Raw genomic sequence first — 288,358 nt, forward strand, 5'->3', positions numbered from 1 at the left:
TTAAATACATTTGGCAGTGTGAAAAGGGAAAAAATAACCTCAAATTTAAAAATCTTGCCTCTTCCAGCATGTCAAGTTTCTGTTTAAAGGCAGTTTTAATGTTGAAAATTTGTGAGTTATTGAATATTTCAAGCTTTGATGAAAACTCATTCCTATTCAAATTCAAACACCGTCTTATATGACACTATTTTACACGAATGTAATTTTTGGGGTTTAATGCTTATCATTAGAAAACCTTGTCTAATATTTTTCTAAGTAACATTGTCCTTCTTAAATTCACTGTCCTATCTCTTACAGGCAGTTTAAAGATTTAGTAGCTGTATCAGCATGTCTAAAAAGACTTAACAGGATTTTGAATTTCAATGAGACTCTGCTTCCTTGACTGATAAAAGCCGATCCTCCCAAACAAATTGTTGAGGTGTAGTGTGTCAGTACCGGCTTGACCTGCATGCTTTCTTGTCCAGCGGCTATTTGCCGATCAGGATTCCTATTGGAACGAAAATAAACTCAAGGCACGCCAGGATGCGTCCGCAGGCTGGGAGTCCCCTCAGCGCTGTGCGGCTGCAGGTTTTGTTGTGGGTCCATTCAGTGTATCCTTTGCAGGTGATGCCAGATGCAGATAAGGGGCCGCCGCTGCCTGGCCTCTGTCTAGACTTGTAACCACGGGCCTCAGGTTGGTATGGCTGACTATGACATTTGTCCAAATAAGATCTTTTTTTTTTAATCATTTCATCACTATAATGGGAACAAAACATTATGCTAAATGTGCTTAGGCCCGGGAGACTCGGAGGCCATATATTATATATATTTAAAAATCTTGTGAGAGAACATTAATCTGACCTCAGCCTATTGTGTCTGATTCAGTGACCTGTGACACAGAGGCTGCATGGTTAATAATATCTTGCCAGGCATCAGAAACTGAGCAGCCCTAAATATTAGCAGGTTTTCCCAGATTTAGTACCTGAGGGTTTTTGTGATCTCAAACTTGCAGCTCACTGAGTCTGAAGGACATCCAAAAAATCTGAGCAACATGCCCAAAGATGTCTTTTTTTTCTTCTTTTTTTTTTAATAATGGGTGTTTACTGAATTAGTCTTAATAAAAGTCTGAATACAGTCTAAACCTCTTGCCTCCATTCATAAACAAGCATTATAAGCAGCAGATGCGTTTCCATAATATGCTCTGAATGTTTTGGGAACAAATGTTTGCATGCAATAATCAATTAGAACTATTGTTTTATTGATAAGATCGGCTATGTCTGTCCTCATAATAAATAGTAATAATAACTTATTTTCCGGAGAAAACGCCAACAACGCGCATCTCTTCCTGTTTCATTAATTTACAAGAGTCGATACTGAAACTTACAAATCATGCACATCTACACAGCTTGTACTCCGGGTTCCAGATAAACACACTGTAAGCTTTAACGTTCAGAGGTCTAAAATACAGGCTCACATGTTTGAATCCCACAACACATATGTCCAGTCCAGGCAATGGCATCACTGTATACACAGCAAAGGTGTCCCATATCTAGCAGCCCCGCCAGCAAAATGTCCATCAACAGCTGCCGTAGTGTCCTTGAGCAAGGCAGTGAGCTAAAATGCCTAACAGTAAAGGGAATAGTCAGACCTCCAATCCTCGAGTCTAGACATATATCCTGGAACATAATCCATCCTGGTCCTTTATTCGTGTTTTTTTTCTTGATTGAATGTCTCTGCTATATTCTATGAGGTCTCTGCGCGTGACTTCAGAGGACGCGGGCGCGCGCTCGGGGTGGGGGTTAGGGGGGTAGGGGAAGAGGGGGGCTCCAGCTGACCTCAGTGAGGGATGGGGGGGTGGTTGAGGAAGCCTCCTCACGTGTCCACTGGACTTGGCACCATACTGTTCGGTGTGTCCGGTAACTGCGACGACAGGGAGGTCACGTCACTGCCCGAGGAGTTGCCCAGCGAGCCCGACTCAGAGAAAGACACCTGCAGGAGGAGGCGGGAGGAGGCGGAAGGAGTCAAATCAGCAGGAGCACGTGACTTTAAATAAAAGTGATTTATGGTCTGTTGCAGCATATGTCAGTCTCTGTATAAACTTCTCATGAACCCCCAGTTAAAGAGATGTCAGCGAGTTATGTGAATGTGCTCATTGAATTCTCAAGAGTCTGAGGGGATCTTCAAATTGATGTGGAAATAATTGTCATGTTTTTTATTTATCCAAATTATTGTCTATTAAAATTAATACACAACATGGGGTTTTTCCTGCATGACTGTAGCATTCTTGTAAATCTCCCCGGACCTCATCAGCATATCAAGTGCCTCCACGTGGGGGCCTACAAGGCTGATAAACCGTTTGACACAAGAAACAGCTTGTTTGCACTTGAATCTTGTGAAATAAAGGCGTCGATATAGTAAGTTGAGTCAAATTCCAAGCTATAACGTTGTGATACCCTTTCAGATGAATTTAGTTGGGGTTTTTTTCTTACAGAATGAAGCTCATCATCATCATCATCACCGTTACAAAACGTCTCGATTAGACTGACATCTCAATTCTTTCTTCTTCTATTATAAATTCATCTTACCAATAGTATTGTATTATCTTAACATAATATATCCTCTATTTATTAGAATGTAATTGATGTGATCTTACCAGCTGTTGGAAGGCGGGCTGGTCCAGGTCGCTCTGCAGGGCGAAGTCGCTGAGGGTTTTCCACGGTGGCTGGTAGGTTTGCACCTCCACAGGATTCCCCTGCACGGTGTTGTCGTGGCGGATCGGGCTGCCTGCCACCAGAGGTGTGCCTGTCAGGCCCTGCAGATTCTGCAGGAGAAACACTCAATTAGCACAAATATCGTCCAATGAACGAGTTCAGTCACTTCAGGATGAAGAATATTATGTTATACAGTCACAGGAGAGGGTATGAGAGGGTAAAGGATGTTGGTTAAATGTATTGACATTTTCTGTCATTATGAAGGAACCAATTAAGTCAACTTTGTTAGACAACAAACGAAAATTGTCCGAAAAAATATTGACATGTATGACCACAAAGTAGCTACTGTGATAATCTGTATGCATGTAATAAGTTACATTTACATGAGTCTGTAAAATAGCTCAAATTTAATTCTGTAGAAGTTGGATAACATGACTTTAACTCGGTCTGCTCTGGCAAATCATCTGCCCGAAATACAAAATTCATTTTTTCTGATTTATTTAATAAAAAAACAGTGAATGAAACCGGAAATATAATAAAGACGAAGAAGCAGCGTTTGAGACTGTCAGAAATACTGAAATGCTGATTCTTTACACTCGTTATTGTGTAAAGAATTATTTCATTTTCTGGCTTTTTATTCACAATTATCAATCCAAATGGCATTTATTTGATCACGCCTAAATATCAGAAATATATATATCAGAACATATATATCAGAAACATAATAATAGACATCAGATTATTCTTCATCCTGCCATGGTTTTTCCCTCTGGTTGAAGTACATCAACAGCCTGTTCCGTTTTCCATATTTTTTGTAGGCTAATTAAGTGAAGTGGGAATTAATCACAGCTTTTGTGGGGCAAGAGTGACAGTAAATATGAGTACTGCACAATTATGAAATAGGCCTAAACTATGCAAGAGTTGCCAAAAATGCATCAGACCAGTATGTCCTTGCTGCATCAGTCACTTTCGCAACAGCAAAATGCCTTACTGCAAACTCACTGCACTACCTCATGTTTACCTTTGCTGCTATTTGAGGACGTTTACACTTCTTGTGCACTTGTGCGTATTTATATAATTCCTTTACTTTATGTTTCTGAAGATTTCTGAGTATATTTGCTAAATATATTTTTAGTAATCTTATATTTTTAGTTAAGTTCGTTTAAATTGTTTATTCTGCAAGTGCACCGTTTCTGGTCATTTCATTTCAATGTACGTGACTACTGAGAAATGACAATAATTGAATGCATTTGTTTTTCAGTGCTGCCATGACCGGATAAACTAAACGAACTCACAGTCTTGTCGCTGTGCTGCTGCTGCTGGAGCTGCTTCACCAGGATGGACTTCTTCTTGTCTTTGCAACGTTTGTTCTGAAACCAAACGCGGATGACCCTGGGGCTCAGGCCGGTCATCTCCACCAGCTGCTCCTTCATCAGAGCGTCCGGCCTCGGGTTGGCGTTGTAGCAGGTCCTTAGGGTGTGGAGCTGCTTCTCATTCAGCACTGTCCGGATCCGGGTGGTCTTCTCGGACTGCTTGTGGACGTGGTTCCGGTGATGAGGAGGATGCCGAACCGAAACCGATTCTGAAGAAAATGAAAAACCTCAATAACTAGATGAATAAATAAATGTTGTAAGCCTATAAGAAATTATAGTCCCAAAGTATAAAAAATAACAAATGGCCTATAGATTTAAAATGATCACAGTCTGCGGTTCTTATGGGAATATTAGGCAATATAAATTCATAATAACATTATGCTACTGTATAGTCACTACTGCCATAGAGAGATTAGATTTTAATCTTTACAGACTTGTATGTGTAGCCCAGGGCTAGGCTGTGATTTGTAGGCTACAGGTCAGGTCTTTCTACAGGCCTAACATAATACCTACTTACCCCCCAAAATGCGCATAAAATACGCACAAAAGATGTTATTTCTGTTATTATTCAGCTGACTTTGTTCAAATTTAGCCTAAAAATGACCAAAACGTTTGCAAGAAAAATAAGCAAGCATATTAACAAACTTATAATAATAATAATAATAATAATAATAATAATAATAATAATAATAATAGCACGATTCAGGCCTATCGACATAATTTTTTAGTATGATGTTGTAAGGATAAAAACCTGAGATGTGCAGCGGTCTGGAGTGAATGTTCCCGGGGCTTAGCGGGCTCCCTGCAGAGGCCCGATCCACCAGCAAGCCGTGATCCGCCCGACACAGCAGCTCGTCATCCCGCAGGGAGAACTCGTCCCCCGGCAGGAGGTGTCGGCTACACACCGAGCACCGAAAACACTCCATGTGATACACATTGTCCCGGGCTCTCATCACCAGGTCGCTGCTGCAGAAGCCCATGTTACACTTTGCACATTTGATGCCAAATAGCCTGAAATGGAGCACGGAGGAGTGTTGGTCTCATGTAGCAGTGGCCCCCCTCAAAAAAGTTGTTGAATGATGTGGATCTCAGTTCAAGATCCAAAGAAAAGAATCACAAAGAACCCTTAGCGTGATTCACTATAAGATAATTAACTACTGAATGCATGGAACACAAAACTGATTCAGCTCTATGGTGCACATTTTACGCACGTTTATTTGCGATTGAATAGGAATCTGTGGCTATTATTATACTTCATATCATCTCAGTTGTATGTAACCTCTACTATCTTTTCATCAACCCAACACAGGGCCTCTTAAAATGAAAAGAAAGTAAAAACAATAAATTCTGTTGAACTCCTACCTTACATAATCTCTTTTACAGTAAGTCTTTCCGTCTCGGACGAAACAAGTGCAGGTCTCGTCCAGGTACTGGCTGCACTCTGCGCACTTTAGGCAGGCTGCATGCCACTCCAGGTCCGGGGAGACTCTCAGGATGTACTGGTCGTGTATCTGACTTCCACAGCCCACACACATTGCGATTCCCGACTTCTCTGTGTGAGGGGGGGAATGCATTAATGCAACCCTGTGTGCGCTCTTTTAATCCCCATGACATCCCTGTTAAACCCCCTTCACCCTTTCACCTTAAGGAGAGAAAATGTTGTGCAGGTATCACAACAAACATGTAAGTCCTTCCAAGAATATTGATGAATTATTATAGTGAGGCCACATGAGCTAAAAATACCACCAAGTAACCATACTGCATGGACGCATGAACACCACATATGACAGTGAAGTTATGATAAGGATATTATATGAATATTAAACAGATTTTTTAGTTAGGGCAAGACTGTGATCATGCCTTAGTTGCAGCTTTCCACATTATTCTGCAAAAATCGAAATTAATCGAGCGACTAATCATCAAATTCAAGACTACACGCCGGGTGTGATATAAAAGTGAAATTTAAAGCTCACAATAAAGCGCCGGAATGACAATACAAGAGCAGAAAGAGGAATATCTTACTTTTTGAATGATCCCCCATATCATCCAAGAAAGAAGTATTGAGCAGGATATCCACCATACAGGAAAAAAAGCCCAGTGCAAGCCGATAGATGGAGGAGAGGAGCGGGAGAGGAGACCGTCCCGTCCCTGGCTGGATGATAAACTTGTATTCCTCCACCGAGAGGTGGAGAGAAAACAAAGATCCTCGACCAGTGACGTCTGCAAACCTGGACTTCTGTGGGTCAGGGGAGAGGGTGCCATGCAAATCTCCTCCCGGACCCCTGCTCTGTTTTTTCCCCTTCCTTTGGCCCCTTCCTTTGGCTTCTTGAACTGGCTGTGAGAGTTTTTTTTTTAATCTTCTGATGATAGAGGGCTGCCTGCATCTGTATTTCCTCACTGAAAGCAATTGTCCCCGTTGACTCGCAGTATAATCATAGACACTGTGTGTGTGATACTCAAATGTGAATTTAGATCGTATTGCTGTTATTTCCTTTATTTCCCTCAACATGTATGGACTCATAATATTTGTGTGTATACTTCTCAGTAAGTTTATGGTAACCTTATGATTATCTTTCTATGATATTGTGTTTTTGTTTAGTTTTTTTTTTCTTTTTTTTCTCATCATAGTAGCCTATGTATTTTCCCCAAAATGCTAAAATAAATGTAAATGTAAAGAAAATGTATCACTGATGATCATTTTCATTATAATTGTGACGAATACATTATTATTAGTATTTTTCTTGTTCTCCTTAGTATTATCATGAATATTATTAGTCGTAGTATTACAAGTATTATTGTTATTATTATTAATTGTTTGATGTAAAGTGTCTGGTTGTGAAAAACTATTTAAATTAGTTTTTGTTTTCTTTGAAATACTGTAATAGTTCACTAATATTCTCACTCTAGAGAGCCCTCTACTGGATGAAGTATCAATATAGAGATGATTGACCCACACAGCGAAAAATGAGCTGAACTATTTAGAAACAGATTTTTTTTTTTCTTTTGTAAATGGATTATTCATTAATTCGTGGAAACTTGCACTTGAAATTCATATGTTTGGTGGTTGATAGCCCTGGCATAAATAAGATTGCTGTTTGTCTACATTAAATACATGATCTAATCTCAGTTTTAAGTGAACTTCAGATAAACCTTATGAATCAGTGAATCAGTCAAGAAGAGAACACTGATGTTTTAAACACATGTGATTTGTGTTCAAATTTATGAAAGTCAGAGCAAATGATGAGGCAGGTACAGTAAGGTTGATATTTGTCTTTCTTTATCTTCTCTTTGCCCCTTTACACAAACGTGAAAACACAAAATGCCATATGCTTAAATGTCTGTATTATTAAAACTTTTCAAACAAATTTATTAATATCCAACAATCCAGAAAATCTTTTGCACTTATGTCCCCAAATACACATACACGTCTCATCTTGTTTTTATTTTAGTTTTGTAGTTATAAGAATTTAAAACTCTAAAGCACACATCGATGGATGGATTTATTAACAATTGTGACATCCAAAAAAGTATAGGCTATCACTCTTGCAGGACACTTTCACATCTAGTTGATTTATCACATATTTGTTATTATATGTGTATCAGTAGTATTTATGAGAAGGCTTGAATAGTTTTTGGCTTGTACTGTTACTGGGTTACTGTTTTTAAAAAGACAAACACAGCAGCTGTAACTCAGCATGAAGAGATTAGTCGGAAGAACTAAAATAGGCTGAAAAACAGCGAGATGTTTGTCTTTCCTATTTTATTTTGTCTCTGAAGGAGTAACTGAACATAATTTCACTCATAGAAGAACTTATGAATGTAATGAATCGTGAATGCATCCGTGTGTTTTTTTTATCATAAAGCATCAAGCTACTGTTTGTTTTTAAATATTTTTTTGCAATTAATATTACATATATGAATATCGGAGAGAGAGAGAGAGAGAGAGAGAGAGAGAGAGAGAGAGAGGTTACCATATTGATCTTTTTTTTTTTTTTTTTTTGGAAACTTTATTTATCATAACAGATTCCACTTCATCACAGTCCAGATGTTAACCATTGTGCATTGAAATTACAATCAGGTCTTGTAACAGGAAATACAAAATATACGTAAAGTAATATTTAAAAAAAAAAAAAAAAAGTACAGTGAATAGATATATTAAATTATTCTAATTTAATTATAATAATCGATTGAACATATACTCTTTCTGTTTTGAAGATATTTTAGAGAGTTTAAAAAAATATGCGAAATCATGAAGGAACAGAGAAAATAATGGTAATTTCTCCAAAAAAACCCATACATTTGTGAATAAAAACTTACCTGTTATAATCATCACATTAACAATAAAATCAAATGTAGGGTCTTTACATTCAAAATATATTATAATATCTTTAACAGAAAGTTTAAAATTATTTTTATGGGCGAGATGAGAACTAAAATCTGACCATTATTATTGGTCGTTGTAATCTCGCGAGAACTCTTGTGAAACGTCAGACGACCTTTGGCACAGTTCTGTCTCTGCATCTTTGAAGAACAAGCAACAACAAGAGTCCAAGATGAACAGAGCTCTGAGCAAAACAAACCTGAGACACTTGGTAAGTGTATGACAGTTACAATTTAACAACCTGCATAGATATTGTGTTGATCCATTATAGCATAGTGACATGAAAAACGTCAGTTATCTGACTTGTTTCTTGCAGCAGCTGCTAGCTGGCCAGTTGTCCAGCTAATTTAGCCACACAAGTCGCGATCTTCTTGCAAACCGTGGTGATATTTTTATTTAACAGCAACGTGGCAGCGTTAGTTGCCTTATTCTGACATTAACTTTACATATATATATTGTTCAAAGACACTTGATATAGCTACAAGGTAACAGTGTCTTTGTTTTTGAGCTAATGCTAGCTGGTGTTAGCATAGCTAGCGCAGTGGTTATGAAACCTCGTAAACTAAAGTTATGAAACTGTTCCATTGTCATTGACGCTGAAGGTGTTTACAAAGTGTTACCAAGAGTATGTAGCATCCCGTGAGATATATTCCAGTATTTAATAAGATTGCAGGTCGGTATTTTATGTTTTTTCTCTATTTTCTTGACTTTGAATGACCTGCAATAACTGATAATATTCAGTCATGTCCAGATGAAGCTGGTATCATCCTGTTTGGTTGTGACAGAAGGTTGCATTGCAGATTGTTTGCCCACTAACCTACGTGTACAACTCCCCTCACACAAAAATTGGATTCACATTTGCACATATAATCTGAGACTGCGTGTATAGTATGCCTTAACCAGGGTACAACTCTTGATTAGTAAAGCGAACACTGTTTGATCAAATAGATCAGAGAACTGGACAATATGACAATACAAGCAAATTAATATCTTGGGATGTATTCCAGAAAGTTGTTTTAATCGCTTTTCAATCTTCAGCTATATTTTTCATCTTCAGTTGCTGCCCCCTGTGTTTTGTCCTCGTCAGATTAAAATTGAGTAAATATATAAATGTATTCAAAATGTAATGTACAGCCTAATACATATTAAGATGCAACCACTTTATCAGCCATTAAGTAAATTCAAGTCTGGTAGATGATGAATTAATGGTCTTCACTGAATACAACTTTATTGTGCTAACTTATTGACACTTTTCTTAACTCCAACCCAGTCTCCATCATTGCTGCTGTGTTGTACAGTAGGCATACATATGCATTAAAGTTTCCACCTCCTCTGGATGAAAATAGAGGCTCTGCCTTTTATTTACCTGTTGCCATAGTGAATTGTAGTATCAGAGCTCCTTTGATGGTGGCTTTTTCCAGTCACCACTCACATGCTTGTGAAAACATTCAGAGTTGATTGAACAAACTCTGATCAGCTGTCCTGGAACTGAAAACTCAGCGTTTTCCATTTCTGAACTCAGAGTTCAGGGTTAGGCTTAGTGTTTGTTAAACCTGCTTTATGGAATAGACCCCTGGACATCCTCATACGAACATGCAAATGTTATCATGGATCCCAGTAGGGCTGCAACTAATTATTATTTTCATTATTGATAATCTGTTGATTATTATTTGGTTTAATTAGTTACTTGTTTGATCTATAAAATCTAAGACAATGATGTAAAATGCTGATCACTGTTTCCCAGAGCCCAAGGTGACATCCTCCTATGTTTTGTTTTGTCCAAACAACAGTCAACGATATGCAGTTTATTATCAAAGAAACCAAAAAATATTCATTTGCATTATATTTTTACTTTTTTTTTTCTTAAAAAATTACTAAAACAATGATTCAATTAAGTGCTGGTTAATAATCTGCTGATTGATTAACTGACTAATCATTGCAGCTCAGAAATCATTAGTAAGTTTAACGTAGAAATTGATTGTTTTGATAATTAAGACAACAATATGTCTTAAGGTTAAGTAAACATGATTACAGTGTAAAATATTTGATACATTGCCCAACTTAAGTCTGAGTATGTTGTGAACAATGTCTTCATAACCTGTCTCAAATATGGCAGCTGATCTAACAGGCAACACCACCAAACAGACATGTCTTGTATACTGACTGAGATGTTGACATTTTCTCCAACAGACTGGTCTCCTCAAAAGGTTTCAGAGCACCTTGGTGGTTGCGGAGCACAACAATGAAAAACTGACCCCTATTACACTCAATACCATCACTGCCGCTAACAAGTTGGGTGGTGACGTGTCTTGTCTGGTTGCAGGAACAAACTGTGCAAAGGTAGGAAAAGCTTTTGAGACTGACCTGCTTGAGGGCTTGCCAGATTTGTGATATTATTTCAAAGTTATTTGGGCTGTTAAGAGTAAGAGTAGTAAGTTTGCTTGTCCTTTCACCACCTGTCATTTGACCAGATGCATGTCACTGCTACATATGGTTAATTAAAACACTGAATAGCAATAGTTGTAGCATAATAAACATGTACATGAAGATATCAGAATGGCATCAGTGCAGTAGCCTGGATACATCATGTGGTTTTCTGTCTTCTCAGGTCGTAGAGGAAATCAGCAAAGTACAGGGTGTGAAGAAGGTTCTGGTGGTTCAAAATGATTGTTTCAAAGGTGCTCTTCCAGGTATGTAACACAAAAGCAACCTGACTAAGCTTGTAGTCACTCAGCAAAGATATACTGAGCATGTTTAATATTGAGCATGTTATAATATTTAATGTTAATAGCTTTTTTTAGCAATAACCTGCTTCAAATTTGAGAGTTTGGGCATATTTACAGCTGCTAATGGTGGAGATGTGGCTTGCTGTGGGGCATATTAACAGTACTCACTGAACGATTGTTTGTCACATGTTTATGGTGGCTTGAACCTGTTGGCATGAGCTGACTTTCTGACCTTCAAGCCACCTGATTTTTTTTTTTTTTTTTTCTTTGGCTTACTTGGTAAAAAACAACCCTGCTGCTCTCTTGTTCCACAGAGGAGTTGACTCCACTCATCTTGGCAACACAAAAGCAATTCAACTTCACCCACATCTGTGCTGGTGCATCTGCCTTTGGAAAGGTGAGGCACAGACAAGAGCAGTGCCTGTGTAGTTGGCATTGATATATCTAGAAATGCCTTTATATTCTACATGAGTTTCTGTTCCACCGCATGCCTAGAATTATTCTGAAACGTCAAAATCAATTTAAGTGTTGATTTTGACTACATTTTTGCCAAATTTCCAACAATCCACCAAACTCTTTGTACCCATTATCTGTTAGCCGACAATATTTTATCAGCTATCAACTACAACCCTTGTTTCTTCTTTTTATTCTTTAAATCCTCATGTAAGATCTCTGCATATTTTCATGTTCATTCATCATTTTGTTCTGCAGAACCTGCTTCCCAGAGTGGCCGCCAAGCTAGATGTTGCCCCAATTTCAGATATTATTGAGATCAAGTCTCCAGATACTTTTGTCAGAACCATCTACGCTGGTAAGCTTTGTTATTATATTATAATATAGAGACAATTGAGGTTTTTTCATAATTCTTGACTATTATTGATACTCTTCAGTAGAAACATTACAGAATCATTTTAACTGCATTTGTGACAGACTTTGATTATACAAACACAGCTGTAACTTAAAACACTGCTCAGTTTTTGCAACAGGATTTTGCTCTGTCAGGTTTGCATTGCTACTTTTTTAATAATATGTATATTATATAGGAAATGCTCTCAGCACTGTGAAATGTAATGAGGCCGTCAAGGTCTTCACCGTCAGAGGAACGTCCTTCGAGGCAGCTTCAACAGAGGGAGGAAGTGCTGCATCAGAAGATGGTACAGTAGCTTACTGATTCATCCACAGAGCACTGTTACAGTAAATGTTAAGAAATGACTTCATATTATGGATGTTAAAGCCACATTTGACGTTGTTTTATGGTATAAAAAATAACGATACAGTACTTCTACAAATGTTATTTGTTTACCATTACCAATATATATGTTTTTGATACAATTATCTTACTTGTCATTGGTGATCCTCTGATCTACAGTGGCTGCTTCTTCTCCCGCCGGACTTTCTGAATGGCTGGAACAAAGTCTGACAAAGAGTGACCGTCCAGAGTTGACCAGCGCCAAGGTTGTGGTGTCAGGAGGTGTGAAATCTCATTGTGTTGAATTACAAGTTATGGCCAAAGCAACGTCACAGTGTCAATGTCAGATTTTCTGAAATATTAATTTGTTTGCAATGCTATTTTCTTTGTATTTTGTGCATTGCTTTACTACAAGTTGGACTGTATCTTTTACACTAGAACAATCTAAATCTGTTAATTATCCTATTTTGTAGACTTGGGGTCGGGGTTGTGTGTTTCTTCATGTGTGCTTGTCGTTTTCTTTTCCCAGGAAGGGGCTTGAAGAGTGGAGATAACTTCAAGCTGCTCTATGACCTTGCTGACAAAATGAATGCTGCAGGTTAGACACTAGTAGTATAGGAACATCATTTTGTGTTATTTATTACAGGTGTGCTTGTTTTTTTGACTTATATGTTTATATATATATTTTTTTTTTCTTTACAGTTGGTGCATCCAGAGCTGCAGTGGATGCTGGGTATGTCCCAAATGATTTGCAGGTTGGACAGACAGGCAAGATTGTAGCACCGGTAAGTTGTTCCTTTTTGTAAATATATCAAATGAAGAAAATTAAACATTTGGAACATTTTCAAACAGCAAAATGTGAATAGTTGCATTGAAAAACATGTTTAACGACTTGCAACACTTGAGCTCAATTACAGTGAAAGAGTGCACAGATCCGTTGCTCTTGATAAATGCCAGTTTGCCTTTACACAGCAAGCTTGCAATTCAGTATGATCAGCTCTGACCTGTAAAAAGGTTAACTTCCCATTATGTGAGTCAGCGAGGTTACCCCAGCTATGATTATCCACACATTAGGCCCTACAAAATGTACTTGATGGCACATTTAGGGCCCTAAATGATTTAGCTGATCCATTAAAGCAGAGTGCACGGGATGTCTGGTCAAAGGCTCAGACCAGGCCAGACTGTCCAAATTGAATTTTCCAAATGTTATGACAAGCTTGGCTAAGTTAATTAAATATAATTAAAATTCGGCTTGTCTTTTTCACCTACCAATCTAAAAATGTTAACTATATTCAATCAAATGAAGGATTAACATATTTAAAACATGTATGCTTGTAAAGTAATACATTTTCTATGCTGATGAAAATATAATTTATCACTAAATTTAGTGGAGTCATGGTTTAAAGACATCTGACTGTGATGTTTACAGATGGTTATTCTGTTCACTAATCAAAACTGTCAGATGTTGCAGCTGAGCAGATGTGTCAGTGATAAGAAACAGTTTGGCAGTATTGGACCATAGTTATAAAATGATCATAAAAACAACAATCTTTTTCCCTGTTAAATGATTATTAAAGATTAAATATGCTGCTACACTGTATGTAAAGAAGACACTAGATAACCCACACAAATATAAAGTGTCTTAAGGTATTTTAGTGAAAAATTTGACCAGTTGGAATGACAAAAAGCACTTTGCTTGGACTGCCCTGTATGAGTTCTTATAATCACATGGGGGAAACTTAATGCTCTCTAAATTGTTAATGTAAGAATGCCAAATAGCAGATTTAGCGGTTATTGTCTGGTTTTTATGGCTATAGAGTGCTTTATACATTTTCTGAGATACCATTGTGCTCATTCTCTGCTCCTCCGACACTTAAGCTGCAACATTAAATGAACACTGAAATATTCATATGGCAGTGCATTAAACTGAGAGCCAGAGATGGGTTTTCCCAGCGGGTTTGTGGAGATGCGAGGACGGCTGACCCTTTGTGCACTCACCCCAGAACGCTCTAATAGATTACACGGCCATGGTCATTATACCATCAGTCAGCTCTGCTGTACCGCAGTTCTGAGGTGTACTTTTCCAAGGGCCTGACTTTAAACTTCATGTTTGCAAGCAAGTAATACTTGTCTGGTTGTTCTGTTCATGTCCACAGGAGGTGTACATCGCTGTTGGTATCTCTGGAGCTATTCAGCACCTGGCTGGAATGAAGGATAGCAAGGTAAGCAAGTTTGGTCACAGATATTTGTGTAAACCTTGTAAAAACAGATGTTGCCTTGCTATAAAGGCCATTGGTGCTACATGAAGTTAAAAGTTGAGGTTGTATGCTCTGCCTGCATGTACACATGAAGTGCAAACAGCACCCACAAACCCAATAACTCGGGTAATCACACCCTTTGCCACGTTTAGATGTAGTTGTATTGTTTACCATTAAGAACCAAATGTTTTGCTATTCTTGGAGAACGTTTCAAACTATAAAACTTCACATTTCTGTGACATTCTGCATTAAGTCTAACTTCTATTTTTGTTTGGACAATCTGTGTTTTTTGCTAAGCAGAAGACAAAGAGCAGTTAAGCTAACATTTGAGGCAGTTTGTTCATTATTTTATTGTGTATGAGGTATTAAACATGTTCTTTTTTTTATTCAGACTATTGTTGCTATCAACAAGGACCCAGAGGCTCCCATTTTCCAGGTGGCTGACTATGGCTTGGTAGCCGATCTTTTCAAGGTGAGCGTCTGCGATTGATATAGCACACTTATGTCACTATGATCCTACAAGAGGAAACAATAACAAAGCAGTGAGGCCAAAACACCACACAAGCACTTATTCTATGGACTTGTACTGTATGTTTTGATAGCGAAGAGTCCAGAGTGACAGTCAGAAGATAACATTTGCTTTCTCGCTGATAAATTTTGCACGATGCCTTATTCCACCTAATGGAAATGTGCAACTGTTAAATTATTAAGGTCTTGAATTAATCAGAGGATAGTTGTGGCCGGAGCTTGCTGCTACAAGAGAAACACATTAGCATCTCAGACTATATAAGAAGTGATCAAATAGTTACTTAAAAGACGGCTGCAGTTATGTACTCAGCTTCTACTTGCCAAGGCCTTTTACACGCCTAGTTGCTTTCTTGTGTTTAGCTGGTGCTCAGAGATAGTGAGCCAGGCATGTTGGCATGACTAACACTTGAGTCCAGTGCTCCTTGTGAAAGGCTAGTAGGTTATATTTTCATGTGTGTCCTGTTGGTTATGTTTTATTTAGCCCCTCAGTAGTGCCTGAGCAGCCCAGGTGTCCTGACAAACTCTGTAGAAGTGATTAGTAATAATAGCTAGTGGCAGCAGAGTTGTGACCTACTGGGCGAGATCATCTTACATGTGATCACTCCTCAGATAGCTGATTAAAATGGATGGGCTTTCTACTTTTTCCCCCAAATGGACAAGTGATACCTCGGACTAACTCAGGCAGTGACTGATGACTCAGTTCTGAAGTTGCTTGACTCAGAAAGAAAAGCATTTGAATAATTTTCATATTTACTACAAAAGCTTTCGGAATTTGTCTTCTTTAAAACTACATGGCCGGCGTTATCAGTATGTTTGTTTACAAGCCAGATGCCTCCCTTGTAGAGTCTCGCTCTGCATTCATCAACCTCGCAAACACTGTGATAAATGTCTGTTTGCTCACAGCCAGCTGCGGCCTTGATAAATCTCAGATGAAAGACCGTGCGCTCATTTATACCATAAGCAGCAGCATGCATGATATTTGTGTAATAAACTCATCAATCTTTATTTTATGGAATAAGCTGGGGATGAAAATGTCAGGCGCCGGCAAACATTAATCCCTGCATGTAAAGCCTGGAAATATTTCAAGTGGTTGCAGCACTTATTAATGCAGACTAGAAATGGCTTCAACTTCAATTTTGTGCTTAAATGATTTCCTCAGTGTTTCTAGGTTTAGTTAACCAGTGATTCATTTAAAAGTACACTGGAGCATTTACAAACATGTAGTTTGAGTTTTAAACTATGCAGCAAATACACTTAACAGAAAATATTTGCTGAGTTAAAAGTGATTTTTGGCTAAATTTTCTATTCAAGTCCGTTCTGTTTTCTCTTCAGGCTGTTCCTGAGATGACTGAAGCACTGAGCAAGTGAGGAAGAACAAAGCATCACCAAGCTTCTATCGTGCATCTGTGGCCTACAACAAGAAGAATTCAGAGAGTGACCACAGGAACCCACAGCCTTGCCTTAACAGATTTTATGAAGCTGCAAACATCTGTGTGCATAAATAACTTCACTGTCGAAATCTTCTCTCTGGCTGGCATCAGAACATTCTTAATTTAGAAATAAATGCCAGTTTTTATATACACAAGTGTTAAATGTCAACAAATAGAGTTGTACTTGCCTTTTGGGAGGAGGTTATTTATATCCCTCCAGTAGTACAGTTGTTGTAATTTGCATTATACTTTCAGGTACAGTAAAGACCGTGTTTGGGAACACTCAATTTGTCTCGTGAACTCTTTCTGTTAGACTGTGAGATGTTAATTGGTCATGTTAAGCTAGAGGATGTGTCCTTTTCTGAGATGCTCTTGGAAAATAATGTATTAAATTGACAACTCTCATTCTCATTTTGCCATGTTTTCCCTTTATTGGGTTTCCTCTGCAATGCCCTCTCTCCATGATCAAGATAGAAAATACCTGTTGACAATACAATAAACAGGGTTAGTTTGCGATATTTAAGAGGCAAATCTTGAAGGTTCATGCTATGATAATTTTCTTTCCGAGTTACATTTTTATAGTAGCCCCACTTAGAGTCCCTCATTATTTTTGGCTGTGATATAATGATCGTACCCATCCTGATATATTTACACAGCTTCCAAACCCAAAAGTCATAAAAATACAATATTTTAGACCTGAATGATAGGAAATCCATCATGTGCAGGCAGATTTTCAGTTAAATTGGTGTGTTTGGGGAAATTCTGTGGTTTTCAAATCTCAGTAAACACTGACTCAGCTGGGCTTGGTCAGATTCCAGTCATGGCACCTGGACAAAAACTCTTGAATCATCCACCAGTTGAAGGTTTGCCACACTCGTTACACCCATAGAATTTAGATAAAAATGTTAACATTGCTAAAATAGAAAGACAAAGATTAGAAATAAGTCGAGATCACAACATAGCATCTCAACACTGATCCAATGTACCCTGCAGCAGTCCTGTCAAAGAGGACTGTTCTTTGTGAGTTTGGAGACTGATTAACAAAATAGTTGATACACCTGCAAGTGTGGTAAATCCATGCCTTATAGCTTTGTGGCTCTCCTATAAATGATCTCATCAGTCCAGCATCTCTAATTCCTACAAAGTGTATCAGAGGAACTAAGTCCTCAGCACCAACCTCTTCCTGGATACACATCCTTAGAAATCAAACCACAACCTAATGCATCAAGAGCCAGATTTTCTGCACAGACCAGTTGTCTCAGGATTTTGGGCGTGAGCCCTGTTGCTGGTTTCTTTTGGTAAAATTTTTCATAAAACTCAAAAAGTGTCTTTGTGAGTGTCAATTCCTGATAAGTGGTGCCTGATTCTGTCCTCCATGCCCTCTGTGTGTGTACTGCTCCAGCAAGTTCATCAGTACAAAGAGGATGACAGACATACGGTTCATGTGCCAGTGACTCCCAGCAACTCGGGAGTTTAGTAGAATGTTAATTTTTGCGGTTGATTTGAAGAGCATGTCCTGCAAATTCCCTGGTGTCAGGCACTGTCTTATGTCTCTGACAGACGGTTGACTGGGGCATCCACTGGCTCCATCATCCTGTACTTCTCCTCTAGAAGAGGCTCATTGCCCTGCAGATGGATGAGGGGTTTGGCGTGCAACCCAACTCGGCTCTCCTGGTTCCTTTTGTTGTAGATGTTTAGCCTGTGCTCCAGCTCAGGACTGGTTTTAGTGGAACCTGTTGGGCTTGGAGGTTTGAGATTGACAGGGTCCAGGCCCTTCTGGGTGAGACAAGAGTCCTCGGTCAGAGAGGAGAGCAGCTCCTGCACCACAGTGCTGGGACTCCCTCGTGGCTGAGTGCCCAGGGCCAGGGGGCTGCTGTAAGGTGGAGGGTAGCAGCGCTGGTCACTGTAGTCTGTGGAGGTGGAGGCCTCACGCACTGTGGAGCTGCAGTCCGTGGTGGAGCCCAACGTGTGGCTGCTGATGCTGTGCTGCCGGGCGCTGAAGCTGGTGCGGGACACCGTGGTCGTGGAGGCTTCGCTGACCGAGCTGCCGGTTCGCTGCAGACGGCTAGATGACACCGCGTCAGCACTCACTAGAGAAGAGGGAAGCTGGCTTGGGTTGTTAGGCAGGTGCACGTCTATAGCTGCTGTGGTGATGACACGTGCAGCAGGGTCTGGGATCCCCATGTCTACAAGAAAACCACATATAATATATAGTATATGGCCTTGAAATAATGCGGTGCTAGATATACTGTGAGAACAAAGTGAGGTAGGATCTTGTTGATGCTCACCGCTACTTGGCTCACTGTAATACTGGCTGATGTAGTTGTTCATATCATCTTGGCCATGATGATCTGAAGAGAATAAAAATGGCAACATAATGTACTTTCTCTCAGACCCAATAAAAGTGAATTATGGTGCTCTTCTAGACCACTGGGTTTATATTCCCACTGTATGTGTAGCTTTTTGAGTTATTTAGAATCCATTAAGCCTGGTTACAGTTAGATAACAGAAAGGTCAAAGTACTATTTTCATTTCAATTAATCATTGAATCTGTAAAATGTAAAAAGAAAATAGTGCAAAATGTTTATTACGTGTTCCCAGAGCCTAAGATCTTCAAATTGTGTTTTTTGCCCAGATGTATTCAATTTAAAATGATATAAAACCAAAAATGTATATTTAAGAAGGTGGAATGAGAAACTCTTTTGCATTTTTTGTTTGATAAATTATTTAAAAGACTTAACAAATCATTAAAATTGTGATGAGCATCCATTAATGAACAAATATTTAAAAAAGAGCAGCTCTTGGTGTGAATGTGTTTCATAGATCCTAAATCAGCCCAAGTGTTTCTTTGTGTTGACCGCTGGCTTATATTAATTTATGTTTGGGCTTCACATATTAATTTCATGTCTGTCCCAAGATGAGGCCACTCATTGTTCAGCCTACAATGTGACAGGGACTATCTCCAGATGATCAATAACACATGAGTGTATGAGGAGCAGGTCCAGTTAAAAGGATGTCTGACTAGAAACACCACAGCTCAGACGTATTGCAGGTCGCACTATGATTTATAGCTTTGATAAAGGAAAAGCCTTAATGTTTTGAGCCCTGACATCACCTGCACTGACAGCGCTTTGTTGCGCTAAGTCGTGTAAGTTATGACCTGTCACTGTGTGAGAGGTTTATAGTCCATCTAGGTGTCGTGCCAGAATTTTGATGTGGACTCAAAGACAAATGTTTTTGAGAAGAGGATGCCAACACCATGCCTGTGTTTGATGTCCACCATTAATAAAGTGTCCCATCCTCCAGCAGGAAGCATGAGATAAGTGACAGGTTTTTAACTATTTGCAGGGGTTTGGGTGTTTGCTGTAAGATTTTCTGCTTATTTTTAATTTTTGCTGCTTTCAGTAACCATAAAGGTCTTTAACCTTTATATAACTAGCCTCTATGTACCAGTTGTTGCGTTACTTCTAACAGATCAGTGTTGCTGTGAAAGGAGGCAAAGGATCTCTAATTCCTGCCAGCCCAAAGGATTTAAAGCAGCAAACCTACTTCTCTGACATCTACACCACTTGCCTGGCAAGTCTCAAGGCACTGAGGACATCTCTACATTCAACCTTCCACTTCGCATGGAGACGATTAACATAGAAAGCACAGTCTGAAATCCCTCTTGTGCACAGAGGTCCATGGTAGCCTGTTATACAAAGGAGCTGGGTGTTCCAGACGGTTACCTGCGGGCCCCCCGGGCTCTCTAGCTTTAACCAGCCCATGATGCTCGGAGGCCCCAGGGGCCAGTCCATCCACCTCATGGAAACTGCTGCTCTGTTTGCCCCACATATGGTGGATCTGCATGGCTGCTTCACGTTCTGCTACCAGATCCAGGTCCTGCTGGGCCAGGTGGGCCCTCAGCTGCCTGATTTCAAACTGAAAGAGGAGAGGGAGGAATGGGAGAACTGGTCAGTCATTCAAACTAACAACACTAACAACAACATATTATCTTCTCCATGCTAATATCCCATCCCCTTTTGTGCAAGCATCTTATTTGCATATTAGCTTAGCTGACCTTTGACTGTACAACACAGTGTGCGTATACCAAACTGTGCATTTCAAACCTCAATGGTTGCACTGAATAACTCTCAGATATACTGTGGACATTTTTCTCCTCTTTTGGGTTGACATCTGAAAAATAGAGAGCACTGAGTGGGTGTGCTCTCAGTTACACTTATAAACTTATACTTTAGCTGAGTAATGTCACTTTTAATCAATAATAGAACTATGATTATTAAATTTTCGATGAGTCAATAGATTTCTTTGAGTTGATGCACAGTGCTTGCTATCTGATATCCACAGGACTGCTGTAAAAAGTATTATCTAGTGATGAATGGGATCAATTTTGCAGGCATCTCTTAGCCTCTTTGAGTACAGCCTTTGTTATTTTTTCTTGCATAGCACGTTGCTGCCCTCTGCTGGTGACAGGCAGCTATAAATTGTGCTAGAAGTAGGTATGAGGTATGAAACTGATAAGTGAACATACTGCTTGTTCCTGGCAAATCTGAGTGAGACGGTCGAGCTGTTCCTCTCTCACTGCCTTGGCCTTCTCATACTGCTGGATCTCCAGCTCCATCTCCACCTTCACTTGCAGCACGTAGGCTGGAACAAGAGGGCATAAAATAAAGTCAGTTCCCCTACAAAAGAAATATTCAATCTTGTGCCTGCTGGTTTTAATTCTAACTAAATGCTGCATTGATTTTATGACTCTCCACAGAGTTTTAAAAAACTGGAACTTGTAATAGTGTATTTCTGTACATACTGTTTCTAAATATCGAAGTCAACCACTGTTTTGTTGAAATAAAAGCCTGCATATTCTTCACATTCATGGGTACATGACTGGAGACTGCTGCCAACAAACATAACAGTACAGTACAGTACAATATCCCTGCAAAAAATGCTACTTTTCTGAGGCTTACAGTGTTGAGAAATTGTCTGTTTTTGTTGGCTGTTTTTGGCCATGGTTTTGCGGTGGTGTTGTATTATATTGTATTATATTGCAATATGTTAATGGTTCATCTTTAGGGTGGTTAGAACAAAAGGTGACAACACACTTCAAACTGTTTACAGTCTCCCGATTCAGATTAAAATGGTTAACCGGGTGACATAAAACCATTGTAAATGACTTAATCTATTTTTAGTTTTTTATTTCCATGGAAACTATTGAAATAATGAGAATGTTTTCGCACACTGAACATTTTGTGTAGTCCATGTCGGACCCTTAACAGGATAAGTAGGTACAAACAATGGATGGAGTGATAATCCATTTTGCTCACACTCACAAATCATCATTTTCAACATGTACTGTACAGTATACTAACAAACCACAAGGGGGAGCAACATTGTTAAAAAAAGGATTATTTCCAACAAATAATATGCTTTGCAAACACATATTGTTCAAATAGTTTGCCTTTTCCAGCTGCTGTGAGACCATTATAACCATAAGTTCATCAGGGCAGATGCTGTCCTACCATCAATCCTCATAAAAAAAAAAGAAAAAACAAGGGAAAAGATAATTGAGTGAACAAGCTCAAGATTGAATGTAGCTGATGCTGCAGAGAGCACACTGCAGTATCTATCTCTGTGACCTGACAGTAAAGGACATGACGCAGGGGACATCAGCCCCTGGCCCCTCCCAGCCTCACCATCAATGATCCTCTTGACCCTCCAGATGCGCAGTGTGATGATGAGACCGATAGCGTCCCAGGGGCTGCTGGGGCCGTTGGCCACTGTGGAGGCCACCATGGGGGCCAGAGAGAGGACGATGACAGCTCCATCAAACACCTGAGAAAATACACACACACACACACACACACACACACACACACACACACACACACACACACACACCCACATCAGGTTACTGTTGTGTCTGAAGCTTCCACTGTGGCCACACTGAGGTATGACATTGAGGGAATGACACTGCGGTGAAAGGGGCCCCCGAGGGACTAATAGTGACTAATAGGACCTTTGGGAGCTTACCTCTACTTTGTTCTCTATGTAATCCCATATCCCCAACACCACGATCCTGAACACCGTCTGAGACAGACAGAGGGACAGAGATGGAGACAGAGAGCAGGTTACACACCAGATAAATTGGAAGAAAACAAGGACAGCTAAACTGAAGCACTGAGGGAGACTGGATGATAGAGGCAGAGCACGCTGGGTAGTAACTCCCAATAAAAATCCTGGAAGTCTCAGTAAATGGCGTTTGCTATTGCAATTTACATTTCTTTCATTCCTCCACTGGTAATTCATCAATGACATCATATTCATACACATCAGAGCCTGCACGATAGTATTTCATCCAAACAATCACAGACACTGCATTTAGCTCATTCTGCTGACGCAGCGGGGGCTACAGAGGGCAAACAATACTCCCTTTCTCTCTGTTCCTCTTCTGCCATCCCCTAACCTCCCCATCCTCATTTCAGATATTCGAGATTGCACTAGAGCAGAAACCAGTCGACCTGCTGTTTTCACTGCTTCAATGTATCACTGAGGGGTTGCTTTTACTGATATAAGTAAACCTCCAGCTACACAAAGTTAGCTGGAGGTTTACTAAGACAAATGTGGCTGGCTATGAAGAAAATAGTAATCGATACGTCACACTTGAGGCACTGAAATTATTTAAAACTAGTGGCACAGAAAAGCCCCATCTGCATTTTAAAGTGACTGTGCTGCTGATCAATCGAATAACCTAAGAGGGACCGGCTTTAATAACATTTAGGCCCATTTTTCTTGTATGATTTTTAGTCTTTCAGTTACGTACACTATCAGTGGCTCACCTTTACTAATCACAATCTAATCATGCAGGAACAAGGGGCACAGAACGCTTCATGGTGTTGTTAGTATTCTAATGAGAATCTGTGGGTGTACTTCACTGGCCCCACATACTGCACGACATAGCATTAATCGATAGGCTGCTGCATCAGCTGTAAGTGAAACTGTTTTTGAGTAGAGCAGGCGGGGGGGAAGATGGAGACTCACCTCAGTGAAGAACACAGAGAGGATAGCCAGGCTGATCCAGTGGATGATGCTGGCAAACTGGAATGCATTATTAACTGTAGGGATAAAACAGAATAACTGGTTACTTTTTAAAAAAAAAAAAAAAAAAAAGGACAGCTAATGTGACATGAAGTAGTGAAAGATGGATTTGTTTGTTTCGTTATTGTTCCTAACAGTTGTTAGGTGCTGTACAACACAGACAAGGTGCAGTAAAGTGATAAAAATGGGGGCATTCATGCACACACATACATAAACGCACAGACAGAAGCATTAAGCAACATCATAAATATGAATCCACCAGATACAGTGCATGCATGTGTCCGCATCCTCCTGTCTATTCATCAGACTAATTGTGGACAGCCTCAAACAGAATTCGGCTGTCAGCTGAGGCATTTCTCTTCATGCGCCACCTCTCCTCCCATCTGTCTTTGTTTGCCATGTTCAGTGATCTGTCCATCAGTCCATTCATCTTTCTCCAGTCCACCCCCCACCTCCCCCCCAACACACACACACACACACTTACTTATCCACCAGCCAGCACTGTTGTATTGCCTGATTTCTTTGTCCGCTAATCTCCCTTCATGCATTTGTCTTACTTTTCCTTTGTCTGCCCCGTCTCATCAATCAGTCAGTCAGTAAGTAAGTCAGTCAGTCAGTCTCAGATTCAGATTCAGATACTGCTGAAGCACCATTGCTGCAACGCATGTTCTTAACTCTGATCTCTGACATCTAACAGGTCACAACCCCCTGACCTTCTACTTATGATAGATGAGGATGTCTCCAATGTGCCAGATGATGCGGATGAAGGTGACCCTGGGGTGACATCAGTCACACTGGTACTTCCGCCACCTGACATTCTGTGTTAATTGTGGAATACTAATAGGAAGGTTATATTCCCAAGACCATGACTGATCAGAGCCTAAGGTCATAGGATAGATCATCAGTGACACAAACTCACTGTACAGCAGATGCCTAAGACCAGGTAAGAAGTTAGTATTTACTCACATACAATACATATTGCACATCTATTTTTCCACAAACTATTCTGAATTATGTTACAATCAAAAATCATTAATCATAGCAGATTATAGTAGATTATAGTATAGTATAGTATTACCTTTTAATATCCACTGTTGTGTTAGAGACGGGAGCACTGTAGCACATTCACTACCAGTTCGCTTGTCTCTTTGGTCATTGTGGTTATATAATAATAATGATAATGTTCAGTCATAGAAATAATAAAGGTAAAATGCATGACAGAGTATACAACTGATATCTTGAAAATATGTTTTCACACTAAATTCAAAGCAATCTTGCAGTCCAATAATGTTATAAGTTCTTGAAAACTTGATCACCAAATTCAAAGCAAGAGTCTAATGATCAAAAGCAGTCTTTGTTTTAATTTAGAGAGACCACAGCCAAAGGTTAATGGTTAAAGGTACAGTATAGTAAAGAAAGTTTCAAAAACATCTGATAATGATATATTGGCTGATTACACAAACTCATCACAAACATTTTTGATGAAGATATTTTTTTTTAAAGAAGTTTGACCACAACGTGACGTTTTGCAGCTGATAAATAAAGTCAGTTCTTTATGGTGGACAAACTATATAACTGAGAAATCTTTAATGAAAATAACCTCAAACATACCTTGGCATTTCTTTACTGTAATTTATTATAATTTACTGGTCGATATATATGTCAATAATATAGCATATTATCTTATAGTACATTATAGGTGTGCTTCGATGTTGACTTTCTATATCACTATTATTTACACTTATTTAAACCAACACTATTGAGGTTGTCTGCTGAATCTATGCATTGACAGACTGGCTTTGTATAAGTAGTAAACAATTGTGCTGAGAAGAATCAAAACCACAGCCATATTATATTCTTAATCTCAGGTGACGTCACATTGTCTTTGTTTCCAGCACTCACACTGCAACAGCTTGGTGTCTACGAGCAGCTCCAGCGTCAGCAGCAACACCACCAGAATGACACAGGCCACCAGGAAACAGTTGAAGCCCGCCGACAACAGACAGACCTGCCACAGCGCTGCCCTTCGCCCACAGCACGGCTTCAGCCAGTTCGACCTGAACGGGGATAGAGAGAGAGAGAGAGAGAGAGAGAGAGATTGAATGTGGTTAGAAGATCTATAGGGACAAAGATAAATGGTTCTTGTTGTGGTGTTATTTTAAAATGTAATACTGGTAGACAGCATGAATCTGACAGGCAGCAGGCAAGGTCAAATCAATAAAACCAAAGAAACGTCATGATACACAAAACATGAGGTGTGTTCAACCTTGACTTTGCTCAGTTTTCCATCAGTTAATGCTCTTCTAAATATTTTTCAGCAGAGGGCACTATTCTGCATAAAAATAATTCAAAATGCAGAGCATGCATGCTGAAATTAATTTACACTCTTGAATTTAATGTGAAGCATAAATACATGTTCTGCTGGCACTGAGAAGACGTATTAGCATGAAGTAATTTTGTGCACAAATTTATGGTGTCTTTGCTTCTTTGCCCCTTTTCTCGTCTCCTCATTGCATTCTTGCCTTTTGGCAAACCTCCCTCTTCCCATTGGAAAGCTCTCCTTTTGTGCTATCATAAGCACTGTAGTGTACAGCCATTAGTTTGTTTGTGCCTATTTTTGGAAACAGATTACATGACATCTGTTGTACTCCACATTCACGCATTAAATAATTTGTTTTTGTCTCATCAGAACATGCTTGTATATGTAGCTCTATTAGATTTAACGTCTAAAATATCACAACGTTCACAAGATGTTCCATATTCTCTACATAACACATCTATAACCTTAAAGGATAATAGTCAAATAATAAGTTGGAATACATTTTTGCACAAAATGAAGACCCCATCACTTATATTTAAAGTACATTAGGGAGGGATCTCTTAATGACCAGTATGGACATGAGGAATGATTAGAGTAAGCAAAACCTCATTCAGTGTTCATATGGGCAACTGAAGTGAGGTTCTGGAGAAATTAGAGCCTCATGTGGTCAATTTCTCACCTTGCTGCTTCGCTGGGTGACAAGACAGGTCTCTGAGTGAAAACTGGCTACCTGAAGGGCTGGCTGAATACCCATCTGGGTGACTACCTGGTGTGCCAACAACCTGGCTGGTTGTTAGCTCACTGGATCTCCAGTTAGAGGTCTGGATGACTGCTAGCTAGCTGGCTGGCTGGCTGGCTGGCTGGCTGACCGCATGATGCAGTTCTCTTGGCATGACAGTGGAACTGCATGTGCACCATCTGGAGGGTGCAGCCATATACAGCCAAAAAGATGTTCACTTAACTGAAAGACAATGCCTTAATCTAGTTTTCCTCCTCCACCTTACTATATATTTTCCATTAGCTTGGAGTGTGCCGGTGTCCCTGGTGTGCGTGCTCCTTGTCTATAGGTAGGTTGTGCCTGAAGATGTGAGCATCAAACCTGCCTTAAATCCATCGCTTCTCTCCTCTTCAACTTCTCCCAATCAGAGACTCTGACTGACTGAGACTCCTGGGTTTTTATGGTCAATAAATAATGACAAATCTCCAAGAGGCACACAGGGTTTTCCCTTCCTGTCACAGCTCTTCCCTCCGCACACACAATACTGAGATGCACTCTTAGAAAGCCAGACGCAAAAAGTAAAGTGTGTGTGTGTGTGTGTGTGTGTGTGCGCATGCATGAGGGGTGGCTGTCCTTTCTCGGAGGCAACACTGAGAAAGGCAGTATGTTCCCTTGAAAATAGCAGCTATCCGTTGTCACCTGTCCCCCACAGGAGGAAAGCTACGGGCAATGTCTGTCAGAGGACAAGAGAGGATGCAATTTATTCTACTCTCCTCTTGGTTCAGCTCAGAACGAAGGAAGCAAACACTGAGAGGAAGCGGGTGCAGGCAGTTCAAAGGCATTGGGACTCATCCAAAAGTGAACTGGAGAGAGAGCCAGACAGGAAGGAGGGGGAGTTGGAGAGGGAAGAATGAGAAAGAGAGAACAGAGAAAGATGCAGATTGGGTTAAAGGATAATTCTAGCTTATTATAACTTGGGACTTATTTTTGTAGTTATGGCCATCATTTCAATTGTTGATAATAGCATACTCACCAACTTAATTACAAGAATTTGGACGCGTTGTGAAGTCCAATAGGGATTATACAAGTTAAAACAAACCTCCAAGTTAACGTCAAGACATAGGGCTGCAACTTGCAGTTATCTTTTATCATTTAGTCTATAAAATGTCAGAAAATAGTTTCTCATTACAGTTTCGTAAACAGCAATTATATGTGTTCAGATTTTTTTTTTTTTGCCCGACTCGCAGTCTAAAAATCCAAAGATATTCAGATTACTATCACATAAGACAAAGAACTGCAGCAAATCACCATATTCAAGAAGCTGTAAATGGTGAATGCTTGGTATTTTTGCTTGAAAAATTATTTCAATGACTACTCAATTATCAAAAGAGTTGCCAATTAATTTTCTGTCAATCAACTAACCAATTATTCAACTAATCATTTTGCCTCTATTTGGAGGAGAAAACAAAGGCAAACATTAAATCATCAATCAAACTATCCATTATAAAAATTCCTCAGATTAAAAATGGACTTACTGGTTCAACTGTGTCCTACTGTACTGTACTGTAGAGTTTTCCTGTACAATGAGGGGTTAGTTCTGACATTTTGGGCATGTTCCCTTGTGGTTTTACGGTCTATATAATAAATTGATGGCTTCTTTACAACCTCTTTGTTCAGCTGACTGTTTTTTGCCCTGTCGGTCTTTGTTGCAGCAATGCCCCCATGTTTCCAGATCTCAGCATTGACTTTGGCGAGCATATTGTTATCATAACTAACAGGAATGATGGCCAAAACTTTCAGGTGAAAAGAAAGAGAGGATCCTAGAGAGTGGAATCATTTTGCAGCTGAACCTCCGGTATAGCAGATATTCACATCCTCTCCATCCTTCACCAAGGTCAGCAGAGGGGCTGGAGCTCAGCCACGCTGTGTCAGTGCTCTCCAAGAGTCTAACCAGTGCACTCAGCCCTCTGCAGCAACCTTCTGTACCAGTTGATGCCAACAGATTAGGAGCTCAACACCTGGGGTGACAAAGAGGTGGTGGAGGGTAATGGTATCATTAGCAGATACTATGGAGACTTTACTCAGCACCGATCTGTTCCCAAGGAACAATGTCAAACTCCATCTGCCAGTGGAGGAGAGCCAAGAGAAAGAAACATTTACCTAATGATACGCCTAACACACAGTCACCGGACATTTGTGGACCATTAGTTAAGAGATGGAATGAGCAGCACACAGAATACTCCACAAGACACCACACTTACCTTCAGGATTGAAAAGCATGATTTAACTCACACTGTGTGGAATAATAATTCATTCAGACCTCTCCCACAAGCCAGGCAGAAAAGGTATTAATTTAATAAACCTGTAAAGAAAAACCCTGTCTGGAAGCAGAGTAAATGGCAGTGATGGATTACTCCAAGCTCAGAAACTTAATTTTAGGGAAATCACTTTAAACCTTGAACGCTGAGGACCTGAAGTATTTATGAGGAAATGGGGCTGCTTCAGTGGTAGAGCAAGTGAAGGAAGAAAATCATCTCACTCTCTCAGGGTCACGGCAGGTTCGGATCGAATGGGCAATACCTCAAGGTTTGGTCATGCACGCGTATGTGTGAGTGCACGGGAAAACATCACACACACAGACACACACACACTGTTAAAGGCATTGTGTGTGGAGGAAATGAGAGATGCAGGGTGGCGTGTGCTGTGGACAGGTTCATAAAGACATCAACAGGCCAGCGGCTGCAGTGGTAACACACTGAGGGAAGATCGAAGCGCGCCCGACAGCAGCGCAGAGCGAAGGGATTAGATCATGAGACTGATCAATAGTGGCGTGAGATGGAAGTGGTGGCATGCTGTACATGATGCTGGCTGCAGCAGCTCTTGCAGCAGAATGGCCAGACAGAGCAGAGCGGACAAAGACATCAGGAAGAGTGACTGGCACAGAGGAAGGTGTCTGGTTGCTCTGTTGGGGTCCATTCACACTGGACAGAGCTTTGGCTCTAGCCTCAGCTAAGTAACTCTCGCTGAGGTGGGGATGCTATCACAAGGAGAATCTCTTTCATTATACTGTCTCCTGTAATTGAAACAGGGTAAAATACAATGTAAACTCATTAGGTACAAGTTAAATGGAAATTAAATCAGAGAGGTGGTGCTCTGTTTGTGTGTGTTTGTGAGTTAAAAGATGGAGCGAGAGAGAGGTGGAAAATTCATTCAGAAGTAATGAGTGTGAAAGACTCTATAAACTTGTCTGAGGTATTGATTGTAACACACATACCTGTACACACACAGACAGGCACACACACACACACACACACAAACAACGAACAACTGCAGACATGAACTGTTCCTTCGAAATGTTTGCAAAGGAAGGTCTAAAATGGTGTCACTCTGCACTGCTGTGCCAGGCCTCTGAATAATTCATCGCAACTCTTGATTGATGTCTTGATTGCACATTTACAATAGAACAACTTTGTACGGCAAAAAACTCCAGACCTGTGGCAATGGCAACTGCTACACAATTACATTTCCTCACAAAATAATGAATCATTCTATGAGTATAAAAAAATGAAGGCAGAGATTCAATCTCTACATGGTCAAGACTTAGATCACTGTGCCTGGCAGCCATTCATCTATTCAAGCACACCTGCAAATTATACTTTTGTTCAAATGTGTTACATTAGTACACTTGTCCCAACCCTTTTGGCCTTTTGCTGTTAAAATTAATCAGTGTCTACTTGTGAGCCTGAATCACACTATTGAATCGCTTGTGTACAGTTCGACTTCAGACTGATATTCCCTACTCAGAAGGATTTTTAGAAGCTTGAATAAGTATAATGATCCAGATACTTTCTTAAACCTTTAAATCATCATTGGGAACCATTTCTTCAATATGTCTATTTTGTTATTTAAAATGTATATGTATGTATAGAGCTTTTGAGCTCAACATATCTTCTTTGAAGGTGTAAGGGGCAATAACAGATACTAATCCGGAAGCATTTTAAAATGATACAACTTGACTCAAGTTTTCTGTCTCCTCTCAATTTCCCTTTCTGTACTGATAACTATACAGCCCTGTGGTTCCTCCAGTATGAAATTCAACCAATTCACACCAATCTGCTGCACTCAGCAGGCTCGGGCAGGGGAAAATGGACCACAACTGTGTGCCTGCAGGCTACTGAACAGCTAGAGGTTGGAGGACTTCATCCCATTCAGGCTATTCAAGCTCTCTGTGTTACACTTACTCCTTAACTTACTTCATACACTTGAAGAGGCATTTCATTTAATCCCTGATAAATGCTTTTTTCTTCTGCTTCTGTTTCATGAGAGCACACAGGTGGGGCATCCGTCTAGATTGCTTGAAAATCAAGACAAACGGCAAAATCTTTTCCTGTGTAACCACTGCTGAGTCATCTGTGATATCCCAGCCTAAAGAAGCAAAAATGCTCTGAGAGTGGAAAACCAGCTAAGCAATAAATATGCTGAATAAAGTGATGTTATCATAGGTAATCAATTGTACATTTTAGAGCTTCCATGTCTCCTCACTATTAATCTCTTACAGTCTCATGCCTGGGGAATTAGCAAACACTTTTGCAGCGAATTAACAAATCAAATGAAAGGGGGTAATCAATTACAAATGCCAATTAATAAAGTTCAGGCTTTAGCCAGGCACTTGCATCCCATCTGCTCCATAATTAAACTTATGAATTCAGCTTTACCTTTCCTCTGGTTCCAACATTAAATATTGCCTCCTCTTCCCTCGCATCCTACAGTATGGTACAACCTAGCAGAGGGTACTCAAAGATGGTCTTTGCCAGAGAAATGGGCCACAGATACTAAGCAAATGGAGATGGATGGGGCTCCATGTGCAGAGCAGCAGAGAAGCTGTCCCTGATAAATGGGTTTTCACCAGGACACTTGATCTCTCTTGCTCTCAGCCTAAAAAGCAATTTCACACTTTGCATGTCTGTGAATATTAACAAACCCTCAAACCCTGCACTCAAATGTCATCTATTGTGTCGCACATGGTGCCAGGCAAGAGAGCCAATTTGATGGAGAGGACTGTTCCTCTGTGTGTTTGAAATAGAGTCAGAGGGAGAAAAAAAGAGAAATCTTGCTCTCTTTTCAGACATCCATCAACACAGAACAGGTATAGTATGGCTCTGGTTCCAAAGCCCCGTGAAATATTGCTGATGTCAAGATTCATATTGGAACCTGGCAAGGTCCTTCAAAGCTTATTCTCCAGTCTAGAGTTTTGTAATTATTCCATCTTATTTCTAACTTGAGCATTATCAACCAGCTTGATAATGTGAAAGTTGACATACTGCTATATTGAGGTGTTGTAGTGAGTGAAAAGTGGCAAGAGAATTTAATTTCACCTGACATTGTATCAGCTAGCCACTGTGCTTGTCACTGCACAGCACTACGCAGGGTTAATCCCACACTGCTGTCCAACATGGACAGATATGACATTCATCAAATGGAGCCATTTCGTTGTGATCTGCAGCCAGCAGCTTTGTGAATGAAAGTGTGGAGGAGGGTCGTTTGCTCCCTACATCCTTCTCTTTATCCCCTCCGCCTCCTCTCTTCTCCAGTCAAAGCGGCAGGTTGACCCATATGAACCATCTGTCATTGCTGCAGTGCCTCACACCTCTCAGTCTGGCCCCTGGAGATCAACAGCATATGCTGCTGCTGCTGTGGGCAGCCAGCTGATCTGGGGATGATAACCCAGGAAAAGTGCAGGCTGTATATCCCAGGGTTCAGAGACTAAGGCCATGCAGAAGCCTGGGCTCCACCCAGTCTGGAGGTCACAACAACTGGTCTGGATTAAGGTAGAATAAAACACACCACCTTGCTTCTTAACCTTTGTTAAAACCAGTAAAAATTTAATTGGTTTTATCTAAGTGTCTCATTAAAAAACTGCACAACTTTATCAGTGCTGTCCTCCATCTGTGGCATATTCTGAATGACTGTAGAAGGAAGGTGATGGTAACATACATCTAAAACAAATTTTGGCAAAGTACAGGCAAATGAAAATAACCTCTGATTAAACAACATGATGAAATAGATGATTGGGATGCACACTCCTTTATGTTGCTATGATCACACTTTCCAAATTTTAACCAAAGTCGTAAATACTATTTTAATCATTTTGTGTGTGGCATATTCCCAAACAGCAGTTCTAATTTAAACTACTTGACCTGGTAATTCTCTTTTTGTAACCCTTATTAAGGCCTTATTATTGAAAAAAAAGAAGTATGACAGAATATGCAACTTCTTAGATTTTTTTTTACAACAATTCTGAAACATACAAAAAAATTTACCCACTATGAAAAAAGCTGATTTTTAAAATAACACACTAATACAAATGAGACAATAATTAAGTGACCAAAGGTGTGTGTGAAATCACACCACCCTCGTCTTAGACCTTTAAGCAAGTTCTGGAGGAGATGGTGCAGCTAAAATCTATTAATAATTCCATCCAGCTCACAACTGCACAGAATCTGCAAGTCCTGCGTGTGCCCCTTGTAGTCCGCAAGAACATCCACCTCCTACATAATCGCCCACGTCTCCTGATAAAGAGTCATGAGCAGCTGCCATGCTTGACTAAATGCTCTCCTCTGGTGTGTATTCTTCTGCTCTTTTTTACCATATGGAAGAAAACAAAACCAAAGATGCATCATCAAAGATTTCAGCTCAGTTCACAAGTAATGAGCCTTTTCTTATCCCATCTCTGACCATGAAGCTTGACCTGAACTTTTCTTTCACGTGTGTCCAGCGCAAAATCAAATCATCACCAGAGATCAATACAAACCAAACAGCTATTTTTCATGATCAGATTTAAAACAGAATGCACCTGCTCCTGCACATGATATAGTTACATCCTGAAAAGGGTATGACTAGTTGAAAGAATATCTCAGGAATGTAAGTCATTGTAGAAAACAATCTGTCCTGATAATCAGCAAAATCACAGCACCAACCCAACACCAGTAGCCACTGGGTTTACATTCTTGTACAAAATGATACACAAAAAGCTAATATTTCCCTATGTAGAGTAGTCTATGCATTCTACTCAACACATCCCACCTTTGTGTCATTCCTCTGATGTTACACACATGAGTCACGAAGACAGCCAGAACCTGCGACAAGCTGGCTATGTTGTTTTTCCTAGAGTGCTTCCAAATGACAGATGTGAGTATGAAACTGCGATGACAGGTGTGTCTTGGAATGCCTTTGACCTGAAACTCAGGAATTCTGTCTGGACTCCAGAGATTAAAGCAAGAAAAGATTTGTGAGCCTGATAAGTCCAGGAGGAGATGTGTACAATGTATTGATTTAAGTATTATATGAATTTAAAACTGCCTTATGCCTGAAATCAGGAAGTTTAAGCCCTAGGACTCAGAATGGGCAGAATGAATGCCCCTTTTAAAAATAAAGAATATTCAAATTGTGTGTTTGATAACTCCTTAGAGACATGTCTTGGCGCTGCATGACTTTTCCACTGCACTGTGCCAAATCCCAGGGGGACCAGGGTGTCATATGGTGCCATATGAGAGTGCCCACTGTGATGATAATTTTGCTGGGCTGCCAGATCCTGCCCTCTGCTGCAGCATTGCTATGTGTGTGTTTTCTGTCCCTTTTGTGAGTGAGAGAGACTGAGAAAGACATGAGGTAGGGTGAGAGAGTGGGTGTTTGGGACAAGACCCATCTGTCCCTGCCCTCCGTCCCACAGAGCCATCGGCCCGGACAGGCCAGACCAGGCGAGGTCCAGCCGGACATGCTCAGCTGACACACCAGGGCTTGGATGGCGAAATGCCGGATGCTCTAATTAAGCTTATGCTGTTTGTCGACTTTCTCTGCATGGATGCCAACGTCGCAGCATGCCAAAGGGTTGTGAGTCACGCTTCCTGAATGTAGCGCCATGGACACTTGCTACAGGGGTGCTCTAGGAGGGGTGTGTCCTGTCCTGAGAGTACTGGGCCTGCAGCATGGCGATATGGTGATAAGAAAACAACACAAACCCAGGACAAGCTGGCCTCATGGACAGAAACAGCACCGCCACAGGGCTCTGACATTTCAGGAAAGCTACGGCGCTAACAACACTCTTTGTTTTCTGCCAGAAATCAACATTATGAACAGAAGCCTGTCTGCTAGAGAGAAAATTGCTGTGTCACTGAGCTGAAATGGAATGAACACATCATTGGAGACATTGTCCATTTAACATGGTGACACTAATAAATTCATCGCCAAATATCCTCGATTCCCGGACTCTAATATAAAATGAGGGGTGATTCAATACGCCAGGTGTAATTACCATGTGCAATAACGAGCAACAGTGACGGCAGAGCTTTTCTCTGCCAGGGTAGATTATAGATTGTAGTAATTGCAATTCTGCCTTAATTATGGATATAGCACTTTCACGCAACAACCAGAGACAATGTCTCAGATGCATTATCTCTAGTATCTTCTTAACTGTGGTGGCAACATCAATCAATATGTAATTACATTTTGGGCTTTTTAGTATACAAATTAATTATAGAAAGATGTCATTGATAATTAAACTGCTAATTTGTTTCCAGCTTCTTCAAATTGTACAATCTTTGTTATACTTCAAATGACAAAAATGAAAATGAACTAAATCATGTGCTGCGCATTCCTTGAATACGTGCCCTCATTCTCTAGCAGCCCACATTCAAGTATCTGTTTCAGGCTAATCATAGCAGTCACAAGTGTTTATCAATTGGAGAGAATCATCTCAAAAGATTGTTTTACTGGCTGTGGTCGGACAGTAAAGCAAAACCAGAAAGTGAAAGGAGGTGTTAGAGTGAATACATGGGACATACCCCTCTCTGTTGTCCTCTTCATCCGGGTTTGAGATGAGCTGAGATCCAGCGAGGGATATATCCAGCGCGGCCAAAGGCAAGTCTCTGTAGGCGAAGCTGACCAACTGGACAGGGGCCACGCACTGGTTGTCCTCCTCCACCTGTTGGGAGATCACCTCCAGCTCTGAGGCCCCAGTTTGGGGAGGGGCCCTGTGGCACACACACACACACACACACACAAACACCACAACCGGAGCAACATTAGAGTCAGAGAACTGGATGTGTATGCTGTGAGTGTCATCTTAAAGGACCATACCTGTTGGTGGTTTTCGCATGTTTTAGCTCATTATAGCTGAAATTTGCATCTGCATGTTGTCCCTCTGTGCAGTGGTGTGAAGTCTACAGTAAAGATGGCAGAGTTTGGAAGGTTGTATGGAAGTGCTCTTAAAAAACCTCAAAACTGTTCCAGGTAGTAAAGTGTGATAATAACTACAGGGACTATGCTTAATTTTGATGAATGAAAGTCCCTGTTTCCAGTCTGTATTGTCACCTGCTCCTGTATACCCTCAACAAGGACACATTTACCTGGCAAGCCATGAAAACGTGGTATTCATACGTTTCATATTAGAAAAGTATGCAGTGAAGTCTCAAACCACAGTAAATATTTGCATTCCAAACAATATTAACATCAAAGATATCACCTTTAACCACAAATGATGCATTTTTCATTGCTTCTGACTACTTTCCAAAGTGTTCATGAATGTTTAGAATGATTTGTACCTTCCAGACAGCCATTAGTTTCTATTCATCACTAGAGACAGAAAATCAAACTTAAAACTTTCCTGAGATGTGTGGTCTATGACAATGACAATTTAGTGTTTTTGTTTTATGTATGTTTTTGCCCAATTGCTAGCTGTTACCATTTCTTTGGTACAATCTGCTGGTAACTAGCAACCTTTTTAGGGCAAGAAATGGTCAAAATTTACATTATTTTTTTTACAACATTTATTTACAACATATAAGTTACATAAAAATGTTTACTGAAACTTTCCCTACGTTTATATTTTGTTGAATACTGAAATTAATGGAAACCGATGGCTGCTTTCTGGAAACCAATATAAAATACTTCTAAAAATTGTTTATATTGGCCAAAGTGTGCAGACCTACCGGTAAAGTCTTGTAATAACACAATATTTTTCAAATTGGTCAAATGACATTGGAGTTCAGATGTGTTTTTTCCATTTTGATTTTTCCAGTATGTTCTCTGTAGAGTTATATTTGGCAGGACCAGACAAAGTGTCATTTTATCTGCCAATGAGGTCCTAAAACTTAAATGTGCAGGGAGGGCTGCGATCCTACGAGCTTAGCCAATAGCGGACAAGGAGAATTTACCCTGGAAAAGGAGTCTCACATGGCTTGGCAGCCGTCCCAGTGCAGCCAGTGTGGAGACATCAATAACTCCAGTGCTTAGCGGTGGAGGAAGGCATTGATTACAAGACACAGGGAACAAAAACCATCGGGTTGGCGAATTCTACAACCTCTGTGCTGGAGGTGAAAGTGAGGAGTGAGTGGGAGGAAACAGTTAGTAGAAGATCACTGAGCAGACCCACCTTCCTGTTAAATGTTAATGTAGGCAGGCCTGAAGAGGAAAATAGGTCTTTCTTTTTCCTGACTTAGTTCTTGAGTAATAGCGGTTTAATGGACTCTCTTGAAAGGTTGTTTTGTTATTCTCATTGGAAACCAAGAATCACCTGAACTATTTTGTCTTAACATGGGACAATATGGTTATCCTGTGTATATAAAAGGTGTTTTCTTCTGTGAATATATGATCCTTTCATTATGCAAGCCCTGCTAGATGTGTTGTTTAGCTTGAGGGTCAAACACCCATATATTAACATGCTCGCCACAAAACACGCCTGCGCAGTCCAGTGTTATCTATGGACTTGGCACCTCTGACCAACCACAACAAGGCCACTAATCAGTCATGACAGACACAAACTGTTTAGTGCATCAAAATCACATTTCCAGACAATCACAGAGCAGGCCAGGAGCCATTATTTGCAGAGCCCAGTAGAGTGGCTGGTTGCCATCCTGAGGAGGGAGCGGAGGCTTCACATCTGAACACTCTGCTCCCTTCAACGATGCAGGCAAGGACAGCCAATGGCATGCTAAAGGGCTGGGATCTTTTCCGAGGCATGTGATATTAGCAAAACGCCATGAGGAAGCAAAAAGGTTAACATAGAGCGTGCATGGCTAGGGGGGAAATCTCGCACCCATGCAGAGTAAGAACTAAGGCTAACCATGAACCCAGTTTCTTCACCAGCCAATATTTATAAATGCTGGTCCAACATACATTACATGTTATTGCTCATAAGGCTGCAGTTACATGAACTTGCAGCAAAATATTAAAATGCAAAACAACTAAATGAAACTGGTTATACCTCAACTTTTCCTCATTTTTTTATTTAACCATGATAGATATTATCATTATTATACGGTTCCTACACAAACAAATAACTTTAACTGGTACTGCTTTATTAAACTCAATGCATTAGTCATATATATATAATATCTTCTATGGCATTTGTAATACATGTGTAAATGTTAATTTGTTTTGACCTTGTCTTTTAGAGAGTGCTGTAGTTTTAAAACTTTATGTTGTGTTTGTGTTGTAAAGTCTGGTTCCTCCTTGTGTTTAATCATTGCTAGCAATTGACTCCTCTCGTGTAACTGTAATCCATAATTCCCCCAGCATTTGTACATCACATCATAATAAATCACCATGCAGAGATCAATAGATATATAAAAAATATAAGAGTCAGCTGAGACCCCTCCTCTCCAGCTCTAATTCATTTCTCAAAAAATGTTGTGTTGTTTATCACAACATGACAGGCATAATAATTTTTATTTTCTTTATTTTAACTTTAAATAAGTATAGATAATTTTATTATTAATAATGTTTAACTCTGCATCCTTTTCATCTAGAAGGTATAACTGAATATCAGGCTCCTTACAGAGACATTCCTCAGAAACACATTTTTTGTAAACACATACAAAAAAAAGTGTCTTTTTACTTTAGACATTTTCAACAGGAACATCTTGGCAATACTCAGTGATTCCATAGATCCGAATTTAAATGAATCTCATCTGTAATCTATTCTAGCCTGAGTTTTTTTCCCCCCACAACCCTTTGTAAGAAAGGTACTAAAATACCCCTGAAGTCCAGTACTGCAGAACTCTACAGAAAGCAAAACTAGTTTATATCTTTTTACTCTAACACCTGTGCACATAAAGCAGGTTCAAACGGTGACATAAGATACATCTGGAGGGAATACATGAACTTCTCAGGCTGTAGCTGGGGCTATGCTAACTGACAGTGAAGAGGGAGTCTGCATGTAAAGTTAGAACATGTTACACATAAACTAAGGCTATTTTTATGTTTTATTTTATTTCATACTTTTTGTTATTTGGCTAAATACACTAAGGTCAGCTGCACCCAACTTTTTCCTGTACAGTATTGGAAGATAATAGCCTTTTGGTTAGAGAGGCTGTTGTGGCTCAATGGTTTTTATTTCAATTCTGCACACTTGCTGTGAAACTGTAGCTGACATGTCCTATAGTTCAGCTCTCTCTCAGCAGCCAGGTGTGACTGTACAGCAAGACAGTGCTTAAAAAAAGGGGTATGTGTGCAAGAGTCAGCACAGGCCACAGCTTAGATCGTTATACTGCTATGAGAATCCAACAAAGGACAACAACAATGTTCAAGCAGAGAGTAATACGGCTGCTTCACCAATAGCAAGAAGACAAGGGATAAGATTGATGGCTTTTTTAAATGTTTTAAATCACCTATCCTGAGCAATAAGTTCCCTGCCTCTGTCACTTCAGTGGATTTTAAAGCGCTGCCTCAGCACAAACTGCTTTCCAGAGGGCATTGGTATCATTGTCATTCTGAGTGCTCACTGCCACGGTATTTCTAGCCAGCTGTCTACAACCCAGCCGCTCTGTCTTACCCAATAAGTTTGTATATAGACACTTGGCTGCTCCTCAGTGAACGGCAATTCACTGTCCTGATATCATCAGGAAACTGAGACAAAATGTGCCAAATCACTAATATGGGCACTGGCCAGATTTCCCAGCAGCAGCAGCAGCAGCTCCTGACACAAGCTCCTGATACAAGAGAACATTTGTAAGATCAGATCTTTTAGGCAAGACCTGCTCTTTTGATGTCCAAGGGGAAATTACAGCACTTGACAATTCCATTGCAGCAATGCAGAATGATGGTGTTTTGTTGGTCTTTGGAGTCTTTTCTTTATTGTTAATAGAGCAAAGACTTCGGCTTTTAATTCATCGTAGAATATTCACATCACCTCATTTAGCAGTAAGAGAAAATGACAAGAAATTTACTCCGCCGACATCTCAACAGCAGCTGCTTGATCTACAAAAGCAGATGCCAGACACAAGCATTTTGTTAGGGAATAGAGACACACACACAAAAAACAATCTTATTTAGTGGTTGAATCTATTATCTTGAAGAGTTTGGACTTAAGTGTTTTAGTGAGGAAAATCAATAAATTAGAGAAGAATTGATGTTTTAGCAACTTGTATTCACTGAATAATACCATTAACACCGTGACACATTATAGCCTTAATATTCAACGATAAACTACGTCCTGGAAATAAGTGCACGGCACTCAGAAACTCTCTATTTAAGCAAAATTATTGTAATACAACAGGCTTATCAATAGATTTCATTAATAAATTTGCCATGTCAGTACATAAAACTGAAGTGCAACTGAAATTTCAGCAAATCTGAATGATGAAATATACATAGACAATAGTTGCTTAAGCTGTGACCTGCTAATCAGCAGACCTTATTCTGGTGATTGGAGAGAGACTTCATTATGCCAAGAAATTAAGAGCAGCATGGCGCCAAGTCACATGACACACAGGTTACTTACAGTAATGTTAGCTGACCTGTTTCAAAGCCACTGGGCTCCTGTGGGAGAGGTGGTGTTTGCTCTTTGTTTGCTGAATGAGAAAAAAAAATGCACAAAGTTCCAGCAAACACTAGCAAGTACTGCCTCATCAGTGTAAATGTAGCTTTTGTGTTTATGCTTGAAATGCAGTGTTATTTTTCTTTTTTCAAATTTCTCTGCTTTTTTAAATAAAAACCACATGGAGACATGAAAATTTTTTACATTTTATATTAAATTGTTGTGTGAAACATGTAAGTAAAATCCCTTTGAATTTGTTGTATTTGAGCATCTAATGTGTTTCCTATCCTGCGTCCCACTGTTTCCAGATCAGAGATACTACAGCACTACAGGCAGAGCAGAGAGAGAAAGAGAGAGAGAGAGAGAGAGAGAGAGAGAGACAGAGAGAGAGAGAGAGAGAGAGAGAGAGAGAGAGAGAGAGAGAGAGAGAGAGAGAGAGAGAGAGAGACAGAGACAGAGAGAGAGAGAGAGAGAGAGAGAGAGAGAGAGAGAGGGGGATTTACAGCAGCATCAAGTCTAAGAGAGCAGGGGTGAAAATAACTCCAAAGACCTTTCTCTGCATGAGTTTCCCATCTGTCACTTCACAGAGAGTCACCGGCATTCAGCTACATTAAATCATGCCTTTGTACTACTAACCAGTCAACACATTCTCTGTATTGTCTAGTTACAGATGTTTTGCCACAATGTTCTCCTTCAAATTGACTTGTAATCAACCATTAACTGTCCTTATCTGCAGGTCTGAGGCCCAGACAGAGATCTCTGTTGGTTGGAAGCAGCATCCTGTGCCTTTAACCAGAAGATGCAGCTGACTGAACCCATTTTGCATTCACCCCTCACTCAACTCCACTCCACCTCCTCCCACTCCACTCCATTCCCCTGCTCCCTCCCTTTTCCCTTCTCTTAGCCCCAACCACGGCTGTCATCAAAATGCAGGGCCTGTCTGGGGGACCACACACAGAGTAATTATTAATAAGAGAAGATGACAAGTGAGCATCCCTCCTGAATGCTAAGAGATGCCAGCGAGAACTGGAGATTGCCGGCCGCTCTCGCTTCAGAGATGCTGGACGAGGCCGAGCTCTGCTTTCCCGCTGATCCCTGTTCAAAGTCGTTAACAGGAGGGGCATGAGAATATACAGGTCCCATTCTGCTATTGTAGCACGCTGAGATGCCCTGTGCATGAGACTGCGTGTTCATAAATAGAGATTTAAGATTTCACACTCTCTCAGACATGGTTTCAAACAAGAATCTGGTGGGTGTACTTACTGGTTGCTCATGTTGAAGTCCTGTTGCTTCAAATAGACGTCCGCACTAAATTACCCTGAGTGTGAAATGGTATTTCACCACTGCAGAGACCTGGCTCCTACCACACCTATGGAAAAGAGAAAAGAATGATGTATTTACTACGGAAAAAGAAAATTGTAGAGCAAATCATGGGCAAACTCTATATGCTAAGGAAGATTGTGTGATATGACTGAAAGCTCAAGAACAGCTACTAATGGACTAATGGTGAGATCGCTGCTGTTTCCAAGGTCAAGAATGAACTTTCAGTCTCAAAATCATACAGCTCAGTAGTGTAACACAACTGTATGCACAATTATCAGTATCAGAGCTTCTGTGTGTGCTCTTCCTGATGGGGTCCTGTCCTAACTTCAGCTTCAGCAATGCTCCGTTCAGCTATTTTCCTGGGGAGCACTAAACTGTAATGGATTTGAAATCTCCTCCAATATACACTCCGCTCTGTGAATCAGGGGCTGGGGAACATCACACCTCTTGCATAGCAAGTACAGCAGGATGCTAGCTCTTTGTGCCACAGGATAGAGAACCATTCATGTCCAAGTCCGTTCAAGTGAAAGCCCACTCCAGCTGCTTTGCATGAAACAGACATGACATGATCAGACAGGATAGTCACAAACAAAAAACAAGTTCAATGCTCAGTGTTGCAAGGTAAATGCACTAAGAGATAAACTATAACTACACTTATCTCACATTTGCATTGTTGTTCACAAGAAACACACCCACCTCCCTGACTTACACAGTATTGCACTGATTCAGGATAGTGTGTGATACACAGTGAAAACCCTCAGACATGGAGAGGTGAGGAGTCAGCATTCACAGCCACAGCAGACCACAGCAGAGTAATGTAGTGAAGCACAGCAGATTAAATGCTACTCAGGATAAATCAGCCCAGGTCATTCAAGGGCTGAGAATGATATTGTTCCACTGCAGCAGCCCCCCAAAAATGTGGTCTTTAGCATAATTCTTGGGTGGAGGTGGGGGGTGGGGGGAGAACAATTGATCGCTATAGGATGTTCAGAAAGTCAAAGAGGTCAACACCTTGCAAAATACTTTACAAGGAATCAATGCAGAGGTGAGCAGAAAGGCAAGTGGGATCAGAGGTGCAGTGTAAGCCTTTCTGGAGGTAATTTACTACACAGCAAAGTATTTTCTGTACTTGAGTAAATCACAATATCACAATCAGCATCTCAAGTTGCCACTTATTACTGTAAGTACAGTCTCATAATCAGCGGAGGTGGGGCAGCAATTCTTACTATTGCATTGCACGAAACAAGCACTGTGGACTATTTCTGCCCAGGCTTTTGCATTTAACGTGATCAAGATGCATTTGCAATCATTTCCCACCAAGTCATAGGCAACATAAACAGTTATGGTGCTGTTAACATTTCCCCACTGTGCTCAGAGGCCACACAGTCTGATTCTTGTTCACGATTAAACCGACACAAATACATCGACAACCCATTTAAACACCAGCCCGAAAAGAAACACAAAGACACACTAACCTCTTGTGTTTTCTTGCTCTACATTGTGTAAAGTGTGGTCGTGACTCCTTTGCCCTCGCAGTGATGATGGTAATATCTCCCTCCTCGCCGATGATGATGATGATGATGATGATGATGATCAGTGTGAGGGAAGCTCGGATCTTGCTGTGAGTAGGCTGCGATTCCTCTTAAATTTGCGTTGGCCAAGCACCCGTATCGCCTTTCTGAAGACAGCGCACGACGAAAACACCTACTCCGGAGTGAAAGCACCATCCTTCAGCGGAGACGACGAGGCTGTCACTGAATCAGGGAGATAATGACATATTCGGAGGGAGGCACAATGTGCTTGCAGGGCTTCCCCCACAATCACACCAGGGACTCCATGTGCCCGATAATAAAAAGAAGAGGTTCACGACCGGGAGCTGTCCAGGTGCTGAAAACGGGATTCCAGCGGCTACAGATGTGTGACGAGCGGCGCCGTCAACGCGCAGGACTACATTAAAAAAATACACACAAGCAGTAATGTCAAATCAATAATATATATATAGTCTACATCCCTATTATAAGCTACAAGAGCCCACAGACGTCACTCTTTCTATGCCACCCTGGACGCGTCGACGTAGAAAAACACTCTCGCTTCACTTCACCTCTTGAGCTTCAGAGTTCCTCGCGATAACAACCCACCCGCACGGAAAAAAAAATCCTAATACTCTTACACTGACTTCAAGTGTTTCTGTGGGGCTCAATAGGGAGTTCATGTCGACTGAGTCTTTTTTTTCAATTTAATGCAGTTCATTAGTCTGCAGCATAATATCCCCAGAGAAGATCTGCTGTGATATTTGAGAAGTATCCCAAAAATGTAGCACAGGAATTAGGCCCCGGAAACACCTAAGGGTAGTAAAGAAAAGTCATTGGTAATAGGAAAAAAATGGTAACACTTTCTAATAAGGCACCCTTCATAAATGGCTCATGAGTTGTAACTGGTGGCTTTAATAATAATTTACTTATGCTTTACCCAAAGTTCAGTTATACTTGAACTTTGGGTTGCCAGGTTGTGAAAAGGCCCTTGACTGGTATTTATCGTTTCTATTTGGTAATAATTCAGTGAAAATGTTACTAATAGTAAAAAAAGGTTTTCTCACTTTTTAATAAGCCATCAAGTCTGCAGTTATACCCTTTTAATAAAGGCTTTTACCGCTTGAAAGATAAAGCAGGTGCCATACTGGAGGAGGATAAACAAATTAAAGCAAAGTGAATTTCACAATCTGGAAACCTAAGATCTAAGTGTGTGGAAATCTCTTTTATCAAGTTTGGGCACAATCTGGAAACCCAAAAGTTGTTCTTCTTTTATGACTGATAAAAAATGATTAAAGTGATACTAAAAAGTATCAGGGAATGATTTATTACCATTAATAAAAGTCATGAATTACAGCTTATAAATGTCTTATAATGGGTGCCTTATTAGACAGTGGCATCAAAACGATTAGAAGTGAAATTTAACTAGGTCTGTATGGTAAGGCCATTAGTCTCATAACTATCAAATAATCAAAAACAGAACAGAAATGTAATTAAAATCCATTTAGCATCTCTTACGTGTTGCCTGAATGTGGCTTGTATAACCTGAGAAGAGCCAAGCCCTGATTTCATCACCACAATGCTCAAAAACAACACAATTACCTATTTAGAGAGTTGTAAACAATAAAAGGAACTGCCAGTTGGTGAGTCAACTAACGGTTCTGAGCAAAAAGCAGTAATTATTTCTTTGAAGGAAGCTGTGTCTGATGTGTTCTTAGACTACAAAAAAGTTCCCACGATTCCAGTCATGCCTTCTTTGCATACCATTCATTCAGTTGTTGTCTTACCAAACCCAAACACGCTGAGCTCACATGCACAACAGGTGATTTCCTCACCCATCTGTGCATGATCTCATGATGTAACTAAACATGTCAACAAAAACAAAATGTAATCTACTCATCTCATACATCAACATTACAGTGATTTCTGGGAGACTTTTTAAATCACATAAATGGCGTCATTTGACACCATTCATGTTTCATTTGACACCATTTATGACATAAATTACCTACAGTAGGCAGTATCCTGACATTTAGCTTGCCATTTACAATGTGGACAAACTGCAATCACAACATTTTTTAGGCCAAGGGAGGAACACACCCACATGACAGTTTCTTTGTAGGTCCAACAAAAAGCAGCAGAGTTATTCTGAAGCATCACTATGACTCACCTCAGGAACCTGCACTAACTACCAAAGCTGGGATTTCAAAGGCAGGTAAGGACGCAGTTTTTGCTTTATTTAAAGCAGAGTGAGAAGATATGCCTAAAAATTCACCAAAATTATTTAGTGAGACCTTTCAGTTTTAAGAAATTATCATATGTAGGTTTGTTTTTATCATTTGCATCTGAAACTTCTAGTTATGACACGCTTCTCTTGGTGGTGAGAGATCATTTCCTTTTCTGTGACAAAAATGCTTCATGTGTTGTTGTGTTTTCAGGTAACAGGAAGAAAAATATTCCAAATGATGGCAGGTAATAATAAAACATTACCAGAAAGAACAACACATGCTTTTAAAAAGTGGCTACACTGCCCTGTTAGAGCTATCTTTTCTGAAATGTTATGTCTGTATAGATCACGGAGACCCCTGTGATGGGCAGGAAGCAACCTATTGCATGAATGGAGGGACATGCTATAAAATATCTTCTATGGATACACTCTCTTGTGTGTAAGTTACACAAAAAATCCTTTTCAAGTGTCTTAGATGTAAGAATGATTTTTCAGAAACTTTAACTTTGATGGAGGACTATATAAACGTTTCACACCATGACAATATTAGTGACAAACTTCCTCTTTGCTGACAGACTGCCTACATTTTTCTACATCATATCTTACTTTAGGTGCAATGAAAATTACAAAGGCAGCAGATGTGAGCAGTTCCAGCTCTTCAGCAGCTCCACCAATGCAGGGGAGGCCGGGTTAATTGCAGCCATGGTCATTGTTGCCCTCCTCATCTTAATGGTGCTGGCAGCTGTTATCTACTACATATGCAAGTAAGTACATTGTGGGTTCAGGAAGGCATCTAAAAATAGCATTCAAATGTGAAAGTGTTTTACGTGTTGTGAAGTCTTAGTGTGATTCTTCTTTAGCCAGAAAATATTCTTTTGAAGCTAATAATTATTACTTGTATTCACATGCAGGGTGTTGAAAGCCAAGCAGCAGAGCCAACAGAGCAGTCAGCAACAGTATTGGAAAGTAAAACCCAGAGTATGATCTTTCTTTTCATGTACTGTACATTTATCTTCTCTTGTGGTTCTGAGCTGGATGGGATGGTGAAATAATTCTCAGATATGAGTGTCAGTTGTCCTTGCTGTTTTGGTTATGAATATGGGGAACTTTTAGAAACAGTAAAAGAGCTGCACTGACCTTAACTAGCCAAAGGTCAAGGCAAACAAAGCTGATGGCTGAATTATCATCTCATGAGATTTATGGATTCAATGCAGTTTTTTACAGATAGGTGTAATTTATTAACAGACACACACAAACAGGGTGTGAGTAGGTGGGAACTGAATCATATCCAGCTCAGTAGCCTTTTCTACCATGGCTATGAAGTTGGCACTGGTTTACTCGTGTTAAATCACATTTCAATCTATGTGCTTTGTCTGAAATGTATTTACAAAGCATAGGTGGACTATGTAAAACATAATTTGTGAAATTTAATTCATGATATTAAACTTGTAACATGGAATTATGAAATAACCCTTTGTATCAGTTAATGAGTAGGTTGAATTTTGTAATTGCATAAATGATCCCTGCTGAATGATTTGAAAGTGTGATTTCTGGTGAGCGACTGCATACAAACATACATTTGCATTTGTATACTCATGAGGATCCTGGTTGACTTGTCATTACCTCAACCTTAAACCTATTCTTATCTTAATCCTAAATTTAATCTTCACCCTAAACCATAATTGCCCCTTGAATTAGTCAGGACTGGTCAGGATGACCTCACTTTACTAAAAATGGCTCTCACAAAGCTGGACATAACAGGAGCACACACACACTTCAAACTGAGTGATACACTGTGTGTGTGTAAGTCTTTATAATTAGCTTATCCCAAGCCATTCATCAGTCTCCTTAAATCTAAAAACAGGGGCATAGGAGATCCCAGGAGTTTTATGATGAGAATGGTGGCATTAAATCTGATTCAATTCAGAGAGTTTAGGAGGGGAATTAAAACTGGTTGGAGTACATTTCCAAGGTTTCAGGTTTGTTAGTCTTCCTATTTTGATGGACAACTGGAAACAACCAACAGCAGTTGAAAAATCTTAAATTGGACTGCTGACAGCTTAGTTACTCCCTAAAATTCTTGTCACTATTAATACAACACAGTTGTTCTTGCACACCCACTCAGGCATTAAAATCTGGATTGTTCTTGTTAAATGCAAAGACAGAGTCTTAACGTTGGCATTTGGTGCAGGAGTGATGATGTGAAAATGTCACCCTATGTTTTTGTTTTCAATTACTGCAGTGACAATAGTTAGAAGGAAATATCTGGGCAGGGTGGGCCCTAAAAGGCCACTACATGTGATATAGAAACTTTGGAGCTGTACATGCTGCCATACTACTTTGTTTTATAAAGCAACTGGGTTCCTTCCATTGTGTATTTAAGGCTTTTATTTCTCTCAAATGCAGAAATTCATATATTAAAAGATACTGGATTGTTGGCATAGCTTTTAAAGGGAAAAATACATAAACTTCAGTATGAAACCATCAAACTGATACCATTGGTCAATGGCCTTTTTGTGTCAGAAATGCAATGAGTTGGTTCCACCTAGTGGCTAATGTTGTAATGGCAAATAATTTGTTTGCAGAATTCATAAAATGTATATAAAATACATGTTAAAAGATTTATTTGATTTTCTAAAACATCCTGCAGACATATTTAAAACTGTATCAAACATCACAAGTTTTATCTAAAAGTTTTCTGTGTGACTCACACATTTCTGTAAACAACTTACTCTTACAGGCTTCTGGCTTTGTCAAACTCATGTGCAATTTTCAGCGCTGTGCTGTTGAGTCCCACAGACTGCATGTTAGTGATGATGGTGACCACTACCCCTTGTGGGAGGAGGGGGGTCTGTCCATGGCATTGGACTGTCTCTTCACTGGGTAACACCAGGAGGACACTGCTAGCCCCCACAGCGCCTCCTGTGTGCGACACATAGTGCCTGCGCTTCCTGCACTGGCCGTATTTCTGCAGTTCCTCCACTACCAGCCAGCCTTGGGCATACCGTCCATCCTTATCCCAGCTGGCCTCTGTCCTGTCAACTGCTGCCCAGAGATCCAGGGCGGTTTTGGGTTTGAGGAAGCCTGGCAGCAAACCTTCAGTGTCCTTCAGGTGGGCCACCTGGTAGCTGTAGAGTAGAGCGTTACCAAACAGCAGCAGGTCTCCCACAGTGGAAAGGAAGCCGCCTCCCGCCCACTTGTAAGAGTTGTCTACGTATGGGCAGTTCACAACACGTCCTCTCTTGTTGAGATGATAAAATCTGTGGAGGAGAATCATCTGTAAACTCTGACTCACCATCAGATTTTTAACATACCATACACATTCGAAAAACAATCACTATCTGTATAATAACCATAACAACCACTAAGAAATAAGAGCTCTCCACAAATCGCAAGTCTAACGTTGCTGATACATCTCTTTTCTATGCAGTTCAACTTGTCTCAGTGCTTTGGACATAATTGGACTTCTATATCTTGGTTTTAGATTACCTGGAACGGTGGTAAATAATAGGTTCATTCTCATCAGGCACAGTATTGAGCATTCCCACTTCACGGAACATGTTCATCATAAGATCCAGGAAGCGCTGGCCGGCAGCCTGCTCCATGACAGCACTAAGTAGGGTGAATGCATGGGTGGAGTAGAGAAAAGTAGTGCCTGCGTGTAACAAAACATAAATCTTACTCATTAAAAAACAAAGTTTGAAACTGTATTGTATTTGAATGGTTCAGCAAGCAAACATGTGCTTTACCAGGTTTGAAAATGAGTGGGTCATCCTTGAAGAGGTCCAAGGCCTGAGTGACACTTTCAAAGTTGTCCTTTAAGTAGTACTCTTCGTGCTCAAACTCTTTTTTCTTCTGAGCCTGGGTGGCTTCTTTGCCTTTTGTGTTCTGTTCTTTTGTGGGTTTCTCTTTGTTTTCAGACGAGTTCTTTTCATCATCTTTCTCTTTCACAGGTGGCTTCAAAAGTCGCTTGGCTTTCTCCTTGTCCTCCCTCACTTTCTTTGCATCCTTCTCGTAATGCCGTATACCGCTTAGGTGGGACAGAATCATACGAGGGGTTATTGTGACCTGAAAGAACAGAATAAATAATGAGCATGTGAGTGGAGCACGAAAATGAACAACCACACTGAATTGCTGAAAATCAAATTACAATTTGTGTCAGTTTGGGTTACTTACATGCTGTCCATCAAACTGTTTTTGGGGAAACTCGGGGACATATTTCTGGACTGGGACGTCAAGATCTAGTTTTCCCTCCTCACACAGTCGTGCAGCAGCTGCAGATGTGAGGGGCTTACTGATGCTGGCGATTCGCATCACGGTTTCTGGTCTGCATGGCACACGATTCTCCAAATCAGCGTAACCGAACCCTGAATGATGAATTTCAATGCATCATATAAGAATGTGAATGTGTTTTCAGATGAATATGTTAATGATTGTATGTGTTCAATTTTAACATAATTAATTGTAATAAATCAAAATCATACTATATAATGTTTGGGACCTTTAAGTAAATGAAATAAGACCATGGCAGAGGATGATGCTTAATTTCACATTGTACACAGTGTTTGAATTGTGCACATTGGGCACTCCAAAAGAGCTATAAAATTGACCTTGTATTGAGATTATTTTGTCACGCGTGTTAATCCCAAAGAACTTCCATGCTCAAGTGGACTTAATTTGGTTGACAAAACTCCAAACAACTGTCATAAACAGTGAGAATCAGTAAGAATATCAGGAGTATTTGCCATAGTCATAGGCTGTGTACGCCTCTCTCCCTGCCCCAACCGGTGTTTTGTTTTAGTAATCGTCTAAGTAGTTGGTATGTATTTTTCGTTCATGTGTATTGTGAATTAAACATATACAAAAATAACTACTAATATAAAACATATGTCAGTGTTGACATGATGTTAACAAGATTGGCAACCTTTCCGGCAATTCAGCAATTTGAGAACATTGGCATACTGTTGGTGTTGTATCATTGTTGCCACAAATTTAGTGAAGGTGGCAAATGTGAAGCAACCTTAGCAGCAGCACGTGTGGACCAATGTTAATTTGTCTCATGGGCCAATGTTGTCAGCCATGTTAATGCATCAGCCAAATCAGTTAGGCCCACAATACAAATTTATGTTAGGCAAAGCAATCCAGTAACATGGGTATTTTAAAGATTGCTTTCAGACATACTTTTAAACATATAAAAATAATCTGCATAGTAATTTGTGTATGAGGGGTTTCCAAAAAAAAGTTAGCCTACTTATTTATAAATTCTTAGAATTACATCTCCTTCTCTCTCATTAAAAAATCCAGAATCAATAAATATGCAAATATTTTTCTTTTAAAAGTTTAACCACTGGAAACAAGATGTCTCCTACTTCACTGTAAAATCTATTCTCAGTGTATATGCACTGGAGGCTTCAAGTTTCAAGCTGCAGACCGGATGATTACTGGCTCCAACCTAGTTTTGATGTCAATCCTGCTCATTTATATACGTGTTAGGTTCAGATTTAAGGTGAGCACAAAGAATATTTCTTCCTTCATCAGATGAATGTGAAAACAGCCTTCTAGTGTCAAACTCTGCAAATACATCATTCTGCACCGTGAAGCTCAATCATATGGAATAACAAGAAGAAAAACACATTTTTGAGGGGAACTTTAATGTTTAAATATGCTGCATGCAGCACCTTTAAAGGGGACATATTATGTTTTTTGTGGTTTTCTGTTATTTATGTATTGTTATGACGCTGGATGTCTGTTAAACCTGGTCAAAATTCCAAAACTTGAGGTTAATGTATGTAAAAACGCTCCCTGCAAGTCAAAACCTCAGGCTTCAACCTGCCCTGAACGCTTCATTTTTTGCAACGTTTTTTTCCCATAAACAGATGTCTGTTCTGTAGTCTTGGTTGCTAAGGTTGTTGCTAAGGTTTTTTCCATGTGTTGTTCACTTTGTCATTTCTCATATTTCGGATTGGATTCCGGCTCAAACATGTTTGGATATATTGGAGAAGTTGACATTTAAAGTAAAGAGTGAAAGAGAAAAAGTAGTGAAATCCTTCTAATATAGTTTGTTTCCTGGCTGGTTGATGTAACCTACAGAGCTGGTGGATGTCTGCCAGGACGCAACTTCTGGAAGCTAACCAATCAGAACAGGGTGGGCTCATTTAGAGCTAAAACGGCCCATTTCAGGCAGAGACTGAGCTGTGGGGCTGCATAAAGGCTCGGTATAAGATACATAAGGAGTTTTTTGAACTGTAAATCATGCAAAGATATTCCAGAAGAGCCACAGATTTAAAACATAGACCTGGAAATGTGCATGATATGTCCCCTTTAAAGTGGACCTGGCAGGCACCAACCTTCACTCCAGATCTGAGCACCATCCACAGAGACCCCAACCACCAGCCCTGGAGCCCCGACCTCAGCCTGACAACAGGGAGACACAAACACTGATACAGGTGCCACTGGAGGTAGGGAAGGAAGAAGAGAGCTATGGGGGAAAGTGATCAGTCCGAATACAAAACTTTCACAGGCCTACCTCTATGCCTACCTGTATCCGCTCCACAAGGTCTCTGCTCTCTTTAATGGCAGCGCTGTACCGATCAGTCCTCTGTGAAACTGTCACTTTATCATCACAGGAACTATTCGCTGTGTCTGCACGGTATTTCAGTCCGACAGCCAAAGCAATCCCCACACCGACCCCACACAGCCATATCCTGGACTTTGACCTGTATTTAGAAAAGGCTGTGTTTGACCCTCCGACATAATGTCTTTGTTGTTGGATAAAAACACTCCGTTTATCTGCCTGCTGCTGTTTGACTCGCGCTCCGGCTCGCAGTGTCAACAAAGCCGGCTCGCGCGTTGGCAGCAGGCTACATTTGGCACAGAAACGATTTGGCATAAACAACCGTGACATTGTTGGAAATATTGCTCCTTTTGCTGACGGTAACAGTCCCTTGTCTGCTTGTTGAGTTTAACAACAAATTGCTTCCCGTTTGCACCATCGAGCCAGACCAAATTAATCAAATTACGATTCAGAAAACATCGAGCGAGGGAGGAGCGTCTGAGATGGAGGTGGATGAGTGTGAAAGTAGCAGCTGGAAGAAATCAGAGAGAGAAAAAAAGAGAAGAAATGTCAAGTTACAGTGATGATAGTAAGAACGAAACAGAAATCCACTTGGCTGGAATAAAATTGACTGGGAGCAAGAACCGATTTGGAGTTCTGTCGGACAAACGTGGTCGCGAGTTGGATTAAAGACAAACTTGGGTCATGGGGCATGACAAGCAGGCTGTCCAAGAGAAAGAAAGAGATGGAAGTCATGAGGATCAGGTCCAAGAGAAGGCTAACTCAGGAGGAAGCAGCTAGGAATGAAAAGATTCAAGAAGTAAGGGAGAAAAAATCAGGTCAGAAGCATATAAATATTGTTTTTGTAAGGATGGTGACTAGCTGTGCCGCTGAGGCAGAAAGGAAATCCAAGAGAACAGAGGTAGTCGTTGATTACTTGAAAGGAAGTGCAGGGGCTGTTGGGAGAGGTTTTCAGGCCCTCTGAGAGCCTAGGTTGAGAAGTTATATTGAAGAATGGGATGAGGGGTGGGGAAGAACTTTATTTATTTATTATTATTTTTATTATTTTATGTACAATAATAATAATACTTCAGATTAGATTGTTCATGCCAGGCAAGAAAACCAAGATTAAAGTCTACCAGTTACTTTTAGTCACTTAAGTACGAGAATATCTGCATGCTAACACAAAAGTGGATAAAAGTGGGTATTTTCTAAAATCTGCTCAGGTAAGTATAAGGTCAAATATTTTGGTTGGTTATCATTTTACAGATGATTTAGATACAGAATGTCTTTAATTAAAATGCTCAGGGTAAAGTTCACATGTTCAAACGATAACAAAGTCTTGCTGTTGAAGGCTTATTGCCTGCCTATGATGTAGGTAAGAAAAGCAGTGTAATGCTTACAATGAGAATGTTATCAAGATTTAGTGGTTGACATGGGCCTCCTGTATTTTTTGCAGCATAAATGTACCCACAAGTCAGGCTGTGAAAACCTCACTATATGTATAAATGTATTCATGATTGAATAATGGTTGCAACTAACCATTATTTTCATGATTGATGAATCAGTTGATTATTAATCGTTTAGTCTATAAAGTTTTTAGGAATAGTGAATAATGTTAAGCACATTGGACATTGTGTATCTACTCATATATAAAGAAAATTACACATGGCAGCTTCATTAATGACCCAGAGATTAACCACTACACCTATACTGAAATAATACTAGGTTCTCTGAGTCAACTGGTTTGATCCCAATTGATTAAACACAACTTTGTTTAGGAAGTTGGACCATGTAAGCACAAAAGTAACCAAAATAAAAATAAAATTGGATTTTAAAATATGGCCCCTTACAAGACAGGGTATATTGCATCTTAGTGTTGTAAATTCAAAACAAATTTACAGTAAATCAAATGTGATGTAACTAACTGACACACAGTGAATATGGGGCTTTTGGGGACCCGGGGTACTCGCCTGCTTTGTCTGATTGGTAACCCAATCCAGTGTTGATTTAGAGATTGGGTTATTGATAATTTTATATAATATGGACTGTTGATTTTTAAAGTTTTTTTTTTATTATATTTTTGATATTTAGGGTCTGAAATACAGTGAACTGATTGATTGGTTTTCAAGAACACATTAATGTCACTGACTATTTCTCAGGGTAAGATTGCATACAAAATACAAAGGCTGTGATAAAGCTTTACCAACACTTCTTACAAGTTAATGCAACAATAATTTCACATAATTAAAAGGCACCTTAATTCAAGAGTAGGCTTTACCTTGATACATAAACTTAATACAAATATTAGTATTTTTCTCAAACATTTGTCAGAACTTTTACTTAAAGGAGTTTAGCATATTTTCCACCAATGCTTCTTGGTTTGATTATTTTGAAACTAAAATGATATGGTCCAGTGGTGCTTAGTGAACTCCAGTGAACCAAAGAAACATGTGACATGATGTTTTCCCCCAGCTGGAAGTCAAGTTGAGGGTCAAGCAGAAATGGGTAAAGGTGTAACAGATTAGATCTTCATTTGTTCTGCATACTTAACACATTCTTCATTTCTATGAGGAGAAAAGTCTAGGTTGTTTACATTGCATCAGGTTTTATTCAACCACCCCAAAATCTATTAAGCCCTGTACTTTAGTGAACCTCTATGATGGACAGAAAGGCCATGTATTCACCACAAACAAAGCTAGAAGATTTTCAAAATGTGCATTTATTTATATTTAATAATTTTTACATTTCAAATATGATAAAACACTTGAAACATCTACATTGAAACAATGCTAAACGTGCACAGCCAGATGATTGAAATCATACTTTACAGACAAGATGAAAAAAATTTGAACCATAGTTTTAAAAGAAAACTAAGAATATCCTGTAATGCGTTAACATTTTGGTCATTGCTTAACAATACAGTAGGACCAGTGTACATACTGACAGGAATAGCCAAAGTATACTTACACTGGTGAGGAAATAGTTGCAAAATGTGCCTAATATTGAGGTTTAATTAAGTGCAAAATTGCTCCAATTTGTCCTTTGGTATGTGCATAATCAACGTGGAATGCAAAGTATCAGATCATCTTAAATGCAGATGTAGAAAATATTCTTTGTAACCAATGTCACATGTAATTTCACCAGATGACAGATTGCAAAGGGCAGACATTACAAGATAAAAACTGACTTGCAAAAACAATTGTGTTTCTTAGTTTAGGCTTCATCAAAGGCAATGGTTAAGCTTTACTTCCCCTTAGCTTTGCTCCTTGGTTGAGTTCCACTGAAGGCAGGACGGTGCAATAGAACTAGCATTTGGCTGTTTGTTCTCCACCATGGGCAAGGTATGAGAAGAGGGGTTTATGGTAAGCAAGGTGCAAGTACAAAAAAGCCAAAACCACAGTGTGTGTGGGGTCAGACCGCGCTTTCACAAATCATTCAGTTCCATTAGAGTCTGGTCCAGCATCTGGTGCATATCGAGGTTCTCTTCTTTAGCATGTGACAGTTTCTCTGTTAGAACATCAAATGAAGAGGTTTTAATCTCACACAAGCGAGCATAAGGGAGTCAGCTTGTTAGCTTGCATTAATGATTAAGCTACATAACAAGCTACATTATTAAGATCAGTCATTTAAATGTGGGTGCTTTTTAACCAGAACTACACAGCACTGAGAGAAAACAAGGGAAACACACTGAGTAGACAAGCTCTTATTATGTATATGCAAGCAACCATGCAAACACTTGACAACATTCTTATGCATATAAACACAAAAACAATCCATAAAAAATGGATTATTGTATAATGTTATAATACTAATGCTAGAAAATGATATATTTGAGGTCATCCCTGATTGTATATCTTTTAATACACTTCCACCCACAGCAACACAGATCCCAAGCAGTGCAGGCATCGTACACGGACAATGCAAACTGGAAGTGCTTTGGATCGTAAGCTAGATCAGATTGTCATACACACGTTAAAAACAAAAAAGATAAAACATTCAGACCATTTAGTCCTCATTCAAGGGCACATGTAGTTCATTAGTGAGAAGTTGTTTCTCAAGTTGCTGGTAGAGGCAATCTTTGCAGTGAGTAGAAAAACAGAAAGAGGACAGGAAATCAGGAAAAAAGTGCAATGCCTGTTGATACCTACCTTCTCTAGAACTGGAGACTTTTTATCATCTTTGTAAAAGACAATATCTGAATAGCCATTAAATAACACAATCAAATGTGTGTTTTCCTGTTTTTTTGAGTGTGAGTTTTGGCAATCTACTCTTCATATTTTTGCCTGCAACAGGTAAAGCAAAGCAGGGCAGTGTGTAGAGTGAAAACAGAGGATAAACAGATATAACCCAGATAGGTAAAAAGCAACCATGGCAGCAGACTCAAAATAAAATCTTGTGGCAACAAAACTGAAAGAATGTCTACCATTGTCTATTAAGTACATCTTTACAGCTAAAATATATCTATTCAACATCAGAACTGGAGAAACTGATACTGATACTACTGTGTAGCTTCAGTGTGGTCTGATGTTTAAGGATATGGTTTGAATGCTCTGCAGTCTCATGTCATTTGAATAGTGAAGTCTCAAAGCACACCATAAAACTTCTCACTTCTGCTCATCTTTCTGTGTCTGAAGTTAAGGCAATGACTTAATAAAAGGACTCAGAATGTTTGATTGTATGTTTATTCAAATGTATGACAGGATACTGCGTATCAAACAAAGCCAGTGTTTCATAATCACTGATATCTTAATGGAGAGTCCAACAATGCTTCTCAATCATCCAATATTCCCAGCAACCAGATGAGTCTCAACACATCTTACAAACTCCTCTGTATTCCCTATTTCCCTACTTTACCACAATCTTCCAGATAACAATCCAACACTGATTTCCACCAATTCTCAAGTCTTTCCAGACTAAGTTCCTCCTGTCACAGTACTAAATGTTGGAAAGTGCTTGCATGCATCAGTCTCAAAAGACAACTTGGCTCAGCTTTCAATCAAGTATCTATAGTTCTTCTAGTTGTTGTGCTTTTAGCACTTACTGTGATATTCCTAATATCTCAGCTTCACAGAACAATATTTGAAGAAAATAAAACAGAACAGCCTTCGAAATCTTTAAAACTTCACCACGGAAAGCAGAGTATGGCTCAACAAATGGTTTGTTGAGATGCAGAAATATAAAATAAATACATAACTTAAAATCAAGGTTTCCTGGTTTTATTAGAGCCCTATGAAAATAAATAGAAATGAAAAAGAAAAAAAGGACAGAGTAAAGAGATACAGCTTACATAGAAGGAAGTGACGTTTATTTTTTACACAACGCAGAAAGTTTCTGGGATTCTGTATAAGAGATGGGATGCAATTAACTTTGACGTGAGGATGAAAAGATGAGGAAAGGAAAGCACAGACAGAGAGGGAAGGGAAAATGGAGAGAAGGCTGGAGAGAGATGAAAGACGCCACTCAGCCGGCAGGGAGCGTCTTTGATGAGGTGTAAACAGTTTATCTGTGTGGGAAAGAAGAGGGTACAATAAACTAGGGGAGGCGGTGCAGGACCCAAAGAAATTGGAGATGTGCACTACAATACACCAGAACCACAGGAGTCATTGCAATCACAAAACAACAAAAACAACAATGCACGATTGAAACACATTGTGAGAGAGGAGACGCTGACAACTTGAACAGAAACTCTCCAACAGAATTCGAAGGACAAAATTAATTTGGCAAAACTGGCAGCTCAAAGACAGTGATCTTACATTATGACAGTTCAACCGGTGTAGTGACAGAATAAAAGCGGACCTCACAAACACACAGCGGGCCTTTCTTCTGAACAGACAGAGACCATATTAGTAGAAGACAAAGTGAAACACATTTGGAGAAAAAGGAAACACTCGAAGTTACAGTGAGTGAATCTGATTCAATAATATGCTTTCTTCATACAGTCCACATTTCAAAAGAGATCCTGTATGCTTTGCTTATGATCACAAAATATCATGGAAATTGCCATTAATATTTTTAAATAAGGGAATCTAAAAAATGCATACAAACTAACAATGATTACTTCTCACATAAAAAGTAATACAACACAATTAATGCAGCCAAAACATTTAAACAGATACATGCTGTTTTTGTTCATGCACAAGTTTATACCAATGATACTGATACAAATGTTGTATACAGTATCATTACAACTACACCAATGAAGAGGTTTGAGAGGAAACCACTTAGAGTGGTTTATTACAAGTGGGCTACAATTACACAGACATAAAATACAATGTCAATGTCTGTTTAATGTTTTAGTATTACATTTTTTAAAGACGATCAAAAAACATAGAAGCATAACCAATTTGTGTAGGACAAGTGTACAAGTGTAGAGACAGATACAAGTGTTGGACGTAGTAGTCATGACAGGTTCAAGAAAATACAGGAGGGGACGAGGTGAGGCCGTTGGTGTACAAGGAGGAAAGCTGCACGGGGACAGGACGGTGACGGCAGAACAAGCAGGCACAGTAAGTTGAAAATTACATGGAAGTCATGTCGTTGAGGGCGTGGTCCAGCTCCTCGCTGATGGACTTAAACTTCTGTTTCTGGGCATACAACTCATCTATTGGTGGGCCAGGGGCGCAGGGAGAGGTGAAGTGAAAGGGAGCAAAGGTGGAGGAGCACATGACAAGGAGGTGAAGGGTGAAGCATCCAGACGATTGAAAATTGAAAACAGGAGGGAAAAGAGGAAAACAAAGTTACACCAGAAAATGGTCAGAGTGAAAGTGCAACAAAAGTCAGGGAAAAGTTCTCAGCGCCATCAAGAAATGGACGGTTTATTTCACTGCTGCATGGCTCTCGGCCCTTTATGCTCACAAAGACTCCTTTAAGCCAACATCTAGTCCTGATATATCTCCGATAAACATCATAGCCATTCTTTCCTACCTTGGATCTCAAAAACAAAATCAATTAGATTAAACAAGGTAATAAGGAACACCACAACAAAAGTATGATGCTGTCTGAAAAAGGTGGTATGATGAAATTAAGAAGGAAGCAGAAACAGAGTCCAAGAGCAAAGAAAAGAATGGCCTAAAGAGATTTGAGCACTTACCTAAATACCACAGCTGACATAATACACATTTTAAAATAAGCAGAACAGGATTTGGAAAAATCATACCTTCCAAGTCATCAATGGTCTTCTCAAGCTTAGCTACTGATCTCTCAGCGAACTCAGCACGAGTCTCAGCCTGTGGTGGAGAGACAGATTTATGAGTCAGTCCGATACTCAAACTGTGAAACAGCACCTGTGACTTTTATAAATCACCCTGCAACCCCAGATAAGGCCTTGTGAAACTTGCCTCCTTCAGCTTGTCAGTGAGGACCTTGATCTCCTCCTCATATTTGTCCTCCTTCTGTGTGTACTGTGGGACAAATACAATGGTGGGAGTCAAACATATGACCATGGAGTCAACTCTGATGTTGTTGGAAGTGATACCGTACAATTTTTAGTACATGAATACAGACAAGTATCATGAAATAAAAGAGAAGTGAAGAGATCTGGCTCCCCATCTACCAAGTCTACTGGGGAGCTGTGAGGTTTGACAGCATGCAGTCAGCTAAAGGGTCATGCTTACCTTCTCAGCCTGGGCCTCCAGTGACTTCAGGTTGTTGGTCACGGTTTTCGACTCCTCCTCAAGCTCAGAGCATTTGCTGGTGTTTTAAAGGACAAGAAAAGGGGATGGAGGGAAAAAGTGACAATGAGGGAACCGAGGATGGAAAGAACCAGGGGTGGGCATGAAATGGGTAGAGGGGAAGTAAGAAAGAGGGGAGAGAGGAAACAAGATAAATAAGAACTACAGTAGGCTTTCTCAATGGGGGGCGGTACCACCCCCTGGTGGACATTCAGAGAACGTCGGAGGCATTATATTTTGAAAGGGGGGCATTGAGTTGTTCTTGAGGGGTGTTTTTTAATGCCAGTTTAGTCCTACATTTGAATCCATATTTTCACAATATTATCATTAGATTTGCTTTACCCTCCTCATCAACTGAAGTTTTTTTTTTTTTATGAGGTTTTCCCTGCTAAAGACGCGGCTTTTTCCTGAAAACGCGCTCCAGTGTTTCGGGTGCAATGCTCCATCAAAGGGCACACCTCATTTCTTTTAACGTGCGTCAAATTAGAAAGCTATCCTACTTTTTGTTGGAAAACCGAGAGCAACAGTACTTTATAGACAGACAGAGAGGGGGCTGAGAGATTGCAGCTGTGTCCACCTCCCATTTTTTTTGCCTAGCAAGAAACCTCATCTATAGGTCAGTGGTCTGTACAATCCTCTCTCCTTGCTAAATATTAGCGTCATAAAACAACAACAATCATATCATATCAGCAAAGTGGTGCAGGACAAGAAAAAATGCTGCTAGTATTCTATTGAATACCTTAGCTATGGATTCGTACCTTCTCCCACCAATGCACAACTTCTAATGTGTTTGTGTGAACAAGTGTTTTCAAATGAGGCCATGAAACCCTCACATCTCAAGGAACACCTTACGAAGATCCACCCAGACAAGGCAGACATGGAGCATCCGTTCTTCCAGGCCCTCAAAGAGAAGCATGGTAGGAGCACCATCAGCAGTCTCTTCACTAAGAAGACCAGCCACACTGATAGCGCGCTAGTAGCTTTGTATAATATCTCCCTGCTGATAGCCAAATGTGGACAGTTGATCAAAATCAGAGAGAAGTTGGTGCTCCCTGCCATCAAAGAGGTCATCTCTACTGTGATGGAGCACGATCCTACACAGGTACTGAAATCCATCCCACTCAGCAATGATACCGTGGTGTGTAGGATAAATGAAATGGGTGCTGATACAGAGGCGCAGCTGTGTGCCATCCTGCGGGACTCTCTATTCAGCCTTCAGCTAGATAAGACAACCACCTGTGACAACAACGCTCTGCTAATGCCTATGTCTGCGATAAAGGCCTCCAACAGTCAAGAGATGGCTAAGGAATTTTTGTTTTCAGACACCAAGGGCCAGACCATTTTTAATGCACTGGATGTGTATCTACAGGAGAAGTCAATCCCAATCACCAACATCCTCACATGCACCACTGATGGTGCCCTCTCCATGGTTGGCAGGTACCGTAACATCAACACTCTACTGAGGGAGCAGGTCCCGCATATCTTCACAGTCCACTGTGTCTTGCATCACTACAACATTGTGGCCAAATCTGAGAGTCCACCTCTCCACGAGCCTCTCAATGTTGCAGTCAAGGCAATAAATAAAATAAAGCCTAATGCCTATGCCCTGAATGACAGATGGTTCCGACAGCTGTGACAGGAAAACAATGAGACCTTTGAGCGTCTTCTCCATACTGATGTCCACTGGCTCTAAAAAGAAAATTGCCTTGCTCATTTTTGTGAGCTGTTTGACAGCATCATGGTGTTCCTGGAGGAGGTTGATGCAGCTCTCGGGGAAAAGGTGACATCCACCCACTGCAACATCATGTACCTTGCAGACTTTTTTGAAAAGATAAACAAAGTCAAGCTAAAGCTCCAAGGATATGGAGTTACTCTTGTCCAGTGCAAGGCAGTCGACCACAGTCTCACCTCCAGGCTGGATCTGTGCAGGCAGAGTATAGGCAGGAGGCAGTTTTCTCATTTCCCGCAGTTGACCAAGGTGATCTACTACTTTTCAGTAACAACGCTAAATAAATATATTATAATATGCCCGCTATTATTGTAATTAATGTATTTTAGTTGTATGAATACATTATGTTGTAATGTTTATTATATTGACCTATCTGAAAATATAGGACTATATATGCATTAAACACCGACCACCTGAGGATGGTTAAGGCCAACATGGCGATCCACTTCAGGGACCTCCTGAACCTCGATGTTCCTGTCTGGGTGGTGCAGCCCTTTCAGGCAGACGTGACTGAATGCAAGCCTGCTATCCAGGGGCATCTTGTCAACATCCAGAGTGATGACAAGGCCCAGGCTACTTTCTGCACCTCTGGCTGGGGCAGCATGTGGGTCAGATTCGCCCAGTGTTACCCAGCTCTCTGGGAAAAAACCAAGCTGCTTCTTCTTGCTTTCCCATTAATGTATCTCAAGCAGGAATTCAGTCAGGTCCTCCATATGCAGTCCAAATACCGCAATCGCTTAGGCTTGACAGCCTCAGGTGCACTATGGCTGAAACAAACTTCTCTGCAACCTGCTGGGAAGAAACTGGCAGAGAACCACCAAGTGCAGGACCCACACTAACTTTCTTCACAATTTTGCTTATTTCCTTCAAAAGTTAAGATAAATAGGCCTATAATATAGGATAGCCTACATATCCTTCTGCTTTTTTCCCCAGTAGCCTCAGACTTTCTTCTTGGTAGGCTGCTCTTGTTTTCCCTTGGAACAATTAATCAGAATGCTTCTTGTTTGGCACTGGCGGCAAATTACCACTTTCTGATTGGCTGCTGTTTGTGATCAATAAGGAGACCTAATTAAAGTTTGAATGTCAAATTTCTAACAGTTGCATTTGTTTAACAGTCACAAATATAATGTCTATTCACATAGCTTTTTTGCTCCCTGGGAAACTAATGATAACGGTATTCCAACTACCCAGTTAAATCAAATCCGTTATTTGGCATTCAGTGACATGCTTTTTTAATGATATAACACAGAATAACAATCAACATTAATATTCAAGGAAGACAATTAGCCTACATTTTAATTGATGGGGGGTGGTAAGGAACCAGGATAATGGAGAACCACTGATCTACAGGGATTAAACAGGTAGGTACCTTTCTGACAGCTCAGCGCGCTCCTCTGTACGCTCCAGGTCACTCTCAATGACGACCAGCTTACGAGCCACCTTTAGTTGCAGCACAACAAAGTGTTACAATACAACTAATAGCTGATGACTGTGACACAATTAGGACATAGTTGAAAGATATTTCTCAGTTTTAAAGTGTACCACTCTAATGTGATTGAATCATGTTTTTAAAAAATGCTGATTTTGGATTGAAAATTGAAAAATGTTGCACACAATTTAGCATCTCTAAGAAAAAAACCGCTTCATATAAGTTATTTAACTAATTAAGATATTATTAAACAAATAATTACAGCTTAAAACCCCCCCTGTTATCACTAACTATCATAGAGTTGTCACAGAGTTACAGATTTTAGTGACTGAGTAACTGTATGTTTGGGGTTGATTAATTGTTTTGGCTGAAAAACTCGCCTCCTCATATTTGCGGTCAGCCTCCTCAGCGATGTTCTTGGCCTCCTTCAGCTGGACGTCTTGCATCTCCATCTTCTCCTCGTCCTTCATGTTCCTGTTCTCTATGACCTTCATGCCTCTGTGTGGGGATACAAACAGTCAAGGGATGTTAGAAGTAAGGAGCTGACCTGCAGTCTCCCTGAGGGGACACATCTGGTGTGCAGCAGTGATGGCTGGTAAATCTTTAATACACTCTTCTAAGGTAAATGGATGATTGATTTCTGACATGGCAGAGGGAGACAATACAGAATTTGGAATGATTTGAAATGACTGCATTATCTTACACAGATAGTGTGACAGTGAACTGTCAGCGGTCTGAAACCCTGCTGCTCTAAAGAACCCACCTCTCACTCTCATCAGCAGCCTTCTCAGCCTCCTCCAGCTTGGTCAGGGCAGTGGCCAGACGCTCCTGAGCACGATCCAACTCCTCCTCAACCAGCTGGATACGTCTGTTAAGGGAAGCGACATCTCCCTCAGCCTAGGGAGAGAAGAAGAGCAGCAAGTCAGGAGGTGCACATCATCTTTCATACACAAACCAGAACTTATATTATACTGCACACTAACATGTCAGCCCAAAGAATGCAGGTAGTGATTGTTGGGTTGTTTCTTTGTGATGCAACCTAACTTCATTTTATGTGAGTAATCACAGTTATTCAACAAGTGTCTGTGTGCCACCTGTTGGGAAAAGCCCTCCCCGGAGGCTTGCCTGTGCTCCTCATTGACTATGTAAAATGATAACAATGTCCCAAGCTGACAGAAGGTTGAATACCCCGCCTCATTACTGCTAGGCCCCAGAGAGAACATTAACAAGGCTCAAGTCAAAGGGCCTGAGACAATTATACTGCAAATGAATACTCACATGCTACACATACAACCACAGAGGAGACTCTGGATAACTCACAACTGTGGGAGACATTTGTAATGTCAGTTGGTGTGATATTATCTGGTATCTTTAATAGGGGTGTGATTTTGAAGGGAAAAAAGAGCCTTTTCTATGATTATTCAAGCCTGAAGCTACTTCTGCTTTTTGGTTTCTGTTCAGCAGGTATGAGACCTGGACTTTTCTGAAAATGCTCAAGTGAAAACAGGATACAACTACCAGCAGTTTGACGGAGTCAAGAGGTCTTTTCCCCTGCAGCTCATGATACATTGTTAAATGCATCTCAAGTTGTGAAGCATGGCAAGGAAGTTTCTAATAATCAGTTGAAGCCGTGGGTTCAAGTCAAAGGGCCTGAGACGACTATACTACAAATGACTGCTCACATGCTACACATACAACCACAGAGGAGACTCTGGATAACTTAGAACTGTGGGAGACATTTGTAATGTATCGGTTGGTGTGGTATTATCTGGTATCATTAATAGGAATGCGTTTTTGAAGGGGAAAAAAAGCGCAGGCCTTAAGCCGCAGCTCAAAGATTTATTTCCCGTCTAGATAACTGCTGCTATGTTCACAAGGGGGGAAATCACTCTTTGTAGCTGTGTCCTTATATGGGCAAGTAAAGAACATAAGCTCACTGTGCAGAATGGCACCTTAAATGTTGCCACACGATGTTGCTCTGACCTTTGTTTAACCTCACAAATTAAAAAAGGACTACACTATGAGCTGCTGCTGCTGCTGCACATTTTCCAAGAAATTGACAAGTAGCAAGATGACATCCTTGATTGGGCTGAAAGCTGCGTAAAGACAGGCTGGACAGTGCGCAAGCTTTGTGGAGACGCACTCTACTGCTACTTGTCCTGTCATGGTCCTGTCTGGTCTCATTTTGTTTTCTGGGTTTTGGTTGTCTGTTTGTCCTGTGTTTCCCTCCTGTGTTCCTGTACTCCTCCCCAGCCTGCTTTTCCTTTCACACCTGCCCTGCATCAGCCTTGTCGGCCCTGCCCTACTCCCAGTGTTTCCCCCAGCCAATCAGCTCCCTGCCTGTTATTCTGCCTAATCACCTGTTTCCTATTCCCTCTTAGCTCTGTTTATATTTAGGTTCAGTTTTCAGTCTTTGTTGGACCATTTGTTTTGTTCTATTTGCCCGCACTCCTGAGTCCTGTTCCTGTGCTGAACATATAAATATTGATTCTTCAGTTCCATACTGACTGCTGTCTCCCGCATTTGGGTCCACCTGCTTTGCTCCTTGTAACATGTCCAGGAAGTAGGCTACCGCTGATTTCAAAACGGGCCTAGAAAATAAAGTACTGTGTTTGGTTGCGCAAAGTAGGCTATTACACTGTGGAAATCTGTTGCATTGGCCTTAAAATAATAAAATGTGACATTTTATTGATCTAAAGTAACAATACCTCCTTATATAAGAGCACACCTATTCAATATGCAGCAATCATCCTGCTGGCAGCAGACTATTAGAGCAACCACACCCTCTGCGGGTCAACTGTGAGCAGTACACATCGCATTAAAATATTTTTAGACTACAGTACATCTGTAACAGCTGAAGCGGGCGCGACGCGTCACGTGGGCGAGGCGGACCGGGGTTTTCTACCTGCAACACCAACTCCGTGTCTACCACTGCATACATATTGAGTTTTGCCAAGTGATAATGCAATTTGGAAGCGTAGGCTATATTAACTGGTACTGAATTAATTAACTAGATCTTTTTAACTACAGGATCAATGATTTGACACACATTGATTTGATTAATTTATTATAATGTGCAATGTAAAAAAAGCCCCACAGGGTCGCACTGCTCCGTCGCATTGCCTATAATGAGAACAGCGCAACTTCTGTGATCAGTGTAGCAGCTTCGGTTGATTATAATGGACGCGTACTGCAGCGCCTCCAGGCGTGTTGCGCTTGGTGTATTTTGGCCGTAAGTTTTCACTGAATACAGTAATTACAGGTTAGGTTCACAGGCTAGGTTTTAAAACGAGAGTTTGTTCTGAAAACTACATATGATTGCTATCTATAGGGAACTGAAAAATCACACCATCATAGTCTGTATGATCGATTAAAACTCACCAGGCCAACAGACTAGCCTAACTCCCTGCGGGAATCCAATTAAAGGATTATTACAACGGGTTTTCCTCAGAGTCTGTAGATTCATTCTTGGGAGCAAACGTCTTTATCTGCTGCACTTGGCCTTGACCATCACCCCAACTGAGTCATCAACGAGTTTGTTTGTCTTGAAAAAAATGTTTATGAGGACCTAAAGTTATTTTTTCTCAGGCATTTAAAGGTCGTGACCTTTAAATGCCTAAATCTAAATTCTTTACATAGTTTTCCTGTCATGCTGTATCTATCTAAAGTAGAAAAAACAGTATGAGCACCAAAATAAATATTTAAAAATATTTTAGGTATATTTCCTTTCGATAAGTGATATTTATTCATTGATAATTATTACACTGGGACATTTTGATGGGAAACTGTGTTTTTCCCTGTGGTAAGCAAAAAGCATAGCCCACAGATGTGAGCTCTATCCTGACCACATAAAGTACTTGGCTACTATATATTTATCCAGGCGCTTGCTCTCTGTGCTCTTGGGAAGAGCACTCTTTTCACTCGGAAAAAGACTTCTTCAGCCTAGACCTATAAGACTGAACACATGAAGGCATGAAAGCACAAGATAATAAAGACCATTAATGTGATGATTTGTCCTATAAATTAATTGGATTCAAATGAATAATTTGCGTATTAGTTAAACAGCCAATGTGGCTTTCTTTGGGCTGACATGTAAGTGATTGTGAACAAATAGGCCATGAAGCAACAGTTCAACAATAATAAAATCAGAAAGTCAATTTGGAGTTTGATGGCCAATTTTCGAGGATGGGCAGGTGTGCAAGACCCACTCATCCAAGATGAACATCATTTCAGAGATAATAGATCAGGGCAGTTTGAATGCCAACAGAGTGTAAAATGTATTTCTCTGTGGTGTTGAACTGTCACATTCAAAGTGGTGAGAGAATGAAAGTGTGGGGAAGCGTGGTGCAGGAACGGTGCCATTGTGAATCCCCTCCATACTTACATCGGTGGCACTCTTCTCAGCCACCTCAAGTTTCTCCTGGGCATCCTTAAGATTACCAGAGTACTTCTCCAACTCATCCTCAGTTCCCTTCAGCCTCTTCTGCATAGCAACCAAATCATCCTCAAGCTATGGCGAGTTTCCAGGTGGATAGTTTCAGAGGTGATCAGCAGGGAGACGGAGTGGCGTGAGCGCGCACAGGCGCAAGAGCGCATACAGGGACACACACAGGACAGGACAGGAGAGGACAGGACAGGACAGGAGAAAGAGAGAGGAGAAAAGTTAGGGAAGCTCATGCACGTCAGGATCAGATACCTTGGTGGCGACCTCCTCAGCGGCCAGCAGCTTTTCTTCAGCAGTTTGGAACTCCTCAAACACTTTATCTCTTTCGTCTTCAGTAAGACGCAATTTTTTTTCCAACTCTCTTAATTCGTCGTCTAACTATACATGCATATAAAAGACATTATAGAGTTAAACAGAATATGAAATAAACATGTATGCAATTTATTCTATCAAACAAAATCAATAATCATTTAACATTTGACATAATTTCCTAGGCTATATTAACATCACCAATTGTCAAAACAGTTGAGAGGAGGATTCATCCAAAAAAAATCAAGAGCGATGTCTTATTCTTAATTTAATCCTCATTTGGAATTTTCCTTGAAAGCAATTAATCCGTATTTAGGAGGCGGTCCGTTTAAAGGGCAGCAGCTTTACACTGCCACTGGTATTCCTGCTTTTTCTAAGGATCTTTGGGATTTTCCACAAAAGAAACAAAACGCTTTTAAAAACTCATCCAACCTGTTTGGTTCTGTCTTCTGCTGCTTTCTTGTCTGACTCAGACTGCTCAGCTCTGTCCAAGGCATTCTCCTTGTCGAGCTTGAGCATCTGCATCTTCTTCTTAATGGCCTCCATGGTTGCTTATTGCTGTTCGGTGGAACCGACAAAAACGTCCAAAAGAAAACCCAAGCAGAGACTGGGAGTGGGGCTAGGGCGTCTGTGCCTAACTGAACGCTGAGCTGGAGTGCGGGCTCTGCCTCGCTGTGCCCTGTCAAATATGTACTTTCAAGAGGGGGGTGACTGGATTCCTGTGCATCCAATACTTTTTTGGAGGAGGCGTGTGTGGGTGCCCCGACGTTTTTGAAGGATCTGCTCTGCGATTCGTTGCTCCCAAACATTTGACTTTTCATACGCCTTTATATGGGGTGTGATGGACAAGCAAGTAGCTCCCATGGAAAGGCTTCCTATTGGTCATGTAATAGAAGCCACTGAATTTACAGAGGAGAAGAAGATCATTTCTTACTGAATGAGCACAGCAAGATTTGAGTATAGTTTGTTTCACCATGATGACAACTCATTTAAAAGTTGTTTATTGACTGTTCGTTTTCTAGCATTAATGAAATGTTTGATTTTTATGTTAATGATCTTTTCTGATTCCACAGTGACAGTGTCTTCCTATTCATCTATGACAGCCTGGGATTTGGACCACAGTAACAATTTCACCAGGCTTTGTGCACCCACTGACGTCTGTGTGTGAGTGTGTTTGGGTGGGTGGGTGTAAGTTCATATGGGTAGTTCAAGGCAAGTGTGCTGCCTGAGAAGAGATGCTTTTGGTAAGCCAAGTAAGCCCTAGAGGCATTGTTCACAGTCTGAGGGGCTCAAGACAGGGAAGTTTTTACCTGATAATGTATCGGATATCCTCCCTGTAAACTGTTGATGTGTCATTTGACTGTGACAGAGCAGCAGCACCAGCACCAGTCAGGCAGGAGGGGTTTTATACCACAGTTACAGCTGCTGAGCTGCTGATTTACTTGGCATTTAAGAAATGTTAACTGCTTTACAAGCTAGAAAAGAAGAATATTTCAGTTTAGTAGCTTTAAACTTGAACATTTTAACCCATAAAATTCTATTATAAATTACATCTATTTTTACTTAATTAATTGACCAATTAATCTCCCTAATTGAGACTTTACATTTTTTTTAACATTATATAATATGCAATGAGCTATAATGAAAAGTTGAAAGATACAAGGGTGGTGACTGAGGACACACCAAGTGTCTCTTAGTCTTCACAAAGATACTCAAGGATATTTTTGGGATCGCCTGCTCTTTCACGCACCTGCCTTGGTCTGTAATATGGAACCAAGACACTGTGGCAAGATTCCAAGGTCCAGTGCCATTAGATATGTCCCAAAAATAATCCTTGTCATGCTCAGGCTTTGGTCTGTTTTATAGATTATTCTTGCTATGCCTGCAGACTCACTCATACTTTTAGAATTAAATAAGGTGCCCTGTCTTCAGACTTTATCCAATCAGTAATGAAATAGAGACAACATTAGGAGTGGTGTTCAGGTACAGTTTTCTTATCATGTTATTTTGCTATAAATCAAGGTTTTGCTCTGTCTCCAGACACTGGACTTTACAGTTGTAATAGACGCTGATTAACAGGCACATTAATAGAAAAATCTAGATAATCTAGGGCCAGCCCATGCTCTAAATCTGGCATTTGTATAATTGCGATTGGTACTGAAAAACACTGGTCACAGATCTGGTCTTACTTCTGCCTGTTTTTCTCTTGCACTGGATCAGAATCAGTCTTACGTAATATGTGTGGTATCATATTACAGAAAAAAGTTATTTTTCTTTTTCTCAATCTGCAAACGAATGACAATGATTCATTCCCAATAAATAAATGAATAAAGCTTGGAGTATGCTGTTGTACAGTACACAGAATTGGCTCTGAGTCGTCAAGATACTGTATTAATAATATGATATGATATGATATGATATGATATGATATGATATGATATGATATGATATGATATGATGTAATGTAATATAATATTAAAGTATATATCATATTATATTAATATATTATATTAATATATTATATTATATTATATTATATTATATTATATTATATTATATTATATTATATTATATTATATTATATTATATTATATATAGTGTGTAAATGAATGTTATTCATGTTTCATAAGTTGATATTTTGCAGTATATAAAATATGGGGTATATATGTAGTTCTCAACACTTCTTGATGTAATACTGCTGTGTATTTTGTGTATTTTTATTTTATTTAATATACACTTATTGTCATGATATCATATTCTGACAATCTTTTCAGTAAAGCACTGTTGTTAATCTTGATTTGCAATTTGATCTTAATTATCTCAAACAGAGTTTTCAGTTAATGGACTCAGGGGAGGTTCGTGATGGCAGGCTGGATTTGCTGTGGCATTCTGGGAATGAAAATAAGCTCCATTATGATGTTTAGCCCATAGCCCAGGGCCCAATAGGCTTGCTTTGATTAAAGCAGTCAAAAATTTCCCCTTCTGTCCAGATGTTATTGAAAGGTTACTGCATTCCAACTTACATCCCACTGGAAAATTAAAGGTATTGCAGGCTTACTGTGGTCACACATAAAACATAGTTATGTTTTCATTAATTTCTCTACATTATAGGGACATTATGGGAAATGCCATGACAGACAAACCTTTTTAATATTTCAGGCATTCTTTAAGTGGTGGTAGCTTTCTGAAGCCACCACAGATCCAGAAAAAGTTTCTTTTTCATGGCTGTGAAATGAAGAAGCTGCTCCAGACATATAACCTAATTTTATGCTCTTTAGAAAAAAATCTGCTTCTCAAGGTCTCTTAAGCCTCTTTACAAGAACAGCTGATAAAAGCATTTAAAAAAACATTCAGGACTATTCACCACCATTTATATTTAATAGCATTTGGCTTTAGCCAAGAATCTTCTCAATAATCATCCTCGTAGGTGGCAAACAGCTGAGAGGATTTAATCAGACTTTCATGAATGTGGAATTTGCTCATCACAACATACAGTTTGTCTGGCAGTGAAAAGAAAAACCTTTTCTGGACAGATCTGATAAGAGGGTAATTAAGCTTAGATACTCTGATATGTTGGAATCCTGACTCACACATGAGGTGACAGCTGAGTGAGACACGTGTAGCAATAAGCTGAACTCATATTCATATTCACTGACCTATCATTAACTTTTTTTTTCTGCCATGAGAGATTTTTATGGCAGCCATGGTTATAAAGAAGGTTGTAAAAAATTACAATATACAGAAAATATAGATGTTAAAAGGGGCAAAAAGGGGCCTTAAAGGGTGTCAATTAACCAATCAATTTTCACATGCCAATTCAGGAAATCAATAACAAACTCTAACTCTAACTCTCAGATTATCAACTCTAGAGCTCTGTTGCCCAGACTTTGTAGTACAGTTGTCATCTCATCCATATAGATGACACAGAGCCACATTTCCAAGTGCTTTAATCCTAATGCTAATACTTTATCACTGTATTAGATGATCTCTTAGGCCTACAGTGTCAACCCACCATGTATGTGGAATGTCCGGTTCTCCTGAGTCGCCGCTCAGGGAGGATCTGAGCTGTACTTGGCTGTTGTGGCTGAACTCATGTCTGCAAATGTTAGTGCATTAGAGGAACTATTTCACTGCCTGTGTTGAGGCTTAGTCACAATGCCTGTCTGAAAAAAGAACTTCAAAAAAATGATCTCAAACCCTTTGCTCTTTACCAAAACTATATAATTTGATGTGAAGCTACAATATTCTGACATATGTGTGGTTATTTTCCAATAATATACCACTAATTGCAACTGACACAGATCAGTGAGGGAATATTGCAGGTAGCTCTGTCTCCATGTTGAGTGCACAGAAGTAGCATGGTGCTGGCAGACTCCTGGTCAAATACCATCAGAAGATTTCTGCAGACAGCGCCCAGATATATATAGAGAGAACTCCTTGGCTCTTTCAGACGATACCCCTGGGATTAGATAGCTCCATGCAGGGGCATAATCATTTAGCATAGCAAAGATGGAGAGGGGGTACAGGGAGGGTGCAATCCAAGCTGTAACCCAAGCCTGGTCGGTGCCCTACTGCCGCTGGATTTATTCACAGTAATGTTCCACTGACATGTACCAGCAGTTGTAAGACTCAAACTGGTATATTGGTGAACATGGGGGGACATCTAACCACAACCAGGGCACAGACACAGCCACAGTTTTTTACATAATGGATAGTTACAATAAGGCTTTGACACTTTGACCCATACAGTTCTGAGTGGTGATAAATCTGTCATGAAGAGGGTAAATCACACAGTGATTGAAGTGTCCCTCGGTCGGTTGTAATTCCATTTAAAGTTTCTGTTTAAATTAAGGAAAGTGAGAATACAGTATAAGACGTTCAAAATTCCCACTCTTTACCACGCCCATGTTTCTTTTGAGGAGTCAAATTCCTTGGCTATGAAGGTCAAATATTTCAGCTGCAGGTGCTCCATTGAAGATGGGTAGCATTCCTGTTGTGCCACGTTTTTGCAGTAAACGTAGCTGCTGTTAAATGAAAGGATCAGTCATTCCTTAGATTGTAAACACCTGTAATAAGACTCTCTAGTCTTATATATGATTTATAGAAATCCCAATGCTTAGTGTGTTTTAAAAGTTTTGCTGAGGCTGACTTCAAAGGAAACTGAAAGATTAGGTTTATGGTATATTTTGATAATTCCTAACTTGTATGTCTAAAGGCATTTTTGAAGTTCAGATTGTGCTTTCATACAGATACTGTATGTTGGTCAAAGCAGATGTAATTTCAATGCAGTTAAGAGAAGAAAGTTTGCAAAGAAGCCTCAAAGATACTGTGCAGGCAGCTACAACTTACTGAGACAAACTGAGACTGTGTAAGCAAGTTAGAGGAGATAGAGGAGAGGGCTGAGTTGCGGGGGCTTTTCGTGAGGTGCAAAGACGTACTCGGTATTTCTTTCCATTCCACAGGGCTATAATAAAACCTCTTGGTATGTACTTCGAGCTCTGCCACTGTTCTCCCTGTTACAGTCCTGCTTGTCAGAGCCCTCTGGAGCAGAGAACTGAAACAATGGCAAGCAGAGGACGATGCTGGACTTCTGTGGTAGTGTTTCCCATACCATATTTTTAATTACTACAAACTTCTCTCAACAGACTCACTCATAACAACAAAATTAACCTAAGCTCTTCTTAAGAGAGAGTAATCCTCAACGAAAGCACATTCAGTGACCATTTTTAGTAAACAAAAAACTTTCACTTTTCTAAATTTGAAAAAGAAAGTGAAGGTCTATATCAAGTTTATAACTCCCAACCGCAAAAATGACCATAGCTTGGCTGAGGGAAAGCCATAATGTGGAGCGTGTGTGAGAGTCTATGGTGATGAGACATTCCAGTGTGGTTTTGAGAGGCTGTTTGAAAGCTTACAGCCTGTATTCACTGTGATTGGGTCACAGTGGTCTCTGCAGTGTGGAATGCCACAGGAACCCACAGCTCTGCGGCACCTGCATTCTTATACCAAAGCCTGTCTGCAGCCCCACGTTTGATCAGATGCCGTGACCATTTTCCAGTCAGGCTCAAACTCACTGCATAGTTAGTGAGCTAGATAAAACAGTTGTGTAAAGTCAGTTATAAAACAACTGTCTGAGTGCATAGATGTGAGAATAAATAGACTTCCATGTGGTGTGTTCTGGTTAGTTCCTACCCTGAGGCCTTAGCTGTCTGAGATAACAATATACAGTATGATAAGAGGATAATTAAGCTTAAAGGCTGCCTAAAGAGCACATCACTCCCATCAAAAGAATGGAAAAGGCCAGTGGTGGAAGAAGTATTCAGATCTTGCAGAAAAATGGCCCCTGTAACTAATACTTTTTTTTTCTTTTTTTTCTTTTTTATCGTATATGCCTATTATATTATTATAGATTAGATTATAATACTGATGCATCAATGCATATTTAGCATATTGGTGTTGTACCTCTTCTGGATGGAACTAATTTTAAAGGGGCCATATTATGCTTTTTGTGGTTTTCTGTTATTTATAAATAACAGAAAATATACTGTTATAAATATGCTGCTATAAATATACTGTTACAATGTTGGATATCTATGCTAAACATGGTCAACATTCCAAAACCTAAGGTTAACATATGTAGAATTGCTCCCTGCAAGTCAAAAGCACATGCCCTGAATGTTTTTTCTACCTTGCAGACAAGCTGATGTCTGATCAACGCGAATGTCCATAAGCATCTGTGCGTTCCACATCCATTGTTACTAAGGTTTTTCCATGTGTTGTTGTCCACTCTCATATTTCGGAGAGGATTTTGGCTAAAACATGTATAGATGTATTTGAGAAAATGGCATTTTGAGTAAAGAACGAGAAAAAGTAGTGAAATCCTACATCCATAGTTTCGGCCTGTTTCAGACAGAGGGTGAACGGAGGGGCTGCATAAAGGCTCAGTGTGAGTTAAATAAGGAGTTGTTTTTTAACTGTAAATCATGCAAAGATATTCTAGTAGAGCCCCAGTGACATTAAATATAGACCTGTCAATGTGTATAATATGTTCCCTTTATAACTAATTTATACACAGTTAAGTATTTTAGTCCAATAGTTCCTAGTCTAGGAGTCGGGCGTCCTCGAAAAGAATAAAAAACAAAGTTCTGATACACAAAATTGTATCCTTTTTTTGACTTTTCCCTGACGTTTGCTTTCTTTGTGAAAAGTTAAAAAATATGTCTTTGGGTTTAAAGGGGATATCACTCTTTGGTGGAACTGGCAACAACTGATAGACACCTGGAAGGAGCCAATGGGCCTACGCTAGACACTGCTTTTTATGATGGGTACAAACCAAAAGGGTTGGGAACTGCTGTTTTAATAACTAACAGTGTATTGTTTTTTGTAAGCTCATCATATATATTTTTTTGTAAAATCTTAACTAGTACTGTAACTAGTAAATAGCAGCTGTGAAATAAAGATATAGTGGAGTAAAAAGTTTACTATTTCCCTTTATCTGAAATGTAGAAAAATACTAAGTTGTATAAAATAGAAATACTTAAGTACAGGTACCTCAAAATTGTACTTCAGTGCAGGACTTAAGTAAATGAACTTGGTTACTTTAGGTCTGCTCAACATGAGACCTGCAGTGCTGGTTTATCATCCAGTGAGATCACTCAGTCTGGCTGAATCCCCTCAACCTTTAAATAGGTGTTCGAATGGGTTCGATTACACTCCGTGTGGTGATTAAGACTGATGACTCCCTATTTGGTTGAGGAGCGGTCTGTAGGGGTTGAACAGTCAGGGGGTGTTGGGGAGAACACGAGAACCAACACATCACTGTTCTAGAGCTGGAGACTAGGCTGGCTGGCCCTGAAACATTTCGCAGGTTAAGTTAAGGGGAGACATGTTCTGAATGGTCTAACAACACTGCAACGATTGCATATATCAGTCATTAGGGCGGGGATCCCTCCCAGGCCATGCACCGGGACTGTCTATAACTTCAACTGGCTCACTGCAAGGCTGTGTCCTCTCTCCTCTCTTATATATTATGTACACCAATGACTGTCATAGAGAGTTTAATAACCAGCAAATTGTGAAGTTTGCTGACAATACAGTTATAGTGAGCCTGCTGAACAATGCTGAAATGTCTCATGGTCCTGTTTTAAACTGTTTTTGAATTGGTGTAATGAAGCCTTTTTAGACCTGAATGTGACAAAAACTAAGGATATGTGCATTGATTTCAGACGTCACCACCCAACTCCTGAAAACACTAGCTATAATTAGCAGACCCAATTGATGTTGAGATTATTGTATTTTACAAGTGTGTGGCCATCATCATAATTCACAAGAAGATTACCTTTGATAGGAATACAGATAAGAAAAAGGAAAGCCAGCAGCATCTTTTTTGTCTGAGGAAGCTAGCGAAGTTTCAGGTTGGCAGATCCTTGATGACATTGTTTTATAAATCTTTTATTGAGTCAATTTTCACTTTTTCTTTCATTTGGTGGTATGTATCTCTCAAGCTAAAACAGAAAAACTCATTTACAAGGGTGATAAAGTCAGTACTTAGAATTTAAGTTTCTGCCCTCTGGTTCTTCAGACAACCATCAGTCAAAACTTACAGATATAAATTCTCTTTGATACCCTCTGCCATTTCATTTTTTAATTATCTGTGGTTATGTAGGCCTATGTGTGTGTTTTTTTTTTTTTATCTTCCGTGACTCGCCCTGTGTTGTTGTTTTTATTGCAACTGGGGCGGAACCAGTTGCACCTAAGGGATAAATAAAGGTCTTGAACTTGAACTTGAACCAGGTGGCATCTCGAATTTTGCGGTGAGATCATGGCCGACTGCGATCCCTGTCGTCCTATCACATTCAGGGCAGGCTGAACCTAGCGGCGGATCTGTCATCGAGGGGCCAGCCTCGAATGACAGACTGGTGTCTCCACCCACAGGTTGTGGAGAGTACTTGTATCCATTTCGGACAGAAGTAGACTTATTCGCCCCACAAGACACAGTTCACTGTCCACTACGGTTCTCCATTGTCCACTATGGTTCTCCAGCCACCGGCCAAATGCAAGTGAATTTGTAAAATGGTCTGTGCCACTGTTTGTGCCTGTATCGAAAGCCAAAAGGGTCACAATTCGTCTCAATTTCCACCAGGCGTTTATAAACGGCGTTCGAATCGTCACCAGGTATTTAAAACACACATGATGCCACCAGGCATAATGATCTCCGCCCTGTGGTCTTCACAGCCAATAAATTTGAACTGTCATCACCCAATCAGTAGAGAAGAAGGTTAGACCACATTAATCAAGCACTGATCTCCTTTGCTGTTTGTTTGGGTGGTCTTAAGAAAATCCCAAGTATGCACTTGAGTGTTATTTTATTATTTATTTTTATTATTTTTATTTATTTATTCATACATATGATTCAAATATGTGAAATAGAGTGTATTTATATCAGCTATTTAATAGGTAAAGGCTGTTCATTTGTCCTTGTTAACTGGGATAAACCAGCTTGCCCGATGTTACTGAAACATTCCTGAGGGTGGCAGCAGAGGACCATTTATATAATGATATATATATCCCATGTAAAAGAAACTATGGCCCTCTAGAGTATGGAATTAAATGACGCCTCTTTTCTATTGTAAGGAATCCATTCTAGTTTTGGTATATATGTGGATATTGATGTTATAGAGTGTTACTGATATTGTTAAAGGCACACAGTCATTTCAATTTATTATGTGTGTGTGTGTAGGCTATATATATATATATATATATATATATATTGGGTGTATTTTGTTTTTGTGTATTTGAAGAGTGTGTGTGTTGTCTGTCATACGCTACTTTTGGGGACAATTTCCGACTTAGGACTAGTTAATTGGGGACGGCTTGTCCCATTGGGGACAAAAGCTGTGTCCCCAATCGGCAAAAAGCTGATTTTTGGGTGAGTGGTTAAGGTTAAGGTTAGGGTAAGTCTCCAGGAAATGGATGTAAAGGAGTATGAATGTCCCCAGAAGTGACCATGATCTGATCTGAGAAGGTTTCCAACACTAGTCACGGCACTACCTCACTGCTAGCCAAAGAGTCAGCTATATGCATTCCCTCCTTTTCCCCTGTTACAGCAGGTGCTGGACAAGGTGGGGGAGCAAAACGTGCAGGTAATCCTGGTGGCCCCAAAGTGGCCAAAACAAACATGGGTGGCAGGGATGCCATGACCTCTGCCATTGCGACTCAACCTGCTGATACAGGTGAAGGAAGAAATCTTCCATCCAGCTCCTTAAAAATGGAAGCGAGTTGCTTAGCCCCAGAACGGGAGCATTTGTTATGTAAAGGTTTACCTCTAGGGGTTGTAGAGGTAATACATAATACCAGATCCCCCTCTACCAGGACTCTTTACTCATACAAGTGGAAAGTACGGGTGTGCTGAATAGGATGATGACTCATATCACTGCAATATCAGTGTTACTCTGTGCTTCCTTCACAACCTACAACAAAAGGGTCTTTCATCCTCTACACTCAAGGTGTACTTGGCTGCAATCTCAGCCTGCCATGTTGGGATAGATGGCAAGCCACCAGGCAGCCATGTTCTGGCCTCACAGTTTATACAGGGTGTCCATCGTTTGCACACTCTCTAACTCCTTGGGACTTGGTCACAGACCTGAATGCTATAATAAGGGCTCCATTTGAGCCTCTGCAAGATGTAGGACTAACATTTTTAGCTCTAAAAACAGCCCTATTAGTGGCGATAGTTTCAGCGAAGTGGGTGAGAAATTTGGCAGCTTTGTCTGTGCATCAGACAATAATTATATATAATTAAAAGCCATCTTAATTCAGGAGTGGGCTTTCACCTTGATAGATACTGTAAACTTAAATGGAATAAAAGTATTAGCATTTTAATAACAAGGTCAGAACTTTTACTTAAAGGAGTTTAGAATATTTTCCACCAATCCTTCTTGGTTTGATTATTTTGAAACTGAAATGATATGTTCCAGTGGTGCGCAGCTACAGTGAACCAAAGAAACATGTGACATGATGTTTTCCCCCAGCTGGAAGTCAAGTTGAGGGTCAAGCAGAAATGGGTAAAGGTGTAACAGATTATATCTTCATTTGTTCTGCATACTATACACTTTCTGCATTTCTATGGGGAGAAAAGTCTAGGTTGTTTACATTGCATCAGGTTTTATTCAATCACCCCAAAATCTATTAATCCCTGTACTTTAGTTAACCTCTATGATGGACAGAAAGGCCATGTATTCACCACAAACAAAGTTAGAAAACTTTCAAAACGTGCTTTTATTTATATTTAATAATTTTTACATTTCAAATATGATAAAACACTTGAAACATCTACATTGAAACAATGCTAAAACAATGCACAGCCAGATGATTGAAATCATACTTCACAGACAAGATGAAAAAAATTTGAACCATAGTTTTAAAAGAAAACTAAGAATATCCTGTAATGCGTTAACATTTTGGTCATTGCTTAACAATCCAGTAGCACCAGTACACATACTGACAGGAATAGCCATAGTATACTTACACTTGTGAGGAAATTTTTGTGTGTTTTTTTTTAAATATAGTTTGTCTTACAGTATGCAAAATGTGCATAATGTTGAGGTTTAATTATGTGCAAAATTTCTCCAATTTGTCCTTTGGTATGTGCATAATCAAGGTGGGATGCAAAGTATCAGATCAGCTTAAATGCAGATGTAGAAAACAATCTTTTTAACCAATGGCACATGTCATTTCACCAGATGACTTGTCAAAAAAGAAGAAGATTGCAAAGGGCAGACATTACAAGATAAAAACTGGCTTGCAAAAACAATTGTGTTTCTTAGTTTAGGCTTCATCAAAGGCAATGGTTAAGCTTTACTTCCCCTTAGCTTTGCTCCTTGGTTGAGTTCCACTGAAGGCAGGACGGTGCGATAGGAATAGCATCTGGCTGTTTGTTCTCCACCATGGGCAAGGTATGAGAAGAGGGGTTTATGGTAAGCAAGGTGCAAGTACAAAAAAGCTAAAACCACAGTGTGTGTGGGGTCAGACCACGCTTTCACAAATTATTCAGTTCCATTAGAGTCTGGTCCAGCATCTGGTGCATATCGAGGTTCTCTTCTTTAGCATGTGACAGTTTCTCTGTTAGAACATCAAATGAAGAGGTTTTAATCTCACACAAGCGAGCATAAGGGAGTCACCTGGTTAGCTTGCATTAATGATTAAGCTACATAACAAGCTACATTATTAAGATCAGTCATTTAAATGTGGGTGCTTTTTAACCAGAACAACACAGCACTGAGAGAAAACAAGGGAAACACATTGAGTAGACAAGCTCTTATTATGTATATGCAAGCAACCATGCAAACACTTGACAACGTTCTTATGCACATAAACACAAAAACAATCCATAAAAAATGGATTATTGTATAATGTTATAATACTAATGCTAGAAAATGATATATTCGAGGTAATCCCTGATTGTCACTATATCTTTTAGTACACTTCCACCAACAGCAACACAGATCTCAAGCAGTGCAGGCATCGTACACGGACAATGCAAAATGGAAGTGCTTTGGATCGTAAACTAGATCAGATTGTCATACACACGTTAAAAACAAAACAGATAAAACATTCAGACTATTTAGTCCTCATTCAAGGCCACACGTAGTTCATTAGTGAGAAGTCGTTTTTTCTCAAGTTGCTGGTAGAGGCGATCTTTGCAGTCAGACAGCGAGTAGAAAAACAGAAAGAGGACAGGAAATCAGGAAAAAAAGAGTGCAATGCCTGTTGATACCTACCTTCTCTAGAACTGGAGACTCTTTTTAAAAAAAAAATCTTTGTAAAAGACATCGAAAATATCCGAATAGTCGTTAAATAACAATCAAATTAGTGTTATGATGTTCCTGTTTTTTTTAGTGTGATTTTTGGCAATCTACTCATCATATATTCATATTTTTGTCTGCAACAGGTAAAGCAAAGCAGGGCAGTGTGTAGAGTGAAAACAGAGGATAAGCAGATTTAACCCAGATAGGTAAAAAGGAACCATGGCAGCAGACTCAAAATTATTAAAATATTGTGGCAACAAAACTGAAAAAATAATGATAAAAAGTATGTCTACCATTGTCAATTAAGTATATCCTAGCATATGATAAAATATATCTGTTCAACATGATAACTGGAGAAATTCATACTGAGAATGAAACACTGTGTAGCTTTAGTTTGGTCTGAGATTTTAAAGAGTTTAAGGATATGGCTCAACTGCTCTGCAGTTTCTGAAGTCTCACTCAAGAAAACTTCTCAATTCTGCTCATCTTTCTGTGTTTGAAGTTGTGGCAATGACTTTCATAAAAAGAGTCAGAATGTGTGATTGTATGTTTATTCAAATATATGACAGGATACTGTGGATCATACAAAGCCCGTGTGTCATAATCACTGATATCTTAATGGAGAGTCCAACAATGCTTCTCAATCATCCAATATTCCCAGCAACCAGATGAGTCTCAACACATCTTACAAACTCCTCTGTATTCCACTATTTCCCACTTTACCACAATCTTCCCGATAACAATCCAACACTGATTTCCACCAATTCTCAAGTCTTTCCAGAGTCAGTTCCTCCTGTCACAGTACTAAATGTTGGAAAGTGCTTGCATGCATCAGTCTCAAAAGACAACTTGACTCAGCTTTCAATCAAGTTTCTGTAGTTGTTCTAGTCATTGTGCTTTTAGCACTTACTGTGATATTCCTAATATCTCAGCTTCACAGAACAATATTTGAAGAAAATAAAACAGAACAGCCTTCAAAATCTTTAAAACTACACCAAGGAAAGCAGAGTATGGCTCAACGAATGGTATGTCGAGATGCCGAAATAAAAAATAAATACATAACTTAAAATCAAGGCTTCCTGGTTTAATAAGAAAAGAAAAAAAAGGAAAGGACAGAGTAAAGAGATACAGCTTACATAGAAGGAAGGACGTTTATTTTTTACACAACGTAGAAAGATTCTAGGATTCTGTACAAGAGATGGGATGCACTTAACTTCGACGTGAGGATGAAAACATGAGGAAAGGAAAGCACAGACAGAGAGGGAAGGGAAAATGGAGAGAGGGCTGGAGAGAGATGACAGATGCCACTCAGCCGGCAGGAAGCGTCTTTGATGAGGTGTAAACAGTTTATCTGTATGGAAGAGAAGAGGGTACAGTGAACCAGGGGGGTGGTGCGGGACCCACAGAAATTGGAGATGTGCACTACAATACACCAGAACCACAGGAGTCACAGCATTCACTACAAAAACAACAATGCATGATTGAAATGCATTTCGAGAGAGGACACGCTGACAACTTGAACACAAACTGTCCCACAGGATGGGCGAATGTTAAGGGACAAAATTAATTTAGCAAAACTAGCAAAGACAGCTCAAAGACAGTGATGCTAAATTAGGACAGTTCAACTGGTGTAGTGACGGAATAAAAGCGGATCTCACAAACACACAGTGGGCCTTTCTTCTGAACAGAAGGAGACCATATTAGTAGAAGACAAAGTGAAACACATTTGGAGAAAAAGGAAACACTCAAAGTTACAGTGAGTGAATCTGATTCAATAAAATGCTTTCTTCATACAGTCCACATTTCAAAAGAGATCTTGTATGCTTTGCTTATGATCACAAAATATCATGGAAATTGCCATTAATATTTTAAAATAAGGGAATCTAAAAAATGCATTAAAATTAACATTGATTACTTTTCACATAAAAAAGTAATACAACTCACAATTAATGCAGCCAAAATATTTAAACAGATACATGCTGTTTTTGTTCATACACAGGTTTATACCAATGATACTGATACAAATGTTGTATACAGTATCATTACAACTACACCAATGAAGAGGTTTGAGAGGAAACCACTTAGAGTGGTTTATTACAAGTGGGCTACAATTAAACACACATGAATCAAAATGTGTGTTTTAAGTTTAAAGTTTTAGTTTTTTCTTTTTATAAGAGTAGATCAAAAACATAGAAGCATGACCAATTTAAGTGTAGAGACAAGTATTGGATGTAGTAGTCATGATGGTTTCAAGAAAATACAGGAGGGGAGGGGGTGAGGTTGCTGGTGTACATGTAGGAAAGGTGCAGGGGGACAGGACGGTGACGGCAGAACAAGCAGGCACAGCAAGTTGAAAATTACATGGAAGTCATGTCGTTGAGGGCGTGGTCCAGCTCCTCGCTGATGGCCTTGTACTTCAGTTTCTGGGCATACAACTCATCTATTGGTGGGCCAGGGGCGCAGGGGGAGGTGAAGTGAAAGGGAGCAAAGGTGGAGGAGCACATGACAAGGAGGTGAAGGGTGAAGCATCCAGACGATTGACAAGACAGGGAGGAGGATGGAAAAAAATTGAAAACAGGAGGGAAAAGAGGAAAACAAAGTTACACCAGAAAATGGTCAGAATGAAAGTGCAACAAAAGTCAGGGAAAAGTTCTCAGCGCCATCAAGAAATGGACGGTTTATTTCACTGCTGCATGGCTCTCGGCCCTTTATGCCCACAAAGACTCCTTGAAGCCAACATCTAGTCCTGATATATCCCCGATAAACATCATAGCCATTCTTTCCTACCTTGGATCTCAAAAACAAAATCAATCAGATTAAACAAAGTAATAAGGGACACCACAATAAAAGTATGATGCTGTCTGAAAAAGGTGGTATGATGAAATTAAGAAGGAAGCAGAAACAGAGTCCAAGAGCAAAGAAAAGAATGGCCTAAAGAGATTTGAGCACTTACCTAAATACCACGGCTGACATAATACACATTTTAAAATAAGCAGAACAGGATTTGGAAAAATCATACCTTCCAAGTCATCAATGGTCTTCTCAAGCTTAGCTACTGATCTCTCAGCGAACTCAGCACGAGTCTCAGCCTGTGGTGGAGAGACAGATTTATGAGTCAGTCCGATACTCAAACTGTGAAACAGCACCTGTGACTTTTATAAATCACCCTGCAACCCCAGATAAGGCCTTGTGAAACTTGCCTCCTTCAGCTTGTCAGTGAGGACCTTGATCTCCTCCTCATATTTGTCCTCCTTCTGTGAGTACTGTGGGACAAAAACAATGGTGGGAGTCAAACATATGACCATGGAGTCAACTCTGATGTTGTTGGAAGTGATACCGTACAAATTTTAGTACATGAATACAGACAGGTATCATGACACAAGAGAGAAGTGAAGAGATCCGGCTCCCCATCAACCAAGTCTACTGGGGAGCTGTGGAGTTTGACAGCATGCAGTTGGCCAAAGGGTCATGCTTACCTTCTCAGCCTGGGCCTCCAGTGACTTCAGGTTGTTGGTCACAGTTTTCAACTCTTCCTCAAGCTCAGAGCATTTGCTGGTGTTTTAGACATGGGGGATAAAGTGCAAAGGACAAGAAAGGGGGTGGAGGGAATAAGTGACAATGCGGGAACCCAGGATGGCGAGAACCAGGGGTGGACACGAAATGGGTAGAGGGGAAGTAAGACAGAGGGGGGAGAGGAAACAAGATAAATAAGAACTACAGGGATTAAACGAGTAGGGAGCCCCAAGTACCTCAAAGTGCCTTAACAGAGCAGGAATGTGAGAATAGCAACATGACTCTTATAATCACACTAATAGCAGTGGGTTAGAGTTAAATAAATAATTTATTAATAATTTGAGCAAATATCATGCTTCTCTTCAATGTGAGGTGTTGTTCAAGCACAGTCCCTGCCATGTTAGAGTTGGAAGTTGTGGAAGAGTCTAATATACACAGAATAAAAGAGGAATACAACAAGCACAGCAAGCGAAGCAGAGGCTTCATTCAGCGACGTGAATGAAAGTGGGAAGAGCCCCTCATCAAAGATAAACAGTATGTGTGTGTGTGTGTGTGTGTGTGTGTGTGTGTGTTAGTTCTGGTTCATAGTACCTGTGTGACTGAGTTGTTTAGTGATTTCATGCTTTGCTCCAAAATTCTTAGCTCATCAGCCGCTCTTCGAGCTCGTCTGTTAGTGGGTGTGGCGTACGCGTGCAAGCCAAAACCATTCAAACCATGGACAGCATGCAAATAATCAGCACATATGGTAAGAACAAAGGGCACACTGTTCAAATCGAAACAAGTGTTATACTTTGTGCTTCAGTGCTTCAAGCTCTTTAAGGTTTTAATGCCAGCGTGTGTGCAAGTGTAAGTGCAGATTAATGTAAAAAGTGAAAACATCGTACCCTTCAGACAGCTCAGCGCGCTCCTCTGTACGCTCCAGGTCACCCTCAATGATGACCAGCTTACGAGCCACCTTTAGTTGCAGCACAACAAAATATTACAATACAACTCATAGCTGATGACTGTGACACAATTAGGACATGGTTAAAAGATATTTCTCAGATTTAAAGTCTATGGAGTCATATGTTTTAGAAAAACACTAATTTTGGATTGGAGATTGAAAAGTTTTGCACATAATTCAGCATCTATAGGAATAAAAACCCAATTATGGTATCATTAAACAAATAATTACAGCGTCAAAGTCCACCTGTTTTCACTAACTGTCATAAGTTGTGTTTCCATTACTTTCGCAAGAGAATTTTAAGCGAACTTTTGAAATGTCGCAAAAAGGAAAATGCGAATTAGGTGCATTTCCACCAACTGGTCTGAAGTGAATTAAGTAGGCTACGCAATGCATAATTTCATCAGAAGATGGTGGTATAGGCTTAAATAATCCGCCAGTAAACAGAGTAGAAGAAGTATAGGTTGCCAACTGGAAACAAAACAAATCGTTATATTGCCTTGATGAGAAGAAATTGAGAGAGGTCTTCTGGAATTTGTTTCAATTTGGCAAGTTGTAATTGTTCTTTCATGTCAGCTACTATTGGCCATGCTTCATGGTATCCGGAGACACCAGAAGACACCAAGAGCGGAAACAGCTGATCAGTCATGTGACTTAAACATTCACTATGTCATTATTTATTCAACAAATTCGTTTCCATTACCCATTATGCACATAAATACTATTTGACATTTCCAAAATCCACCTCAAGCGAGAGCAAAAACTTTTTTGCGAAATTGAGGGAGTTTTTTTCAAATTTTGGCGTTTCCGTTAAGCTTTTCTAATGCGACATTTCAAAATGCGCATAAAAATAGGTTAATGAAAACACAGCTATAGAGTTGTCACAGAGTTACATATTTTAGTGACTGAGCGACTGTATGTTCAAGGTTGAGGAATTGTTTTTGGGTGGCTGAAAAACTCGCCTCCTCATATTTGCGGTCAGCCTCCTCAGCAATGTGCTTGGCCTCCTTCAGCTGGATCTCCTGCAACTCCATCTTCTCCTCATCCTTCATGGCCCTGTTCTCAATGACCTTCATGCCTCTGTGTGGGGATACAAACAGTCAAGGGATGTTAGAAGTAAGGAGCTGACCTGCAGTATCCCTGAGGGGACACACGCAGCAGTGATGGCTGGTAAATCTTTAATACACTCTTCTAAGGTAAATGGATGATTGATTTCTGACATGGCAGAGGGAGACAATACAGAATTTGGAATGATTTGAAATGACTGCATTATCTTACACAGATAGTGTGACAGTGAACTGTCAGCAGTCTGAATCCCTGCTGCTCTAAAGAACCCACCTCTCACTCTCATCAGCAGCCTTCTCAGCCTCCTCCAGCTTGGTCAGGGCAGTGGCCAGACGCTCCTGAGCACGATCCAACTCCTCCTCAACCAGCTGGATACGTCTGTTAAGGGAAGCGACCTCTCCCTCAGCCTAGGGAGAGAAGAAGAGCAGCAAGTCAGGAGGTGCACATCGTCTTTCATACACAAACCAGAACTTATATTATACTGCACACTTACATGTCAGCCCAAAGAATGCAGGTAGTGATTGTTATTTTAGGGGTTGTTTCTTTGTGATGCAACCTAACTTCATTTTATGTGAGTAATCACAGTTATTCAACAAGTGTCTGTGTGCCACCTGTTGGGAAAAGCCCTCCCAAGAGGCTTGCCTGTGCTCCTCATTGACTGTGTAAAATGATAACAATGTCCCAAGCTGACAGAAGGTTGAATACCCCGCCTCATTACTGCTAGGCCCCAGAGAGAACATTAACAAGGCTCAAGTCAAAGGGCCTGAGACAATTATACTGCAAATGAATACTCACATGCTACACATACAACCACAGAGGAGACTCTGGATAACTCACAACTGTGGGAGAGATTTGTAATGTCAGTTGGTGTGATATTATCTGGTATCTTTAATAGGGGTGTGATTTTGAAGGGGAAAAAAGAGCAGGCCTTTTCTATGATTATTCAAGCCTGAAGCTACTTCTGCTTTTTTGTGTCTGATCAGCAGGTATGAGACCTGGACTTTTCTGAAAATGCTCAAGTGAAAACAGGATACAACTACCAGCAGTTTGACTGAGTCAAGAGGTCTTTCCCCCTGCAGCTCACGATACAGTGTAAAGTGCATCTCAGGTTGTAAAGCATGACACGGAAGTTTCTAATAATAATAATAATCAGTTGAAGCCGTGGGTTCAACCGCATTTAAAACACATCACGCTCGATGAGCAAATGACTGAATTACAAACTGTCAGACTGAGACTGAGATGAACTCTGACACTTTAAGCTGCAGCTGAAAGATTTATTTCCCGTCTAGATAACTGCCGCTATGTTCACAAGGGGGGAAATCACTCTTTGTAGCTGTGTCCTTATAAGGGCAAGTAAAGAGCATAAGCTCACAGTGCAGACTGGTACCTTGAATGTTGCCACAGTTTACTTGTAACTTCCTGGTTGCTAAAAATGATTTATTCAAATGTTTAATCTACATGCTGGCGTGCCTGCAGAACAGAACAAAGGAAATTTACTGGAGAGCATAATGAATGGGACCGTTATAGCAAAGTGCATCAAAGGAGATGCAAGTGAAACAATTGTGATGAGGAAACATAGTGACACAATCTGCCACGGTTACTCAACTGTGCTCTGACTTGAGCATCAGCGGCCTAACGTTACCAATTATAATCGCTCAGACAGGAGCAGCAGGCTATCAAACCCTCAGCAGGGTACTGTGTGATCAAACTGCACGGAGCCAAGTAAAGCTCAACATGCAGCACTGCGGTGTACAGAGAGAAATCCCGCTGTCTCACTACGTTATCAATTCAAACTGTCGCCCTACATGCGCGGGGCACACAGAGGAAGGCTATGATGAGGAAGGTGTGTGTAAATTGCGTTTGATAAGCAGCTCATCTCTGGCTGTATTACGCGCGGTAAACATGCTTACTTGGTCCCTGGCTTTCCTCTGCGCGAGCAAGTCCTGCTGTAATCTCTCGGCTCTCTCTTCAGCACCGTCTGCCTGATCTTGCAAAGATTTGATCTTTCGTTTTACTGCATCCAGCGACGTTATTCCAGCCATTGTTTACTCTCACAAATTAAAAAAGGACTATACTATAAGCTGCTGCTACTGCTGCACAGCTTCCGAGATATTGACAAGGAGCGAGATGACGTCCTTGATTGGGCTGAAAGCTGCGTGAAGACGGGATGGACAGTGCGCAAGCTTTGTGCAGACGCCCTCAGCTGCTACTTGTCCAGGAAGTACTACTGATTTCAAAACGGGCCTAAAAAATGAAGTATTTCACATGGTTACATAAAATACTACACTGTGAAAATCTGTGGCCATAAAATAATAACGTGTCATTTTATTGATCTAAAGTAACAATGCCTCCTTAATGATAAGAGCACATCCATTCAGTATACAACAATCATCCTGCTTACAGCAGACTAACAGAGCAGCAGCGCCCTCTGCGGGTCAACTGTGAGCAGTACACATGGCATTAAGATATTTTTAGACTACAGGCCATTCATAAGTTCTCACTGAATATAGTAATTACAGGCTGGGTTTTAAAACGAGAGTTTGCAAATATCACAGAAAATCCCTCTGGAAATATGATAGGGATACATGATGAAAAAACAACCTCATAAGGAGCACCAAGTAGCATTTAAAGTCATTTGAGCACCACAGCCACATTTAAATGTTCCTATTTATTAAGAAAACTACAAAGGTTGGCTATCTATAGGGGACTGCAGAAACACAATCATAGCCTATACGATGGGGGTAAAACTCAATAGACGATGTGTTACAGTCACACAACAGGCAAGCCTAATTCCCTGCAGGAATCCAATTAAAGGATTATAACAACGGGTTTTCTTCAGAGGCAGCTTATAGGCCACACTATACAAACTGATCCTGCTGATTGCTTCTTGGGAGCAAACGTATTTGTCTGCTGCACTTGACCTTGACCATTACCCCCATGTGGTCATTAACGAGATTGTCTTGAAAAAAAAAAATGTTTATGAAGACCTAAAGTAATTCTGACTCAAGCAGGTCGCGACCTTTAAATGCCTAAATCTAAATTCTTTACATAGTTTTCCTGTCATGTTGTATCTATCTAAAGTAGAAAAACAGTATAGGCGCCAACATATATATTTAAAAATATTTTAGTTATATTTCCTTTTAATAAGCTATATTTTTTTTATTGTTAAACATCATGCTGGGACATTTTGATGGGAAACTGTGTTTTTCCCTGTGGTAAGCAAAGAGCGCAGCCAGCAGATGTGAGCTCTATCTTGACCATATAAAGTAGTAGGCTATATTTATCCAGGCGCTTGCTCTCTGCGCTCCTAGGAAGACTGCACATTAAGCCACTTCACTTTTCCCTCAGAAAAAGACTTCTTCAGCCTAGACCTATAAGACGTATGAACGTATGGAGGCATGAAAGTACAACATATTAAAGACCATTAATGTGATGATTTGTTCTATAAATTAACTGGATTTGAAATTAATAATTAGTGAATCAAATAAACAGCCAGTGCGGCTTTCTTGGGGCTGACATGTAAGTAAGTGATTGTGCATGTGGTTCTTGACAAAATATGGGGCGACAGTTCAACAATAATAAAATCAGAAAGTCAATTTGGAGTTTGAGGGCCAATTTTCCAGGATGGGCAGGTGTGCAAGACCCACTCATCCAAGATGAACATCATTTCAGAGATAATAGATCAGGGCAGTTTGAATGCCCACAGAGTGTAAAATGTATTTCTCTGTGGTGTTGAACTGTCACATTCACAGTGGTGAGAGAATGAAAGTGTGGGGAAGCGTGGTGCAGGAACAGTGCCATTGTGAATCCCTTCCTTACTTACATCGGTAGCTTTCTTCTCAGCCAGCTCAAGTTTCTCCTGGGCATCTTTAAGAGCCTCGGAGTACTTGTCCAACTCATCCTCAGTTCCCTTCAGCTTCTTCTGCAGACCTACCAAATCGTCCTCAAGCTGAGGCGAGTTTCATTGTGGATAGTTTCAGAGGTGATCAGCAGGGAGACGGAGTGGCGTGAACGCGCACAGGCGCAAGAGCGCATACAGAGACACACACAGGACAGGACAGGAGAGGACAGGACAGGACAGGAGAAAGAGAGAGGAGAAAAGTTAGGGAAGCTCATGCACGTCAGGATCAGATACCTTGGTGGCGACCTCCTCAGCGGTCAGCAGCTTTTCTTCAGCAGTTTGGAACTCCTCAAACACTTTATCTCTTTCGTCTTCAGTAACACGCAATTTCTTTTCCAACTCTCTTAATTCGTCGTCTAACTATACATGCATATAAAAGACATTATAGAGTTAAACAGAATATGAAATAAACATGTATGCAATTTATTCTATCAAACAAAATCAATAATCATTTAACATTTAACATAATTTCCTAGGCTATATTAACATCACCAATTGCCAAAACAGTTGAGAGGAGGATTTATAACATCCAAAAAAATCAAGAGAGATGAGAGAGATTATTCTTAATTTAATCCTCATTTGGAATTATCCTTGAAAGCAATTAATCCGTATTTAGGAGGCGGTCCGTTTAAAGGGCAGCAGCTTTATACTGCCACTGGTATTCCTGCTTTTTCTAAGGATCTTTGGGGTTTTCCACAAAAGAAACAAAAAGTTTTTAAAAACTCAGCCGACCTGTTTGCTTCTCTCCTCGGATGCTTTCTTGTCTGACTCAGCCTGCTCAGCTCTGTCCAAGGCATTCTCCTTGTCGAGCTTGAGCATCTGCATCTTCTTCTTAATGGCATCCATGGCTGCTTATTGCTGTTCGGTGGAACCGAGAAAAACGTCCAAATGAAAACCAAGGGGAGACTGGGAGTGGGGCTAGGGCGTCTGTGCCTAACTGAACGCTGAGCTGGAGTGCGGGCTCTGCCTCGCTGTGCCCTGTCAAATATGTACTTTCAAGAGGGGGGTGACTGGATTCCTGTGCATCCAATACTTTTTTGGAGGAGGCGTGTGTGGGTGCCCCGACGTTTTTGAAGGATCTGCTCTGCGATTCGTTGCTCCCAAACATTTGACTTTTGATACGCCTTTATATGGGGTGTGATGGACAACTGAAAGGCTTCCTAATGGTCATGTAATAGAAGCCACAGAATGTTCAAAAGAGAAGACGAAGACCAGACTGGATGAGCACAACATTAAATCTCTGCATAAGATCTGAGTACAGTTTGTTTCACCATGATGACAACTCATTTAAAAGTTGTCTCTTGACTGTTTGTTCATTTTCTAGCATTAATGAAATCAGGGACATGTTTTATTTTTATGTTAATGATCTTTTCTGATTCCACAGTGACAGTGTCTTCCTATTCATCTATGACAGACTGGGATTTGGACCACAGTAACAATTTCACCAGGCTTTGTGCACCCACTGATGTCTGTGTGTGAGTGTGTTGTTTGGGTGGGTGGGTGTAAGTTCATATGGGTTGAGTTGTTGTAGGTCAAGGTAAGTGTGCTGCCTGAGAAGAGATGCTCTTGGCAAGCCAAGTAATCCCTATAGGCATTGTACACAATCTGCGGGACTCAAAACAGGGAAGTGTTTACCTGATAATGTATCGGATATCCTCCCAGTAAACTGTTGATGTGTCATTTGACTGTGACAAAGCAGCAGCACCAGCACCAGTCAGGCAGGAGGGGTTTTATACCACAGTTACAGCTGTTGAGCCGCTGATTGACCTGGCATTTAAGAAATGTTAACTGCTAAGTTAAGAAGAATATTTCAGTTTAGTAGCTTTAAACTTGAAGGAGTTTAAAGCTACTAATACATTTTAACCAATAACATTCTATTATAAATTGCATCTATTTTTACTTCATTATTTGACCAACTAATCCCCCTAATTGAGGCTTTAAAAAAAATTAACATTATATATATATATATCTAATTAGCTATAATGAAAAGTTAAAAGATACAAGGGTGGTGACTGAGGACACACCAAGTGTCTCTTAGTCTTCATTAGGATACTCAAGGATATTTTTGGGATCGCCTTCTCTTTCACACACCTGCCTTGGTCTGTAATATAGATCCAAAACATTGTGGCAAGAGTCCAAGGTCCAGTGCCATTAGATATGTCCCAAAATAATCCTTGTCTTGCTCAGGCTTTGGTCTGTTTCATAGAATATTGTTGCTATGCCTGCAGACTCACTCATACTTGTAGAGTTAAATAAGCTGCCCTGTCTTTAAGACTTTATCCAATCAGTAATGAAATAGAGACAACATTAGGAATGGTGTTCAGGTACAATTTTCTCATTGTGTTATTTTGCTATGATTCAAGGTTTTGCTCTGTCTCCAGGCACTGGACTTTATAGTTGTAATAGACGCTGATTGACGGGAACAATAATAGAAAAAATATCTTGATAATCTAGGGCCAGCCCATGCTCTAAATCTGGCATTTGTATAATTGTGATTGGCACTGAAAAATACTGGTCACAGATCTGGTCTGCTTTTCTCTTGCACTGGATCAGAATCAGTCTTAGGTAATACATGTGGTATCATATTTCAGGAAAACTCAAGTTATTTTTCTTTTTCTCAATCTGCAGACGAATGACAATGATTCATTCCCAATAAATAAACGAATAAAGCTTAAAGTATGCTTTTGCACAATACACAGAATTGGCTCTGAGTCTTCCAAGATACTGTATTACTTAATTGAATTGAGTAATAGTATAGTATAGTATAGTATATAGTATAGTATAGTATAGTATAGTATAGTATAGTATAGTATAGTATAGTATAGTATAGTATAGTATATAGTATAGTATAGTATAGTATAGTATAGTATAGTATAGTATAGTATATAGTATAGTATAGTATAGTATATTAATAGTCATGCATAGTGTGTAAATGAATGTTATTGATGTTTCAAAAGTAGATATTTTGCACTATATCAAATACTGTTGTTGCATTATAAATGTAGTTCTAAATGCTTCTTGATGTAGTACTGTATGTATATTTCATGTTTATTTTTTTCAGTCATATTTAATACACACTTATCTTCATGATATAATATCCTGACTGTCTTTTCAGTAAAGCACTGTTGTTAATCTTGATTTGCAATTTGATCTTAATTATCTCAAACAGCGTTTTCAGTTAATGGACTCAGGGGAGGTTCGTGATGGCAGGCTGGATTTGCTGTGGCATTCTGGGAATGAAAATAAGCTCCATTATGATGTTTTCCTTTAACATACTGGCACCGTAAAAATAGCCCAGGGCCCAATAGGCTTGCTTTGATTAAAGCAGTCAAAAATTTCCCCTTCTGTCCAGATGTTATTGAAAGGCTACTGCATTCCAACTTACATCCCACTGGAAAATTAAAGGTATTGCAGGCTTACTGTGGTCACACATAAAACAAACTTATGTTTTCCTTAATTTCTCTACATTATAGGAACATTATGGAAAATGCAATGACCTTTTTAATATTTCAGGCATTTTTTAAGTGGTGGTAGCTTTCTGAAGCCACCACAGATTTAGAAAAAGTTTCTTTTTCATGGCTGTGAAGTGAAAAAAAAGCTCCAGACATATAATTTTGTGCTCTTTGGAAAAAAATCTGCTTCTCAAGGTGTCTTAAGCTTCTTTACCAGAACAGCTGATGGAAGCATTTAAAAAAAAACATTCAGGACTATTCACCACCATTTGCATTTAGTAGCATTTGGTTTTAAAACATGAATACTGTGAATTATTTTATTGTCTTTAGAAGACGGCTCTGACTGTGTAGAAAACAGTGTATGCATGAACTCATTCAAGAGCCAAGACTCATCTCAGTAATCATCTTCATAGGCAGCAAACAGCTGAGAGAATGTAATCAGACTTTCATGAATAAGGAATTCGCCCCTCACAACATACAGTCTGGCAGTGAAAAAAAAAAACCACATGCCATCAGACAACTGTTGCCCATTTTCTCGACAGATCTGAGATACTCTGATATGTTGGAATCCTGATTCAGTTGTCTACATGTGGCAACAGCTGAGTGAGACAGATGCAGCAATAAGCTGAATTCATATTCACAACCACTACCCTATCATTATCTTTACTTTCCCGCCATGAGAGATTTTTTTTATGATTATGATTATAAACACGGTTGTAAAAAATTACAGTATACAGAATCACATTAAAACATGAGGCAACTTTGAGGGCCTGCAAATATTTATAGTGATATTGTGGGTAAATATAGATGTAAAAGGGGCCAGAAAGGGTGTCAAATCACCAATTTTCACATGCCACTTGAGGAAATCAATAATAAAGGATACCCATAACTCTCAGATTATAAACTCTACAACTTTTTTGCCCAGACTTTGTAGTATAGTTTGTCCTCTCATCCATTTAGATGACACAGAGCCACATTTCCAAGTGATTTAGTCCTAATGTTAATACTTAATCATGTATTAGCTGATCTCTTAGGCCTACAGTGACAACCCACTATGTATGTGGAATGTCCGGTTTTCTCGAGCTGCTGCTCAAGGAGGAGCTGAGCTGTACTTGGCTGTTGTGGCTGAACTCATGTTTGCATAAGAAGACCCATGGGACAGACATTTGAAGTTCTCTCATGGCTAAAATGTTACTGTATTAGAGGAACTATTTTACTGCCTCTGTTGAGGCTTAGTCAAAATGCATGTCTGATGCAAAAAAATATACAAAATATCTCAAACCCTTTGCTCTTCACCAAAATTACATAATTTGATGTGAAGCTACAATATTCTGACATGAGTGTGGTTCTTTTCCAATAATATACCACTAATTGCAACTGACACAAACCAGTGAGGGAATATTGAGGGTAGCTCCTCCTCCATGTTGACTGCACAGCCATTGAGTGGAACTTTAAGAAGCACAGTGCTGGCTGACTCCTGGTCAAATACCATCAGAAGATTTCTGCAGATAGCGTTCAGATATATATAGAGAGAACTCCTTGGCTCTTCCGTACGATACCCCTGGGATTAGATAGCTCCATGCAGGGGCATAATCATTTAGCATAGCAAAGATGGAGAGGGGATACAGGGAGGGTGCAATCCAAGCTGTAACCCAAGCCTGGTCGATGCCCTACTGCCACTGGATTTATTCACAGTAATGTTCCACTGACATGTACCGGCAGTTGTAAGACTCAAACTGGTATATTAGCAAACACGAGGGGACATCTAACCACAAACAGGGCACAGACACAGCCAGTTTTTTACATAATGGATAGTTACAATAAGGCTTTGACACTTTGACCTGCAGAGTTCTGTGTGGTGATAAATCTGTCATTAAGGGTGTAAATTACACAGAAGTGTCCCTCGGTCAGTTGCGAGTCCATTCAAACTTTCTGTTTAAATTAAGGAAAGTGAGAATATAGTATAAGACGTTCAAAATTCCCAATCTTTACCACGCCCATGCTTCATTTTAGGAGTCAAATTCCTTGGCTATGAAGGTCAAATATTTCAGCTGCAGGTGCTCCATTGAAGATGGGTAGCATTCCTCTTGTGCCACGTTTTTGCAGTAAACGTAGCTGCTGTTAAATGAAAGGATCAGTCATTCCTTAGATTGTAAACACCTGTAATAAGACTCTCTAGTCTTATATACGGTTTATAGAAATCCCAATTTATGGTGTATTTTAAAGGTTTTGCTGAGACTTCAAAGGGAACTGTAAGATTAGGTTTATGGTATATTTTGATAATTCCTAACTTGAATGTCTAAAGGCGTTTTTGAAGTTCAGATTGTGCTTTCATACATATACTGTATGTTGGTCAAAGCAGATGTAATTTCAAATCACTCAAGAGGAGAAAGTTTGCAAAGAAGCCTCAAAGATACTGTGCAGGCAGCTATAACTTACTGAGAGAAAACAAGCTGAGCTATGGAGTAAAAATACCAAAAGTGAAGGCTTCCAGTGCTGCGAACACAAATGTGGGTAGAAGTCCTAATGGAGGAATATTTGTGGCCTCTGCAGGGCTCCTCCCAGACTGTTTGTTTGTGCAACCTCTCTACAGATGGGGACACACAGAGAGGCAAGAATGTCAGCCATATCTGATGCTGCTCATTCAGCTGAGACTAAAGGGGAGGGGGAAGCATTCGGGGGGAACTGTCACGTTTCATTTAAAACTCATGCAGGACTCACAGAATCCTGTAAAATTTAATTTTCAGAAATGCCAGACATGTCCTAGCATGAATACTGGCACAAAAATTAAATCTATCAGACATCTGTCTATACAGGAAAACAAGGCTTCTTGTACATTCATTGTTAAGGAAAGCAAGACTTTTGCACATTCATTGTGTTTATTTATACACAGGGCAAGTCAAGAGGGAAGTGGGTAAATGAATGTTTACGTGCAGGTTGAACTTCTCCCAGTTTGAGATAAGAGATGCATTACACAGCATCAGCACTGTTTCCTCCTCAGAAATCCTTCTTTGAAAGATCTTTCTAAATTGTTGACTGAAACACTTGCTGACCTTTGCTTTGTGCTTGTTGATATCTTCTTACAGCCTAATTATTGTTGCTTGATGTTACTGGCTTTTTTTTTGTTTGTGTTTTTTTTTTTTGTATCTCAGTTCACAGCCGTCTAGCATCTTATTGATAGCTCTCTTTAAATATTTGCCTTAAATCATTTGCCCCTCATGTCACAGGGCTAGAAGTTTCCGTGTTTGCACACAGAGGGAGAATCTTTCATATATGTGTCCATATATGGGCTCTCTGGTGTATGCGAGGTAGAGGAGACAGAGGAGAGGGCTGAGTTGCGGGGGCTTTTTGTGAGGTCCAAAGACGTACTCGATATTTCTTTCCATTCCACAGGGCTATAAAACTTCTTGGTATGCACTTCTAGCTCTGCCACTGTTCTCCCTGTTACAGTCCTGCTTGTCAGAGCCCTCTAGAGCAGAGAACTGAAACAATGGCAAGCAGAGGAGGATGCTGGACTTCTGTGGTAGTGTTTCCCATACCATATTTTTAATCACTACAAACTTCTCTCAATAGACTCACTCATAACAACAAAATTAACCTAAGCTCTTCTTAAGAGAGAATAATCCTCAACAAAAACACATGCAATGACCATTTTTGGTAAACAAAGAACTTTCACTTCTAAATTTAAAAAAGAAAGTGAAGGTCTATATCAAGTTTATAACTCCAAACCGCAAAAATGACCATAGCTTGGCTGAGGGAAAGCCATAATGTGGAGCGTGTGTGAGAGTGCATGGTGATGAGACATTCCAGTGTGGTTTTGAGTGGCTGTTTGAAAGCTTACAGCCTGTGTTCACTGTGATTGGGTCACAGTGGTCTCTGCAGTGTGGAATGCCACAGGAACCCACAGCTCTGCGGCACCTGCATTCTTATACCAAAGCCTGTCTGCAGCCCCACGTTTGATCAGATGCCGTGACCATTTTCCAGTCAGGCTCAAACTCACTGAATAGTTAGTGAGCTAGATAAAACAGTTGTGTAAAGTAAGTTATAAAACAACTGTCTGAGTGCATAGATGTGAGAATAAATAGACTTCCATGTGGTGTGTTCTGGTTAGTTCCTACCCTGAGGCCTTAGCTGTCTGAGATAACAATATACAGTATGATAAGAGGATAATTAAGCTTAAAGGCTGCCTAAAGAGCACATCATTCCCATCAAAAGAATGGAAAAGGCCAGTGGTGGAAGAAGTATTCAGATCCTACTTGTCTTGCAGAAAATGGCCCCTGTAACTAATAATTTTTTTTTTTTTTTTTTTTTACCGTATATGCCTATTATATTATTATAGATTAGATTATAATACTGATGCATCAATGCATATTTAGCATATTGGTGTTGTACCTCTTCTGAATGGAACTAATTTTAAAGGGGCCATATTATACTTTTTGTGGTTTTCTGTTATTTATATGCTGTTATGATATAAGATATCTATGTTAAATATGGTCAGTGTTCCAAAACTTGAGGTTAACGTATGTAGATTTACTCCCTGTGAGTCAAAAGCACAGACTTCAACCTGCTCTGAATGTCTTTTCTTCTTTGCAGACAAGCTGTCTGCTAAACATGCATGCCCATAAACACCTGTATAGATGTATTTGAGAAGCTGACATTTCAAGTAAAGAACAAGAAAAAGTAATGAAATCCTACTACTATAGTTTGTTGCATGGTTTCTCCTGAGGGAGGGGGGCCTTAAAGAGATGGGAGCTATTGCCTGTTTCAGACAGAGGGTGAACTGAGGGGCTGCTTAAAGGCTCAATGTGAGTGAAATAGTTTAGTTTAGTTTAATAGTTAAAAAGTTTTTTTTTTTAACTGTAAACCATGCAAAGATATTCTAGTAGAGCCCCAGATAGAATTATATATACACCTGTAAATGTGTATAATATGTTCCCTTTAACTACTTTATACACAGTTAAGTATTTTAGTCCAATAGTTCCTAGTCTAGGGGTCGGGCACCCTCGAAAAGAATAAAAAGCAAAGTTCTGATACACAAAATTTAATCCTTCTTTTTGACATTTCCATAATGTTTGCTTTCTTTGTGAGAAGTTAAAAAAATATGTCTTTGGGTTTAAAGGGGATATCACTCTTTGGTGGAACTGGCAACAACTGATAGACACCTGGAAGGAGCTCTGATGGGCCCAAACTAGACACTCCTTTTTTGTAATGGGCCACAAGCCAAAAAGATTGGGAACTGCTGTTTTAATAATTAACAGTATAGTTTTTTTGTAAGCTCATCATATATATTTTATGTAAAATGCTAACTAGTACTGTAACTAGTAAATAGCAGCTGTCAAATAAAAATATGGTGGGGTAAAAAGTTCACTATGTCTGTCTATCTGAAATGTAGTGAAATATAAAGTCACATAAAATGGAAAAACTCAAGTACGAGTACCTCAAAATTGTATTTCAGTGCAGTACTCAAGTAAATGAAGTAGGTTACTCTCCACCACTAAGACTGTGAGGGAACTGTGGGTCACTTTCCCTTGATCTATCAAAAGCAATAAGCTGAGTAAATACAGCAGAAGAAGAGCAGACATACTGTCCATGCAAGACACAGTAGTATGGCTAAAGTAACACTGATTAATCATTTTGGCCTTTCCCACACCAAATCCCCTCATGAAAATTGGCATCGGTGTTGAGAAAAATCTGCTGAGCATTGAGTGGAGTGACTGTTTATTCAGCTTGAATTCAGGGCGGGGAGGCCGCAGGATTGAGAGAAGAAAAGGAGCCAAGGACTTTTTTCTCTACAGCAATGTGGCCTGTCATCTAACGGGTGTTGAGCAAAGTTTCCTTATTAAGACTGAGGGGTTTGGATGGATGAGTGTTACATTTCACTCTAGACAGCTTAAATCCCAGGAGACACTGCAGATCAGTTCCAGTCGGCAGCACAGTCTGAGACAGACGGTTCCCCCTGCTCCACAGCTCGATCTCAACACTGTTCCAGGCATGAACAGAAACTGAGAAGAAAAATCACTGTAAATCTTGGGAAGAGCCTTACTTTGGAAGTGAGGGTGTCGGTGTCAGATGATAACATTTAATAGATATTCAAGATGTTACTTGTGGTGCTGTCCAAAATTAGCACCCAAGTTTTAAGTCTCAGCTCTGTCCCAATATAGCTCTGCTGTCATTGCTGACTGAGAAATACTGTGGCTTCCTTACATGATGGCTAAAGGAGCTGCTGTGCTGTCATGGGAGAAATAGACAGTAAATACTGTCACTCATCCGAGGATGAACACTCTGAAGGTGACTGCAACTTATTCACATTATATAAAAGCACCACCCACCTGTTATCCCATGGAAATTGATGAATTGTGTCTACTGTGGCATTACATAAGGGACACTTCCTGCAGTTTGACACTCAAAATGTCACTTATGATATTTGGCTAGGCAGTTAAATCCTTGAACATGAGACCTTGTAATTTTTCATGGTAAGCATGGTTTTCATTTCATCTCATTCTCCCCACTTAGTCTCAGACGATTTCCATCCAATTAATGGTAGTCAGATATGAAATTAGACATAGCAAAATCAATCACCAGGTTACTGTAACCTCTAAGGCTTTAGCTTGTGAAATTACAGCACACAGACGATAACCAGTTCCCAGTTCTGGAAGCACAGAGGTGATCTTTACAGACTATGTTTACTATTCTCATTAAATCAACGGCTGTACAGTGGATACTTTATGGAGCCAACATGTTGGGAGAACCCCACTGATGACCTAAAATAGTCATGTGTTCCAGACCTGAGTAAAAGGCTCTCGTAGATCTATCAGCTGCTGTCTCCCAGGTTTATGTTAGGGAACACTGCGTCTCAGAGCTGGCAGGAAGGTGGAATGTGAAAATGAGTAAACAACAAGCTTCCCTTTAACACGATGACCTCACTCACTTTGGTGAAACCATACTGTAAGTCCCTACCATATTACGTATTATATTAAGGTGTTTTTTCTTCAGCATTTACAGAACAACTTGAGTGTGTTTACATGAAGTCCAGACATATGTACACTTTACACTGGCAGCGTCTTTAGAGCAGGGAGCGCTTGAGAGTTTTGAAAATCGCTGGGAAGTTTTGGTAATTGTTTTTCAACCATTTTTCAAAGTACCTTCTCTCTGCCATACCATCTTTGGGTCTGGACCATGTGAAACTTCCTGACAAAATGGACTGAAGCCAGACATAAACTAAAAGCATTCAACCCATGAACAATGCTGGTTTCCACTCTTTTATCAGCTTGGGCAAGCTGGAAAATTCCTGGCTTGCTGTGGCACGTGCTGCTTGTAATATTGATAAAAACCTTCCTCAGTCTATGCTGGATTCTGTATGTTACATTTTTCAATAGAATTATAAACAAAAAAAATGTACTTCTGTAAACTTTCTTTAAAATCTTGAAATGTTGGTGTGCTAGAAAGCAGCTATAAAGGATAAAGGAGGTGAGAATCTCACATGTTGCCAACAGCTTAACAAAAGTTTTTGTTCAAAGATGTTTTGATCCATCTCAGAAAGAGCTTTGTCAAATTTAAATGTTGTCTGTGAACAAAAATAAAAGTTTCAGTAGCATGCTCTGGACAAACTGCCCAGCCCAAAACCAAACAGCCTTTCCTGATGTGCATTTTTTCCTAACCTCGTTTCCTCTTTCTTAACTTTTCTACAATTGGAGAGAAGTGGAGAGAATTGGCTTAAGGAGAACTGCTTCCCTCTGCTTATACTGTGAAAGATCATGATACCCTCTCAATCTGTTTTACCATTTAAGCCTTACCTAAAGTGGGTACAGGTAAGGCTAAAATTACCAAAAGCTATCCCCCAAAGACCAATTAAAACACTGCTGAATAGAAATTTCATAGAGTATCATTAACATGCTATAACAGGCTACATAGTTTTGCAGTGTGACAACTTTCTATTTCACCAAGGCCATTCTTAGCACAAGTCATGACTCCTTTCCTGCACAGTAACACTTCTGAACATACAGTAACTTGCCTGTTATCCAAACTGGAAAATATATAAACTTATGGATTTAAGAAACCAATATATGCAGAGTGTGTTTGCTGTTGCTCAATCATGGATTAAACATACTGCAGATTGGTGCTGAACGATGAAAGTGGAGAGTTGAACCAGTGTCATTTGGTTTAGCCAGGGGTTAACATGGCTTCATTTTGAGAACTTGAGCGGAACAAAGCATGAACTAAATGGCTGCCAGGCTGTTGGGATTAGGCACGGCACAAGCTGCAGTGACTGCAAAACCAACCTTCCAACTCAGAAAATAAAAGACATTTAGGATGCCAGAGATGTACAATTCTAAGGATTACTGTATGTCTTTTGGAATAAAAAATGTTATCAGGTTCCAGTTCTTCATTGAACAATATATGTTGAGTGAAGTATTAAAAAAAATATGCAATTTTCAATGCAACACTATTTTAAATAAAAAAAACTAGATGTCTTATTTCCTTGAAATTCAGTCTGACATATCTGGCCTCTTAGGAAAAGTTGAAATCTTGACAAAGTTTTGAAGCTTTGAAACGTGCTGCACACACAACATGACTTTGTAACAATAGACCTGCCAAAAGTCTGTGGGGTTGAGGAGGTTAATGACATACGCCACGGTGAAACAGATCAGGCATCAAACCTCGTGCCGACAAGGTGCATCTGGAGTCCATACCTACAGTACATTAGGAAGCAGGCATATGACAGGACGTTTTTTAAACACCAACCAATAGAAAAGCAAAGAGAGAGCTTGAGAAATAGATTTAGAATAAAGAAATGTACAGAGGGGTGGTTGAGTGCAAGATAAACCCCAAAATATTTTTCATTTTTCATTGTTATCATCATGCTGACCGTTGTGCTACTTTGTCAAATGGAAAGTTTTACAGTAATAGCTTATAAATGCATGGCCCTGATGGAAACTTGACTATAGCTATAATAGAGTGGTTTACTAATTAGTCTGAAATCATGTAGTTCATGACAATAAGAGGAGGGCCTCAACCAGACCGCGGCTCTGCTTAACATCATTCATCTACTGAGGTTTTGATAGCTGCATACAAATGCCAGACTTAACCAGAAAAACATCCTGCAGGTCCTGAGGACTGGAGAGACAGAGGGAGACAGAGAGAGAGAGAGAGAGAGGGTGAGTAGTAGATGGGCACTCCCAGTTAAACACATGGCTTCAGTTTCCCTGCTCCACTGTGTGGTGTGGCCTTGCATGAGACCAAAACACTCAAACAACCAAATATGGTGTTCATTAGGACGACTCAGTGTATTGTGCTGGCCACCTCTAACCATCCTTTACTCGCTCAGCCCCCATATGCTCCTGACAGAGAGAGAGAGGATCAACTTCAGAGTGAAGTACTGAATCATCTGAATGAAAAAAGCTGATGATCAAGCCTGCCTTGCTGTCAGTAGAAGACCAACAAAATTACTTCTTCTAATTCTCAACAGCACTACAGAGCCTTCTGTATTCATCGCGAGACTGTAACCCAGAGTACAAGATTGTGAACTGTCATTCCTGACCTAAACATCTAAATGAGAATCACTGCATACTTCAAGGTCTAGTCTGTGAACAAAGAGGGGAAAAAAAGCACATCCACTATGTCCATATTTGGTCTGACTAACTTTGCCAAACCTTCCAGTAGAACATATTTCTCCAAACATCCACTGACTCAGCTATGAAGGACAATACTGACATCTGCTGGAAAGAATGTAGAAAGACCTTATTTTCTTACCAGAGACATCTCTTTTGTCAACTAAATGCATGAAAAAGGACAAAATAATCTTCATGTACTGGTTGTTTGAAATTCTTTATTTTTGGTGAATACAAAAAATACTTTTGTGACCAGATAAATATTATACATACAGCATCAAATCATAAAACTAATGCAGTCTGTTAAAGAAAGCACAACACCTATTCATAACAGAGCTACTGTAGTAACTTTTTCTATTTCCTTTAATACTTGGACAAATCAGTTAGACAATATATCTCAGGGTAATTCTTACATTTATCGATAAAAACTTAATTTTATAGTGGTTAGACAATGAAACAAGGAAGTAATTCAGTCCAACCTTTAAGAGGGACTTGGTATAATGAATTTCTCGACTTCAGACACAAATTGCCACATGCTCATGGAATGCAGTCTAGTGTTCATCTTCGATTATAGTCGCTAAATGTCAAGGTATCCACAGATGCCCTTTTTATATCAGCATTATAGCATTGTAGGCAGATAGGCCACCAGCAAAGGCGTTGTATTGTATGGCAAAGGACTAGGTGACAGTTTATTAAGACCCCGATAGGGAATAGACTGGCATAATGTTCTGATCCAAAGAGGACAAGGCTCAGGCTCCCACCCAGCCTGATCTTCAGCTGCTCGCATGGCAGACTCAAGTAAGGCACTAGTACACAATGCAGACCAGACACTGGCATGGACAGACTGAGGAGATGACCTGCTTAAAATTTTCAATATATTATACATCAATATACTAAAAAAAAAAAAAAAAAAAAAAAAAAAATCACAATTGAACCAGTTTATTCGATCAGAGCTTGAAGCTATTTCCTTTTTGTTTGTTGGGAGAGTGTCCTATAATTATTATAATGGAAGCTTTAAATTTCCTTCTTCAGTGCGTAAAGTTATGAGCAATGTCAGTGCATCCCGTATACTCGTTTCATTCATTCAAGAGCCTAAAGCGAAATATCATTGCACACAACCAATCTTACAACTAATAACAGCACAGACTCTCATTATCAGCTCGCTAGAATATTCAGTGTAACATATTGCTATAGACAGTCAGTCTAAAATGAAAATGCCTTTACCGCAACAGGGCAGTAATGAGTGGAGAATAACTCTATATGTGTGTGTGTGTGTGTGTGTGAGGTGAGTGTGTGTGTGTGTACAGTATAGGGGCACCTGAAAACTAATCTGGCTAGTGTTACTGGAAGGGGAATTAAAACATGAAGACAAAGGAGAATGAACATGACAAATAATGTAAACATAATCCTAACACAGCTCTGTGTATGCGAGGGAAGGAGAAGAAGCTCTTGTGGGGTTACATGAAGTGATGTACAAGCAGCATGACATATTTGGTCACATTTAGTCCAGATTCTACTGAATAACACAAATTACACCTGTCTGCTCTTTAAAGGACCAGTTTGTAAGATTTAGTGGCATCTAGTGGTGAGGTGGCAGATTGCAACCAAATGAATACCCCTCCCCTCACCATCCCCGTCCAATGCAAAAAGCCCTCTCTAGAGCCAGTGTTTGGTTTGTCCGTTCTGGGCTGCGGTAGAAACATGGCAAGCTCCATGGAGGAGGACCTGCTTCCTATGTAGATGTAGAGGACTCATTCTAAGGTAACGAAAACACAATGATTCTTATTTCCAGGTGATTATACACTAATTAAAACATACTTATGAATATTATTTTCCATTTCTGCCAAGTCCGCTAGATGCCACTAAATCTTACACACTGGTCCTTTAAGAAATAGTACTTTCTTTTTAAAAAAATCTGTCAAGAATAAATATCTTTACATGTTGGCCAGTGGTCTTACTTTATTTTCTACTTTGTCATTTACTCAAATCAGAACCTCTCACTGTTTGGCATTAAGCTGAACTACATCGTTTCATCCTTAATATCTGAAGATTTGCTAGTTTACCAGCAAATCCCAAGTTCACATTTTTATTAGTAGAATACAAGTGAATTTCCACTATACTACTCTATTGGTTAGTAGCTTCATTGATATGTATAGACGTTATGGTGCATGCAAGCCAGTGATGAAATGAGGCATTCCTTCCTGCCTTTTTATTGACCCTTTGAGGTTTTTAAATATAGAACAGAAGCTATGGACCCTTAGGTTTGTTCTGCCATTTGCAGAGAAATCATCAGTTCATTTCTATTTGTTCTAAACCTTCAAACAATTATAGAACATTCAATGACGATTATAGAGGATTTCTGCATTCGTAACATCTTCGATTCATGATTGTAACAGTCAGTAATGCTCATGATGCAGTAATACTCACAAAGCAATGATACGTTTATCATACAACTTTATCAAACAGTCTCCACTTTCTTATAGTGAAAACTGTAACAACCTTCTCCATATAAAGTCTGAATGTCAATGCCATTCACTGACAAATACATACGCACGTCACACATACATACACGCACACAAATACACTACAGAGCACAGGCACTTGTTTTTCTCACCAAACAGGCCTGTTTCAAGTGCTGTATATTCCTCGGTTACATGAGAGGAAAGCAACCGACTGTACATCGGCAGCGTCTCCCCTTGATAAGAAGGTCTCATCAGCATGGCACACATCCCACATGCTCAGCCAATCAGCCCTCATCCTCCCTCAGTTCGCTGGGCAAGAACTTGTACTGCTGCTGTCGGATCTGAGCCAGCTTCTTCCGGGCTTCCTCCAGCTCTCGCTCTTTCCTCAGCATCTCCTCCTGAGCCGCAATGATCTGAAAAGAACGGTAACAGCTGACAGAAAATGTGGCTTCCACTCATCATAATCCCATTCCTGTGGATAACTTGATATGAAAAACCAATCGCTGCACTGTGTACTCAACTCAAACTGTTAACTCCCAAGCACTGCACAGCAGAACATACATAAAATCAAAAAAGCACCTTGTAATGAGAAAGTGTGGTCCATCCAAATTTTCTAAGAATATTTATACATATAGTAGATTTTTAGTAATGTATGCAGAAAGTAGCATTAAACCATGACTGAAATTGTGATCTCTGCATGATACATAGTAAGCCTTATTCTTCTTGGTCAATACAGCATTTTACAGAAAAAATAGGGTTTTTTTTTGTTTTGAAAAATAATAATTTTACTTTTGAAAACAGGAATAGGCTATGTAAAGATGCAATGTAACATAATAAATAATGTAAATAATATAATAGTGTGTAAAAAACAGTAAATGGTCAATAACAGTCTAAAGTGGCTGAAGAAACAGTTTTGTACCCCTCAGTGCAACAATGATCAGATATCAATGAGACAGTGAGCCCCATTAGTCAGATTAAAAAATTGACAGCTGCCCAGCTGGCGTGCACCACAGACTGAGACAGGAACTCAATCAATCAAGATGAAAAAAAGATGAAAAATAAAGCTTCCCATAGAATCCCAGGGCTTTCGATCATCATTCAAATTTTTTGCAAAAATGGAAAGGAACTCAAGAGAAACTCTTCAAGAAATGTGATCTTTTGCAGCTGTGGGCTTCTAGTAAACCTGGGTTTCTAGTAAACAACCGATCAGCTTTGAAATGAATCTGATGAGTTGTTTATCCACAGCGGCCCATCACAATTTCAGAAAAATGTCTGTGGCATTTTGGCATATCAGCGAGAGGTGCAAACGTTCCGTGAAAAGGGCAAATCACACAATGAGCGTGATTTCCTTGTCTCACCTGAGCTATGCCTCCAACGAATTTGGTCTTCACCACAACACTGTCATCTTCAGACTTGTCAAATGCTGCTTTCTGAGCTGCCTTCACCAGGTTGTCTGAAGCTCTCTTCACTGCATTGCCAGCAGCCTTTAGAGAGGAAATCTCAAAATTAGCACACAGCACACGTTCCATGAGTTTCCATGGACAAATGAAAACTGTGTATGATTGTTACCTGTAGTCTCCTCATGGCTTCAGAATCCTGGTCAGCCTTCACTTTGCAGGCCACGAGGAGTTGAGCGGTAGAGGCTGCAACCTGTTTGGCTGAAGAGATGAGCTTCTCCTCGCTAGCGTGGCCCTGCACTGAGGCGTTCGCTGCCTCACACAGGTTACTGGTGGCCGCAGCTACCATACGTGCCTACAGCAGACAACAAATTTAGGCATGCTCATGGTTGGGTTTCATCTGGGTAACAAGTTTGTGCAGTACTTTGAAAATTAGGCAGTAATAATCAAAGTGACTTACAGCTGATATGAGACCCTGTGACCATTGGCCGTCATCCACTGCATTGGCTAGATTGGATCCAACCTGAGATTGACATTGGGTAAAAAGTAAAGAGGCAACTGTTGTATTACATTATTAGTAACAGCAGTCATGTATCTTTTTGAGTATGTGTGTAGACTGACCTTGCCTTGTGCTACCAGTTCTCTTTGAGCTGCAGATGCAGATTTAACAAGAGCGCTAGTTGCTGCAGCGATGGACTTTGCTGCCTCTAATATCTGCTCCTCAAAATCCAGTGTCTCATCTGCCTGCTGGAAGTAAAAGCACATATCAGCTTAAGACTTAAAACTACAGTATCCTAAGGTAAGAAAAGATCATTATTACTGTGTAACCAACTGCAGTGCCATAACCAGGACTGTAGCCAGGATTTTAGTCCCACAACTAAAAAATTCTGGCAAGACATTATAAATAGAGATTCAAATTTTACTACTGTATGTGGATTTTTTGAGTTTTTAAAAACATTTCAACCGTTAACTGATCAACTGTATTATTTGTAAATTGTATTTCTGAACATGATGGTCTAAATGCTGTTTAGCCTTTTCTACACTGACAGAAACAACATTCTGATATAATGTGTAATGATGTGAATACAGAGTATCATATTAATAGGCTAAAAAGTAGTAGTAGAATTGACAAATAGAGAATATAAAAAATACTGGAATCAGCCTGTAAAATATCTATCAGTGTTGTTTTTTAATTGTAGTAGGTAACCCCTCCTCAAGCTTCCTAAAGCTCCCAAATTCCCAGAAAGCTACTCAGTACATGACCTTAGTGGCAGCTATGACCCTGAGCATAACCTTTGATGTTCAACTTTATCTTTTGCATAAAGCACAGTCACATATGATGATTTTTCAATGACAACACAGAGCAGCATCTAGATACAATGCCCCATTCATCAAACTTGAACTAAATACCGGCATGAAGATCACTATGCATCAGTTCAGGGACAGTCAACAAAATGACCATCGCTGCCTGAGCAGTCAACAACATGTGATTGACCTCCATAAACACATAAGGCACACGTGGCTGGAGACAGGGCGGGACACTGTAGGAATATGTTTGATATATAGTTGGACTGAATAACAACCTAATATATCAAACATATCAGACAGAGCCCTGCAGAGAAGGCTTCCAGGTCTACAACGGCTCAGAGAGGGTGGGAGGCAGGGAAGCATGCTGGGGCAGGAGAGAGAGCCCCCCCCCCCCCTCCCTACAGGGTGGGAGAGATGAAGGAGTAGAGAGGAGAGGGAATAAAGTAAATAACTAAAAAAAAAAAGATTGATGGAAGCAACACTGTTTGAATCTGGTGCAAAAACAAATTTTATGGTGGCTTGATTCCTCTACAAATGATACAGTATGTGGTACTTTATTAGCTATGTTACAGTACAAAATCATCCTATAAATAATAGTTTTTTAAATTTATCAATATATATCAGTATGTGGGCACAAATTAGGGGTGGAGAAAATATTTTATCTAGTTTTTAAATGTAGGGGACAGTCAGGCAGTCTTGAATACAAATTAACTGCTGTTAAATGAGGAAAAAAATGTGGTAATATTCAGCAGTATTCTCCCTTTAAATACTATTTGATGAGGCTTGCATCCTACTAGATCACTAGAGGGAGACACTGACATCTAAAAGAGGAAAAGCCTTTCACTCACTAATCCTCTTTCATAAACACAAAGGTCCTCATAAATGTACTCTGTAACTGTGGAATTATAGTATAAGACAGAGCATTATATGGTCTTTATTAAAACTGGTGTAACCTAAATATGCGGTCCTTCATATCATACAGACAGAGGGTTGAACTAACAATCATGTTATGTACAGGAAGAGGTATAGAAACAGAGGGGAGGGTGGGGGGGAAATCACTACAGGCACAAAAGGAAGAGCACCGGGATCCAACTATCCAGTCTCCAGAGACAGATAAACAAACAACACAGTCATGCAGCAGCACACCACAAACACAACCCTGCACTGCATACGAAACAACATAAAAGTAATCTCACTTTTCAAAAGCACCATTACTACCATCTCCAAGCTTTTCCCTGTTTTCTTTTCGTATTGTGCGGTAAAGTTGTTTTGTTTTTTAAGGCAATACCGCAGCATGGGGGAGATGAATAACAGGCTGAAAAAGCCTCCCTCAGTTTAGTTTAGAAATGAGGAACACTGCAATAAAACAAAGGAAATAAGTTCAATAAGACAGAGGCCCTCTCTTTCGGAAAAGGGTCACAACAGTTCATCGCACATTTTGAACTCTTTCCAACATAAGCTTGAGGAACCAGCAGTATAATTGCGTCTCCTGGCAACGCAACTCAAAATAATGTCCGAAAGTGCCTTTGAAGAAAGTTTTCCAAGCATCATATGTTAGCTCACAGGACCAGCTGTCTGAGTCAACATGGTGTGTGTGTAATGAAGAAAACTATCGAGATAGCGGCTCAGTCACAGAAAAAGATGACTCCACTTCAAAGGCAGTGTCACCTTTTCCTACCTTCAGCCCACATCGTCTCCCTGCTGATTAATTGCAAAAAGCTGTGCGTGGGTTTGTGTGGGCGGACAGAGTTGAGAGGGGCACATATACCTTGGGTTTGGCTCTGGGTTTCAGCTGTTCTAGTTTCTTGGCTGCAGCTTCAATGGATGCTGCTGCTCCAAGGAGCTCAGTCTCTGCGATGACAGTGGGGTCCTCAGGGTCCACACACTCTGATCCTGAAAGGCATGATCATGTTTTTTTTTTTTTTTTTTTAGCACAGACTCACAAAAGAAACACCAACACTGTATTTCTGGTGATAACATTTTATTTTACAACATATATCTGCTATAAAAGCTCAACATCTCACTCACTTATCATGCTTCAACTGAATGTTCTCAGTCTTTCATACAGGCACCACAGAGATGCTAAATCTCAACTTCAAAGCTGTATACGCTCCAAAAAATTCTTTGCAGTATGGCTGTAATGCCTCAAAGTTTAAATAACATAAACTAAAAGTTAGAGGAAATGCACATTTGATGGGTCATTGTCTTTTTTTATAGGTTTTTAAGTGCCTATAAAACTTAGCAGTTTGGGAACAGCTTGGTAAAGCAGATGGAACATTGTTTTCATAGATTATGTTGAACTCTGGGGAAATCTGTTCTTCACCCCCACCCCCAAGCCGTCTACTCCTCTGCCCCCTTCTGACTGTATGAAAGGTGATCTGGAGGAACAAAACACACCATATCCCACTTACCTCCATCTGAGGCGGCAATGAAAGAGAGGGAGAGAGGGGGGAAAAAGAGCACATGTGACATTAGAGAGTTGAAGTAGATAGCCCCACTGGGTCTCGGGCTATACACTGAAATCTAATTCTCATCCAAACACAATCTATTACTCCTGTCAGATGCAGCAGTGCAGCTTCTACAGGAAGCACTCCAGTGTGTTTGTGTCATAACCGCCCAACAGAGCTTCATTTGGAGCAATTTGCAGAGCAGTCACTCAATGGTGCAATTTCAATATTCTAAAGTGATTTTTCATGACTTATCTTTATTAGGGACGCAGACAGGTTTGGTGGCTTGACTCAGTGACACTAAAATATTATTCCTTTGACTAATCTCTAACATCTTCACAATCCTGTCATGGATTTTCACGTTTTACAAAATTGAGTTGGCTTTTGATGGGAATCCCCGTGCTTCAAACTCACTGTATTCAGCAATTTCAGCTTTCCCAGTTTTACACTGCAGTGTCTATAATGTCTGATAGTCATTTTAAAATTAAAATCTGCGGCCAACAATTTTTGGACAGCGTGCAAGATCTTGTAAAAGACTCTACTTATACAACAAGCTACTGTTTCATAGAGCCATAAACACTTGGGATGCTAAAAATATATAACTTCCATGTGCGTTAAATGATCCATAAAATCAGTTAGAATGGGGTCACAGGTAACTAAAGGTTGTCAAGCCTAACTTCAGTTTGTGTGCGGTGTGTAAGAGTGTGTGACTGCACATCAGCGGCGTGTGTGGCCTCACCTTTCATGGCCTCAGCTGTCTGGACGAGCTCTGTCACACACGCCGCCACATGCTTCGAGTGTACGGCCAGCTGCTGCTTCTGCTCCGGCGTGGGCTTCTGCAGCACCTGAAAACACATACACACACACACACACACACACACACACACACAAATATACAGGAAACACAGGTTAATACAATAAAGATGAATCAGAAAGGAAAGACAAAAAAAGTATCTATATCTGTTCTACCATCTTTAGAACTTATCTAGACAATAAATTATGTGAAAAACCACTTGGATGAGTCTGCACTTTCTTTCATTAAGTCAAGTTAGTTATTTTTTTATTTGGTTCTTTGTTAGTTGACCAGTGCAGTAGCGACAGCACATTCTTTCTAATTAACCACAAATGATAAAACATGGTACTTCAGTGGCCTAATGTCCTCCCACAATCAACTTGATGTACCCATATCTAATTATGCAAATTAGATCACTAATAAGCAACTTAATGCATTAATTAACAAATTGTTACATGTCAACACCTGTGTCTGCACATAACACACGGGGAGTGTTATTATAAACTAAGCATCAAGGAATTTCATGAAAATAAGTTTAGCTGATTAATATGTAAATCTATGCAACATGGTGCACAGTAATTAAATCAGATCGGGTAGACTGTGGTGGAAGATATTACATTTCCATAAAGTATTACTCTTAAAGGTATACTATGCAGGAGTTGTCGGTTGGTGTTTGTAAACACACAGCATTCAAAGTTGGTCCCTCCTCCCCGACTCAACGAGTGAGCGAGAGAGAGAGCAGCGGTGGTCGAGCAAGCTAGAGAGTGAATGAAGAGAGGGAGCAGCGCTGGTGAGAACAAAGCCGTGAATCAGAGAAATAAAGCATTATTTTCTGATTGTTTCACAGTGGTTTCTAAACCACAAATAAACATGCCCACATCTCCGCACACCCCTGTGGGAAGATGCCGCATTGCCGGATTTTGTGTGAATGCAGAGCTTCATCCTGTCTGCTGTGGCCTCTCTGCTTTGCATGTGTGTAGCTCAGCCCTGCCCTCGGTCGAAAAGACACACAAACCTGCAGCTCTTTACACATCCATGAAACAGAAACAGAGAGCAGAGCGGAGCAGAGGAGAGAGACGGAGACAGAGATGTAACCCAAGTCCTGACCTCATATCCTGATGCTGTCATTGGCTGGGGGTTACACACCCACTGCCCAAAGGTTGACACCCAGAAACGTCCTGACCTCAGCAAAATAATAAGAAAATACAGGCAGAGGGCAGGGTCTCTGTAGATAAATATATGACCACACACTTCTAGTGGGTCATAAATGATGATTGAGAGAGATTATTTTTGTATAAATCTATAGATTATTTATTTAGGAAAATCCTGCATAGTATACCTTTAACTTATGTAAAAATGAATGCGGTTAAACACAGAATGTGGAGATAAAACCATGTCTTCACTTCTATCATGTATTACTGACTAGTAATCATTCATGATACCTTATTTTGATTATCAGTTGAGGGTGATGCTGCAGTAAATGCAGAGACAAGCGAGTTTGAGGAAGAAGACAGGAAGCCAGGAAAGATTTGTCAAGCATCAGAAGCTTTAATCCTGTAGATAAGACCTGTGAAACCTCACTAGGCAAAAGTAAAGATTATGATCCACACATGCAGTACACACGATATCTAATCTCATCCTTCCTTCATGAGGCACATGATGGTCTAAATCTAACCTGCAGCACTTGCTCCAGAAGGTTGACGTATCCGGTGGTGCACTCAGAGCTGTATTGCAGGGCCTTCCACTTCAATTCTTCGCCCACTTCAGGGTGGTATGCTGCTTGCTGGAGGGGAGAGAAAACAATGTTGTATGGGAAATCTATAAAGGAGACAAAAATTGCTCCCACTGGGATGTCAAGAATAAACACAGGTCAACATCTAAGTGAAAATGTGCTACTGTACTGTGCAAGAGTTCTGAGACAGCCTCTATATATAATTCTCTTTGTGGATATATACATTATCTTGTTCTCATTGCAAATCAAAGAGCAAATAAAAACTCTCATACAACGCTCTGTCTTCTGTGTATTTTCATCTGGTTACCAGTGCTCTCCGGTCACTGAAGGACATCCTGACTGATGTTCTGCTGCACGACTTTGAAAAGTGACTGAGTCACTACCAGCGGGAACAGCAATAAAGCAGACTAGACTCTAATGTCCTATCTGCACTCAGCGGGCTGGGCTCACATGTTCCCTGGCAGCCTGGTGCTGTCTGTGTGAGGCCTGTTCTGGCAGGGCAACGTGGATTAGCACCTTGCAGGTAGTCAGCATATCCGAGATGGCTTTGCGGCTCAGGTTGGCAGTGGCTATCACGTCCTCCTGCTGCGCCGAGTTGCCTGCAGCTACTGCCTTGGCTGTTGCTATGGTGATGCCCTTTGTCATGCGGATGAACTCCTCGGGTGTGGTGGACTTGTCTGGGACGTCCTTGGACTGGAACACCTGGGATGATGATGACCCACAGGTAGTTGGATTAAAGCATGACAGTGGCACAGATATATTAATCCAGATTAAAACATTCTCAGAGAAGAACCGAAGAAGTGCACATGGACTCTGTATAGCAGTAGAAAATGTAAACAAGTAAGGTGGACAGAACATGCTGATATGGGCTACGTTATTATTGAGAGTTAGGTAGACTGTGTTGAGTTTGGCTTTGGCTGCAGCTCTTGCTAAAACCTGCTCTCAGGATGGGGGTCCTCTGATAAGGATTAGCAGTAATTTACAAAAAAAACAAGCTCTTGAAATCTTCTTCCTTTCTCACTTGGTCTGTGGCTGCTATTCAGACCCTGATAAGAGCTGTGAGAAAACTGCAGGGGAAAAGAGGAGTTGGATGGATAATAAAGAAAAAAGAACAAAAAGCTCCCCTGTTTTGTTCAGAATAATAGACATAGATATCCCTGACCCTCATTGAGCCAGTTTTGCAGAGAGGCTGTGTCTCATCCGTTGACTCCCAACAGACCATAAAGAAGAGTGTTCGGCCTGTCAGGCGCTCTTACTGTCAGCTCCTGTTTGATGCACTCAATGGTGGCCTCCAGTGCCCTCGTCCCGCGAGTGGCTTCATCCTCAACCGCCTTCACTGTTTTGAGAAGAGACGTCACGTTGGTGACCATGACCTGTCAAATAAAGGGAGTAATGATGATACTCGAAATCAAACCAGGAGGTGGAGCTCTTTCTCCTCAGCTGCATAACAGCAAAAAATTATTTTTGCCTCCTCCTTCACAGATTCCATTACAGTGAATAATTGAAAGAGCTTATCTATTGAAAATTAAAAACATTGGCTGCTAAAGAACCACTGAAGGATGTTTTTCAAAATTAAAAGAGACCGATTTAGTACTAGTAATACAGTTTTTTCACTGACACCCAGGATGGAAAAAAAAACATTTTAATTTTACTCAGGGTGACACATTCTGCTCTGCCTGTGCTGCATTCAGCAAAGTGCACATTATTAGGTTAGTAATTCGAGCAACATGCGCACCAGGAGTTTGAGAGGGTCACATTTGGAGGTCACCATATGTTGGAGGTACAGAAACAATCTGTCAATGTGACCAGGTCCATGGGTGGCCCTCATTCCATTCAGATGAGAAAACATAAGGAACCCTATGCAACAGTTGGAGTCATACCCTGCGGTTGGTATGATAGTGCTGAGAAAAAGAAATAAATAAATCAAGAAAGTTTGCAGAAGGATTTTTAAGATGGCAAATCTCCGGTCGAGAGGTATCTGTCACAGATGAAATCCTTTGATCTTGGGTTGTTCGTTGCACTGACCACAGCTGCACCAAGGTTAGATGTAAAAGGTCTGATGATCTCTACTTTTTATCCCCCAGCAGCAACCAGCAGCTGTGACAGCGGTTGTGAGGATCGAGAGTAAAATGACAACTCTCGCCTCTCTTGTGTATATATGCTCCAGATTCTTGCAGCTCTTAGCGGCACCAAGAAGTCTCTTGCAATCTTTTCTCTGATCCAGTCTTCACTCCGAACTCTTACACACTTTGCATGAGACTCTTATTATTATACTTCATGCACTTCATATTACTTTATACTTCTGCTGCTTCTGTCTACAGCATATGCAGCATCTATTGCATGTTTTTTGCTTTCTGGAACAGAGGTCACACCTCTTCTGCTGATTATTGTAAGTTTTTTCCTAATTAGAAGCAAAAATCTAAGGATAGTAGATGTTCTTTGCTGTGCAGATGGTAAAAAGCCCTTTGAGATAAACGTTTGGCCGATTTTAGGGTATATAAATAAAATTAACCTGGCTTGATGAATACAATGCTTAGGCTGAACTGTAACTCAAGCCTCAGTTATACTGTGGTTGAGGAGATAAAAAAACCATGCAGAAATGGTCACAATAGAAAGATCTGTGGCCACAGACTGTTCTCAATGGAGCACACTAACTCTATCTCTCACACAAAAATAAGCATGCACACATCTTTGTGATGGGTCTAGCTCCACATACTGACACTGTTTGACAGAAAAAGTGAATAAAATACACAGTCTGATAAGAACTGTCATATCCTTCTTGTAAAAAAGCCTCACTTTGTGCTACCAGATACAGTGAACTCCACATAGCAGTAATACAAAGAGCATTTCTAGAATACACATCCACATACCATATCCTCTCAGTGAGGGAGCATCAGCTGAATAATAAATTGCAGAATCACATTGCTGAAATCAATACACAGCTACACCAGATATGACAATCACTTGCTTGAGCGGCCTACTCCTTTACCTTGGCAGCGCTCTTCAGCTGATACATGGATGGGTCGTCAGCAGGCTTCCCCGCAGCACATTTGGTGGCGCTGATGAGCTCGGCAAGAGCCTTGGCCACATCCCGCACCGCGTTTATCAGAACCACCTGAGGAGATAGAGCTAGGATCAATAGAACACAATGGTCAGAGTATAGGTTTATCAGTGGAACCCTGGGGAGAGGATTTAACACTGCTGCTGTTATCAGTCCCACCTAGTCATGATACTTCAGACTTAGTGGCCGACAGAGATAGAGGCATACACACAGCAGAAAGAGGAGACACAATGTGTATCAGATGAAAGTGCAATTACACAGAGAATCACTGGCTGTACAATAAGATAGAAGACTTTCATTGTAGACGACTGGAACAACAGAACTAATGATGGGTTATAATAGCAAGTTAAAGCTCCATGCAGCATAATTAAAAAGTGATGACTGAGCTTTGTCAAATATGTTAATCCTTTAGAAAATAAACAAATACAACTGTGAATACATATGGCTGAAACATCTGTGCTTATATTAGTCATTCTTTAGTGAAAATGCGTGATCGATTATCATCACCTGTGTCTCAGGGTCCTCAGAGCCCATGCTGGTTGCTCCCAGTTTGACCACTTCAGTTAGCTGGGTGATGGTCTTGGCTGAGGACTGGGCAGCCTGGGCCAGCTTCTCCTGGCTGGATGCGGCTCCAGCCACCAACAGCTTGGTGTCCTCCACCAGCGCCTTGGCTGTCTTCAAGATACTCTCCCTGAGGGACGGGACACATTGTGTCACAATCTGCTCCACAGTCACACTCAAGTACCAGCAATATGAAAGGAAGCTGTTACTTTTCTAACCAGAATGTTTGTTTAGTGAGGACAATTTTCAATTTATATTCAATATGTGAAATGCATCTCAGTAGTCAGCTTTATTGGCAAAATGCACTTCTCCTGAGTGAGTCATCAAAAGAAAAGGGAGCTCTGGTGTTGCAGCGTAAAAACCTAGCAACTGACATCTTAGTAATATACATGTTACATTTCTTTACCCTTCTGCTCTTGAAAACTATAAATCTATTGCCTAAATGTATCATTATCAAATGTTACTCTTTTTTGAGAGGTTTTGAATTAACACCATGTCCTCGTCTGGTTGTCTCATTGTGGCAAGGACATTGCACCTGTGGTCAGCAAAAGACTCTTCATTCTCAGGGTTCAGTGTTCCAGCTGAGGCGAACATGATGGTGGTGTCCAAGTCAGCGATGATGCCAGAAACAGCACTGGCTGCCGTGATACAGGCCTGGGTGCCTTTGTTACCCGCCTGCAATGCTGACAGTACCAAGGACACCTGCAACATTTGAAGCGTAGCATAAGATTTAGAAGTGTAAAAATATCTATATATAGCCTGTTCTTATATGCATTGCATGTGTTCCATGATTAAAGAGCAGTCTTTCCTCTTAATAGGATGTTGGTTTATAAAGCAAGTGTGTGAGGTAGTGAATGTTTACAGATCTGGACAAGCTAGATTAAAGGAGGAAGCCAGGGAGAAGAGAAGAGAGCAGGGTTAAACATGCATTAGATCAGAGTCTGCTACACAGTCACAATGAGTCAATGAGCCTGACTCTGCAAATCACACGGCTCCCTTGAAGACTGCTCTCTGCCCGTCCCTCGTAAAAAATGGGAAGCCCTGAGAGGTACATTTCAACGAGGCAAAAGTTTCACGTATCAGCAAGCGTGAGACCACAAATTATTCAAGTTTGATATGAGCCCTGAATCAAATTATAGCCTCGGAGTGGAGAGAAATACTAATGTGCGAGCAGCAGGGCTAGCTCCTGCCAGGGTCACAGCAGGGACACATTAGTATTATTATTAACTGCACAGTGTGAGGGTGGTCAGGAGAACATGTTTCATGACCTGCAGTACCTGCAATACTACAGTAAAACATAGGTTATTACCACCTAGAGTAACACATTAAATCTGTATTCTTCTGACTCTATTATAGGTCAAGGGTGAAGCTAAACATAATTACAAAGCATACCTGTCAGCTACAGTATAATAAGCAATTATTCATACCTGAACTGCTTATTCGTAAACCTTGCAGCTGTAAACATTTGTTTCTCTCCTCTCTCAATCAAATAAAAATCTCCCTCTCACCCTCCTCCCATGGGGGGTGGTGGTGTGTCTTCCTACCAGAGGCCTGGGAGTATATATATATATATATACATATATACATACCATATACAGCAGTAAGGCTACTGAGTAATGCAGTAATGCTGAGTTGATGCTGATAACAAACTTCAAGCTAGAAAGATGACATATTATATATTATGACAGCAAACATAGACTTGCCTTAAAAAGTAAAGAGCTTCCTTCTGCAAGATTTAAAGAAGCGGTACGGGTTCCTGTCCATATAGCTTACCTTCTCTGTGACTGCACGGGCACACTCGATAAGTTCCCTTTTGGAGAAGCTGTCAGTTGGGCTGAGCTGCAGGGCTCCAGCTTTCTGGACCAGGTAGATGCAGCCATGGCCCAGCTCTTGCACTCGTGTTCTTATCTGGAAACCAACCTGAAAGCATAACCGGGCATCGACTTACACGGCATCCATCTTCTGATTTGTGTCACCATACTACACAATCACAATCATGTCCTAAACTAGCATGTCTCTTATCCAGAGGGTGGATGAAAAATGATTTCGAGCACCCTCAGAGAGGGATTGCTGGCACTACACCTTTAATTTCCAGACTGAGATTCACGGGTGGGTGGTACTTCATTATAAGCATCACTATAGGCTTTTAGACTTGTAGAGGCACAATGTCGCTATGGTAACCAGCAGGGTTTCCAGCAGCCTGTTATACACAAGATATTGATAAGAGCTGTGTGCTTATTAGTCCAATGTTTCAACACATTGCTGTGCAATGGACAACACAGAAAAGCTTTAAGAAAAGACTATGTGGGTGCTGAGAGTGATGGATGCTGCAGGGATATCTTTCTGTTTGATCTCACACTGTCGGGAGCAGTCTTGGGGAAGGGGCGTCATATCAAAGAACAGCAAACATCTGCTCTGATCAGTGTGTGAGTGAATATATCCGAAAGGATTTTTAGAGTAAAATGCAGACGTAAGCTCATATTTCAGTCTGACATTTCAGGGGCACAATTGCAAAGAGATATACAATGTGAACTGTTAAATCTTTCATAAGAGTGTGTAATTTTCTCACATCCTCCATGGTACAGAGAATGTGTCTTTCTCACCTCTTCTGGCTCTGCGGTAGCTGCAGCAAGACGTCCTTGGTGTGCTAGCTGTCCATAGTCCACTGTCACCTGAGAGGCAAGGCCACCGAGCTCCTCAGGGCAGGTTACTGACTTAGTCATCTGGCAAGAGAGAGAACATACATCATCAGTAGAGGCAGATTAATGTTTCTCCTCGCCCTACTGACAAATATTGTCATTGTAAATTGGAAATGTAATGGAAAAGACACTGTTGGGCATGGATATCCTGGTGCATAAGCATGCTCACCATCTCCTGTGCAGTGATGGCGATGGCCTTGGAGAACTTCACCATTGTGGTCTGGTAGTCCACAAAGGAGCCCTCGGGTTCAGGAGGTGTTCCTTCATCCAGCTGCAAGGATCAGCCCTTTTTAACACTTATTTATTGATTTAGCACATACACACTTATCCTACAGGCACTCTGATTAATGTTGATACTTTTACATATATAATTTGATAGTACTTTATGATAAGGTGTAGCCAGTTACAAGCTGTGGATATCTGTATAATATCAATATGATGCAACTGTCTAAATATTTTGTAATCATTATTGTAGCTTATTGATGTTTTATCAAACAACAATAAGTTGTAAAAATGCATAAACAGAATGAGCTTTTGGTTTCCCTGGTTGTCAGCACACTTTAAAATGAACAGTCTCTTTTCTTGTCTGTCAATACGGCTTAATTTGTCTCTTTAGGTTGCAAAAGTACATACTTAATAACTGCAAACTTCAAGTATTACAGAATAATATAGGACAGTGGATGTTACCACATTATAATAAGTCATCAAATCTGCAGGGTCTAGAGGGTCAGATAGTCCAAGCCTGATTCATTTTAGAGGCGGTAACAAAGATAAATCAAGCTATGCTAGTAACACTGATATTGGATACACACCATTTGGCAACCCAAGTTCTTTTTATTTTACGGTATGACTTGTTAATTGATGTATATTTTCTTAACAATTAAAAAGCCATTAGTGAGAACATTAAGCCCTTTTTTATGTATGCGTTATTGTAAAGTGGTTCCACTTTATATATGCTAATGGAGGTTTAATGATGGTTGCTATCCTAGAGTATGTTTAAGCTGAAGGGTAAAATAAAGAGGAAATTTACAAGTGAAGGATAAGATCTGAGCCAAGTGTATATGTCTGAGTATGTGCAGATCATCTTCAATTATTAACCGTGCTGTCAACACAGTGACATGTCCCTCTGCAGGATGAGTGACAGCTAACATCACCAGTGGGTTGAGGATTTAAAACTTGTCATCTACTGGACTAATGAGAGTCACTGACAAGGACACACTTTGAGCACACCCACTGTGGAATTACTCTAACAGGGAAAGCTCATTTTGCCCTCAGACAAATAGGTATAGGGAATAAGTGTCAACCTGAAATCCATTTAAATCACCTGAGCGGACTTCTCATGAGATTCTATCACACGTACACGCGTTCTCTATCAGAGCACACAAAAACACACTCTTACTCACCCTGCCCATGGATTCGGCAATGGACTCCACCATGCCCCCAACCATGCCCCCCTCACTGGCCGCCTCATTCAAAGTCACCATGATGTCGTCCACAGCCTCCTTCATCAGCTGGGCTGCTTCAGAGATGGCATCGTGGGTATGGGATGCCTGGGGATACAGTCAGCTGATTAAAGTTTCTGACACTGTCTTGGTCTACCTAGAGGGAAATTCATCACATTGACAACAGCTCCACAGTGTCCCCACAGCTGCTAAGTACTCAATGTCTTGCTAGAGGACACTTCACCAGGGTGGATTATTGCTGTTGTATGAACTTGTACTACCCCCTGCTCCCAATAATTCAAACTCAAAGTTCAAAACAATAATAAATAAAATAGTAAAATCTAGCAATAAGATAATTATAGGACACAGGAATAAAGAGCTAATCTGAAGACACACAAGAGTCCCTAATAAGGTCATTTAATAATTTTAGAGCATTAATGATGGTCAGTAGTACTAAGCTGAGGTTACAACAAGGTTGCAACAATGGCATCTGCCCCAGTGCAACTTTTTTTTTTACAGGCCCCTCTCACCTCAAGACTCATGCATAATCATGTAATCACACACATACAGATGTGTCCATGTATGCACACACACAGTATTTAGAACAACTTGAATTTTATAGGTCAGGCTTTCACATCACAAGCTGTAGGCTGTAAGACATGAACTCTTGTTTGTTTCCTGGTGGATTGGTGATGTGTGTGAGGCTACAGGATTTTGGGACTGCTGTGTCCATTTTTTTTGCCTTTTTCTCCCCCCATCTCTCTCTCTCCTCTTTGTTCCCTGTCTACTCTCTCTACTGTCACTGTAATAAAAAGGTGTAAAATTAAATTATGAATACAGTTATTAACCAAATTAATTTAATTCGTCTAGAAAGATCTTGAGGTAGACAAAAGTGTTAGAAGTATTGTAATAATTATAAGAATATAAAAAAGAATGTTTTTTTCATAGGGCTGGAGTACCAAATACAAATATCACTATCAAAATACTATGATATTATTTCTCTTTATCTTTAAAGGTTCAACTTGTAAGAATCAGAGCAACAGGCTGTGGCCTGGGAGCAACACACGGCGGTTATTGTGTGCTTATTACCACCTTTGGACTACTAAAAGAAAAAAAGGGATAAACTATGTTCTGATGTCGCTCTGGAGCTTGTTTTCTTCTCCTTTGTTGAGGAAATAATGTTGTTTTAGCTGTGTGTGTACTCAAAAGTGAATGACTTGTTTTTTACAAAAAAAAATGCAGCTTAAAGTGCTTTACAGCAAGAGAAATTACATGCACCAAGTGCTTCACATCAAGAAAGACATAAAAGAAAAAACCTGTAAATGTACATAAGAGGGAAAAGAAAACGTTTTGATATGAGATAAAATAAAGAGAAAATAGAATACTTAATAAAATAAAATAAAATACAATAAAATGAATAAAGATAAAATAAAATAGAATAAATAAAAAAAAATGTATGTATAGAATGTATAAAATCAATTGCAATTCAACATTTTAAAAGTGCAGTAGTGCATAAGTGTGAAGCAGACTGAGACAAAAGCTAGTTAAAGGCTAAGGTGAATAACTAAATTTTTAGCTTTCTTTTAAAAATAGATGGCTTCCCTGATATTTATCGGTAGTGTGTTCCACAGTTTTGCTGCAGCAGCAGATGATCGCAGTGTTCTTGAAGGCAGATAGTTAACAAGGGAGGTAGCGATGTACCTTGGTCCTAGCCCATTAAGGGACCTCAAAGTCAATTCTAAATGTCACAGGAAGCCAGTGCAGAGCAGCTAAAACTGGACTAATGCCCTCTCTCCTCTTGGTTCTATAGCCGAGCTGCAGAGTTGTGAATACGCTGAAATCTCTCAGTGGTTTTTTTCAGAAGACAAGTAAAAAGTGCATTACAGTAATCAAGTCAGCTTGAAATGAAGGCATGCATCTTTTTGATTCATAAATGGTTGTACTTTAGCTATGTTTCTAAGGTGGAAAAATTAAGTTTTCGTCACCTTGTTAACGTGGGACCTGAGGCTTAGATCTGAATCTAAGATAACGCCAAGATTTGTAACCTCAGATTTCATCCATGGAGTTAATTTCCCCAGATTATTATACAGCATTTCTCTTTTTGTTTTGGGGCCGACTAGGAGGATCTCAGTGTTGTCCTCATTTAACTTTAAGAACTTATTGCACATCCATTTATTTATTGCCAGAAGACAGGTAGTAATGGAGTGTATAGCTGCAGATTCATTTGGTTCAGCGGAGACGTACCGTTGTGTTTCATCCACATAACTATGGAAACATACATTGTGCTCTCTGATGATGTCACCAAGTGGCAGCATGTATAGTGAGAATAATTATGGACCACGGCAGCTCCCTTGTGGGACCCCAAAGCAGTTGTCATGTTCCTCAGACACATGATCTCCAAGACTGATGTAAAACTTTCTCCCTTTGATGTATGTTTTGAACCAGTGTAACACATAGTCAGAAAGACCAACCCACTTTTCCAGATGATTGGTTAGGATATCATGGTCAATCATGTCAAACATTGAACTTAGGTCTAAGAGGATAAGAATTTAGACCTTATTTAGAGTTTAGTCTGAGGGCACTGATTATTTTAGTAAGAGCAGTTTCAGCGCTTTGGTATGTTCTAAAGCCTGATTGAAATTCCTCCAGGATATTGTTTGTTTTTTTTTTTAAAGAAAGGAGTTCATTTACACTGAAACTATCTTTTAAAGTATCTTACTAATGAATGGAAAGTTGGATATCAGCCTATAACTGGTCAGTGCATTACCATCTATGTTGGGTTTCTTTAGTAATGGTTTAACAACAGCTATTTTGAAGGCATCTGCAAAGATGCCTGTTTGAGGTGATGTATTTATGATGGTCAGGACATGACTTGAAACGCTGTCAAACACCCGCTTACAAAATGCTGTAGGTACAGAGCAAATACACAAGGTGGAGGAGTTACATAAGTGACAGTCTTAAGAGGCTTGGTTAATTTAATACAGGTGAATTTTCCCATGGTTACATCATTTACATCATTACATCAGAGCTAATATCTGCAGGGTGTTTCTACTCAGAGAGCACCGTTTTTGTTGTGTTGTTGTGTTGTTATGCTGGTTGTCTATTGACGTTAGTGGGAGAGAGGCAAGGCACTCGGGAGCGTGCAACAACATCACATCTGTTGGATTTTTGAAAAAAAAAGTCCACAAGCTGTTACAGACAACCAAGAAAGTTGGGGAAGGTCTCATTTTTTACATTACATTTCTACCCTTTCCACTCATTGGCAATAAAAAAACTATTAATACATGTAAATTGCTTCACAATTCTACATATAGAACCTTTAATACATGGATATTAAAAGTAGTATATTTCACATTAAAAAATACATGTTAGGCAAGCACTGATAATAAACTTCTTAGTACCTTTGGGTTTCCGCCGCCTTCCTTGGCAGCATAGAGCATCTGCAGGGCAGATTCAGATAGGGTCTTGGTCTGGTCTAGAATGGTCATCTGCTGCTGGTGGTCGTGCAGTTTAGATGCCAGGCCTACTGATGCTACAATGAGTGGATCAAAGTAACTGGCCAGCTGGGTCACCTGAGAAAACAAGTTTCAGAGAGTCGTCTGAAGAAGGATTTGATCAAAAGATAGAAAACAGAGAGAATGGGTTTTTCTTTCTACATCCAGAGGGGATGAAGGGCTATAAGGTCAGACCAGCACCTTGTGTCCTAGTTGGGCAGCTTCACCTCGGGCTGCCGTGGAGACAGGATCAATCAGATGCCCAATCTCCTGCACAGAGGATGTCAGCTGCTCCTGAAGTGCCTGGTGAGTTACAACGACAGACAATTACGGCATAAGTCACAGCAGAAAGACTACAGATCCCATTAAGTTCTTTCTCTCAGACAAGATAGAGTTGATGGGGTACTTGAACTCACTTCCATGGAGATATCATCTCTGCAGGGCAGGGTCTGCCCAACTGCAGCTAGGGAAGCTTGCTCAATATCCCGGATACACTTATTGATGTTATCAATGGAGTAATCACACTCCCTCTGTCCTGGTGCCTTGTCCCTATCATCAGAAATATTGAAAAATACAGTTAGATTTCTGCCTTTGTTGGTGCAAATTAATACAAAATAATTTTAGAACTATAAATAATGCAAAAAACATAATAAACAAAAAATTCATATTTAACTGAAAGGAATATTTCCACATTTTTGGAAATGTATTCAATTTCTTGACCAGAGTTAGATTAGAAGATTGGTACCACATATCACACATCTGTACACTAAATATGAAGCTACAGCCAATTAGCTGAGTTTTGCATAAAGACTGGAGGCAGGGGGAAACAGCCACCCTAGTTTTCTCTAAAAGGCAAAATAAATCCACCTACCAGCACCTCTAACTCTAGCTCACTAATTAACACATTAAAAAACATTTTTTGAATCCATACAATAACTGAAGTGTAAAGATGACAAAAATTGTGCCTTTACATAGAGTTATGTGTGGGATGTCTTCTTGGCCAGGACACTGACTTCCTGGAGTCCTTTTGTCTCCATGCGGTTGTCCGGCAGCCAGCAGGGACCCTAGTCTTAATGCTAAGATAAGCTAATTTGTTGCTGGCTTTATCTTTACACTTGGCATAAAGGCAGAGTTGTAGCAAGCATCTCATTTAATTCTCAGCAAGAAAGCAGATAAATGTATTACCCAAAGTGTCTAACTACTCCTGTAAAGATAACTGTCAGCAGGGTTATAATCAAATGCGGTCTATTCTAGGTCTTAGGTGCTATGAGAATAGTGTATGCATATGATTGGAGGATGTTGATGAAGATAGAAACCTCTTATGATCAAATTAAGGGTGGGGCATTACCCTTGGTAAAATGTGTTACAGATCCACCATGGCAAGTCTCATTATTGAAAAACTGCTCCACAGTGTTCACTAATCTATTAAAAGGTAATGGGAAGCTCAGTAGCTATAAACTAATGTGGCAATTTATTGCTTAGGTGAACAGATACCACAAAATAAGCTTTTTGGTTTCAGAAACAATTTTGTCTTCCAACTGTGATAAAACCCTTATGAACTTTGATTCGGGAAAATCCTACAAAGACAGAAGTGATTGTGGGTGATATTAAAACCGACCTGATGGAAGTGATGAGGCTCTTGATGGAGTCAGAAACGGTTCGAGAGTGGCCAGCCAGTATAGACCAGGTGGGAGGATCTTTGGGGTTCAGGACCAGTGAGCGAGCCGTTTCTAAGAGGTAAGTAGAGCTATCGAGCATGGAACGGGCTGAACGCACAATAGGTTCCTGGGCTGCTGAGCCCTGAGGAAAAGAATAGATTTGCGCAGGTGAAACAACAGCACAGGTAACAGCTCAACAGCAAAGAGCTAGCCACATTGGTATGATAGAGTTAATATTCCTTGACTACCTTGGTGAGATCAAAGGTGCAATCAAAGGGAGGGATGAGATTAGAAAGGCAGCTTTACAGAGACGCAGGAAGAAACACCTTCAGTCTTTATGATCCGAGCCAAAGCCTCCCTCGACAATTAGATTAACAAGCTGAAGATTAGAGCAGCTGTGAGTGTGAGAGTGCCGTTAAACACTGCCCTCCAACAGATTACAGCCATAAAGCTTTTAGAGGACTGTGCGAGGACTGTTCCACTCAGATTGAAAAATAAAAATCCATCCTTCACATTGAGTCTTTTCTTGAAATTAAAGGAAATTTTGACCTCAATCCAGTCCCCCCCATGTTAACTGTACAAACATTTCTGAGTTGGTTCATATAAGAGTGTTTGTTTCAAGGGGATTGAATACAGGAGTCACAAGCATATTCATTAAATTTCTCTAAAGAGTAGCTTCAAGATCAAGATGTAGAATGATTGGAAACATTTACAAATTGAATGTTTCTGAGAAAAGAAGACCTCATAAAACATTGCTAGTCAAGTCAAAAGGGTGTGTGATGTGGGAAAAAGGAAAAATAACATTATAAATCAGGCATTCAAAACAGGCACTAAGATGAATGAATACCTCATTGCTGATCTGAGCTGGGATGCTCGCAAACTCAGGGTTGTTGGCAAAGGTTGACAGGTTTTCTACAGCCTCAAGGAGCGGAGTTGTAGCAACACGGCATCTGTTTCTGTTCTCTTCTGAAAAATCCCCATCTAAGGCCTAAAACAAGACAATGCCATATGAATATCTGTCCAACTTCTTGTAAGTAACTGATTGCATCATATCAAAATGATACATACATCCACAGCTTTTCACTTGACGAAAAAAATTCTGTAACAAATTTACACTCAACGTTTTGATCACTTGGGGAGTTGACCTTGATGGTTTTGACGAGGTTGGCTGTGGTGTTGGCCACCTCTTTGGCTGACTGGACAAATTGTCTCCTAGCCACAGGGTTGGAGGTTTTAGAGGAAGCCAGGCGGCAGGCATTGCACAGTGCTGAGGTGTGCTTGGCTACAATTGTTGCTGCAGAGAGGACCTGACAAACAAAGAAACATCGGCAACAAGGAAGCAGAGTTGTATAAAATAATGGATTTTGGTGACCTTCAGGTCAATTTTAATGTTTTTAAACTTAATGAGCCATTTAATTCAAGTCACAAGAGATCTATTTACATTACTATCCAAAGTGCAGTCTCTATGTGCCAGGGAACTGCCCTATATGTTTTGCAACCCCAGATGGACATTGTTACCTGGGAGGGACTGCTGGCTGGGTCCACTAAGTTCTGACAAGCCATCTGTATAGCCTGGTTGGCCCGAGCAAACTGGATGGGATCCACCAGCCCCTCGTGGCCTGACTGACTATTGGGATCAGACACACCTACTAGGTAAGAGGCCTACAGGACAGAAAACAAAAGCAGAGTTAGACCAATGTATCAGTTTGCCAGAAGACAGGCTCTTTATTGTCCTCCAAGATGACTTTTGTTGTCACAGTCAAGATAACGACCCTCGCCTTCAGTCCAAATTCTCTGACATACATACATGAGTACATGAATACATGAATAGATACATACATAGATTCATATTGTATACATGGCGCATAGCAGGGGAGCTTTTTGAGTACAGATAAGCAGAGGGAACAAAGGATATGTCAAAGTGTGACCTTTTCCAGACTGAATCTTTTCATGGAGGTGAGGATGTTATTTTACAGCTTTAGGGATGAGACTCTTTACAATCTCCAATGAAACCTGTCTCACCCTGCCTCGCTGTCATGGTTTCCAATAAAAAGTGTTCAGCTAGGGTCTAAATGGCAAATATGGCCCTGTAAAGATGTTTGAATTTTTCTCATGTATTGTTTAGAAGGCTCTATCAGCTTGAAAAATCCTTCATCAATTTGTTTCTCCTAATTGTTTTGATGCATTTTTAAGTTTTTAAGATGAGAGCAGAGACAGCAGTGCCAGGCTGTGATCTCACCTGTCCTGCAGCCTCTGTCAGCCCACACAGGGCCTTGGACGCTACACCCACGCTCTCCCCGAAGGCTACTACATCACCTGTCTTACAGTGCTGAGAGATGCCTGCCATCGACTCTCCAAGGACCTGAGGCATACGGAAATGGAGAAAACATGAACAAATTAGATCTTTAGCGGCCTGCTATTTAAAAAAATATCTCTGACAGTTAAAGTATATAGTGTGTGCAACTATTTTGCCTATACCTTTGAGTTCTCCATGACGCTCTCGATGCAGTCAAAGTAGGAAAGTTCATTGACAGGCTCATTGGGATTATCTAGGAGCCCTCTGACAGCCTGTACACAGACAAAGATGGTAATAACTTGAACTACAATGGACAGACAACTGGACATTTCTGCTATGAAGCCCCTTACACTTCTATAAGATTCAGATATGAAAAAGCAAACACTATGAATGTATATCAAGCTAATTGGAGTCTACTGCCATTATGGTATTCAAGGCTTTTAAATGCACAGCATTATTGTCATTTTCAGTTACTTGAGAGTAAGTGAATGTACGTTTCAGTATGCAAATGCTCTTGTTCTACCAATGTTACTAATGTTGCCACTGTAGCGCTGAATCCAGTGTCCATCTACAATGAATGGCTCTACCAGAGTAATCAGATGTAAAATAGATGGTGAATAAAAATCCACTTGGTTTCCCTCATGAGAAACATACAGACATGTGCAGGCAACAGAAAACAGGCCTGGAGAGAAGGGGGTCTGTGTGTGGTACAGTGTATGTGAGGACAGTGTACCTCCAACTCCCTCAAGGCATTGTCACACTCCTTTTGTCCTGCTGCTTGCTGGGTACAGAGCGTGATCAGCTGGTTAATACTCTCTGTCACCGCCCTGAAACACACACAGGCAGCCACACAACCTTTTTAGCTCTCACATGTGTCCCCTGCATGCAAGCATAGCCTGGCTTCACTCACACTCACTCACACATGCTTTCAGCTCCCCTATTCAAGCATGGCATTGCTGGTCTCTCTCTGCGATAGGCTAACACAGTGCACAGGAGTGTCGAGATTGTCCTGCGTTTGTGTTTAGCCTTGCTCAGAACAGACGCTCTAGCCAAGGCTTCCATCTTCCTAATTAGACAGAGAGAAGTCAGTCAGGCCCAAAGTCCTGTGGGACCAGCTGCTTGGCTTCTCTCCACTAGGGGGAGGATACCCCTCCAGCAATGCTGAACGGAAACAGCTTAGGAGTGGCATACAGATGCAGCAGAGAGACGTTTTGTGACATTTAAGTACAAATTCTGAAGTTTTCATAACATGCTACAGGCTTGAATCTGGGCCAGGAATCATATTTAGAACAAATGGTTCAGTTTGCTGGCAAATACTAACTAATGAAGAGAATATCTGATACATATCTGGTGCTATCCACATCTTATCTCACCTTGCTGCCACAGCTAGAAGATTCTTCGCATTGGCTGCACCTGGATCCACAGACAGAGACTTGGCAGCCAGCAGCAGCTTGCTGGACGCCATAGAGATGTTCTTTAGATTACCGATGACTTGGATCTGGTCATCCTTGCTCTGCACAAGCAAGGAAAAAGAAAATATAGGTGATTTTGAAGATGGATTCAGAGCAGTATCAAATAGTCAAAACGTATACACAGTCTCTACTGTATCAGCTGTCAAAGGATTAAGTATTGTAAAGGATGTATTTAATTTTTCCCTACCACCTGTATCCTTTTTTCTCACTCAGCAGGACTCTTTGAGCCTGATTACAGCTCAAGTGTCATGCTACATCAACTCCAATCCCAGACGATCATTCCAAATTAATGAACAAAATAACCAGAACATGAACATCACAAGATCTCATTACATCTGACTGTGTTAGTGCTCTTGGGGACGATCATGCGTCTAAGTGAATTAGATAAAAAATCTAATTAACAAATGACTTAAATAGCTTAGGTACTAAACTGACACAAAAATATGAGACGGACCGCTCAGCATTTAAGGCCTTTACATTCATGCCATCAAAGGTTTGGATGCTGCTCTCCTCATTGATTGGTGGCAGTGGAATCACCATTGAACTGTTTCAGTGAAGTGTGGAGGGGTTGTATGATCATGAAACCTACTTGGGTGTGTCCTGCCATCTCAATGCCAGCATCCAGGAACTCATCAAAGTCTTGGCTGAACTTCCCTGAGGCCGCAGCCAGCTGGCTGCTTGTTCCACGAGAGGAGTGGACGACCTCGCCTGCAGAGTGGTTGAGTTCAGCTGCTGTGTGGTTCAGATCAGTCTGGGCCTCCTGGAATGTCTTACTGCAGGGAGGAAGCTTCAAAGACAAGACACACATCAATAAGGACATGCTGTAGTTCTCAGAATATCAAAAATCAAGTCAAATTGAAATACCCTGTTCAGTTATGGGGTGATATCTGAATGATGGTACAGATGTTTCTGTGTTAATAGTCAAGAAATCCCCAAGTAAAAACCTGAGTAGGACTCACAATGTCCACCAGCAGCTTCTTGCTGGCCTCTCCAATGCTCCTTAGGGCCATGTCAACATCCTTCTGGCCTGGCAGGCAATTTACACAATTATTCAGGGAGTGAGACACTGCTTTGGCCACCTGCAACACAGGACAACGCTCTGTCAGGACTACCATTAGTCATTCTAACAATGTGCTACACAATACAAAGTCCCAGAGCAAAGCTATAAGGGGAAAAACATCTCAAATGCAAATTGGGCTCACAGCAGTGCACAGTAATCCGTGCCACTAATTTATGCTGCTGTCACAGATATATGCCAAACAATATGTTTATCCCCTGAAGGGGTGCAGGAGAATGAGCAGTTTTACTCTGGCACTCCTGAGAGAGGAATACTAGGCGAGAGACAGAGCAGAGAGAAAATAGCAACGCTTAGAGGGGATGATTGTTATGGAAAGGAGAAATATTTACAAATCAGTAGAGGAGAGAGAGAGGCCTGAGAGGAACAATGTGATCGCTACATGAATATCACTGCCTCAGGGGTATATATTACTGGGAGCTACGCGACCTGTGCCAGTCTCTGCTGACTCTCAGCATCTCCTGGATGAACCAGGGCCTGATGAGCTTCATGGATCAGCATGGCCGAGCCCTCCATGACACACTGGGCTGAGTCCAGCATTGCAGCTGCAGCCTGAGGCTCCTTGGTGCTGGCTGCCACACCTCTGGCTGCTTGTGCCAATGTCCTTAAAGCCTGTGCTGTTTCTCTGGCAGCCACACCTGCAAACAACCAGCCACATGTTGAAATGACAATAAACAAATTCAATCATAGGTACAGCAGAAAGAAAAGCTCCTGCTGCAAAAAAACAACAACATCAGTATAGTGTAATAAGTATCAGTAAAAAAAAAGAAACTGAACCTACAGTATAGCTGTTGTACCACAGATATCTGTAGTGATTATGGATGTTTTACAGATGTAATATTTGATAGATACAAAGGCAATATGTTGCTGACATTCTCCTGTGTTGTTCATTGTTATGTAGTAAGTGCTGTAACAATATTTCTGTAGATATTGGAACTGACATTTTACTAAACACGTTAATTTCAATCTCATTAGTTTTGCTTTGCAGCGGTCCTGTTTAAGCAAAACAAAGTGGGAGGCACGATATGAGTATTTATTGTCAGTACTATAATTGTAATGGTATTGTGCAAATCAACTGGGGCCAGCAGTACCACACTGAGAATAAACCGTGATGCTGAAAAACCCTCATTGTTTAAATAAATGAGTTAATATAATAAATATGGCCCCACATGGGAGGCGCCCTTAACTTATTATACATAGAACAGAGACGAAAAGCATCAAATTGTATCAAATTGCATTAACCAGCCAAGTGGAGCCATTTGCTGATGGAATGTTAAATCTAGTGAAAATAAGATTAATGAGTACCTAGCAGCACCCTGGGCCACAGCTTGAAGTGCTGCCTGGGAGCATTCATTGTTAGAACTGCTATTCTCTATCTGTCTTCATCTCTCCTCCCCTGAGGTCCACAATTGAGCCAAAATTTACGGCAAAACAGCCCAGCCATGCTGGATTGAAAGAATTTAGTTTAAAGCAATGGCGAAAGCACAAATAAAGGAGTCATAATTTTCTCTGCCTGCTCTTTCCTCACACTTGGCGCAGTTTAAATAAACTACTTTTTTCAATAAAAAATTACGGTCAGCAATCCATAAGTATTTATTATATCTAACCCATTCAGGCAATGTGACTAATTTAGACCGAAGTAAATTATTTAGTTAAATGGCTTCTTAAGCTCCTAAGACTTGCTCTCTGTGTAGAATACACTTCTCTTACCTGTATAATGTTCATTGCCCTGTGCAGCACAAGTCAGCAGCTGAGCCATGGAGGAGCCCACAGCCTTAGATGTACTTCCCAAATCCTGAGCACACCTCTCCAACTGTGTGAGCAGCAGAACACACAAATACACCATTTGATGTAGAGCTGTGATCGCCTCATCTCGTGGTTTAAAAGCTCTGATATCTACACTGTAATGTTTCAATTCAGCTTTACAGTAGATGTTTCTATGTACTGACCGTTTCCCCAGGAAGAGGTTTGAGTTGACTGTCAATGACAGACATCTTGGCGTCCTGAAGTTCACTCTTAAGTGTCTGTACTGTTTTGAGGGCTGAGTCGATCTCCAGAGGACCACATGCTTCATGGGCCTTCAAACAACACACGGAAATAAATGTTACTAACATGCATCCCATCCATTACGCCGAGCAGACAGGATAACATCCTATATGCTGCGCCTACTATCTATAAATGAGATCAAAGAAGTGGGCTTACCTAAGTGCAGCCTTACAGCAAACAACATATTTCACATCATATTTCACAAGAGATAGCAACGAATTTCCTGCATCAGTGAGATGAATCCTGTTATCTCTAGCGGTATTATGTATAGATACCTTCTGGGTGGCAGTCCTGAGCTCTGCCAGGCAGGTAGCCAGGTTTTTGGCACACTGGCCCAGTTGCATAGCAGCAGCTTGGTCAGTCACTGTCGGAACTGCTGACTTCGCAGAGGTCACCATCTTACTTCCAGGCTGAAGGACAGAAAAACAACAACAACAAATTCAGAAGCACTAAACGAGCAGTTTTTTTTTCTGTATGTCTGATGACAGAGAGTTTGATAGTTTTTAACAGTGCTGTGGAGAAAGTTCTGACCTGTAAGAAGCTCTGGCTGGCCATGATGAGGGCAAGCTGGGCACCCAGCTCCTCAGGTTGGGCCTGGCTGCTCCTCATGCCCTGCACCAACTGGGGAATGCTATCTGCTACTGCCTGCATTTGCACACAGTGTATGTTTAATATCTGCAGAATCGTGACTGAGAGAGAAAGGCTGCCATCTTCTATGACAATATACAGTATATCCTCAGGATTGAGTTTTCCTGTGTATTATTTGAGAGTATTCTTTAATACAGCAGTAAAAAGAATACATGAGAAAGAGTACAGGATCATACCTTGCAGCTGTGTACTAGCTGTTGGTGTGAGACTGTATTTTTGTTGGAAGCGGCAGCATTTTGGGCAGCTGCGATGGTCTGAGTAGCAGCAGCCGCAGCCTGCTTAGCAGCTATCTGCTCAGGAGATACAAATAGTAATAATCATTAATAGTAATAATCATTTAGGCCAAAGTAAAAGAGAGCAACGCCTGGCTAGAAGTAACATTTGCTTTTGCTCTGTACAGTATTATGCTGTCATGCTCTGTTTTCAGACAGTTGTTCTAATCAGTGGTCACAAACCAAAGTGTTTTGTGAGAAGAGGAAACGGGTGGATTGCCGTGCTCAATCTTTATTTCATAAGACGATCAGCATGACTTTCATATTGCTATGTTTCCAAAAGTAAAGCACTAAAAATATACTGCTTAAGTTACATTAAATCATAGGCATAAGACTAGCTTTGAAGCGAAGACAAGATTGAAAACAGAAGGAGAAGACATTCCCTGTTGAATGGATGAGGAGGCGAAGATGAAAAGAGAAACCCGGAATACATGATATTGTTATTCTGAGTAGAACAAAAAAGACTGCATGTAGAGTTGACATGGGAGGTAGAAGCAGCATTCTCTATATTTCATATTCTATATAGATTACTGTATTTACCTCATGTAATGTGCATGTGCACATCTGCACAGCAACTGAATGCGGGGGGGGAGACCCAGATGAGCAGGTCAGGAGACAACAAGTAAGATTATGGGAGTCTTAGGGGGCCTAAATGTGTCTGGGATAAAATGTACACGCACACTTGCAGATCCATAACACTTCCTTCAGTGGCTCACACGTTTCCTTGATGGAGGCAACCATTAGCACCATTAGTGTGACCATCTGATGCAGGGAGGCAGACTGAGATATAAGTCTGATAGCTGGCTGATCCCAGCCCTGGTTAATGCATAGTTTATGTGCCTAGGAAATTGAACATTGGGTGCTTTGGAGCAGAGAGGGGCTAGTCATTAGGGCCAAACTGATACTAGGGGCTAAACACAGATCTTTACACTCAGATAGTTCATTCACGGCACTAATGGGATTTATATCTTGCTGCTACAGGAAAGAGAAATAACACACACAAATATACTGAAATGGGTCATATTTGACTGCTGAGGCATTTCATTATTTGCATCCAGGCATATGTTTCCTTTTGCCTAATGTCTAAACACCATTTATTTCTACAACGAATATACTATGTTTATATTACAGGGAAGGCAGAATGTTGGAAAGACATGTTAACATGACCTCTTGGAACACAGGGGAGAGTTTTGTTTTGATCAAGGTCAAACAACACAAAGACGAAACCATGCTGACACCTATGACTCACCTCTAGCCTGTTGACCAGTTTTTTCTTTATCGCGTTCTGAGCTGCAGCATTAGTGGCTACACGTAGCCCCTCAGCTGCCTCTCTGAGCCTCTGCTGCTGGTCCTCATTCTCTGGGTAGGCAGCTGCCCCCTGAGGACACACACACACACACACACACACACACACACACACACACACACACACACACACACGAACACACACACAAAACCAGCACACAAGCACAGATGTGCACATACAGACACATGTAATCATGACGCATAAATACCTTATATAACAATAGCAATCAGACCTCATCGACGAAAGTTAAACAACTCTGGTTATACATGTTGTACAGTAGATGGTGAGAGGCATTTAGCTCTGTCTGCTTTCTGAAAGTTTCCAAGGAAACCGTCAGTGCAAGATTCCCACTTCCACTTTGATAATGGCAGTGATGTGGTGATTAATGTGTCACAGATCAAAAACATCTAACGAGCCATAAACAGCGTTTCACTTGCCTGGGTATTTCACACTGATAATATCCTGCTCGACAGTGCCAGGGGCTTATTAAAACCCACTGATGCTGCACCCTTTTATTTCGGATGTGAAATGATGGTGGTAGCTAGCGCATACAGTGATGCCCAAAAAATGTGTATTCTATCAAATGAAAGCAATACAGCAATTTGCTTCAGTTCATTTTTTAACACTGCATTCAACATGACATTACACACACGAGAACAGCATGGCAGTGACACAGCTGACAGAAGACAAGAAACTAAATACAATGCACAATATCAACAGTTATGTATCAAACTGATTGCATGTAATGAGGTTAAACTAATGAGAAATGCGACTACTGCATTAATTTGGAATAAACTACTAATTAAGCTACAGCAAAGTAATGTAATTATGATGGAAAGCAATTCAATTATGTTATTAAGGTAAAGTATGTCAGTGGATTACTAGTTACATGTTTAAGCAAATAATCAATCATAATTATTGCATAACAATGTGAAAGTAAACCTTATACTATACCTTAGCAGCCTCTACCATACGAGCCGTGGCATCAGCCAGGAGTTTGGCTGCAGCCAGCAGTTTCTTGGAGTTGTCAACATCCACCTCTGCCTCTGCATCAGATCTCATGGCATTGACCAAGTCAGAGGTGGCTTGGGCAAGAACCCTGGCCTGACGCACCATCTCACCTATTCATACATACAGAATGTACATAAAGGCAGATGTCCACACACACAAACGTAAATCAACTAGACTAGAGGCACGGAGACGAGGCCATGTTACAGGTGGAATTCATTTTGTGCTGCAAAGCTGATGGCTGTTTTTTGTGCAGATTGTCGTAGATTTGTATCTATTTCGACAAAGGAGCTTTTTGAAAGTGATGGTTGGGTTTTAGAGCTGTCATCATTCATTTACCCCTCGGAATTGGAGATGTGTTTCTTGTGACATGGAAATTCCCTTGACAAACAGCAAACACTTTTAGTCAGATTTGTGTCAGTGATGGATTAGCGTGGCCACATCTTAACACACATATTTTAACTGCTGACAGCACGTCATCAGTGCTGACACATGTGAATAGGGGTGGGTGATATGGATGAACTATTCTATCACAGTATACCTATCAATATATGCTGTGATATAGTATAGATATAGTAAATTTCTCAGATATTCAACTGAGAAATTGTAGATAAAATAACCAGATGGAATGTTTGTTTCCAGCTAATCTAGTTAGTTTTCTCGTTCTAGTTAAATTCCCGACAAATCAAGTCACTTCATTACATTGATAAAAAAAATCCTGTAAATCCAATACAGAGGGAAAGCAGTCTTGTGCACTGGTTTGCAGAACTGGACTAATATAAACATAGATATTAAAGGGAAGATTATTGCAGTAGAAACTGCCTAGCAAAATCTTATCATCTCAAGTTGGATATCATCATCCAACCCTGCTGCATCAGTAAGAAATGTCTGTAATTGTGCTCATCTTGTATAGTCACATCATTATTTTCACCTTCATCTACTCTTATAGCTGAAGGTTTCGAGTGAGTCATCCTCTCTCACACAAACAAAAGTCTTCGGAATATATGTAACATCTCCCCACACACCTGCTATAAAAAGCTGTTTCCCAAACACCCACCTCCAGCTGGAAATAACTCACCCAGTGAAGTCTATGAACGACAAGACATCTAGGTGCTTTACAACCTACATCTTATGGCCTTGGGAATAAACCAATACTCTATCTGTAGAATGAACTTTAATCACTGAATGCTGATGTATGGCTACAGATTTTCCTTCTTTTTGTGTTGATTTATAGAAGAAAAAAAAAGTTTGTCTTTCCAAAAATGCCCAGGTCATGTGTTTCCTTTTAAAATTCAAAGCCTCCCTGATGCTGATTGAGACCAGATTGGGAGCTCTGTAGTGGTTTTGGATGACATGTTTCCTACAACCCCTTGAGAACTGGCTGGCTTTGGGAATTCTTCAGCCTTATGGTTTGAACCATAACAAATAGCCTGATTTAAGAAAATATTTCAACAAGGTTTTTAAAGATCACTTAACATGGACACAAACACGGACAATATCTTAAGGCCCTCAGTACAGTCAAAACACACTAAAACTAGCCCAGTGAAAGCAGGTATTCATAGAACATTCTTTTTACAGTTTAGTCCTTGTAGTGAGTAAACAGATTTGGATAAACATACCAAAGATACCAAACAACTTTAATTGAAATCATTTTTAACTGGACTTAACCCACATCCTTCTCTAGCATTAAGCGCTTCTTTGTACTCACCAGCATCACCCATGGAAGTGAAAATGTTCTCTGTCACATTCATGATCGTGTCCGTGGCCTGGTCGTAACGTCCAATGGGCTCTCCACAGCTGGCGTAGTGGCGGACATGCTGCAGCAGGTCGCTGAGAGCCTGGCTCACCACGCCAGCTGCTGCTCCGACTTGTTTCAGCAGCTCGCCGTCGTCACTGGCCGAGCGGCAAGCTTTGACGCAGGTTTCCACTGACCGGTCCACCAGTTTCCCAGCCTCGACAAGCTGCTCCTGACACACTGGGGAGCTGATGGTTGGGCTCACCACCTGCAAAACACAAAAAATTTGGCAGAAACTCAGATGAATCACAAGAATTGAAGACTATTTTGATATTAAACTACATCTACAGTTATTCTTCTTTCATGACTACACACAACAAATTGGTCTTTTAAAGTAAAACATGGAACTGACATTCATTAGTTTCTGGTAAAGCATTATTTAATTCAAGATAAGACACAAATGAACTTTAAAAATGTTTTTGAATAAACAGGGTCAATATTGCACATTTCCATAACATACTACATCCAATGTAATACACTTTGCTTGCATAATTTCATGCCTGGTGGTATGTCCTCTACCTACTTGGCTGCTGAGATGAACAAGTTTTAGTTCAGTACCTTGGTGCAGGCTACCAGCTGTGAGGTGGACAGGGCACACTGAGTGGCAGCTGCAATCACCCGGTTCTGCAATATGGTGTCCTCAGCCACCTGGGCCACATTCTTGGCCTTCAGGACTAACATAGCAGCTGCATTGGCCACTGCTTTGGCCAGATTCATCAGGGTGTCCTGCAACATATTAATCAATGTCCTTCACTGAAACACACCACAGCTGCGCACATGTGTCTGAAGGGACCAGGAGAGTAAATGTTTTCTACTCATTCATTTGATATACTGGACATCTAATGCACCAGAACAGCAGTAGTCTAACAGTATAAATAACTTAAGCAAGAGGCAGATGGTGAGTATGGAGTTAAGGGTGTTAATAATAAATTATAACTGTGTTATTATGTGTTGCAATAGGATTACAAATTCCACTGATCTGCATCCAATAGAGCGTTTTTGGCTCAAAGTCCATGAGACCAAGAAGATGGATGATATATGAGCCCTACTCTTCAGGGATTAACACTTAAGAGAAAAGCAAGGTGTTACCAAGGATGTAAGAGGACATCTAAGAAATAAAAAGATGTGTATGTGGCAGGTAAATTAATTTCACTGTAAAAGAAGAAAAGAGGTAGATAGTGAAGGCTACAGATAATCTTGTGTAAATGAAGGGCTGGTACACTGTATTGTCATTTACTGCTAAAAGCTCTCCTGCTGCCACTACATTATAACATCCACATAAAGTAACATTCTAATAATAAAAGCCATTACATAATTGTGTATTGACATTTTTAGAGGAGGCCTGAGAAAGTGTGTATCTTCCTGTTTGGCCGGCAGTGTCATAGGAACAGTGAGTGGGTGGTGTCCAACCTGGAACTTCTCATCGGTCTCGCCCTCCCCCATGTGACGGAGCAGGTCCCCGCTGGCCTGTCCGATGCTTCCTGCCGCAGTCAGCACCGTCTGTCTGGGCTGTATGGAGATGACATCACCACATTCATTACAGTGCCCTGGCCTGTTCTCACAGAGGCCTCTGTGATATATCTAAAACAGACTTCTGGATCAAAAATCGTTCCAGAAAACACTTCCGTAATACATCTTCAGTGGGACAGCAATACAGAGAAAAAGCATGCAAGTTCATTACCGCATGTGTCTTTGTGGCTACTGGGATTATCATGAATAATCAGTGGGCGTCTCACCTCAGCGGCTGCAGGCTCAACAGATCTGAGCAGATCTGACACAGCTCCTGCCAGCATCCTGGCAGCACCCATGAGCTTGTGTCCACTGCCCACCTCATCATCCATTAATGCTGCAAGCAGCTTGACACCCTTGGACATTTCTGTGAGGTTGGAGGAGATGGTGGTGATGGCGCAGCCGACCGCCGTGTAGTCAGTTTCTGTGGGCTCACCTGCGGAGGATAGATGGCTATGATTACAAACTTAATTTGTTGTGCTGCTGTCACATCGATTCAGCTAACCCACGGGGCAGCTTGTGTGTCATATGTTGTAACACACACATCAGTGTCAGTGTCATAATTAGAGCCTATTTGAAATGGTTCCACGGAGATTAGCACGTTGATGGAGCAAGTGGCCGTGAAGAAGAAAAACTTTGTATTGGATAGTGGAGGGAGTGTAAGTGCAACCAAACAGATGGTGAGGTAAGATTAAAACCCTGCAAAAGGCTGGCAGGAACTTGGCTGGAATTGCGCCAAGCAGCATGGGGAAGCAAAGAGAGGCACTGCCAGTAAGGTGAGCTTCAGAACAACAAGATTGATTTATCAGTAGAAATATTTATCACAGAAATGAGAAGTGTTCCCTTGTTTAAAAGAAAGTCAGGGCCTATCATCAGCGAGTGTTTATCACTGATTTGGAAAAACATGTTTATTGATTTGCACCTTAGGTTACAATAATGACGGGATAAACATTATTTGTAATGACAGGACAATTTCCTTTAGAGCTTTGTCTATCACAGATTTTATAATCCACAAATTTTGGTGCAGAAACAAATTTAAACTGAAAATGATAGCAAGCTATCTGTTTAGTATTCTCCTTGGCACTCACCTGCAGTGAGATTGACCACAGATGCTGTTCCAGCAGTGATGGCGTCAACCTGAGAGTGGATTTCATGTTTGGATTCATCCACTTTGTTCTGAACCCAAACCCTGGATGCCTTTCGGTGGAGGAGGAAAAGGAGAGCTATTGGCTTTCATCACAGTGGGTGATTCTCAGGTCATATAAACTTTCTCGAGCAGGATTAAAGGACTAGGGCTGTACAACACCTACGGCTTTGGAAACACTCAAGCATTAAATACAGCCTCCATATTTACAGTCAGCTCTAAAACCTAATTATATTTGAGAAAAAATACGGACTTTGGTGTGATGAGAAAGCTTGATTCTCTATAAACTGTCTCTGCTTTGCAAAATCAGAGGCTGTACTAGCAGAAAGCACACATTCCTAAGTGTTAGAAAAGTGGAACTTGGGGAGTTGCTGTGAATGAATGGATGTGGAGGGGTATTGTATTTATTCATGCTGCATATTTCCTAAAGTATTTTTCAAAACTGTGAAGAAAGAGGATAGGAGACGCACCAAGTCATGGCCCAGTGGAGGCAGATTATCTACATGTCCCAGGTCAGCCTGGGCCTGCTGCACAGCCTGCATACTGCTGTTGATCGTCCCCATCAGGGCCTGCTGGGCCAGACTCTAACAACAACAAACAACAGACACACACTGTGAAAATGACTGAACAAAAGCAATCTAAATACATGGCATGCATTGTATGTGGGTGCAAAATTGTGAAACTCATGATTTTGCAGTCTAATGTATAAACCACAGGAGACAGATGGGCTTTTAGCGTGAGTACGAGGAACTTTTTGCTCCCTTTCTCACTTACAGCTCTAATCATATTGATCATTGTGGTTCATTGTTGACAGCAGAAACCACAAACAATATTTCAAACACTGCAGACCGGATTTACATAAAACATGTGAGAAAAATGTACCTCGACATTGTGTTCTGATATTTTAAAAAATCAAAGCGTTGAGCATAGCAGCAGTGCTTCATCATTGTCTCATCCCCTTGATTTTTTTGGGTTCACACATGGTATTCAAAATTGCATAGATTGTCTCAACATTGGATGCTACAATTTTATATTAAAATCCAGCATAGAGCATTTGTTTGAGACACCATGTTTGCTGTTGCCTTGCTTGCAATTGAAAATGCTTGTACTCACCAGCGGGGGCATGTGTCCTCTGTGCATCTGTCCTGTGGTGATCTGCTGCTGGGCAGAGGGCATAGTACCCACATTGAAGGTGTCAGGACCACCAATGGACCCTGAGCGAATGATACCTGGAAGTGCTACTGAACCATGCTCCACACGACCCACTCGGTTGAACTGCTGCTGCAGGATTGTGGACCTACAACAGGAGAGTAGGATATGGAAAATGAATGAGAAAACAGTATACGTGCATGTTTATTCAACATACATACACTGAATGCATGGAGGGATTGAACCTGCTACCTTCTGGTTAAGTTGGCAGTCTTTAAAAGCTAAATGAAAGGAGCTAAATGAAAGCAGGGGATCTAAACATATCCTATGTTTGGATAATTGTCTGGACGTCTAGACAGTTCTGCAAACTGACTTATGGAGGTGTTTTAGAGTTGATCATTTTCTTTTGTATTACTTGTGAGTGCATTTCTAAATTCTGATAGCTGTTCCAGATGCAACTGTCACTAATTTAGATGGCAAAAATGACAAAATTATAATTAAAACAATTATCATGCTAACAACTGTTCCCATGGTGAGTAGGCATTGTCAGTAAAAAAAAAAAATGTACAGAAAAATGTCTGTTTTCCTGCCCAGCTCAACAGATGCTCCTGACTCCATTGGTTAATTATGGCTTGTTTTGAGAGGCAGCAATTATGTTTTTGTGCTGAGAACCACAACATGAGTCAATTGGCCCATAAGCAGCGGGAATATGATGCCCCATTCTGCCAGAGAGTGGTTTCACTAAGAGCCATGTGGATTTCCAGTGACAACAAATTTCCAAGCTCTGTGTGATAGAGCCCCGGTCCACCAGCATTACCTTAATTTCCATCAGTCACTAAGCTACATGGGAAAATCAGGAGAGACAGCCACCAACTGGGAGATAAAAAATGACGGAACAGAACAGCTTCCAACAAGTGATATCTTAACCTGCATGATATTTTCACTTCCAAATGATGCAGCTTTCTTTCATGAAAAAATATGATAATTTAGCAGCTTTACCCCGAGGCAGGTTTTGTGTCTAGTTTTGCAAAAACAAAAATCATACAATGAAGCAATTTAAAAAATGAGAATGGGGTGATTTTCAAATTCGAAGTGATGTTTTTGTGTTTAATTCTAACATTACCTTTCTTGGGGGTACTATGCTGGGCAGGCTGAAATGTAATTACATGCACAATTACACAGCGAGGTTTAAACTCATGAAGAACAACTAGGGTACTGTGTTCGCTGAATCAGAATGGTCAGCATTACCCTGCACTTATTAGTGCAGAGACAGTAGAGTAGATAATACATGAGCACTACTCACTTCTTAGGGGAAACCGATTCCTCCAGCATGGTGGATTCCTCGTCTCCCTCAAGGCCAAAACGATCTTTACTCTGCTTCTGTAGAGAGATGAGCAACAAACATCACAGTGAACAGTGATGACTAAATGTATAAAGAAGTAGATGTATGGTGTATCAATTCAAATGAACTGTGTTTTTAATTGCTTGCCTTCTTAAGAATGATGTCAATGTATCCAGCAATAAGCTGGGATATCTGCTCTCCTTCTGTAGTCTGAACAGAGTAGTAACTCTCCTGGTACTCTCCGAAATCCTTTGTAAAGCATTGAGACAAAGCAGAGATTCAGGGCAAATCAAATGTTATTTAAGTATTTTAGCATCTATCTAAACTTTCTACAACTAATAGGAGCCTTAAAGTCTGATCACAGATGAAAAAAATCGCCTCAATCGGAGTGAGGGTTTAAATAAAGTTGGCAACACCTTCATCATTTCTACATTTAAAGAAAAGAAAAATTGACTGGCTCCTATGGCACATCCCATTTCTCCAAAGAGCTGATTAAAAAAGAGATGTGGTGAATCTCTCACACAAAGCATTCTACATAAACACAAGGGTGAATATTTTGAGTTTAAATCAATGTTGGCAAATACACCTCAGAGTATTTTTTTTTATAAATTTGCATAATCTATTAATCTTTAAATGTAGTATTCACAGTACTGTTGCCAACAGCTGGTAAAGAAAATCAAAAAGGCTTTCAGATAAATAATACATCCAAAGTGTGCACATTCTTCCCAAGGCATCTATTGTTAACTCGGATGAAATAGCCGTCTAGTATGCTGAAAACATTCAATATTGCAGTCTGAGGTCTCAACAATTTTGAGGATGCTGTTTGTGCTAGAAATTGAAAACTGGGGGAGAGACTGAATGTGGGATGCAGAGTTGTGTAAATCACACCATATGTGCACAGGATTAGGAGTGTATAACGTCTGACTCTCTGAGTAGTGCTGAGGACTTGATGCAGAGAGTCACACAGTACCAGGGTGAAGCTCTTGGGGGAGGCAGCCCATCTCTTGACTGTTGTAAGTGGCCACTCCTGCACCACATCCTTGGTCTTCTCATCCACTCGCATCACCGACTCTTTGGTTATTCCCAGGAGCCGCGGGACCAGCTTATTTTTACCCTTCATCTTTTCCTGTCAGATAGGAAAACATCAGACAGCATTTATATCGGTGCTAAACACCTACACAGATGATTCATTCAAGGCGCGAATACAAAAATCGTTGTGCCATTCTGCTGCTGGTGCTTTTGTAATACACATGCTGCACACGTGGCTTGAGGCCCTAAATGGAGGAGGAGAGGGGCAGCTGTGAACTGACCCAGCAGAGTTCAGCCTTGTTTAACTGCTGCTTTATTGAACAGGGTCTCCACAGGCTTTAGTCATTATCAGCACACCAGCATGGTGCTTCCACCGGCTCTCTGCCTGACCAGCTCCAGTGGCCTCCACTCTCTGCCCACTGAAAATCTATTACAGCTCACTTCAGAGGCCGAGCCTACACTTGGCGCCCCTCCAGGGGTGCAGAGGACAATACAAAAATTAGCAGTTTGTAGAGACGGGGGAGTTAAAATATGTATGTTTCATGTCTCAGGGTTATTGTTTTTTATCACTAGGTCAAAATGGAGAGCTCTGAGAATCACACAAAGGCCAGTAAGTGAAACAGCTTCTAGGTTCAGGGCTCTTAAACACAAGGACAGATAACATTATCCCAGTGATCATGATAGCGACACACAAAGGTTTATTAAAAACCTCCATTGTTTTAGGTTACATTATTTGAACGTCATAATTATCCATGTTGAATTCAAGCAGGATGTTCTCAAGCAGGATTTTCTTATCTTAAGTGGGTAGCTGGGTATGAGATTATTTTAAATTGTTTAACCTTGGTTAAGGTTTGGGAAAATCTGCTTGTGCAAGAATCACAATAGAGGGGGGCTTTATATTGTACACACCTGCATGCATGCCTGCAGGCACCAAGGTTCTTTTCTCCCAATATACTCTACAATATTTCCATATTTGTGAAGAACTGTGAGAGCTCTTGCCAACCTGAAACCTGCAGTGATTAAAGACTGACAGATGAGAAATGGAGGGTTACAATAAACTCACAGACTTTGCCTCAAAAAACCCAGGTCTGTGCTTTTGCCTCTGCTAGCAACAACAGCAGAGTGCAGCTGTAGTGAATTATTTAACAGTCTTGAAATCTCCATCACTACATTTCCTCATCGAACACAGACTGCGCTTGTACATGTAGATGCACATGCAATCGTCCATACACACACTTGTGCACAAAGATAATCGGAACCCCGCAGTCTGCCTTAACTACAGGGCCAAACATCCCATTTATCATCCATTAAGAGCCCAGCACACAAATGCACTCTTCCTCTTTTGCCCTCTTTCCTGAAAGTTTATATCCAAGTGGGCTGCTGTCAGAGAGCTTTTACAATACCTGCTGGTAAGACTTCATACTATTCGCATGCTGCACTTCCATTCCACTATTGTGTTCACTAAGCCAGAGCACAACAGAATCGCTATTGTCATAAGTATTTCACAGCACCGAGTGTGCTACTGAACGGCAAATGCACAAGCTTCCACTCTGAATCTTCTAATTTGTTGTGGTAATGGGCTTTTGGTGTTTTCAACAAGCTTTCATACCTGTTTAACACCATAGTGCATTTCAGAACAGCTTTCTAATTACAGCTGCCACTCATTAGCACAGAAGCATTATGTGTCTGCTTGCTACAACCAGGTGTATCATTAAACTGATATTGCTCAGTAATTATTAGGAAATTTCTTCTTCTTTTCATGGCTTTGGCCACCATTTCTAGCAGTTATGAGAACATTGATCTCATTAAGTTTACTGCTGAGATCTTAGAACACCGTAACATTACTACAACCAAGTCAGACAGGCCAAGCTATACAAGAGGTCAGACAATTACACTTGTAAACAAGTTTAGTCAGATTATCTAACATTTTATTTGAAGGTTAAACCAAAAGTGAGCGTCCCTCATAATCCTTTATCTTACTTCAAAGTTGAACCAAGAAGTCGGTCTGTAAGTTATGATGGATGTTGACGACAGGCAGTTTGGTTTTACCATTAGCCTCTGCTTTCTCATTGGCCAACCAATAGTGTAACTTCATCACTCAGTGAGTCAGAGACGGTCAGACATTCAGGGTTATAGGGCTGGTCTGTGGCCAGTCCAGCCAAAAAAACTCCCACCAAAAAAACACAACTGAAATCATCATTAAATGGCTGAGATAACTTTTTTATGAATGTGAGCAATTAGATTATTGTCTGAATTCAATGTATGTAATAAATTGGTGAATATTTTTCTTATTTTTCACTAATTTACCTTTTATATGGGTGTAAATTAGCATTGTTTTAGCTCTTACCTTCACCAGGAAGAAGGACACTCCATATGTCTGCAAGGACCTGGCAAGCTTCACATACTTCACTTTTGCCTCAATCTCCGTCATCTCTCCACAATTCTTATGTTCCTGGACACAGAGCAACAATCTCCAGCTCCTTAGAATGATCATTACATCTTCACATACCTGAAATGCTGTGACCTACAGAACATGGTTTCTACTTTCTCAATTTATGCGTCAGCAGAGAACAAATGACTATAATTCCCTTGAGTCTCAAAGACACTATTTTTTAAATGCGACATTTCAACAATGTAATGTACATACTTGGAATATTTTCTTCTCGGACCCTCTCTGCTTGATGTACTCTTTAGGTAGGAACTCCTTCAGGCTATGGAGATAAATGACATTTTTAAATGGTTACTCTTTTGAGCTACAGGCATTTCCTTTTCTATTAACATACCTCAACATATGAGGTCATTCTTGCCTTACTGCCTACATATCAGACAACAGTTGTAACAGCTGATATCACCCCTAAGCTTTCCAGTGGAGGAAATCCCTGAAGTAACAGCCTGTACTGAAGCAGAAGGATATAACCACTGTACATGCACGGCTGTGAAGTGAACATATGAAAGTACAAGAGGCCTCAGAGAGTAAATGTGAAAGTTAGAGTTAATGCATCTCTTTGATTTAAAAAAAAAACTTACTCCAGGAATCCAGGCTTGTGTTTGTGCTCTGCGTGGGGTCCAAACTGGATCTGAGCCTGGATCCCTGCGAACTCACAGGCTTTATCAAAGGAGACGGGGTGGGATCCATTCAATATATCGTCCCTAGCCTGGAGGAGAAATAAGGAGAGGAAAGGGTGTGGGAGTGACTGGAAGGCAGTACCACACAACCAGGAAAATGACAGAACTGAAAAGGCAGAATTATCCAAAATTCACCGAACACAGCTCCGTAAATGAGCACTTCATTGTATGCTTTGAATCCACTATGGCTTCAGAGAGGATGCCTTCTAAGTGAATGACTAAATGTGTTTGTAGAGCAGGGACGTCATGACTGAAACTCATCTACACAGGGGAGCCAAATAAGACTTGTTTGTGACAATAAAAGCCATTGTGCCGGCTTTCAAATGTAACTGCTTCAACAATTTGTCATCACAGCCCATTATGTGTTATTAAAAAGGAAAACACATTACAGAAATGCATCTCAGTCTTTCACAATATCCCATCTGCATTACAGACTAGCCCTCAATATGTTGTTAAGAAATCTAATGACTGAATGTATTTTCCCACTGTGCAAAAAAAATTAGAAAAAGGCTTATGCCTGTTTAGTGCTGCTGAGACATCACTTATGTTTCAATGCCTTTTCAGCCAGCCTGTCTACATTATCTTTATCATTTAGGAAGATGGGGAGGGAGAAGCCTTTGTTGACATCTTTCAAATGGTTGTCAGTGTGTGCTGTTTTCTCCAGGGGGCAGTCAGCTCTGCCTCTCACTCTGACTCTCTGTCTTCTCTCACTCTCTTCTCTTTCTAGTTCACTGCTGCAAAATTAATGGCTCCAAAAGCTGAGAGGCCTTGCTGACAGTGAGAAAGGCTCCGTCAGTGCTTTTAGCATTAGCATATCAGCACACAGTGTGGACTTGACTCATTCTTGCGTCCCATTACATCAATGAAAAACTAAGCAGCAGCTTACTGCTGTAATGAGGACAACAATCTCCTCCACTCACAATCAAGTCCTTTCCCCAGTGCAATTCACAGTGGGGTACATAAGCTCTTACTGAACACAAGAAGACACTCTAAAATTAGCCCTCACACATGCCGTTCACTTTGGTGCACTCTGCTCACTAGAGTGTAGTATTGTGAAGTAAGATGCTGGGAATAATGGGAGAACTAGATGTAAAAGTCAACATTTAAAAGAGAAGTAGAGTAATGCATCATGTGATCAAGATCATGTGTTTACACATATGAACATCATATCCTGGTTTGAGAAACCTGGGTAAGCCCTTATCCCAGTTTTGAGAAACCTGAATGTGCTTTCTGGAGTACTCTGATAGAAACTAGGATACTGTTGGATGTAAACATCTTATCCTGGTTTCACAGATGCATCCTCAACTTGAATTACCCAGTGCTTAGTCAGTAAAATAATGATATGATGATAAATCATGTAATGATGATGTACAAAGTAAAAAAGTGAAAGTGAAAGTTTAACACAGGTAGTGAGAAGGATACATTTTATCGGTTTCTGCTCTCAACCTCCATCAGTTGTGATAAGACGGAGAAGTCAAATCCAATAGATAAGAGATGACACAACAGTAGTCAGGCAGTTAGAAGTGTGCGTTCATCCTCAAATGCTGCGATAACTCAGAAATGATATTGTGTGACTAGATGTGGAAGAGTCAATGACATGGCTGCATTGACACACAAGTGATCAGAAAGTGGATACTGTCACAATCACAAATACAGAGATATGAATAACCAGGTTTCTCTATGTTCCATATAAAAATAATATCTCAAATCAAAAACAGGATAAGGCTAAAAACTGGGATACTACTCATTGTATTACTAACAACATACTATATACTGTAGTATATTACAGTATGTGGGTTTCCTGCAGTGTTTTGTAGCAGAGGTGGGCTTCCTTGCCCAAGAGAAACAAAACCTCCACTGAAATCATAAAGAATAAATATACTTTTCAGAAATATAAGGAAGAAGAGGCACTATTTCACCATGCAAAATGTATGTATATTAAGTTTGGCTAGTGTTCATCTACAAACTATGTGTGAGGATCACCTCGTCTTGTCTAAACAATTTTGTGGAGGAAACTGTTATTATTCAGTCTGGTATTACATGCAATGTTCATTAAAACAACTGTCAAACCTCAAAATAAGCAAACATCATACAGGTACAGTGTCTCTTTTGGTCATATAATCCAACTATGTATGTCAACAGACAAGACAGTGAGGCGAGACCCTGAATTTCTCTTAGTGATACAGGCACTGGTTCCACGGTTGTTTAATAGAGCTGCATGAGTGGAAGTGTAGCAAAAGACATCAGAAGCTGTGACACATACAGCCTGAGGCTACAATGAGGTCAACCAGTCCATGGTGGCCTGTGCAGAGCACAGAGCATAATACAGCCATAAATATAAATGCTGACATAGGGAAACACTGAAACAACTAAACGCATGGAGTGTTCGATCAGGATACTGGCTAATAAGTCAGTGCTTAAAGGAATATTAAACAGCTTCATGGCCTGCATAACACAGTTTTATTCTGAAGCCAAATCCTAAATATTCTAAATAAATATCCTAAAAAAGCAAAAATACCATAAAACTGCAGACTATTGAGATCTTATTTTTGTATCTCATTTTTGACAAAGCAGCACAAATTCCTCATCTGGCTTTGGAATATGTCATCTCCTGGTACAAATAGTATACATGTATAAGTGAGCATAAATGGAAGCAACAGAGCAGTACACATGGGGTGACGCTATTGCTTCAGAGGTTTATCCTGTTCTTAACACAAATACATGACAGAGAGGGAGTGGCCGAGTAGTAAAAGAGATTAGTCTGTTACTGGCAGAGCTTCCAATATGTGTGTGTGTGTGTGTGTGTGGGCGGGTTTGGAATCATGGAAGCTTCAAATCATTAATAAACATTTGAGCTCATCTCTGATTCGCAAGGATGCTCCATTAAAAAAAGAGAAGGCAGCAATAAAATCATCATCTGTACAATCTGAGTTCTTGAAAGTAACAGGGATTGTGAATGATGATGTGAATAGGAAACTGTGTGATCATTATGCACTTGAAAATGGATGAAAAAAAGGAGAGGAAAGGAAAGAAAAGAGCCTGGGGTATGTTCCACTCTGCAAAAGATCTCTCTTCTGGCTCTGTTTGGCCTTTTTAACACAGTGACAAATTAGAGCTACTGCCATGTGAAGAGTCTCTGTGATCTGACTGTGTAACAATCTGACTGTGTTCGAGAGAGAAAGAGGGAAAGATGGATGGGGAAGGGCAACAGACAGGCATAAGGAGGCGGGGGCAGGAGGCGGGGTTGTTATTGTGAAAGGAAATATGAGTCTGTGTTGTGAGAGGAGCATGATATGCACTGCGCTGTAATGTGTGCCAGGGTAAGAGGGTGTGGATGTGTGCGATTATGTCAGAATGTGTAGGAGATGGAGAGGGAGTGGACACTGATGAACTGGGGGGGAAGGAAACTGAGGGAAAGAGAAATAGAGGCCAAAACAAGAACGGACAGATAGAAGGGAGGAGAGAAACAGGAGCACACAGGGAGGGTGGACGGCTGGATGGCTTTTATGAACATATTCACTAACTCCAAAGACAGCAGGGATTGAAAAGATGAAGAGAGTCAAATACCAACAACTACACATATTTCACACACTGTATACTTCTAAGTGAGTGCCGTGTTTGCAGCGCTTTAGCATTTTTGTGTGGGAGAGCATGCAACAATTTTTGTGTATTTCTTTCAAATAATATGTTGCATTCATTATTTGTGCGAGTGTGTATAGTATACTCTCAGTCTCACAGGGTACATCTGTGTGTGTGTGTGTTTGTGTGGGTACGTTGCTGTGTGAGTCTGGGTGTCAGTGGGGAGTGCCTCTTACTGAGAAAAGAGACTTATGTGAATGCAGTGATGTGTGCAGTGAGCAAACCCTGACTTGTGCGGTACCGGACTCAGCAGACCCCCCTCAGGGAACCCCCCCCCAGTCTGGGTGGGGGGCCGGGGGCGGTGGGGCAGGGCACTGGTAGAACCAGCACTCCCCAACACACACCCCCCCCACAGAAATAAAGCAATTTACTAAACACACAACGCCTCATCTCCAGACATATCCCTGCAAAACCAAACTACATCTCTCTCTAGTCCATAAAACATAAACATCCACCCACCAGATATACACTGCATATTTGACTAATCGACTTAATGCCTCTCAAAACACCTCATGAGTATTATTTCCTACATCTTCAATGCCAGTGATTCCAGACAGTCAGCATATATACTATATATATATATATATATATATATATATATATATATATATATATATATATATATATATATATTACTTTATTTACTTTGGAGCTTTACTTAAGGTTGTAGTAGAGATCCAAAAGTTTATACAGAAACCAAATATGTCAGGCTGAATTTGGGGACATGTCTCAAAAATGATGCACATGATATCTCATTCAGTGTAAACATCATATATCTTCAATAAAGCATTGAAACAAGCTGGTACACAATATATATATAAAGTAGAATTAGATAATTGCGTAAACCTTAAAGCTACTTATGGGGAAACATAAGGGGACTTGTTTCAGCAACTGAAAAGCTTTGCACCTAAAAGTTATGACAAAACTAATTTCCATGGATAACTTAGCAGATACTTAACATTTCTAAAATGGCTGCCTTCTTTTTCCATGTTGAAAATAGCAAGCAAGCAAATTCTCATTGATTTTGCCAGACCACAAAGGACAGTAGCATGGCGTTGCAGATGTGTGCATCCTCAGGTCATCCTCTGAGGTACCAAGTGGACACTCATCTTAAGGTTAGAGCCCACCCAAAGGACACCGATGGGGCTGATTACTATATAAATATATGTAGAAGATTAAAAACTAAAAAGAGTAATGTGATGGTGGGAATCATAGAGGAACTTTGACATCTCGTTATTATTGTATGAACAAAGAAACAAGTCCATCCTGTCTGGACCACATCAGAGCCAAACTCATTTGACATGGCCAAAAATTTGATGAACGCTACATCACAGAGTAGTTACTGAGTCAAATTACACTGTCTACTGTCCCTTCCAAAAAAAAAAATTCTGTCTCTTTCTTCTGTTTTTTGTTACACTAGTGTAAGGTGTGTTATAGGTTTACCTGAACATAGAGCAGGTTTAGTTGGACAGGGTCCCGCGAGTCCACGTTCTGGTCCGAATAGAAGAACTTGCGTCTGAGCAGCAGAGTCTCACTTTCCTCCACTCCCTGCTCTCTGAATGTCCTGCTGTGGTCGAGCCAGTTCACTGTTCAATCAATACACACACTCTGTTACCAAATGCACTGAAATGAATAGATACTCACTTATCAAGGACCTTACTAGGGGAGGATGGTGAAATTAACCAGGCACTTCAAAACAAGCAGACAAATCAGCTTAGACAGACAATCTACCAAATTAATCACAGGAAAGTGAAAATCTTGACAGGGCACGAAAAGTGTCATATGCATTATTTTCTGCCGAGATGGAAACTAGTTTTCGGCCACAGTTGGATGGTGATTTATATGTTCGCATGTTTCAAAATTTAATTGGTGTCCTCTGGGCAAAAGATAACAGTGGTAAGTAATTCCATTAAACTTTGATATGTCCATGCAATAAATTAGACTTGAGTGATAAAGGACATGTCCACATGATGGTGTTAACTCAGATTCATTAATATGAAAATAAGAAGCCATCGAGATATCAACGACACTTCGGGAGGCTGTTGCAAGCTCGCACGTACAATCATCATCTGTGTGGAGTTTGGCTTTGAGCTTTTCCATCTTCCTCTCGTCTCGCAGCAGCAGCGTTCTGTCTTTCTTCAGCGTCCCCATTCCATCCTCCTTCTTGTCCTCTGTCACCTCCTGGATGAGGGAGTACTCCTCATAGTTGGTGATTCCTGAAAAGGCGAGCAAGTTAGCCGGGGGATTCTCAGAGGCGGAGATAACTTGTGTCATGATAGAAAAAAAAAGCATCTCTGTAATTCTCTTTTTATCTCTCTTTCTCTCCCTGCTTTGAAACAGAAGTGATGGGAAGCTGGTACGGAGCCAGCAAACTAAAATGGGAGTCGAGGAGGAGAAGAAGCCAAGCAGAAAGACCTACTCTACACAAACATTTTCCAATAAAGCTATCTGCCAAATACATACCCCTCTCCTCCTCACCCAAATGAGCCTGATAGCAACCCATTATAATTGAAATATACAGCGTAGGGAACACCTCAGTGACAGGCCAGGATGGCACTGTCTGGGCCTTAGGAGCAACACATCATCATTTATTAGAAATAAGCTTGTTTGAGCTTGATAAATCATGCCCATCGTGCTCTAAACAAAAAGCGATTAGGTCTTTATTGGGCATACATGAATGCTCCGAAGTATTTAACAAATACTGCTGTTCAAATATGAATTCAATAGCACATAATAAAACAGTAACATAATGCGGTTCTGCAAGAAGTCAAGTCTACTGACTAAAAATAAAATGGAGGATGAATAATTCAAGCCGTGGACGACGGGTTGACAAGATTCATATTAACGGTACTGGGAGACTATCACTTACCTATTCTGCTGCATATGGTCACAAGCAGCTCCCCAACTGTTTTTGAATCATCCACCATGATGGTTTTAATGGCACCATCCAGCATTTTGATCTTTTGTGGCCTCTGTTTCTTCTTGTACTCCAAAACATCCTGAGAGAAAAGAGAGGAAGCACAATGACACCACCCCAAAAAAATGGCTGATCTTTCTCAACAGTAAAAATGCAGTCGCTCCCAGCAAGCAGTGAGGCATTAATATCTCAGGTCCCACTAGGAAATATAAATCACTTTAAGAGATGATGAGTGACACTGACAGTTCTCCACTCGAGACTATATGACTTATTCTTACTCCGTTTCGCAGCATGTAGTAATCCAGGGTTCTTCCAGACTCGAGCCAGATTCCTTTCCTGGGATCATCGTCAGACAGGAAGAGGCCATAATCTGAGGCTGAAACACAGAGCGACACAGTATATGCAAATGTAGACACCTATAGATTTACATTATACAAATGAGATTTTCCGAGTCATCCACCAACCTTGTCCTGACTGGGCTTCTGGGACTCTTTCTCTGATGATTCTACAGGCGTCATACACAGGCGTGGATGGTTCGAACTGCATTGTCTTTACCACATTGCACTGGCGCACACAGATCTTTAGTGACAAGGCCACCATCTTGGAGGTTATAATGGCCTCACCGACCTACACACCTGAAAAACAACCGGAGAAGAACTATTATGCAAAGTTCAGAGTGTGTAAAGCCAATATCCTGAGTAGATGGTCTGTGTTATGGCTGGCATCAACAGGCCATTATTAAAATGTCCTCTCATAAAACAATCACGAACGAAAGTGTAAAGCGGAAGTCTCAGAGGCAGAATACAATTCCACGAGACAAAGAACAAATCATCACAATTATCTCCTCTGGGACATTTTTACCTGTGAAATTGAAAGTGTGTTACAGCGTACCCCCTGCCTCAGCAGCTCCTCGTTCTTCCCCGCTGTTCTGATATTAAAGGGCTATGTGTGTGGAGAGCTTCTGCCTGATTGCAGTGCATGTAAAATTAGCCCAACCAAGGTACGTGACATAACCTTTCAACAGAAATAGGGAAAAAAAAAAAAAAAAAGTGCAAATCTCTCTAATCGGCAGGAATAACAGGAGCCGAGTCAAAACACAGAAAATGACATTCCACCGCTGCATCATTATTCGCTCTTCTCCCGGTTTGCTCTCTCCCCCAGAATCAGACTTCACTGTGAGACAAATCAGTGGGTGTTTTGTCACATACTGCAATTAGGGTGAATCAATTCAGACATTCTGAGACTCATATGTGCAGAAAAAAGAAAAGACACTGATACTGCAGAGGGTTTCTCCTCTTCCTTGACCTTGGCTTCAACAGGAAGAGGAATGAACATGATGAATAGGGCCATCTTACCAGGGAGGCTCTCTGCCTCTTCCTTGCACACTTTATAGATATTCAGTCTAGTTCTTTTTTTTTTTTTTTGCAAACAAAAATTAATCTGTGACACTTTCAAAGCCAAACCATCTTTCAGGGAGAAGATATACCAGCATAGATTTAGAACTGATGTTACTATATTCGAAATACTACTTTAACTCTAAAAGAATTTCAGTATTTTTCACCATAGTTGGATACAAAGGCACAAGTTCAAATCTTCACTCTGACATGATTCAGATCTCAGCCGTACAACAAAGAGTTTTTTTGTATTCGGGATTCACAGTTCATCCACAGGCCCTTTTGAGGCAGAGCAGAGAAAGTCTGAGAAGTAAATTTTCTATAATGATGGAGTTGTGAATGAGGCCGCCTGTGACTGTGGCTCTGTCATGGCCATGGGTTCCTCTCCAATAGCCCCTCTCCTTCCCTGAGTTTTTCTTCATACAAAATGGGAAAGACAAGCACAAAGAAGAAGGGGTAATGGCGCCGCATGAGCTCTGCTCTATACAGGCTGGCGGAGAAGCCCCACCGAGTTTTTGTCATCCATCTTTTCCACGGATTCTCTCCTGTAGACAAGCGACTTGAGATCCCAGAATGACAACGTGGCAGGCCAAATATAGGCTATGTATTGTGCAGATAAAATGTTTGCATCTTTGTGGGAGTTTCTCAAGGATTTCAGCAAGATCCATCTCCAAGCCAACATTACCTGCGACGGAAGACATTAGTTTAAGATTACAGTAATGTAGGTCTGCTGCTAAAGCAACAGTCACTTTAGGATCTGTTGTGAGTAGCATCAGTCACTTCAGAGAGTAAGCACTGCAGAAACCACATGATGAAACCCAGGAGGATAATGATAATCCCTGAGCTTACAGTAGTGTGAGAGCACATTTTTCACTGGGATCCTCGTGCAAACACTCCAGTGCAGCCAGCTCCTCATTAGCTCTGCTTTCAAGCATGGATGGATCTCTGTCTGAGAGAGGAGCTATGAGAAACAACTCACTTATGAGCCTTTCTGTTGAATCTCATTATTTATGACCCTTTCTTGATCACCAGGTAGACCTAAAAATGTAATTTCAAAGCACTATCTCTTGCGACAATCACTAATCCATCAGAAAAGTGTCCTGCATTAAATTAGGTTGTTTTTTTTTTTTACTACTCTAAATATTAAGACATGAAAATGGCCAAAGAGCAGCTTGCTGGCGAGTCTAAACGTGGACAATTCAATAGAGACCAGGGAAGGCAGGAGCCATCTGGAGAGGATACAGCTCTAATGATTGACTGTAATACCAGCAGCAGCACAGAGCCTGAGAGCAACAACTGCTGCGATTACTGTAGCAGTCTGTCACACAACAACCCAGGAGGCAGCAGGACAGGAAACTTAAACGGTGTTTGGTCCAGGGCTGATCAGTTTGTTTGGACCAAATGCTTCAAACAGAACAACAAATTTGAAGCAGAATGACCCTTGAGAGCATAGCAGGGTGTGGATGAGCATGAATAACATTCCTTCAAGGACACCGTGCAACAATGCTGCAAAAGGGGTGCTTTAATTTTGCAGTTTTTATTCAATCAATAAAGTAAACGCCTGCTGGTACATGTAAAGTGCAACAAAAGCCAGGATGAGTTCTTCTTTTGAAAGAGATATTCCCGGGATACCTCACGTCATCTTTCCATGATATCCAACTGTGAAGAGTATACAAGCTCTTTACAGCTGCTTTGAACGTGTTCAATGCGGCAATCATATAGCAATTACTGTACTGTGTAGTATGTGTCATCCATACTGCACAAGATTGTCCCCCTACAGTTTACATCACATGGCAACTGTTGTATATTAAGCTCAGTTCATGCTTTACACTGTGTGAAATACAAGATATATTCTCTAAACAAACTCTCCTACTCTGAAGTAATTACCCATTAATTAGGATGACAGACCTTCCTGACCCCTTGTAAAAAAAAAGTGGAAAAAAAAACAACAACTAGAAAATACAGTAGAATGAAAACAACCGCAGTAAAAAGAGAGCAGGAAATAATCACATATTTACAGTGTATATAATTTTCCTGTTCTTAAAGCACCAAATCTAAACCATCCCCCCGCGTTGCAACGGGATTTTCAAGGTCAGCCCATTAGACTGAGATCGCAAGAGAAACAGTAATGATTCAGTGGTAAACAAGGCATTTTAGCTTCCATCTGCTTCAGTAGCATTTGCGAATAGAAACCCAAATAGTGATGCAGATGCAAACATCAGGCAGCCATTTCTGTGAGTATAAAAACAGCCGCTCACGGATGAAAAATAGATTAGTGTGGCAATGCTCATGCAAACACGATTGTAAATGATGACAATACCATTTTAATAAGCTGTGATGGATTTCAAAATTACCCCAAAGCTAAAATGAAATAGCCAGTAAAGCAGCAGTAAAACACTGCGGCTTCATCCTTCACTAACCTCGCAAATATGCCAAAATGGCATTTACTATACCATATTATCCCCATCCTTGTGGACTATTATTATTGTGTAATTTAAGCATGTAGCATGTCAGTGGCATTGAATGGAGGGGCTGAAAGCAAAATCCGACCTCAGCAGTTCTCAGGACTGTTGAGAACAGCAGGATTAAAGCATGTGTGCATTGATAATATGTTAATAGGCTGAACTGCTCAACACCTCCTTTTCTCTCCTTTTTTACATCCTGCACTGACACTGTGAACACAACAACAGCCTTTTATCCCTGTCTGATTGAACGCAAGGTCAGTTTCCCGCATGCCCATTCCGTGTCTCTGGAGACCAACAAGAGTTTACTGGCAACACAGACAGCTAATGGTGGGTCCCATAACAGCAAAGAATATTTGTTATTGTTTTCATTTGTGTATTTGATTCCAATATTTCTGCAACCCTGGAACTAAATTACTGTTCAAATCTGTGACAGGGAGACTTCTCGGGTTCGGGTTTGTTTATTTCTACCAGATGTGAGTGCTGTTTCTAAATGTAATGATGTCTAAGCTATCATTTTGAGCCTTTCTCCTAATTTGAATTTGCTAAAGCAGAGCCCTAATAGTATGCTATGCTATCATAAATAAATCTTTATTATGAGAAATACTTGATTTACAGCAAATACCGCAAATCATTATATTTCTATTTGAAAGCGCAGGGCTGTAATCTACGTAAGTAGCACATGAGGCCACATAGACATCATTCTGTCAGTTTCCCTTCACCACATTAATAATCAGAGGAATATGATTATGGCACACTGACGCAAAAAGTGAAACATTTGTATGCTGCTGAATGAATGACGGATAAAGCAGGTTTATTCTTTTAGAAGCTTCAGAGTGTACCAATGCAATTATTACAGTACAGCTTATTATCACATCTTTTTTCAGTTAGTGAATATAAAATTAGTCATGCTCTCTATAACACACACCGCTTCCAAATGTCCACTTTCTTTGTGGAAACTATATATATATATATATATTGTCCTTGTGCTTATTTCCTTGCATTGAACACTCACTGAATCTGGAGTCTGAGTGAATGCAATTCACATAATTAGTAAGTCAAAGGCTTTCACCTCCATTCTTATCACATCCTCCGTACGTTTCATAAATTAATTAATCACTGCTGCTGCAGGACACACTAATCACTGGACAGCATTATGAAGCAGAACTAACCATTGCTATTTAAAGTTCACCAGGATTACTATGAACATGCTGTCATATCATAAAGGGCTTGCACAGTATTATTTTTACTTAATAAAGTGTTAGTCAAGCAGCGCTTTCGATTCAGATGAAAGAAGGCATTGAACCCACGCTCTGAATTTAAGCCCACACTCTACATTCTGAGTTACACTGACTTATTTTTTCAGCTACGTTTAAAAATGAACCTTGCTGCTATGACCCACTCTTCGGACTACAGGCTCTGCTCCTGGGCTACACACTCTGCTGTAATGCAATTTAAGGGCACAGATACTGACAGAAATTATGAATCTTGCCCTTGTCACAGGGAAGGAGAGAGCAGCTCCTCTTGCACTAAAAATATCCAGCAAAGTAGAGCATCCTCAAGCAGCACCAGGATCAGCGCAATGAATGTAACTCTTTCTTCCTAATCTTAAAAGACAATGGTGCTCAGTAATACCTTAGATCTGACAGTAGATTGAAATGAGCTGTTATTAATTCTTTAATTGTAATTCTTAGAGAATGACAGACAGAAAATCAGGGAGTAAACTGAAGAGTGTGCATAGGATAGGATGTGCTTAGCTCAGTTAGATTACTATTTAGATATTATTGGTTTAGGCTGTCTAACAGGCCTTGGAGTCAATACACTGAGTCTTACAACACCCAGAATGATTCAATATGTACCATCCCTCCTCTCATTGAGATGTGAAGAATGAGCTTCCTAATAGATGGAGACAGAAACAGCTACTAGAGGATGAGAGCTCCACCCAGCAGCTGCAGTCACCCAACCAATGAGCTTGTTCCTTAGTCATTCAGCCAGTGCACTTACATAAACTGATGGATGCAGATCAGCCCAAAACAATAAAGAACTCAGGCCATGATGATTTTATTAACATTATCAACATTTCTACCCATAAATCTCTCATTGAACATTTACAGTATGTGGCTGCTGGTCCAAGAGCCTACATCTGGTTTTAGACTGATAACTATGGGAGACTGTGTGATGTAATGGTACTAACCAGAGAACATGTTTGGAGTCAATAGCTCAGCGTTTTGGAACATAAAAATGATCTGAGCCCAAAGAATAGTTTCATAAAGAAAAATTATGACGTATTTCAACTAACTGAAATATCACAGGAATATGAGTTAACACATTTGTTTCTATAAAAACGTCATATGTAAAATCTGTCATCAGCTGGTTTTTCTACATATCCAAAGCTTCAGTAAATTGAGGGAGAATTTCAACCCTTCCATGGTGAGTGATTATTATTTTTTATTTTATGAACATTTTATGAACACTGTGAACTAGAGCTGCAACAATTAGTCATTTAATTTATTGGTCAATCAACAGAAAATTAATCATCAACTACTTTGATAATAGAATAATTATTACAATTTTTTAAAGCAAAAATGAAGACCTCACCATGAAATTATGATGGGGGCATTTTTCACTATTTTCCTTGCATTTTATAGACAAAACTATTAATCTAGAAACTAATCGTGACTTTAATTGATAATGAGCTGTATTGTGAACACCACATTTTCACTGCACACTCTTTTAACATATTTATTTAATGCCAGTTATGTAATTGCTGTATTTAAGATTTAACAAGTGCTTCAAGAGGCTTCAACCACTCAATCCACACAGGTTTGCCTACTACAGTACGTGTTGTTCACTGCGTACCATATGGAGGGTATGTATGTACAGTATGTTCATTCTGGATTACATCCAGATTTTATTTTAATACCAAAAAAAAAAAATACAGCAGATTTTTATTTTTTAAATAGTTAAGATCTCAGATTTAATTCCCATAATACTATAGCCCCATACACTAAAAGGCCATTTGTCAAATAAGATTAACATTAACATGAACCAAAACTAAAAATAGCCAGCCTGGTATCTATTAGTATCACTACAGCTCCACCAACATATATATGCATGTTGAGTTGTTGCTCACAGAAACGACAGTTGCCTCTCAGTTCTCACACCAACTGTACAGCATCAACCCTGTGGTGACATAAGCTGCACACAGAGTATCTGAACATAATAGCATTAGTGTACCATATTGTAACTGATGATACTGAGGAGCAAGAATCCCCAGAATGTGCTTGTGAATGACAGCAGGCAGAATGGGTTCTTGCTTCAAATTGCAGTGGGTTTGACAGGCAAAACCTCAACATAATACCCACAGTGTACAATTTCAAACAAGAGTCACATCAATTGTAGGTTCAATTGAAAATGTTTTTGTGGAAACAACAAAATATCAAACTGATGTCTTGTCATAAGGTGTATGAGAGCGTTGGCGCTATCAAGCCTTTTCAACCTCCTCTCAGATGCATTTTTGCACCTATAGACATGCGTGTTGTTTATCAAACAATCTGGAAGCACTGCTTGCCTGTCATCTGCGATGCAACCTGTGTGCAATCAGTGAAGTGTACTCAGCTCCTTTATGCATACGGCTGGATCATGCCAATCAGACGAAGAGATATGATGAAGTGTGGTGATTGCACATTCTGCTGTATTTACTGAGCTTCACTCCATTTGTAAGGGTCATTTTAACTACCTCTCAAAAGCAGGTGCAGATTTGTGACAAAACATTGAAGAAATGTCGAGCTGGTAAAAGGAAACTGTTAAGCAAATGACCTCATGAATGTATGGTTGCAAAAATCTAACAGGATTTTAGAAAGAAAATGAGTAGTAATAACACAGCAACAAATGTCTGGAATGACTGTACAGTGATGTGACTTCACCTCTTTTTCATTACCTAACTATTCCATATAGCTACTTCTGCATTAGAACCATTCCATGAATAAACGTTATCATTATTTTATCAGTAATACATAGACAACCGCAACATTTTCACGGTTACAGTATGTTTTCAGTTACCAGTTGGCAGCCGTAGTAGACTGTTTCAGAAATTAATTATATCATTTCATAACTATTTCATCACGTCATCTTGATCCTGAAATTTCTCTTTTTTTGGAGTAAATCAGACCCTAAATGCATGCAAACTGTGGGTGCACACTGAAGAAAAAGGACAAAGGAAATTTACATTAACACTTTCATGTACTAAAATGTATGATTTGCCAGAAGCAGCATGAAGAATACAGTACAAAACCTGCTTGAAACCAAATTCTACCCAGCAAAATATAATCAAGAACAGTGTCCTCTTATAGATTCTTTCGGCTATGTTGCTCAAACCAGTTGGGAGACTTACAGTAAATCGGCCTTCTGTTTCTTCCCTCTCCTGCAAAGTGATTATGCAGGACTATGTGCCAGCAATACAGTATGACATAATTGAAATGCTATTTTATCAAAAGTAGACAGGACATGCACAGGGAGATTAAGGGGTATCACCAAAAGATTCCACAGATGTGACAGTAATTAATGCAAGAATATGTAAGTACAAGACTCATGAAATCATTGAATTACAAAGGTTACAGTGCTCCCTGTATATCAATGTCGACTTTCCCTACACCGTACAACAAAGTCAAACTGGCGTTGGTACAGCCTTTCCTACAGAGGAGCAGCAGCTTGCAAGAACTGTCTGCCAAACATGATTTTATTATAAAACAGTCTGACAAAACATGTGCGATATGAACAACACAATCTTTTATTAACTGTATAGCAAATCATGTGGGAGTTAATGCCTAACACTGGAGCACAAGCAAATATAGCACAACAGGTAGAGGGTGAAGTGAATGCATAATAACACACACACACACCAACAGACTCCAAACACAAACTAATCAGACTTTGTTGACTTAAATATTCAAAATGGATCATCCTGCAGTGGGATGTGAGTATTAGATGACACTCTCACACCTTGGGCTCCCACAAACAGTATATTCTGTCATGTCCTTTAAATCAGGTGACTACAATCCCTCGTCTGTGCTTCCTCCCCAGCACTGAGCCTCTCTCTCATACTTCAGTAGCCAACTGCCTACTACCACTTGCATGCTGATTACAGTATCAAGAGAAGTGGAACGGAACATACGCTGGCTTCGCTCCAAAGTGTGATAGACCGAGGGACTCTATCAGCATTTTATATCCTCTGGCATGCTGGAAAGGAAGAAACCTGACACACAATGGCAGAGAATCACTGTTCTGGCTCTTTAACCAAAACCAAACATTTAGCTAAGAACATACCAGGTGTGAAGTGCAGTTCCTATTAGTCTCTCATACACAATGTCTTGTGTTAGTACTCTCAGTAGGCTTAGTGGAGCATTATAAAAGGCAACTCTTACCAACATTGTAATCTATAACTGTATCAAAGTGGTCTTTCTAACAATAAAATCCCCTGTTAATGATGAGTGGAACCATGTTGTTGTATGAGAGGAGGTTCAGGGAGAGGCCATGTTGTCGGCCCATTGTTTCCAGATCAGCGACTCTGCCCGCAGTTGCCATGGCTGCTGCTGTGCCCACCTTTTCCTGGACATATAAGGCTGGACAGCAGCAGCAGCAGCAGCCACATCCACTCTACCCTCAGGTCCACAGCTGCAACCGCTTCAAGGGTCATCTGGATGTACGACGCACCCTGTAGTGATTTAAGGATTTCAACTTTTTAAGTGTCAAGCAGACAAGGTCAGGGAAAGCTTTAACAATGTTATGGGATCCTTTATCTGTGTAGATTACTACACAATCCCGGTTTCACCCAGAGGGCCTCTCAGCTATCCTGTCACAAGTACATGAAAATGTTCAGCAGAAAAAAAAAAGAGATTGAAGAAGGTGACTTTGATTCATTTTGATAGAGCGTGTCTGAAAAATGAAAATACCTCTCTGCGAAAGTGTCACTTCAGTTTCGCTGCTTTGTTGAAAGCAGTGCAGAAACCTAATGTAACATTTTGTGTGGAGAGCTGCACTGATAGAATGAGAAACTGTCAGTGATATCATGTACTGGTACATTGATCTCCACAGTGTACTGAAGAAAACGTGCAGCACATGTGCAAAGACAGGCACTTAAGCAAGACCCTTTTCCTCAACTAACAAAACAGCTTTCTAGAGTACGTTCCCTCCCAAAAATGATGAATGATTGGTCAACAATAAAAGTTAAAAGCAAACTGTGCCGGGCCAAGGCAAACGAAAACCCCCATTATTCAGTTAACTTGGGAGTACATTCCAAGCACAGTATCATTGAGCGCCTCGCAGCTTTGTTTTTCTCTCAGCGAGGACTAAAAGCACTGGAGAATCAAATGTTTAAATTGGCTGTAGAAGGCGTATACAACAACTTTCCCTCAGACATGTACTGTACACTTCAGAAAGTTCTTCAAGCGGAGTCTGTGCGCAGGAGGCCAGACAATAAATTGGAGAAGTCTTTTCTGAAGAATGTCTAAAAGACATTAATGCTTTTAACAAGATAGTTTTTCTTGTATATTCTGCTGCTACAATCCCCAGGTGAGGAGAGGTACTATTTAAAATAGATGCACTTCTAGTTTGTGTTTGCCTATTTAGAAAGTAATATAACCTTTGAAAAACATTCAAAGCAACAACCAAAATGTCAAAGTGGTGACAATCTTTTCTCCATAAAAAAGCTTTCTAAAATATTGAGTGGAAGAGACATGGTTCAGCAATATACCTTCCTGATTTTGCTATTATAGCATAACAGCCAACTACTCTGTTTGTTATTCTTGCTGCTCCATAAGCAGTAGAGAGAAGAACCTTGTTGAATATTTGTTTAATTTAAAGTATAATTCCTAGTTTCAGAATACACTCAGAATAATACATGAAAAAGTGATGTAATTATGCAATTACAGGGACAACAGCTCTTGCAATCAGTTACTTTCCACCCCTGGGATCTAGTTAGGACATGTAGGGTTAAACATGCGATACGGAGAAAAGTGAGAGACAATAATGTCAAAAAAGGGACACATAAATCATTTTAGAAGTCTTCTGCCATCATTTCTTACTACTTTCTTTTTTTACTTCCACTCCTCTCAATGGATTTCCAACTCTAAACCATGCCCAAGTGTTCCTGATTACAAGAAACAAACATCTCTGGCTTAAATGCACCTCATAAACATCTGGTCAAGTAACCACCCACCCACACTCAGCACAGATCCCCTTTGCTTATTGTGCAACAGGGTCAACTGATGAGAACCTGCTGACTGCTTTAAATTCTTCTTAAGTATGCTTCCAGCTGAGTGTCATGAGGACTGAGGGAAAACACAGCGATACACCTCTGGCCACATCTTGCAGCTGGACCTGTAGTGAGATAGAGGAGCCACATGATACTGAGTGGAGCATGTAAGGGATGCTGCCATGCTTAGTTAAGGACTCACAGACTCACTATTTCATGCTCCACATCTGCTGGTTGCCATGGCAACCCTGGTTTTGGGCAGTTCCCAGGTCAGGTGATTTCTGTCAGCTGCAAAGAAAAAAAAGGGGGCCTTTTCTATGCGGTGCAGTTAGCAGAAGAAACCAATGAATGATAAAAGGCTCTGACTTTCATTAGTGGTTCTTGAGGTGGTCACTGAAGTTTCTTCAATGGCTATACACACTCAGTATTTAAAGAGACAAGCTGTCATCTATTACACATCAACTGAAGTGTGTCTGCCTCACTGTGACTGAACAGTTGATTTTTGTCTGATAGTTTCTCACAAGGCTAGATAATAAAAAAGACTCAGCAGTAAGTGCTCAAGGATGTCAGTAGATATTCTACAACTGAAAATACAAAATAAAACCAAGACACAAACAGGAGGGGCAGTATGAAAGACCAACACTGTTATTACTGCTGAATCACAGCTTTTGTGACTCAGCAAAATATAATCTACAAAACCGAAAGCAACAAAAGTGAACAGAGACCTCTTTCGTCCATGGTCATGCTACGTTTGTAGATGCAGTCACAATGTCATACAGTTTCAATTCCCCAAGTTTGTGAAGACAAACTGAGGTAAAGATTCCTCTGTGCTTCATTGTTTATTTGTCATCTATTCAAAAACACTGCAAATTGCAGAAAGCAGGATTTTCTATTTACTAAATGTGCTAGTGTTAACCACAATAAGTGGATCAGAAACTCAGAAAAGAATAGCTGTATATCAGAAGGGCTTTACAATTACAAGCTGGTCATTATGACAGCATGGGTGCAGTTGAATACCCCAGTGTGGGTTTCATACAAACAGAAGCAGCGGGAACCGATCATTAGGAGCAGGCGTCTGCAGGGCCGGGTCCCAGTAGCTCTGTCGAAGCCTGTGTGAGAGGTCCTCCGTCTCCTGGGGAAGTCCAGAGGAAACATGCCGTAGGCCAAGCGCTCCCCAGTTCCCCTCTCTTTAACCTGATTACTGTAATGAGCTTAGAGACTGTTGGATGCACAACATCTAAAGCGGATGCAGACAAACACACTGTACTCACTCACTCGCTGACTCTCACTCACAGCTGAATGCAAGGCGGATCATCAAGCTCGGAACCAGCATAGCTAGATGGCTCACTTGCCACAGAAATCATTAGGGTAATGGATGAGAATAGAAAATTGCAATTTGTTCGAAAGTGATGCAGGTTTAAGGGGCAGCTCAAAGAAAAGTTGTCAAAATGCCAGGGAAATGATGCCAGTCAAAAAAGATTTAAGAAATGCCTTTACGTGAAATTTGTGCCTGAGGAAGCCCACTGTCACTTATCACTACTGATGCAGTAAACTTTTGATCTTTAGACCTTAATTCAAGCACTACACACCCCGCTCAGCATATTCAATTCATACTGTGCCTCCAGCAAACAGGTAAGATGTGAAGTGTAAATGTAAATCAAGGTGTGTCCAACTTTAGTCACTATTATAAACAGATTCTGACTGTGTGTCGGCATACTAATAAAGCTAAGGATATCTTGTTGGATCATCTGAGTCATGTAAACTCCAAAGTAATGATTTCAGCTTTCCACACTATCCATTGGTCCAAGAATACTGGTTGGCATTTAAATCTGATAAACCTCCACAACAAAGACATCAACATGCGCCCAACCACTCATGTTCTTAGGTTTCTACTGTAAGTGAGCATCTAGAGAGGCAAAGTTGACTTATGGAGGGTATAGAGAGAATTTGTTTAAATTCACTTAGTTGAGTGTGCATCTGGAATTTCAACATGACTTTGATCATGTTAAGCCGCACATCACAATCTGTCCGATACAATCTTCCTGTTAACACCAGTATCATGCAGGCACTGAGGTTTGATACATTCCCAAAACATCCAAGGACACCCTGTCAGGCTGTTGCACCTGTTTCTAAGATCAAGAGGGTGCATGTCACCCGGAGTATCGTGGGAGTAACTGTGCTAGACATGGCGTGTGAAGTTATTGTTGGAATATCTCTGCTGCCAGGTACAGTTCTAAATTATGATGAATAGTATAATAAAAGCATGTTCACAGTTGTATTTGTTTGCTGAACACCAGTGTACAAACAATAAGGGACAGATTCTTGCGAGTTGCAGGCTTAGCAAATACCATGATAGCTGCATTGTCAGAGTTTACACAACTGCTTAAAATGAAGAGGGAAAAAAAAAATCCATTAAACTCTGGTGTGTGATGCAAATGTGGAAAAGTATGGACAAATGGCTTTTTCAAAGTTTGTTGAAAACAATGGACCCATTCTTTGCTCAAGAACTAGGCCTAGTTTTTATACCAAATAAACATCCGGAGATTTCTTACAGGCAAAAATGCAAGATGAACTCAGTTGTTTTAAATGTTGAGTTTGTTAATGTATTTGTATAATTAATGTCCATGGAACCAGTTTAATATTCATGCAGGCACTCCAAGAAAACTGACTTAAAATGCACATATTTAACTGAAAAGCCCCAGTGAAACACACATGTACATGCCACATGAAGAATGGATATAGACTGTAAGCATTAGACACTCGTCATTTTCATGTCCAATATAACTTTCACAATATTCTTGCTCACATTTCATAACATACAATACAGAATTTGCACAATACCTTATGTATTCAACTTAAGTACCAAGGATTTTACCCAATTCGTTTAGAAGATTGACAAATAAACAGCATTAACTGTCTTCCAGGATCACGGGCAAGGTATCAAATGGTTTAGTGACCACGGTATATTTTACAAGGGCAGTTATTTTCCTCCCTGCAATCAGAGTGTAATTAAGTCTGTTACCTCGCCTGACAAAGACAGAGCATCATGGCGAAGGACAAGACAACTGTAAGAAATGCCCTGTTCTGAACACACTGTGAGATTATCCTGTCCTTGAGGAAAATAGTTTTTATGGTACTGTGCTGATTAAAAATCCATGAAACTAGAATAATTCAGACAAATCAGTGTTTGTATGGGCTTTATAAAGATACACTTTACTTTAAAATATTTCCCGGGCTATCAGATGCCAACAAACAACAAAGAGAATTTGCTACTAGCTGACTCCCATTTGGAAGCCCTGACACTGATGAGAAATTCTACAAATTTCTCTCATCAGTGTCACGGCACATCCTTTGAATTACCATTTCCTATGTTACAGTTCTGTGGGTTTATCTTTCTTTATTCTCCAAACAAGAAGCAGGATTTCTTTGGTCACTTCTCTCAAAATGGCACTAAACACTATCCATTTAGAGGTTGTGTGTTGCGGCTGCCTAATGTATATACTGTAACACAAAGCCAGCATGTGACACTGCAACTTGAAGATGGTGAAACTAAAGCCTATAAGAAAAAAAAACTAATTCACTGTGTTGGTTTACCTATGGTCCACTCAGTTATTGGTAAATAACATATCCTGATGGGATGAAAAGGATCCCTGCTGCATGGTGCGCACTCCACAAAGCACTGAAGTTTGTAGAAAAAAACATTCTACCCCTGAGATCAGGCCTGCAGTAGGTAACAAATGACCATTACTGGCTTATTTGCAGTCAAATCACACTTTGCATCACAATTCCCACTTATCCCATAGTGTTTCCTTAATTATCAGGGTTGCATATACTTTGAATGCATAATTAGCTTGTAACTCTAAAATCTGTGGCTGTATCCATTCTTTTGAAGACCAACCTTGACGAGAGCATGAAAATAAAACATCTATCTGTCACAATTGTCATTCTAATCTCAGTTTGCTTTATCATGTCTTCTCTACAGGCAGGCTCATTTGTAAGACACTGCAGCTTTGCAAAATCACTTGAAGCTTTGTGTCATTCTGAACACCAGTTAGTTTTCTCTGGCATACTGCTATTCATCCAAAGAAATGGCATTGAAGGCAATATCATCTTATCACTCCTGTCTCCACCAATTTTGAACCAATTTGACTACCAGCCTCTGTACATATTGTACAGAAAATGCAGTATACAAAAGAATTACAGTATTTTAAAGTGGACAGATTATGTTTATGATACAGTGGGCTCCATTAGAATGTCGGTCAGTTGGTTGGTCCACTTTGGTCCAGATGGATATACTCAATAGTTTTTGAATGGATTGCCATGAAACATTGTACAGACAGTTGTGGTCGCCAGAGGATGAACTGTAATGACTTTGGTGAACCCCTGACCTCCCCTCTAAAGCCACCAGCAGGTCAACATTTTTGTTTTTTATTGAAATATCTTGACAACTATTGGAGTGACTGCCATGGAATTCAGTTCAGACATTCTAGCCCTCTTTAGTATTATATAGTATAGTATATATGGTATTATAATCATTTTGGTGATTCTCTAACTTTAGCACCATCATCAGGTCAAATATTTAATTAGTCCAATATTTTGGTTTATGACCTAATATCTCCAAAACTTGAAGACACTGACCTATCCAGTCGCCTCTCCGTTAGCTCAACTACAACTATTTAAGGTAGATTAACTTTATAAATTAATTTAACATATAAATTAACTAAGTAAACAAAAATAAAAAAATAAACAAATAAATAAACACTTCTCTTAAGACCAGTCTACATATTAACTAAGTAAACAAAATCACTGTATTTCCTCTAATAGTGGCCAGGGCCTTTATTTACCTCATCTGCAGAGGGTACCAGGCCTTTATTGGAAGCAGCCTTATATTAGAGGAGAGGCCTTTATTTCTAACTTCCTCTGTTTGATAAGTATATTTGTTCATATTTTAGTATGAAGCCTCCTTGTTTTCTGATCTGCTTCCATTTGCTTTGTTAATTTTTTGTTACTGCATTACCGGTAATTATGGTAGTCTGCACCAGAGACTTGCACTGGCCGAGACAGCTAACTGCAACATGGAAGACAGAACCACGTCTCGAGACTGTGGGCGTTTGTGTCGTGGTTTTGGTCTTGGTTTCAGGGCCATTACACACCTAGTGGACAGGGTGGACAGCTTCCAGTACCTTGGTTACTCAGGGCCTAACCTGGGCACTGCATTCTGACTCAGTTGTGAGAAAGGCAAGGCAGAGACTGCTTCACCTCAGATGCTTGAAGAAATTCCATGTATCCCCTCAAATACTGGGGAATTTCTACTCCTGCACCATCAAGAGCATCCTGACGGGGGACATCACTGCCTGGTACGGAAACAGCACTGAACAAGACCACAAGGCCCTGCAAAGCGTGGTTTGTTCAGCTGAACATACAATAGGTGGTGCTTTACCCTGCCTAAAGGATATTTACACCAGGTGCTGCAAGAATAAGGCTAGGAGAACCATTAAGAATCCCAACCACCTGGATAATGGCCTTTTCTCCCTGCTGCGGTCGGGATGAAGGTACTGGATACGGCAGGCCAGCACTACTATTCATATTCTATTAAAAGTCTTTATTGATGTACAAATCAAAAGAGGTGGTGGGATTACATTTCACTGTGATTGTACTTTATATGATTACATGTGACAAATAAACTTGATTGATTGATTGATTGATTGATTGATTGATTGATTGACATTCCCATTACCCTCAGCTTTACTTTGCAGCTAGTTCTCAGCAGGCTAGCACATGCAACTAAGATTGTAAAGTTGGTAAACATTATACCTGCTAAATATGTAAGCATTGTCACCTTGAGCATGTTAGCATTCTGATGTGAGCATTAGGCTCAAAGCTAGCACTTTCACCACTGACTGGCTTTTTGTACAGTAGTTTTCAGCAGCTCACTCAGAGTAAACAACTCTGGTCCAAATACTTCAGATAATTGAATGTGACTTTGATGTTGAGGATCACAAAAGTCTCTTTCATAGCCTATTCTCATCATCTGCTCCTGATTTCTGGCTATGGCAAGTTAATTGCGCCACTCTGCAGAACAAATTTTCCCACCACACACACAACAACAAAACAAGTTCTACATATAATAATATCATTTCATCCAGCATGACAACAGAATGTATCAGCATAATGGTAAATTTTACATTGTCATGTGGCTAACTGTCACAGTCAGTGTACCAAAGGTCATTCTCAGGGCTGTGTATAGCTGATTGCTGTCAGTTATGAGTGACCCAACTACTGTATAGCTCAGCAATTTGCTGTGGAGTGTCATGCTTTCTGAGATCCACTAATTGCCTGAATTAATTCTGCCACCATAGCACACAACTCATTAATGCTGAGACAGACTAATTAGTTAAGTGGGGGCCTGAGCAAGCTAATAACCTGAATAGTTATTATTTCTGCTTTTTGAGTAAGTATGATAACATTTCATTACTAAACTTAACACAATACCTACACAAATTGTATGTGATCAACAGCCTATTTAGAATAAATGTTATTTTCATTGACATCTTTTGGCAATTTATCATAAATTGTGGCAATCATCTGCCACAGAGCAGAGGAGGTTTGAATTCCAAGTAAAGACTATAGCTTGTGAAAACAAAGAATCAGGACATCAAACACTATAAATAAAAACACAAACCCAGCACATCAAAGAGCTGATTATCTACCTGAGCTGAATATCAGCTTCTCTATACATGCTATTTATCTTCATATCAATTAACATTCTCATTAAGAAGCCTGACAACTGCTTTTCTCTTGATCTATTTTCAAGAACATATGGGCATGATCAACCTATCATTTTATGTGCCTAAGTTCTCCCTCATGGGGATCAATAAAGTTGGTGATTAATAGAATGAACTAGGCTCCAGCATGGTTTTAATAGACTCCTTCATCCAAAATATCATTTTTACAAATATTTATGTTCACTGAATGGCAGAAAATGTGCTGTGGAGTGGATGGAGCAAAAAGAACTTTTTATTGAAAATTTGAAATTGGGAAATAGTTCAAATACAGGAAAGAGCTAAATATTGGATCTGTATCGATCTGTATGAATTCAAAAATCATAAGTGCAACAGGCCATGACTTGCACTCCAGCTGGGGGAAGTTCGTAAAGTGCACTCTCATTCACATCTATTATAAGCGGTGAATTAGGCTACTGTTGCTCTCCTCACTTACATGTAATGACAGAACATAGTAAACTGTGCCATGCCGAACGGATTATGGATTATGAAACCAAAACTATCTAAGAAATAAGCATTTTGGATTTGACAGGATTGAAAATCATCGAAGGGTTATTGCTGTTATCTGACTTTGCTGCACAGCATAGGCGTCGCTAATAACAGGCTAGGGGAGACTAAGCCTCCCCAAAATGATCACGGAAATATTATGCTGAAGATTATTGTGAATTACTTGGCTTGCTGATTGTTATTTGGATGCAATTGCTAGCAGGTTATTTTGGTGAGAGAGTGAGCAAGTAAGAGAGACAGCTGAGAGACCAAGTGGGAGAGACAGAAGCCTCTAGTTACTGATTATAACGACCAACGCAAGCAGTGCTCTGACCATTTCCTGAATTTGTTTTGCCAGTACACACGGTGCACAGGTGGGAGGAGAGGAAGAAACAGGTGGGGGGGTTTATTCAGATGAAGCAGTGCAAAGCCAGTTGTTGGTGTTGCTATGCTGAGAATAGATGTCTCAGAAGAACCATGTCTGTTTCTGAAGCAATGCACTCCGCTGGCACTTCAGTGATTTTATCAACAAGAGCAAAATACATTTTCAGCAAATGCACAGAAATAACAGAATAATGCTTAAAATATAAATAAAGTATACTTAATCAAACACTCCCCAGCCAATGAATGTTGTTAACTCGCCATAAAAAACATAAAGTTCAACGTGGTTAAAGCAGTAAAGTAGTCTGCATTGATTCATAAATATGATTGATTCTGACAGTATCTGTTGTCCACAGCTGCTTTATACTGTATGAAAAGCTTCTCCATCAGGTCATTAAATCACTGCAGCCATCTGAACGCAACAGGACACATACAGACAGGTGACCAATGAAAGGAAAAACCAACATGAAGTGTCTTAGTAAGGTGTTGGGCCACCATGTGCTGCCAGAAAAGCTTCAATGCACCTTGCCATTGACTCTACAAGTCTCTGGAACTCTTCTGGAGGGATGAGCACCATTCTTCCAAAAGATATTCCTTCATTTGTTGTTTTAATGATGGTGGTGGAGAGTGCTGTCTAACACGTCGGTCCAAAATCTCCCATAGGTGTTTAATTGGGTTGAGATCTGGTGACTGCAAAGGCCATAGCATATGATTCATATCGTTTTCATACTCATCAAACCATTCAGTGGCCCCTAGTGCCCTATGGATGGGGGCATTGTCATCCTTGAAGAGACCACTCCCGTCAGGATAGAAATGTTTCATCATAGGAAAAAGATGATCACTCAGAACAACTTTATTGATTTGCAGTGACCCTTCCCTCTAAGGAGACAAATCATGCCAGCAAAATGCCCCCCCCCCCATAGCATAACAGAGTGACCAGACCCCCTCACTGTAGGGGTCAAGCATTCAGACCTGTACTAGTTTTTCCTTTAATTTGTCACCCATCTATATGTTAATCCCCCCCCTTTTTTTTGCTGACCCAAAAAAATTATCCTGATCTGTGACTCAAAACCATGATACCTTCTGAACCGTGACCTTTTTATGATCCGTTGCACCGCTATTCAAGTTGTACATAAAGTAAGTCAAGCGTCAGACTCAGACTCACAATTTTGCTGCAAGTCTTAACCTTTCCTTTAAAATGACTTGAGCAGCACATGATTGCACAACAGAAATAATGGTGTCCCTCACAGTAACATAGAACATGCACATTTAAAAAAAAAACAACCTTAAAGCATTTACTATGCTTAAACCCAGTAATGTGCTAGAAACATGAGACAGTAGAGTTTTCAAATGCCCCAGTTGTTTTCAGTGCCCTAAAGCAGGAATACACTTAAGGCATTTCAATGCATCTGCTCCAAACTCAATAAGATGAATGAATCAGGACTCTGGTGCTGATGCTTATTATGTCTCGCCTGCAGTGTGCCACAGAAATGTGGAACAAGGCATGTATAATGATCCGCATCAAAAATTATGTCCCGTCCTCAACACTTTACTGTACCTTGAGGGGAAATCCAATGTGAAGACATTATATCAACTGATAAAGCCACAAAACAGATAACGCATACTGATAATGCATACTGCTGCATACACAGCAATGACTCATGAACAGTCTTGCACACAACGCAATGTATTGATAAGTCACGATGTGCTCTAAAATTCATACAACTCTATCCTACACATGCCTGCATGATGTATCTTAAAATGCCAGAGATAAAGGACGCATAGAGATTTAACAGGGACTTCAAACAGTTTTGTTGTTTGACTGTAACACACTGCACTCATTAAACAACACCCCCAAAATGTGTCTTCATCAGCTGAGAATAAGGTCAAACTTTTTTTATTGGTTTGAGATGGCACAGTTAATAACAGTGGTCTTTAACATTCTTTCTAGCCTTGTTTTGTCATCCTACCACTGACAGGAAAGGCAGGCACACAGACTGCGCACACTGGGTGAGCACATGGGTATGAAGGCAGGCAAGCATGCAGGCAGGCAATGAATTGTACCCTCCTCTGTTCTATAATAACTGGACAACCCATCCATTTCATCGTTGCCTCTCCACAGATCTCTGACAGGGGTAGTATCATCTGTCTCACTGGCAGACATGTGTGGGAGAGAAAAAAACCTGCCAGCCTCCACATCCTGCCTGGGTTAACAAGACGAAAAGTTACACTCCAAAGATCTGTAGGAAAAGAGAGAAAGTCCATGGTACTGAGCACCATCTCTGCTCTCTCTTAAATGCCTGCATCTAATTGTGAGGCTGAGCACACAGCTGTGGCACTCCGGCTGGATACAGATTCTTTAATCTCTCCCTTTATATGACATCAACGTGTAATCTCCATCTACCTACCGAGGGAGCAGCCAGAGAGTCAGGAAATGAAATCAATGCTGTGTCTCTTCACTGGGTGTTACTTCATTAGCATGGGCAGTGCAGATGTAGCAGTAAATCTGTTTTATGAAAGGGCGACAACGAAAGCACCTCTTACTCACGGGGGCATTCATAATAGCAGTTGATAGGGACATCCAATGTCCAATGTTTCACCATAGCTTTACCAATTTTTGATAGAAAGAATAGGGAACAATTTCCTCTAGAATACAGCATACTTTCCTTGCTGCAGAAATTTGGCATTCAGATCCAGTGCTATGTGGTATAACATACTGTTAGAATCCAGTTTGCTATGCTTATAACTGCTTTTCATGACCTGAATATCATGACAAAACGTGAAGCAATTAGAAAATCTATGTAATGTAAACAGAGAAGGCAGGTACAGTAAGACCTCCAGTGTCTGATAAACACAGGGCATCAATTACACAAAAATCAATTATAATTACAGAGCATTCATTTTCACTGCGCACTTAATGTGTGATTAATTCATGATTTTTCCCCCTCTCTACACATGATATATCAGTTTCATAATACTGGCTATGATTCGCACTACGGATGTTTTTTATCAGCCAGAGTAGTTAAATAAACCGAGGTTAATTGGGTTCAGCATAATCTTCACACTCTTCACACTCACATCTTCTACACTCTTCATCACCATGTTAAGCTGTCAGCTTAGGACCTCTGGCAGGCTTGACATTGACAATGTTGGGCACTAGCATACACCTCTCGTTCACACTATTAGGGCAGGGAAAGGTCCATTATCCTGATTATGTTCCAATAATGTTTAAGTATATAGTATCTTTTAATGTAAAATGAAATATATTCAGACCATCCAAATAACAAGATGCAAAGAAACAGAACCATTTACCATTCAGTAACACCCAAGCAGCAGTTAACATGGCTTGAGGCTGAAGCCAATGCGGAAGTGCCTTTAAGTGCAATGTCACCAACGGTCACTAGATGCTGGCTCCAACTGTCTCCCATTAAAAAAGCATCAACTTCTCTCTACAAATACTAAGTCAGTTTTTTTCAATGACTCATTATGGTCTTAATGGCTAAATTCAAGCCCTGTAATAAGTGTGCTGGTCATTTTGGAAATTATTGCTACATTAATAAGATTTGAAGATGTATAGTAGACTTTGATGTCTGCCATGTGGGCGTTGACTGACAGCTGTGATTAACAGTTTGCTCTCCTGCAGCTCTCCTTGGCTCCAGGATATACAATTGTCACAGTATTTCCGTAAGTTTAATGTTACTTGATTACGATACCTGCCATGTTAGAACAATTTAGGTTAAGTAGCTAACGCTGGCCCAAGTGTGCACCACTTGGCTTTCACAGTAATCTAGCGTTTGCTTGCGTTTGTTTCCAGCATACTCCTTATTTGAAAGGTCACAACCATAAGCAGCAACTGTGGGCTTCAAACTGACTCCAATGAAAACAAATGGGTGATGTCACACCTCACTACGTCCATCTTTATATACAGTCTCTGGCATGGGCACCTGGTTATGTTTTAAAATGGGGGAGCAAACCTGGAAAGATACTTAATAGCGAGGGAGTCTTGGGGTCCTACCCCAGAAAGAAAAATGGAATTTAAAACAAATTTCTTGCATTTCTATACCACCTAACCTCTCTTGGATTAAGTCAAGAAACAGCCACCTGCACTAGTCTAGATTAGTTAGATTAACGTGCTATGAAAACCAAGAATGTATCAAGAACAGTATATAATTGGGTGGATCAGGACAGTGAAATGATTATTAGAAGTTTTTTTAATATTATTATAAATTAATTATTATTATAAATATCATTATATTCATAACAACATTATGTAGTCAAAAATGGTAGCAGGTTGCAGGCTACTAAGCCATCTTCAAGGTCAAACAAGGACAAACAATTTATATAAATGAAATAGCCTTACAATATGATTTGGATAATTAAATCTGGTTAAACAATGTTTAACCTGAGGGTTGTTATTCTCAATATTCACAAGGCCATCTTCAAAGTCTAACAATTGCAACAATGTACAAACAATTTGGATGAATGGAATAGCCTCACAACAACTATCCAATTTCAATTCCACCTCTTTATTTTACACACAGGTTCTAGCGGTATCTACTCTCACTAGCACCACTAGCTGATGTAGTTGTAATGTTATACAGGAATTAATAATCATAATCATAACTTCAAAAGATAACCTACATTATCTTAAATCAAGGACTATTTTAATGCACAACTCAGATGGTGATTTTGCTCCTCAAGACTTAAAAGGGCCATTTTAGTCGAGGACTAGACCTCAGTTCGAAACCACCCCTTAGAGTAAACTTCTCATTTACTCTGTATGACAAAATGAGAGAATAATCATAATAATGAAAGCACAGCGCAGAGCAGCTGGATGAAAGGAGAGACCATTACATTGAGCTATGCATCCTTGTTTTTAAAACATAATTCCATCCAAAGTCTGACTAAAACTTAAACTAAAGCAAAGTAGTCTGCAAGTAGACACTTTTGCGCTGTGAGGAAAAGCTCTGCTCTGTTTTTCTGTCTGTCTCTCTCACTGCACTGTCAGTCTGCTGTCAGTCAATCGATCAACGACAGGGATCAACTGAATCAACTCAAAGGGTGGTCCAAAAATGTGTGATCTTTCAAATTTCTTGTTTTTGTCAGTTGCTGAAAATAGTAAAATTATCACTGATATATGCTGCTTAAATATAATCACCTGTATGTGGGGATTGTATGATGATTTATTTTTAAAAAGACAAAAAGTGGGGTCACAAAACCATGACTTAGCTCCCCCTAATTGAATAATGGGGATGCATTTGCTCCACTTGCTCATTGCTCAGGCGCCTATGGTCTATGGTAACACCATCAAGTCTAGTAAAGCATGTGTGGAGTGAGGTCACATGCATCGTCATACTTTAAATATTGGGCTCTGGAGAAAGTGATTAGCCAACCTCCTACAATGAACTCTTCTTTCATCAGTGAGCACTGTAAGTTTGTGTGGTACATCTGGGCACCAGCTGTGGCAGCACCACAGCCTTAAGAGGTCAATAGGTTAAGAACCTTCTGGAGTGACGACAGCGAATCCTACGGTAGCTATGGAGATGTTATGGAAACGCAAATGACAGAGGCTATACAGTTGGTTGCTCACAGGACAACCATTGATATACCCGCCCCTCCCCATTTCTGAAAAACAGAGATTCCAAGTGATTAGTTGTACACTCCCATGGGACAGAGAAGCTACGGAGGGGGTTGTGTAATTCAATTAGTCCCACGGTTCTGCACCAAAGCGAGGCAGACAGATCCATCTCATTGAGACATCCAGGATGTGCAGGCCTGGTGTATGCAAAGAAGATATTGGCAACACATCATTAGTGCTGTTGGTTTGAATTAAAGATAGTCTCACTCACTAAAAGACTGGTGGGAATAAATAAACCTAGGAATATCTGTAATCGCAACACCAGGCAGTTCTTCCTAAAATACCCTTAGCAATCTTGAAAAACACACAAAGAGTGGCTGAACAAGGAGGGCTCGTAGGCTGAGGCTAAAAGAGAGCAGAGCAAGCCGCCTTACATGACAAGCCAGCCACATTCTAAGCAATGCCTCTGAGCTTGTGCCATGTGTCGAGGATGCTGTCTCCCACAGAAGTTGCATACAGATCGCCCTTTCAGAGCACAGCCTCCTCCGCTGTCTCTTTGTCCTTCCTCCCAGTGGGGAATTTATAAAGCTTCACAGCGCCTCACTCCATGAGATTCTTGTAATTTATGACAGCCTTTTCCCAGGCACAGAGAAATCAAATCAAACTGTAAATATAGTGCATGTTTCCCAGTATGAGCTCTTCACATAGACCGTAGATCATAAATAAATGCCAGGGATCCTGACAGTCATTAAATAACAGCACCAATAATCCCACATGTGGCAGCACTACATTTGATTTTGGATTATGAAAAGGGCAGAAAGCATGGATAATGAATGAGACACAGCAGACACAAATCAGAGGAAATGAAGAATTACCAGAGGCATCACGCTGCACATCAGCCACTTCACACTGTTTTCAAAGAGAGGGTCGCCAGTCTTAGTCATTAGTACTAGGGTGACCCTTGACCCCAGGCTGGCACACACACCTGGCTCTGTTATGTGACACCGTCCTGGCCAGACTGGCGGGAGATGGTGTCATCTTGTGGGTATAACCTAGCAGGGGTAGCATGTCCACTGCGGGTGGGCAGTCAATTTCCATTGGCTGCATTGCACTGGCTGGTCCATCAATCTCCTTGTCTGAGGAAACTGAAGACTCGATGGAGAGAGAAGCAAACAGCTGCCATATAGTGGACTGAACAGATGGTATTGGTGGCAAGAAATTAACACCATATCATACTAAACTTATACACAGCATCTCCATTTGGGCGAGGAAAAGATACATGTCTGCAACGTCAACACTTTTCCAAGATTAGATCATATAAAATGCATTTCTCTGCCTAGGCCTTGTGTTGTTGATTGCTGTCTCTCAGATTTTTTTTTTTTTTTTTGCATGATATATTCTCTTAGAAATATCTGGAACAGCACATGCATCTATCAGTATGTGTTGATGTTTTCTTGATGAAAGCAAAGAGCGCTTATTGTACAAGAGCCTTCTATTGATGACAAGGATGAGTACTGTAGCATGCTCAGATATGATAACTCTAATTCAGTGAAGCAGGTTTGTTGAGACTGTAGCATTTCTTGTCCAAAAGCACATAGTGTATGCCTCAATATATTCTTGAAATTGTAAATGTGAATTCTTGAAGTTCACAATAAACATACAGTAGAGAAGCTAGAAAGACAGTGTGTGTGTCCTGTGTCTTTCTTCGTGTGACAGAAAAGAGATGAAATGCTCTGATCCATGTTTGCTAGGCCTCAAAGTCATCCTCAAATGCCATGGAATTAGGTTCTATGTGACTGAACAGTTTCTTCAGTAATCCAAATCAACAGCATGCTCTTCACCTATCACAACCACATTGACAAAAATATGACAAATGCTTCAGTATTTCATAAGGATGTTAACAAATCTGCCAGTGCCAGCAACACTTCAACCACTGTGATCACAACTGAACATTTTCAGCTTGAAGAACGTGATGATGTGCTTCAAGGTGCCTTGAGATGCCCACATTACACATAATGCCAAATTTTAATGGTATGCTTGCATAACTCTAAACGTCATGATTAACCTTTAATATACCTGTTCCACTGGGAACAGAATATTCCCTTTAGATTTAACCTCACCTCTATATGTCTCTATTCGTCCATACAGCATTACTATAGGGCTTGGAATCAAAGCTACTGTGCCGTTACATACCAAGAAGCCACTGCTTTATCCAATTAATATTGAATACAGTTATAAACAGTCCCGCATTGATGCTTTCACAAAATGAAAAGGAGCTATTCTTAAAGCTTGAGTGCTGCAGAAGCTGTCTGCTGACAACATGCAAGCACATGCATAGAGATATAATAGATGATCTATTTAGAGCATTTTCTAGATGTCTCATCTTACATAGAACCCTCTCCATTCATGTTGTGCTGTATTGAACAAGCAGGGCATCATCAAAGCAATGAACTCTGACTTTGAGGACATGACTAAGAGCTGTGGGGTTAAATTTGAACAACACCTCTATAAATAACATGATTAATGCAATGAATGACTGTTTTGCTGTACCACATGTGTTCTCAAGCAGGTTGAACCAATGTCACAAAAGAATAGCCAAGGGGGAGAAATTAGAGAGCATAATGGAAGGTAAACAATCAAATATGTACACATGATATGATGATACCATTATCCTGGAGTCTCTTTCTTTCCTACCCTGTAGAGGTCAGATGACATGATGAGCCCTATGTTATACTGTACAAGAGCTGATTGCATGCTTATAACTATACTGTAAATGTTATACTAATTCTTTTCAGTGTCATTATAGACAAAATCATACAAGATCCAGAAGGCGTTCCTGACAGAGTTAGATGTCATGCAATGTCACTAACAGGCCTGTGTGTTTAGATGGAATGATAGTATAAAAAATAATATATATACAGAGAGACAAGCGGTTATATTAGAATCTGCTTCAAGAGGATGTTGATTTCTCCCCCACTTTAGTGGCGGCTAACATGGTAACAGGAAATTGAATACACACTCAATCAGCTCATCAGTTCTGATTTGCCAGACAATGCAGATTCTGAAGAACATCAACATTTATATTCAGCTCTCGTCCAGCTCTAAGAACGACAGCCCACCAACAAACAAGGTTACAGTATGAAACGTCAGGATTCCGTATAACTAATGTCTGACTTGAATTAAAATCTCCTCCTCTGCTAATGATTTTGTGCCATCATGCCAGGTGACCTTATTCCCATGGCAACCATTTAGCATTTACGTGGCACTTGACCTAGGGGATCAGCATAACAACTAAGGTTAGGTCAACACATTTACAAGGTCAGATGAATGTAACAGTTCTAAAATGAACAGATGTTAAAAAGTGTATCTACGAGCTATAGTTCAATGTGGAGGTCTTGCAGGTCTTGTGTTCTCAGTGGTGTAGGCTCTCTCACAGCAGAGCTGCTAAATAAAAAACCATTTTATTCAAATTTTTTTTTTTTTGGCCATGGAAGGAACACAACATATTATCATGTTATAAAGGTGTTATATGGCTGTTGGCAGCAATTGCCTATTTATACATTCAGCAGACATTCATGTGCTGAATTAAGTCCATTATTCACTCTTCTTCTAGCTCTGTTGAGGTCAGGCCTACGCTTTGGTACAAAAAAGAGAGATGAATATGGGATGTACTAGCTCTTTCACGTACAGTTTTCACACAAAATGTGATCCAGGTTCAAAATGTTCACTCTTTGAAGAGTACCACTACAAATTATGCCATTGACTCTTCCATAAGTCAAATTTATCATTCCATCTCCAAAAACAGAGCGATGAATGTAATTCTAGATATTGCGATCCACTGAGAGTAACCAGAGAGTCCCTTTGCCCTCAACGCAAGGTCACTGCACTGCTGATGAGCTGAATATACAGGGCTAAAGTAACACAATCACTTATACAGTAAAGCTTTCAGCTGCTAAATGCGCTTCCGCCGGGCCAATATAAAATCATTTGGACGAGAGCGTGTCAGACCAGTCCACGGTTCTTCTTTGAGACTCAAGGTGCTGACACTACACAGCCCTGAGCCAGAAGAGAGAGAGAAAGAGAGAGTAAGAAAGACACAGAGAGTTCTCGCTCGGTCAGCAACCCTCACAGCCTGCAGAGGATCAGAGCAGAGGATAGCAGTAATTTCAGTGTTACTCTTCAGACAGGAGAGTCCTTTTCCCCGTGCAGTCATGAAAACACCCTGACAGCTGCTGTGCACACAAAAGGCCTGATGGCCCTCAATTAACCTTGATGTGAGACTACAGCCTTGTCAATTCTCCCTAAAACAAGATCAATGGTGCCATTCAACAGCAATATCATTTTGTTTACTTTATCTCTAGGTTTTTCCATCTTGCTTCCCAGTGCAGCTAGCCTTTGCTCCTTCTGTTTGAAAAATGTTTAAACCTCTCAACCTCAACCTCAAAGGCAAGTTACACTTCAAACGCTGCTCTTTGATTTTTGTCAGTGAGTTAAACAATTGTGTCATAGGTGTAAAAAAAAAAAGTTCATCATGTCATCGAGTGATTCTCTTAACTGTACTGTGGTGGAGGACCCCTACCACTCAGCTGTATTTGGCTGTGATGTATCATTGATGCTGATCGATCGCAAGCAGCTCGAACCGCTAGGATCTCTGCCCCACTGTCATTGACCTCTGACTCCTGTGGCGTTCCTGGGAGACCCCCTGCTAGTGAAAAACACTCAGAATGCTGATGAAGGGGGCAAAACCATCAGATCCTTTGAGTGAACGCCTCTAATGTGCTTCCTTTGTGACTCTGGGCACAAAGAACACTCCCAAAAGGAGAACTGCATAGTATACTAAAGCTCTCAACATTACATACAGTGTATTGACTCACATACAGTGTATTGTATGTATGTAGAATAGTTCTTCCTATGGATCATAATGCAGCAATTCAGAAGACACTGAATTCACAAGAATTGTAAGTCCTCATTCTTCTGTTGAGTGTAACCTCAAATACAATATTCAACAAATAGATGCTCTGAGCACTAGTACCTACAATAGCGTAAAACGAAGCCGGGCAAGTTACAACATGGTGTGTATTCACTGGGCACAAGAACCCATTATAACTGAACAAATACTACCAGGTAGATTAACTATGTTCTGTGGATTCTGTGACTATTAAGACCCGCAGCAGCAGTTTGCAAAGAAAGAACAGACGGGAAAATATTGACATAAACAGAACAGCACACATCAGCTCCAAATGCAATCCACTGCCTAAATGAATTCTTAATAGTTTTCATTCAAACTCGTGATACAGGGAACAAACATGTCAGAGACAAAAGAGCATTAGTTCAGCCACCCCTTTTCAGAGAAGGCTATATATCACATGATCTTTAGCACAGGTATCACATGATCTTTACCACTGATAATCAGTTTGCTTCAGGCATAGTGGGTCATGTTCCTGATCATTCCAGTGTTTTTCTGCAGCACCAAAACAGAGATGTTTTATTTAAATCTACAAAGACTCTGGTTCTAACAAAATTAACTCGCCTTAATTGCACCCCTACCCACTGACAGTTGAAAAGTGCAACTCATTGGTAATAGAGTAATTTACGCTATTTGAACAAGAGCATGCTATTTAAAACACAAATACTGACGCTTTCATCAGATGCTCGCTCACTGTTAAATTAAACTTCAATAAAATAGCCTTACCTCAAAACACACACATATACAAAAAAAAAGTTAGGGAAAAAACATCTCAATTAAATTAACCACAACTGACAAAATGTACCTAAATTTACTAACATTCATATCTAAAAGCAGCCAGGCAGCCAAAGGTAAGTAGACAGCTTTCCTTTAGCTGACAGCTGGTGCTCAGGGAACCCTCAGATCACAAGTCTTTTCTTTTATGCCGCTAACACAGTTTGGGACCATGTTCTACGTGCATGACAGTGAAGTCAAACCTGTCGTCTGCTAGCTCAAACTGGCATCTCTTTTGACCTGCTGATGAAAAGTGCCACAGGCTGTGCCACTGCGGTTGACCTGAACCACACCATGCCTGCATCTACTGACCTACTTCTGGAGTCTGCTTACGCATCACTAGCACAGTCAGTTTAGACCACATGTACAGTAAATACATGGTAAGTACCACTGCCAGCTTTTGAAGGGATTGTGTTCGACATGATATCACATATTCTATTCTATTTCTTTATGCAAAAAATTATAATAATAATACATACAATGTCCTGTGTGTATGGCAGCTGATATTTGTCTTTCTGATCACAAATGGGAAAAAAAAGAATAATAATTAACTACTTTCTACCTTTCACAACAAAAATGTATACATTTATATTGCTTGATATTATATTGAGATATTATTAGCAATTCTCTGTGTAAAAAAACAAACAAACTGTAATATATTAAACTGACACATATTTCAGGATCAACAACCTGTGGATGTACTGATACTGAGTATATTGATGTAATGACCAATGATTATTAATCAAGCGTGCAGCCAATTTAATCTGATCCAACTACAAGCTTTAATTACAAGTGAGATCAACCACTCTTCACATCTGAAGGCATTTTGGGAACGTGGTCAAGTATTAAAATATGGCCCATCTGCATTATTGCTCTCACGTATTGACTGCCTGCCCCATTCATCTGTTGGGAAATACACAGGAAACTATGAATTCAGATTGATGTAGTAGTGGAGGAGTGCGAATGGCAGCCAACTTATACATCTAACTCTTGTTCTATAAAGAAAGAGCTGGAGGTGAGCCAAGCCTTAAAGAGGCTGTGATCACAGTGAGAAAATACATAGGAGAGATCTATTTCACTGGTAAACACGAAACACAAAGGCTGGGTCACAGCAACAGCATGGGGTGTGTTTTACTTCCCACCTCCTACACACTATTGCATTAAATTTGGTTCAACAATCACACTCTCCAGTGACTCTCAAAACCCTGACTTCCCACCCTCCAACTGAACATTTCCTGGGGAATTCCGACCAGGAATGTATTCCTGATGACGGAGCAACTGCAACAGCTGAGAGGAAAGTCACTTTCTAATGAACAGCACGGAAATACAGTTGAGGCCTTGTCTTAAACAATTGCTTGTTCTCAACACTCAACAAGTTGTGGATCAAAATACTTGCTTGGGGATGTGTGACCTTGTTCTTGTTATTTATGGAACAGCTTGAAGATTGCAAAATTTGAATGAGCACTGACTAAAAGCCCTTCACGACAAGACTTTGTTTGAGTCTTGTGACTCCCAGAAAATGAGGCGGCGAGCTAAGAGAGTGAACTAAAGTTGTAACAGCAGAGATACCCTTAATAGCTTCCCATAATACACAGTAACTGTGGTAATAGCCTCTTCAGTAGTTGGCAATGAGTGGGAAAAAGGCACCATTTAAAAAGTGCTTGGTTTTAATTACCACTGCAAGCTGAAATTGCAGTATTGAATGTTTCCCCAGCTTAGAGAAGAGGAATCGCAGAAAGCTGATGATAACTACACATCAATGCTACTTTTCATGTTGTAAGTTTCAAACTTTTCTTATTTCTTTGGACACAAACTTACAAACTGGCTAACATTGCTCTTATAACCTTGGGTCTTGTGAATAGCATCTAGTGTTTTGTTTGATGGAACAGAAAGCCTTTATCAGTTGCCGCTGGCAGATGCATGCTGCATGTGAGCTTGTGACATTGGTGGTGCTGTGATCTAATTATATCTGTTTACTGTGTTGTTGGAAAGTGTACAATGTTCACTGTAGATGCTCAAACTTGGAAGGTCTTTCACTCTGTTTAAAACCTGGGCAAGCATAGGGTTCATGTCGTGAGCCAACAGGTGCGATCTACCACTGCTGAGATTTACATAGCTTCAGTATTTCCACAAAATGAGATTTCTGAATGTGCGGTGTTATTTGTTCTTACTAGTGCAAACACTGCTCCCATCCATATACAAAAACAAACACATACAGTATATGCGCACTCAATGAGCATGTCTGTTATGGCTACTCCAAACATAAATACATTAATCCTACAGACAATCCAGCTCAATTCCATTATAGGAAAAAGGTATTTACGATTCGTAAAACCCTTCAGCACTATAATCTCGAGATTATTCTCTATTGGCACATTCTGCCGATCTGCAAAATCTATTGCTTACATTCTTTGAAAATATGCTGACATAACTGAAAATTGTAAAAAAATGTGCAAGTCGTCATCTTGTTATTATATAGATTGTTGATAAAGTGCTGAAAATATGAATCAAAACATGTTGGTATTAAGGTTTGTCAGAAGAATTTCATGGCTTTGCTATTTCTAGGAAGGTTTTGCAATTTGCTGTGAGCCCTATTTAGCTTAGAAACACTGGTAGTATGGACTGTACACTTTTCAGAAAGACTGAACATGTCAAACCAGGATGCAGCCATCTAGCATTTACTGATACATAGAGATACTATGAAGAAATGATACAAATTCATTTCGCAACATGTCACACGGAAAAATGCAAAAAATGGTTTTGAATCAGATCCACCTTGAATATGCTACTGAGGAGCTCATATACCATTTCCTGTAGTGTGGGTTGGTGGATGCTTTTATCGTGCACTCACACTAGTGCCTTACAGTACCACGAGGGAGTGCAGTTTTAGAATGTGTACTCCCAGATGAGATCTAGCCTCCAGCTCCGTCAGAGGTTTACTGTATAAAGCTATCCCACAATAACAGCTGTCTGCATCATGCTGATACAGCTTGACTTTTCTGGTTACATCACTAAGGTAAAACATGTCACTCTTTCCAGTATCAGTTCGAAACCCCCCTCTCAGCGTGAGTATCCTTGAATTGACCCTTAATACCCACGGTGCCGCTCATAATAAAGGCTCAGCTGGTCTGTATTGTAGAAGGGGCGGGGAGACATTTTTCAAGCAGTTGGTCATAGCAGCCAAAAAGCTTCGTCAAAAGAGGCGGATGTACAGTACATGTAGCTAATATGATTTGGCAGAGCAAGTAAGCCCAACACTCACACATTTGTTCCACAAACAGCAATGAATCTAAAACCAACCATGAAAGGAGGGGGGGTTTACCGTGTGGCCCCTTCACCCCACAGTCACACTAACATTTACTGCCCTTTACCTGTGCGACATAATCATATGCACAGCTCATAAAATATCTCTTCACTCACAAGTGCAGCACATAAGCATCTGTATGAGGCAGCAGGATGACCTAGTGGTTGAGAAGACATGCCCTTCAATCAGAGGAAGTTCATCCTCTCTGCTGGTGTCTTAAAGAAAGATTCACCATCACAGCAAGGTGAGCATGCACCCTGACCTCTGCGGGCAGGCAGGTGTCCGTTATCAAAAAAAAATTTAAAAAAGGAATTTTCCTACTGGGATCCATAAAATAGCACATTTTTATCACTAGAGAGAAGGATTACTTGGCTTGTAAGCTCTAACAGTCTTAACAAACTTGAGCAAACAGACCATTATAGACTATCCTCTGCTTATTCCGCCCACATTTTTGTCAACCTACAGTACTGTAAATCATCAGTGGTTGCATCCCTGCACAGCCTCATACTGTCAATGTCAGCTTTGATGTTGAGCCGATCCAGATAACATTCAGGTCAAGTCCAAGTTACTGTACAGCACATTTCTTTACACAGCAGGAAGGATGCTGGAGCTGAGCAGCATTAGTTTCCTATATAACCTACTTGAGAGCACGAAATTCGGCAAGTCTAAACATTAAACATCGCCAAACAAGTAGGTCAGATAAATATTCTCATCTCATCACTTCTTATCTGTCAATGTCAAAAGCAGCCATAGTCACATTATTAGGCGAAGAAATAGATTTGACAAGCTTATAATAACGCACCAGATGAAGCAAATCGACTGATGTTACATCCAGAGAAGAGCGAGGGGATGGTGAGGCTGAAACACACAAATCATGTGAATAGGTCGTCTGCAGGCTGTTAATATGAAATGTTTCCAGCGCTTCTGCTGAGCCAACATCGAGCGGTCCGCCACCCTGTAGTGAGCTCGTTTTTTGGGAGCAGCACCTTGAACAACCGCGCCAGGCACCGAGACACACAGGAAAACATGTAAGAAAAAATAAAGGTGAAATCCTACCTGATGTCTGTCACTCGTTAATGCATGCGAGCTGACTTGGATGTAGGCGAGAGGCGACACACACCACAAGCGGGTCAGCTCAGCCTGCCTGGCTGCCTCCTCCACGGCATCAAGCCCCTCCTCGTTTATCGTACAGTGGAGAGAGATGGAAAAAAAAGCGACCACATATCTATGCGCCGAAAAAAGGAAGCAGCGTCACAGTCACCCATGGCTCACTGATAATCATAGAGATGTAGCTAGATCAGGATAGATTTAAAGGCTCGAGATTACTGATTTAGATGAGGGATCCTGCGATATTGCACAGACTGACAGTCATGTAATGTATACAACCACAGAGATGAACAAACCGAAGATTTTGATAACTGGGTTATTTTATTTTTAAAATGCGGGCAGTGAAGTACAACAGACCAACCAGCAGCGAGGGACAGTCCTTATATCCGTGCTTGATCCCACCTCACCAGATCAATGGCACATGGAAGATGACATTTAAACCAGCAAAAAATAACCATGCAGTTCATTTCAAATGAATGCCATCAGGTCAGAAAATGTAATTTAGGATTTTTTTTTGTAATGCATGGCTATTATGCAGGATCTTTTTTGTTTGTTTGTTTGTTTTTTTGCAAGCTAAATGATTTATTCCAAAAACATGCACCCTAATTCAGCATGTCCCATTTTCCCGAAGAAGAGATTATTCTGGTTGGATTTACTGAGTTACAAATCTGGAGCATAATTAGATTATATTTAATGTCAGACTAACACCTCTCTCTTTATCATCTCAATTGTTTTGCTGTTCTCTTCTAAACTGAACATATACTGCCCCCTAATGGAGATATACAAGCATCCATACAAATACATGCTGAGCCACTTTAAAAAAAAAAAAAAGAAGACAGGAGAGTGGGTGTATAGTGTTATCATTATTTATCAATATACATAATTAATAGTTCATATATTCAAATATTATAGGAGGATTTGTGTCCATAATCTGCGCTTGACTTCCTGATGTAATTATTTTTTTGGAAAACATTTCTGAGAAGTCCCTCCTTTAGCACACTTTCCTGGTATAGAATTAGAGCTGACATCATTCTGTCCTCCGGTGCCTGATTACACATGGTTACCAAGTTACTCCACTTGAACCTTAGCCTGTGCACAGAAGCACTTTTTAACAGGATGCTTCCATTTTCCTCTCAACAACTTTGGAAATGAAGAGCCAAGGAAAGCCAAAGGACCAAACTATCAAAGGGACAAAAAAAAAAAAAAGCTGGCAAAAAACACATTTTTGTCAGTAGCATTGCTTGTGTCTATTTCAAGTGTTTTTTTGGGTGGGTGGGGGTGTTGGGGGAGGTGGGGGGTTCGTGTGTATATTATGCAGTGTACAGTGCAGGCATACCACAAATTCCGCTCTCTGTCACGCATTTATCATCCCTAACAAGGCTGCTTCTTGTCTCGCCACAAGAGGGTGACATAACGTTTCAATAAATTTGTGTGACCCAAGAAGCACTGCTCAGTATAATTACAGTGGGCTACAAATAAATCAGTGTTCTCATTGTCCTTTTTTAATATGTATGTATATGTATGTACTTTACAGAAACCACATCTGTGACAAAGACACATCATATTCTTCCCTACCAACACTATAGTTCTTCAGTAATGGTGAAGTGTTTGTTGATGAACGGATACACTTTTCAGTTTAGGTGTGTTTGTATTGGGTGTATAGCCACATATACAGGTATACCACTCAATTTAGGGATTCATTTAGATGTCAAAACTGTAGTTGTTAAAAGCTATTTTAAAGACATAAGCTAGAGAGCTTAGGCCTGCACGTCAAGGATTTTGTCTAAACCTTCAAGGATCTGTCTTGAAAAGGAGATCCTGATCTCAATGAGACTACCTGTTTAAATAAAGGCTCAAATAAATACATTACAAGGACTTATGTGCGAGTAACAGGCAAACAATATAACAACTAGCACACACTTTTTGGTACATTAATATTTCACCGACTCCCAACTATTTTAATTACTACAGCAATAACAAACACATTTCTAGTTTCCTCAGTGCCACAGACACTTTCATCAATATAAATCCAAAATCATAGTGTGCAGATATCAATTGTTCATGCCCAGGAGGTGTAATTTAAAATGTCACATTAAAAGGATTCTAAAGACAGCAAATATATCAGGCTGAATTACAGGGCATGTATATGCCATATTCTAAAGTATGTCTAGGATTTTCCAGGTCATGTTATAATGCAACATTAACATAAAAATAGTGTCTTAGGATTTAATATTTCATTCAATATGAGTGTGATAATGTATCATATCATATACTGAATGTATATTATAAATATAATACACAGTATTATTGTACAGTGTTGAAGCTAACAAATGAGAGACTCTGAGGAAACATTATAACCTCAACGAATTAACAAAATCCCTACTGGATGTTTCAACCAATAAGGACTTCAGCTGCAAGGTATTAGCCATTGTTTGCACTGCAATTGACATGTAGCTCTTTTAAACTTGGTAAAGCTACCAGAGGCCAGCCACTAAAGCCACTAAAGGTCAGTGGCACTTCAAAGATACTAAAATAGTTCAGAATCAATCTTATCAGATCACCTTGTTTATTCTCGCAGAACTAGGACACACCATAGAATTTAAATAAATGGAAAAACAAACCCGTGAATTAAAAGCCTGCCAACTGTTTAAAAACAACTGTTCACGTTTCAAAGTAGTGAGCTTATCTTTATGAAAAGTACGGCGACTACTACAGGGGCATTGAGCTCTGTTGTGGTTGGGATATTTCCATGGGAACAAGTGGCCAAGGAGAAAGGGAGGATCCTGTTAGAGCAGCACAGGGGGCGTGTGTTAGATTCATTGGTTTCCTGCTTAATTTAAACTGCCTACGTCTCTCAAACTGCCACAGATGTGCTGGTCTTGACAAGAGAGAACCTCCATCTGCTGTCAAGAGAGCCTCAGGATTTCTCATAAACACCTTGATCTTTTAACTGGAGCTGTCGGTCTATCCTGTCCAGGAAAATCTTGTGGATTACCCATATTTTCATAATATAAGGTAAGAAAATCTTCCTGCAAAGTTAGTGATATTACATATTATGGAATAATTTAGTTTTATAGACTGTTGCATTTGTGTGTTTGATTTCAGGATACAGTGCAGCAATTCATAAGTATACCCTTTTGATTTTACAGAGTTTCCAAATTTCTACCAGAGTACCCATGTGGGTGGTGGAGAAGATCCTCGTGTCAATGGAGAGCTCTAACCTGCCTATCCCATCAGCAGAATTCAGCTTTAAAATTGGCGACATCATCTTTGGAGAAAAAGCTGACAAACCCAAAAGGATTTCCCTCTGTCCGAATGTCATCACCCCTGACAACATCCCAGAGTTCTGTATCCCCCCAACAATCCCATCCCTGCAGGAGACTAAGATTATGGAGCACAGCCGAGCTGCACGTGCTATCAAGGTGTCTCCCTGTGAGAGGGCTAGCCCTGAAACAGAAGTGACACGCCATGAGCCACTCAACCCACACATTATCCAGGTGGAGAGTGTGGATGAGAGCCCCTATGATGGCTGCAGTGACGAGGAGACGACCAATGCAGATCCCCAGAGCCAGGCTGCTTTGTCCCTTCCACACCTGGCCAAAGCCCAGACCTGCTACGGTTTTTGCACCTTACTGGAGAGCCCCCACACCAGGAGGAAGGAATCTCTCTTCCACTCGGATCCTGGCTCCTCTCCGCTGCTGCTGCCCAGGAGTCGATCCAGCATGTGCTCCAAAGTGTCCCCTTCTACCTCCCCCTCCTCCTCCCCTTCATCTTTCAGCCTTAACACCCTCACCTCCAAGCTTTCCCCGAGAGGCTACACCCTGAACTGGCAGGCCACTCTGGACAGTGATACGACTTCCTCTACTGAATCCTCTCCTTTCAGCTCGCCCCTGCTGACCAGGTGCCCTGCCAAGTCTTCCCTCTTCAAAGCGCTGAGCCATGAACTGCTGTTGTCAAGGAACATGAGGAAGGCAATGGTGTCCAGGAACAATTCCCTATCCACAGATGAAGGCAGCTCCACAGACAACAGCCCAAATGTCATGAGGAGGGCATCAGAGGGGTTAGCTGAAGGCCTGCCCAGCAGCTACAGCCTGGCGCCACCCACCATCTTCCCCATGGACTTGACTCTGCACAGAGAGAGGGTAATGAAGGAAAGAATGGTACCCATAGGGAAAGACGGCAGCCTGAGACTCTCAGCAGAGTACTGCCCGGATAACCAAAGACTACGCGTTCGCCTGATAAGTACTGAGGGCCTCTATCCTCTATCTGTAGACCCCAAGATTATCAACTGCAGTGTCAGCCTCTCTCTGGTTCCTGGGAAAGTCCAGAAGCAACGCAGCACAGTCATCAGAAAGAGCCGTAATCCGATCTTCAATGAGGATTTCTTCTTTGATGGTATCTCAGAGGAAGACCTCAGCCAGCGGTCCCTTCGCTTTAAAGTGGTGAACAAAATGTCCACCCTGAAAAGAGACTATCTCCTAGGTGATTGTGATTTGCCTCTTTCTAGCATTGTGACATTATAAACCTGAGTACTTCCTTATCTGTTTATTTATGTATGAAATTATTTATTTCCATTTTTGTATTGTAAAAAGAGATTTTATAATGAATTAAATTATGGAAAATACTGAAGTTGTCTGTCTTTATTACATTTTATCTTAAGACTTGATGCCTGTGTGGATACACTATATTGCCATAAATTGTGTCTGTGTAGAATTACAGGAATAGTTCATCCAATTTTCTCAGTATTCATTTTTAGAATTCAATCCTCATGATAAAGTTAATATCAGTAAAAAAAAAAAAAAAAAGCACAGCCAACAAGAGGTTCATCTTCACCTCATAATTGCTTAAAAACAAGCACAAAAATGTTAAAATAATGATTTACAGCCTTTTTGTGCCTCGACGTGTTAATGTTGCTGCAGCATCAGCTGGCATGAGACAACCACTGTCTCGTATTTCTCCTAAGCCTGTTGTTTTCTTCCTGACCTTTCCAGTGATTAAAAATATCACTAGAAACCAGAAACCTTAGAGGGTTTTTTTTTTTTTTTTACCGTTGAGTATGCATAATTTTAATCAGTGCACAAAAGGAGCTTTATGTTCTTTTTTTACTATGATACAGAACACTTACTGTTATATTTCATGAAAACTGAATTACAATTAAGGCTATTAGAGCAACCCACATTCTACAAGTTGAATTGCGTGTACTTTTTATAAAACAAGACAATGTTGTAGGCAATATTTATCAGCAATACCTGTAAATAGGTTGCTTCAGAGATAGATTGTTTAATAAAGATGATCAGGTACTTAGGTAACAAGACTTTCAAAATGGTAGATCAAAAAAATGTAATCTTAAACTAGGCATGGTAATGTACTACCTACAACTCTTAATGAAAAAATATCAATTAGGCCTGGAGTTTGAAAATAAATAAGGCAGCCAATAGACTAAATAAAACATAAATTTCATTGCTCAGCTTATAAAGTATGAGATTTGGCCTCTTTTTAAAACAGAGCCTGACGTATTATATTTGCAGTGTGTTATATACATATGCGTATGTTTACTCAACTGAACAGAGCAGCAGCTCTTAATGTGGACCTCAGGCAAGGATATCCTGCTGCTTTCAGCAATAAAGATCAGGCATAAAAGCACCGCCTGCCACTATAGCTCCTAGTTAAAGATTGATAGGTTTCTCAGGGCTCGAGAATGCTCTGACAGGGGACTGACAACTGTGTTATACAGCATATGACAAACAACATACAGTAATGTGAAGAGGAAGCATTCACATATATATATATATATATATATATATATATATATATATATATATATATATAGTATAAACAGCTATTGATGCACCAGCTATAATAATAATAACCTGCTGGGTGAGGTTTTAAAGTTCAATGGCTGTAATGATGTACGCCCTATAATACAAATATTTTACTAGATTTTACAGTTTGCATTGTGTCAGTTAGAAAAGCCTTTGGACAAATATAGCCCATGATCCACTTTCAGGTTGAACTACAGATTACAGCCTCAAAGACCTGCAATCCCCTCTCAATTGTTTTGATGGAAATAAGGGCTTTGTTTTTCTACAATACGGGGACTGCTACATGGGCTCATGTGCTACTGTAATAGATAGATGCATCTCATTACTGACAAAGAAACCTATAAACATCCCGCACAGTCAACCTATATTTTTCAACAATACCTCTTCGCACAGGATGTGTCACCAGATCCTGTGAGGAGGCTGATACTGTTGGACACTTTTGTATTGAGTGTTGACTCAGCTGTGGAAATACCCTGTAATAAATGTGAATTACCCGTGATTCCCCTTGCTGGTCAACTGCTGATAGGATTTGAAGGGATTTCTACTGATCTATCTTCATTCAAAAGAGCAGAAGCGTTGGTTTTATATAGCATGCTGGTTACAGCTGCATTAGGATCGTGATCCATGCCCATACCAAACTGCTCACTCTCAATGAACAACAAAATAAAAGAATTAATAGTACATTTTATATTTGCCATTTCAATATAACATTTTAAACATAAAATAACTCATAGCAACATTAGAAATGGCAATACAAAGATTTGGGCTGTTTATACAGAATGAGCAGTGTTTTGCACTTCCATCTGATTACTAGAAGTGATTTCATATTATCTGTAGGAAACATCTGTCTCCCTGAGAGCTGTGCATCATGAATGTAAACGCACAACAGGGGAAGTGCACTGGCTTAATCTCAAGTGTCTGAAAACAGTTGCCTGGTTACCTTCATTCACCTGGATGCCTTTGCCCGGCTAATGCACGTTTACAATTTCAAAGTAATGAGCTGGAATCGACAACAACTACATTTAGACATTTTATGGCCATACTTCAATATTTTGAACTTCCTTCTCCCACGCAGCTCTCTATTTGCTGCAAAACCGATTACGCACTGTTCTCCAGTTTCTTGTAACGCTAATGTTTTCATACCAAGAAATGGAAACTATCCCCTTCCCCTACTATATCTGTACCCTACCCTTTCTGTTTTAGTTTCCAACGTAAATGGCTCTTTCCAAACCTGCTTCCTTATCTTGTTCTCTGTTTGACCAGGCTCTTAAATTGTGCCAAAACATATAAAATACAGCTTAAAATGTCACTATGATCATGTTTAGTCAATGTAGTCACCAGCAGGTCCTTTTACTCCACCTTACTATGTTCTCACGGTGAGAACTGATTTAGATTTAGAGTGACGCAGGCTTGTGGGCCTTTGTCGCAATTTGTTATCCTCCACTGCAATCTATCAAATGTCCCGTATAAATGGCCATCAGGTGTCATTGCCGTGATGTTGTCAGGGTAAAGCAATCTGAGGTCTAACATTAAGAACAGTAAGGAACTTTTTGAAAGTCGATAAGAAAAGGGGTTTAGTAAACTGGATGCACACAGATGACTATTAAGGGAATAACAAACTCACTTTTTTTTAAATCACTGATTAGTAGTATAAATACACATTATATCATTTTGCTCCAAGATCAAACTTTTCAAAAGCCAAATTTGATCTTCAACAAGAGTGCTAAACAACTTTCACCAAACTACGTTATTAAGAGGGGTCATAATATTCCATGATGTCAGTGGTGGTGCTGGGAGTGATTGTTGTTTCAGGGCTATGACATCACTGTTTATGGCCCACTCTTCAAATTGGTAAATAGATTAGTGGAAGTACTGTAACGAGCAGGCTATACAACATATTTACCGCATCATTAATTTCTGTGAGGACGTGTCAAGTAAGATGAAACCTGATCTAACTGAGATAGATAGAAACACAAACACACACACTTGTGATGCCTGATGACACTCCAAACTCACTAGAGTCACACATTGTGAGATTCATCTGAAAATTTATTAGATTTGTTTGCTTGAAATGTTCTTTTCAGCAACATCATCTGCTTTGTAGAGAAGGCCTGAATGACCCAGTACTTGTGTGTTGAGATTTTTTGTGTGTTTGATTACTCAGAGTATTTGATTTGACCAAATATATCCTACTTTTATTGACATTTCCAGTATTGCACTGACGATTCAGGTCAATCATTTTGCTTCTGTCTTGCCAGTTCCAGCCTCTGTTTGACAATGGCACAAAATCAACTTGATGTAACTGGCCAACATATTGTTATCTGTATAGACATTCACAGTTTGTGATAAGGCCAAGAACAAATCATGCTGTATCTGCACGTAGCAGACTCATCACTTAGCCTGCGCACCTGCCTTATGTTACACCACCCACTCAATCACCTCAGGCACCGTATGGAGCTGAGTCCAAGCGTGACCTGTTTGGTACATAACAACCAAACAAACTGTAGGTGGGACTTCCTCACATTTGATCAGACTTATATAAACAGAATCAAGGTGTTTGAACCCATTCAACCCTGCTCTATTTTGTAGGTCCTGAAACTCCTCGAGGCCCTCTGGGCACTGCAGTGGTCTGGCTTGGGTAAGCAATTACCCAAGTTTGGTTTCTTCAATGTCAGTAAAAATAGGAGGCTAATAATAACTCATGCTTGTGTACCAGAGTTCGCTTCTCAGTTGTCCCTTGTGATAAGTCTGATCACACTCGGGAACAGGCACATGCTGATGGGATGGTTAATTGCATTAAGACAATCAGGACAGGACTTACACAATATTGTCTGAATAGCCATTACACAGTTAGGCAAACAGTCTGTCACGGAATAGATCATGTGACTGGTGGGATGTGCTTAGGCTTATGCATGAATGGCTGGATTTGTTTGATTAATGCCAAATTTAGATCTTAAAAAAAATCTTTGAATCTATTTGATTACATACATACTATATAATATAAAACAATACCTAGAGTTGCTATTACAGTTACTTAAAAAAGATTGTGATAACAGAGCAACAACTATTTAAACTCAAGGCAAAATAAACTGTGCAAGATCACATGGAAAGATGACACACTCTTCCTGCCTGTCTTTCTGTGTTTTTCCTCTTCTAATAGCGCCTTCCACTCCCATGGCAACGAGGCCCAGCACCAGGGGAAACCATGGAGATCCTGCCTTTCATGTGTGAGATGCTTTTATTTCGACACATAAGTTGATAGAGGCTGTCCCTGTCTGTTTGATTCAGATGCATCTCGGCTTCAGTCATACTGCTGCTTGCATCCAAAGCCAGCTGTCAATAGATCCTTCTTGTGCATCTAAAATGAGATGGTAGAGGGGAAATAAAAGTATGGGTTATGCATTATGCTCCACATCATTCTGAGACAAACATACATATACATACAGTATGATTATAGCTACTTTGTGCAGATAGATAGAAACACATTTAAAATAAAGTAAAGGAAGCCAGTCCAAAGTGCTTGGGACAAGAAAAATTCAACTCTTTTATCCTTTAACTAACAGGGGACTTACTGTAATTCCCTTGTTGTCCTTTTAAAATACATCACACTATATTATTAAGTTTTTATGAATATTTTAAAAGGTGACATATCATTTCAAACTGACGATATTACACTTAACATCAAAGCTGTCCCTAGTTTGACACTTATATGGTTATGGTCATTATTAGCTAGTATGTTTTGTCTGCTAAGTCTACAGTCTGGTGCTTGATCAGGTTCCCTGAGAGGCAAAGGCAGTGAGACACATCTAGGTCTGTCATTGTGACTGTCCTACTTACTATGATCCACTTACACAACCAACATTCAAACCACAGAGGGGCTTCACAAACCTGATTGCCTTGACTTTGTTTGTCCTTGACTTTGAGGTATTGTAGAAGTTGTGGACTGCAGAGCCGATTGTTTATTCGCAGAGAGTCAATTTATGGTCTCATACTGTGTCATTTCTCAACTTAATTATCATAATTTATGGGAGAGATCCAGTGTCATGGTAGTTCCACAAACACTAAACGCATTGAATTGCCATTTTTGTTATAATGACCCAGAGAAACAGACAGAAGGCTAATTTATATGATTCACAGTCTCTTCTGCTAGCATTGTGAAAAATTAAGAAATCCATTATAGCTTCATATGATTTCAAGGGACTGTAGTGTACTAAAGAATGAAAATACAATCCAGCTCAACGTTTACCAGCACTATTAAGTAACCCAAACCTATGTCACTGGTATCTAAGTAATTTAATGCTTAGATGTGTTGAGAAGATTTCAGTAATGGGACGTTTAATGTGCTTTAATGGAAATATATTAACTAGTAGGCTGTATCAGATATTCAGTATTGTGTAATTTGTTGCACATCGACTTGGAAAATCAATTCCTACTGCTACATGGACACTGTATCATGGTTTGATTCATAAAAGGGTTGTAAATATGCACCAGGGACGATAGATAACAAATAGCCCACAGCCTCTGGTCATGTCATTTAACTGAGGGTACACATGGAAGCTAGGTGATGGGTCTTTGTTTGCTAATTTGGTTTACTGGGCAACCGACTGATACAGACCAGAGTAAATTGCAGTGTCATATTGTACACGTGTTTCACAACCCGTGGCACTGAGGAAAGAGTTTGCCTTAGGAAAGACGACTGAGTTTAACCATGAAACATGCTCTTCAAGCTCTGAGTCTGCACTTTCAAGTTAGCATAAGCCTTATTTTCCATAGCAGTCAAAGTAAGCTGCTATAACGCACAGCAGTTATAAATCTGATGTGGGAAGAATTGGCTGCTTTTGAAGCACTGGCAAAACCTTAATAAATGTCTAAACTTTTAAGCAAGGTGTTACTGCAGTTGTTGATGTTAAGAGTGCACAGACTCAGGTGTCTTGGGGCTGGTTATAAAAAGTTAAAAGCTTATGTGTGCAGCTTTAGTTGCAAAAATCCAAGCACTGTTTCAATTAGGTGTCTCCAGACATGTATTCATGCAAAAAAGTGACAGAATTATGTCTTGCCCCAAGGGACTAATTAAATGATAACACCTTCAAATATTAAATCCTCTATACTTATGAATCTAAAACAATAGCTTATTTTTCACAATATATATGCCATTTTGGAACAGAATGTTTTGCTTTGCATATATTAATATGAATTGTGCAATGCTTCAAAATGTTATTAGCCATATATTTTTAAATCTGAAGGAGAAGAATTGATACATCAAAAATAATCTTATGGATCGACAAGTGCTGGCAAAACCCTCATAAAGCTATGACCTAATCTTCAAAGTCTGGGATGAGTAAAGTGCAATTTATCAGATAAATAATGTACTTTCTATTTACTCAGTGCTTTGTGAGAGACAGGAGTAGGTTATTGTGGGTAGTGTTAGCCCAAACTAACGAGAGTGTGAGATGGTAGCCATGAAAGAATAACATTTGATCAGCTTTGCTTAATTAAAAAAGAGACTCCAAACTGTTGATGAACTACAAAAATATTTTGAGAGATTTGTACTGCCAATGATAACCATGTCAACAGCTGGGTTAAATGAGCTAATTTGCAATGTCTAGTAGTTCCTCTTACTCGGTGTTAGATTTGTTTGGGCAGTGAGTACCAGAGGCTGAAAGCTGGTGTCTCAGGCCAAAAACATTTTTGAATTGAGAACATACATGGCATACTTGAACCCCTTTGCAGTATGTGCAGCCTATTGGAGCTGTGGATGCCCTGCCCACTCTTTTTCTTTGCTAGTTGTTGCTGCCTTGCTTATATACTAGCTGTACAACTATTACAACTCCTGCAAAGACTTTGTGCTGCCACTGCAGCATATATTGCATTTCATTAGTAAGCTTGTGTAATTACAACTCAAATACATAGGATCTTTTTTGGAGGAAAATGTCTTTGAGGCTGACATGATGTGACTTGTTTGGTGTTTGTAACACTAGGTGTTAGCATCAAATACAAAACAACAAAACAAACATCAAAACAACTGAAATTAAAGTTCTTTTTTTTTTTTTTTGTCTAGAATAGAATAGAATAGAATGCCTCTATTGTCATTGCACGGCAGTAGCCTTCAACGAGATGGAAGGTGCCACTTCCTGAGAGGTGCTCAGGAAGGATATACTGTAAATTAAAGCTGCAAGCATCATTGGTCGGGACCTTGCACTCTGGCCCGTCGGGATGAGATCATTTTGCTTTTTAAAAATGGGGGATATTTCTTACAAGTTTGGTGTGCTTTTATTTTGAAAGTTTGATTGACAGGATGAGAATTTTCTGCAGGGTGAGACATGTCTGTCTTGCCGTGGAGGCCATTTTAGTTACATAGGTGGCGCTAGAGAGCACATTTTGGCACTTTTACTGTTTTATTGTAGTCCTCTGCCTTTTGGGCTCAGTCCCTAATGAAACCACAAGAATAGATAAGTAAAACAAAAAGCACTCTTAAATATACACGATTCATATATACTCCTCACATACACGTTGTACATTCACACAGACATTCTTTCGTGCTTCCTCCACATGCACACATTCATGCATACGCACCTACTAACTCCAATAGTTACTGGTATACATATCAATCAAAAAAATAGAATAGAATAATTTAAAAAAAAAAAAAAAAGCTAGCATAGATGGCAAATGTACAGATATTCACAGGCAGTGAAACATAAAGAAGGTGTGGGTTAGGGGTATACACATCTGCTCTGTAGATCACTTGTTTTCACTGTGTTCTCCTTTGGCAACCACAGATCAATCAGATCAAATCAGAAACTACCAGGGACACATTTACAGTATATTTCATTTGGTTCCATGATGGTGCCCCCTAGTGTCGAAAAAAAAAAGTTTTATCTACCTGCATAGCTGGAGACCTTATTTCAATATTGTGATGTGAAGTAAATAGTGCAGATAAATAACAATACATAACAAATACAGCAAATCAAATATTGTATAAAGCAATGACGTGGCGTTCTATCATAGGCAGAGCAGAGGGTCACACTGAGCCAGATAGCAGCCAGCTACACAACACAAAAGCCTAAGACTCCAAAGTACCCTACATTAGCTTTCTAGCTAAAGTTTTCTTCTTATCTAACTTACAAATGAACTCACGTATTGTCCTGCACCTTTGCTTGATAAATGAGCAACCAAACAAACATTCACCAGGGAAAAGTACTGCTGTACTGTTGTTGGTTTCCAGGCTAGATAGCTAATTAGTTGCTAAGCTAGATGCCGCACACAGCATGTAGAGTACTTGAAAATGTCACTTTGATCCCATTGTCACTTTGATACTACAGCAGTATGTTTAGTTTTTTTCACTTCCCTATCATTATTGGTGCCATGGCAGCCTGTCAGTTTCTGACCTTCTGTCCTTTTAATAACACAAAACTTACCAATACACTGTATTTAAAAACATGTTGAGGTTATTTTGACTACAAAGAGAGAGGATTGAATGTGATTTCAGTTGGACATAAAAGTGAAGAGGAGTTTTTCTTTTGGATCATGGCAAGTCTTCCTGAAAATTTTCTCTGCTGAGATGAATATCACTGTTTCACTTGACCAAGGTAAGAAGTTGCTTTTTGTGCTATCTTGAATATCTTGAGTCAACATTTTGACTCTGTTATGTGGGTGATTTTGTGCTCAGCTGATTAAGGCTGCTAACGCTGCTGGCTTTCTTATTGATCTTCTAGCAGGCAATGTCATGGTGTTTGCTAACTGCTTGTGTATGCAATTGTGCTGCTATCTTCAACGTACAGGCAATACGTGGTGTGAAATACTTGCAGTTGAGCTTAGTTTTCTTCTTCTTCTTGTTTGGTACATGCATTATGATGCTTTTTATTGCTGATATACAGCACCAGTCAAAATAGAGTGGATAAGTATGAGTTCTTATGTTTGAGTGCAGGTTTTATGAGCTGAATTGTGTTTGTGGCATATTTTTAAGTTGTTGCTGTTGTTTTTTTGGGGGGGTTGGTATTTTATTGGCTCTTGCTGGCTCTGGCTTTTCTTCACACAGTTTAAAATCAGCACTCTATGAATAATGAATAATTGAATAATGAATAATGAATAATTTGATCGATTAATAATCATTTAGTCTGTAAAATGTCAGAAAACAGTGAAAAATGTCCATCACAATTTCCCAGAGTGCAGGGTGACTTCACATTGCTTGTCTCTAAATAGTGAGTGAAATATCCACTTGATTTGATTAAGTCAGACTGTTGAAGCCTCATACTATAGATTTGGATAAAATTTGGAACGCATTTTTGCACAAAATGAGAACTTAGATTTTGTCCCCCATCACTCACATTTTAAGTGCATTAGGAAGGTATCAGGTCTGTATAGACAGGAGGAATAATTATAGCAAGCAAAACCTGTTTCTCTGTTCATATGGGAAACTGACTATTGTTTTAAGACAGACTTGAAAAATTGTGAACCTATCCTTTAAGGTTTCCTAATTATTTTCCTCATATTTGTTTTGTGTCTTTATCAGTGACTTACAGATAATGACTTAATGATATTTTATTGTCATGGAATGTAATTATATCACAACAGAGAGCTGGCAGTGAAAGTATCGACTGAAGGACATGTGAAGCATTTGTGATTGTGGACTGATACAACAAAGCCTCCACACCACATGGTTTCTCACTTCACTGTATCTGTGAAGTGTTGGATAATTATTCGCTTCATTTGCTGTTCTGCTCCACTGTCACAATGCACAAGGGAAAAAAATGTGTTTTGATTAGCAATGCAGACATCCTTATAAGCTGGAAGCTTAGAGAACCACTAATTTGCCTCTTTGATCAAAACCTTAATTGATTCAATTGGTGAGTTATTGTCCATAGTTTTTTTTTCTCTTAGAGCTACAATAACGCATATTTTCCACAGTTGGGCATCCTTTGCTTCATGCAGTGAGTTGAAAGCGAGACTTTGAAAGGCCACAAAGCTCAGATCTCAGCAGGGCACATGTTTCTCACCATGTGAGGATGCATGTGTTGGTACACATGTCAGTGCCACAGTGCAGAAAGAGTGTGTTTGTGTGTGTACTATGTTTATGCATGCAGAAGTCTGTACTTTGTCTGCCCTGGGCTTCAGGGATGTGTTGATTGTTAACAGTGAGATTACTTTAATAGCTTATGTAATTGATGGCTGAGTTAGCACAGTTGAATTAATGTTGTGAACTCATTGTCTGGGTTAACTGTGGTGTGTGTGTAATTTCATTGACGCGTCCACAAAGAGATAATTTGGAAGAAGCACACAAAAGAGACTGTCCACAAGGTAGACAGAAATCAAACGCTAGTGACCTATAGCTGTTGTTGCAGGGGGTAAATGAGGCTTGCAACCTAAGTCACAATGAGATCATGAGCATCAGTGAAACCTCAGCTGTCTGATTTCCTGGACTAAAGATCAGGTGTTATCTAACATAAGTCATCTGAGTAAGGGCCTGTAAGTTTAAATCTCCTGCAGCTGGCCTTTTGTGTCGAGAATATAATTTTCATTTTACCACATTAGTGTGCTGTGCTGTCCTCAACTCAGGCACACATTAACAGCAACATGAATGTGTATTGCTCTCAGTATGGAACATGAAAGAGTTCAATACTGAATATATTCTGGTCCCTCTTGGGCTTGATTGGTCCTTCTCAACTAACACACACCCACGCAGCCATCTCCTTATTCTCTCAGGCTCACAGAAATTGTCACAGTTTCCATGTCCGGTTTTAGTGAAGTCAGAGTATAGCCCTAGGCACCACAGCCGTTTTATGCTTCAAAAAGGAAATGACCTGCATCTTTGCCACATTAGTGCGGGCCTGCACACACTTTAAGATGCTTCCTTTTGGTCCAAGAAAATCTGTATGTAAAGTATGTGCCTCAGAATAACAAATTACCACCAACATGGCCCTGAATGTTCCATCACAGGATGCTACCGGTAATGACCTGTGTTATTAGTTACGTTTGAATACTTTTGCCTGATCAAGAGCCAACCTAAAATTAGCATATGATGCTTATTGATGAGAAACGGTATTGCAACACCAACTGCTTTATAAGGATTCACTACATTGACATGTATTTACAATGTATTGGTTTACTTAGTATCTGGCATTTAATGTGAGGAATTTAACTGTATGTTGAGCTAACGAAGTATTGAGCTCAATAACACTGATGTTTAACTAATGGCAATGCTTTAATCGTCAGTTGTATAGTTACCTTTTAACAGAGGCTACTGTGAACAGCAGTACAACATTATGAGCTGGTAGTTTGCACTTCAACAGCAGCTTGACATGTGCTGCCATCTGCTGGTGATACTAACTCAACTCAGTCTGAAGCAAAACCAATTTATCTTTGCTGAGACGTACTGCACGTGCACATGGGATGAGGGTTTAACTGTACTCTCACTCCTCACTAAACATATTTTAATTTTTTAGATCTTATTCTGTTTGCTAGATATTTTTAAATACTATATAATAATTTACTCACTTCTACACACCCTACTAAATATGCAGTACATCTGGACTTGGACTCACACATACAGTATACTAAATACAAAGGCACAAATACACAGACATGAAAGCTGGCTGTAATGCACATAAAGTGTACCCCCTGCATGCAAATACACCAGCCACCCAGAGATCTCTTCATGGTGATGTGCAAACAAATACAAGAGAAATGAGGAATGCTTGACTTAAGCTATGCACCTTGAATATCTCTTTATTCTGGCCCACAGCAATTATTTACAAGTGTTTGCTCAATAACATGAAGGATGTTCTCAACAAAGAGACACTTGTTTACAACCAATCACAGGGACTGGGCTCATGAATGTTAGGATACACAGTGTGAGACCCTTTCTCTCACCATGCTATTTTTAGTAGACACCAATGCCTTCCGGCAAAAATCACATGAATATGGATAGTGTGCTCGGCTGTACAGAGTGGTTTGCAGCGAGAGAGCAATGATTCAGACAGACAGCCTGCACATATTCTGTTTGTGTTCAATAAAAACTGGACCCGTGTTAAGTTTTCGAGGAATGAAAAACATAAGGTTTATTGGACACTAAATAAACCCCGTGCACTCTTTCATTAGAAAATGATAATGTGAAATCTGGGTTTATTTCTTACTACAGTAGCATATTATTGAAATTATATTGTGATATTGCTTTTTTTCCTCTTTTAGTATTGATTTAAAAATTACAGTTGTTTTACTGGTTGTTTAAATGACTGGTTTACTTGCATAATTGCCTAACCAAAGATTACAAGCTCAAATTAAAAGAGTCAAATACACAGAGTATAGGCCTATATAAAATTATCACATTTAGTATCACATAAGACAGGAAATGACATAAAACAGCAGCTTCTTCAGTTGGTACCATATTAGGGTTTTGCAGCTCGCTGCAATATTTTTATCCTCCTCTAAAGCACATAATTCTTGTGATCATAAGAGCTTGCAAAAATAGACCAGCACCACACAATGAAAGTAATAGATTCATGATGCAGAAACAGGCTGTAAAATACCAAAATTGCTATTTAAATAAAATGTAATTAATTTTTAAACATGGAAAGGAAGCATAAAAATATTGATTGAATGTCTTTACAAAATATTACCACAGATTCATAATTAATGTTTTAAGCTTATTTTTTTCAGTTATCCATTACTTGTAAAAAATAGAGGAGTACTTGACTTTTTATTTTCCATGGATCCTAAATGTAACTGGTTTACTTTCCATCACTCTTGTGCCAACTAGTATCATCTAGCTTTCTGTCCTTGACCTCAGCATACTTTGCAAGTCAATATTATTCAAAGGCTGTCCATGGTTATGCCTTTAAATAGGCCAATTTAGGCTTGGAGCACATGCATCTTGGAAGACAGGTTTATTTTGGTGGAACTCAATTTTTCTCAAGTCTCCTTGGCCGTCGGGATATATCCTTGAGAAAGAGGCCAGAGGCATCTGTACTTCTAAACATCTAAAATCAAGTAGTGCTCAGTGTAGCAAAAAATCCATAGTGTCTGCCTTTAATAGATTACAGGTCCTGCAAGTTTAGCAATGTCCAGCAGAGAGTGCCCTGACTCTGTTTATCATTGGATTGCTTAGCACCAACCACTGGCTGAACCTAGCAGAGCGTATACTATAGTATATCTTACAAGTTTGTGGATCAAATATCTGTAATGATATTTTTAGTGTTATTTGTATAATGAGCATGTATGCAATGAAAAACGAGAAATTAAATATGAGGTGCAGTTTGCTTAGTGATGTACTGCAAGTACTTGTGCATATTTTTTACACCTGGAGTACATGTGTACTCAGGGGAATACGGTACTCACTTAGCAAATCTAAATTATTAATTTGTCATGCAATTTAAAGCCCTAGGCTATGGTAACTCATTTGGCCAAAACATTTTACAGAAATCAACATCATGGCTCTGTTGATTGATAATGTTTCAATTCTAGGTCCAAGTCAAGCCTTCAATTCCACTGATTACTTAGCCTCAACACTTCTTTTCTTTTCTTTTCTTTTCTTTTCTTTCCTATCCTTTTCTTTTCTTTTCTTTTCTTTTCTTTTCTTTTCTTTTCTTTTCTTTTCTCTTCTCTTCTCTTCTCTTCTCTTCTCTTCTCTTCTCTTCTCTTCTCATCCTCCTTCACTGCCCTCCCCTCTCCCTTATTCCTACTTCTTATCTCCTTTATTCTTATCTGCCTTGTTCTCTTCAACTGTCCTCTCCCCATGGAGTGGTCTTGTTCTCCTCACTTGCAGATGATGTGGTTTGGAGGGCTGGAGCTGATGCAAAGTGACGTGTCTCCCCATCACAGGAGTGGAGCTGAGGCTGGGCCTCACTTCCCCCGCACTGGGCTGTTTTTGTTCGCCGCAGCTCATGCGGATAATTTGCTGGGATGCAGTGGAGGGCTGTCACAAGGACTTGGCTCAAGGGGTGTGGGAAAATAACAGGAGCGTCTTCCATGCTCAAACCCTGCCTTAATGATGAGCATTAAATATGAACATCTTCTTTGTGTAAGCGATGCATTAGGCACTCTACATGTCCCTCTCCTTGCTTTCTCTTTTTCTCTCTTTTGGTCCCTTCTTTCCCTCCTTGATTCTCCGCAGCCTTGTCTACAGTCTTGTTTGAGAATCAGTTGAATAATCCGAATGACAAGCAGCCTTTAGGTCATGGCATCTCTGTTCAGAAAATATTCTCAATTCTTTGTGAAAGCACAGCACAAACACAGCTCTGTGCAACTGAGCTAATGTTACTCTATGAATGCAACTTAAATGACTAGAGAGACAACAGTGACTTTGTCTTGGCATCCTTTACCATTCTCTTTACCTCTTCAAAGGTTTTTAATGTGATTGCCTGATATATTGTATCATACTGTCACCTTGTTGTGTTTCCTGAGCACATACTGTAAAGGAAACCCATCTTCTCAGTACTGCTACCATGTAGTAGTACCAGACCAAATGATAAATTAACAGACAGAAAGCTCCTTCATACCTTACTGATCAGAGACAGCAGTCCCAGTTCAGTTGAGCAAGCCTATGTAGAATTGTTACATTGACAGTTACAGATAAAGTGATCTCAGGGAACTAAAGAAGAAAACACACCAACCTCCCTCAAAATAGACCTCCCTGGGTACTGAAGCAAAGGACAGAGTGACATTGTGAATGCTAACATCTGTGCAGAACCTTGCAGTACCAAATGCCCCAACCCCAAGTTTGAGCAGACTCTACCGTCATCCTCCAAGGAGCAGCCATTTTGGAAGGCTCTCCCGGCACAGATGTTGCATATTAAAATGTAGGGCTGTTTTAACAGAGGAAATGCTGTGGTGAGAGGGGGCTGCTCCTCTGTGGGCCTCACCTGTGCCTTCATCCGAGAAGCCAATCCAAGAGAGGGTACTGTCTAACCAACCAAAAACAAAGTGACATTCAAGATAAAGTCACCCTGCCGCCTCTTTGACACTGGGAGGCAGTGGATGTGGACAAATTATTTAACACATGGAAATACCTTGTTTACAGCAGAGACAATTGACTCACATCTAATTTCAAGAAAATGCAGTTTCTATAAAAGATGCACTGATATACTTCAGCCTAATGAGTTGCAAGCCAGCATGAAGAGTACTATCAAATGTGTTAGTCAACACAATAAAGAGAATCAGTGCTCTGACCCCTCCTGACCACTGCTTAAACAGACAATGAACATTTGCCTCGCGGCGTCTCATGAAGCAAACATTGTCCACAAGATGGAGATATTCACCAGTTTAATACTGAGTTTCCGCCTGGCTCCACATGAAACAGACTCAGAGAGAAAGAGACTGAGTGAGTGAGTGAGTGAGTGAGAGAGAGAGAGAGAGAGAGAGATGCACTACAGGCCTGTGTGTGACAGATTGTGTTTGCATGAGGCAGTATGTGATGCTTGTATAATGTTTGAGTGTGTCTCTTTGTTTATGTGTACAGTTTACAGCGTACGTGCCTGAGTGGGTGTGTGTTTTTGTATAGTGCAGCGCTCGCCGGCTGAGATGCTGAGGGGGCAGAGTATGCTAACAGAGAGGTAGTGAGTGGTGCCTGAGCTTATTGGCGTGGGTTCCCAGGGGCCCAGAGCAGAGGAGGGGTCGAAGCAGGTCGGGTGTCCTGCGTGTTGCTGGGCCCCGCGGCCCACTGTATGCTGGGAGGGTTCAGGTGTGTGTCGACCTCTTGCTCCAGCGGGCTGTAAGTAAAGAGACTGGGGTCTGCTGCTCTTATCCAGGAGGCAAGCTGCTGCTGCAGGAGGCCTGACCTGTACCTAGCAAGGCCTTTATCCTCTTCATCCTCACTTTACCTCCACCTTTAGAGCCTGTGTAGGGTTCAGCAAATCCACAGTCGCTACCAAACCTCACCCTGAAAAAAACAAACAAATGGCAGTGGTTGTAACAATCCTTCAACAGTAAAGGTTACTAACTATGGCTGATATAAGGTGAAACATTTAAATTTACAATGTTTGGAATAGGCTATAATTTTGGTTAAAAAAAGATTTTCAAATTTTTGAAATGCAATTTCAATTATCCAAGGAATACATGTTAGGAACTAACTATTTTGTTTAATGCTTTATCATGTAAGTAATTTATTAAGCAAAAAATGCTGAACATAATCTGGTTTCAGCTCCTCTAATGTGAATATTTGCTTCTTTTTTCTGTTTTACACAATTGTAAATTGAGTATCTTGGGGTTTTGCTTGTTTTGTCTACTGCTTGTCAGACAAAACAAGCAATTTTGGGGCTCTGGAAAATAAGCATGGGCATTTCTTGACATTTCATTGATTAAATGATTAATCGGTAAACCAACAAATAATCAGCTAATTGACAGAAATAAAACAATCATCAGTTGCAGCCCTAATACATATGATTATTCACTTAGGAATAAACAAATAGAAATGCTTCATTATGCCATAATATCAGTGGATTCTCATTTCAATTTGTACTCAGAGAAACAATTGTTCAGTTATAGAACAAACTGCGGTACATTTTGATACTTTATGCCAGACTTTGTTGAAAATAGTGCACCCATTTAAAAATAAAAGAAAGACTGAATGTCAAAAATACCAATCAAATTCATTCTTTTCACTGAACACTAGGCTCCAAAACATCATTAAAGAGACTGGCTTGATCGCCAAGAATATCTGTGCAAAAAAAAAAAAAAAAAAAAAAAAAAAAAAGGCCATTTCTCTCATGCAGCATAATGATGAAAAGCCATTGTAATGATGCTACAACTGTGCTACTGCATATTCTTTTTATGTGGAGTGCAGTCATATTTTCTCCTCTTTGTCATTGTGTCTTTATATGAGTCATTCAAGGATGCCAACTAGCTAGTCCAGAGAACTGTCATAATAGCTTCTATGGACAGTTGAGTGCACACACCTTGTCCATGGGTGCATTAATTAAGATGGTTGCTTGAAACCACTAGCAATTAATGTGCTGTATCAACAAGCACGGTGCACCACAATAGTGAACGGTAGCCAAATGGTATTACTGCAATGGCACCTGGTCCTCAATAGGCATTGTCTGGCTACCTTTTGTGCCCATGTAGTGTGACATATTGCCCTCAAGCATTGACCATCTGACCAGGGAGAGGGCTTTAAACGCTAGGCTAATAATAGGAGGGCAATGCCAGGCAAAGGATTCTAGTAATTATGCCCCACTGTGGGACATGATGGGTGAAAAGAGGAGAGGATAGGGCTAAGAGAAAGAAGACAATAGAGAAGAAGAAAAAACAGCACAAGTGAGAGCATCAGCTGAGTTGGTATTACACGCCGCTACTCAAGAAACTACCACTTTTTCTGATGCAAGAGGATGACAGTCAGAACAATTAGCGGTGGGTTAGACTTAGAGGTTGAGGAGCCAAGGGCAGCCCAAGTACCTAAACTAGATCAGCACATCTCAGCCTGATGTGGGAGAGTCAAGGCTCCTGGTCAGTGCGGCGAACGCGTTCAAATCAGGCGTAAAACGTGCTAGGCCATTTCCAGGATCTGAAGCCAAGGTCTTGGCAAGAGTCTGTCTCTCTGGGTTACGCAGACCTGCCCTTGAACTCAGTTCCCAGGGAATAGACTCATTCTCTCTTGAAAAGTGGAGAAAGGAAGCTATTATCTGACACAGTCTGTAGAGGAGACGCTGGGCGATGATAGAGAACTCAGCCAGGAAAATGAGGCTGAAGCAGACCACCAGACCAAAGTTTGTTTGCACAGTGACTTTCATATTGTTTGTGTTTGTGCGAGTGTGTATCGGTTTGTGTGTGCGCTCCGCTGTGCATGTGAAATGTGTGTGTGTGTGTGCTTAATTTGCAGTATCAGAGTGTATGTGAGCCCCTCACTGTGAGCAAAGGAAGGATGCAATTTACATTTTTGTGCACATGTACAGGAGCAGCAACAAATAAAAACCCGTGCCTAAAAATAAAATGACTTGAGAATTAATTAAAGTCAGAGAGTGTGCAACAACAAACAGATGTGTCCTATTTAGGGCTAATATCAACTTTAGCTAACTAGTGTAGGGAACTTGTGATTGATGGCGTCTGTCACTGTTACAGCTCCAACGCGCCTTAATCCTATCCAGCGGTTGCACAGCACCCAGATACACAATGCCTGATCTTTTATTCCTTTATTCAAATCCTATCGATTGAATAGAGTGATCAGAGGCATTGCCCTCTCTGGAAGAGCTTAATCTCTCCCTGACACATGGAAGACTTGCTGGACTTTGATGATGCAGCCGCATATCCTTTTGGGCTTTCAAACAACTCTGCGTGCGCTGCTACCTCCGTCAGCTGTCTGGAGAACAATCATTCAGTACAAAGCACTGTCAAGGCTTCAGCAAGCAGAAACTTCACCCCGCCAGCCTCTAATTCACCCCCCTGCTCCTCGCCCGACTGCAATGCACTGTGGGATTGGATAACCAAATCCCAGATGCAATTAGTGGTGCTTTCAGAGGCCATGGTTTAAGCAATATGCTGGAATACTCCATTGTGCCCCCGCACATTGGTTGCTGGCAAATTGTTTCATCAGGTCTACTGTGCTAAAGACATTTACAAAAAGCTAAAATCATGGTGGACAATTCACTTTGTTACACTCATGGCACGAAACAAGAGCAGTCCTAGGGATTTTTAATTGATGGGTGTATTGTTTCTTTGTACTCACTAAGAATAACATAATTATCTTGTTCATTATCCCTCTGCGGTTATGTTAAAGAGCCTGTTATCAGAGCCTATGCAAATGGTTCTACAGCTTGCTTCTGTTGTTCACTTGATGTTTTTATGGTATGAGGCCTATTGCATCTATGTATGTTTCATGGTATCATAAGGCATCCGTCTTGAGAGAGTTAGTCAGGGCACAATGACACTCGGTCAATACCAAACGAACAGACGATGATATATTTATCCCTCAAATAATCCTCAGGTCTGACTACTTCTCCATTAAAATGATAGATTTGACTTGAATAACACCCACACAGCAACGGATGTCAGAGCAGAAAAATGAGCTCGTGTTGTCACAGCAGGGATAGAATGTCATCTGTGTATCAAATGTGATCATCTTCATGGGCTTGTGGTGTGTGCGGAGCAGTATGTGCCGTCTGGTAATGCCTTCTGACAGGCACACAGAACCCATCCCTCACAGTATGCCCGGATCTACCTGGGAAATGACCATCCCCATCAGACCGGGACTGTCATTCACTACATGTCAATGTAAGACGGTCTCATATGGTCAGATAGGCTGCCTCTGTAAACAAAGACACAAACATTCTCAGGCTTGTATGTCTATACGCACAAAGTGCACACAAATACAAACACACACACACAAAAAGAAAAGTTGCAGAGATATGTCTTCATATCATATATGTGCATATAAAATCATAAACCATAATTATATAAATATGCATTGCTGATAACAACAGACTAAATTTAAAAATGGTATAAAGTGAATTGAAGCTGTACAGTATGTGTGTAACAGTAACACTTGCCCTGGAAATGCCCCTCTTAGCTATAAAATAACTAAATTTGAATAAATAATAAGACAAATGCCTCATGAAATCAAAATGTCACTGTTAACTACTGTTTCTTAATGACATAACTAATTTGATCATGAATTTTGAAACTCCCATGCAGTTAGCAATAACAGTGGTTCATTTTCACAGAGTTTAATCTGATCATTAATAAATAACTACATTTTACAGTGGCTGTGTTCATTTGCATTTGTACAAGCAAACGTTTAAAGTATTAAATTCTCACTTTACTATCCACGCTTGCTATTATTGAATTACTAGGTCAAGTTCCAACTCTCACCTGTCATTATTTCATTATTGACTGTATGTTTAACAGCTGAATTTTACTTAATACAGTAGTAAATCAGTAGCTTGCTGCTATGTTTGACTGATAATTATAGTGTATATTAAGTATTTACTGTGTAGAATTTAATATCTTAAAAAACAACAACAAAAATCTAAACCTACAGTCAGGTAAAACAGACCAAGAGGGGTTTTGTGATATGTGATTACTCGGTGACTCCTGTTAAGTGTTTGCTGATTGCTTGTTTATATGTCAGTTACCAGGCAGCCATATGGTTTGCGGCATTGCTTTGTCATGATTGTATCTGAACAATAAAGCATTTGCAGGTCAGAGAACCATCTGACAGACTTAAAACATAATATGGAATGGAAAAAAAGACAGATTGTGGACATGTGAATCACAAACAGCTTGTGAATGTTCTAATAATTTACAACAGAAAAACTTGAAATCCTGTTTTCTGTAATGCGCAAGAAGTTGTTAGCGTGAAGTCATAATTTTAGGTTATTTGTCCGGCGTTTGTCATTTTTTTTCCTGCCAGGGTTCATTTTCTGATAGCACATCTTCATTTGTTTGGCAACAAAGGAATGTTTTTCAGCTATTAAAAGTGCAACAAAGGCCACTTTGCTATTCTCCATCTGACGAATGACATAAAGTCGCAAATGCAAAAATTCATATTTATCTTGCTGTTTGCATTTTTGCCATGCTGATCATATTTAAACAGGCTTTGAACAATCTGCACTTTTTCTGTCAAATAACTTTTGAGCATTGTGTCGGATCATGCGAAACTAAAGCCCCATCCTATGATTGTGTGCTGTCTACTTGGGTTGAGGGGCTTTACAAAATAAACTAGCTCCTTTTGGCTGCATTAGAAGACAGAAACTGTGCTGACTTGCACACTTTTGAAGAGAATTCTACATTTGTATGGCTGCATCGATACAATTAAAATTGCCTTTTGCGTTAAGCAGTTTGCCTCCCAACTCAAAGTGGGGACCTCAGCAAAGTTGTTGTTTTCTCGGTCTACACCATTTACCTCAATTCTATCATCACTGACAAGCTGCTTGCAAACTTCAAGGCCAAGTGTGCATAAAACAAATCATTTCAGAGTGTCAGCAGATAATGTGGGGTAGTGATGCAAATCTGTTTACCACTTTTCTTCCATTACATTAAAGGTGCTTTTGTGTTGCATGCGTTGACGGCATGTCATAGAGCAAAGAAAATGTGTGTGTGATGTGTGTGCGTGTTTGTGTGAGGGAGACAGAAAGGCAGAGAGAATGAGAAGAGGGTGCTTGTTTATATGCGTTTGCTTTAAGTGTGAGCAGGTGGATTTTGAGGAAGCATCTGCTTCCTTTAAGTGTTTTTGAAGTTTATCTTCACCATATTTCAGACTGTGAAGTGAATATGGAGACTAATTATGATTAATCCTAATATTGTGTGTATAGCACTGGAATAAAGAATAAAAAAGGTGATATAATTATCTTTTGATTCCATGCCTTCACCCATTATAGATACCGCATCAATGGAGGCTCTGCCACTGCTGCAGGCTTAACTCGCTCTCTTCTCACTTCAGACCTTTTTTTTCTTAAAATTACCAGAGTGGGTGATTGTAGACCGGATCTTTTTAATTTAGTCTCTGATATAAGTTCAGACAAAACCGAAAAGTTTTAACAAAGCGTGGCTTGTGGTGCAGTGTGTCTTGCTGACACTGTTTATCTTCCAGAGCCTTAGTTCACCCTCATGTTGAGCAGCCAGCTCTTTAATTATGATTAGGCTGTTCACACTTCTCACCCTCCTCATCGCTCAATTACAGCACAATATTGATTTGTTCCTGGAGAAACCATCAAGGATGCACAGCCAGGAAATCACTGATATGCACTCTAATATGATAAATGTGTTTTAATCCAACGTTACATTAAAATGCCATCTTACACTGCTATTAGTCACAAAATTAATGATCAGAATTAACTAGTTTGGCAGTTGGAACGAGACTGGCCCTTGATCCCCTGTTGTTGGTCATTTTGCTCTAAAACTTTGTCCCCATATCTAATGAACCCATTTCTTTAAATGGAACTTAGAGTAAAACAACAATTTATCACCACACATACGAGAAGTTTGTGATCTTTTGTTCCCGTGGATTTAGATATCCTCCCTGAGGTACACATATAAATAGGATCCTATTGTATGTGGCATATACAATATTTACTAGCAGTCAGTTGGTTATAGATAGTATCTGCAGTGGCACCTTAACTTGAGTGCATCATACAGAGAGAGCACACAGGCTTGCAGGCTAGCCCGGCCACAGAAAGAGAGCATGTGGCAGTGTCAGCAGCCTAGTGCGGCGTGGCCAGGTTTCCTGGGGCGAGGGCTGTGCTGTGCTCCATACGGAGGGCCTGTGCTGGGAGCCCGGGGGCCATACAGTCCCAGGTCAGCAGATGGGCCTGTGATTATTATTTCCAGGCCTGTCTTACCTGACCACTTCCTCACTCCGTGAACAGCTGTTTCACTCGCTTCACTGAGACGCTACATGAACAGCCATTTTTCTTCTGGTCTTTACTTTGTACATAGTATAAATCTTTACTGTGACCCTGCTCTGGGCTTCATCCACCTGTGTCTTACCTCGGGCAAAAGCTCTCCCTGGAGGATTGCTTTTCTTTTTTTCTTGGTCTTTATCATCCTAGGAAAAAAAAAGACTATTAGGATTGTTTTCCAGACAATGGAACACAAGAATAAACTTAATTTTACCAAAGCCCTCTGTCAGTTTGTGACTTGGGCACAATGCTGCAAAAGGAAACAAAACACTTTTTACTGATATCCCATCATCCACAACTGCACCCATGACATTTAATATTTTTTGGTTTTTATAATAATTATTATGGTGATATTCATGAGGATTGTCAAGATTTCAGATATAAAGTGTTACTTAGTTATCTCTTGACAAAGGGAAATTGTCATTATAATCTTTCAGGATGAGGTTGATGTATCATAAATTTTAAGAACATGCCATTTCTCCTAGACTTTGTCAGGTTTAGCAATCACGTATTGCAGACTATGGTGCTTTTGGATGAATACCCTCTTTAGTCAACCAATTCATCACACTGCAGGGAATATTGTTCTACAGCACCTGGTGTTCAGACTATTTCTGTGTTCTAAACACTGTTGGTACAAACCATTTGTTCTCTGCATCCAACAATGCTCACAAAGCCTCATTACTGCTCCGTTATTCTTGGAGGATTTTACACCCATCTCAAGTATTATTGCTATAGAACATATCATACGTTTTTTTTTTTTTTTGCAATTTGCATTCTGTTTGGACATTTAAAAAAGGGCAATTCAACATTTACCATTCACCATTGTTTATCATTATTTCTGACTGGATGCTGGAATTCATGAACAATGAGTTAGGGGCAACTACAGTTCTGATGTATTCAAAGTTTGAAAATGGCCCTTTATGAAATATTTTTTGAACTTTTTAAAGCAGAGTGTAATATTGGACATCTCAGGCTTTGGTTCAATATACCAGCAGACACAAACACCCTTTGGTCTGAGAGAACAACATCAAAAGTAATATCTTCATTGCACGGCAATCCAAGAGAGAATTATTTTTCCAGAGAACAAATGGTTTTGGTAAGTAGTTTAACAGTAACAAAAACAAATTGGAGAGAAACATTTAACAAGGAACACAAAGAGAACTGTTGAAGCAGTTTTAAGCCCCCTGAATCATTCAACATAGATTCAAGTGCTGAATGAAAGAGCAGAATCTGGCTTATTTATTGATGAAAATGAAATGGCTGAGAAAGGGGATTTCTTTGAAATGCGCAACATAAAATAATAGATTTTCTCAACTGCATAAACTCTAAATCCAAAGAGGCTTGGGAAGGAGGTGAAGCACACTTTGACTATACAAACTCTGTCTATGCTATGATGAAAAACCCCTCCTTGTTGGAAAGATAGGGAATACACCTGTAAGGTCAGGTGGCTGGCTTTCAACACGAGGCCCTTGCCACTGAGCTGTTGATCAGACGCCTCTTTTCACACAGCTGGTACATTTAGATTCCCAGCCCCTCCCTCAAATCCCACAGTGTGCTCTCAAGGAAATGTGTGGAAATGAATTATGGAAATTTCTGATGGGAAACTTGGTGCATTAGTGTTTCATTTAGCTCGCTCGTATCCTGAAGCGCTGCTCCAACCTACGAGGGACAGAGCTGGAAATATAACTCTCAGCGGCAGGGAAGCCCACAGGGGTGCGTCTCCCAGTCAGGGCACGGGCCAGTCGATTTATCTGCCAGTGGCCTGGGCCTGTCTGATACAAGCTCTCTCACAGGTGGATTTATCACCATTGCCTGGAGCTGCAGGCCTACAAACTCAATACAGGCCTCCATTTTTTATACAGGCTAAGCACAGGAACCTCTGCTAACTCTCCTCAACCTCTGCAACACACAGTCCACTCCTCTAGACATGTTTTATTTGTGTCAGTGTTCCATTTTGAAGGTAGTTCAGAAACTTAAAAAAGGGAAAAGTATTTATTTTGTATATTATTTGTTAGTTTATTGGTTGTACATATAGTTAGAATATTTTATTAGTTTGTGGATGAATTTGATTACTTTTTGCCTTGTATGAAATATCAGACTCCTGATAGTCAGTGTCATCCCCTGGTGATACTACATATTAGAAATTTGCTGTCTTACCATTGCAACATTTTTATCCATTTGATTGTTAAAGGGTACATTTTCTGAAATTAGTTAAATTTCTGAATTTCTTCTGCTATGGCTGAATACATGCACACTGCTTCAGGAAACTGCTATGTTGTTTTTGACTCGGTTTCATTTGCTGGAGGATTGGCTGGTGTTAATTTGATCTTTTTATTATTAGCAATAAAATCCACGAAAAGACCAAAACCAACAATGACTCTCCTACTAACAACCATTATCTATGAGCATAACACCAAAAAAACATACCATTGAATTTCAGTGGCATATTTCTTTCTTACAATAAAAATGGAGCGTAGTTAATTCCAGATTGTCAAACTAACAAGGCAGCTGCATAACCTGACTATGTGCACTCACACCTTCCTGAAAGTAACAAAAAGTAATAACTTTGTTTAATTGTATAAGTATTTAAGTTAAAATATCTTTAAATAAATCAAACTTTTGAGTTTTTCAGATTCTTGCCCTAATGCACACTGTAAGCCCCTAGAAGGCATGACACTATACACTAAATCTCTTAAAACTTACTAAAAACTACTAAAATTGTAAGGAAGTGAGTGTTGTTTCTATCATTACATTTTAAGATTCTCAATGTTAGTGACTAATAACTTGTTGAGTATGCTTTTTAATTTAATGAATATATCGATTCCAGTTGTGTATTTAAATTAATATTTATTACTTTCCAGTAAATGAAATAAACCAACTAGCCGTTGTGTATTTTCTTTCATGAGAGTTGTACAAATAAGAAATTCATTAAGACAATTAGCATTCTCTTAACATAACTGAAGATGCAAACAAACAAAGAAACAGATGGAAAAAAACCCTGCAACAACAAACATGTTATGGCCCGTCTCACCACAACGGCTTAGTATCCACAGACTATCATTAGTCAAGCATTGAATTCAGTGGCTTCATGTGGAATTGCTTAACAGTAGCACTCACCAAGACCAAGCCTCTAACTAATCATACAACTAAGCATGTGATCATTCACAGCAAGTATGGACTAGATTTGTTCCATGACATAAGTATTTGTGTGTAAGCGCTGCATACTCTCGTTCTATGTAATAACTTGGCACAACAGTGGCACACTTGTTGAACTTGACATTACATTAGACAGCGAGCAAATTTGTGCTCTGTGGTGCTTGCGAATATTGTTGGAAAAAGTCACGCAGAACGAAAAAACTTTCACTTCCCGTATGGCACTGCAATTTTGCACGTCATCCAGTATATCACATATTAAAATAGGTAGCAATGAGGGTCTTATGTTAAAGGTGCAGTGTGTAGAATTTAGTGGCATCTAGAGGAATAGACTTGGCAGAAATAGAATATAATATTCATAAGTATGTTTTAACTAGTGTATAATTACTTGAAAATAAGAATCGTTGTGTGTTTGTTACCTCACGGCTAGATGCCACTAAATTCTACACACTGCACCTTTAAAGTGGCAACCTAGAAGATATCCGAGGATTTTCATTTGAATAAATGTCTGTTAAGTGACTATCTATCGTCAAATGAGAACACAATGGTGATTGAGCCTATGGCCCACTGATGAAAGCCCTTGCATTTGCAGTATTATTAAAGAGTTTGATTATTATGAACTAGGTATTGGTGGCAACATTCCTGCCATGCATTCAAATGAGCACTTGTGTGTGAAGTGGTTTATTTTTTTTAAAGCTTACTCTTATTGGCTTTTTACTTCCGAAGCTTTAATTGCACGTATAGTAACTGTCTCTCCTGTGCTGTGCAGCACACACACAGAGGGCTGAGCCCTGCTCCTCGGTGATCCTCAGAGCTGAAGAGAGGAGACAAAGTAGCACGGCCATAAATGACAGCAAAACGCAGTAGAGACTCTCACACTGAGCTGAAATGAAATGAGTGCACATAAATTAGATAAATAACATAAATAAACAGTCAAGTCTCTGCTATATCTTCTCCTCTCCACTGCTCTCGTGTTTCAGTGAGGGCTCCTTGTGTTGTGTGTATGCTGCACACACAGCGGAGCAGAAGACACTGAACCAGGAGTACTCGAGTTGATGACAACTACACGTGGTAAGTTACTTTAAGTGCAGTAAAAGCTTTGCGAGTAAAAAGCCAATAAGAATAATTTATTAATGTTATCCGCACAAAAGAACAACGCATCTGCAATTACTGCTTATTGCCATATGGTGCCGCCAAAGAGAATGAAATGGAGTTCTTTGAGATTGCCACTTTAAGCTAAACACTCCTAGGAGTTAACTTTAAACATGTTAAAGTTAATATTTTACTGAAAGTTAATATTTTATTGACACAGAAAGCTCTATCAGAAAATATTCATCACCACCAAATGAGTCAAGTGGAATTTCCACCGTACAATGTACACAATTTTCTCAGCACACTGCATTTCACTTTGGTTGGCTACAGGAAGCCATGTGTCACCAACCACACATTGCTAATAAGCTTCAATATGCCTTGTAATAGTGAGTCATTAGAGGAAATTAATTTATTGTCAAGATTTGTTTGTTCTTTACTTAGCACTGACGGGGTAATATTGGGTGTTGGTTTACAGAAGGACTGGCCTGAACCCTTCTCCATTTACACAGAGTCATTTGATTTAATGTTAATATAAAAATATTGCTCAATTGAGCCTTATGCCTAAATACTGTATACCAGTGTGGGTTCTGGCCTTGCAAAGCCCATACTAACTGAAACTTATAAAAAATATTAAAACCACAACTCTGTACTGTACTCTGTGCAGCCAAACCACTCTGTACCACGAAAGATTACTAGTGTAAGTAACGTAAATAAATACTTTCATATTAGTTACTTTAGAAATATGACTGTTTAACTTACAGCTAAGAAACAATGTCATTGAAAAGTGCTATACCAATAAAGTTATTATTATACTTATTATTAGTGACTGGGAAAAGCATGCAAGTTTGAAATGAAGACAGCTCACAACAGTACATTTTGACAAGCCATACACTAGTGAGGGCCATGTTGTGAGTCTTATGTAAGTGGAATAGAGGAGAGGAGAGAATGAATTTGCCACAAGTGTGAGTTTTCACAGGGAAGTTTGGAAATTTAAGAATATATAGACGATGTGTGAGCAGAGAAGGTCACTGTGCACAGTCCACTTAGAGGCACCACTTACTGTATGAGGGTTTTTCAACAAGAGTGAAACAATGTCAGACATGAACAGAGAGGCAGTTTATTTAGAAATGCTGTCCAAAGAAAAATGTCTTTCTGTCCCTTCCAGTCATTTGTGCTTTCAACCCTTTTTATTCAGTCATTTCATCATTACTATATGTGTGGTGCTGAGTCAGACAAGCAAATTGGTCTAAATAGTGATCTGACAAGATTGAGAAAATCAGTTAAGACATTTGTAAGACATTTACTGCTAATTGTCTCCTACTCCTTCAAGATAAATAATTTCTCAAACTGTTATGCCATCAGTTACACCAGATACAGTACACTACACCTGCTGCACTTTACCATTTAAAATGATCTAATGTCATCGAAGTATTTTGGCAACTATAATTAGCTGATCAGCTGGCTGAGAGGTTAAATCAGCAGGCGCAATTTGCAAATCACTGCAGGCATTAAGTTGAAGGCCCCTAGAAAAAATGCAATAAACATCTCAGAGAGATTTTACAGTGGTAAATGGGTATCTTCGCTCATTATTCTGTAGTGTTCTGTTGGATTTTAAATCACACAAAGGATTCACCTCCCCTGAGCATTTCAATTCTCTCCTGCCGCATTGTCCATTACATTTATTTTATGCACCCCTCATTGTTAAATCATTACCCAGTAAGGGCAGCGCTGTCTAACTAGTAAAAAAAAGCTTTATGGCCATGCCAGTTCAAATTCATTTTCTCATATCAGGAGCCGTCTATAAAAAGCAACTGAGCCATAACCTTGACCTTCCTCTTGCTAATACTGTATCGGTGAAACAGACATATATTCACCTTTCAGGAGTTTTAGTTTCCTGAAACTTAAGAATTTGTGTTCACTGGAGCCTTTACTTATTCCCAACTGTTCGTATAAATGCACCGTCAGCTTGATTCTGATAACAAATATCTGTTTTCAGAAACACACTGTAGCAGCCAACTGGTCCCCATGTAGGAGGCAAACCCTTCGGCCAGTGGCAAGCTGGTCCCAGCCTGCTGGCAGCAGCAACAGCGTGCCCACTTCATGCTTGAGCCACACCTCCACTCACAGTCCGTCACGCCAGCCTGCAGTGCATACCTGGCAAACGCCGCAGCGGCTTGCCAAGGAAGATTTATACCTGGTGTTTGACCTACTTGAGTTTGCATCTATATTAGTGAAGGAAAGGGCTTGGTTGTGGGGGAGAGAAAGGTCACAGAGATCCCAGGTCTTCCTCTGATGCATCAGGATGATGGAACTGGCTAATTTAATGAGCAACAGTTGTCACCTTGGCCACTACAGATGGTGCACTGCAGCGCAGCTCAAAGCCGTCTGGAAACATTGCTTTCACAGCACACATATCATACCCTAACATAGGCAGGCAAAGTGAATTTACTTTAAATTGGTTTCAAACTGACATAAAGATAGTATAGCTTATTTTACCATTATATTTTAAAATAAATTTGACCAATAGAAACAACAAAAACCCCACCTGTCTTTGATTTGACTTTTTGATGTTAATAATATTATAATGTTAGTAATATTACCCTCAATTTTCCCCTTAGCCACTCCAAAGCCTCATTATGTAGCTTCAAAGATAGAAAAACATCTGTCTATATCACATAGAGAAAATCTGTAGCTATGTGTGTTCAAGCACATCACATGTACTCAATAATTTGCTTACATTGACTGAACCCTTTCATCAACGCGAAATATTATAGATGATTTTGTGTATCGTTTTATATACATTTCCCTTTGATTCAGCATCACGTATCTGGTGCCTTTTTGAACTTGACTGAAATTTGAAAGAAAGTTCTTTGGATTTTAATATTGCTCAACCACATAACAGCTTATAGTTTGAGTTTATAATGATGCCCACCTGTTGGACAAAAAAGTAAAAAGAGGAAATTCCATCAAACGATAAAAGTTCTTAATTGAATTTAGCAGCTGTTGTGACTTCCTCATCGCTACAGTAGTTCATTCCAGCGCAAATGACAGTGAATCTACTGGCTGTGGTAAAACAACTGCCAAACATTCTGGCCTTGCCTCTAATGGCAGTCTCTCTCATTGTAATAACTCCTTATAAATTTACTGTATTTCTTTTTTTTCTTCAAAAATAATTACTTACTCATATGCTGCATACCATGTAGATTTGAGTACATGATGGTTTATTGTACTGACACCTTTTTTGTTTTTTGGGTTTTTTTGCTGTAATTTAAGCACCAGTCAAAGTGTTTTTAAATGAAATTATATCCAAGCTTCATGAACAGGTTTTGATGTCAGATAGGGAGGCTGTGTCCAACCATTTCTATAACTTTCTGAAACCAACAAGCCAACATTCACACCCACTTCACACAGTGGCCAGCTATGTGGAGGTGAGAAAGGAGCCAGGGTTTGAACTCAAGCTCACATACAAATTTGAATGCCTGCCAGGAGAGACTGTTTGAAAATATGCCCTTAAACATGTTTAAATTATATTGCGTCTCCACCTTTAAGTGTGGCCCTTAGGATGAGGTATAAACACTTTTCGGACAACGCATTGTACAAATTAGTTCTGTTTTTTGTATAACAAAACCTTATGGGGGGGTTCAAATTCTGCATTAACTACATTTAAATACTTAAGAATGTGTAGTGATGAGTTTAGACCTTATTACCTTGACACTGTAAGCCATACAAAGTTAAGTGGGTGTTACCAACTCAGTGTTGAAACTTGGCTAAGCTTTGAATAAAATTCCATATTCCAAATTTAGTGTCTTCATTGTTACCTGCTGCCGCCCATAAATATAGGCTCATCCCTTATTTCCATACAGATGCTCAGTTCTGTGCATTAATATTGATTCAGCTTAATTCTCCTTATCCACCAGTCAGAACGATTACAAAAAAAATCTTATTGTTTGTTCTACACTGATATAAAAAGAACAAATTCCTCCATGAGTTCCAATTATTTTATCTTTTAAAATTGAGTCACATCCTCTCAATCTAAAACCAATGTTTATTTTGATAAAATATACATTATAAAATCATAATTATTAAAATTAGAAGTTGTGTCAGTCTATTTAAATGCACATCATTAATGGATGAATCTTATGTCAACATTTATCACATTAAAAATTAAAAAAGTTACAGTAAACAAGTTAAAATAAATTATATTTGTTGGAGTGCATTTATTTTTAACTGTAACTGGGAAGCTGTATCACATCTTATAACCTTAGACTTGGTATTTTTCTTCATTTTAAAGTGTTTACTTTCTCACTTGCACATTACATTAATCCTCAGTGAAAAGTTCATGGCACTGAATGTTTTTCAAATAGTTTTAGCTGCCACAACAACAGCATTATTATTTTTTTGTTCAATGGCAACATTAAAACACTACAGGTAAGTCACCTGGCACTAAACCTAAAATAATTTGATGTCTGTGGAATGAGACGCAAGAGAAATGTGTGTGTGCGCGCTGGGTAATTTGCATGATAGAATAACCTTCCTTGTGTTTGGAAGGAAAAAAAGAGCTAATGTATTCAGTGTATTTGTGGTCATGCTCTTCAGTTTTTTATCACCTAGAGACTAGCATTAAATCACCTCACTGGGGGAATGAGTCGCAAGAAAGGGAAAAAAAATGAGGCAGCTTCTGGATCTAATGAATTCCTGGGAGAATAAACATGCCTTTGAATAAAGCCCTAATCACGAATTAAGTGGTTGTTGCCATCATACCTTTGTAGAACATACCCACAGACACGGACCTGTGAATGTGTGTTCAAATTATTTCCTCAGCTCCGGCAACAATGAAAAAAGATAAGAGGTAAGCTACCCAGTCCTCAGCCAGTCCGTGTTTAAAGATAGGGCAGGGCTCATTTCCAAACTAATCCCTTGTTTCAATCCCTGCTTCATTTGCTCTGCGCAGACCGCAGCTTCAAGGGTCAAACTGAAATGACGGGGAAGCTGTCCATGCCGTAAGAAGGTCACCTTTTGCTTCCTCTCTTTGTAGTTTAGATCCTCCAAATAAGCTTTGAGATGTAGCATTATGATAAATTACCTGATATGAAAATATACCAGTCACAAAGGGGCTCACCACAAACCACCTTTTCATAACCAAGTTTTTTTCTGTACCAATATTGGCCCACAGACTTGCCTCATTGAACAAGGTAGAGCAACTGGCAGAACAAAGACTGGGGTAAGTTTTTCTCAGTGAATAATCCCACTGAGCCTTCTTTGAAGGAGTTCTTACACCAGGAAGGTGGATAGGGCAGATTTTAATCAATACAGGAAAACAAGGAGCTCAGGGGACGTGAGGAGCCTACCAGTCAGGATGAAGATTAAACACCTCTGTCTAAAACACACTCAGCTCATGTCAGAAAGCCCGGGTAACTTCAAATCCATCTATCAAAACGGTATCAAACTGTGTTTTTCTAACAAAGCAATGTTATATGACATGTATTCTCCCCTACAGCTGTAGGTGAGCAAGTGGATCATAAATCATAGCAGACAAAGCTCAGCTTGACCTCTAAACGGTTGTATATCAGGCTATTCTGATTCAGTGTGGATGTCTTTTGGCCTCAATAGGTACACTTACTTTATTTGAGCTTTGAACAATGCAGACTTAATCCCAGAGGGCTGATTCTGCATAACAAACAACCTCTGGTTTTGTCCAACGGCTCATGCTGTACTTTTCAGATAGACCTGAGAAGTGAGAATATGCAGCACCATTTCTCAAGCCTTACAGTGTACAGAATAGTTTTTTGTATTTAAATGAGCTCATGACTGATTTAATATAAACTAAACCTTCAATGCAATATTTGTTGTCTGCAAAGAAAGCTCAGCGTTCTGCTCAACCTGCTAAAATACAGTGGATAAATTCATCAAACTGTAAAAAAAAACTATGTTCTTGAGGGTTGTAAAGATATCTCAGATGCAGTGATGGAGGTCGCTGCTTTGAGGGACTGTGCACAACTGCAGTGTTTTTCTTTTGTGTTAATTAGACACTCCCAGTCATGTTGGCTGCAAGGCTGGTTTTGCTGTGAAATAATGTCTTTGATTAAAAGATCCAGCACTCATGAGAAGGCCTGTGTGATAAAGCCACGCTCAGTCGGGGGACCCCCCAGCTCTCTAAAAGCAAACTCCTCTTTTCACCTCTCTCCCCAGACTAAGAGGAGAGCAAGGAAAAGAACAAAGTTGCCTGAAGTGACCATGCAGCTCATTTCATAAACAGCCTCGCCACTCACCACTCATTTAACCAGATGAAAGGCAGTTACTGTAATATTTGAACCGGTGGCCACTGCAGCTGAACAACATAAGAGCGTTTCAGAGAGAAGGTTGAGTGTGTTTTCTGAGATACACTGTATAAGAGCATGCTGGCTGGAGCATGAAATGCAGCACAATAAGAGAAGCAAAAGCTGTCACAGACCCGTCTTAGGCTGAGAAGACTTGGGCCTCCTCTTAGAACTGTAGGTCACAGTCAGAGGGCCAGGCTGAATAATTGATCAATGAATGCGCAGTGAAAACAGAAACACAGCTTAGCACTATATTTCCCCTCTCCCCCTGTAATGTGCATTGAATCCCACAGATCCATCAGCTACATGCAAAGCTCCGCTGAGCTGAAAGGCCTCCAAGTTCACTTCAATTATTCAGCATCCCTCCAAGATTATGAATTATTGAGCTAAAAGTATGTTCCATATGCGGCCATGTACTGTAGCTTGCTGTAGACAGCGCCCACTCTGTAGATATGTGGGAGATCTGTGTTTGTGTGCAAACAGCAGGCAGACAGGAACTATTAAAGCCAAAACAGTCACAACTGTGGATGATAGCCTAAACCTGTATTGCCTTATTTAACTGGCTGAACGGATTTTTGCAGTGTCAACCACTACCACCCTCCAACTTATTTAATTGGTTAAGGAGTATCCAGAGCTGTGTATTCATAAGTAGTTTATTAATTGTTTCCTCCACACCTTGGCAAAATTCTCTGGGCTCATGAGTCTGTGTTCTCATCGGGGCAGAGAGTGAAAGGTGATTAGTTTTAGCTGCCATCTGCTGACAGCTTGCACAGCCAGCTTCGGTCCAATCACCCTCTCTGATGGTATGAATTGTGCCCAGGCCTTTGATGAAGAGTTGGGTTTTGCTTTTCTTGGCTGGAGCGGAGGAGGAAACAGATGATACAATTAATTATCAATAGGTCCCTCAGTAAATCAAAGCCATTTTGGCAGCCCATGACAAAAAAACCCACTGAACTGCCTGCGAGTCTTCGCCATCTCTTCATTGCCCATTCTCAACAACTGCTCTCTGGTCGCCTGCCTCCAGTACAATCCACAAGGTGTTTGAATAGATTGTTCAAATATTTTCACTGCTGATTCTTTTTCTCTCGTTTTGAATATGAAGGCAGGTTTCTCTATGGAAGAGTGGGGAACCACTTGACTGAGTGCATTCAACTCTCCTGCCCATCACCCAGGCTCTAATGAGCATTGGCTGTGGCCAAGGCAAGGAGGCAGGGAGGCAGGGAGGCAGGAAGGCTGATAGATGCTCATTATCTCTCTGCCCATGCTGGCCTCTGTATTCCTGTTTGTGGTGAGCCTCTTCGTTTTCTTATCATCGGGTACACATTTACCCAGTGGAGACAGGCCTTGACCATTAGGCACCGGGGAACTGCGGTAATGGAAGGGCCCACTGGAGTTCTGCCCACCATCCTCCTTAACAGAATAACTCACTCACGCTCACTTTGGCATGAACCTTTTATTGGAATTTACAACTGTCTGGGGAGTATTCCTCTGCAGAGGTTGAACTATGGCTTTGGCCTTACAAAGCAAAGGCCATTAAGCAGGGTTTTTACAAGCCCAAGAAGGCTAGACAGACTTCATTGACAAGCCATGAATTTTAAAAACCGCAGAGGAAAATGTGTTCACAGCGTTGTTAAACACAAAGCAGCTTCCACCTTTGCCACAGTAGTGTTGGTGGCCATTAGTAATAATATTATGGTGCCTTTAATGTGAAACAGATCCCCTGAGTATCTCTCATGAACAAAGTCCTGGTGAAAGCGGACACTGAAGAAAACAGAGCGGTGATTAAAAATGGCTCGGTTGTACAGTATGTGTAAGTATTTTCTGTTTATAGGTGTCAGCTTTCCTCCCGTGGTTTAAGACAATATGAGCATGCCGCTAAGTGGTGAGCAAGTGACCGTTTTACAGACAAAGATTGTGTTTTCATCAGCTCCCCCGCTGTGTGTTGGAAAAGCAACACATGTGATAGTGATGGAGTGTGTGCAGTCCTTCATCCTTATATTAGGGACTCTAGGGGGAGGAGTGGGGTGAGCTCTCTAGGGTAAGAGAGGCTCATTAGGCAGCCACTGCCTCCCCATAACCCAGCTGGGTCTGAGTGCCAGCAGACTGGGCAGCCATCTCTCTCTTCATCTCTCTCCTCTCTCCCCTCTTTATCCATCCACATTACAAACACTGAGCTGCCTTGTTTTTCAGATTCACAGCCGATTGTGCAACCATATCAGAATGTATTGACTAGGTTAATTATGCGAAGATATAAGTGCATGAAGAATAGCATAAGTCATCTTTAAATTATCAGCGAGAGGGGAGTGAAGAATAAAGATAATCGTGTTTTATATTCTATTTTACCAGGAAATGTGGCAGTTATAACACTGTATCTGAACACTTGCTTTGAATTAATTTCTCTTTTCATAAGTCATCCCAATAATATTTTTATGATTGTGCATAAACTACAATGTCTAGAATATGATCTGTCTTTTTGCCCCCTTTCACTCACACCATTGGGAGGTAGTCATTTCCAGGGCAAGTGTAAGAAATGATTCCTCGAAGAGCCTCTCAAGAAACCACTGGTCACATGCTTGTTAGTGCTCTGATGAGCCACTTTGCCTCCCTTCATGTACTGGTAATTATAGACTCAATTAGCAGCCTCTTTGTGTCTGTTGCCTTAAAGCAAATATTTTATTATTGATGTCCTTGCAATTACAGCTGAGGTTTACAATCTTTCTCAATGTCTTTGTGAGCAAGGAATCAAACAGCGAATTACAAATACCACGAGTTAGACATTTGTGATCCAGTAGACTGTCCTTCATCCAGAAGGTCTGAGTTCAAGCTCCCATGACAGAATGCATCCATCCTTTTGAAGTGTCCTTGAGCAAAACGTGTGAATCTTTACCAAACCGCAGCCCTGCTGTTCTGTCGCTGACCCTGTACCTTGACCACTCTGCAGGGGGGGCAAGCAAACAGATGAACCTCCCTTCATACACAGATCAGTCGAATATCACAAGACAATACTGTGTAATCTTACTGAATAGATGTGAAAACAGTAAAAAATTCTGTTATTTAATTTGTCGCCTTGAAAGGAAAAAAAAAACGTAACCAGGAATTATGCTTTATGCAGCAGTGGTAATGCTAGGGGGGTCTGCTCAAATTACTGCCTTTCACTTTCCAAGGCTGTGGACAGCCTGTCTTCAAATTAAGGCTGCTAAGCGGGAGAGTCAAATTGGAATTCCGATTCTATTAAGAAGTCATGCCCAGCAGCAAATAATGCCAAATGGGCCCAGTGCAATGGGAAAGAAGACCATTATAGAGCAAAAATATTAAAGCACTGCTGATCTATTTGCTGAAGATAAACTTAGCATATGTCTCCCAGTGCTGTCTGGCCAAGGCCTGCAACAATGAAGACGTCTTTTTTGGAACTTGATTAAAAAGACATGTTGAGATCAAAGTCAAACGGCTCCCAAGCGCTGAAGATGTGATGAAATCTTTTACCGCAAGAAAGAATAATACATTTCTTTGATAATGGCTGTGCAACATGAAACAATGTGCACTGTCTGTTTCAGCAGTTTTATAATTAACAAGACACTGCAATGGAAATATGGCCAGTTGTTTTATTTAAGTAAAGTGGATACTAGACACTATATATTGTTGATGTTGTATAGCATTTTAATGTATGTTTAAAGGAGGCACAGGGAAGCCATCATATTACCACCTGGGAAGAGATGTCCAAGCATCCCAATGCGTCCGTTCCCTATATGCAGCTCTTGTCTGTCGATTTCTCATTTAAAGCTGTTTGGCTCCTGACAGTTCATCAGGTTCTCATCTCCGGGCCAGGGATGAGCCATCATCAGACCACATCAGGCATGGAGAGGCAATCACAGCTGGGTCTTTTTTAGTCATGGTGTGTTCTCCCAATGACAAGCCTACTGGCTTTGTGTTGGTTCTGGGTGCGTTTGTCTGCCTGCCTTCACAGTGGAACTTCTTTGAGGTGTACAGATAGAGACAGGGGTTGAGACAGACGGAGAGTCACACACACCGAGGTCATTCATCTGTAACAGTAACCAAGCAGTGTATCACACCAGCCCACTTCACTATCAGCCTGCACCATGCTGAGAGATATACCTGAGCACTGTCACACTGTCCACGATGCGGCCCGGCACCGGGACCCACAGATGGCTCATTTTGCACAGACACAGCCTGGTCTATCATTGCCTTGTCAAAGAGATATGCTACTCTACAGCTCCAGTTTATTGCGCCACAGATCTGTTCAATCATGTAGAGAGCTGAAAAGATGCTCAGGATGGCTAATCATATGGCCTGTGAATGTGTGGGATACACAGGACAAAGAATGATTTATACAGTGACATTTTGTATTTATGTAGGCATTTTTTCCTCCAAGCACATTTGCTATTTCTAGATAACTGTTATCATATAAAAAACATTCCATTTATGTTTAGAATCTGTAGTGAGAGTTAAAAGAAATATACGTAGTAATAGAGCTGTTTGGAAGGACTAAAGTTTCATGGCTTTTCTTATGAAGGAATGATTTGGGGCACTGATTTTTTATGTGGAACTGTTCATTCCAACAGAGATCTGACAGTGTGTTTGTGTGTGCATGTAGCTGTACTGTATGTGGACCAAAAGAAAATGATTTAGGGAGTGTAAGGATATCTCAGATGCAGTGATGGAGTTCACTACCCTCTGATCAGGGAGGCCTTGAAGAGATGGGCCCCAATTTGAGTTTTTGACTGAAAATAATGATGGTAGTAGCTCTGAATGTGCTGAATTCAACTTAAGAGAATACACTGATATTAAACATACTGTATGTAAATGTTAAAAATCTTAAGATAACCTGGTTAAGCTCATCTTCCTATATGAGAAAACTGGTTAAGATATCTTTTTAGTTTTGAAACTTTATCATCTATGGAAACTCAAATGCAAAGTGTATGTGACTACATTTGGTAGTGCGGATTTTTTACTATTACCAAAAGGATTATAATTTCTTTTCCCTGTAATAGAATAAATATACTAGAGCTCAGTCAAAGAAGGAGGCAGTAGCTGGCAGCTATGTCTTTTTGCTGGCAGACCGTTCTATCTGGGGCACCACAGGTGTAAAGGAATATTCTTTTAACTGGCTTATTCATGGCAACAGGGATATATGTTTGCAGGGTAGCAAAGGTGTAAACAGCTAAAGCCAAGTAAGATTTTCAGCAGAGTATGGCCAATAGCCAGGTTACTCTGTGCATGTAAACACAGTTTTTATGTATTACTTGTCTGTGCAGGTGTGTTTCTTGAACCTGGCACAATAAGAGGTTGATGATTTACCGGTGAGATAGAGGGAGTGGGAAAAGGGGCAGAGATGAGGGGGAGACACAAAGGCTGTCTGCTGGCTCAAAACGCCAATGTGACCCTGCTAAGCTGGAGGAAATGGCATTTTGGGATTCTTAAAATGGAAATGTATTGAATTGTTGTTGCCTGTTGCTACAAAGTATTAATATTACCTCTTTTTTTTTTTGGTTTTGTGCATTTCTGAGTTTCAAATTACAGGCTTTTTTTTCTATGTTCTGTGATTCTATTAGTATAATTGCTCCACCTGTTATCGTATTCAGCTGGTGTATTTTGATAGCATGTAATAAATCAACACGTGTTGTACTGCGAAGAAACAGAGTTACAGACCAAAGCAAAAATCCTGGTCTTAATTTGCTTGTTACTGTTGCTGTTTGTCTCCATGAGGAGAATTGCAGCAAAAGGGGACACAGAGATAAAACATAATACGATAGAAACTGTGCCATGTGAGTCAAAAAAGCAGGCTGTTTTCCACTGTGTATGGAAACATTTAGAGAGCAGGAAGGGTCACTGTATTGTTAAATAGTATTGAAAATAGTGCTTATCTATAGTAGATGTTGTCTGTCTTCTTATTGTTTAAATACACAGTATTTCTCTTTCAGAGCATGAAATTATTTACTTTATAAAGCATGAGTGATGTTACTGTACGTTCTTTAAGACAATTAATTGGATGATGAGGTGCTCTGACACTGGTCCAGCAGCACCATTGAAGCTTCCTTTATTTTGGCTGTTAATTATATTGTATTCGCTAGAGCTTTTAAATGGGACCTAACAAAACGTAATTTAATTGGTCAGGCAGCATTGCTGTCACATCCACCCGCTCTCATTTACAATTTCATAAAAGCCAACAAATGTAACTGAATAAACTTGGACACTAAATAGTATCATTTCAAGGCGACAGAGACAGTTCCAAACAGAGTTCCACTTTCAGAAGCCACCCATTACTTGTAGAGTGACTTCTTTGTGTAGCTACCTGGGCTACGGGTTTATTTTTACCCTCCCTACGTCCCTCCTCATTCTTTAGCAGCTTCAGGAGATGGCGTTAGTTTGGCTTCATCTCTGACAAAAGATAAATGAGCTCTGGGTCTGTGGTGATCCACTATGGCTGCCAGGGGGTTCCAAAATAGCAAACTATTTTTCATATGGAGCGAAGTGATATGGAGTGCGATGCAGCAGGCGCTAACATTTACCATATCATAGTATGCGGGAATACATTTCATTCTTTCTTTTCTCTTACTTTTACTTTCATCTTTCTGTTTGTATTGGAGGGGTGAGAACTGTGGCAATTAAAATTGATCAAGTACATGCTGAGAGCAAGCTTGCATCGGTGTGTTGCAGAGATTGTGGTTAAAAGAAAAAAGGCAAAAAAACATCACTAAAGCACAAAAAAATTAAATGATTATCTGAGTGGAAATGATTCAGCATTGTTTCTTTCCTCTGGTCTCAGCATTCATGTGATATTCTCTTTCTCCTACGCTTGTAACAATGTGTAGTAATTAGGGTGGATTTGCAGAGCAGCGCGCTTGCTTTGATAAAATCTCAAAAATTGGTCATTAATCACCTTCTCACCACGAGGCAGAAAAACAACAGTGATGTGTTTTCACTGGAAAAAATGTCCTGTGTCAACAGGAGATCCACCAGCGCTCGCTATCAGCTGAAAGAAACTTTCCCATTTAAATGAGGAGCTACAGAGCTTCCGAGGCTCTTTGAAGAGATGTGCTTGGCACAAACAAGAGCGGCAGCCTCTCCTGTGTTTTTAACAGCCGAAACATCGCTGACACCTGATGGGTGATCAAACACAAGCCATCTCTCCTTGAATCCTCATGGGGGCTCATCTTTGTACTCCTCTCTCTACAGATAAATCTGCAGACCACGCTGCTGGGACACCCCTCCACTCAATATTTACTAAAGGCTCGATCACCTGACTGGGTGCACTATATTTGTAAAGGCAAATACATTTGTTGGTTTTGCAGCATTTGCACTCTGACTACAAGCCTGTCAGTGCTTTGGATATAAAGCCACCCACAATGTTTCAAGTCCCACTATAGATTTTTCCCCGCAGTATTCTGAAGGGATGAGTTGCTGGCTAAATCACCTCTGGGTAGGAACAAACCTACAGTAGATGCCTCGTGGGAACAGAGAGGGGTTTGCGGGATGAACTCTTAGTGATGTACATACAAAGGTCAAAGTTATTCCTGCTAGTGGGACTTAAGTTTTCCTTCCTCATCCACGTCTCAGTTCTCCTCCTTAATGATCCATTCCTGGTGTGGTTCATGCATACTCGTTAGAGCTGCATTAGCATAAGCATTACACGAGCAGGCGATCAGATGAAGTCAGACCGGCCACACAGGAGATGTGCTCTGTGAGGGCCTTTCCTTGTCACTGAGGTGAGATGATTTATGATTTATTTTCCAATAACTCCCAGTCTGCTCTGTGTGCTGAGCCCTCCTGTCAACAAACGCTGGGCACGACTATCCCCCCTGCACTTTCCCTCCCGCATCCACAGCAGAAGCTTCTCTGGTGCTTCCTGCCTCCATTGAGCCAAATTGGGAAGGGCTTCCACAGTTATTAATACTGCTTATTTGTCCACGTGCATGTCTGGTAATTGGAACAAGGGAAGGGATGGTGGCGAGATTAAAAAGCCATGAATGACAGAGCTCCAGTGGTGTTGGATGCAGTTGGAGGCTGGCAGGCTCTGCACACCTGGGCCTCCAGGCAGATGGTGAGGGTTGAGGGTTACATAACACCAGGCTAAGCCATATGTCTCCCAACCACACAGAACCTTTAGGAAGCCCATAGTTCGCCTCCGAATGCAGTCCATGTGAGACCAGAGGGCAAATGTGTTCTGCTCCCTGATCCCAGACCAGGTGTTGAGCGAGTTACCTCTCTGTGCTTCTGTTGTGAACATTGGCAGCAAAACAGCTAATAATTGGTTAGCGGTGTACAATAAAGTGAGGATCATGGGTGGAATACATTGTCTATTATGTTCAGTGCACTGTTGCATTGTAAATAGTGATCTGGTAAACAGCATGATTACATATTGATGAGGATATCTCAGGTCTGATACTATAATTGTTTAAATGAAGCTGGCAATTGATCTGGCCGGTAGTTATGGCCCAGGCTAATTTCATAGTGGATGAATATTTAATGCAAGTGTCTTTTGAACATTCAGTGTTGTTTACAAAAAGCAAAAAGAAAGGCTTAAGAGGTCTGTTGAAAAAAAAAAAAAACCTTAAGCAATCTCCTGGCTTCTCTGCACCTTATTCTCAAATAATTATCCATGGTAGATTTCCTTATTGTGATACAACTCCTTGACAATGAAAGGCTTAAAAATACAAATGCAAACACTTGCAGAGTGACATTTGAGACAGTTTGGGATAGTTACAATGCAGCGATGAAGCATCCAGAGGAGATTAGCGAGCTAAATGGGAAACAATAGACACTGCAGTGGGACAGGAGGATATGATTCTTCATTGTGTTAATCACAGCGGAACAGCCCTGTCGTCTTCACCAAACAATGCCATGGTGATGCTAATGGCACTGCCAACCATGACTAAGAGTGCACTCCAAATGATTGATAGCCAGAATTATATCAAGGTGACTTTCAGTCAGCTTCATCAGGTTGTTTAGTTTGATCGATAATAACCAACACATCTTAACATAGACATTTTTCGCTACACAAACTCATTTATCAGCTTGTAGTCATTATCTTTTTAGTTTAATGGAGAGAAATATTCTATCCTTATCTGTTACAGGCATACAACAGGACATATTTGCATCTTTGCGAGCCATATAAAATTAAATGCATTCAATCTCACAGTAACCTTTGCAAACATAAAGCTTTTTTTTAATTTCATTTGGTGTTTTGAATTATTAGCAACGCAACAATGTGTCATGAGTTTTCCCAGCCCGATGTCTAAAGAGCAACACTGGAGCTGGTCACATCCACCCTTAAAGTATGTGTAAAGGAAAATGAGAGATTTCTTTTCAAACATATTATACATGTTAAACAATAATTACTGAAAACATGTGAAAAGACTGTGAACTATGTAGCACTGAATTGTGGAGTTAGAGCGTTAAACTGTTAACCATTTCTATGTTCAGGAGTTTTTGGGCGGGCCTGAAATGGTGGCTCTGTGACGTAGAGGGGTTACTTTCATGTCCATGTTGCTTGCCTTAAACCGACAAACAAGGCCTACTTTAAATTGTGTGTTTTTATATGGGAGTGTGGTACAATCATAGTTAACTCAGAGGCTGTTAAGGTGGGTCGTGCTTTCAGCGCCTTCAGCGGACACACCCCCAGCGTTTCAGGGCAGAGAATACTGCTTATTTTTCCACAATTTTGAAACCTAATTTTATGTACTTGACAACTTTTTTAATCATTCAAATTTGGCTGGGTGATTAATTACACATTTTTGTGTGGTGTGACCAACTCAGAACACATATTTATCATTGCTTTACACGGACTTTAAAAGGATTTCGAAGTGGATTTGTATGAGATACTTATCCATAGTCAGTAGATTTGGGTCGGCTCCCAGTTTGGAGAAGCAGACAGAAGTACGAGCACGGAAGCTAAGCAATGTACTGATGTGGATTGCGACAGCAGCAAAATGTATTTTAGCTAACTAAAGTGAGGATGCATGCTGCACACTGTATTATGCCGCATCAGCGCTTTCTGATCCAAACAGCTGATCTGCAGCGTAATACAGTGCGCAGCATGCATAGGAATACGGAAATTGAGAAAATGTAGTGCCAAAGGAAAGGGCTGTCTGATGGCAAGGTAAAGTGGTGAAAATATTCTAAATATACCATACACTAAACTGATATAGATATTTTTAGGTGGGCCTTTTTTTAGTTTGCTAAAATACGTTTTGCTACTGGCCCCATCCACAGCAAAACATTGCTCGGCTTCCGTGCCGTTATTTCTGCCTTCTTCTCCAAACTTTGGGGTACCGACACCTATCTACTGCAGGTAATACACTGACTATGGTTAACTACCTCATACAACCCCACTTCAACAAATCTGAGCTATCCTTTAATGTGGATGCATGAGCAGGTCAGGCCAGCTGCAGAGACAAGAGCAATGTCTCTGTCCACTTGGCCCACTGCCCCTGCCTGCACACACAGCACAGTGTGCCCACAGGCTACAACAACAACACACAAAGAGTGCCCCATGTGCTACATCACAAATGAAAGATCAAACATCAATGTTCACCATAGGCTCTCAGAGCAAGCTGTTAATCACAGTGAATTTAATGTGTTCCAGTTGAGAGATCACCCCGAGAGTACTCCAGTTAGAATGCGCGTTGTCAGTGAAGAGTTTCTGTTGTTTTTTTAAAATGTCTCCACATTATAGAGTACACATTATTACACTGTCACAGTAGAATTGGATGAAATGGCATTTAATAGCTTTCTTTTATGTTCTGTGACTCCCCCTTGCATTATATGAAAGTCAGAGTGTAGATTTTGGTTAATAAAAAAAAAAGTCCCAGTGCACTTACAGTATACTGCAAATAACATACAATATAGAAATATCATATTACATTTTCAAGGAAAGAGCAGGCTTTAATGCATATATCTAATGCTTTTCATCACCCTGGGTCGAACCTGAGCCTTCGCCAAGATGCCCACAACGGAGAGTTCAGATATCAAATTTGAAAAGACAGGGCAAATCCCAGAACGTGGCAACAAATAGCCCAATGGCAGTGACTCACCTCTTTGAGAGGCTTATGCAAACCCAGGGGGAAGGTGATGGATTTTTTCCCTTACCCACAGTGAGCGGAGCAGATGCTGGAGAAAGATTCTGGACGTCACAAGAAGTAAAATATGAGTGTGGGTGTGGGTGTGTGTGTGTGTGTGTGTGAGTGTGTGTGTGTACATGAAACACTAGTTCACAGAGTTCTGGAGTTTCAAAAACTTCTAAAAAATACTTGGAGGGTAAAAAAGGATGAAGGGAGGAGATTACACACCATCATGGCATGAGGAGCTTCTCCCTAGGAAGACCCGGATCTCTCAAGTTATATTCACTGGCTTGAAGTTGTATTTATTAACACATTGGAGACAAAAAGGAATTCGCAATTGGATCTAGTTAAAATGAACAGAATATTATATTTAAAACAGGCATTTTACAACGTTGCCGCAGTGAAATATTGTTTTAGCAGTGGCCACCTGAATCACATTAAATTTACAAGCTGTGAACTCTTATTAAAAATGGTTCATTGACTGTTAGAGTTCATTATGGGTAAATAATTCCAGCCTTTAGCAAATAAACACATCAATTTAAAAAGTGTGTTTCTCTGATCAAATAATGATTTTTTTTTTCTTCTAATAAATATTTTTCAAGACACAGTGGAATGTTCAATTAGTTCTTGTTAGTCACAATCAAACTGGTGTGTTTTTTTCCAACCTATCACCTTACCTGAGAACAAAGCCAATTTAAACATATTTTAATAACCTGATTTACTCATTTGGAATGCATTATGAGAGTGCTTTGTGTCTAGGCGCACACGTTAAAGTGAGCTTGATTAACTCACTCTGTACTTTGTGCATTCTTTTTGTAAAAAAAAAACACTTAAGTTTTCTATTCATATCTAACCATTTTTCAGCTGTGTTAATGCAGGCGTTGTTTATCTTGAAAAGGTCATTAGAGTTGTGAAGAGAAGCGGGCTGTGTAGAAATGATTTGATTGAGGTAGTGGAGGTAGCTCTGGCACAGTGAGTTATGGACAACCAACAGAGAGGAGCCTCTTCATTAGTGGAGTGATTAAAATTGATGGGAACCTATGGAGCTCCAGCTCCCCTGAACTCCCTGGAGCATAGCTCTCATTCTGTGCTCATTTATTTGGGACTTTGTGTTGATCAATAAAAGGTGCCTGCTGCTCACTATGGGGTCTGGCTGGGGAAAAAAGCCACCTAGGAAAAAGAGAAGAGACTTGTTTTGTTGTTGAAGACAAACATTACTGTGAACAATTCAGGCTTTAGAAAACCTTGGGGAAAAAGACAGCTTTGGCTGTTGTCTCTATGTAATTTTCTTCACAGGCTGTCTATTTTAGTCTTGGTGAATTTCAGACTGTTGTTTAGCAACCCACACTTCTTCTAAAACATAGTTTCAAAAACTCCAAGTTTGGTCACACAATAACCTAAAGAAATGCATTTTAAAAAGTGATGAAGATACAGTCATCCCTTCGTGAAACTTGTAAAGATAATATGGATGCATTGCTTAATCACAAATATAAGACATTGTGTTGTTAGGCAACAGTGTAATATTGACCTCGTATTTGCCCTGTATGGATATGATGATACTCCGTTTGGATGGAAAATTATTTTTTTAGATTTCAGGTGTTTTCCTCTGTCACTGATTATGGAATGCAACCCGAATCCCAATCCTCTGATTTATCTAAAACACATGGTTATATCTTGGTCCATTGAAAAATTAACATACTTAAGTGAATCAGTGCTCTCTCCAGATTACAGTTTTCCACAGGATATGTCATATTGATTTAAGATATATTAATTAAACTTTGCACAGCCTTTGTGGATATAGTAATACACTTGAAACCATAGTCACTAAAAGGAACGGAAATTCATTTTTGTGTATTGGACTGTGACCAGAGTGGCTAGGAAGGTGGTAGGAGGCAGACTCAGACTCTTGTTGAATGAGTAAAAAAAAAAAGATTTATTCTGTCCAGTGTAACAAAAAAATAATTGCCTCGAAAAAAGAAATGAATACAAGCAAATCAAATTTAACTGGCTCAAAGGGAGACTGCAGATTTTCAACCAGCATTGTATCATTACAATGTGGGCAGTATATGCAAATGAACAATGTCTAACTTCCCTCCATGTTGCCTGCACCCATAGCTCCCTGCTCATTTGCCGGCAAAAGTCCACCAGGTGATGCAAAATGCATCACCTAGTGGGCTTTGGAGATCTGCCTTAGACTAAAAACTACGTTTCTGCATTTTCTGTAGTGGTGCCTTCGATGTGGGTCTCGCAAAACACTCCTGTCTACCATGTTACACTAGCAACAGGGAAAAGCAGACACTAATATATCATACCACTAAATACTTTAAAATATTAGTATATTTAGAAGAAAACTAGTTTCATGATATTAGACCAGATATCATGCTGTTGAATCAGACACAACAGAGTGTGAACTGGAGGAGAAAGCGACCACCGCAGCTACGCTATAGCTGCAGCCTGACACACAAACTTCAGCTGCTGAGTTTCTCTGTGATAACACTGACATTAACACGAACACAAACTAACAACTAGCATTACAATATAATGTCAGAGCAGAGATGTAGTGCCACTATTACAAATTATGAGGCCGAATATAGTGCTGTGGAATCAGACAAAACAGAGTGTGGAGGAGAGGACGACCACGGGAGCTGTAACAGCGTCAGCCAAGAGAGAAGCGCCTCAAGCCGGGGGAGGCTGCTGCAGCATGACCGGTGCCTGCTGAGGATCGTCAGGGAGAGAGACAGAAAACTCTGCCCTGCAACAAACTTTGTGGTGCTTTGGTGAACCTGACTTTGTTTTCTGACAGACTATTTTATCAGACTTTGCCAACTCTGAATACAGAACAACAACAACAACAGCGACTGTGTTACCTGTAACTTGCAGCTACACCTAGCAGCACTGTGCAGCACTCGGTAAGTTGATCCACATAATGTAACTGGTTTATTTTATGATCCTTTGAAAATGGATGCGATTTATCCAGAATCAACAAGGAAAAACGTTTTGCAAATGAAACTAAGCCTCAGTTAACATATATAATGCTGCTTTGTGTCTGCTAACTTAGTCTTTGGTGCTACACTGCCATCAGTCAGTCAGTAGCTGATTGGACAAGACGCGCACATTCTGGTGGTTGTAGGATTCCCCCCTAAGAGCGATATGGGGAATCCATAAACTTTTTCTCAGCTTTCTATAGTCATATGGCACAAATTTTAAAAATAATTGCACATTTCTACTACATAGGTGACCTAGTTTTAAAAAATCATCATATTCACAGCAGTGATCTTTTCCTTTAATTCAGGATAACTCAAACTAAGACATGATCAAGTGCAAACAACTACACTATCATCCTCTCATTTCTGTTCTCCTAAACCAAAATCTCTCTTCTTAAATAGGCCCTCAATCTACTGGTCAGAACCACATTTCTTGCAGGGGTGTCTTTCCCTTATTCCAACTGGCATATAGCTACTTGTATCAGTCAACATTGTTTACAGTAACACATTATCCACAACATAATCCTCATTACAAGCCAAAAAAAGTACAAATCATATAGACACTAAACCAAACATTTAAGTAAGTAATAAATCCCCCCATACTTGGTCTAACCCATGGCATCACTGGTGATGTCAGTGAGAGTTTAAAAGCAGGAAGTCATTGTGACTCCCCCTTTGTCTCCTGGAAAGCAAGGTGAGTATGGTAAGAAACAAAATCTAATCTATAACTCAGGACTTAAATACTTGTCTGTCTTGATTAAACCATAAATGCAGGTGTAAATGTAACAATGCTGAATACAAACAAAACCTAGGATAAAATGTGAAAACAATGCTACATATACTGGCTAAACAAACAAATGGAAAAGAAGTATGGAAAAGAAACACAAAGTGTTATAGGGACAAATGGTGTGGTCTCACCCACTTTGTCACATGGACCAGAGCCAGATAATGGGCAGAGATGCTGAACAGAGTCCAGACTGTCTTTGTCCAGCTCTGCTCATTAGAGTGGTGCTGTGCAGCTCATGGCCCATCGCTCCCCACTGCTATGCAGGGCCTTGACTAAACAAACAGAGATGATGTGAATCACATGTCAGATGATTGCAGGAAATAAGAGTTGCTGCAGTGTTCAGGGTTTGCAAAACAATGTACATGTGAGCTATGACTTGGGATCAGGAAAGGTTACTTAAAAAATGTAATCTGTGGCAAAAATGGACTGATTAATTTGATTAATTTCAGTTATTGCAGGATTAATTTGGTGTGTTTCAATTAGTTAAATATGCTGATTCTGATTAAGGATGCAACATATCTGATACACTGGCTAGCCGCACCAATACTGACATATGAAATGGATCCACAATCACTAAGTACAAATCTGTGACACAATATTTATAATTCTACTAAAATAACATAATTAAAATCTGCACAAGCCTACAGTGAATGTTGGAGTTTCCTCCAGCTTTAGTGAAGAACTGATGTGCAGGTAAAGCCTCATATTGCTTTACAAATAGAATAATGATCCCGGCAATGACATATACAGATTATTAGCCAGAGTTTTGGCATCAGCATCAGACTCAGAAGAGAAAGTGGGATTGGTGCTTTGTTAATTGTGACTAGTGTTGATATTAAAATCCACAACAAATACGATATCAATCATTATTTCAAATCGTTCGAAGTTATGTGTTGGATTAGTGTTGTTGAGAAGAACTTGCACTTTTTCATCGCACCACATGTAATCCATCAGACACCAGTCATGGATCGGAAGATTTGTGGATATTAATTTATTCATTTAAGATTAACAAGATTTATGGTGTAAAACTAAAACAAAATTCAAGTCTATATTCAGGAAACTTGCTAAAAGTTATGTCAGAATGGAAAAAAAAAAAAAAATTACTTGAAGATTACAGATATATAGAACTACAAATCTGAATAGTCACTTTTCACCAACAGGGTAAATGGACTTCATGTAGTAAACAGCACTAGCTTCATGATGTGTATCTGCTGACATGAAGAGGCAGTAATATGAAAGTAAGTGAATTTTACTACAGAGCTATCTCACATTGCTACATAAATAAATTTCAACTGCATGGAAGGATTTGAAATACAAAACATATAGTTACTACTCATACAAACCCAGAATTTTCTGTTCACATTCATGCTCCAAAAACAAAGAAACCTGAAGGTTATAGTGACCCTATGATCTTACCTTTAGTGCCCCAGTTTGACTACATTATTGACACATTACATTCAATTCTGTCGCTTTCTTATATAACAAATTATGCAGCAGACTTGCCCAGATGGCATTCAATGGGTGCAACTATTCATTGCCTTTGCTTGTAACCAATACTCTATATGTAAAGCCTATAAAGTCTAGATTCAGTTGATTATTATAACAATATAAAAATAAGTAGAAGGTAAGAATCCTACCTTTTTTGCAATATATCAATTTGTATGCAAGTAAGCTTTATGGACAACACTATACATTAGGTTATGATGAATCAAAACCTGAACCTGAAAGATGGATAAAGATAAGAGTTTTAACCCCTGACCATATATTTTTGCTTACAGCTGGTATACATAATGTTTTTGAAATAATAAATCATTAACATCAATTGGTGGCGTATCCTTTCAGCATCTTGAAAAATAAGATATTCCAGTTTCAAGGTTTTGCCTGGAGGATGCGATGATGTATGACAGCAATTTTTTCCCCAAAACAACTTCACCTGTTCTGTATGCAGTAGCTCATTTGCTTTTGGACTTTTACCTGCAGCAGTATCACAGCCTCATTTCAGTTTTACAGCCTGCATGTTCTGTAGTCTGCATGGCCTGATGCTCAAACTGAGCGTCAGACTAAATAATCCACTCAATTAACTCGCATTTTTAGTTAAGAAATGGAATTATTATTTAAAATCATTAAACTTTGGGGAAGGCAGCGCTCTAAAGAAAAACATATCTGATTGTTAAACTTGGGTCCTCGGGTATATTAAAGTTAGTTTTGTCTGAAGTAATTTGAGCTTGGTCTGGAGTTTTTTTTTTTTTAGTTTGCCTGCAACCTTTGACTATGCTTTAGTAGTTGTTCTTACAACTAATGAGGGAATTGGGTCCCACTGAACCCTTGTATAAGTTTTTATGATTATTTTCCCAGTGTGGGAAATGATAACTAGGAGGTTTAAGCATTTGAACTTCAACTAAGTTGGCAGAACTGTAAATTTTACATTTGTACACACACTCCAATCGGGTCACAAATGCTGAAATAAACATTTGCTTCTCAAAAGCTAATGATAACTAAATTGTGAACAATGCATTTTAACAGAATTAAAATGACTTATTTTGACTTGAGCCCTGTGATTTCTCTGTGTGGACATTTCACCCTCCCTAGCCCAGCGGATCCAGAGAGAGGCAGGCTTTGAGGAAAGTCTTTTTGTGTTAAAGCCTTTGAATATCTATTCTTTATGATCTCTATTCCCTCTGCTGAAGTTCAGAGTGTGCGTGAGCGGAGGAAGGGGAAGGGTGGAATCATAACACTGATGATGAGATGACACCGAACATACTTTGGAGAGCATTTTTGATTCTTTACACATTTTCCTAAACTCAGACAAATATATCCAGAAGCTATCACTGTATTCCATAAGCTGGTTCGATGAATAATGGTTGTTATGACAGGGAGCGGTGTCAATCAGACATGATAGCTTGAAGAAGTAAAATAAACATGAAACAAGGCGAATAAAAAGAGAGTTATATAAAGCTCTCCTTGATGTTCAGCATCGTACCTCTTTACCCCTAGTGTGTCTGTTCTATAATGGCACAAAGTAGGGATGGGTTGGCGCTGTCTTTTTCATCTCTCTGCCTTTTGTTAGTATGTTGAGAGAGGCAAAGAGAGAGGGAGAGTGAGGAAGGAGGAAGAAGAGGAGGGTGCTGGGGATTGGACCCGGTCCCTGCACACCCAATTAAAGGAATCTTCTGCTCAAAGACACAGTCTGGCAACATGTGTTCTGACATTTGTCTTCCTGAGTGTTGTGATTTACGGTACCATGGAGCTAAAGGCTAAATTAGCAGCCGCCCAACATCAGAGACCGCACAGTAATGTTGGATGGGCGAGTATTGTCAGATAGGATCAGGCAGGCAGGCAGTGTGCCGCTGTCTTGTTTTCATCATCACATGCAACAGCATAGGCTGGCGACCATGGTGCTTTGTTGACTGACGAGTCAAAATAATGTTAGCTGTAATGTCAGAACAGCAAATTCTATTCTTTGTGATTTTTCTGTTAACAGTAATCGACACCAAAACAGGGAAGAAGCTATATGTATTTGAGCTGTATATTTAAAAAGATGAGTGCCCATGCAATGCTGTGTCTCCCTATGTGGCATTGATATCACACATACATAGATTACTTGTAATATTCATAGGACTGTTAGCCTTTAATTCTCTTGCCACTGTATCATTACTCCAACTATGAGTATAATGAGCTATGTTTATAATGTTTCTCTAGTAATATAAGTTAACAGCCACTATTTAAAGAGCAGAGGGGACAGTTTATATGGACTGTTGTGTTATAGGTGAACTGAATAGCGTGGCTACTGACATCTCCTTCAGTGTACAGTTATGGGTCCATATAAAATATTACAACACAGATGTGGGATTGTTTTCCCTCCTCCGAACCTTTAGAACATAAACTCCAATCGAGATCCTTCCTCCCCAGACGCTTCTTTGATCTTTACCTGTGGGACCTGTTTGTGCCACACATAATGATAAGCCTTGATAAGCCTCAGAACCAGGCAGCAATTACACACTACTAATTAAACAAGTACAAAACCTTGACCTTGCACTTGATTTGCCTGCCTCCGTGCGTAGCCTCAGCATTCAACTTCTGTAGACAATTTGTACACATACGCAAAGTTTTACACAAATTTGTAAGCACAAGTTAAAAACACACAAAAGAGTCCTTATGCTAAATGCGCAGACAGTAGTTTCCGTGGAGTCGCAGGATGTGCCATCCCAGCAGCCGGTATAGAAATGTGATCTTACAAGGTGAGTGGATGCTGGAGGAGCAGGCTGCCTTGCGGTCAGCGGGGAGGCATTGGGCCTCAGGGAAAAGCTCTTAACTTCTGTCAGGCACAAATAACCACACCATTTTTCACCTCCCGATTTTTAACTGAGAAAATCACTCTGGTCCCCAGTCAGATGAACTCTACGCACATGCCATGAGTCAATTCTAGCTCTGACAGAAAGGATTTCTGTCTTACCCGCCAATCTCTATTTCTTAACTGTTGTAGGAACTTTTTTTCTCCACAGCTTATTCTTTTGAATTATTATTTGTAATACGTCCACTATAGACTATATGGATGCGTTACTCTATTACTCTACTACTGTATCATTGTGCCTGGATGGGTGAAGTATGATAACTCTGGCTGTCTTTGATTAAAGATGAAGCTATACAGTAAGGCTGTTTAAGAAAGATAGCAATTTACTTTTACTTAAAGAATATCCTTATTCAATCCTTAGGTTACAAATAGCAATGAAATTATTCAAATGCTTGAAATGCATAAATGCTATCAAAAATCAGTGTAAGTCTCAGTGATCACTGCAGCTTTGGATGTGGGAAAAGCAGAACAGAAGCACCTCCACCACCTCTTTTTTCCTGCATCCTTGCTAATATGAACATGAAAAAAACTAAAAGAAATTGTAGATTTACGTAATGAATTGCATTCAATCACATTAATGCACTCGTTATTTAATATACAAAGAAATTCCCTTTTATACAGACATAATATATGTGAGTGTGGACAGTTATTTACTGTGGTCAAGCTGCTGCTAGGTGGTGCTATTGGTACCTCTGTTTTTAAGGATGAAACTACACAGTGAAGCAACAAAACATTCATCTTGATCTGAAAAAATTGTAAAAGTGTAAAGCCATTCAGTAAGTAGCTATTGTGCTTTTCATTTTTTATATTCCTGTACGTTATGTGTATATACTGTACATTACAGTACTTCCCATATTTGCTGAAATGACAGCAAGCAACGACTTCTCAGCTCCCACTCAGGTCTGTGCCTGTGAGGCTCTGACTCTTTAAGTGAAAATATATAAGAGCGGGTGCCCCCATGCTCGAGTATGTTCCCATACATCACATCATTTAACACTTTGAACTGTCAGAAATGTGTCACTCACTCTCTCTCTTGATACCTTCATCTGTCAGACTGAAATCATAAATACAATCATTTCCCCAATGTTGGCTCTTTATTCTGTCAACTGTTTCAAAATGTGACTGTGCCTCTTCATTTCCGACGCATGAATAAGTGAGAGGCCATTAATATGTCTCTTTCATTACACCCTGGCACTCTGCAGTGCATGAGCATGCAAAGAGCTGTGTGTTTTACTGGGCTCGGGTTCTGATGTCCGATTTGTAAGGCAACAAAGATATGTCACCATGTCCGCATGAAAAAAAAAAAGGCGTCACTCTGAGAATTCATACTCTGTTCCTGCAGTTTAAATAGACAACCAGTGCAGTACGGTAATGACAGTAATTTTCAGTGTTGTAGCTGTTTAAAATTAAATTGAAATATTTGCACTCATATGAATTAATTACTTTCTGTAAACACAGCTGAACTTCAAACTTAAAAATGATCGTTATTAAAGATTCATAGCCTACAAGTAACTCTGTATACTGATGGTGAGTTTAGTTTTAAACAAACATATCCCCAAAAAGAAATGTGCAAACACTGTGAATACTATGCCTGCATGTGGCCAAACTGGTCAAACGTATTTTGTGTGTGTTTTGTCTAAAGATCACCCTGTCCTTTGACAAACACATTTTTTTCTTCTTCTTTTCTATCGCCACTCCCAAGACAAGATTAGAGGGGAAACTCATCATTCTCCTTGGCTGTTGTCTGATAAACTTTTTATTTGAAGGGTGTCCTGTCTGGTGTCTCTGGTGTCTTCCTCCAGTGCACTCCTGATTTGAAATATAGCCTTACATAATGAGGGAGAAAAATAGAGCGGTGTTGCACCCCTGAGCCGGTGTCAGCTTAATCAATCATTTTTAAACACAGGCAGGCATGCTTACTCTACTCGCTTCACATCCGCCACATCCTTCCCCTGCTAAACAATGTGACAGCAGCATAATTCATTTTAACTCAAAAATTAAACCGGCAGCATCAAACTTGTCCTTGTATCCTTTTGTTTTAAACACAGGACAGTGTGTTGTGTCTCTGTGTGTGTTCATGTTGTTGTTTTTTCAATGTTAATATTTCTCTTGTATTCTGTAGATGCAATCAAAACCTTATTTTTCATCGCTATTCTATGAAAGGCATACACACACATAGGGAGTGTATCTGTGTACATGGTTTTATTTATTTAGGTGCATAAGCATGTGCTTTTCATACCAGCTCTGCAGACATGTGTTTGGTGTGTTGTGTTTTTCAGGGGTAAAACTCTTAGGTTTCTCAGTTTCGATGCTAAACATGCAACAGGCGTGGAATGTTAGTGCAGGGTTCATACGGTCAAATTGCAGTGGGTCAGGAGGTCAGGGAAATGTGGAGGAGCTAAAGCTGAGCAGAAGGAATGGAACTTGGCCTCTTCGCTTGGCAGTGAGAGATTCCTTCTGGCTTTCTGTCAAAAAGTCGGCCTTCAGCGCAGCACAGCTCCAAAAGTTATATCATGCTCCTGCTGGAGAGTTACATGCAATGGAAACATGAAAAGGATTGTTTTTGAGTCCCTGTCACCAATCCAAACTTAAAATGTTGCTTTTTTTGTTATGCATTTCGGAGGATGTAATGCATCCACAAAAAAAAAAAAAAAAAAAAATCATCTCAAATTATTTTCATGTTTTTTAGTTTTCTGTACCTATTCAAGCTCATCAGTGAGACTGAATTAGAGCATTGTGAAGCAAATTCATTCTGCATCTCTCTCCTTGTGTTCCAGTGCCATGTTTGACAGTATTTTCCCTCATGTAAATTATGTCACTTGACTGATGAAGTGTTTATCCAGTTTGGAAACAAACAAAATAAATGAAAGGTCAACACCAATTACAAAAGCTGCACTTAACATCAGTGATCATTTTCACTTTACCAACCAACAAAATATCAAATCTGCCACTAAGGAAGAGAAAAACACACCTGAGGCACTGAAGTCAAACAAACAAACAGACATTACAGCTTTCTGTAATGTTGCAGTAACGTAACAGTTTTATTAAAATGATCAGAAATGTCAGACTCTACTGAAAGTACAGTATCACAGTGAAAATAAATGATTCCCCTTTTTGCTGGGGACCCTCTGGAACCACCTCAAGACCCTTGACCCTACTTTGAGAGCCACTGCCATAATTAATAATAAAATACAAATAGAAAAATTACAGAAATATAATTATATTTAAAGAGACAAACCCTTTCTGCTATGATTTGATCACTCTGTAAGTGCACTGGTTTTTGGCATATCGCTCAGTATGTCTGTGAGCCGTCTGGCTCTGCACTGAGAGGGCAGGACCATGTCAAAGTCCACGTGCACCGCTTTGAAGAGGCGGGGTTCCGCCTCTCAGCTTGCCCGCTGATCACATGCAGGAAGCATGGTGTTTGTAATTGCTGCGCAACAAGCAGTGCGTGGATGCCGGTTGCCAGAGTGACGTCTGATGCCAGCCACACACCACACTCTATCTTAAAGCGAAGTCTGTCCAAACTGCTGCCAATCTTCACTTTGATCAGGCAGAGCGAAAACATACAGGTTACTATATGAGTAAAGTTAAGAGTTCTTTCATCACCTCCGAGCAGTCAGAAATGCAGCCAGCTCCTCTCACAGGAGAGGAGGAGGATGATGATGATGATAACGGAAGTGATGATGAGGAGAATAATGACAATCCACCGCTCCGACAATCCACGCTTGAATTCTTAGACATGAAAGGGAGTAGCCTACATACTGCTTACATGCTGCAATAAGGAGATACATGCACAGTGTCAGTGAGGGAATTTGCAGTAAATAATCCCTGAACCTCCGCAGCTTTTGACTGTGAACATAGCCTACTAACAGATGTTACTGTTGATGCAATATGATGGTGAGGATGATGTTGGCCATATTTATCTGCAGGAGTTTGTGATTATAGCAAAAATAACAACCACAGGAGCTGCAGTTATCACATAAATAAGTTTAATGATTTTCAATAGCCTCATAAAAAGGTTTAGATCATTCACTGATGCAATTGAATGTCATGATGGTGTATTTTGACCATTCTGGACACTTTTCAGTTTTAAATTCAGTCGCAACCTACATGTGGGATTATCACCTTGTGCTTGATTTGAAAGTAAGATAATATATAGATGTGGAAAACTGTTAAACAGTGTTAGACAGTAATAAAATATCACCATTCCCATGCAAAACTGCGCAGGGTCGATCAGCATGGATTATTTTCAGGCCTACATCTATTCTTCGGCTATTGACAACCTCTCCCTTTCCAGTTTGCATGACTGGAGCTCTCACTAGCGCTGCTAGTGGACAATCAAACCTACACACCCACCTCCAGACACACTCGCATTTCTCATTTCTTACTTCTAGTCTAAATTAGATAGCAAGACGCTGTGTCGGAGCTCACAGACCGCATAGAATTAGTTTTAAGTACAGGCGGTAGTTAAACAGTAAAGCTGAAATTCAACATGGAGTCCCCTCCAGATCCAGCGAGCGACCCGGGCAACAGCGCCTCGGAGCCGGCTACCCCGGTCAGGGAAACCCCGGTAAACCTGGAGACGCTCCGGAAAGCGGACCATCCAGCCCCGGTTCGAAGGCAGACCTGTTCCAGCACCAACAGAGGTAAGCGGACCGTATTTCGCAATGAGAAACGCCGCGAGAAATAACAACAGATCGTGGATTTTTTTTTAAATGAAACTTCAAAATGAATTAAATCGCTTCCCCATAAATAACTGCACACTATGTAAATTCACCCAACCACAGGGACGCGGCTTTTTATTTAGTAGCACCGCGGCTTTTGCCCGTTCGGTTGTAATGAGTGCCTTCGGTGTGTGTTGCTGGTGTTCAGGCTCCACTGACAGCTCAAATCATAGGGGGGTGATACGGTCACAGATGTCACATTTACTCTGACTGCAAAATAAATCAGTTACCCAGCAACTTAAAATCGGCCAACAGGAGCGCGTCTTTATGTCAAAACAGGCCAACCTGCCCTCTCAGACGCATTATTGTCAAAGTGTCAAAAGTGAACTTTTGGAAACTGTGGGCTACTTGATCGATCAGTCCCATTCTCCTTTTGTAGGGGATCTACCCTCGACTATTCCTATTACAGCACACAGCGCCGTCTGGTCGGGATTTTTTTTTTTTTTTTTTTTTTTACATCTCCAGCTAACAGCTTTCGGTTATTCCTGTGTGCAAAAAGACGCCCCAGCAGCTGGAATTTGTTTAGCGCCAGCTCTCCAAAAAAAAAAAAAAAAAAAAAAAAAAAAAAAAAAAAAACTGTTGCAAGCGTGAAGCACGGCTTCTGCGACCAAACCTCCACATGATTAGACTGTAAAAACTACACGGGCCTGTATTGCCAATTAGCCCGTCAAAAGTCTGCCTTCATTGCTGCTGAAGACTAGTTCATTTTACATGATTTATCCACCACGTCCCGTCCATGTTGTACAGTACAGACAGTAGGCCTATTTAACCACACCCCCTCTCGGCTGTCTCCAGTACAGGCTAACCGGGCTCGTCCAAGTTCAAAGAAATAGTGATTTCTCTGCTGATTCTTGACAAGCAGAGTTGGTGTGTGTGCATGACAGTGAGGTGATCAGTGGCGACGTGACAATTAATTCATTGCACGGTGCGGGGTTTTTTTTTGTCTGTGTGCGCGCACTCTTCCTGTGCGCAAGGGTATATTTAGAGTGTGATATGGTGAATGTGGAATGTAAGCTGGTTATGTAACAGGTTTAGCCATAAACAGAGGCGCGCATCTGAGAGCAGAAATCATCATTACAGATCTTTTCACTTTATACTAGAGTTCACTCACTCTCCATGATCGCCACGGCTGTTTAAATTAAAAAAATCACTGCACTTCATCGAGTATTTATATACCACTAAAGGGAAACTGTGTGACTTTGTGGGTTGGCACAGCCTGAGCACTTCTTATGTAATAGCGGGGCAAAGACAGGTAGTTGGGAGGTTTCGTGGATTGATTTCTTTTTTCACAAGTCTGACTTTGAGACACTCCTAACCTGCTGACCCATATTCACCCCACCCTTTTATGCACAGGATTAAAGTGCGTCTGGGAAAGAGAAAGACAGGAAAAAGAACGCCTTTGGTTTGTTATGTAATGCTGAATGGGTGAAAAAAAAACATGTTCAGTGGGACAACCTCTGCAGCTTTAAAGGAGTTCCCCTGGACTGAAACTCTATGTTTTACCTTATTTTTACAAAGAATAAAAATGATTATAAGAGAGTATTAGCAGTAGAAGGTTTGAAGAAAAGTTTAGAAAACTTTTTAAAAACTTATTGTGAAACAGCATTTGTCAGAAATGCGGTATAAGTAAATCCCTAAATGAATTTATTCTCTCAAGTTTAACTATGCAGTTCAAATCTTAATGTGTGTGATTACCTGTGGTGTTCCGTAACACCTGGTGTCGATTACATTTTCTAAAGATAGTGGTTAACAACAGACAAGTCATTTTTTTAATCTTATCTCTTAGAATCTTTAAGTTGGCGCCTGTAACTTGGATGTAAAGTTATGTACAATCACGGCAGTTTATTGCAGCAGTCGGCCATATAATCTGTAGACTGTAAAATGTATGATAACAAGGTATTATGACATTGCAAAAGTTAGCTTATTGTTTTAAAAATGTCTGACTTGGATCATTACGCAGAGCATTTATAAATTGAATAATGTAGAAATATTCGGTACATTTGACATTTAGGAGAGCAGAAGAAAAGTTTGCTTTCATAAAAGAATGATGGCTAAATTGCTTTATTTAATTAAACGGCGATGTAAAAGTACAAGTGTTTTTATTAAGAAGTGCAATAGGTTTATTGAGTTGGCATCGTTCAGTGTAGGGTCACTCAAAAAAATAAAACAATGAAAAATGTTTATGGCTCATGATTGTGTTCAAGACACGTAAGACATTTTTTTAGGATTACACTATATGTTCAGAGTCAGTCGCAGAAATCAACATCTGAGAGGTGGCAGACACTTGCTCAAGTGCAGTTTCCCTCTTTACACCTGCTGTATTAGACTTTCTTAAGGATGCACATTTCTTATCCTGCATGCAGAGCGTTTACTGTTTTAACCCTGAGTGCTAATACCTTTTTAAGTAGAAAGGGCTTACTTCAGCAGAAGCTGTGCTCTGTAAGACTTGAGTGGGTCAGAGAAAAGGCCTTGGAGGGCTGTGGATATCATTACTGGAAAGAAGAAAGGGTGTTATTTTCATATCGCAAGATTCCTCAGTTCGCAAATTTGGAAACAATCAATATTAATAGCGTGGTTATGTAAGGTGATGGTCTCTGCAGATGCCTGAAACCTCACGATTGCACAGGGAAGTTCTGAAGCTGCAGATCTGATAAGAGCCCCGGTGTCCTGGATCCTCCCTGTTTGAGTGTCAGAACTGTGTTTGCATGTGTGTGAGTGTGTTTTAGTGGTACTTTTGTAGTCTAAACTGAGTGACGGTGACCACTACGCTGGTCCTCTTATGCTTTGGCTGTTGAAATGCTGGTTGCAGTTATTTACAAAGAGTCATCTGGATATTTTCCTTTGATAAAGACGTAGAAAGAACTGATTTCTATTTCAAAGAGACAAACAGTTGACACCAGGTGAAGTGTGATGTGGTTTCAGTGGAAAATATTACAGTCCATCCTGCTTATTAGTTTCCCTCAGTGTCTAGATTAATGTTTCTCCTTACTTTACTGAATACCAGTAAAGTTAAAGAAAACCAATCATAACATGTAGTGGTTTTGTAGATTGCCCTGTTACAATCATTTTTTTTTAAGATGGAAACATATATTACAGTTTTAAGTGTTTGTTTTATAGTAGAAAACAAATGGGCTGACACTGCAGTTTTAGTAGCTGATCCAAACTAAAAAGGCAACAGTATAAAAATATTCAGTCTTCAGTTAATGAACACATAACCAGACTTTCATCCAGCAGTTTTATTTTTGGGCATCGAAACGAGAGCCTTCGGCTAGAGAGTGGCAGCATTTATTTAGTTGTTGTTGACACAAGACGGATGAGGGACAGGACCGCAAAGGCTTTTAAAATAAGGTTTTTCACAAAATCTCAGAAAGCCCGGAGTTGGCACAGGGCTTGCTCACCACTCGACTGGACAGCAACATTATTGAGGCTGTGGCATTCTCAAATTCAATGAATTAGGGCTCCCTGCCCGCTGGAGAGCATGAAGATCCAGGTATAGGCTTATAGCTGAGCCTTCTGCTCGGACAGATCCGGGAGGTGAACTCTATTAGGTGACTCTTTTTTCTGGCTGGTTGCCTATAACATAATATTGAGTTTCATTCCTCCTGTGTTTTCAATTCTTAGCTGATAATATCATGAACTTTTTTACTGGCACCTGTGAGACAATTAATATTGTTATATTTTCATCAGTTGATTTGAAGTCAAAGCACAGTATCTATTGCAGTTCTCCTCTGCCCAACAGTAAAAACACCTGTCAGTTAAACTGAAAAAGGTAAACATTATTTCTGTGTGTTGCATAGACGGTGACATCTGCTTGTGGTTTAGACTTTGGCACCACTACTTTTGGAAAAAAAGGTCTTTTGTTTTTGGGAGCTTCAAAGGTCAAATTGTGCTTGAGCGGCAGTATGCTTATCTAAAAAGGATGTACCTGTAAATGAACTGCATTTACATAGTGCTTTTCTAGTCTATTGACCACTCAAAGCGCTTTACAACACATGCCGACATTCAGCTGTTCACACACGCATTCATACACTGATGGCAGCGGCTGCCATGAAAGGTGTCAACCTGCTCATCAGGAGCAATATAGCGCTTTTTATCCAAAGCCCTTTACAGTGTTTCTAATGCTCGCTCATTCAGCAATTTGGGTTTAGTGTCTTGCCCAAGGACACTTCAACATGTGGACCGGAGGAGCCGGGGATCGAACCACTGACCTTCTGATTGGTGGACGACCTCCTTAGCCACAGTCATCCCCAAACTTGTGAATTTCAATATAAGTTAAGTTAAACAAGCACTGAATGAGATTTTGTCATGTCATGTGCAAAATAATAACAAAATTATATGATATAAGAAAAAAATAAAATAAAAACAAATAAGAAAATATCATGTAGGATCCTAATGCTGTGAACTGCTCATTACTTTGTACGTCCCACAAAATGAAGAATCCCTTGTCTCTTTTTCTTACCTTGTTTTCTGTGGATTGTTCTGCCCTTCAAAGTTTTATTTCAAAACTGTGTCAATTATTTAATCATAATTTCACTCTTTTTACATAAAGAGTCCATAAGTTTTGCTGATGCTTTCTCTGTATGTAAAAATTAGATTCTGGGTCTTCCTATTTAAGCCCTGCATCATATAAAATTTTCCCGTTAAACTTTGAAATTAATTGAAGTACCATTACGTGGCAGCACAGCTGAGTGGGCTGGGTTTGGGTGTTACTTCATTGAAAACATTGTTTCCTTTTCCCAGAGTGTTGTGGTTGTGATAAAAATGTCTCAAATTAACTTTTAAACTAGAATAACATCCTGCTTCTAATGAAAACACGTCAAACCATGTGAGAAAAATACAATGAAAAGGCATTTTATGGGACCAGTAAATCATTTTTATACTGTACATGTTTAAATAGACATTTTAATGTTTTAAGCGAGAGCTTGAGGCTGAAAGGTGTGTCCATATACTTTTGTTGAGTTTGGTGTAGCAATGTGCCCTCTAGGGGGTGCTAACAGGGCTTTTAGATTTATTAATTTTCATTTGAGCGTATAATCTAATGTATCTTTTTACATGAAGGTCTTGTAAATCATGCAATAACCCGTGACGGTGTCGAGCAAAACATTTTCTGTATTTGTTACCAGGGAAGCTGCATGAAAGGGCTCCTGTGGATTTTATTGCAGGAAACTGCTTTGTAGACAACCAGCCAGTGAAAATTTACACACTGACAGGACGTTGCTAGACATACCATTGCCGAGTTCCGCTGTTGACCCATGATTCTCTCTAATCTAATCTGGGCCAGTGGCTTTAATGAATTCACTGGACTGAAATCCATATGCATTTTTATAAGCTTTGTACAAATGTGTCTCCATCATCTATATTCTTTGGCCTCTAATATGATACAGAAAATTTGATTTACCAATGTTCAAGGCTCAAATTATCCATGTCCATGTGCTTTTAATCAGTACGGGGATTTTTTTTTTTTTAAGTGCGAGGTTTATGCAAGTTGTTAATTGGTGTTGGCATATTACAAGACAGTTACACAATGCAGGATACTCTCCATGTAGAACAGAAAGAGACAGGATGCATCAAACTAACTGCCTAAATTCAGACACCACTACAAGAATGCTTTCAAAGAATATTCTGATGTAGCTACGTTTATTTTGTGATTTATATAATCAATTGCGTGCATGATGTACGCAATGCAATGCAATGCAATGCCCTAATAGACTAGTGTATATTAATTAAAAAAAGTTTAGATATCAAACTTAACCTATAATATAAAAGTTTTCTTCTGGTGAGACAGTTTATTTTGGAGTTTAAATCACCAGTGGTTTAACTGGGGCTGGCGAGGAAGTTTTAACTGGTGACAGACACCAGATTTGATGTGAAATCTCCAGTGGTGAATGATAGCTCAGATCCATGGCCCATTTACAGAAGTTTGTATCTTAGATAAAATTAAAAAAAAAAAAAGTCAGAATAGTAATGACCGGAAATACTCCAGATGCATTATTGGAGGGCGTTAAAGGAGTCTAAATTTAATGTGGTACACTGTGACCTGAGTACTGGTGCCGCTTGGCTCCGTGCTGCTCTGTGCCGCTCTGATACGAAATGGGCCCCTTAGAAGAGGCCTAGAGGGGTCTAAAGGATCACTCTCAGGAATTCTTATGTCACATCTAGGGCCAAGCCTTTCATATCTCCAACAGTGCGGAGGGTGTAAAGCTCTCGAGCAGGTAGGTAAGCCCCTCAGTCAGGAACTTTGACCCGCAGTATCTTTCAAACCATCACTCCCATGCCTTTGAACAAAATCATAGTGGACACATATATTTTGCTCGATGTCATGCGTGTCAAGTCATGTGCACTTTAAGCCATTGAGTGTCACACAGAGGAAAATATACGTACATTTTTACCATAGAGGCTTTTACCTCCTCATGCAGGCTGCAGAGCACTGACATGTGTTGAACACTTGAGAGAAAAGTCAGGAGGGTCTCCCGTTCACTGAGGCTCTCCCAGACGTTATGTGTGCCTGTGTGTGCTTTAAAACAGGAAGAGGTAACGCTGTAAAATCCCAAGTATGTTATTCAAACAGCACACCTCAAGAGCCTCTTAAACGTTATTTATCTTGCTTTCTGTTGGCTAAATGGCCCTCATGGCAGCCCTTTTTTAAGGACTAATACTGATCGGTGGACTACGACATCAGACATGAGATGAAAATGGAAATATCTGTTGCATATTGTTGCCCGGCCGCTGTGTACAGCTGAAGTATAGTAGTAAGATAGAAGAATGCGTGTCTTTAGTTAGAGTAATAATAATGTAAGTCGACATTAGACTAGAAAAGGTGGTCTCGGGGATTGCAGAAACTTTATTTCTCTTTCTAACAGATCAGTCTGAGGATTGTGTGCTTCTACTTTTTGTGAGTGCCTGAATCACTGAGTTATTGTTTCCAATTTGCACAAATCATTTTAAAATGTCTCCATATTACAATGAGAAACAGAGTTCAGAGGAGCAGAACATTTTTGTTGTGCAGATACTTTGATTTTCCTTCGGTTCTATCACATAGAAGTAAAGGTAAATAATATCGAGTATGGCAAAGCACGCATGCTGCATCCTCCGCCGTCATTTTCACACCATCGGTAGTGCTAGAGTATTACTTAACAAAGTTTATTTGTCACCTGAAATAAACAAAAAACTTTTGGAGACATGGGAGATAAAACAACTTGAAAATCAGTGTCATTTCTGTTGGCTTGATTATTTATATTGGAATAACAAGCGCGACTTAATCTCATAAATAAAAAAGGGAGAGATACAGATCCGTCCCCTCCAGGTACTGCCGCCACTTAATCGAATTAGCTCCACTCTCAGGCTTGACGGGCTCTTCAAACACCCCTGGTGACTTCTGAGTGCCGATTACAATCAGCTACTATTTTCAGCCTTTGATTAAAATCTGGTGAGATTGGACAGAATTTTTTTGAGCGCAGAACCAACTAATTATTAACATCGCAGCCCATCTCTCTTTTTTTGCCAGTTACAGAGGGCCAATGGGCTGGAGTAGTTAAACAATACCCATAAGTATTAATCATGTTGAATCACTCTGTGTGAAACTATTAGCTTGTTCCTACTGAAACATCTCACTGTGTTGTCCAAACACAATTTTTTTTTTTTTACTGACCTTTGTGTCGTTATAAAAAAAAAAAAAAAATCTCAGTGTAGAATTCTTTTTTTGAATATTTGTGAAATCAAAGACACCATTTGTATTTGTTTCATAGCTTAACATTTAGTCTGTTTCTGATGAATCCTAACACTATAATCTTTGTCAAATAATCTAGCTGTTCATACAGATTTCCTCATCTGGCAGACAACAATAATGAACACAAGTCTTTACTCGTGAAATAATAGAAGATGATCACAATTGTTCATGCCTCACACAGTATGTCACAGATTCATTGTAATGTTCCTGTCAAAGACAATTCAGTCCTTTTGTTACTTTCAAAAGCAGCTTTTGAATATGAATAAGTCACTAATGAATATTTGGCTCTTGCTTGTGTCTGTGGATTGATTGCTTTAGGAGGCGTACTAAGACAGAGTGTGGCGCGATGGGGCTCAATCAATGCCGCAATGCTGCTGCGCTGCTCTCTGACAGTGATTGAAAGACAGAGTCACTCTTCACCATGTATGATACACGAATCCTGCTCTCACTCACTGACAAATATCATCTGTCTGATCAATCAATATTTGCAGCTTTATTTTACTAATGCAGTACTTAAGACGCAATAATTAACGCCATGCTGGGTTGTTAAAAGCCTATTTTTATGTGACAGACAGAAATAGACATACAGAAATAGGAAGATGAAGGCGTTTGGTTGATGTTGATAGTGGCATATCTTGCAGACGCTCCTCATACACTTTACCATGAACTTATCAAGAACTTGAGATTTTCTAATCTGCATAACAAATGCATAATGAATCTTGCTGCTTTCAAGTTATATTAATGTACAAAATTGGAGTTCTTTTTTTCTTCATAACTGTTTTTTTTTTCTTTTGTTGAATGTTTTGAGCCATCACGAACGGTTGTTTTGTTCTTCTTGTAAAACCTAATGGACTCATCTCAAGTTCATATTTTTTGGTATTGTTTTTAATTATGGAATTATGAACCAACAGTACTTATAATAAAGTAAAGGTTAAGCACAGTGCTTTGAGAAAGTGGCAGGTGGATAAAAGTTCAAATTCAACACAATTTGAAGTCTTCCGAAAATATCTAGTATTTACTGCGAGTACAAAACCTTTTTTTTGTACTCAGTCATTTTATTCTCTCTCCATAAAGTGTCAAGTTTGTAATTATATAGTTTGAAACAGTAGTTTAACTGAGGGAATATTCATTCAATGTCATCTTGTGTTTAGTGTGGCTTGTGATGCTCATTAATTTCTGCTTGCTCCACTTGCGGTGTTTGGGCTCCCTTTGCTGGCTCAGTGCCACAGTGTCTTCTGAAAGAGCCACTTCATCTCTGTCAGGGGCAGGTGGAAATTTGCTGCACACTTCTAATTGGACAAAGTGCCTTTCAAACTCTCAACCATCATACACAGATCAGATTATCATACAGACCAGGTGTCAACAGAGGTTTTTCACCTCCCTCTGCCCCTCCTGCTCTTTTCTACATCTTTTGGTCGACTTTCAGATTTTCCCTGTGCTCTCGCTTTTTTTTTTTTTTTTTTTTTTTTTTTTTTTTTTTTTTTTTTTTTTAAACTCCCTGCCGCCTAGTGGCCCAAGGCACAAAAGGCTATAAAGCCATGTTTTACAAATTAATTACAGGAAAGTGCACTTGTTATTTTGACTTTGGTACTTTGATTGTATACTGTAGAGCAACACTCTAAAACAGTAGGGAATTAAAATAATTTTCCCTGCTTAAAATCCTCAAGCAGATCCTTTCTAAGTTTCAAGCTCTTAATTGCAAAAGCTTGGTCATCTTTAGTCTGAAGTACAGAAACATTTGCAACATCCAGAAGGAAAATCTGAGGCTGCAGGCTAGCTCACAAGGGGGCTTTAAGGTCTGCAGTATAGCTCTGGGCCAGACCTCACTGTGCTTGTAAAAGTGATCAGAGAAACCTTCAGATCAATTCTCCACCTAACAGGTAAGAGCCCTAATTGAGTGATGTTATTTTTGTATGTTTGAAACATTTAAAAGCATAACTGCTGAATTTTGAATCAGCCAGGGAAGATAAAAGACTTTTCCATACAAATCATTACAGATTGATTCAACTCAAATGCTGAAAAATGAGTTCATGTTTTAGATAACAGCATTCTTTTCTCGATAGCTTACCGTGAAGAAAACTTGTATAGGTAAGGCTTTTGTCATAATGTTCCAGGGCAAATAGAAATGTAAAACTTCATGTACAGTAAATGTTTACATAGTTTGAGTCACTGGCCTTCAAGGGTGCAGTAGATCTTTGTGTATTTTCTGTTATGAAAGTGGGAACATGTGAATGGAATATAAGGTCTGACATAAACTGAACCTTGAAAAGCAACCAAGGTAATGATTGAGAGGGGATTTAAGTGTTTAGAATCGGTTCAGTACAAACTGAAAAATAAGAACATTTTCAAACCTGCATTGTTTAGTACGGTTGAACTGGACTTTGGTTTGTTTTCCCACATGGTATGATTTGTTTGGGATGATCGGAATGGCTTTAAATAATTTAAATGGCTTTGCATATTGGGATACGGATGAGTGAAATCAATATCTGCTAGAAGCTAGCAGTCAAGGTCTGGGACGGCTGTTGCTCAGGAGGTAGAGTGGGTTGTCCACTAATCGCAGGGCCGGTGGTTTGATCCCCGGCTCTTATGCGTCAAAGTGTCTTTGAGCAAGACACTGAACCCTAAGTTGCTCCTGATGGTCAGGCCAGCGCCTTTCGGTGTGTGAGTGTGTGTGAATGGGTGACTGAGAGGCAAAAATTGTAAAGTGCTTTGTCTTTTAAGGTAGAAAAACGCTATATAAATGCAGTCCATTTATCATTTACCTTCTTGATATTTGGGCAGATAGGACCTTCTTAAGGACCTTTCTTGCTTCCACCTCAGACACATCTGACCAACGAGCAGAGTGAGCACTTATACGTGGCACTTTCAGTGATGCATTTTTGTTTGCTTGAATTTTTTTTTCTGTGTGAAAAGAAACCACACCGAGGGGAAAACTTTACACACTCGTTCACTGATATGGACCAGAGCAGACCAGAGTGTTTGAAAACAGCATATGTGTTGTATCTTTGTTGTGAGCCAGTATTTGAGTTGGTAATTGTGAGTTGTATTCAGTATCAAAGCCTGAAATGACATCTAAAAGGATGAACATTCAACTTGGACATGATTTTTTTTGTTGAACAAAGCTTATTGGTTACTTTAATGAGTATGACATTTATACTGTGCATTGTGTGTTGTTGCATAAAAAAGTGTTATTTAGCCTACTGTATAACACCTTTGCACCTGGATTGTTGCTGCTATGGCTGTACTGACTAATGGAGCACTGATATGAAAGCAAAACTTGAGGGATTCTTTAAAGAATTAAGAGGAAGAACAGCAGCATCTCATTTTATCACAGCATCCTTTTGAAAGTTTCGAGGCTGAACCAGCTGCAGTGATAAATACATTATCGCTACTCCATCCACACATCAGGAAAACACAGGAAAATTTTGGCATACTAGATTGCTTATCTTGTCTGCATGTCGTCAGCGCAGATGTATTACCCTGAGCTGATTTGATTCTGGGCAAAGGAAAGTGGACAGGAGAGATTGATGGTGGTGTCCCCAGTCAGACAGATAACACCTGATTCTGCCTGCAGGGGTTTGGTCTAGCACACTCCTCCCTTGCACCTCAGATGCGTCGAAGGCTGTGCTGAGGAGGTGAACCGTTCCTTCACTCAATGCAAATTCAGGGCCACATTCAGAGATGATCCCAAGACGATTGAGCCAATGTGGCCCCGAGCACTCTGCACCACATGATCCATGCATCAGCCACACCTGGGAGAAACCCACACAGGCATGGGGGTCATTTGTTTAACACAGGTGCATCATGTATCTCAGTGCACTCAAACAAGCACACACACACACACACACACACACAACCACATGCTTGAATGTGCGCTCCGAGACACACACATGCCCCAATGCACTTGCAGATACACAAGTGTTAATGAAATGTTGTCTGCGTACGTGGTTATGTATTGGAAAAATGTCCACACTACAGCACCTTTTGTTATGACCTGTTGTTTCTGTCACATGTTATTTTTTTCAGTTTCTTAAGTCTCGATAAATTTCACCAAAGAATATATGTAACACGGAAGTACGGGGACTTGAAGAAACGCTGTTCAAAGGAGTACTGTGAAGTATTTAAAGATGGTTTCTCTGCGTGGAAGCAGCAAACATGGGAGGATGCACAGCTGCATCCAAATATGTTGATTCATTACTAATATACTGCATCAGTATTTGATATCAGCAGTATTTTATAATTAGCATGTCATCTTGTGTGATTCATGTTTTGAATAAGCTTAAAATTTCAAACACATGTTCCCAATATTTCTTTCTCCCAAATAGTTAATCTATTAGCCAATGGAAAGAAAATTGCAACATCAATTTGATAATCTATTGTTTCAGTGATTTATTTAGCAAAAATAGTTGTTCCAGCGCCTATGAATTCATCTTCGGGAAATTATTTTTCATTATTTTTTGACATTTTAAAGACTGAGCGATCAATTAAATTAATAAAAAGACTATTGAGTTTCAGAAATGGAAATAATCATTTCTTGCAGTCTTAGTATCATTTGAAACATAGAATAAATCGGCATTGTGCTTCACTGTACTCTGCTCTGCATGGATACAGATGGCTTTTTAAAAAAAATACTCTGCTCTTTGCACTTAAAAAAGATCTTTTGATGCTGTTACATCATTTGTTATAATTTGCCATCTATCAGTAACATCTGAGTGTCTTATGATCCCCGTGAATCAAAGTATGCTGCTGCATCCTCAAACAGACATACAGTGAAGCAAAACCAATTTTCTTTTTTTATTCAATAACAAGGTGTGCAGCACTGGTTCTCAGTGTGCGAAGCAGATGGTGAAAGGCTAGTGTATAATAGATCTCAATATTAACTGTAGCACATGCTGGGAGTGTTGGTGGATGGCACACAGCAGAGTAAAAGAGAAGCAATGACCTTCTGTCCCATCATTTACCCCCTCGTGCCCCCCATACTGCTCTCAAATTACTTTGTTTTAACCAATTAAAGCAGCCGGCTGAGCATCAAGCAGGCTGCCATTTTTTTCGCTCACCTGGACCCATGTGACATTATCGCTCTGTCATCGGGAGAGATGGCCATAAGTGGGGAATCTCCGGCATGGCACCGTGCCACCTTAGACCCCACTGTGTGTTCACTGAGATTAATGCAATGACTCTCTCTCCAACTTGCAAGAATCTCAGTCAGCTCTCTCATACGTACCTGGCGATAGCGCTGCACACAGCTCCTCACTGTGTGAACCGATGAGCAAATGATTGCAGTGGTTATACCACGCTCCAAAGCAGACTATAAATTTCCAGCTATTTCCTGAATTACTCTCTGGTACAAAAAAAAATGATCAGTTTCTAAATGTGCATGGAATCTATTGTCCTTAAGTTGCCTTGTCGCTGATCAAGATACCATATGCTGAGAAATGGTTCTCGATCCAAATCCTTTAATGGCTCAATAATAGAAAGAAAGAAGGCAGACACAACAATACCATGGCACGGGATGAGTGAAGGACCGGAGTGTGTGGTGTTTAACAGCCATACGAGCACAGATTATGTGCTTGAAGGGGCTGAATTGAGTGCCAGCAGTGACAGTTGGGCTGGGAATTGAGCGTGCCTGGGACGTGCGGCTTGACTCCGCTCGGAAACACCACTGGGTCCAGGGCTCATCTCTGTAGTCCTCCGCCTCCCTCCTCCCGTAGAGGCATTGTGGCCTGACGTTTGCTCCGCTTTATCGGGGGAATGGATGGGCCCCTGCTCCCGCTTGATGAGCACTCACTAATGGCTGCGTCTTTGAAAGCTGACGGGCCCGTTTGAGGAGGAGTGTCTTTTTACTTCCCTCCAGCTTGCCTTGGCCGGGCATTTGTCAGGCTGCCTGGCTTTGCTGTCCTGCCCGCATGATTATGCGCCAAGGGGCTGAAACGTCTGTCATTTGTTTTACTTTCAAATGAAAGTTGACGATTTACCAATAAAAAGTAAAAATAGTCTTTTGATGATGTCTGGAGACATACAGAGAAAGTGTTGCAATACCAATATTTTCAGCACTTTGTCAGGCTGGAAATAACAAAAGAGATTTGTCTTTATGCTTTTTATATTGCATCTCCTCTGATAAAAAGCGGTGTGTCATAGTTATGTGTAAAGTGAAAAAGTGTGATAGATATTTAAATACGGTTGAGGACACAGCATTGCATTAATGTCGACAAGCTCTTCGCCGTCTGATTGCGTATCACTCCATGTAATGGCTTGCCAAAATGCACTGTGATGTCATGAAAGAAAGCAGAAACACTGGCATCCCCGTTTGTTCCTGTTTTATTTAAGTAGAGGTATTTTTACTGTTCAGCTGCACTAGAAGGACTTCAGCAGCAGCAGCAGCAGCAGCAGTCTTGAGGAGATGTATTCTTAACACAACTTAGAACCGGGAGGTCTGTAATAACAAAATAAGCAGCTGTGTTTGAAATCGGTCCTCTTGACAGTTTGCATACTTTTTACAGGCTGTTAATCGTCTACAGTTCAGAAATGTACACAAACCAAGAAAGATGACAAGCACATGTATAATAAGAAGAGCGGGAACTAACGGTAGTCTTAACAGTGAAGAGTAGTCTGGTATTTTTATAAAGACATCTGCACTTTAGATGAGGGCTGGATAATATGTCTTAAATTATGTCTTTGAATCATTAGCTGATGGTTCAGTAAAGCTGCCAGTTATCTGGTTACTTATCTTACTGGTACCCTTGACCACTGCCACGTCTTTTCACCCCAGAGGGAGCCGTTGTTCCTGTTGCCATCCTCTTCATACCAGTCTCCAGCTTCTGGAGACTCCATTAGGAAGTTGGAGTTGTCCTTGGAAATCTCCTCTCTATAACTTCTTCTGTCTTCACTCTCTCTATCCCTCTCCCTCTCCCTCTCCCACTCCTTTTCACGTGCACTCTTTTTTTTTTTTCTCCCCCACTTGAAACTAGGGCGGAGGTCAGAATGGTGAATTTGATATAAGAGCTGATGTGCTTCCACGGAGCACCTTGTCAACTCAAAACAATAGGTTTGCAGGAGCTGTTATGCCGAATAAAGAATGTTCGCATATTCCCAGAGAAATGTCCTCTCGCTAGACATTCCCAAAAGAGATGAGAGCGTTTGTCTGCATACATTTTTACCGGTCCTGGCCCTGTAGGAAATGGAGGTTGAAGCAAAATGAATTCATTTAACATGTGAGCAAGTAAGTTATTTCACCTGGGAGATTGAAAAAGTTATCCTATATGCATGTTAGAAGTGGAACCCTTATCCCTGTGATACTTGATTTAGTCATTAAATGGTCTGCACTGGTCCATCTTATTCAGCTTTGTCTTGTAAATTGAAGCCCTTGTTCTAACCCATCATATAATGTTGCTGCTCTGTTAGGCTGCACATAATGTCTGTGAAGAAGTAACAGATGTTTGCAGTTGCATAACGACAAGAAAAAAGCAGCCGGCTGTGGTTTTGTACAGCAATATGATCAGATAGTTTTAATTTGATCTGATCTCTTTGTCTTAGTGGTATATCTAAGCTCCCTCTTACAAAGCGGTCATCCAACAGGTCAACCAGTCAGGTTCAAACATGCTGCACTCATAGAAATGTAAGCAGTTGAGTGTGTTTTCTTGTTGATAATGAAACAGCCTAACTAATGAGGTCATAACAATAAGTACAGTTCTGAACATGATCTTCAGGTATCTTATAAAATAATTTTAAAAAAAGACAGTGATTAGGATGAAGCGTGAGTTGAAAATGAGTAGATGGATGGATGGATATTAATATAACTGTTATATTCATTTCCATTGTCAGAGATCTCTCACCAACTCGTCACAGGCAGTTTCATCTCAAATTAAATTCATTTGGATATGACATTTTAATTGGAACACTATTCCCATTAATTGGACAAATTAGAGAAAAGTCTGCTGGGGGAAAGGTAATCTCTGGGAGAGATGATTTGGAATTCACAATTTAGAATTAAAAATCAGCTGCTCTGCTTTGTTTGTGTGGCAGGCAGTTTGCGGCAGTGCACGCAGGCAGCGCCAGCGCTGGGGGTCTCAGCGGCACTCAGAGCTCACATTGTCTTCATTAAAAGCGATTAAGGAATAGGTCAATTTAGTCTGCTTGGCTGGTTGGAGCTGTGCATTTCCTCCTATGAAATGTCTTTGTCTTCATCTGCCCAGGCTCTGTGGGCTTGGGTAGCCACTCGAGCAGCAAATATGATCAGTCACTATTTTCTGCATGTTTACATGTCTGATTGAACGTCTTAGTGAGTCATGGCAGCATCCTTTTAAATACTGTCATTTTGTTTTTATTTGCGTTGGAACATGTGTGCATACACATGTGTTTGGGTTTTCACGCTCCTCTGCTCTGTTTCAGCCAGTGTGCTGTCTGGGTGCTGATGAGTTGCTGTCTGATTAGCAATGAGTGCTGTTCACCCTGCAGCTTGAACCGCTGTGAGCAATTAATTACGCTAATAAAAATCACCTTAAAATTTGTGTGGTTGATTTCATAAACATATGTGGATACAGAAATGTTTCCCAAACCAAACGAGATGTTTTTATATTCCAGGCAGAATGGATGCTGTTATTGTGTGGGGCTAAATTTAAAGTTTTTAGTACCATTGTTCATGAATGCATTCAGGAACAGCTTAAACAGCACACAGCACAGGTGTTGCGTGCTGTTTAAGATAAGGCAGGTGATATTTCAGTGCTGTGGAATGGCTGTCCAGAGAGACAATTGACACTCACTAAATGCAAAATGTGTTGCAAATTTCTAATTTCAGGGTGGCCACCTGTCAGTTTAGGTAGACTGGTAATTCGGCCAGGAGAGAAAACCTGGTGCCAGGAGGATCCAGGTGTAGATAAATGTTGCACATATGTCATCAGATTATAAAGGAAATTGTCTATTCATCCTGCACGTGTGTGGACAAAACACATAATTCTAACAAAGGATTGCAACATTTTTCTTTCATTTTATGTTCATTGTTCTACAGTATCAGAGATATGCACATTATGAACTGCATATACAGAAAAAAGAGACATCGGTCTTGCTGTGTGGCTAATATTTGTGCAGTATTACAACTTTGCAAAAGGAGCCTTTTGAAATATCAGCTCATTGTGTTCCACCGTATTCAGATCATGTGGTTTCTCAGCTACCACATTGTTGTGTGTCAACAAACACTGTGAGTACCTGTGACCATGGACCGTGTGAACCTGGAAAATGAATCACAGCGCGGTTTTGAAACGAACAATTGTTTTCGTGCTTTCAAATTGATATAATGTTCAAGTTCATCATTTCTGATGAACCTTCTTGCTCTCAGTTGATATATTGTAGAGAAAACCTTGGGCAATCTTCTTAAATTGAAACCTTACTCTGCTTCTGATATGAATAAGGTTAGAAATAAAGAAAAATAATACCTTTGCACTTACTATGCCGATCATGCAAAGTGGTCGAGAACCCCACTTGGAGCTCTCTATAGTAGAATGTAGAGGGGAAGCAGAGGATATGGTGTAAGGAGGAAAGAGAGAGAGAGAGCAGACAGAGGGGGCTCCTAGATAGCAGGGCCAGGGGGAAAAAGTTCCCCCATGCTTGTCAGAGTTTGAGCAAGTTCAGAATTGATGGAGCCCACAGGCAGCACTGCTAATTTTAGTTGAAATCACCTAAGTGGTTTGGCTAATTTATCCAGGCTCCTCGGCCTCAGCCCCTGGTTTCTGGCTCTCCCCTGCCTCCCCCCTCCCTCCCAGATATATCCACAAAGCGTGAAGGTACCAGGAGGTGACAGTGGGAACAGAAGGGTATTTTGTGCCCAGCTGAGCTGCGCGTGCACTGAGTAGTTTCAACCTATGGCATACATTTGGATATTGTTTGACCCTTAACCGCAGCCCAGGTTCAACCATCTATTCCATAAAATGAAGTATACCCGTCTGTATTTAATGGAAAAAGCGAAATTACATTTGAATTTGAAAACTATGAGATGGAAAATAGATAAAATCACTGATATACTATCTCCTAATTATGTTTTATATTTCACTTTTCCAAAATTGCTTGATAGTTGTTGAGATATGAGCATTTACATTTCAGGAGATGACAATCATTTTAACTCTTTGGAGAGGATATGGATATGTAATGATGGTCTGCCAGCTTGCAGCTTCACAAACTTTTAATTGTAGTGAAGGAATGTGCAGCATGGATCAGATGAGTATTTTGTATTTTTTGTATTTTTTAGCAATTAAAATGCTTTAATATCTTCACAGAGTCCTGTATGCTAGAATTCAAATGACACTTCATGGCTTAGTCTGGGATCCAAGATGGGACTGTGACTGTTCAGGTTATTTTACGTGATTTTGTAGACACTCACAGGATGAAACCAGAGCAGGTTGTCTAAACTTGTGTAATATCAGGGTGACTGAAGTATATCAAAACTGTCAGACGTTGTGAGCTTTGTGACTGTGAATGTGAAATAGCATGGATATGCATGCCAAGATGTCACTTATGTTTATCTGATGTCTGACTCAACAGTTTACATACTGTAGTAATTTGTCTCATACTTAACTTTTGCTGCTCAAGATGCTATTTATTAGAAAAATGTATGAATTTCCTCAAAGTCCATTATTTAGAATTTATTTATCTGATTACTGCAAATGTGTTTTGTATTTTTAAGTTTAATTAGTGAGAACAAATGATAACTTGTTTGTGAGTTTGTTAGACAAGAAGCTTTTGGGTTTAAGGAAATCAAGTCTTGCAACTATGTGATCACACCTCATGTAACTTTACACTAACAATGAAACTACCTTTCCTCATACAGTGGATGTTCAATGCAGTCCAAGTATCTGAATGACAAACCTTATCTATTCTGATTCAATTTGATATGTTAAAAAAATCATATGACAATCATTTTTAGATGTTTAAAAGCAGATTGTGGTAGCAGCATGAAAGAAATAGTGAACTGCACATCAGGCCTGTGCAGGAATCCATTTATGAATCAATCATTTTGAAAGAAAAGTGCAGCCAAAACTGGGTAGGCGAGGGGATGTGGCAGCTTTGGTGTAAAGTTATCTTTGATGAAAACACTCAAATTAATTTAATAAAAAACTCACAGAGACATTATGAAAAGCCCTCCTGTTTTCTCAATATTTAATTTGCGGTCAAATTAAACATTAATTGATTTCTGTTCTTTGTAAGGAACAGGTTAACCTCAAGTTCATATTCATCACAAGGCAGCACAAAAGGACTGGGCACTGGGCTGTCTTGCAATTTTTTTTTTTTTTCTGTACAGGAGCATGAAAAAATATGGCATGCATGATTAGTTTGATTTATGTGTGGTGATATGCATTTCATTAACTGGAACTGAGTAGTAACAGATTATGACAAAAGACAGATAAACGAATGAAGATAATGTTTCATTGTTATGAAACAATACGCTATGTCCACAGTAAAGATAAAACAAATGTATAATTTATTTTTTCAGAGAAATATCTGAATATATACAGTTTGTGTTTCCACACAGAACGTGGTTTCTTGAAAAAATAATATTTCCAGAGCAGTGAGCAAGAGGAGATGTTTGCAGTCTTGTGTGCGAGCCAGCAGGTTTTGGCAGATGAATGTAGGGTTTTACGTGCCAAGCACCTGGTCAAACTGCAAACAATGAGGGGCTTATAGATTCTCTTTATCCAACAACGACTGAGATGATACCTAGAACGTTGCTCTTATGGGCCCGTTTAAGAAACGCAGATGCACGATAATGTTCAGCACTTCTGGATGCTGTGGGAGTCCTTCCCAGTTTCATATACTGTATGTAGTTACAACTCTACAAGCTATACGACATTAAGATGTGAATGTCTCTTCATCTTACAACTACAGTAAACACAAGGAACAATTTATTAGTTATAGCAGGGCGATAAATCAGATTTGTCAAGTACAAACACATGTGCAGCATCAACCTGTTCATGTGCAAAAAAGTGAACGAGGATTACAAAAATATGATCTACTTAATGAGCTGATGGAATAGTGATATTGCAGAGGCAGCTTAGAAAAATATCTGCAGAAGCGAGTTTCAGTGTGGAGGGTCTTGCTTGAGTCTTTAGCAGTGATCTAATAATGAGTTCCACAGATGGGTTTGTTGGCTGAAGCTCTGCTGAGTCCACCGTGTATGTGGTAGAGAGTGTCAAAGTGTCTCCTGTGCAGGATCATCTCCAGGTTTGGGGAATGGATGGTGTCTGCCAGACATGCTGGCAGTCATGGGCTTTCTCTCCTCCACTACCTGTGCTGGATCTCAGCCAGGGTTAATTATAGGGGAGCTCCAGAGTCTTGTGTCACTAAGGATGGTAGACAGAATATTGTCATACTGCCATGTCCTATACAGAAAAGACAAGAGTAAAAGCACACCTGCTCAGCCGGAGTTCCAGCAGTGTTTCTCTCTTCCACAGTTTTTTCACTCCAAGTCTGAGATGAACAATTGCAAAGTACCAAATGGCTGGTAAAATGTGTTTGATGGGTCAGTCAGTAATAATATCCCAATACAATGATTGTAACTTTTTGAGATGATAACATTTTAATAGATTAATTACAGTATTTACAGTACTGACTTGTTCACAGACTGTTCCCAGCTGCCATTGCATACCCTTCTTTTATGTTGTGAAATTAAGCTGTGGGTCAAACAAGCTGCTGGTTGGCTGCTTGTTTCTCAATTTTAATCCAAAGAACTACTGAATTACACTAACTTTGCCCTCTATAAACTTTTAAAATGTATCTATTTATATTTTTTTTTATCATTTTTTCCAAGGAAAAATAGTCCTGGCAGGTACTTTTGGATGCTGATGTCTGTTAGTTCTGCCAACTCTTTGGTCCAGAGAAATATGTTATGTCTTTACAACTGCTGGTAGGATTGCAATTAAATTAGGTCTCCGGAGAATGGTTCCTAATGATTTTGGTGATCCCTTGACCTTTCATGCTATCGTAATGTCAGAATTTCTCCTTGACCAACACTTTGATCTTTAATATCTTGAAAAGGCATGGGCAGATTCCCAGTACCAGGCTGAACTAGAGAAAGATCCTTTGGAACTGACCACCAACATCAGCTCAAACATAATAACTAAAAAAAGGCAAAAAAGGCTTAAATTTGTCGTAACCAATGGATGATTCCAGACCTTTCCTTTAGTGGCACATTCTACTACACTGTGTTAACCCCTTGACCTTTACTTTACCACCACCCTCTGGCCAAAAATTCTACTTTTACATACAATAACATCTCTCAAAATCTAAAGGGCAGATTACTATGCACATTACTGAAAACTGTCATACTCCCAGAAGATCTCCATCCATTTGGTCATTGTATGACCTTTTCTTTGGTGCCACTCTTATGCCAAATTAGCAACACAAAGTAACTCATGGCCAAATTAGTCTGAATTCTGCCGTGGATATTTAAGGTCTCCAGAAGATTAACCTTCATTGATTTTGGTGACTCTGTGCCATTCCTTTTGTTACATGCTCAACAGAAAAATTTGCAGTTGAACATAAGATATTTCATAATGTATTTAGCTGATTCCCATGATTATTGCTGTGCATATTCATACTTTCCACAGAAAAAACCCATATGAACCTTGTGACTCAATGACCTATTTTGTAGTGCCATTCTGAGGTCAAACTTTACATTTTCAGCCCCCCTGGCTAAGAACATCTGTATATTTGTCACTAACACTTTTATATTGTGGAGTGTAAAGAACATAGCAGCTCCTTAGGGCTACAGTGGGGCTTCTTGTGTAGTTTATCAGAACTTGTTAGAGGAGTCAAAAAGGTCATTTCAGCTTCTATTTACTGTAATGTTTCCCGCTAAACCAACATTTTCAGCTCCCCAAGCAGATCCAGTATCGTAGCATAAATTGGTTTGCGAGTGAGACAAATTTGTCAGCTGAGAATTTTCAAGGTCTTTTGCAAAGTTTCCCAAAGTGAAAGGTGAAGCCCGTAAAATCTAAAAGCAAGTTGTGCATCTATCAACTCTGATCTGGCTTTTCTCTAAAGTAAAAGTGTGTTACTTCCCTTTTTTTTTACTTAGACAAGTGTCTAGTCATGGCAAGCTGGTGCACACTGGCCTAGAAAAAAAGAACAGCTTGTGTTGCTGAAGTTTCCTCCCCTGTCTAGTTATTTTTAAAATGCCCCATTTCCGCCATTGTTGTGGCATTGTTTTGACCTTACGCGGAACAATTTTCCCCAAGTCAAATTAGCTTTCACCATTGAAAGAAATGTTGTAATATAATGGTTTGACGGTTCTGCTGTGTGAAATATAAAGCAATGGAAGGCCATGCCACTGGGGTTAATAATATTCCTCCTCTTCAACAAGTACCTTGGGATCCTAAGTGTCCTTGAAAGCAAACGGCATCTCACTTATGCTGGGCATCTTGCAGCACTCATGGGTAATAGCAGTCTACTTTCCCAACTCCGTGCACATGTATCGGGCTGATTCACATTCTTCCTCCTCTGGTAGCGTTAACGAGGGTTGGTGGTAAAAAGAATGCTAAATGTTTCTCCTGCTGTAATATTTTCAGGCTTACTAGAATAATAACCAGTGAGGATAATTGGTAAAAATCCTTTTCTTGATATTACTTATTATATAATCTTCTTTGTACATGAGAAAAAGCATCTACTGCAAGAGATCAATAGCAGCTCATCAGTCTTTCGAATGCACCAGCGTGAGAACTAAAGGCAGCCTTCATGCAAGTCAATGAGCACCTGGAGTGCTTTTCCCAGAGGCCGCTAAGTGTGCATAGCAAGGGACTACCAGGCAACTGCAGCAAGGTCTCACAACCTGCTTTGATAGGACAGAGTTGGGGAGGCTTTGTGCGGAGATGCTGGGCCCGCCGAGGTTTACACCACCTGTTTGTTTCCCTTCTCCACAGCAGCACAGATCTTACATGCCTTTCTGAGCCCAGCCTGCCGGGAATTGGGGTGTTAGATACAACAAAAAAGGTGACTGAGGAGTGCTGAGTTTGGGATTATGATTTATTAATCTGCACTCCTTTAAATTCCAAACTAACGGTGTAGGGCTGTGATGCACACTCTGGGGAGTAATCTTAAAACACAGAACAATTCAGATTCACCAAAGTCCTGTCTTCTTTAACTGCTGGAGAATAGACAATATACTAGCACAGTGCAGCCAAGGGACACGAGGAACAAAAGCTCCAAATCCAAAAGTTCAAGAAGTAGAGGCCATGGACAAAAATATGCAAAGTTTATCTTTGCTACAAGACTATATTTTAGTAGCCAAGCAACAAGGTGGGCAGCTGCTCAATACAACCAAATAGCTACTTGTCTTAAAGGGTTTAATTAAGTAAAGTTCAGCCACTTACAGTAAATATAAATACACTGTTGTTGTTTTTTCGGCCATTACTGTTGAATACCAAATGAAGGTTTCTTGTTCACTCACTGATTTCTGCTTTAAGAGGTGCATTAATTTAGAAGTTTGGTATGATTACAGTTAATTTGGTCCCACCTGTGAGACTACAAACACAAAAAAAGTCAGTCAGTCAACGGTAGAAAAGTACACCTGAGGCCACTTCTATACAGTAGTGGCTTCAGGTGTACTTTTCTACCGTAGAAAGATTCATCAAGCATGAGAGAAATATTTTTTTTATGCCAGACATTTCTTTGGCAATCTTTCACTACTTGACTTGGCTGTGAGCTTGTGTGTACCAGCTCAGCCAACAAGGTAGTTAAATAAGCAACAATGTTGAAGCATACACATGTCAGAAGGTGTCGGATTATGATTACAACTTTTGTCCTATTACATAGTCTCAGGTTAGTCTTTGGATAAAATATGTAAATGTGATGGAGATATAAAGTTTTCAGTCATATTTTCAAACCATTTCTTGAGAAGTCAAAAGTTGCAATGTGAATTTAATAAATACTGATGCCGTTTACCAAATATTTTGTCCTCGCAGTCCATCATCCTCTGCAGCACATTCTGTGTAGTGTAAAATTTCACTATCTCCGCAGAGCTGTCAGCTGCATGCCAGATCTCACTCTAGCTGCATATGAAGTCAATTATGTGCAGCCATTCCCCCCTGGTAATACATAGATGTCACTTGTATGTATTTCTTTTAGGGTTACTTTGATATCTTTAATATGAAGGACATCCATCATTACAGATGTTGCGGTCTCTTACCATAGTTTGTCAGGCAGTTACAGTAGTCATGAAAATGTGACGCATTACCTTACAAAACCAATGCCGCATGGCAGATGTGTGTTTTTGTATGTGTGTATGTGTAGAGACAGAAGGTACTGCATGTATGTGTGTCAGTAACCGAGAACAATGAATGAGAATTCAAAGAAAGTGATGCTGAGAAATGGGGTTCTTTGCAGTACACGACAGGATACTTTTGTCTCAAGTTAAACATTTTTTGTGGTAATAAAAAACAATACTGTATTTGACACGATGTGACTAAAAGATTAACTTGTGGGCCCTTTTAAGAAATGCTGATGCAGAATAATGCTCAGCACTTCTGGATGCTGTGGAAGTCCTTCCAAATTTCATAGACTTTATGTAGTTGGAAATCTACAAGCTATACAACATTAAGATATGAATGTTTCTTAGACATAAAGATTTCAGGCTTTTAAACTGTTCTTATTGATAATTGAGCAAAAAAAAAAATTGGAATATTAACTGAAGAATAACAGAGATGCTTGGATTACAACATACGTTTATTAAACGGCTCCTCTCTGCTCAACTTTTAACTCTAACAAGCAGTTTGTTAAAAATGTAATGCCAAGATGTTTTTAGCTATTTAAATGACCATTTCATTAACAGACTGCACTCATTACAAAGTGATCAGTGCTCCTGAATGTCGCTTTTATGCTGGCTGTCTGGGATTTCCTTTTAAAGTGCTGTGTAAGTGAGAGGGCAAAACTGCTCCCCTGTCCATTAGAGCAGAACCACTATCCTTCACCTGACAAAGTTTGGGAAAGGACACGGATGTTTCCAGTCTACTTCATAGAGTTCAGCCTAGCTCCGCCTTGGGAGTCCAAGTTTGCGTTTGAAGTGTGGATGTGAGGGGTAAATGGGACGGGGGTGATGGGCCGGTGGGGGTCTGTATGAGCGGACATGAACATGGGGATGTGAATAGATTGTCTAAAATAAGAAGTAGCCCCTTGGTCAGAGTCGTGGCAGATGGAGGCTCAAAGAATGAAATGATGCCAGCATTCTTCGTGCAGTCTGGTGCCAGCAGAGCACTCGACGGACCGCTTGAGACCGGGGTAGGGCCGATGTGATAAGACAGCTGCCTTAGTCTAACCTCCACAAGGTCATTTTGGCCTGAGTGGAGCATCGCATTGATGAGGGGAGGCACCGTGAATCCACAGAAAGATGGATGAGTTGAAAGTGAAGCGAGTCATGATTTTTTAACTGTGGAACTTAAAAGACGTGCGTTTTTTTTTTTTTTTTTTTCTAAGAAGCATTATTAACGTTTGCACAATTTGTAGTGAGTTCTCTTCTGCGAGAGTGGTAAGAAGTTGTATTGGTTATGAAAGTTTTAAGCATTAGCACTCTGTTTCTGAACTACGTTTTAAATGAGCTACCCAGTATATCAAAGCAAAAATTAGCATGGAGAAAGTTTGGAGGTGCTAATGACTTTGACTGTCCCTGTGGAAAGGCTTACTGTTCCAGAGAAGTTGTAGAGTAGTGTGTGTGCGTATGTGTGTGTGTGTGTGTGTGTATATGTGTGTGTGTCTGCGTTACGGAGCGAGAGCAGAGTGTGATTCACTAGTTAATAAATCATGCCAGATGAGTTTATCATGGAGATACAGAAGCTCCTCTGGGTCCTGAGCTAACAGCGAGTATCTGGGAGCTGGTACAACACATGATGAAATGCCGTTGTCATGTATATCATTTTTATAGCCCCTAACTTTTTACCTTCATTGCTGTCAAAGGGGCAGGATGAGTGACTGTGTATCAAATATCCCAATGTGTTGCTTTAAGGAGGAGCAGGCTGACTTATCAAACTGGAAGCATTTTGGCTCGCACGCTGCTTTCAGTGCCACAGAACCTTAAAATCAGTTTTTATCAGCTTAATCCGGTTTGATTATCTGCTGGCAACAAATTAACTATTCTTGTTTACTGTAATTTAGTTCTTCGATGAGTACTTGGTAATTCTGCTGAACTTTCTCATCTCTGCTTTCAGAGGGGCATTGATAGTATCTCCCCAGTGTGCATTGAAGATGCTCTTATCTTTATGCAGCTGATGCAGCTTGTCATCCAATGGGGAGTGTGCTTGGATAATCATCACTAAATTGACTTGATAGGCTCTAACTCAGTGACTGAATAAGTAACTTGTAACAGCTTTATTTCGGCATCATGTGCAAATGAGAAAAGAGACCTTGATTAGGTCAGTACTATTTTTCTGTCATTTTTTTTCTTTGCAATTATATTTCTTAGAAAATCTTGTTTTGTGGCGAGGAGACCAAACTCTTTGGAATGACTTTGAAGGCAAGAGCGGGCAGTGCACCATTCCTCCTGTGCTCCTCTCAGGGAATAAAAGTCAGTATAATGGCTATCTCAGCTAATGACTTGGGAGAACAAACCTTGGTCTCTTAACATCTAAGACTTATTATTTTTAGCTCTGGCCAATGCTAAGCTTATCCCTCTTACAGGGAGCACGTTTTGTGATATCAGATGTGGAAATTAAAGCTAAATGACTTAAGGGGAAGATTGCCCACACTGCAAGTAGGCTACTCTGACCTTCAATAAAGCTAAGCTTGACATGCCTATTTCCCCCCTTTTTTGCTCAAGTCTTTTCAAATCAGTGGGGCTTGTAACATGATGGCTTGGTATTAAATGCCACCAGTTTCCAACATTTCTCCAAGGTCCATTTTTGGGGGAATTGAGAGGAGTTTCCCTCACATGATAAGCTTCAATTTTCTTTTCTTTTTTTTCTTAAATGTTTTAACTTGATGTGTTTTCTATAAGCATTTCACCACAAATAATTTTGAATGAACTATTGAAGAACTGAGTGATGATCATTCCACATGAATTATCCGTTGATCAGTGTTTGGATAAATGTTTTTATAAACAGTACAGTGTAAACTCAGTATTGAGCAACATTTTTTAAGGTAGGGATGTAAATAGGGATGGGTATCATTAGGATTTTATCGATATTGATATCGATACTGCTTATTGACATTGACACTTATCGATATTCTTCTTGATACTACTTTCCATAATTTGGTGCAAAAAATAAAGACATGACATGAAAAGATGTAAAAAGATTCAACAATTATGTATTTACAAACATAACAGTTAAATTAGAAATGCTTAAAACCAATGCTGATTCCTGAGAGAATAACTACACTTATTTTTATACCATAATGTTAGGGCTGTAGTAAACCAAAGGAACTCTTGATTGACTGAAATTCTACCTAGTCTTCATCGTCAATGGGGGGAAAAAAGCGACATTCACTTAATATAAACAAGCCAAGTTAGCCCTCCAAGCTAATGCGTGCTAACTACGCTACATTGTTAGTGGTTGATATCTAGTGTTTTTTGTCAACACTAGATATCAACAAAAGCCAGAGACAATATTGTATTAAGTAACCATCAGCAAACAATTATAGGGAACAATTATATAAAAGCAGACAACACTTCTGATTTGTAAGATCGAGTTACAGTTTTTTCTTGCTCTTTGGACCCAGTTAAGTGTGATTAAGAAACTTAGACAAAGATGATGTGTGGATTACTAAACTATGTGTGTGAGGCTTTTATACACTCTAAACCACACAGCATAATCTCATTTAGAAGTTGCCTTTTATAACACTTGTTGGGTGTTTGTACTTCCTGCAGTTTATTTTGTATTTTGTAACACCTCTGTGGGTGGACTGCCAGTGGACTATTTTGTGTTTTATATTTTTTTAATATGCCCACTCTCACCTCTGTGCCTTCTGGTTCGCTGAGGAGCTCAGAGCTTCAAAGTTCCTGCTGATGTTTTTGACTCCTTCTAGTAATGAGATGAAGTACAGTACATAAGGGGAAGAACTCTCAAGATGCTTCACCAGGGGGCTTTGGAATACATTTGGTAAAATGTTTATGATGCCAAAGACCAGGGCTGGCTTCTCATTAGCTGATCTACCCCGTTGCAAGTGTTGCAGCGGCATTAGTCTTTTGGGTTAATCTTCAAACGTTCCCATATTTATACCCTTCAAATACCAGTGACTGCCTGCGACACCCTTGTGTGCATTCGGGGAACTTGCTTAGTTAAACGCCACAGAATAAATGCAGAAATGTGAGCTAAACTTGACAAGATCAAACACACTGGTGAATGTACAGACGCTGGCCACTGTTCTAAGTGCGCTGCATTATTCATGTTCTCCAACATGGGGTTCCTAATGAGAGTCTGGTGGCTGTTTTTGGAGTTAGAGTCATGGAAATCAGTGTGACCCGTACTCGAATCTGTGGACAAAGCTTTGCATTTGTGGTGCAGCAAAAAGTAAATTTAAAGGCCAACCAAGTTCATCAGCACTCCGATTTAGAGGATTGTTTTATTCAAGTTCTACAAATCAGTCACATTCATCACAGCCGCGTCTGCCTTTTTAAGTTCTGTCTGCCTTCTAGTTTTGCCTTTACATTCATAAGGTATTAGTTTAACTATCATGTAACATCAGAGTAGGGGATGGTGATGATAAATAACGTCAGAAACATTCTGCAGTTTTCCTCAACAGTAATGCTTAGTTTTTTCAAGCATAATTTTTTAACTTAAAAAGTTTTCTTAACAGTATAATAGGCCATTTCGTGATATGCTGTAGACTTGACACTCCCTCCAGAGGGTTGCTCTCACATCAAGCAGTGAGGGCCTGTGGTTAAATGCAAAAATTTACTGCTAGCATTGTAATAAGCCAGTGCAACAAAATAAGGATTATCACCCTGCGGCGTGCTGGTTCAGTAGGAGGACGCTGAACCAAAGGCTGAGCATCCATCCTATTAACACCACATATCCCTTGAAGAGTAAGCAGCAGGCTGCAGCCGAGCATGTTGTCTTCATCCTTGAATCAGAACTGGCAATAACATATTCAGACTGAAGGGCCTCAATTAGACTCTTTAAAACTCTGTGTAATTGGTGTCTTTCTGCAGATTGCCTGTGGATATGTAGTGCTCAAATTAACACAGCCCAACTTTATGTCTGTAGTGCTGTGATTGTCATGCAGTGTAGTGATGGCAAGGTAACAGAGACGCTGTGATTTTTTTTTTATTTCAGTGTGCGCTTTCCTCCGCCTGCCACCTCCGCTCTGAAGTCCTGTATATTGCCCCGACTAGTTAAACTGTACCAATGTCAACACTGAGTACTTCTGCTGTATATAGTGTATATTTTACACAAGCAAATAATGTAAGTGCATACAGGCACACATGAGCACACATACACTTGTTAAATCACATCCTCTACATACTCCACTCACACAGTTGCATCTTGATAATAAACACAATTGAGGTGAACATACAAAGAAATCTATCTCTAATCTATTTCTAAATCTATTTCTAATTTTTGATGAAGTGATTTTTTTTGTGTGTGATTATATTGCAGTTAAAATCAACTTCAAAATTTTGGAGTTGATGACTCCAGAACTACTAAAGAGTTGTGCATGATGAAAACGTATATACATTTTATCAAGGTGTCTTTGTAGTTGTTTCTTTCTTTTTGTTGTATTGTTATGTGAAAGAAAAGATTAAAGTAGATGGAAGATAAAAAATTGTGCATTCATAAATAATATAATATAATATAATATAATATAATATAATGCAATGCTGCTTTGGTCTTGGTGTTAAGCAAATACCAGTATTTGTCAAAAATCACTTTAATTCCACCCTACTCTCTACTTTTAGTTGCAAAATGATGTACATTGCACTTCACCAGGTCTTACCGTCATCTTGCTTCAGTGCGCTCTCCTCTGTTTCTTCAGATGTGTTTTCTACACTGCAATGCTTTCAGTGTTTGCTGCCCCTTTAAAAGAATGGTTGGAATAATGAAGGAAAGTAGACAAAGCCGAGCTGTTCAGTGGTAGACGTTCAGATCTGGCTGATGTTGTGGAGGTAGAAATGACTCATGTTACTGTAATTGACACATGTCTGGCACATCTGTTCACTAAGTTCAGGTAAACTGTGGAAACTAGAAGAAACGATTTTGGATCCCACAAATTGTTTAACAAGCGATCACCAGTTATGACACTGATGGAGACCTGTGGAAAAGAAAAGAAGTTCGACAGAATGAGATGGTTCTGAGAACTGGGAAAAAGGGTTTGGTTTTAAGTTCAGCAACAATTAGCGTTCCTGCCAAGTTACTGTAAGTGTTTAACCTTTCTGTTATTCTAACAGTGTCCATGAGCACCTAGCTACAGTATGAAAACATCCTGGTCTTTGCAGTCAGAACTATTTCCTCTGTCAGTATTAGGTCTATAGCAGCCCTTTGTCGCTTCACTGCGACTATGTAGACAGGCCTGACTGCTCTCCAATCCAAACATGTCAGCTTCACCGTGTCTTTTCCGCAGGCACAGACAGCCCTCTGTTAGTCACTAAGGAACAAACACATGCGCAGCAAAGGAAATCCCCAACCTCCGCCTCCAGAGTGTGAGTCCTCCCAGCTTAAAGAGCACCTCAGCATGGTTACCAGACCTACCCAGGAGAGACCTGGTTAGTGGCCAGTACCTGCGGAGCCCACCAGAGTCCCAACAGAGCCCCTCAGCTGGTGGCTGATGGGCTATGTCAGAGGGCTTGTCACACTCACTCTGGTTAAGGAGCAGCTGGGGGTCCAGTTCAGGCAGGGGGCTCCGTCCGTGGACCAGAGGCTGGCCTCTGCCTCTGTGCCTCCATGCTGGCAACCTCATGAATGTTTCAGCAAAGTGCTGTGAGGTCTGCCTGGAGAACCTGGCCTAATCCTGCACTCCTCGAGCCATGCTGCTTCACCCTGCCGTAGAGACTCTGCTTCTCATCGAGGGGGCTGAGATGTGGTCAAGCAGATGCAGATATTGAACTTCCTGGGGGCTGCTTTCGTCTCCTTCCCCAGCGTACAGATAGGCAGGTTGGATTAGAGCACTCGGGCATCCAGCCTTCTTTCTCTCTCTCTGACTGTTAACAATCCCTGTATCGAAATCCTGTCAGCACAGTGCTTTGTGTTTTCCATTAGCATTTTGTTGTGGTGTGCATCCTGAATGGCTCGGTACGCTTCTAGAACCGCACAATCTGGCAGGCGTCTTAAAAAGGCGATACATCCAATACTAATGAGGCTGCTTTCTGACTAAAACTGCGTTGGCACTTTTGTCACATTACAATTCTGCTTTGTTTTCTCAACCTCATTTATTTGAATCATGACAAGTGGTTGGCCATTGACAAACTGACACTAGTAATAATACACATTAGAGAAAGAATTTTATTTGCCTTTATATTCATATCAGTTCTGGAAAACAGCCATTACTGATGCAGTACACAGTTACAGTATTGTGGCATTCAAATGTTTTTCACGCATAGTCAGCAGGGGTGTCTCTTTTTCTCCCTGTGGTCATTGACTTCGGCTTGTAAGCTTCCTGTTTCCGATAATTAAAGGTGAAGTGTGTGTGTGTAAGTGTGTGTGTGTAAATGAAAGAAAGACTATATCATGAGTATGTTGCTCAACTATAGGCTCTCCTGTGTGAGCGCAGTGGTAGCCTTTGCCCCGTAGAAAGCACTGGCTGCTGCTGCTACCCACTCGCTGACTAAGTAAAGGCTACATTTACATAATTATCTGTTTAATTGGTGGGCTACTGCCAGAATACGGGCCTTTTTTTGTAAGCTGTGGAGTCCACACTAAATTTGTTACATTGATATGAGGGTAGAGATTACAAAGCAAGCAAACTGCCAACTCATGGCTTTCTTCTGCTTAACCTGATAATCGTTTTTGCTCATGAACACTTTTCTGCCCACACACATTTTTGTGAGATAATTTGCCAAATGACTTTAAAACAATCATGTTGCTCGGAAGGGACAAGACTATCTGTTATGATTAGGGACTTTATCTTCCTGTAGAAAATACATTCTGAGTTTTAGGAGGAGGAAGGAGTTCAGTAACATTTACTGTACTACTAAACTGCAGTTAAATATTATTTTAATGCCAACGGCATCTCGCTCTGAGCATGTAAGGCAGCTTTTAATACAAGTTGTTGACATGATAGTAATACTGTGATTAAGAATAAACGTTTTTAGTGAGTGATCAAATAGTTGTGAAGGTGGTTTTCTCTCTGCTGAGCAAGAAACACATGATGGGGGTCCCATCTGCGTTTTACAGTCCACTGACAGTGGAAAAGCATTAGTGCCCCATCCCCCTTTCCCGAACCCCTCACATCCCCCATCTCCATCCTGTTTTCATCTCCCAGGCTTCAGCTGCGGCCCTGTGAAATGCTCTACTGCTGAACAATTAACTGAGAGACTGTGAACTATGATTCATGTAATTAATATTTGTGCAGAAGAAGTGGAAGAAGGATTGAAAAAAAAACCCATAAAGCTAATTTTAATTGAATCAATCCCTGAGAACAGGTCAGGGGAGCAAGCTGAATTTATCTCTGCTATCCGATTCCCGTCAGCCAGCATAGACATAAAGGTGTGTGTGTCATTTGTTTTTCTGAATAATGTTGTGGACACTCTGAACCTCCCTCTGAGAGATGGTATTCAAGTATGCACTTATCTTCTCTCCTCATGCATAGTGGGAAATGCAGTATTTAGGAGGTAACTATGCAAGAGACTGTTGAAATAGTAACTTTGTTCTATACGACACCGCCTCAGCTCTGCAGGGTGTTGTGCTTTGGCATACAGTCTCAGTTTCCCTCAGTGGTGAAGCTAGCGCTCACTCTGTGTGTAGGCTATCAGTGGTGGGTAGAGGGCTCCTTTGAAACTGACTATAGTACGAGTGTTTGTGCCCACTGCTGCTGCATTTGCTGCGCTGGGCAGCCTCTGATCAGCCTGAGCCTTGCCTGCAGAGAGCTGGCGCAGCCTCCAATCCTATTCTATGTTCAAAGGTAAAGCAGACCTCTCATAGGCCCCGTCTTTGATGTGCTCTTCGACACTAGAGTCATATCTCTGCCACTGCACATCTCCTGGCAGACGACAAGAGCCAGTCCAAAGGAAGAAGAAAAAAAAAAAACCCTTCAATTTGCAAGTCACAATGCATTTTCTACAGACATGGTTCATATTCAATTGCAGGCCTGTTTCTTGAGCCTGTTAGTATTATTTACGAGAGGAGCACAACAATAGCAGCACAAAGTGGAGAATTAAAAGGGCTGCTGCATTTAAGCCTCCAGTGCTGGTTGGTTGAGAAGCTGAGCCAGGATTAGCAGTAGAACAATGGTTCCGCCACAATGAGCATCCTCCATATAGCACATCACTGTATCTGCTTCAGATGGAAGGCTCACCTATAAGCATTCAAATGAGACTGCATTCACTCTGTTTGTTCATCTATCTCTGGATTGTAAATGACTCGAGTGAACAATATGTATCATTTAATCTGATTTACTGTCCCTGGCCGAACTCGATCAACAACCGTTTCACAGATCTCGCTATGGCATCTAAATTAGCTGAAAATAATGCAAGCGATCTCAACAAGGGGTTAAATTTAACATCACTCGAGTTGTTATGTGGTTTGCTAATGACTGAGCATAGAACAAATGAAATCAAATGCGTTTTGCCACAAGAGGTGCATGACCACCATAGCATCTCTGAGGAGTATCTGTCTTAATGATTTATACCGCTGCAAAGACCTCTGAGAATTAGCAGTTGAGGGTGATATTCACGCCGTCATTTCACTGTTGCAAATGAGTGTCCCTTGGATGCCTAATAGGAGGAAGAGGAGCTGTGAAAAACTGAGGAGATGCCCCTTTGCTGGCTTCTTAGGGAAAATGATGCCAGTTTTGTGAAAAGGGATTATACTCCCTTGTTTCTGGTTTACTGAGGAGACAGCCTAAACACTTCGGTTTGGTTCTCTGAGCTATCGTCAACCATGAGGTTGAGTAACTCAAGCTTCAAGCTTGCGAAGAGTGAGTCAATGTTCAAGGTTTATTTATTACTGGTTGTCATGAAAACAAAGCAGAGGCTTTTGAATAGACATCTTTGCACAGGGACACACCCACGTTACAGTTCAGCTCGGACAAAGTCAGCTGTGATTGTTCAGCGATGATGAATTCACATCTGTCATTACAATCCGTGGATTTCCTTTCTGATTCCTGTGGGTAGTGTTCAGCTTTGCATACACAGAATAATCAGGGTGGGTGTCAGTTTTCGTCTACCCCCCTCTCGTTGTAAATGCTTACCTTGCTTGCTGCATGACAAGTTGTCATGTTGGGCTTGTCTGAAGGCTCGACCATCACAACAGGGATTTTGAAAGAGAAAGAGATTTGCTGCACGCCACACCCATGCTCTTTGGTGGAGTGCCAAAAAGTACAGTTTTGATGTGGAAAAACACCTTGAAAAGCAGTAGTTAATCCTCTGTGATAAGCTCTTTGTCAGCTGTTCATGTTACAGGAACAGTCAAGAGAATTCTTTCCTTACACACACACACACACACACACACACACACCATAGCCAGGATTATAGCAGGTTTTGTTTGCACATTGGACACAAGATTGAAATAGATCCCTCTGAATGAATGGGTCTTTGCCAAGATGGAAGCTTTAGTGAAAATATCTTTCATTATATCTCAGGAATCATGTGTAAAATACTTGTTATACAATTACTGGACCATATGGGTATACAACAATCTCTTTTTGACGTCATTTCACTTGTGTTTACACCCAAACATCATGTTCATGTTTGTGAAATATTTTTGGTGAGCTCTGACAGAATTCCTGTTCAGATATTCAGCGCATCACCCATCTGTGCTGGTCACCACCAGCATGCAGAGTGCACTGGTGCCACTCAGGATAAAGATGAGGTGGATGTTTACAATGGCAGACAAATAGCATCACACTAAATAGCTTTCAGGCATTTATCTCACAAAATGACTGAATTCACAACTAGCTGTAGCTGTTTGTTAGCATAAATGTGATACTGTCAATAATCTGACACTTGTTTATTTGTTATGTGCCAGTTGCCATTATTGCCTCTGTTCAGTCTCAACCTTTGCAACTATAGGATCATCCCATAACAGGCTAAATAGTATTATGTAATAATCTACTAGAGGGGTTGTTTGGTGCTCTTTCACTTACTGTAATTAGGTCCAGTTCAAACAATGTTGTCTTTAAAAAGAAAAAAAAAGACGTAATTCAACACATGCTTAGTCATTTTCCAGTGTGCTCTATAATGCCACAGATGTGGGATGACCACATCAAAACAAAACCCAATGCCTGTCAATGGCCAGCAACCTCGTTGGGCTCCTTTGCAGAAATGGGATGACATCATAGATTATATAATAACATGTGGGTGTAATGTCTGCAGTGTCTCTCTCAAGTTTCTGAATGAAATTGAAGAATGGATTTTCTGCCATGTTTGTTTTTTATCTGAGCAAAAAATTCCAGATTTGGATAAATGGTTGATTGGAGCTAAGCAAGCAGCAAACATTACAGATGACTGACACATACCCCAAAACATGCCTCTGTTTAATCTTTAAAGCTGCACTAATTCATATTTTTCATGTTAATGATAGATCAAATTATTACTTATTATTTGAAAGGGACTAGCAATCTTTTTGGTTTACTCCCTCTGCTCTCTTCAAACTTGTTTTCAGCTGCAGCAGGCAGCTGTTTTCGGCGAGAAAACTCTCAATAACTATCTGTACACTACCTGCCCAGCACCAAACAAAAGGCTAAATTAGTGACTAGCTGATGAACATAGTGGAGCATTTAGCAGCTAAGGAGACAGATATTTTCCACAGAAGTTAGTGGATACAGAATCAGAGCTAAAAGAAGAGTGAATATTGGGCTTAAATTCATCAGGCAGACAGAAGCACAACTCCAAATGAATGCTAATGTTTTTTGGTGTAGGTAAATAAGCAATTGTTTACTCGCATATTACAGTTTAATCAGCTGTGGCCAAGAGGCCAAAAAAAAAAAAAATCCAGCTTTAACATCTATGTAGTGCAGCAATAATCCTCAAAATTGACCTCAAAATGCACAGTAACAGAAGCTATAAGAAATACTTACTCATGGTTTTTAGGGGAAGCTTAAAGATTTCTTTTAGTTGACTTCAGTGTAGTCAGATTTTTCTGAGAGCCAGAATCTAGGAAGCAGGAAATGGAAGCGCTGGCTACCGTATATGCACCATTGCAGTCCAGCAGCGGTAGCTCCAAGAATGATCACACAAGGTTGTAAAGGACTTTTGGCTTGAAGGGTATAATTTCAGTCCAACAATGAGCATTGCACCTCTTTTCAACAAGAGTGAATATTAACCTCACTTTCTCTCATTTTCTTTGTGCACTTTGGCAAGACCTCTCCTTTGCTTAATGTAAAATGTGCAGTGCTTGAGAGCGTAAAATTTCACATTTGCTGCATTTATACAATTTCTTGTGTTCTGTTCTGTTTTTGTGGTGCACCCAAGAAAGGGATAGGAATTAGATAAAGTATTTGTTCACAGATCAAATATATTGACTTACCAGCATGCTTTTGTATGCTCAGCAGTCATCATAACAGCAAATAATGTAAAAAGTTACCCCTCTACTGCATCTCTTCCATCTATTTTATTACCTTATAATCTCCTGGACAGAGTGGAGCTTTGCAGCGACCAGCGTGTTTAAACCCTTTGGAACCAATTGTAGGAGAAAGGCTGTCTTGGGATGCCCTCAGTGGAGAGCAGCTAGGCTCATTAGTTAAATCCCCACCGTGGGCTAATACAGCCCTCTAGGAGCGAAGGAGAGGGGGAGAGAAGAAGACATTTCTTTGACTCCTTCTCAGGGGTTTCTTTCCCACATTTTCTTGCATGCATCAGCAGCTACAAAGGTGATGCACGTCGCCAGTCTTGAAACTGCCTTCAGCGTTCTATTGAAGCCCCTTCCCTTCAGGCTTTCCCAGCTGGGTGCTGTGGTGGTGGTCAGATGTGAAGTATCTATCATGATCAAATCTAAAATATTATTATGTTGTGTAATACAGTGAAAAACAGAAACCTTTTAAAGAGGCTGTTTTTTTGAACTTTACACTTTGAGAAGGTCTGGCTTAGCCCACAGGATTACTGACACTAAACAGAATATTCCAAAGGTTCTTCAAAATGTGACGTACACATGCATGCAATCTGACCTTTTCCATTAGTAAGTGAGAGTAAAACTCTTGTTTTGTTCATAATGATTTGGGAACTGGAGGCCACAATGCAGGCAGGTCCCCACTTAACCAGAATTTATCTTTTTGGCAGTAAGAGGAGGGGTTTTGAGTGCTGTTATCTATGGCCTCCCCCTTGAACAAGTAAACAGCCCATTTATTATTAACTCAGGTTTAAGGTAGAGCATTAATCCTCTCTGACAGTTTGCCTACTTGTTAAGGCAGCCAGTTCTCCCTCCACAGCAGATGGCTTTCAGCTGCTGTTACTCTACTACGCAGCCCCGCTATATAAGAGCTAAGACCCCCTCCAAAGTTTGTGCTGCATTGTCTCGGCCTGCAGTGAGTCATTGTGAAGCAATTACACTTGTTGGCTTTAAAGGTGTAGCTGTTTGGTTATATCAAGATACTGTAGAAACTACTGATCAAAGTCAAATGTGTACGGTGGCCTTAAGAGCTCAACACACTGTGCTTAAAAAACACATTCAAATAGACAAGACACAAGCAAATTAAGAAAACATCTTCATTAATTTGTCGACAGATGCACAGCATTTAGAAAACGGGCTGCAAATTCAGAGAACACAACACGTTACAGAAACAAGCTGCAAATACAGACAACGTAACAGAAGTATTTCCAGAGGAAAGTTAAAAGTGATGAACATGTCAGGACATGACTTCAATAATGTCATAAGTAACAAACCGTGGCAACAACATGTTGTTATTACTCACGACATGATTGAAGTTGGCTATCTGTCAGTGATGTTGGAAAATGAGTTACAAGTGTTTTTTTTTTTGTTGTGATCACATGTCTCGGCATGTTTATCACTTTGAAGCGTTTTCTGGAAACACTTCTGTGTTGTCTGTTGTCTGTGTTGTCTGTAATGTGTTGTGTTGTCTGTATTTGCAGCGCGTTTCTGTAATGTGTTGTGTTGTCTGTAATGTGTTGTGTTGTCTGTATTTGCAGCGCGTTTCTGTAATGTGTTGTGTTGTCTGTATTTGCAGTGTGTTTCTGTAATGTGTTGTGTTGTCTGTATTTGCAGCGCGTTTCTGTAATGTGTTGTGTTGTCTGTAATGTGTTGTGTTGTCTGTATTTGCAGTGTGTTTCTGTAATGTCTTGTGTTGTCTGTATTTGCAGCGCGTTTCTGTGATGTGTTGTGTTGTCTGTATTTGCAGCGCGTTTCTGTAATGTGTTGTGTTGTCTGTATTTGCAGTGTGTTTCTGTAATGTGTTGTGTTGTCTGTATTTGCAGCGCGTTTCTGTAATGTGTTGTGTTGTCTGTAATGTGTTGTGTTGTCTGTATTTGCAGCGCGTTTCTGTAATGTGTTGTGTTGTCTGTATTTGCAGCGTGTTTCTGTAATGTGTTGTGTTATCTGCAATGTGTTGTGTTGTCTGTATTTGCAGTGCTTTTCTGTAATGTGTTGTGTTGTC

General features: G+C 40.1%; 9 protein-coding genes and 1 long non-coding RNA gene across 25 annotated transcripts in view; 4 read left to right on the forward strand and 6 right to left on the reverse strand.

The window, feature by feature from the left end:
- Window positions 1-1,216: 1,216 nt before the first annotated feature.
- isl2a (ISL LIM homeobox 2a) lies at window positions 1,217-6,811 on the reverse strand. The gene is made up of 6 exons (XM_067589770.1): window positions 6,086-6,811; window positions 5,426-5,615; window positions 4,815-5,074; window positions 3,986-4,272; window positions 2,633-2,800; window positions 1,217-1,968 (listed from the first exon to the last, which is right to left on the reverse strand). Exons 1-6 carry the CDS (start codon window positions 6,582-6,584, stop codon window positions 1,852-1,854), a joined length of 1,521 nt encoding a protein of 506 aa, XP_067445871.1. The 5' UTR covers window positions 6,585-6,811; the 3' UTR covers window positions 1,217-1,851.
- Window positions 6,812-8,526: 1,715 nt separating this feature from the next.
- etfa (electron transfer flavoprotein subunit alpha) lies at window positions 8,527-16,986 on the forward strand. Its single transcript, XM_067589774.1, has 12 exons — window positions 8,527-8,655; window positions 10,635-10,784; window positions 11,053-11,134; window positions 11,485-11,567; window positions 11,882-11,981; window positions 12,214-12,324; window positions 12,540-12,641; window positions 12,889-12,957; window positions 13,062-13,144; window positions 14,516-14,581; window positions 15,009-15,089; window positions 16,478-16,986. The coding sequence occupies exons 1-12, from the start codon at window positions 8,617-8,619 to the stop codon at window positions 16,511-16,513; spliced, it is 1,002 nt and encodes a 333-aa protein (XP_067445875.1). The 5' UTR covers window positions 8,527-8,616; the 3' UTR covers window positions 16,514-16,986.
- Window positions 16,778-44,255, reverse strand: tmem266 (transmembrane protein 266). The gene is made up of 11 exons (XM_067589773.1): window positions 43,317-44,255; window positions 41,782-41,887; window positions 35,546-35,734; window positions 25,570-25,724; window positions 23,611-23,684; window positions 22,603-22,659; window positions 22,266-22,404; window positions 21,107-21,222; window positions 20,304-20,496; window positions 18,864-18,926; window positions 16,778-18,761 (listed from the first exon to the last, which is right to left on the reverse strand). Exons 2-11 carry the CDS (start codon window positions 41,790-41,792, stop codon window positions 18,121-18,123), a joined length of 1,638 nt encoding a protein of 545 aa, XP_067445874.1. The 5' UTR covers window positions 41,793-41,887; window positions 43,317-44,255; the 3' UTR covers window positions 16,778-18,120.
- A 1,021-nt stretch (window positions 44,256-45,276) lies between these two features.
- Window positions 45,277-46,021, forward strand: LOC137183046 (uncharacterized). Its single transcript, XR_010928410.1, has 3 exons — window positions 45,277-45,585; window positions 45,809-45,842; window positions 45,943-46,021. It is a non-coding gene; the product is annotated as an uncharacterized lncRNA (long non-coding RNA).
- Window positions 46,022-47,967: 1,946 nt separating this feature from the next.
- On the reverse strand, window positions 47,968-52,646 carry lactb (lactamase, beta). Of its 2 annotated transcripts, none has more exons than XM_067589771.1 (6): window positions 52,124-52,646; window positions 51,945-52,011; window positions 49,774-49,964; window positions 49,347-49,665; window positions 49,087-49,252; window positions 47,968-48,857 (listed from the first exon to the last, which is right to left on the reverse strand). In XM_067589771.1, exons 1-6 carry the CDS (start codon window positions 52,499-52,501, stop codon window positions 48,332-48,334), a joined length of 1,647 nt encoding a protein of 548 aa, XP_067445872.1. In that variant the 5' UTR covers window positions 52,502-52,646; the 3' UTR covers window positions 47,968-48,331. The 2 variants fall into 2 exon arrangements, with proteins under 2 accessions (XP_067445872.1, XP_067445873.1); XM_067589772.1 differs by having other exon boundaries at window positions 52,136-52,644.
- Window positions 52,647-54,855: 2,209 nt separating this feature from the next.
- LOC137183049 (tropomyosin alpha-1 chain-like) lies at window positions 54,856-68,426 on the reverse strand. 4 transcript variants are annotated; one of them, XM_067589786.1, is made up of 10 exons: window positions 68,167-68,420; window positions 67,678-67,803; window positions 63,745-63,878; window positions 63,362-63,479; window positions 62,922-62,992; window positions 59,767-59,842; window positions 59,491-59,553; window positions 59,310-59,379; window positions 58,676-58,754; window positions 57,354-57,656 (listed from the first exon to the last, which is right to left on the reverse strand). In XM_067589786.1, the coding sequence occupies exons 1-10, from the start codon at window positions 68,278-68,280 to the stop codon at window positions 57,653-57,655; spliced, it is 855 nt and encodes a 284-aa protein (XP_067445887.1). In that variant the 5' UTR covers window positions 68,281-68,420; the 3' UTR covers window positions 57,354-57,652. The 4 variants fall into 4 exon arrangements, with proteins under 4 accessions (XP_067445888.1, XP_067445886.1, XP_067445887.1 ...); XM_067589784.1 differs by lacking the exon at window positions 67,678-67,803 and adding an exon at window positions 67,366-67,491 and having other exon boundaries at window positions 68,167-68,412; XM_067589787.1 differs by lacking the exons at window positions 57,354-57,656; window positions 58,676-58,754 and adding an exon at window positions 54,856-55,660 and having other exon boundaries at window positions 68,167-68,426.
- Window positions 68,427-78,992: 10,566 nt separating this feature from the next.
- LOC137183047 (tropomyosin alpha-1 chain) lies at window positions 78,993-90,959 on the reverse strand. 8 transcript variants are annotated; one of them, XM_067589781.1, is made up of 10 exons: window positions 90,695-90,946; window positions 90,197-90,322; window positions 89,885-90,010; window positions 86,335-86,468; window positions 85,959-86,076; window positions 84,938-85,008; window positions 84,017-84,092; window positions 83,741-83,803; window positions 83,560-83,629; window positions 78,993-79,854 (listed from the first exon to the last, which is right to left on the reverse strand). In XM_067589781.1, the coding sequence occupies exons 1-10, from the start codon at window positions 90,806-90,808 to the stop codon at window positions 79,772-79,774; spliced, it is 981 nt and encodes a 326-aa protein (XP_067445882.1). In that variant the 5' UTR covers window positions 90,809-90,946; the 3' UTR covers window positions 78,993-79,771. The 8 variants fall into 8 exon arrangements, with proteins under 8 accessions (XP_067445882.1, XP_067445879.1, XP_067445878.1 ...); XM_067589775.1 differs by lacking the exons at window positions 78,993-79,854; window positions 90,197-90,322 and adding exons at window positions 81,678-81,891; window positions 82,902-82,980 and having other exon boundaries at window positions 90,695-90,959; XM_067589776.1 differs by lacking the exons at window positions 78,993-79,854; window positions 89,885-90,010 and adding exons at window positions 81,678-81,891; window positions 82,902-82,980 and having other exon boundaries at window positions 90,695-90,944.
- A 12,261-nt stretch (window positions 90,960-103,220) lies between these two features.
- On the reverse strand, window positions 103,221-188,434 carry tln2b (talin 2b). Of its 5 annotated transcripts, none has more exons than XM_067589789.1 (57): window positions 188,285-188,434; window positions 154,314-154,484; window positions 154,128-154,225; window positions 153,802-153,931; window positions 152,993-153,148; window positions 152,376-152,518; window positions 147,195-147,322; window positions 146,815-146,878; window positions 146,515-146,619; window positions 144,109-144,264; window positions 143,286-143,387; window positions 143,100-143,176; window positions 141,761-141,944; window positions 141,118-141,231; window positions 140,592-140,700; window positions 139,731-139,939; window positions 139,405-139,503; window positions 138,553-138,720; window positions 137,908-138,202; window positions 136,146-136,312; window positions 135,135-135,263; window positions 133,790-133,903; window positions 133,497-133,610; window positions 133,241-133,375; window positions 132,869-132,997; window positions 132,630-132,732; window positions 131,349-131,557; window positions 130,804-130,923; window positions 130,434-130,631; window positions 129,746-129,885; window positions 129,106-129,199; window positions 128,555-128,644; window positions 128,316-128,438; window positions 127,595-127,738; window positions 127,222-127,383; window positions 126,924-127,064; window positions 126,037-126,218; window positions 124,835-124,967; window positions 124,620-124,721; window positions 124,326-124,496; window positions 120,886-121,032; window positions 119,652-119,753; window positions 119,387-119,506; window positions 118,557-118,703; window positions 117,319-117,485; window positions 116,730-116,913; window positions 116,151-116,276; window positions 114,418-114,534; window positions 113,678-113,863; window positions 113,105-113,212; window positions 111,376-111,481; window positions 109,958-110,082; window positions 107,503-107,628; window positions 107,342-107,404; window positions 107,054-107,236; window positions 106,843-106,968; window positions 103,221-105,897 (listed from the first exon to the last, which is right to left on the reverse strand). In XM_067589789.1, exons 2-57 carry the CDS (start codon window positions 154,447-154,449, stop codon window positions 105,769-105,771), a joined length of 7,635 nt encoding a protein of 2,544 aa, XP_067445890.1. In that variant the 5' UTR covers window positions 154,450-154,484; window positions 188,285-188,434; the 3' UTR covers window positions 103,221-105,768. The 5 variants fall into 5 exon arrangements, with proteins under 5 accessions (XP_067445890.1, XP_067445889.1, XP_067445891.1 ...); XM_067589788.1 differs by having other exon boundaries at window positions 127,198-127,383; XM_067589790.1 differs by lacking the exon at window positions 114,418-114,534 and having other exon boundaries at window positions 127,198-127,383.
- Window positions 188,435-191,183: 2,749 nt separating this feature from the next.
- On the forward strand, window positions 191,184-192,959 carry c2cd4a (C2 calcium dependent domain containing 4A). Its single transcript, XM_067591113.1, has 2 exons — window positions 191,184-191,350; window positions 191,485-192,959. The coding sequence occupies exon 2, from the start codon at window positions 191,512-191,514 to the stop codon at window positions 192,856-192,858; it is 1,347 nt and encodes a 448-aa protein (XP_067447214.1). The 5' UTR covers window positions 191,184-191,350; window positions 191,485-191,511; the 3' UTR covers window positions 192,859-192,959.
- A 55,810-nt stretch (window positions 192,960-248,769) lies between these two features.
- The window catches only part of roraa (RAR-related orphan receptor A, paralog a), a 194,271-nt gene continuing 154,682 nt past the window's right edge, over window positions 248,770-288,358 (forward strand). The window contains exon 1 of the mRNA XM_067589797.1: window positions 248,770-249,888. Coding sequence (XP_067445898.1) covers window positions 249,735-249,888 — 154 coding nt within the window. The 5' untranslated portion in view covers window positions 248,770-249,734. The remainder of the gene's footprint in view (window positions 249,889-288,358) is intronic.

This window comes from Thunnus thynnus, chromosome 5, assembly GCF_963924715.1.
Source record: "Thunnus thynnus chromosome 5, fThuThy2.1, whole genome shotgun sequence".
Lineage (NCBI taxonomy): Eukaryota > Metazoa > Chordata > Actinopteri > Scombriformes > Scombridae > Thunnus > Thunnus thynnus.

Excerpts from the sequence above, each read along its gene's own strand:
- LOC137183049 (XM_067589787.1), bottom strand. The coding sequence starts at position 68,280 with ATGGAGGCCATTAAGAAGAAGATGCAGATGCTCAAGCTCGACAAGGAG. Across the intron at positions 67,804-68,166 it reads CAGAAGACAGAACCAAACAG|TTAGACGACGAATTAAGAGA; the intron begins GTTGGATGAGTT and ends ATGCATGTATAG. Across the intron at positions 59,380-59,490 it reads TCACTGACAAGCTGAAGGAG|GCTGAGACTCGTGCTGAGTT; the intron begins GCAAGTTTCACA and ends TCTCCACCACAG.
- tln2b (XM_067589788.1), bottom strand. The coding sequence starts at position 154,449 with ATGGTGGCCTTGTCACTAAAGATCTGTGTGCGCCAGTGCAATGTGGTA. Across the intron at positions 139,504-139,730 it reads TTGAGCCTGCAGCCGCTGAG|CCCAGACAGACGGTGCTGAC; the intron begins GTGAGACGCCCA and ends ATCTCCATACAG. Across the intron at positions 113,864-114,417 it reads GCATCAAACAGGAGCTGACA|GTGTTCCAGTCCAAGGACGT; the intron begins GTAAGAGCGCCT and ends TCATCATCCCAG.
- etfa (XM_067589774.1), top strand. The coding sequence starts at position 8,617 with ATGAACAGAGCTCTGAGCAAAACAAACCTGAGACACTTG. Across the intron at positions 11,135-11,484 it reads TTTCAAAGGTGCTCTTCCAG|AGGAGTTGACTCCACTCATC; the intron begins GTATGTAACACA and ends CTTGTTCCACAG. Across the intron at positions 12,958-13,061 it reads TGACAAAATGAATGCTGCAG|TTGGTGCATCCAGAGCTGCA; the intron begins GTTAGACACTAG and ends TTTTCTTTACAG.
- tmem266 (XM_067589773.1), bottom strand. Across the intron at positions 20,497-21,106 it reads AGATTTGCCAGGAACAAGCA|TTTGAAATCAGGCAGCTGAG; the intron begins GTATGTTCACTT and ends CTCCTCTTTCAG. Across the intron at positions 18,762-18,863 it reads TTACAGTGAGCCAAGTAGCG|ACATGGGGATCCCAGACCCT; the intron begins GTGAGCATCAAC and ends GTTTTCTTGTAG.
- c2cd4a (XM_067591113.1), top strand. The coding sequence starts at position 191,512 with ATGTGGGTGGTGGAGAAGATCCTCGTGTCAATGGAGAGCTCTAACCTG.
- lactb (XM_067589771.1), bottom strand. The coding sequence starts at position 52,501 with ATGTCACGGTTGTTTATGCCAAATCGTTTCTGTGCCAAATGTAGCCTG. Across the intron at positions 49,253-49,346 it reads CCCACTCATTTTCAAACCTG|GCACTACTTTTCTCTACTCC; the intron begins GTAAAGCACATG and ends TGTTACACGCAG. Across the intron at positions 48,858-49,086 it reads ATTATTTACCACCGTTCCAG|ATTTTATCATCTCAACAAGA; the intron begins GTAATCTAAAAC and ends TCTCCTCCACAG.
- LOC137183047 (XM_067589781.1), bottom strand. The coding sequence starts at position 90,808 with ATGGATGCCATTAAGAAGAAGATGCAGATGCTCAAGCTCGACAAGGAG. Across the intron at positions 84,093-84,937 it reads CGCGCTGAGCTGTCTGAAGG|CAAATGCTCTGAGCTTGAGG; the intron begins GTACGATGTTTT and ends CTAAAACACCAG. Across the intron at positions 83,804-84,016 it reads TGGAGGCCCAGGCTGAGAAG|TACTCACAGAAGGAGGACAA; the intron begins GTAAGCATGACC and ends TTTGTCCCACAG.
- isl2a (XM_067589770.1), bottom strand. The coding sequence starts at position 6,584 with ATGAGTCCATACATGTTGAGGGAAATAAAGGAAATAACAGCAATACGA. Across the intron at positions 5,075-5,425 it reads TGTAAAAGAGATTATGTAAG|GCTATTTGGCATCAAATGTG; the intron begins GTAGGAGTTCAA and ends GCTCCATTTCAG. Across the intron at positions 1,969-2,632 it reads AGCCCGCCTTCCAACAGCTG|GTGTCTTTCTCTGAGTCGGG; the intron begins GTAAGATCACAT and ends CTCCTCCTGCAG.